At 50.6% G+C, this 280,900-nt stretch overlaps 6 protein-coding genes and 1 long non-coding RNA gene across 26 annotated transcripts in view; 4 read left to right on the plus strand and 3 right to left on the minus strand.

The window, feature by feature from the left end:
* BSPRY (B-box and SPRY domain containing) overlaps positions 1-15,226 on the plus strand; it is a 20,981-nt gene extending 5,755 nt beyond the window's left edge. For 2 of the 3 annotated variants that reach the window (XM_060608949.3, XM_060608947.3), the window contains 4 exons: positions 5,685-5,915; positions 7,023-7,048; positions 12,498-12,622; positions 13,866-15,226. In XM_060608949.3, the coding sequence (XP_060464932.1) occupies positions 5,685-5,915; positions 7,023-7,048; positions 12,498-12,622; positions 13,866-14,392 (909 nt within the window). In that variant the 3' untranslated portion in view covers positions 14,393-15,226. The remainder of the gene's footprint in view (positions 1-5,684; positions 5,916-7,022; positions 7,049-12,497; positions 12,623-13,865) is intronic. The other variant, XM_060608948.3, reaches the window with a different exon arrangement.
* Positions 15,227-17,335: 2,109 nt separating this feature from the next.
* On the minus strand, positions 17,336-20,536 carry HDHD3 (haloacid dehalogenase like hydrolase domain containing 3). 2 transcript variants are annotated; one of them, XM_078436565.2, is made up of 2 exons: positions 20,232-20,536; positions 17,336-18,682 (listed from the first exon to the last, which is right to left on the minus strand). In XM_078436565.2, exon 2 carries the CDS (start codon positions 18,520-18,522, stop codon positions 17,773-17,775), a length of 750 nt encoding a protein of 249 aa, XP_078292691.2. In that variant the 5' UTR covers positions 18,523-18,682; positions 20,232-20,536; the 3' UTR covers positions 17,336-17,772. The 2 variants fall into 2 exon arrangements, with proteins under 2 accessions (XP_078292691.2, XP_060464926.2); XM_060608943.3 differs by lacking the exon at positions 20,232-20,536 and adding an exon at positions 20,024-20,205.
* Positions 20,537-24,892: 4,356 nt separating this feature from the next.
* On the minus strand, positions 24,893-40,509 carry ALAD (aminolevulinate dehydratase). 2 transcript variants are annotated; one of them, XM_060608941.3, is made up of 13 exons: positions 40,380-40,509; positions 35,191-35,283; positions 34,872-35,067; positions 33,859-33,909; positions 33,290-33,386; positions 32,812-32,947; positions 32,624-32,707; positions 32,435-32,523; positions 31,825-31,880; positions 31,650-31,737; positions 31,475-31,561; positions 30,750-30,879; positions 24,893-30,096 (listed from the first exon to the last, which is right to left on the minus strand). In XM_060608941.3, the coding sequence occupies exons 3-13, from the start codon at positions 34,982-34,984 to the stop codon at positions 30,035-30,037; spliced, it is 993 nt and encodes a 330-aa protein (XP_060464924.1). In that variant the 5' UTR covers positions 34,985-35,067; positions 35,191-35,283; positions 40,380-40,509; the 3' UTR covers positions 24,893-30,034. The 2 variants fall into 2 exon arrangements, with proteins under 2 accessions (XP_060464924.1, XP_060464925.1); XM_060608942.3 differs by lacking the exon at positions 35,191-35,283 and having other exon boundaries at positions 40,380-40,501.
* A 4,141-nt stretch (positions 40,510-44,650) lies between these two features.
* Positions 44,651-47,313, minus strand: POLE3 (DNA polymerase epsilon 3, accessory subunit). The gene is made up of 4 exons (XM_060608944.3): positions 47,124-47,313; positions 46,935-47,020; positions 46,452-46,570; positions 44,651-46,186 (listed from the first exon to the last, which is right to left on the minus strand). The coding sequence occupies exons 1-4, from the start codon at positions 47,187-47,189 to the stop codon at positions 46,014-46,016; spliced, it is 444 nt and encodes a 147-aa protein (XP_060464927.1). The 5' UTR covers positions 47,190-47,313; the 3' UTR covers positions 44,651-46,013.
* On the plus strand, positions 47,299-69,750 carry CD4H9orf43 (chromosome D4 C9orf43 homolog). Of its 6 annotated transcripts, none has more exons than XM_060608938.3 (15): positions 47,559-48,015; positions 51,482-51,681; positions 51,782-51,932; positions 56,035-56,092; positions 56,974-57,074; positions 59,043-59,100; positions 59,863-60,032; positions 60,937-61,087; positions 62,115-62,205; positions 62,471-62,544; positions 62,747-62,834; positions 65,210-65,289; positions 66,189-66,246; positions 66,456-66,648; positions 69,668-69,750. In XM_060608938.3, exons 2-14 carry the CDS (start codon positions 51,531-51,533, stop codon positions 66,638-66,640), a joined length of 1,416 nt encoding a protein of 471 aa, XP_060464921.2. In that variant the 5' UTR covers positions 47,559-48,015; positions 51,482-51,530; the 3' UTR covers positions 66,641-66,648; positions 69,668-69,750. The 6 variants fall into 6 exon arrangements, with proteins under 6 accessions (XP_060464920.2, XP_060464921.2, XP_060464918.2 ...); XM_060608935.3 differs by having other exon boundaries at positions 69,665-69,749; XM_060608937.3 differs by lacking the exons at positions 47,559-48,015; positions 69,668-69,750 and adding an exon at positions 47,299-47,529 and having other exon boundaries at positions 66,456-66,992.
* RGS3 (regulator of G protein signaling 3) lies at positions 69,707-209,780 on the plus strand. Of its 11 annotated transcripts, XM_060608921.3 has the most exons (24): positions 69,707-69,805; positions 85,765-85,945; positions 101,985-102,035; positions 104,129-104,187; positions 105,227-105,324; positions 106,312-106,380; positions 114,415-114,475; positions 115,647-115,737; positions 116,373-116,428; positions 123,779-123,860; positions 124,689-124,794; positions 125,533-125,884; positions 126,754-126,793; positions 132,103-132,299; positions 135,070-135,153; positions 140,736-140,847; positions 147,558-147,601; positions 153,983-154,105; positions 194,301-195,239; positions 202,876-202,940; positions 206,699-206,800; positions 207,202-207,263; positions 207,877-208,043; positions 208,839-209,780. In XM_060608921.3, exons 2-24 carry the CDS (start codon positions 85,828-85,830, stop codon positions 209,022-209,024), a joined length of 3,264 nt encoding a protein of 1,087 aa, XP_060464904.2. In that variant the 5' UTR covers positions 69,707-69,805; positions 85,765-85,827; the 3' UTR covers positions 209,025-209,780. The 11 variants fall into 11 exon arrangements, with proteins under 11 accessions (XP_060464904.2, XP_060464907.1, XP_060464905.2 ...); XM_060608922.3 differs by lacking the exons at positions 69,707-69,805; positions 85,765-85,945 and adding an exon at positions 87,483-87,641; XM_060608924.3 differs by lacking the exons at positions 69,707-69,805; positions 85,765-85,945; positions 194,301-195,239; ... (3 more) ...; positions 207,877-208,043; positions 208,839-209,780 and adding exons at positions 87,473-87,641; positions 158,787-166,642.
* A 48,406-nt stretch (positions 209,781-258,186) lies between these two features.
* LOC132663046 (uncharacterized) lies at positions 258,187-260,435 on the plus strand. Its single transcript, XR_009602826.2, has 3 exons — positions 258,187-258,517; positions 258,906-259,009; positions 260,072-260,435. It is a non-coding gene; the product is annotated as an uncharacterized LOC132663046 (long non-coding RNA).
* Positions 260,436-280,900: the final 20,465 nt, after the last annotated feature.

The raw sequence follows: 280,900 nt of genomic DNA on the forward strand, positions 1-280,900 counted from the left end.
CCGAGTCAGATGCTCAACCAACTGAGCCATCCAGGAGCCCCTTAATTTCTTGCCTTAACTGCACTGGCTAGGACCTGAGTACAGTGTAGCAGATGCTGACTTCAAGGGGTATACTTATCACATTTCATCATCTATGTATTTATTTAACAAATCTATTGAGTACCCACCACATGCCAAGGGCTGTTGTTCTGTGTGCTAGAGATTCCACAGTGAACAATAAAAACATGTGACAAATCCTGTTTCTGTGAAACTTACATTGTAGTCACGGGGGAAGGATAATAACAATAAATACATGCTATGTCAAAAGTTGAAAGGGGCTACGGAGAAATATAACACGGGAGGAGGGATGTTCCTTGTTGAGAACGGGGGTTGCAGTTATAGATGCTGTGATCAGGAATGACCCAATTAAGTATTGATATTGTATTGATACAAAGTTTACATAATGGACCATATATCTGGGGGAAGAGTTCTAGAAAGAGGGAATGGCAAGTGCAAAAGCCCTAAGGTGGGAGCGTATCTGGCACATTGGAGGAGCAGCAAGGAGGCCTGAGAGGTTGAAGCAGAGTAAACAGGGGAGAAGGCAATAGGAGGTGAAGTCAGAGAGGCAGGGAGGTGGGGGGGGGGGGAGGTGGATAGCATCCAGAGGGGCTTTGCCTTTTGTTTGGGTAAGGTGGTAAGTCACTAGAAATTTCTGAGCACAGTAGGATGACGTGATTTAAGATTAAAAAGGAGCACTCTGGCTGCTGTGTTGAGAAGGGACCATAGGCAGCAAAGGTAAAAGCAGGGAGACTGAGCAGGAAGCTGGTACAGGAATCCAGGTGAAAGTCAAGAGTCGTGTGGACATGAGTGATGGTGAGGAGTGTCTGGATTCTATGTGTATTCTGAAGGGGGAAACAGTGAGATTTGCTGATGGAGTGGATGCAGGCAAGAAAGGGAGAGGAGGCAGGATAACTCTTAACTTTTTTTTTTTTTTTTCCTTAAATTTTTTTACTTGAGAGCTGGGAGGATGGGGCAGCCATTTACCATGGGGGAGAGTTACCCATAGGTAAGAGCATGGGCATTCATCCATAGAAATAGAAGGCAGAGTGTATGGACACAGGTGCAGGTAGATGGGTAGCCTGACCCAGGGCTCGATCCCACGAACCTTGAGATCGTGACCTGAGCCAAGATCAAGAGTTGGACACTCAGCCGACTGAGTCACCCAGGCACCTCCTTAAAGTTTTCATTTAAATTCTTGTTTGTGTGTATTTAGTTCTATGCAGTTTTATCACATGTATAGATTCATGTGACCTTTCCCACAACCAAGATACAGAATGGTTCCATCATAAGGATCCCCTGTGTTACCCTTTTATCACCAAACCCCCTCCCCTCCATCCCCTGTATCATTGTTGTACAAAATTCTGAGTTTGGATTGCTAATCTTAGTTTGGGTTTTTAAAAAGGATTTTTGTATCTATACTCAGGAATGAGATTAATTTATGAATTTCATTTCTTACAGTCCTTTTCATATTTTGGTGTCAAGGTTATATAAACTCTATCCAATGAGTTGGGAAACAGAACTCTATTTTCACTGGAGGAATTTGTGTTAAGATTGGAATCATTGTGCTTTGAGTATTTGGTGACACCCCCTGTAAAACTATCCGGGCTTGGTGTTATTTTTGTAGGTAGGTTTTTGGTTTTTTTTTTAATGAATTCTTTTTTGTTGTTGTTTTTTTGTTTATTTATTTTTGAGAGAGAGACAGAGTGTGAACAGGAGAGAGGCAGACAGAGAGGGAGACGCAGAATCTAAAGCAGGCTCCAGGCTCTGAGCTGTCAGCACAGAGCCTAAGGTGGGGCTCAAACTCACGAACTGTGAGATCATGACCTGAGCTGAAGTCTGACACTTAACCGACTGAGCCACCCAGGTGCCCCTGTAGATAGATTTTTAACTACTGACTCATTTCCAACCATGACTATAGTATTCTTTCTTTTTCTTTGGTTTTAGTAAATTTTTTCTAGATAAATTATATATTTTGTCTATTTTAAAATTTAATGGCATAAAGTTGTTCTTAAATTGTGATTAAAGTTGCCACAGTTTTGTCTGTTTTGTTAATCTTTTCGAAGAACCGGCTTTTAGTATTTTGATCCTCTCTTGTATCTTTCTTTCTTTTTTTTTTTTTAAGTTTGTTTATTTTTTCTAGTAATCTCTACACCCAGTGTGGGGCTTGAACTCACAACACTGAGATCAAGAGTTGCATGCTCTTCTGACTGAGCCAGCGAGGCACCCCTCTTTTGTATCTTTAAATATAAGTATATTATTATTTCCTCTTATCTTTAAAAAAAAATTTTTTTTTATTACATTTATTTACTTTTGATAGAGACAGAGCACAAGTGGGGGAGGGACAGAGAGAGAGGGCGACACAGAATTGAAGCAGGCTCCAGGCTCCGAGCTGTCAGCACAGAGCCCGACGTGGGGTTTGGACCCACGAACCGTGAGATCATGACCTGAGCCGAAGTCGGACGCTTAACTGACTGAGCCACAGGCGCCCCTTTCCTCTTATCTTTCAAATTTTTTTCCTTCTAATTTTTTAAAAATATATTCCATTGTTTTATAACTCCCTTAGCTGAACACAGTCTATATATTTTAGTCTGACTTCTTTCTCAAGGTCAGCATTTAGGCCAAATATTTCCTTCTAGGTATTGCTAGAGGTACCTCTCACAAATTTGATGCAAATTTTCATTCAGTTATAAGTTGTTGGGTTTTTTTTTTTCTTTTTACAGTTTATTTATTTACTTAGAGAGATAGCATGAGCAGGAGAGGGGTAGACAGAGGGGGAGAGAGAGAACCCAAGTAGGCTCCGCACGGTCAGCACAGAGCTGGATGCCGTGCTCCATCCCATGAACTGTGAGATCAGGACCGGAGCTGAAGTCAGATGCTTAACCCACTGAGCCACCCAGGTGCCCCTTTCCCACTAATTTCTAACTTAACTGCATTATAGTCTGCATATCAGTTGTTTGAAATTTGTTGAGACTTGCTTTATACCCTAAAACATGGTCACTTTAGGTAAATGTTTCTCTGTACTTAACAATATTTTTTTCTGCTAGGTTTACTGACTGCTGACAGGGGCATTTATAGTTTCACATCATGCTGTGGACTTGTCTATTTTTCCTAATAATTCTGTTCATATTTTGGTTTTCTTTCCTTTTATTTCAACTTCTCTATGTACTTACATTTTAGGTGTATCTTATTTTTTTATTTAAAGAAAAAATTTTTTTAATGTTTGTTTACTTTCGAGATAGAGACAGAGTGTGAGTGGGGGAGGGGCAGGGAGAGAGGGAGACCCAGAATCCAAAACGGGCTCCAGACTCAGCTGTCAGCACAGAGCCCGACATGGGATTTTAACTCACTGACCGCGAGATCATGACCTGAGCCAAGTCGGACGCTTAACCAACTGAGCCACCCAGATGCCCCTTAGGTGTGTCTTATAACCGGGTTTTGTTTCCTTTTTTAAAAAATCCAATCTGAAAAAAAAAATTCAATCTGATAATCTCTGCCTTTTACCTAGGGAGTTTAAACAGTCTATCACTATTGTGGTTGCTGATACACTTGGATTTATAGCTATCATTTTATGTTTTCTATATAGTAGAAACATATAGGAGTTTCTATGCTTTTTCTGTGCTTTTTCTTCCTTTCTTGTCTTTTGGGTTAATCAACCCCTCCTCTGTCTTTGTCCCTACATTCTTGGGGTGCCTGGGTGAATCAGTTGGTTGAGCGTCTGCTCAGGTCATGATCTCATGAGCTCACTGTTTGTGAGTTTGGGCCCCACATCGGGATCTGCGTTGACAACCTGGAGCCTGCTTTGGATCCTCTGTCTCCCTTTTCTTTCTCCCCCTCCCCTGTGTGTTCTGTCTGCCTCTCTTTCTCTCTCTCTCCCTCTCTTTCTCTCTCTCCCTCTCTTTCTCTCTCTCTCTCTCTCTCTCTCAAAACTAAACGTATAAAAAAAGTTATACATTCTACTTATGGTCTATTTTTGGTACCATTAAGATTTTAACACAAATATTTAATGTTTCAAATGACTCAACCTGAGTAAAACAAGTACCATAAGAATGCTTTAACCTAGTAACCCCTCTGGTCTTACATGTTGTCCAATATTTTCGTTAAAGTACATCTTTTAATAAATTCTCCCATTCATAAGAAATATTCCATTTCTGATTAAAGATGTCGTTATTGGGACATGTTAAGTTGAAAGGAGTGTAAAATTTTAAAATAAATCACAAGCTGCATTCAGGGCAGTTGAGTCTCTGCTCTCAATTACTCTGCTTTTCAGTTTCCTTTCTACTTTTGGACCCCAGGGGATTTCCTTTACTTAGCTGCCAGAGCCCCTTCACTTTTAAAAGGATGCTTTGGACTATTTTCCCAGCATTTCTGTGTTTGGTTTTAGGACGGTGTTTAGTTTATTCTGGCATATCTTTGGAAAGGGAAGTTTTTTTTCTCTGCTATCCTTTTCTGGGAAAGAGTGAAGAAATGTATCGAAATTGATTACGGTCTTCTAGTCGGAGAATATCTGATGCATCTTGGGTGAGGGTCTGTTCTTGAACCTGATCGCATACATAGAACAAACACTGAGTACAGACACCCACCGCTGTGGACAAGGCAGCAAGGTGGGATAGAGAGAACAACAGCTCATGTTATCACGTATGTGCCAGGCTTTGTTCTGTTAACTTTGTATGTAGTAACTCATTTAATCCTCACAATAACCTTATGAGGTAGGTACTATTATTATACTCGTTTAACAGATTAGAAAGCTGAGGCACAGGGAAGACAAGTAACTAACATGCTCAACTGTTCCACAGGTGGTAAGTGGATGGGCTGAGATTTAAATCTAGGCATGGTGTCTAAAGCCTGATTTCCTAAGTACTTGTGTTATGTGGTCTCAGGGAACACTGAAATTGGAGTCCAAACTCCTGGGTTCACTTAGGCCATTCATTCTCTTCCTCTTCATTGGGCAAACTGTGGGTCTCCGTTTCTTCTGTAAAGCAGGGACCATTATCTCCTGCACTTGGCCTGTGAGTGCTACCAAGATATGTTTGACTTAGTCAGGAAAACTTTCCCCTCAGTCATTCAGTAAATATTTGAGTACTTACTGTGTGCCAGACACTGTGCTAATTACTAGGAGTCACGTCAACATCACTGGAGAATTGATTTCGTGCCTCCTGTGTGACAGATAAGAATTCTACCAAGGAAGCCATTGGAGTGGACAGATTTAGGAAGTAATGAACTTTTTTCACGCAGATAGAGTCAGAATATCAACTGGACTTCTGTTGGTATGGATCCTGTTGATGGGGATGACTTTGTAGGCCTTCTGCTCCGCAGTTCTACAGTTCTCTGACCTTGGTCCCTTGGCCTTGGTATTGTCAGCTGGGAGATAATGGGTTCTAGTTGATCTCTAGACCATGCCCAGCTCTTCGATTCTGTGATCCTGCCTCTGTGAGATATGACCTGGATGTCTGGATCTCACATTTCTTTACCCTAAACCAGATTTGGGAACTCTTAAGGCTGAGATGGCTTAAACACAGTTTCTTCCATGACCGTGCCCGTGGCGGACATTGCAGATCAATCCCAGCATTCCTAAACACTGAGCCCAAGTCCTCTTCATCTTGACCGGGCTTTGCCAGGACCCGATTCCTTGTTTTATCCCTCATCAGAGCACGGCCAGCGCGGCACGGGAACTGGTCATCCAGAGGCTGGGTCTGGTGAGGAGTCTGTGCGAGAGTGAGGAGCAGCGGTTGCTGGAACGGGTACACGGCGAAGAGGAGCGGGCCCACCAGAGTATCCTGACACAGCGAGTACACTGGACTGAGGCACTGCAGAAGCTCGACGCCATCCGGACCAGCCTGGTGGACATGCTCACCCACCTGGATGACCTCCAGTTGATTGTAAGTCAGGCAGGGGTGAGGACACAACCAGTGAATCAAATACCCCCAAAGTTTAAAACATCGAGAATGTTTATGAGGTAGGAGCTGGGTAGATAAGGATACTTTGGAGCAGGGACGAAGCAAGGGAATAAAATTATATGGATTTTTTTTTTTTTTTTTTTTTTTTTACCTGACAGCTATTCTTTCAATAGTGAGCAAGTATTTACTGAGTATCTGCTATGTGCCATTGTGCCACAGGGTGGAGTTATAGGATACAGCTGTTAGTACCCCACAGCTTTAAGAAATACACAAACTGACAACTAGGATAATGGAGGGTTATGTCCCATAGTAGAGGACCTCACAGTCCAGGCTTGGGGGTGGCAGTGGTCAGGGTGGGCTTCCTGGATGCAGTAACTTAGAAGCCGGAGCCTGAGAGATAAGAGTAGCAGCTATGTTAAAGGAAGTGGAGAGGTAGAGAGGGTTCACAAATGTGTAGGGGGAGGGAACTGACAAGACGTCCTTAATCTGACCACCCAGAAACTACTATGGTTAATATTTTGGTACATATCCTTGCAAAATACTTTATATAGATATGCAGATACTTGCTGTTTTAATGGGCTGGTTTGACATCGGAGTAAACATGCCACAAAGAGAAATGAGGATGTGGAACAACTGAGCTGTTCTTCACTGCGGTTCAAGTAGGGCAGTTTGTGGAATGCCCTAGATTGTGCATTCATTTAGCCGCACGGCTTTCAGGGACAGAGTACATTCTGTCCCAGACACTGGGACGGTCACATTAGAGGATTCAGTAAGAGTGCCAGCCATCTAGGAGCTGACAGTCTTGGTGGGGGTGAAATGTTAGTAAATATGTGAGTGTCCTGAAGTGTTACTTAGGGAAACTGGGGATGCCATGGGGCACAGCAGACAGTGATTCATTCTGAGTGCACGATGGGAAGGTGCGCAGAGAAGAACCCAGATAGCTTTGTTTTGGGTCTTCAAGCAGGAATAGCATTCTTGTCCTAGGGTCTGTCCACGTGGCGTCCTCCATATGCCAGTTGAGTACGTTCAAGTCTTGACTACCTGCTGACGTCCTGGTTCCAAGCCTGACTCTGTTTTCTTTTCTCACAGCAGAAGGAACAGGAGATTTTTGAAAGGTGAGTATGGCCCCATAATTTGTTGGGCAGTCACGGAAACCATTGCATTCAGGCCCTGCTGCTCTTGGGAGAAAGGCCAAGGCGTCCAGCTGAGTGGCTTCCCTGGAGTCATGCTCCACGGATAGGGGTCTTCCTGCCCCTAACTTGGAGAACTGCTTTAGATCCATGTGGAAGGGTAGTGAAATAAATACTTATTAATCAGAGGTTGGCCATGGGCTTTCTTAAATGTTATCCTATGAAAAAAAATACCCAGGGGTGCCTGTGTGGCTCAGTCGATTAATCATCCGACTCCTGATCTCAGCTCAGGTCTTGTGCTCAGGGTTGTGAGTTCAAGCCCTATGTTGGGCTCCATGTGGGGTGTGAAGCCTACGTTAAAAAAAAAAAAAATCCAGTTACCCTGTTGGAGTGTTTTACATCCCCCATCTACAGATGAAAATACTGATGTTCCAAGATGGGCAGGGACTTGCCTAAGCCCCAGAGTTGGGGCATGGACCGATACCCGACACCTGTCCCACCACTGTCTTCCCTGCCTCACTCGCCCCTTCTCTGACAAAAGAATCTTTGAGGGGCATCTGGGTGGCTCAGCCAGTTAAGCATCTGACTCCTGATTTCGGCTCAGGTCATGATCTCACGGTTCTTGAGTTTGAGCCCCTCGTTGGGCTCTGCACTGACAGCGTGGAGCCTACTTAGGATTCTCTCTCTTTCCGTCTCTTTCTGCTCCTTCCCTGCACCTTCTTTCTCTCTCTCTCTCCCCCTCCCCCTCTCTCTCCCTCCTTTCCTCTCTCTCTTTCTCTCAATAAATAAACTTTAAAAAAAAAGAATCTTTGAAACTTAAGTCTGTATTACCACTCAAAATTTGCATTTTAATTAAGCAATTATAAAAGCATTTCACCAAGTTCTTCCTAGGTCCTGAAAAGCTGAGAGCCAAGAGCCTGAGGAAGTAGCCAAGAAGATGTAATTTTCCAGGCAAAGAAATTAAATTCTTGGGGCGCCTAGCTGGCTCAGTGGGAGGAGCATGTGATTCAGTCTCGGGGTTGTGAGTTTGAGCCCCACATGGGGTGTAGGGATTACTTAAATAAAACTTAAAAAAAAAAAAAAAGGCTAAGGAATAATTCCAGATTAAAAGAGACCAGATGGATCAAGAAACAAACAAAAACCCACACCAAACACTTTTAAGAACTTCTGTGGCACAAGTGGCAACGTTTAACTATGCACTATATGTCAGATATAATAGTAGTATGTCAACGTTAAATTTCTGAACTTAATAGGGTTTCTGTAGTTGTGTAAGAGACTGTCTTTGTTCTTGAGAAAAAGATGCTGAAGTATTTAGACATGAAAGGTCTCACTTTCTGCAACTTATTCTCAAATAGGTCAGAAAAAAAATAAGTGTCATATATTCACTCATTAAATAGATAGGAAGAGAATGAGCAACAGACCAAGAAAGAGAGCAGATTTTTTAAAAAGAAAAAAAAAATTCTTACGTCTTCGGTGAGAGATTGCAGAGCTGTACTTGAGGAGCACAGACCATTGTATATTTTCAATGTTTATTTTTGAGAGAGAGAGAGAGCATGCAAGCAGGGGAGGGCAGAGAGAGAGGGGGCAGAGGGTTTGAAGCAGACTGTGCTGACAGCAGAGAGCCCGATGCAGGGCTCAAACTCATGAACTGTGAGATCACGACTTGAGCCAAGTTGGATGCTTAACTGACCGAGCCATCTAGGTGCCCCCATTCTTATACATTTTTATATTTACAAAATTTTTTAATGTTTATTTATTATTTAGAGAGAGAGAAAGAAAGAGAGTGTGAGTGGGGAGGGGCAGAGAGAGAGGGACACAAAATCCGAAGCAGGCTCCAGGCTTTGAGCTGTTAGCAGAGAGCTTGAACTCACGAACCACAAGATCATGACCTGAGCCGAAGTTGGACACTTAACCAACTGAGCCACCCAGGTGTCCCTATTTTTATATTTAAATTTCAGCAGTAATACATGTGCATGAGAGAAAGAGAAAACATGCCACCAATATAAAAACATGTAAAATTTCAAATGTCTCAGGGCACCTGGCTGGTTGAGATGGTAGAGTATGTGACCCTTTATCTCAGGGTCATGAGTTTGAGCCTCATGTTGGTCATAGAGATTACTTAAAAAAGTTGAAACATTGTAAGTGTCTCCATCACCCCTTCCCAGTCCTGTTCCCTGGAGGTGATCAGTTTTAACAGTCAGATGTGTGTGTCTTGTGGACTTTCCTATGTAGATAGAATCCTAGGGGTGGTTACCACTCAAAAAAATTTTTTTAAGTTTATTTATTTTGTGAAAGGAAGTGGGGGGAGAGGCAGAGAGGGGGAGAGACAGAATCCCAAGCGGGCTCCGTGCCCTCAGCACAGAGCCCGACATGGGGCTCGAACTCACGAACTGTGAGATCATGACCTGAGCCGAGATCAAGTGTCAGACACTTAACCGACTGAGCTACCCAGGCACCCCTAAAATTTTTTTTTTTTTTTTACCAGTTTGGTTTCTTTTATACTTGCTGTTCTTGAACTTACCAGGTTCTTTTGGAAGCTCTCCATGTCAGTATGTATAGATGTATGTCACTCTTTGGAAAGTCTGTGAAGTGATGCCCCCAATTTTATTGTCTCCTTTAAAGGCTTAGCTTGTTCCTACTTTTTCCCTCTTAGAATCATTCCACACGTCTGCTAGTCTTTCCTTTCTCCTTTACCTTCTTCATCTTCCTCTAAAACTGTCCTGTCTTTAATTTCAAGTTGCTCTGTGTTTTTGAAAAAAAAACCTGGTCTTTGATTTTTTTGTTTTGAAATATTTCAAACGTAGAGAAGAGTTGCAAAAATAGTACAACAGACTCCCCCTAGAAAGCTCTATTGTTAACATTTTGCCACATCTGCCCTCTTTCTTGGTCTGTTGGTCATTCGCTTCCTATCTATTTAACGAGTGAATACTTAACACTTTTTCTTGTGACCTATCTGAGAGTAAGTTGTAGAAAGTGAGACCTTTTTCAGCATCCTATCTCAAGATTGTGTAAGACAATCTCTTACACAACTACAGGAACCTTCAGAAAATTTAATGTCGACATAATACTATTATATCTGACATACAGTCCGTATTTAAATGTTGCCAGTTGGGGCGCCTGGGTGGCGCAGTCGGTTAAGCGTCCGACTTCAGCCAGGTCACGATCTCGCGGTCCGTGAGTTCGAGCCCCGCGTCGGGCTCTGGGCTGATGGCTCGGAGCCTGGAGCCTGTTTCCGATTCTGTGTCTCCCTCTCTCTCTGCCCCTCCCCCGTTCATGCTCTGTCTCTCTCTGTCCCAAAAATAAATAAAAAACGTTGAAAAAAAAAAAAAAAAAAAATTAAATGTTGCCAGTTGTGCCACAAAAGTTCTTAAGTGTTTGGTATGGTTTTTGTTTCCTGAACCATCTGGTCTCTCTCTCTCTTTTTTTTAATGTCTTATTTATTTTTGAGAGAGAGAGAGAGAGTGCAAGTGGGGGAGGGGCAGAGAGAGAGGGAGACACAGAATCCAAAGCAGGCTCCAGGCTCCAGGCTCCGAGCTGTCAGCACAGAGCCCGACCCTGGGCTCGAACTCACGAACCGTGAAATCATGACCTGAGCCGAAGTCAGACACTAAACCGACTGAGCCCCCCAGGTGCCCCCCCACCCCCCAATCTGGTCTCTTTTAATCTGGAATTGTTCCTTAGCCTTTTTTTTTTTTTTTAAGTTATATTTATTTAAGTAATCTCTATACCCAACATGGGGCTCGAACTCACAACCCTGAGATCAAGAGTTGCTTGTTCCTCTGACTAAGCTGGCCAGGCGCCCCTGTTCCTTAGCCTTTTAAAACAACAACAACAACAAAATACTTTTAAAGAGCCTAGAACAGTTTTATAGAATATCCCTCAGTTTTGATTTATCTGCTGGTGCCACATCCACGTCTGGGCTCGGCCCTGGCTGCCACAGCAACAGGTCCGGCTGCACAGACAGGCATTCGGATCCCAGCCCCACCGCACTCCCACTCCTTTGGGGTCACAGTTTCCCCTTCTGAACCATGGGGTGCCGGACTAGCTGGTTGTCTAGACGCTCGTGTCTGCCACTGGCCTCAGCTTTGCCTTGGGTTAGCTCAGCGCTGCCAACACAGGCACTCCTCTTTCCTCCCCGCCTGATGGCTGGGGCTTCTCCAGCCCCAACTTCAGCGCTTTGAGAAGATGGCAACAGACCCTCTCTTGTCCTGACCACAAAGGGCCTTTGTTACCAGAGCCTGCTCTCAGCTTTCCTAGGGCTCTGTCCATCTTGCTCCTCCCAAGCCAGGACAGTCAGTGACAGTCTCGCAAAGAGCTTGCATCCCTAAGGAGACATGCCCCACCCTCTCTCCCTGCTCCTTCACTGTGGGCAGGGCCAGGAGATTTGGGGAAGAGTGCGTACCCTCAGAACTGCTGCCTGATCTCAGGGTTGGGGGCGGTGGCAGAACTCTTTCTCAGCACCCAGTTCAGGTGTCTGCAAAGCTCAGTGATGGACCCTCACTTTGTCCTACACCCCTTAATCACTTTCATTTTAGATCAAGGGGGAAATTATGTTGAGGGGTGCCTGGACTCCAGACTGGGTTTGTTCTATTTCCGCATGGAGTCAGCACTTGAACCCAGCTCCCCTTTTTAAGCGGAGTGCGTTCTCTGAATCTCTGTTCTTTCCTGTCAAATGGGATAACAACTACCTCCCAGGTTATAGCAAAGATTACCTGAGATTCTACAGAGAAAACCTGGATACTTAATAAATGGTAATTCTCCCCTCCTAGGCATCTTCTGTTCCCATATTCCCTCCAGCCAAACCCAGTGCCCTTCTGAGCCAAGGAGAGGTAGCTATTGGGAGCAAAGCACCAGAACCTATTTATGGTTCGGGTGATAACTGATAGTCCCTTCTTGTGGGATCTCTCAAAGGTGTTTGCATTTTAAGAGCAGAGGAGTGGCTGTACCTTCTGACCAAACCAATAGGTTTTGCTGCAGTAGGTTTTGGAAGGAGGTGAGATTTTCTCTGCACAGGATGGGGGAGTGGAAAGACTGGGGTGTAAGAGGCTCAGGTCGCATCCCTGCTCTGCTGCTAACTTAGAGACATAGCAGGTTGCTTCCCCTGCAGAGCAGACAGACTCCAAGTTCTACCACTGGCACCAAATATTTACTTCCCTGGAAATCATCTGCCTGGCTGGAATTAATGTTCCGGGGGGTGGGGGGGGGGCGCATAAGGGGAAAACCCGTTTTTCTGTTTGGCTCAAACCTCCTTTGGGGGCTCCTGTGTGGGGCTGGCTGCCAATCTTGGGGTCACCCTCATGGGAAGAGGATTTTATTTACTTCTGTCCCCTTCTCATCACCCTATATTGATCTAGATCCATTTCTGGAACCTTCCTGAATTTCTGTCTAGTTTTTTGTTTGTTTGTTTGTTTGTTTGTTTGTTTTCCTCCACAAGGACTGAGGAAGCAGAAGGCATTTTGGATCCCCAGGACTCGGACAAGTTAAACTTTAATGAGAAGTGCATTCGGAGCTCACTACTTACCCAACTCTGGGTGACCGCGGTTCTCGGGTCCCTCTCAGGTTAGGAGCTGTTAGGGCCCAGCACCAGCTGAACACCTGGCTGGCTGGCTGGCTGGCTGGCTGACTGGCTGGGGGGTTGCTGCTGGGTCAGGCTGGGGACCAGAGCATCTGGCTCGGTAGCTAAGCACCGAGTGACCCTGGATGCAGCCTTGTTGGTGGAGCCAAGGTTCTGGACTGGCTTGGGGCAGCTGGGCCAGGTCCTTTCCGTTTCCAGACTAAACTGCTCTGTTGGGCCTAAGTGATATCTTGTTCCCAGAAATCACATCTATGTCCTGCCCTAGTGGGACAGCTCAGTATTCTTAATTGGAACCTTAGTTTCTCTTTAAAAAGATATCATTGATGGCCAACTGGAAAGCATCTGGAGAGAGAACGGCGCTGCCTGGATTCACCTCACTTGTTCACTTAAACGCTGCTGACTCAGGCAGACCGTGGCCTGGCCTTGTGCCGTATGCTAAGGCCTCAGATGTGAATGCCACATGATCTTTCCCTGCAGGAATTCCCTCCTAGCGCCGAAGTTCTCAAAGCAGAATCCCCCAAGCTAGATGGAAGCTTCTGTGTTCCTAGTTGTCGTGTTTGCACAATTCACAGAGAGGTTTGGTTAACGGATTGAATTTTTCCTCAGGTTTTAGCCCTCCCCCATGGGTTAGCCTAAAATTTTTAGTACAAGCTATCGCTTGTCTTCTGTAGATGCTGGTAGCAGAGAGTGCCCAATTTGCCAGCAGTCCCATTTAGTTAGTTGTTGGAAAAGTGCGTATCTGATGCTTCCTGGCTCCCAGGGGTCATTCCCCCAGGACAGGCCTGATCTGGAGGCCACAGATAGGCCCAACTGGAATCACTGCAGTCGATGCCGGATGCTAGATGTAGGAACAAAATCTTCATTTTGCCCTGCTCCCAACTAGGTGTGTGACTTTGGGCAACTTGCTTCTCCTCTCTGGGCCTTATTTCTAGTTTACAGATGAGGATCCTGGACTAATAGTAACTACTGTTATCATGGCCACAATTTATTGAGCACCTATTAATACTGGGCACTTTGTAGGTATCATCTCATTTAGTCCTCGTGTCCACCCTGTGGTAAGTCCTATTTATCCCCATTTTACAGATGAGGGAACTGAGGCTCAGAGAGAGTAAATGGCTTGCCTGAGGTAACACTGCCACTGGGTGGTGAGGGAGCCCTTTGCTGCCTGGCAGGACCAGGTTAGGGCTGAGGTTGGCCTTGGGCAACTCTGAGAATTGTTTCTGGCAGGCACAGAGGACGTGCGTATTGATGAGAGGACCGTCAGCCCCTTCCTGCAATTGTCAGACGATCGAAGGACCCTGACCTTCAATGCCAAGAAGTCCAAGGCCTGTGCAGATGGCCCGGAGCGCTTTGACCACTGGCCCAATGCCCTGGCCGCCACCTCCTTCCAGGCTGGGTTGCACACCTGGATGGTGAATGTCCAGAACAGTTGTGCCTATAAGGTGGGTGTGGCCCTAGGCCAGCTGCCCCGAAAGGGCTCTGGCAATGACTCCCGGCTGGGCCACAACGCCTTCTCCTGGGTCTTCTCCCGCTATGACCAGGAGTTTCGTTTCTCGCACGCTGGGCAGCACGAGTCCCTGGCACTGCTGCGTTGCCCCGCCCAGCTGGGCGTGCTATTGGACTTGCAGGCACAGGAACTGCTGTTCTACGAGCCGGCCTCGGGTACGGTGCTCCACACCCACCACGCGCCCTTTTCTGGGCCCCTCTTCCCGGTCTTTGCGGTGGCCGACCAGACCATTTCCATCATCCGCTGACCTTTGGCCATGGGGAGCCCAGGCCTCCTCCCTACTACGCCTCCAGGCCATGTTCCTGCCCAGTGTCCTTTTCCCAAATGTTGCCCTGAAGGGACAGCTTTAGGAGGGGTAGGGATCCATTTCAGATCTGGGTACAGCTGTTAAGTGCGAGGTATCTACAGTAGGCCTGCTATTCCCTGGCCTTAGTCTCCCAAATCCACCATACATCAGCTCCTCTGAGGGTGTCTCGTTCACCACTTTATCTCTGGCATCCGGCATGGTGCCTGGTGCCTAGTGATTGTGCAATAAATATTTGGCGAATGTATGGACGGATGGAAAGGTGCCTGGGTGTATGTGGTAGACTCTTCTGGGAAAGCACAGCCTTCCAGCCCTCTGCCCCCAGCTTGGAGCACGTCCTGTGGCTGAAACTCTTTCATCCCTCAGTTTGGTGCTTCTCAGTCCTTTTCCTGACAAGGCACAGAGAGAACATCTTTTTCTAGCACACGAGGACAACCTGAAAGGGATCCCAAACTCCTGCTAGGCTGCTCTTGGCCACAGGGGGCGCTGTGTCCCACCAGGTCCAGCCTGATGGTTCAGAAGACTGAAGGGATCCTACCTGCAGGTAACTCGACCGCCGCACATCCATTGGCAGCTCTGCCTCAGACTTGGCAGCTGAGCTCAGCTGTGCCCACCTGTGGTCACAGGGACGAACTTTTCCCCTACCTGACACCCCCCTCCCTGCCCAACATAATGTGGAGACCTGGGGTAAGGGCTTCAAGTCCTAGAGAGAGCTGAGGGAGTAAGAGGGCCAGCCTTACCGAACACGTATGTTATTAAAGGTTTTACAAGATTGAAGTTTCCTCCATGTTCTTTGCTGGTAATTGGGCAAATCTCCCAAGTGCCAGCTCACGTCTTAAGAGGTGCACTTGCTAGGAAATCAAGGTCGTCCTCACCCGCGTCCGCATTCCCAGCTCAGCACACACAGCCAAAAGAGCCCTGAGACGGTTTCGTGCCCTGCATGGCTGGCACCGAGGGCAAGTCCCTTCCTGTTCTCTGAGGTCATATTAGACCAGTGGTCCTCACAGTGGTTTTATCTGGGAACACGGTTCAAAGGCAATCTTACCTACAACTTCAGGCCCCTAGGCTCAAAGATGGGGGCCAGAGCCCTCTCCACTCTTAAGTTTGTTCAATAATTTACTTGAAACATTGGGTTGATCAAATCCAGTCCACAGACCTAATGGCAGCTTGTTTGGTTGAGATGACTTCTAAGGCCCTTGCAGTTGAGACTGCAGCCCACGACCCACGTCCTCACTGCCTGACATGTGGGAAGTAATGTCCCCTGGCTGTGACACCAAGCCCAAGGAAGACAGACCCAAAAGAGGTGTGGCCTAGTCTGAGAAGAGTCTCCCTCCCCTCACACGAGTACAATGTCTACCCAGAAACCTGAGGCAAAGCCAACCTTTCTACTTGGCAGCTGCAGGCCCCCAAGCCATGCTCTCCAAACTGCCAATCTAACTCCCCGTGGCAGCCCTCACTCCGTCCATAGTTCACGGGCCTCCTGCCAGGAATGCGTGTTATTCCTCTGCCCACCTAAATGCCACCCCCAATTCAGGGCCACTCTAGAGCCCTCCCTGGCTGTTGGTACCAGAACGTAACACTGTGTAGATATGCCTATGTGCTTTTCACCGGAGGTATCCCCTGTACAAGGAAGATGTGTCTAGTAAATCCCAAAGAGGTGTGAGGGGAGAGGAGCATGAAGAGGGGATAGGAAGTTAGAGACATGGAATTTTTTAAAAAAAATTTTAATGTTTAGTTTTGAGAGAGAGAGATTGTGAGTGGGTAAGGGGCAGAGAGAGAATCCCAAGCAGGGCTCTAACTCACAAACTGCGAGATCATGACCTGAGCCAAAGACACTTAACTGACCTGAGCTACCCACGCGCCCCTAAGACATGGAATCTTCAAAACCTAGCTAGCTTACGTCCTTCAGTCTCCAACGACTCCCCGTTTCCTACACTCCTGTCACCTCAAGCTCCAGTCCCTGTTCCCTGTGCTGTCCTCCCCTCGCCCCCAGTGCGAACACCTACGACTGGAGTGCCCTTCAAAACTGACCTCTAGAAAATCTTCCCTGTTCTACCAGGATCTCCACTGCACCATGTCCCATGGAACACAGCTCTCTGCTTGCAACTTGGTGGTCAAGCCAAGGGCTTTGGAGTCAGGCATGCCTAAATCAGAACCCTGGCTCTCTCACATACTACCTGTGACCTCAGGCAGGCTCCTTCTAAATCGGTTTCTCATTTGTAAAGTGGAGGTCACACTATCTCTGCCCATCAGGTAGCTTTGAGGGTGTTTTATTTACTGAGGGTTCTATATGCATATAAAGGACTAACACGTGGCAAGCGAAAATGAAGTTTCTTCTCATGACTAATTATGGTGCTCCTTGTCTAAAATCCTGCAAACACTAGAGGCATGTCCTAGAGGGCATGTCCCTACAGCAGAGCTTAGCACCCCAATTTCCAAACTAAGCTCCTCTGAACTTCCACTTCTAGGGAGTTGAGGCTTCAAGGGCCCGACTGAGGGGCTCTAGGACCTGCTTCGGCTCTAGCAGTTTCTCACTTTTCCTGTTTTGCATATTGGGGTTCCAGTAAGATCTCCCGTAACAAAAGGGCCCGGCTGCTAATACAAAGTTTGACAGTGCCTGGTTTTTTGTTTTGTTTTTTTTTTTATAATTTTTTAAAAAGTTTATTTTAGGGGCGCCTGGGTGGCTTGTTGGTTAAGCGTCCGACTTCAGCTCAGGTCATGATCTCACGGTCCGTGAGTTCGAGCCCCGCGTCGGGCTCTGTGCTGACAGCTCAGAGCCTGGAGCCTGTTTCAGATTCTGTGTCTCCCTCTCTCTCTGACCCTCCCCTGTTCATGCTCTGTCTCTGTCTCAAAAATAAATAAACGTTAAAAAAAAAATTAAAAAAAAAAAAAGTTTGTTTTACTATTTTGAGAGAGAACGAGCACAGGAGGGGCAGAGAGAATCCGAAGCAGGCTCCGCAGTGACAGTGCAGAGCCCAAGGTGGGGCTCTAACTCACCGACCGTGAGATCATGACTTGAGCCAAAATCAAGTGCTGGTCCTTAACCAAACGAGCCACCCAGGCGCCCCGACAGTGCCCGGTTTTGAAGCTAGTTGGGCTCTCGGTGAATCTTGTAGGTGAGGGGGGTGGGAAACAGACACAGGTGTGAACAACTTCAGCAACCAGAAGCAGGTTGGAGCAGGGCTAAAAGCCCTGTTTTCACTGCTTTATAGTCACAGTGCCTTTGGACGCTGCAGGGAGAGGGGCAAAGGCCAGATCTCAGGAAAGAAGGGGCTCTCTGCAGCGTTTGCTGGGCCCAGCCACTTCCCTCATCAGATTCAAAGTTACGGGGGTGAGACTTCCAGGTGGTCAAGGGCAGGCAGGAGATGGGACAGTGAGGGGAGGAGGCATTCTTGAGATACAGAGTCTTTGATGGCAGCTTCCAAAGGCTCTGGGCCGACCACCAGGAAGCTGTGCATACCTACAGCCCGCGCCCCCTTATAATCACAGGGATAACTGTCCCCAATATGGGCTGCCATTGCCGGTTCCACCTGAGCAAGCCGCAAAGCCTCACGGAAAATTCGGGGGTCGGGCTTGGGCCAACCGGAAGCCTCAGAGGTCAGCACAAAGTCAAAGTATTCCCTCAGGCCAAGACCCATCAGGATGTCCTCTAGACGCCGGTCAAAGTTGGAGACCACTGCCAGCCTCAGACCTCGTTTTCGGCACTCCCTCAGGGTGGCCTCAGCCCCCTCCAACACCTGCCAGGTGAAGGGCTTGCTGAAGTCCTCGTACAGCTGGTCAGCGATGGGGGTCACAGCCTGGGCATCTCGAACACCTGCTAGGTAGAAGGTCTGTAAGACCACATCCACCCACCACCGGCGGGAGGTGAGGCCTTGGCTCAGGCCATAGTTGGGGAAGCTGAGGCTCTGAGCCCTGTACGCCTGCCTGAAGGCTTGTCCCAGGGAGGCGGCCTCCACCTCCAGCCCGTGGGCCCGGGCCTTGGAGGCATATTCCTCTCCCACGGGGTGGCGGAGCCTGAGCAGCGTATCCTTCACGTCCCATGTCAGCAGTCGTAACTGTAGCCGATGCGCCATGTGTCTGCGGGGGGGGGGGGGGGGGGGGGCACGTCCACCCCAGGTCTGCCAGGGGTTAAAGGGAACCTGAGCTGGACAAGACCCCCTCCACAACCTAAAGGTCTTCTCTTTCCAGGCCTTGTGTGTCAAAGTTGCTGGTGCTTCCTCGCAGCAGAAGATCCTGGAATGAGACAGCAGTGATGTGGAAGTTCAGGCCTTGGAGTCAGAGACAGATTGGGTTCAAATTCTGATGCTGCCAACTGACTGTGTGGCCCTAGGAGTGCCACTCTCTGAATCTGTCTCCTAATGGAAGAGGAGCACCATGTCCCAGCCTCACCAGATTGTTGCATTAAATGAGATCATCCGTTCATTCCACGACAAATTTCTGGGCACCTACTGTGCACTAGATACTAGGGAACAGGATAGATTTCCAGCCCTTATGGCATTTAGACAAAAAACTATGCAAACACTTAAGCATAACGAAGTCAGCATGTGCCACAAGGATGTAAACCCAGGGATCCCATCTAGTTTGTTGAGCTTCGTAAGAAAGTCAACTTTCAGTGGAGATCTGAAGAATGACTATGCAGGAAAAAGAGGTAGTTAAGTGTTCCTGGCACTGGAAACCGCAAGTGCAAAGGCCCCGAGGTAGGTCAACAGCAAGTCGGCTGCTTTGGGTAGATGGGGGCTGCTGAGGCAGGGCCTTGTAGGTCAAGGTAAGGAAACAGTTATGATTGCTATTACTATTGTTAACAATGCCAAAGACACAGACGCAGACCATGTGACCAACCCCTTGTTTTGGGAAGAATGAGCCAGAGAGGGGCAGATACTTGCTTAAGGTGAGTCTGTGACACAGCCAACACCAGAACCTAAACTTCCAGACTCTGGCCAGTGCGCCCTTCCACTGCATCATGCTTAGACAAATGTGGATTTTAAAACAATCTGGTTTTGGTGAATCTGCACAAAAGGCAGACAGAGAAGCCCAGTCCTGACTCTATGCCGGAGCCCCAGCTTCATCTTCACTGGAGGTAACAAGGTCGGCCTGCCTGGGTGCAGAGCCAATGAAAGGATCACGGACTCCATGCACAAGAAACGAATTCCTCAGCCTGTGGTCCAGAGGCTGGGTGGAGCTTCTTGCCCCAGACACTGGATTCCAGACGGTCCGAGGTTGTCTAGTAGCAAACTGAGGGGCCAGAGTTCAGAGCACAGCCAAAAGTTGCCGCTGAGGAAGGGAAGTGGCTGGTGAATCTGGGGACAAGCCTTAGGGGAAGTCTGTCAAGGAAATGAATTTAAATGAATCTGGAAATTATGGAGACCCATCCAAAGACCCTCTCTCACTTTACTGGTGGGTAGATGGAGGCCCGGCGAGGGGCGGGAACTCGCCCAAAGCCACGCAGGAAGTCAGTGGCACAGCGAAGACTAGAACAACGAGCTCTGGCTCCCGACCCACAGCATTTTCCATTTCTGAAAGCCGGGGCTGAGGGCTCTGGCCTACAAGCCTGAATTGCTCGTCCTTCCTTCTCACCTCCAGGGCTCGATGGCGACAAAGTCCAGGTAACCCGCTGTTAGAGCGAAATCTCTACAGCTGCCGTTTGCAGCGTGACCTGAGGCGTGACGTGGCTGCGGCCGCGCTCCTGGGGCCCCTTCTCAGCTCCAGCGCGCCCCGAAGTCTCGGCTCCCGCCCCCGGCTCCCGGCCCCCGGCCCCCGGCCCCGGGGCTCAGGACCCACTTACTGCGCAGTGAAATCGGTGCAGGGAAAGCCGCAGCAGCCCCGCAGCTCGGAAGAGGCGCGCAGGCGCCCGACCGCGCGGCGGAGCCAGAGGCCCGCCCCCTCCTCGCCCCGCCCCCGGCCCTGGGCCTTCACCGCTCCTCCTCCGGCCGCGTCCTTACAGCCTCTCCCGGCTCCCGTCCTTTCCGCCTCCCGCCGCACCTTCACCTGCCTCTGTGCGGCGCCCTCGGTCACCCGCCCACACTGCACTTCTCTGCCTTTCTTCTTTCCGTCTCCCTCTCTACCCGTGCGTGAGACCCCACACCTTCTCATTCCCCGTCCGCCCCGCCCCCACCCCGCCTCTCTCGGTCACCTTGCACACTCTCCTTCCTCTTTGCCTGCCCCGCCTTCGTCGTCTGTCCCTTATCCCCCTTTGTGCGATTTCTCCCTTCTCCTCCCCAAACCCCTCCGCCTTTCTCGGATCCGGACGCCCCCGGGAGGTTCCCAGGATGACTTGGGAAGAGGGGGATTTGGGTCCCCTTCTGGATTGCTGAGTGCTGTGTGGACTTGGACAGGGCGCTGTCCCTCTCTGGTTTGAGTCTCCAGTCGGTACTAGGAAGGAATTGCTTTCACGTGGAAACTTGTCTAACCCAAGGCAGTTTGCTGAGGTTAGGGTCCTCTGCAGTAATCTAGCTGCTTTTTTTTTCATTTGATATAAAATAATCATCCTCAAAAATGTTTAAAAGTATGAACTGTGCAAACTAAAAAGCCCAATCTCGCTCACTAACGACTCATTGAGCATTTCTCTGCCCTCTGTCCTTCACTGAGGACGCGGTAGGGGAGAAAAGAGGGGATTCCTGCCTTCATGGAACATGAGAGGGGCAGACACAGATCAAGTAAATGAGATTTCAGATAGTGATGAGTGCTATACAGGCAATAAAAGAGAATGGCGTCAGGAACAGTGTGGGGGCCTCTCTGGGTGAGATGGTTAGGGGAGGGGCAAAGATCTGAATGGCTGCCTGGTGAAGATTAAGGGACAAGTACTGCAGGTGAGAAAACTGGGAGAGCAAAGGTGCTGGGGCCCCAGCCTGTTTACTGAGCTAGGGCAATGGCTCATGGGGGCAGGGAGAAAAGGAGGGTCTCTGCCACCCGACCCTCCACCCCCTTATTCCCCAGGGGTTGCTGCAGTAGCAGATTTGGTTATTATGCTATCATTTTTCTAGGAGCACACAAACCTGCATATATTTTTTCTTCCTTCTTCTCCGCACCCCACCCCCTATTTTTAAAACAAAACTTCCTCCTATATTCTGAGGCTGGTCTGTTCGCTTCATTCAGAACCACCTGACCCTCACTGGGCTCAGGCCTGGGAGGAAATACAAAGTGCAGAGTCACAGACCCTAGTGCTGTCACAGACAGCAAGGGGGAGCTTGACTTCCAAGCTCATTATGTGTTACAAGCGTGATTCCTACGAAATAGAAAGGGTGAGTAGGAGGCCAGAGGCCCATCTGCATTTCACAGAAGGGAGTTCAGGTTCCAGGGTCACCTAGAGCGCATTTCCTTAGGTTCTGGTCCCAACTCTGCCACCTGATTCTTGGTGAGCCCTTCACTGAATTCTTTTCCTCTCTGGGCCCCAGTCTCCAATATGCAAAATTGGGAGATTGGACAAAATAACTTCCAACTGAAGTCCAGGCCAGCCTCTCAGTTAATTTCCAAGGTAATTAACTTTGTCCACAGAACCTCAGTTTTTCCATACGTCAGGATTAAATGAGATCACATGAAAAAAGCTCTTTGAGAAGATGATTCTTTTTTTTTTTTTTCTTTCAATTTTTTAGGGGCCTCGGGCTGACTGAGTAGGTAGGGCATGCGACTCTTGATCTCATGGTTGTGAATTCAAGCCCCACGTTGGGGCTTACTTTAGAGATTCCTTAAAATATAACAATACAACAAAATTAAAAACAAATCTGAGTATAGTTGACACACAATGTTACATAGTTTCAGGTGCACAACGTAGTGATTCAACTTCTTTATATACAGCATAACCTGTGCTCACAAGTGTAACTACCACCTGTCACCATGCAACACTATTACAACATCACTGACTGTATTCCCTATGCTGTACTTTTTATTACCATAACTTATTCATTCCATAACTGGAAGCCTGTCTCTCCCACTCTGCTTCACCTGTTTTGTCCGTCTGTCCACCCCCTAGAAGATGATTCTTTTCAGATAATTGAGTCTCCTGAGAGGTTCAGGATTTTGTTCGGTCATGTAACTATTTCAACCCCGGGCACTTGTTGCACAAGGCAGGTGTGTCCCTTGTGATCCATGTGAACGTGGCCCTCATTTTACTGTTTGTCCTTTACATTCTGCCTTTTTCTTTCTCTGAGTAACATTTCAACAGAGATAAAGGAGACTTGAGTGTCACAGAAAAGCCAAGGACAGGTCCCTGCTGTTCTGAAACAAGAAACAAGCTTTAAAAATTTTTTTGTAATGTTTATTCATTTTTGAGAGAAAGAGAGAGAGAGAGAGCATGAGCGGGGGAGGCGCAAAGAGGGAGGGAGACACAGAACCCAAAGCAAGCTCCAGGCTCTGAGCTGCCAGCACAGATCCTGACATGGTGCTCAAACCTGTGAACCGCGAGATCATGACCTGAGCCAAAGAAACACACTTAACCCTGTGCCACCCAGGCTCCCCAGAAACAAGCTTCTTTCTGGTTTTCCGGTTCAAAAATGGGTACACTTGGGGCACCCGGCTGGCTCAGTCGGTAGAGTGGGCGACTCTTGATCTCAGGGTCACGAGTTCAAGCCCCACATTGGGTGTAGAGCTTAGTAGTTATAGTTTCCTAAGTCAGATGGCAGAAATCCTCCTTGGAGGGTTTCATCCCTTGACCTATCCTGTGTGGGCTGTGGCCTCACGATTGCCCCTGGAGACACCTGGGGTGTGATTAGACCAAACACTGCCATAGATCCACTGCTCGTGGAGGAAGCCAAGTTTTTTATATGAGGCTTTTGCCCTCCAGAATCTCATGTTCTCTCATACATAAATAAACCCAGCCTGGGGCCGCCAGACAGCTCTCCCTTTACCTAAACATTTTCATGTACTTATATAACTTATATTAAAATATATCATAGAGCAAAGTGCAAACAAGTGTCCATGTCCTTGAATTTTTACAAAGTAAACACTCCCATGCAGCCAGTACTCAGACCAAGAAAAAACATTTCCAGAACTCTAGAGACCTAGTCCACTTCCGCTTGCTTACCCCCGCCTGGTTCAACTGGCTTTTGATCTGTAATATAAACGGGATAATACAGCATACACTCTTTTGTCTTGCCTCTTTTGCTCAAGTTTTGTTTGTAAGATTTATCCATGTTGCTGTGTTCTTGCAGGTCATTCATTCTCCTACCTGTAATATTCCATGATACGAATATGCCACATTTTATTGTTTTTTTAAAAATGTTATTATTTTTCAAGATTTTATTTTTAAGTAGTCTCTACACCCAATGTGGGGCTCAGACTCACAATCCCGAGATCAAGAGTTGTGTGTTCTACCAACTGAGCCAGCCAGGCACCTGTTTTTTTTTTTTTTTTTTTTCTTTTTTAATACGAAAATTTATTGTCAAATTGGTTTCCATACAACACCCAGTGCTCGTCCCAACAGGTGCCCTTCTCAATGCCCATCACCCACTTTCCCCTCCCTCCCACCCCCCATCAACCCTCAGTTTAGTCTCAGTTTGTTTTTTTTTTAAGTGAACTTTTTCAAAAGTACTTGGGGCTTGAACTCACGACCCTGAAATCAAAGGGTCACGTGCTGTACCAACTGAGCCAGCCAGGCACCCCACCACAATGTACTGTTGATGGGCACTTGGGTTATCTCCAGTTTTTGGTTATTACAAACATTAGAAAATGTTGATATGAACATTCTTGAATATGTAGGTCTTTGGGTGAACATATGCACACATTTCTGTTAGGTAAATACCTAGATGTGGAATCATGGAGTCAGGAACTATCTATGTGTTCAGCTTTAGTGGATAGGGCCAGTTTTCTGAAGTGGTTGTACCAGTAATGTCTCAGAGTTCCAATAGCTGCACATTCTCAACCATTGGCTTATCTCTTTTTAAAACTAGGCACTTTGATGGAAGTATGGTGGTATCTCATTGTGTTTAAAAAAATTTTTTTTTTTTAATGTTTGTTTATTTTTGACAGAGAGAGAGAGACAGAGACAGAGCATGAGTGCGGGAGGGGCAGAGAGAGAGGGGGAGACACAGAATTGGAAGCAGGCTCCAGGCTCTGAGCTGTCAGCACAGAGCCTGACGTGGGACTCGAACCCACAGACCGTGAGATCATGACCTGAGCCGAAGTCAGACGCTTAACCGACTGAGCCACCCAGGCGCCCCATCATTGTGTTTTTAATTTGAATTTTTTTTTTTTAATTTTTTTTTCAACGTTTTTTATTTATTTTTGGGACAGAGAGAGACAGAGCATGAACGGGGGAGGGGCAGAGAGAGAGGGAGACACAGAATCAGAAACAGGCTCCAGGCTCCGAGCCATCAGCCCAGAGCCCGAGGCGGGGCTCGAACTCACGGACCGCGAGATCGTGACCTGGCTGAAGTCGGACGCTTAACCAACTGCGCCACCCAGGCGCCCCATTTAATTTGAATTTCTATGTTGACTAATGGAGATAACACCTTTTCATATATGCATTGGCCATGTTTTCATTTATTTTTATTTACACAAATAACACACAAATATAACTTTCTTAGATAAAACACATGAATATAAAAATGCATCTGAAGCTAGGATAACACCTAAAAAGCTAAGGTTCCCCTGAAACCAATCCCTTCTCCAGTTTTGAGCACTGGACTTGGTGTTTGGAGACCTGAAGCCCAGCCCTGGTCTGCCAATGGCTTGTGTGGATTTGAACAATTTCCCTTTCTGGGTTTGTCTCCCATCTATACAATTAGAGTGTGTAACTAGATGGTCTCTAAAGACCTCTTTGCTGTCCTGACCACTGTTTGAGTGATTACAAGACACTTCATATGATGAGGATGGCCATTTGCCCCTGTATCCATTCTCTCCTTTTTCCTTAGTAACTTAATCCAAGTTTCAGCTGAGCCACCTGGCTGCCCCACTAGAGTCTGTTTTCCAGCCTACCTTACACAACTAGCTGCGACCGTGACTAAGTTCAGACAAGAGCATACGGACAGAAGTGATATGTGCAACTTTTGGGGTTTGCCCTTATAAAGAAGCATCTTGCCCTCCATTCATCTTTCTCCTCTTTCTGCTGACTGGAGAGGAGCTAATGGTGGGAACTGAACTCGCCATCTTTGACCATGAGATGGAAGCCGAGATGTGTTTAGGAGGACGGAACAAGGAGGGCGCCCGGACCCACCACACCATGTAGCTGACATGGTCTGGACTGCTCAGAGAGAAATGTTTTCTTCTTAGCTATCATTACCTTGGCTTTTGTTATGACCACTGAACTTGAGTCCTGACTAATACAGAGTAACTGGGGAATGACTTTAAATTGGGTGTTAGGGCAGGGTTTCTGAGGAAGTGACGTGTCAGCCAAGATCTTAACAATAAAAAGGAGACAGCCACACAGATTCTGGGGAAAAGCATTCCAGGCATGGGGGACCACTGCTGCAAAGCTCTGAGACTCCACTAGACTTCTGTGTAATGAGGCAGACCTGGTCAGTCATGATGCCACATCTCCCATGCCATTGTTGATGGTGACTGAATGAAGAGGCTGGTTCATATGACCTGAGTGGCACCAGTCAGAGAGCTCCAGAGATTTATCGTGAATGACGGGAGAGGGTCTTTCTTTGGGATTGTAAGTCATAAGGACCATTTAAGGATCCTGTGGCTGTCAAGTGGCAAAAACCTATCTTAGAATAAAGCCAAGCTGAGGCAACCATATAAGAACTATGAAGAGACATAGCCTCTATGACAGCCTTTAACCCTAGACCCAAGCACACCTGACCTTATTGAAATCCAGTTATAAAAACCAATCATTTACTTTTTTGCTACTGAATTGGATTCTGTCACTTGCAACCATAAGTATCTGGAATATGGGACGCTGGAAGTCACAGGCCCTTATATGTGGAATTGGCACAGTCCATGTAGGCTATGGGGTATGGGGCAGGTCAGGAGTCCTCCTTTCCTAGCTGGGGAATTGTTAGTAAAGTGGTTGGTTGAAATACCTGTTGTTTTTGGGGACCCTCAACCATTTGCCCACTGAAGGTGTAGTTTTAGGGATCGTAGTAGAAAACAGAAAAGTGAGATTGGGGAGCGCCTTGGGTGGCTCAGTCGGTTGAGCGTCCGACTTCAGCTCAGGTCATGATCTCACGGTTTGTGAGTTCGAGCCCCGTGTCGGGCTCTGTGCTGACAGCTCAGAGCCTGGAGCCTGCTTTGGATTCTGTGTCTCCTCCACTCTCTGCCCCTCCCATGCTCATGCTGTCTCTCAATAATAAACAAAAAAAAAAGAAGTGAGATTGGTGGAATGTATTGGCTATTTGTTGTGGCCTTTAGGAAGGACCTACAAGAAACAGACAAGCTACCATCTAAGCAGGCACATCAGAGGGAAATAAAGTCAAGTCTCATTAAGAGAGGCCCTGAATGCTCACCAACTGCCTGTGATGCTTAGAAGTCTGAGAATATGCCTTGCCAATTGTGAAAGCTGAGTTCTCTCTGCACAAGGATAAAATTACGACTAGCAAGAGCAGGGCACGTAGCAGGAAGACTGGGACTGTGGAGGAACTAGATCCTTCAGGACCACCTAAACCCCTTCAGCTTGCCTGCCTGGCCATTGCCTCTGGAAACAAAACAGTGGGGCTGGAGCAGATACTAGGTGGCTTCTGACGACAAATCCTGACTTCAGAGGGCACCACTGCACATAGACCATGATGCCTGAAGGCAGCTCAGCCCTTGGTGTACCCCCTTGAATAGCATCATGTTAGATCCCTAATTTATCTGTTCACTAGGAGATGGTGTGCACAGTGGTTAAAGGTAGAGGCCTTGGAGTTGAGCTATGTGGGTTCAAATTCTACTTCTAACCAGAAGTGTTTTCAGTGATGGGGTTCTAGATCCAGTTCTGCTACAACTTGAGTGGCCCTGGGTGAGTCATCAACTCTCTAGGTATAGCTCCCTCACTGCAAACCCAAGCTAAATTTAGGACTCCCCCTCTACCCTCTCTCCCAAGCTTTCCCATCTTAGTAAATGGCCCATCAGCCGCCAGGAGCTCAAACCAAGTTTATCCTTCCCAAGAAATCGACCTCCTAAATCCATTCCCCTCTTCACCCCCTCTGTCACCACTCCAGTCCAGGCTACAAAATCTCTCCTCTGCGCTTTGCCAGTGCTGTCAAATGTTTTCATCAAATGCAAAATCAGAGTGCATCGTTCGCCTGCTTAAAATCCTTCAGATGGCTTTCCTTTTGGAATAGGGTCTGGAAAGGCTTCCATCTTCCTTACACATGGCTTTTGACCCCTGCATGGCTTGGCCCTGGTCTTTTTGCCCTTCACTGTGCTCCAGCCACACCTGCTTTGTGTTCTAGCTCATTCTAGACATGGAGTTCCCTCTGCCCGGAGTGCTCTTAGCTTGGCTGCTTATCCTTCAGGTCAAGGGTTAAATGTCAGCCTCTCAGGGAAGCATTTTCTGACCCTTCAAACCCAGTTAGGTCCTGGTGACCTTCACAGCGCCCATCACATCACCGGTGACACATCGACCTCCTGGTTCTCCTCACGGAGACTCACCATCATTCCGCTTAACGTTTACTTCTGGGGGAGTCTGGGACATATGCAGAGTGGTTTGCCTCCTGTGGAGTTTGTACCTAAAGAGCAAGGTCTGTCTCCTGTCTCTCTGTGCTGACAAGAACCAGGCCTCATATTGGCCTGGCAATGATGAGTCTGGGATGGTGCTGAAGAACATTCCCTTTCATACTAATCAGAAATGAGCTCAGGGGTCAGGGGCCAAGGGGCCAGGAGATAAGAAGCTAAGAGGCTAACACAGCCAAAGGTTCTGGTCTGGTCAGAACCTTGAGGCCCATCAGTGGCTCATCTCTAATTAGAGCTCCAGGCTCTGGCTCCTTGAAAGGTGAAGCTTTAGGACTCTTCAAGCCCTGGTTTTGGCTGGCCACCTCCCCAAAGGACAGGGTGAGATCGGGTCCTTATTTAGGTCAGCCGCAGCTCTGACTCAACCAGGAGTCAGAGGAGACTGGTCTGTCTACAGGAGCTGCCGGGAGTTCGTAATTGTACTAAAAATGGATTGTACTGCTTTAAGGTCTGAATTGAACCTGCTTTGGCCCGAGATTTGGGATTTCTTGTCACTTTGCAGATGGGCAGGGAGACTTGCAAAATGGCCCCTCTATAGCCAGGCCTTAACCTTTCCTAAGAGGAACATTATGCCGTGAGTCTCGGAAGAATGAAAGCATGCATCCAGGCACTCAAGCCAGAAACCCATGAGGGCACCCTTGTTTCCTCTCGTTCCCTAGACTTAAAAAGCTCAGGCAAAATCTGCTAATTCTGCCTGAATTAATGTATCCTGAATACTTCTACTCCTTCCTGCCTCTGCTGCCACCACCCTGGTCCAGGCCAGTGTCAGTGCTCTCTGGGGTCTACGAGAGCCTCCCAACCAGCCTCTTTCTCACGCTTCCTTTTTTTCATGGCAACAGAATGTGGGAAAGTGGAACACACATAACTCCTGGTTAAGATCCTTCAGATGGCTTTCTATCAAATGCAAAATAAGACCAAGCTTCTTACAAGGCACAGGGCCTACCTTTCCAGCCTCCGGTCCGGTCAATCACCCTCCTCTTCCTCACCCTGCTCCCAGGAGCCCTGCCAAGCTCCTCCCACTGCAGGACCTTTGCACACTTTGTGTCATTCTTGCAGCTTCTGGTGCACTTGCCTCTGTTCTCTGGGAGGATCCCTTCTTGTCCCTTGGCCTCAGGGAGGGCTTCTCGACCACACTCTCGAGACACACCCATGGTCTGTTATTTTTGGTGTCAGACCCTTTCTTTCCTTCAAAGCGCTTATTACAACTTGTAACTGCTTTGTTTTCTCATTGTTGTCTGTCTCCCTATTATCCCTGCATAGATTTCATATACAGAGACAGGCTGAGGTCTGTCCTGCTATATCCCCAGTACCCAGCATTGTGTCTGGGCACCGGGCAGATGTTCTCAAAAATTTTCTCGACAGAAAAGCCTTTTTGGTGGTGGCATCTTGAACAGCCAGGGACTCTCTCTTTGCTTCTGAACTTTGATCTTCAGAAGGCAGCGTTTCTGCTCATGAACAAGTAACTCTTCTCTGGGTATATGGCTCAAAGCAGACGATCTCAGGCAGCCTGGCAACATGAACCCAGGTGGGAAGCACCTTCTGGAGGAATCGTGGCAAATCTCAAGTCTAAACCCGAAGATGTCAATCTAGGCCTCTGTCCCAGGGCCCAGCTATGCTGCCAGAGGCCTCGGGCTTTCCAGAGCTTCTCATGATTCAAGATGCAACCGCCCTCCTCTTTCCCTAATGCTCCAAGCCCCTCTCCCGGGCCCTGCCAAGCCTGTGCCCTTGGCTCCTGGTAGCTTTCAAGATGAAGCCACGCCAGAAGAAGGAGCTGGGGTGGTGGAAGAGGGCCTCAGGGATGACTCAGGGGAGGGGCAGGGAAGCCCGGGATGGCCGGTGAGACTCGAGTGGTGGGATCTGGCATGCTGGCAGAAAGCACCTACCAGCATGTGAATAGGAAGAGCGCGCGGGCACAGTTCTAAAGCAGCATTTACTTTGGTTTTCACTTCTCCAAGGCCCCGGGACCTTTTAGAAGTTATGGGGTCTTGTACGCCGTCTCCATCACTCCTCCTTCAGCCACTGCAATAGCTGAGGCGTGTAGTAGGTGATGATGATGTCGGCACCTGTCGGGAGACAGAGGCAGGAAGCGGGGAGAGGCCAGGCATCAGCTCTGGGCACACCTTCCGGGAGATGAGGGCCAAGGGTGGGGGAGGCGACTACCATGAAGAGGCACAGCCTGTGGGCGTCACAACAGGAGACTGAGCCCAGCTCCGGTCAGTTAAGGCTCTGCACACTGTGTAACCCTGGGCAAGTCATTTTCTCTTACTGGGCCTCAGTTTGCCAACGGATAAAATGCACGACGGGAGAAATAAGTAAGTTATAAGTGCCCTTCTGATGCTGTGCACACCAACAAAACCAGTTCCCGTTTACGGAGTGGTGAGCATTTGCTGATTATACATATCATCTCATTTAATCCTCCTGACAGCCATGCATCAGGTACTTTTTATCCCCAGTTTATAGACAAGGACACTGAGGTTCACAGAAGTGGCTTGGCTGAGGTCTCAAAACCAAAATGTAAATAGCCAGCTCTGCTGTCTTCACTGTTCCATGTTCTGTTCTGCAATTCCATATCCCCTCCTCACCCTGTATTTCTTTACATCGCTGGTATTTCCAGGCATAAGGCTCTAGGCTGTCTCGTGACTTTATTTCCCTTTCTAGGCAAAGTGCCCATCAGCCCCGTGGCACAGGTCAAAAACCCCCAGCCCGGCCTGTTTACCTGCGCGGCGAAAGGCAGTCATGGCCTCCAGCACAGCGGCCTTGAGATCAAATGCCCCGGCCCGGGCTCCGTGCCACAGCATGGCGAACTCTCCAGAAACGTGGTACACAGCAAGCGGGAGCTCAGGGTGCTGAAGAAAAGCAGCGGTGGGTACATGAATTGAAGTGGAATGGTGGCGTGCCTCCAGGAATGTCCCTTCCTCCCTGCTCGACCTGTGAGCATCTGGAGCCCCATCCCCTGTGTCACTGCTGCTGGCAGCCTGGCCCATTCTTCTTCTTCTTCTTTTTTTTTTAAATAATGTTTATATTTTTGTTTGAGAGAGAGAGGAAGAGGGAGGGAGGGAGGGGCAGAGAGAGAGGGAGAGAATCCCAAGCAGGCTCCATGCTCAGGGCAGAGCCCGACAAGGGGCTCGATCCCATGACCGCGAGATCATGACCTGAGCCCAAATCAAGAGTCAGACGTTTAACCAACTGAGCCACACAGGTGCCCCTAGCCTGGTCCCTTCTCGAACTGTGAAAGCATAGCTGCTCAAAGGCCCCTGTGAGCCCCGGGGCCGATGCCCGTGGGGGTTCCGAGGCATGGATGTGGTGGAAGGATTCCTATTCAGGGGCCGACTGCTCTGAACTCAGAGTCTGCAGTCTCCCAGTCTGAGGTCCCAGAGTCTGTGGACAAACTCGCTCATTTCCCTGAGCCTCTCTCTGCTGGTCTCTGCTCCGTCTGCTCACCTTGTCCTTCACCTCTCGCACGATGTCCAGGTAGGGCATTCCTGGCTTGACCATGAGCATGTCGGCTCCTTCCCGCACATCCCGCGCCTGAGGGATGAAGTACTGTGTGGGTAGTGCCCGGGAGGCGAGCTGGGAGGGGGACGGGCCAGGTGGGGCTCGAGGTCTGGTCACTCACCACTGCTCGGAGGGCCAGGCCCCGTGCTCCTGGCGGCAGCTGGTAGCAGCGGCGATCTCCAAAAGCTGGGCTTGACTGGGCCGCGTCCCTGGGAAGCAGAGGCATCAGGGTGGGCGCCAACTCTACGCTGATGGGTCAGGGGTTTGAGAGCAGGCCCCTGCCAATCCCCACTTACCGGAAAGGTCCATAGAAACAGGATGCAAATTTGGCGCTATAGCTCATCACTGATACCTACAGGGAGAAAGTGGGGGTCAGGGTTTAGGCAGCTCTTTCCAGATGTGTCAGGGTGAAGTGACAGGGAGAGAAAGGATGTAGTCTGGGAAGCAGAGTGCCTGCGGTCTAGTCCCATTAAAGCTCTGGGCCTTGGTTTCCCCATGTGAGGTGCAGAGGTTGAGATGGATCCCAAAGGCCTCGTCCAGTGCTGTTTTCACTTCTGTGATTCTTTTTTTTTAAGTTTTTAAACTTACTTTATTTTTGAGAGAGAGAGAGAGAGAGAGAGTGTGTGTGTGTGTGTGCGCGAGGGGCAGAGAGAAAGAAAGAGAGAGAGAGAGAGAGAGAGAGAGAGAGAGAATTCCAAGCAGGCTCCATGGTGTCAGCACAAGGCCTGACACGGGGCTTGAACCCGCGAACTGTGAGATCACGACCTGAGCCGAAATCGAGTCGGATGCCTGACTGAGCCACCCAGGTGCCTTTCACTTCTGTGATTCTTAGCACATGTGGGGACAGGGCTGGTCCAGGCTGTCTCCTTGCCCTCCCCACACCCGTTGCCACACTCCCCACCCTACCCTGTTGCCAAGTCCATGTGCCATCAGGGCCTCCTTGATGGCTTCCACACGTCCGTCCATCATGTCCGATGGGGCTACCACCTGACATCCTGAGGGGCAGAGGGTGGCCTTGAGAACTCCGGGACCCCCGTATCCACTCTGCCACCTCCCTGACCCAGAGCTGCTCATCTCTGCCGGAGGCTCACTCACCTGCCTTGGCATAGGCGAGTGCTACTTCTGCCAGCCGCTGGCGGCTCTCCTCGGCCTGGAATGTGCCGTTCTTGCCCAGGAGCCCTGCAGGACAGACGGCCGGGTTTGGGGGAGCGTCTAGGTCCCTGGCCTATCCCACCTGCAGGAGGTCTCGGGCAGCAGGGCTTGGGGAGGCGGGGGAAGCTCACCACAGTGACCGTGAGAGGTGTAGGGACACAAGCAGACATCACAGGCCACCAGGAGGCTGGGGAACGTCTTGCGCAACAAACGGATCGCCTCGACGGCTGGGGAGTCCTCAGAGTCGGCTGCAGAGCCCCGTTCGTCCTAGTGGCCGGGGAATGACAAAGCGGTAAGTCTGTGACCTGAAGCCCTCCGGAGGCAGGACGGCCAGACCTCACGGACCACCCGGCTCCCTGCGTGGGGACGCAGTAAGGACTGTCTCCATTTTGCACAGGGCACTTGACCTACCCGGTCAGGGTGTCACAGCCCTACTAGGCTTCCTGTCCCTCCATGGGTGCAGTCATTAGACAGGGGCAGTGTCCACTCACCCAGGCCCCAGGGCCAGCACGTGGCGGTAATGAGAGTGTGGTCAGCATGGAACCTCAGCTCACCCTCATGCCTCCCTCCCTTCCCCTCCCCTCCAACTCTGCTTCTGGTTCTCTCCACCTTAGGGACTCTGCTGGGGACTCCAAAGACCAGGACGCAGCGCAGGCCCTCTTCCACCAGGGGCTTCAGCATCTCTTCCAGCCGGTTCACACCATATCTGCATGGGGGTGGGGCGGAGGGCCCGAAATGAGGTAGGTCCCAGGCAAGGGGTCCCCTCACCTGTCTGTTAAGAGCCAAGTTGCACACGGCACCAGGATGGCTCAAGCCCCACAATACAGGGAGGGGTAGGAATGCACCCACCAAACAGATGGGAAAACAGAGGCCTGCAGAAGCAGAGCTATGGAATTTAGCTCTGGAAGGCCCCTCCAAGGTTCTCGCTGAACTCCCATTTGCAGTCCAGCTCCCCCTGCAATAGACTCTGCTATGACATCTCTGGTGATGAATGGATCGCTCGTCCCTTTATGAGGCTGCCTCTTGTGTTGTGGAGCAACTCTGTCCCTGAGAAAACCCTTCTCTCTACTGGGCTGGGGAGCTTCTCCAGATCTATCTCTTGGGTCTGCTTCCTGGCACCTCCACCTGGGAAATCTCTCCCTCCATCCTCCCCTGGCCCTCCCCACCACGTCCCCTACCTGGCCACTCCCGGGAGGCTGTCGATGGGCTGTACGTCATCAGGAATGTCCCTGCAAGAGCGGGGAGGGGTGGGCTATGGACTGGTGGCTGTGGGAAGGGCCAGTGGCGAGGGAGTGACCGGGAGGGATGGCTGGGGAGATGGGAAGGAGTAGAGAAGTGGGGACGGTGGGAGGAGGCTGGGGTCCAGTGTCTGGTTCCCTGCCTGGCCAAGCCCAGGGCCTGAAATAGTAACAGGAACGACAAAAGAGTGACAGTGACAACAGAAGCGACTGGACTAAAAGAACAGTAATCACAGGAAGGAGTCAAATAGCTAAGAACTTGGACTCTAAAGTCAGCAGGCCCTCGCCTGCCCTCCCAGCCACTTACTGGCTGGGTGACCTTGGCCAACTTGTACCATGTCTCTTTGAGGCCAGGCCCTTCATCTGTATTTGGGTGGATTCGTTCATTGATTCAACAAATATCGAGCATTTATTATGTGCCAGGTACTGTTTACTCTCTGGAGATACAAACTGAACAAAACAGACACAAATCCCTGCCCTCGTGGAGATGACACTCTAGGGAATAATAGCCATACCTTCCTCACACAAATACTGTCAGGACTGAATGAGAGAATACATGTAGGTGCTTAGCATAGTACCCGGTACACAGTAAGCACTCAATAAATGTCAGCCATTGCTATTATTAATAATCACAGCTGCCACCTCTTACATGTACATAGCTCTTTACAAATCTACAGAATGCCTTCTCAGCTTCTGTCTTGTTGCAAAAGCTCAGGATGGCAGGCTGGGGTTATTATTCTTATTTTCCAAATGGGGAAGACTGAGTTCTTTCAAGGTTTGTTTGGTTCCTAAAACTTGTCCTTAACCCACTCTCAATCTCTCTCTCTTTTTCACACACACACATACACACACACACACACACACACACACTCTCTCTCTCTCTCTCTCAAACACACACACACACACACACACACACACACAGATCAGAGACCTGGACCATTCCTGGGACTCACGTGACAAAGATGGGGTAGATGAGGTTGGAGGCGCTGAGGGTGGCGGTGGCCGTCTGCCAGGCGCGAAGCAGCGGGTGGAAGTAGCCGCTGTGCAGAACCGACTGGGGCTGCATGGTGGGCAGAGCAATAGGCAGCCAGCTGGTTGAAACCGAGGGCTCCCGAGGTGTCTGCTGTGCCCTCAGCTCTGTGTACAGCTCTGGGGGACAAGAGGAGGCACATGAGACATGGTCCCTGTCTCCAGGAGATGGCCAACCCCCCCCTCCCCCCCCCCGCCAAGCTCTTCCAGATTTCTGCTTCCGCTGCTTTCTGGCCAGTGCACCTCCGATGTGGTTCACCAAGGCCTGCCGGTCTACGACGAGGTAAGTAGAGAAAAAGAAGTAGGTCCTTCGGACACTCTCCTGGCTACTGGAACCTAATAACATAGGGTTTGGACTTGTGTTTTATATGGTCTCTCTCTTTTTCTCAAATAACATTTCTCTAGCAATTCAATTTTATTTTATTGTATGTTATTCAAGGAAATCAATCTGTGATGGATTAGAAATTAGGATGAGAAGCACTGATATAGCCAACATTTAAACTTTGTTTATTCCATGAAAAATGTTCATGTGCTTGGCAGAAATTTTAGATAAGCAAAAAGAGAAAAATCTCCTGTAATTCTACCTCTAGAGAAAAGCACCATTAACTCCTCGGTACGGAGACTTCTGGCCAGGGGCAACACACACTAAGAGGATTAAATAGCACCTGACAGACAGACTGGCAGACAGAACTCCTGTAGAGTGGCCATGGAAGCTGTCTTTTCCAGCCTCACAGCCTCCTGCTGCTCCCCAAGCACAAGCCACACTTGGCCTTGGCCACTTTCTGGAAGTTTTCTGTCCCCTTTACCTAGAAGGTTTGTGCTCTCTCCACAACCTCCTCGCCCCCAAACCCTACCAGGTGCCGCTTCTTCCCTCTCCCACTAAGCCTCTCTTGCCCAGATCCTAATCTCTCTTATGTAACAGCTCTTTGTGGATCTAACTTATGTCATTCCAGTAGACAGTGCTTCTGCAGGGCATGGTCCACAGTGAGTTCACTTCTGCCCTCCTCTCCACCCCCCAGCACTCTGCCACACAGTAAATGTTTAACTACATGAAGTATAAGACAATATGCCCTAATGCCAAGTAAGTGGTGTAAGACAGAAGGAAGCTGGGGCATTACCATTCATTTCTTGAGCACCTACGACATGCCAGGCCACGCTGGGCACTTGTACACATGATTTCTCATCAAGGTGGCACTATAGTCCAGGCGGTAGGGTGGATGGAGTACCTCTCAGAGAGGAACCACCACAAGCGTACCAGGAGTTCCAATGTGAGTTTAGAGGTTGGAAGAAGCTCGTTGGAGGAAGACAGGGGCTTAAATTTGGATGTTTCGGGATGAGCGGGTTCAGCTTGGCAGAGGGAAAGGGGCGAATGTTCCCTCAGAAAGGGAAGTGAGGGGCAAAGGTGGGGAAGGAGGAAAGGCTGTTCTGAGGGCTGAGAAGACAATTGAAGATGTGTGTCCTAGGGAGGGGACAAAGGGAGGCCAGAATGAGGACAGGGAAGATGGGGTAGGGGAGGGAGGTGGAGGTGGGGAGGTGGGAGTAGCCTAGTCAGAGCCTGGCTTTAGGAAGATAACTCTTGCAGGCTGAGAAGAGGAGCACAGAGACTGTGGGGGTAGATGGGAGGAAAAGGAAGGGCCACTGTAAGGCAGCCAAGAGTCAGTCTCTTGGGACGGATGCTCTGAGCTTCCGTGACCCAGACAGCAATGGAGACAGGGACAAGGCAGGAAGAGGGTGGTGGGGAGCTGAGTTTTTGGAGGTGCCTGGGACAATACTCAGTAGCAAAGTAGGGGGGAAAAAAAGAGCCACCAGTCTCTCCTTGTATGAATGGACCTCAAGGCCCAGGGAAGGGCAAGGACTTACCCAAGGTTACACTTAGCAAGTTAAGAGGCTAAAACAGTAGGGCTAGAAATCTAGTGTGTCAGTTCCTAGGCGGAGAATGGGGGATGGGGGTCCTTGAGTACGCTGATAATGCCTTTCTCTCAGGTCCTTTTAGCCCCCCTCCCAACCAGCTCAGGGACCCATTTTATCCAATTCTCCTCCTTGGCAGGGCTGGGGTTATCAGGAGCCACATAAGGACCCACCCTACTACCACACCCCTCGGCCAACCACATCATTGGACACAGAGGCGAGTCAGGTCTCCCCAGTGATGTCCTAGCCCCTAAATGAGCAATCAGTCATTCAGCAGATACAAAGTCCTAAGTGCCCATTTTGTGCAAGACTTTGCTGTCAGGTCTGCTAGGGGTTAGCTCAGCTCAGAAAGGTTAAGTCCTCTGCCTAAGACCACGCAGCTGGTTAGTAATGGGCCAGAATTTGAATCTGTTTTAGACAATGAGTATAGGGTTTTATCTACCATACCCATAAACACTTGATAAACACTTGATTCAACAGGCATCTCTCTGTCTGTACTACCTTTGCCTTGTGCGTGGGAGAGATGGATAGGCAAGAGAAAAGATACTGAGCGTACGTTATGTGCTGGGCACTGGACCAGGTACCTTTACATGTATCTCATCTAACCGCAGTGGTCCTTCCAACTTTTAGTGATAAGGAAACGGAGGCTCGGAGAGGTTAAGTGACTTGTTTGGAGCCCAGTCAGATTTTGAACGTGCCTCTGATTCACCTCCTAGAGAACAAATTTGTAGCAGGACCCTGGCTTCTGGAATCCAAAGCTGCATTCCACTGACCTCAACTCCCCATCTACTTTAGAAGGCGGGGCCAGCAAATGCCTTCTGCTTATCAGAAGCAGCACAGCAGGGCAGCCAAGGTGCTTTGCAGCCCAAATTTTACAAGGAGGCTGGGAGGTTGGGGGCGGGGGCAAGGGTGAGAGGGTTGAGGGGGAGGCCTCACTAGGGCACAACCATTTGTGTCTGTTTCTTCTTCCTTTTTTTTTTTTTTTTAAATGTTTATTCATTTTGAGAGAGAGAGCCAGAGAGAGCAAGAGAGAGTGAGAGTGCACACGAGCGTGAGCTGGGGAGGGGCAGAGAGAGAGAATCCTACGCAGGCTCCGTGCTGACAGCACAGAGCCCAACACGGGGCTCGATCTCACGAACTGTGAGATCATGACCTGAGCCAAAATCAGGAGTCGGCCGCTTAACCATCTGAGCCACCAAGGTACCCCTGCATCTGTTTCTTTAATTTTAGGATTAGGGAGAGATTTGATTTGGGAAACGGGTGTCAGTGCTGAGAAAATTAGAAAGTTGAGAATCACCAATCCTGTCCATTTCTTACATTCTGATGTGGAAAACGAGGTGCAGAGAGGTGACAGGACTTGTTTGACATCACACAAGGTACAGAGCCGGGCTTGACCATGAGTCTCCAGCCTTCTAGTCCAATGCCCTGTCACCTACACCACACACTGTCATTCTGTTACAACAGGCACTTAATAACTAAATATTTGTGGAATAGAAAAACAGCCTCTAAGCCAGAGTTGCCTGTTTGCAGAGCCAAATCCATGCCAAGGTTTTGCTTTGCAAAAAGTCTCTCAAGACTGGGAGATTTCCACACATTTGGGAGGGCACTTCTTCCAAATCAAGGGACCTGCAAGCCACAGCTTAAATCCTGTGACACCTCAAAGACAATGGCAAGTCACCGTGGGATTCACCACGGGACCACCTATGCTCACCCACATTAGAGCAGGTTAGCTTAGCTGGAAGGCAGCAGCACAGGGTGGTGTAGAGAGAACCTTGTTTCAGGGTCATAGAGGCCCAGGTCTGATCTGTGCTGCGTGGGTGACTTCAGGGAAGGTTGCTGGACTTTCAGGGCCTTCATTTCATAATCTATAAAATGGGAATGATACTACCAAACCTGCAAAGCTGCGGAAATTAGATTAGAGATAGTTAGGAGGTACGTGCCTGGCACCAGGTAGCAGCACAGTAAACGTGTAGCTACTTTTATCATCATTCGGAGCAGAACTGAACTGGAAGGAGATCTGGAGTGAGCCCAGCAGTGCCTTCCCCACCACACCCAGAAGGGAGAACTTGCACTCAAACCTGTGTGGCTGCAGGGTCTTCTGAGATACCACACAGACGCTACCGTAGAGGGTGGACTAGATGTTAATCTATGGGAGGCGCCTGTGTCTCCAGGAGCCAAGGATGGCTTCGTGTAAGAGGTAGTTCTGCAGACTGATTATGAAGGTACTTCCTTCCTTTAACTAAGTTGGGACCTGAGAGCTGCCAGAATGGGGGTGAGGGGGTGGGTCAGAAGGAGCTGCAAGGCCTGAACTTCCCATGTTATGCTCTGCTGAGGATTTCAGAGGCTGTGCTCTTGGCGCAGAGGGTGGGGAACTGCTGCCAGCTCTGGCAGGCTCTGCCACTAGTTGGGGAGGAGGCAGTCAGGAGGGCCAACTAAGTAGAAGGTGGCCAGGGCTGAGAAATCCAAAGCCCCAGAAGGGCCCAGGACAGCAGCTGTCAGGCAGTTCTGAAAAGGGACCAACTAACCAGCATTTCCTGAATATCTACCCTGAGCCACCCCAGTGCTGGATACAGGGATTAAAGAGAAGCAGGAGACCTAGGCCTTGACCTAGGGCTTTGAAGAGCCCAGCCTCTTCTGGGCTTAGCCATTTGGAGCTACAACGAGAATCAGCCAGTTCCACAGACTCCTAGAATATCTTGTCTAAGAGGCTCCTTAAAGCTTGTTGATTACATCATCGAAATAATGGTGAACTGGGCTCAGACAAAGGCAGACACTGGCTCAAGATCTCGCAAGGGGTCAGTGGCAGATCTGGGCCTAGAATCCAGGTCTCCAGCAGCCCAGTTCTCAGTGCCCCCCATTAGCCCTTGCTACTTTAAGTATAGATCTCAAAGCTGCTTACCAGCAGAGTTGGGCTTGTGGAGAACTCTGAATGAAATAGGGGGGTATGAGGAAGGAGGCAGAACGTTGACTCTGGACTTGGCTACAGCTGACAGCCTGATGGTTAAGCGCGTGGGATTTGGAGACCGTAGACATGGGTTCAAATCCTGGTTCTGTCACTTTTCAGCTGTGCGATCTCAGTTTCATATCTGGCAAATGGGGACTTGAACCGACCTCAACGGGCTTTTGTAGCCTTAACGGGCCAATGGATGTGACTTATGTATAAATCTAGCACAAAGCGACTGTTACTGTCTCCACTTCCCTCCTCCTCCCCCCCCCCCCCCCCATCCTTCAAGGCACCTCAGGCTCTGCACTGATAGAGAACGCACCAAGGGTCTCCAAGGGAGTGGACCCCAGAGAGGAGATGCAGAGCCCGGAGCCGGGCCCCCAATGGCTACATCCCCGCGGAGACCCCAATCCTGGGTGCACCAAGGCAATCTAAACAAGGGCCCCACAAGGACTCTGCCCCCGGCTGCACCGCCAGCGCTTTAGGCGCACGGCACATTTGGGTCTGGGGACAAGGGACTCTTGGTGCCACAGCCTCCACCTCCAAGTCCGCCGTCTCCCCGAGTCCGGCCCCCACTCACCTGGCTCCTCAAGGGCTCAGAGCTGCCGCTCCCGCCACCGCCGTAGCTCGTTTTAGTCTCCCGGGGCCCACGTGGGGGCGGGGCAGCTCACCCGGAAGTATCTCCCCCCCTTGCAGCCCGCCCCAATCAGCGTTAAGGCCACGCCCCCTACGGGCACTGGGCTGGCGGGCTGGTCAGCTCCGGCCTCGGCCCCGCCCACACTCATCGAGGCCTGGCCAATCAGGTGTGCGAAAGGGCAGGAGGGCCCTCGTTTCCCTCCCCCCTCCTCCTTGCTCCTTACTTGGGGCCGGAGCTTGGGTAGCGGAAGGACAGTGGGGTCCTATGTGGGGGCGCAGAGGAGGTGCAGTAGGGGTCCCTGAGAGTCGGGCTCCGATGCGGTTACAGCCCTGAGGTTCTCTTTACAGTTTTCCTTTAACCAGGCTAGTGCATACTTGGCGCTGGTTAATCGTTGAAAGAATAATTGGATGTCAAGGACATTAAAACAACACCTTAATACCGAAAACAATAGCTACGTCCATTTTTGCAGACTGAGTGTTTTAAAGCTGTTGAGTTCAGCACCAGGCGGCCTTCCAGGTTTTCAGAGGAAAATTTATTCCAGTGTAATTACTCAGAGCCTGCTCTGTGCCATGGATTGAGAGAGGTGATGTGAAAAGACATGGGCATTCCGGAAAAGCTCTAAGTCTGATAGGGGCATCGGGCCAGTCTAGGATGGGTACAATGCGACATTTGACCAAAGGTCTGTGCGCGGTTTGGGCAGAATATGTGCAGGGGCAGGAGGGAACCAATGAGGCTTATGGGGCTTGGGTGAACTGGTAGGATTTGGGTGAATGAAGTAGGGGGTGGAGATCAATACTCTAGCAAAGGAATGCCCTTATCAGGGTGCACTAGGGATTATAGAAAAGCTGACTTTGACTTGTAGAGGAGGCCAGTGAGTTGGTTGTATTACACTTACTCTCACTCTCAGATTTTATTTCTCAAAATTGGTACCCGGAACCCGTTTTATACCTCTTTACATTCCAAGTTAAATAGGCAGAGAGGCTTAATGCTAGGGAAATATGAGACCTGTGTAGCTTCCAGCTACTAGAGTTCTGATCTGTGGTCAAATAAGGGAGGTGGGACAATGAGGTCATATTTTTTGTGCATTTAAGAGTCAGGGACACGGGGCGCCTGGCTGGCTCAGTCGGTTGAGCCGCCGGCTTCGGCTCAGGTCATGATTTCACAGTCCGTGAGTTTGAGCCCCGAGTCAGGCTCTGTGCTGACAGCTCAGAGCCTGGAGCCTGTTTCAGATTCTGTGTCTTCCTCTCTCTGACCCTCCCCCATTCATGCTGTCTCTGTCTCAAAAATAAATAAACGCTAAAAAAAAAATTAAAAAAAAAAAGAGGCGCAGTATCATGCATTCACTTACCTAATTTTGATGACAATTATGTTACTATCCTTGTTTTACAGACTGGGAAGACAATCTCTGGGGAGATTAAATAATTTGCCCTGCGTCACACTGGGTTTTCTCTGCAATGCCTACTAGTCATGCTCCTTCAACTCATATGGGTAATTAGTGCCCCCCCCACTCCCGTGTAGATCCCCTGCTCATTTCTTTCATGACACCAGTTCCATCTCAGAGTTTATTGATAACTAGGTATAATTAGGACTATTTACCTCAAAGAGCTCAGTAGGAGTGGAAAATTTAAGAATGCTGCTGTTTGGTGTGATCTATTTCTCACATTTTGTTCTTGGCGAGAAAACCTGTTCCCATTCTCTACCCTACCCCCAAAATTTGAAAATACTTTTAATCTTTCCATCTTATCCATAAAAAGTATTGTGAATGCAACAATGTGATTAGATCTTAAACATAATGTTGAGCAAAAGAAGTCAGGCACAAGAATACATATTGTATGATTTCATTTATATAAAATACAAACCAGGCAAAATTCACTTGTGCTGTTAGAAGTTAGGATAATGATTACAGTTGAGGAGGAGAGTGACTGGAAGGGAGACCAAAGGGGTTTATTAGGGTGCCGGTCATGTTGTTTACTGATCTGAGTGCAAGTTACATGGATGTGTTTGTGCAAATTCATCCAACTTTACATTTACATTTATCTGCACCATTTAGTAGGCATATTATACTTCAATAAAAAATAATAAAAAAACCCCCACAAACCCCTCAAAACCTACTATTGTGAGTATTTCCCAGGGAGGTACAAGGCATGGTGCTAAATGCTGTTAAGTGCTAGCAAGAGATTAGTGGTTGCTGGGGACTGGAGGGAGGGAAGCATGAGCGAATAACTGCTTAATAGGTGCAGGGTTTTATTTTGGGGTGATGAAAACGTTTTGGAGCTAGACAGAAGTGGTGGTTGCACAACACAGTGAGTGTGCTAAATGCCAGTGAATTGGTCATTTAAAAATGATTCATGTTATGTTCCGTGAGTCTCATCTCAACTGAAAGGTAAAATTGGTTCATTGAATGCAATGTAGTATTCTGGAATGGATCCTGGATCAAAAAAGGCCTTTAGTGGAAAAAGTGGTGAAATATGAATAGTTTGGTATTTGGTATTTTTCTGTTTTGACAAAGGTACCATGGTTATGTAAGATGTCAACATGAGGCAAAGTTGGGTGATGATCATATGGGAACTCTGCAACTTTTCTGAAAACTAAAATTGTTCTAAAATAAAAAGTTAATTAAAGAAAAAAAGAGAAATAGAAGGCCATGGACCACTAGAACAGGATCCTGGCTTTCATAAATTAGTGGTAAGATCTTAAGCAAGTCACTTCTCTCTGATGAGCCTCCATTTCCCATCAGCAAAAATAGAATTAGGTTGCAAAAGTAATTTTTAAACGATTTTTAAGTTTATTTTTGAGAGAGAGTGAGAACGAGCTGGGGATGGGGACAGAGAGGAAGAGAGAGGGTCCCAAGCAGTCTCCACACTCAGCAGGTGCTCCACCTGGGGCCAGATAGGAACCTGAGTCAATATCAAGAGTCAGAGGCTTAACTGACCCAGTCACACAGGTACCCTGATTTTATTTTATTTTTTAAGTAATCTCTACACCCAATATGGGGCTTGAACTTACAACCCCAAGATCAAGAGTCACATGTGCCACTGACTGAGCCCACTAGATGTCCCTGCAAATGCGATTTTACCTAGGTAAGGATGAAAACCTTCTCACCCTCCAAATCCAGATCAGAATCTCTAGGCATGAAGGGAGGTGGCTTACAAAAGATGAGATTTTTGCCTTAACCTAGTAAGCAACCTTCAAAATCTGGATACCCCTACAGGAATGATTAGGGTGTGCTTGGAAAAAACTGGTTGATAACCTCAGATTCCTCCCAGTCCTTTTAAGTAATCTCTACACCCAGCACGGGGCTTGAACTCACTACCCTGAGGTCAAGACTCACATATTCTACCAACTGAGTCTGCTAGGCCCCACTTCTGTAGTTTCAAGTCATAGTTCCCGCTCTCAGGAAACATGGCTTAGGTAGTCAAAATGTGCTAACTAAAACCATGTGCAAGGAGAGTTCTTTTGGGGATTCAATGACTGGAGACTTACACAATAAAGTAGAAATGGATTGGAATAGATGGTAAGGCAATCCCTCCTTAAGCAGGTTTTGTGAACCAGGTTTAAGTATGGATTTAACGGGACGCAGTGAGGGGCTGGAATACAGCTATGTTCCAGGAAGATCCACTTGGCAAGCAGTACACAGAAGCTAGCGCAAGCAGAGATGAGGCAAAAAACTGAGCTCAAAGGAAGCCACAGGAGTCCAGATGGGACTTGAGAGTTTAGCTCAGTGGTGCTCATGGGAGTTAAGAAAGGATGTTTCTTTTGTGGAAAAGGAAAAACCACCAGATCTAGTGACTACCGGGGTTGTACCTTTATGAAATATTTATAAATTCATGATTTAAAAAGTTCTGTACATTAGAGAATATAGCATTGTGGCTGAGATCACAAAGGTAACAGTTCTCCTTGATAGAGTTTCAGAGTTTATACTTGAAAGCATTTAGAACGGTGCCAGCCTCATAGTAGGGACTCCATAAATGTTGAGTTATTGAGCAACAAATGTTGAGTCATTGAGCAACTAATACCCATAGGTTGCCCAGCAGAGCCATGAAAACCTCTTGTTGTGGTCGAAGAGCAGCATCTGCTGGCCATCCAAGGTAACGCAGGATCCCGTGTTTACAAAGATCTGGGCGGGTCCACATGTCAAGAACTCTTTGAGGCAGGATCAGTGGGTCCTCCCCAAAAGCATACTATAAACAAGCAGGATGAAAGGGAGTCACCACTTTTAACAAGAATGTTCTTTATTTATACAAAGCATTATAATTTTCCTCAATAGTCTTCACTCAGTTGTCAACAAACTTTTGGCTGTATTCGTTTAACAAATTAACAGTGTCAAACTACATACACCTCACTACCTGTCAACCTCCAAGCGCTCAACTTAGAGACAAACAAAAAAGTGCTTGGGGCACCACATGTCAAGGGAAAAAAAAATAAGATCAACAGAGTTACTTTAGAAGCAGTTAAAGGGGTTGGCTTTTGGGGGTGGGGATTAGGATTCCTGAGCACCATCAAATTTCTGCCCTTTAAGCAGGTTATCAAAGTTTCTGGGTTGGCAGATGTGAGAAAAGGAGGGAGAGAGAAAGTGGAATGGGGAACAGAAGAGAGGCAGAAGAGAGACAGGAAGGGAGAAGCACAGAGGGACCAAATGTGCATAGAAGAAAGTTTGGGACTTGTCAGGAATTGGAAGAATGAAAAAACTAAAGCCACAAGCTTGGGAAATGGACTACAAGAAGAGAAAGCCTGGAATTTTATACCTTCCAGGAGGTGACGATAAAGCAATACAGTGGCAGGCAGTGAGGTGCAACTAAGACTAAACCATCTGTGTTTTTTTCCCATTTTGTTTTTGGGGGGTTTTTCTGTTTGTTTTGGTAAGAGTAAGATATTGGCACACTTGCTTGACTAACTCCACTCTACACTGCTGTTTTAAAAGCTTACGAGGCCAGAGAGCAGCCACCCCGGCAGGCCAAATGCCTACCAGGCAATATAGAGGGGCTGCAAGCCAGTGGGTCTGGGGAAATCAAAATTCAATGTTACCTTGAAGTGAAGAGACAACAGATTTCATTATTCTCCTATAGTCTTTTAGTACTTTCCTAAAGCTAAACCATTCTAACCACTTGTAATAAGCTAGTATTGCCATATCCTGTACAGTCACAACCGGCTGACCATGCTCAAAGCCCCAATTTTTCCTGAGCTTTGACTGCCTCTGTGATCTGGAACACAGCAGGCAGCATGGAAGTTATTATTACTTTTTTGGGGGGGGGGGTCAGAACGGAACTGGGGATCAAAAACTGCCTAACCACGTATGTAAGGAAACGGGAGAGATCAGATCGACTAATTACATTAGCCGCCCAGAATCCCTCTCGCCTAAAAGTCATTACCTTCAGACTGATTTAGCAACACAGGACCCTGCTACTCAGATGCTCTGACGGAAGCGCTGGTTTTGATGATGATTCAATCGTCAGTTTTTATTTTGATCTTCTCAGGCTCTTCTGGCTAAGACTACTCTGCCCAGCAGGGAAGAGCTTCTCACAAACGTACCACACGTCAGGGTGGTACTTTCCAGCGTGCCACAGTCTTCCCATCCCGTTAGTTGTCCACTTCCTCCTCCTCATTCGGCTCTTCTTCTTCCAGCCTGTCCTCGTCTTCATCGTTGTCCTCATCCCTGCTCTTGTCTTGCTCTTCCGAATCTGTTTTTTTGTCTTTGTCCTTCTTCTTTTGCTCTGAAGCTTCCTTCTTGCCTTTCTGCTCTCGCCTGTAGGCTGTAAGGAGGAAGGTGGGGGGTTAGGAGGCAGGGCTGAACCAGCAGACTGCAGCAGCTAACTCCACTGTATAACTGGAAAAGCTGGGGCAGAGAAGGAAAAATACAAATCAGATCTGAGGTGGTGCCAACGGAATGGATTCTGAGTCACGTCCAATACTTGTTTCCTGTTCTTACAGGGACCCAAGAGGAGAAGACTCAGGGCCAGGTGAGCAGGTGACACAGGATGAACATCTACTTGGCTGAACAAAGAAGAGGGTCATTACCTTCCAGAGCTTCTTTCAATGGGGTAACGAACCGCTGGAACTCCATCTCTTCCATGGCTGAGAGCACGTCACTGGCATTCAGTGTCTTGCGTTTCCCTTTCATTGCAAAGTTGTTGGCGCTGAAAAAAAAAAAAAGACAAAAGGGTTTCAGGGGCTGTCAGACCCCCTCTTGCCGCCTATGGGGTGGGTGGAAAAGGGGCACCAGAGGTGGTACGGAAAAGCCTAGATCTCAGATGCAGGCATTTTTTTGTGACGTGGTTAAGTCCCTCCCTTCCCCGTACAAAAGGGTTAAAGCAAAGCAATTTTGTTGCTTTAGTTTGCTTCAGACCTTGCAACAACTGGATGAGGGCTGAACTTCCCCGCACGGGGGTAGGACACGATTACTGGGGTCTGGGCCCCAGGCCGCGAACTCCGGGGGCCAGGTCTCTGCGACCCCCTTACGCCTCAGCCCAGCTAGGTTCTGGCTAGCTCAGCCTGCCTCACCAGGAAGTGGCGTACAGCACGAAGACGCTGGCGGCGCGGGAGATGGCGCTGCGGGCCTCCTTGGAGATGTTGACACCGTCCGGGAGCTGGAAAAAGAACGTGGGTGAATAAAGCTGCCGGCCCAGGACCTGCTTCCTCTGCTGCCCGCTCGTCCGGGCCCTGGCCCATCCGCCCGCCGAAGCTGCTCACCGCCTCCTTGATGATCCTGGTGATGACGGCATTGGGCAGGTTTAGGTCCTCGGGCCTCTCCGCCATTGCCGCCACCGGCGCCCGCACCTCGGTCTCAAGCGTCTTCTTCAGGCCGCTACGGCGTCCGGACTTCCCGCGTCCCCGCAGTCTGACCCAAAGAGGCTTCCGTCCCGCCCCACGTTGCCCACACGGTGTCCCACAGTGCCCCGCGCGCCATAGCCTCCCTCCTCACCCAGCCCCGCCTCCGCCTCCGCCTCGAGTCGTCCAAGGATCCGAACTTTCCACGCCGCTACGGTTTTGGCCCGCCCGGGCTTCCGTCCGACCCCACGGGGACTCCGTGTCCCTTCCCATGCTCGTTTCTCTGCTTCACACCGCCACCACGTCTGGAGCCTTCTTATCGGATCAAGTATGGCTCACTGGAGCTTCCGTCCCTTTCCCACAGTGCTCTGTGCCGCTGCCTGGCAACGGCGCTGCCTGGCGGCAAGAGTGGGAGACCGAGGCTAGGACCGAGCGGACGGGGCGGGGCTCCTCTTCCAACGGAAGGCGGGGCCTGGAGGGCGGGGCCCCGCCTCTTCCGCCCGGTCTCTTGAGGGGACCGGTTTTCGGAGTGCGCTACGGCGTCCCGACAGTTTGGCGTGGCTTTTGGTAGCGCGGCCTTCCGAGGCCAGACTTTCCCACTTCTTTTTTGCGGAACGAAGCGGGTATCTTTTTTCGATTCTACGGGACCTGATGTCCATCTTTAATCTTTTCACCCCTCCCAACTTTGTAATCGCATTAAGGATGTTTGTCGCCTAGAATTGTTGAACGCAGACTTCTTTGCCAGTACAGCCCTAACGCTGGCGACATAGAAATGGGCATGACTAGACCTCGGACCTCAGTTCGGGCTTGTCAGGTAACGAAAGGGCAGTAAGCAGCCGGTGTAAGAATAACGCGACAGTGCCTTCCATTCAAAACCAAGCCCTGTTAAAATTGTATTTATTTTTTAGTTCATTGAATTGAGGATCATACATCTTTCCCGGTCAAACACATTACCATGGTTTTGCAGTGGTTTCTAAGTTGTATCATTTTCATGTACGTAGAAACTGTCCTCGTTCCCACTGAGCACCAATGTTTTTTTTTTTCCCTTGAAACATGTTCTCACGTCACCCTTAATGTTCCTGCTTTAAAAAAAAATATATATATATATATAAATATATATATTAATTAATTAATTAATTTATTTGTTTAGAGTAATCGCTACAGGCAACAACCTAGGGCTCAGGCTTAGGATGGGAGATCGAGAGTCGCATGTTCTACCGACTGAGCCAGCCAGGCATCCCAATTTTCCAGCTTTTGACAGAGACATGAGTGTGGAGATCTACTTCCTTATCATGAGAAAAACAAGAGCAACTGCAATGATAAAGGGCAACGGAAGTAGCATTGGTTAGAGATTATAGGGTTTGGTGGCTGACCTCTCCATCTGGATAGAACAATAGGTCTGGTTTAAAGCTACCAGGAGACGCTTAGCTCCATCCAATTGCTATCTAGTCAGAATTGGGACCACCGTGTTGTCAAGTATTTTGATCTTTAAGAGGAACCAGAAATCTGAACATTGTGGACTATTTCCATTTTAAAAAAATGGCTCAAAGTGCAGACCAGACAAAACAAGTCATGGGACAGGTGTGATCCCATGCCAATAGGTCACTATCTTTGGTCTAATTTATAGGCTCTTCAGAACAGGGACTTATTTTGAAATGCTATTTTTTTTTTTAATGTTTATTTTATTTTATTTTTTTATTAAAAAAAATTTTTTTTTAACATTTATTTATTTTTGAGACAGAGAGAGACAGAGCATGAACGGGGGAGGAGCAGAGAGAGAGAGGGAGACACAGAATCCGAAACAGGCTCCAGGCTCTGAGCTGTCAGCACAGAGCCCGACGCGGGGCTCAGACTCACAGACCATGAGATCGTGACCTGAGCCGAAGTCGGAAGCTTAACCCACTGAGCTACCCAGGCGCCCCAGAACAGAGACTTATTTTGTTCATTACTGTTCTCTATGCCTGTAACAGGTCCCGTCACATATTTGGCAGTCAATAAATGCGTTGAATAAAAAGAAGAAGAAATTGATACTGTCTTTGAAAAGTTATCAGGGATCACGTGGTAGTGATTGCCTAAAATATTTCCGGAGAGAGAAAGATGATACTACTCATCGAGCCCCTATTGTATATGATACATAAAAGTACATTTCCTTTAATGCTCTTCAATTCTACTTTGAGATTTCCCATCCCCTCTTTATATGAGGAAGCAAGCTGAGGGAGGTGAAGTCACTTGCCTAGGACCATACAACCAGTAAATGGAAAGCCAGAGGCCTCTGATGTGACTGCAAGCCTACTGTCTTGATGTTTGAGTAAACCCACTCATTTCTGGTGGGTATTTTCGTTGCCTGTTTGAGAATTGGAGCATCTTGAAAAATGAAGCATGTTTTCCAAAGGTTCAAGCCATCTAAAGGCATGTCAAGCACTTCTGTGACTGCCTTGGTTCTAATTTGATAAGGCTTTTTGGAGATGGTGGTATCTTCTCCTTAATGATTAATGAAGGGGAAAAGGAAAGGATGCTAATATTTAATTTTGAACTCTATGCTTTTTTCAAATTTATTTTTCTTAAATACAAAACAGCTCTAAATAAGGTGAGTTTAGTCAGCCTCGCTTCTTCCTTATAAGACCTTTTATTTTTTTATTTTTTAATATTTTTTTATTTTTGAGAGAAAGAGAGTGAGCAGGGTGGGGGCAGAGAGAGAGAGAGAGAGAGAGAGACAGGATCCGAAGCAGGCTCTTTGCTGACAGCAGAGAGCCCGATGTGGGGCTCGAACTCACAAACCGTGAGATCATGACCTGACCTCAAGCTGGATGCTAAACCTACTGAGCTACCCAGGTGCCCCACCAGATCTTTTCATATCCATTAACTAATTTTTATAATGACTCTGTGAAATAGGCTTATCCTCATTTTACAGATAAAGAACCTGAAGCTCAGATTGCTTAAGTGCCAAGTCACTCAGCTACTAAATGGCCAAGTAGGAAACGTGAAGTCAGTTGGCTCCAAAAACTCTAGCCCCCTCCATTTCATGCTGAGCCGTTTTCATACTTGCTTGTTAGCCAGGCTTCTTTTTATTTTTTTTTTTATTATTTTTTTTATTTTTTATTTATTTTTTTTAACGTTTATTTATTTTTGAGACTGAGAGAGAGACAGAGCATGAACAGGGGAGGGGCAGAGAGAGAGGGAGACACAGAATCGGAAGCAGGCTCCAGGCTCTGAGCCATCAGCCCAGAGCCTGATGCGGGGCTCGAACTCACGGACCGCAAGATCGTGACCTGAGCCGAAGTCGGACGCCTAACCGACCGAGCCACCCAGGTGCCCCGCCAGGCTTCTTTTTAAAAAATGTTAATTCTAAAATACTTAACATGCAGAGTTATATTAGTTTCAGGTGTATAATATGGTGATTCAACAATTGTATACATTTCTCAGTGCTCATCACAATATACTCTTAGTCCCTTTTACCTATCTCACCCTTCCCCCACCCCCCACCTCCCTTCTGATAACCATCAGTTTGTTGTCTACAGTGAAGAGTCTCTTTTTTGGTTTGTGTCTTTTTTTTTCTTTGTCCGTTTGTTTTGTTTCTTAAATTGCATATATAAGTGAAATTAGATGGTATTTATCTTTGACTTTTTCAGCTCTCTTATCATTATAGTCTCTAGATCCATCCATGTTGTTACAAATGGCAAGATTTCATTCATTTTTAAAAAATGTGGGGAGCAAGTGGGGGAAGGGCAGAGAGAGAAGGAGCAAGAGAATCCTAAGCAGGCTTTGTGTTGTCAGTGCAGAGCCTGATGCAGGGCTCGAACTCAGGAACCGTGAGATCATGACTTGAGCTGAAATCAAGAGTCGGATGTGTAACTGACTGAGCCACCCAGGTGCCCCTTATTCTTTTTAATGGCTGAGTTGCTTGTTACCTAATTTTTTAAAAATATTTATTCATTTTTGAGAGAGAGAGAGAGAGAGACAGAGTGCAAGCAGGGGAGGGGCAGAGAGAGAGAGGGAGACACAGAATCTAAAGCAGGCTCCAGGCTTTGAGCTGTCAGCACAGAGCCTGATGTGGGGCTTGAACTCATAAGCTGTGAGATCATGACCTGAGCCCAAGTTGGATGCTTGACCAACTGAGCCACCTAGATGCCCCACTTGTTACCCAATTCTTAATTATCCTATGACCATCACTTATGTATATGGGTTCAATAGAAATATTTTATGCTTTGAGTCCAAATTAAGATCTGGATGTCACGGCTAATGTATAATATGCTCTAATTATGTGGTTGTTGTTACTCTAGAGGGCTGGAAAGCTGTGCGATTGGCTTTTGTCCCAAACCAGTTGTAGCTATGGACTTGCCAGATGAGAGCCAGTGGGATGAAACCACCTGCAAGTTGGCTGTTTGTCAGCATCCACAGTGCTGGGCAACGATCCGCCGGGTTGAGAGGGGCCACCCTCGAATCCTGGGCCCTCCCTGCAAAACAGCTCTGAATAATGAAGGTGAATTTAGTCAGCCCTGCTTCTTCCTTGTAAGATCTTTGAACTATTTTCGCTTGGCTCCCTTTTGACATTTTACATGTTTTCTTGTCTTTTTTCTTAGACGAATCCCCAGTGCTCACCATTGTAAACATCTCAGATTCCTGCTTCCGGGCCAAGAGACTTGCTCATGGTCATTTCTCAGGATTTACCTTCACCAAAGCTCCCTCTTTATTGTGTCAAGGTTCAAAGTTTGACTCCAAATTTCAAGGCAGGTAAATTATCATGGAGTCTTCCCTTATGGGCCTCCTATCTCAAAATTCTGAGTGACTTCCTTGATCCATAGACTCTGAGAAAGCTAAATTAAAAATAAAACACCAGTTCAGGGCATCTGGGTGGCTCCAGGCTCATAGCCTGGAGCTTGCTGCGTATTCTGTGTCTCCCTCTCTCTCTCTCTCTGCCCCTCTCCAGCTCGGGTGGTCTCTCTCTCTCTCTCTCTCTCTCAAAAATAAATAAATTAACTTAAAAATAAAAAGGCCACTAGTTCAGTTAGAGAAATGGTGAATAGGCAGTGGGAAACAAAAGGAAAGCTTTATTTTTATTGTAGGACTTGGTTAAAATAGGGTTATATTAGTTTGCTAGGGTCACTGTAACAAAATACCCTAGGCTATGTGGCTTAAACAACACAAATATATTTTTTCACAGTCGAGAGGCTAGAAGTCCGAGAATAAGGTGTTGGTAGAGTTGTTTTCTTCTGAACCCTTTCTCCTTGGCTTGTAGGTGGCCTATGTCTTTTTTTTTTTTTTATTAAAAAAATTTTTTTTTAATATTTATTTTTGAGAGAGAGACAGAGCATGAGGGGGAGAGGGGAAGAGAGAGAGAGGGAGACAGAGAATCTGAAGCAGGCTTCAGGCTCTGAGCTGTCAGCACAGAGCCCGACGCAGGGCTCAAACTCACAAACTGCGAGACCATGACCTGAGCTGAAGTCAGACACCTAACCGGCTGAGCCACCCAGGTGCCCCTAGGTAGCCTATGTCTTAACATGATCTTTCTTCTGTGTGTCTTTGTCCCAATATCTTTTTCTTCTTTGTTAATTAAGTGCTTAATTTTAACTCCAATATAGTTAATATTATTATTATGTTAGTTTCAGGTGTACAATATACTGATTCAACAATTCTGTGCATTACTCAGTGCTTATCATGATAAGTGTACTCTTAATCCCCTACCTCCTTTTCTTAATAAGAGCACCAGTCATTGGATTAGGGCCTGTAGACAGGCCTAATATGACCTCACTTTGCCTTAATTACTTCCTTAAAGACCCTCTCTCCAAATACTGAGGGACTTAAATTCTGGGGTACTGAGGGTCAGGATTCAACATAAGAATTTGTGGGCACAATTCAGGCCACCACGGGGAGCACCTCGTCAGCCTCTGCAGGTCATCAGAAAACTGTGTCCACACATACTCTCTCTCTTGTCTTTTATTTTTAGGTATGAAACTATTTGTAAGCTCTTGAAGGCAGAAACAATGGTTTCCTTTTGAATCGCCCACAGAATCTAGGCTCCCAGTTAGTGCTTGCTGATAGGGGAAGCGAAGGGACAGACGTCTGTGGAGAGCTTAAGACTTGTTAAATTCGAAACCTTATGGCCTGGAGTCAAGGCACTCCTGGCAGTCTTTGTACCGGTTCATTTTCTCCTGTTTGATGTAAGCAACCTTTGGTGGCTTCTGGTGGGCCAAATGCCGTATGGGAAAGGGTAGGACTACTTTCTGGTTCTCTAGGACTTGAACCTCGGGAAGAAGATGGCTTCTCCCAGCCAGGGCCTATGGAGGCAAAGGCCTCGACGTCACTCATGTCGTCACTCATTGAATTCACAGATGTATCTTAGTGGGGGCCACTTTGCTGGGCTCTGGGGATTCAGTGGTAAACAAGATTCAGTATTTTTTTAAGTCTTTTATTTTTGAAAGGGGGAGGAGGGGCAGAGAGAGAGGGACAGAGGATCTGAAGCAGGCTCTGTGCTGACACCAGTGAGCTGATGCAGGGCTGGAATTCATGAACCGCGAGATCATGACCGGAGCCGAAGCTGGACGCTCAACTGACGGAGCCACCCAAGCCCCACAGCAAGATACAGTCTTTACCCCCAAAGGGCTTTCAGCCCAGCCGGGGAGGCGGAGAACCGTTCCGTGTGCCGAGAGTGCCGAGAGCAGCACCCCTGGGTGCGTGGAAGCACACAGGAAGGGTTCCTCAGGGCACCGTCTTCTGTGCAGGTGGTACCTGTGCCTACCCCTGAAATTTGGACAGTCTGGTGAAATGGGGCGTTGCAGGTGGGAGGTGGACGTGAAGAGTGTTCTGGACTACAGAAATAGCATATCCAAAGGCCAGGAGGCAAGAGGAAGTTCTTTAGGTATGAGGAAAAGGGTCCGTCGTGTATGCAACATAGAGCAGGAATGGGAGGGTGGGCAGAGGTGAGGCTAGGGAGCTGGAGAACAAACAGCGGCCAACATCACATAGATTAGGCTCAGGAGTTGGGTCTTTATCTTATACTTCCTTGGAATATTTATTCGTTCGTACACTTAATGTGTTTTAACAAATAAATATAGTGCAAGTGATATGAAAACGTAAGGGGACAGTATGTTTTTGTGGTAAATATGCATTACATTAAATTTACCATTTTAATTGTTTTTAAGTGTACAGTTCAGCAGCATTAAGTTCATTCACAGTGTTGTGCAACCATCACTACAATCCATTTCTAGAACTTTTTTTTTTTTTTAATTTATATCCAAATTAGCATATAGTGCAACAATGATTTCAGGAGTAGATTCCTTAGTGCCCCTTACCCATTTATCCCAACCCCCTCCACAACCCCTCCAGTAACCCTCAGTTTGTTCTCCATATTTAAGAGTCTCATATTTTGTCCCCCTCCCTGTTTCTATATTATTTTTGTTTCCCTTCCCTTATGTTCATCTGTTTTGTCTTTTTTTTTAATCTTTTAAAAAAAAATTTTTTTTAACGTTTATTTTTGAGACAGAGAGAGACAGAGCATGAATGGGGGAGGGTCAGAGAGAGAGAGAGACACAGAATCCGAAACAGGCTCCAGGCTCTGAGCTGTCAGCACAGAGCCCGATGCGGGGCTCGAACTCATGGACCGCAAGATCATGATCTGAGCTGAAGTCGGACACTCAACCGACTAAGCCACCCAGGCGCCCCTGTGCTGTCTCTTAAAGTCCTCACATGAGTGAAGTCATATGATTTTTGTCTTTCTCTGACTAATTTCACTTAGCATAATACCCTCCAGTTCTGTCCACGTAGTTGCAAATGGCAAGATTTCATTCTTTTTGGTTGCCAGAATACTCTATTATATATGTACATACCACATCTTCTTTATCCATTCATCCATCGATGGACATTTGGGCTCTTTCCCTACTCTGGCTATTGTTGCTAGTGCTGCTATAAACATGGGGGTGCATGTGTCCCTTTGAAACAGCACACCTCTATCCCGTGGATAAATGCCTAGTAGTGCAAATGCTGGGTCGTAGGGTAGTTCTGTTTTTAGTTTTTTGAGGAACCTCCATACTGTTTTCCAGAGTGGCTGCTCCAGTTTGCATTTCCACCAGCAATGCAAAAGAGATTCTCTTTCTCCACATCCTCGCCAACATCTGTTGTTGCCTGAGTTGTTAATGTGAGCCATTCTGACAGGTGTAAGGTGGTATCTCATTGTGGTTTTGATTTGTATTTCCCTGATGCTGTGTAGAATTTTTTTTATCATCTCAAACGTGAACTCCGTACCCATTAAACAGCAACTCCCCACTCCCTCCTCCCTCTAGCTCCTGTTAATGTCTATTCTACTTTCTGTCTGTATGAATTCGCCTACTCTAGCTACCTTATATAAGTGGAATCATACGATATTTGTCCTTTTGCATCTAATTTATTTCACTTAGCATAATGGCTTCAAGATTCATCTGTGTTGGAGCGTGTGTCAGAATTGCATTCCTTATTGAGGCTGAAAAACATTCCATCGTACAGAAATACCACATTTTGCTTATTTAATATGCTTTGAACGTTTACATCAAAGGTACTCAGTCAACTTTTATTGATGGCGACATAGCTCTCTGTGGCTGGAAAGACGGAGGCATAGGCTCTGAATTCAGTTTGATGCAACAAACAGTTGTGAAGTGTTTGCGGTGTGCAGTGTCTGGGAGCTGTTCTAGAACAAAGAAGCAAGCACAACTTAAGGGAATGGGGAGACCATACATTCACTCAGTGAGTACTAAGCCCCGAGATGTTCTGTGGATGAGCACAAGGCTTTTCCTCATAGCACCGACTGTCGTCCCAGTAAGTTGTTCGTGTCTCTGTGTCATGTTTGGAAACTCTTATTTTTTAGGCCTCGGAAGGATCTACCTGACAAAGATTTCACCCACTATACTGACAGGTCTCCTAAGGTAAATCATAGAATTAAAAAGGTACTCCCTCAGCATTTTCTGTTTACTAGTGGGGATAAAATACTTGTCGTTATTTAACATTGAGGATGACTAGAATCTGAATGATGACAGTGATAACTAACTAACATTGGGCCCTTAGTATATGCTAGGCTCTGTGCTAATGCCTTTCTTTACATACTATACTGTTTCCAGAAATCCCAGACACAAGTGGGATTGATCTGTGGCCGTTTGGCATAGGTAAGACTTTCCTGTCTGTGTCCTACACAGAGCATGTTCAGCTACAAAGTAAACCCTGGCATCTCATAGTGCGGGGAAATTAAAATGCTGGAATGTCACACCCAAAATGGCCTTTAGGTCATCTACTCTGATAACTGTCAAACTTTTTTAACTATGACCTCCAGTAAGAAATACGTTTTGCAACAGAATAGCATAAAACGACCCTTACCCTAAGTATGAGTGATGTTCTTTGATAGTTTCTGTCCTATTCTATTTTATTCTCTTTTAAAATTTATTTATTTTGAGAGAGAGGGAGAGCACAAGCACATGCACCTGAGTGTGAGGAGAGGAGAGGCAGAGAGAGAGGGAGAGAGAGAATCCCAAGCAGGTTCTGCGCTGTCAGTGCTCAGGGAATGCTACCCTAATGTCACAGGGAGGCAGGGGACTCTTCGCTTAAACATGCTCACTTGTGTAGAGTACCCATTCCGGTGTCTGGTTTCGTGAGGCAGCATTATAAAGACGATTTAGGGGTGAGAAATGTCTTTTTGTCATCTGCACCACCATCCCCTTTAGGTTAGCCTGATAATTCAGTTCTTAAGCCAGTTCCGAATGCGTCAGGAGCTGCTACCTTCAAGCCATATGTAGGCTTCACGTGTTTCTCTTAGCTTTCAGTGCTGAATCTGAATGAGACACGAGTTCCCAACTCTCAAGATGTTAGAAATATGGTTGTCGTCTGGATCCCAGAACAACCAGAGAAGCGTGCGAGGTGAGTGTTGTGTCTAGAACGTGGGGGCCTTCAACTCTTGTGTTCTGCAAGTCCCCCCCGCCACCCCTCACTGCCCTGTGCGGGCCTCATTTACGTGATCTCCTTTTTAGCCACCTCAGTGCAAGTATCAGGAGGCCACGTAGAGAAGAAGGTCATGGTCTCTTGTATTTGCTTCTTGCTCCACTGGGGTTCTATTTAATGCACTTTGTGTTTCATGTGGGGGGGGGCTTCTCTACATCAAATCATGGCCGTAAATAGCATGCAACATAGAGCCCAGTGTGTTTGTGGGGTCTAAGAAACAGATGCTTCCTGACTATCAGTTTTTTTATTAGTCATCCCCAGCTAGTGGAAACGTTTTCAGTGAAGCATGTGAATGTTTGGTCTCAGCCCCAAGTCCCGGCTCCGTGGCACAAAGTGGATATTGGGTAGAACCTATGTGCAAAGCAGAAGGATCATTTGGTGAAGGCCCAAAGGCTTGGCAATGCCGATAACATTGAAAGGCAGTGTTTGGGTTTTCTTTCATGAGTGCTGAGGCTTTCAGATCCTTGTTAAGTGACTGTTTAGATGTGGTGTGACTTAAGAATCTTATTTCATTTTATTACTTTTCTTTTTTTTTTTTTAACATCAGATGGGTACTATGCTGAGGTTGTAACAAATTTTGAGGGAAGCACCTGAACTACAAAAGGATCTTATTCTCTTTCCTTTTTTTTAAAGTTTATTTATTAATTTTTTTAATGTTTATTTTATTATCTTTGAGAGAGAGAGAGAGAGAGAGACAGAGCGTGAACAGAGAGAGAGAGAGAGAATCCTAAGTAGGCTCTGTACTCACAGTGTAGACGCGGGGCTGGAACTGACAGACTGACGCGAGGCTGGAATTCATGAACTGTGAGATCATGACTGAGCTGAAATCAAGAGTCAGATGCTTAATCAACTGAGCTACCCAAGAGCCCTCATTGTTTTTTGTTTTTTTTTTTTAATGATCCTATCAGAGGGGCGCTTGGGTGGCTCAGTCGGTTAAGCGGCCGACTTTGGCTCAGGTCATGATCTCACAGTCCGTGAGTTCGAGCCCTGCGTCGGGCTCTGTGCTGACAGCTCAGAGCCTGGAGCCTGCTTTGGATTCTGTGTCTCCCCCTCTCCCTGCCCCTCCCCTGCTCATGCTCTGTCTCTCTGTCTCAAAAATAAATAAAAACATTAAAAAAAATTTAGAAAAAAGTTCCTGTCAGTGATTTTGCATATATGCATTTGTGTGTGTGGGTATGTGAGTGTGTGTGTGTGTGTGTGTGTGTGTGTGTGTGTGTGTGTGATGTAAACAAAAAGCCCCTAAGGGTTTATTTCCTTTAATGTAAAAAAAAAAAAAAAAAAAGGCCCAGTTGTGGGTGGGCCAGGGCTGGTATGTCAACTCCATGAGGTAATCAGAAACCAGAGCTCCTTTTGGCTCTCTGGTCATCATCCTTAGCCCATGGGTTTCATTTTCTCAAGGTGTTTCATGGGGGCTTTTAAGGTCTAAGTTGACTGCTAGAGCTCCAGCCATCATATCCATGTTCCAGGCAAGGAGGAGGAAGATGACAGTATAAAAAAATACTTGAGTATCTCCTCTATGGTGAGCAGTGAGAATCCAGTGAAAAACCAAATTGACTTTGGTCCTTGACCTCCTACAGTCTTAGGGTGGTGGTGGGGGATTCAGACCTTACACGCATCACCACACCTAAGTGTATAATTACTCATTTAGATTAATGCTATGAAATCAAATAACGGGACCATATGAGAGAATGGTAGGGAACCTAATTTAGATGTAAGGTTAGGTCTTGATTTTAGCAGCTTCTGGGTAGTTGATCCCTTTGGACTTCTAGCCAGCCATCTTTGAGTACTGAATAGAGGATGGAAATCTTCATGGTCACCATTCACAAATACCCGTGGTGCTTCTGTTTAAGACGGCTGGGAATAAGTTGTGGTTTTTCTTGTTTCAAGACCAGCTGAGAAGAAGTGCATTGTCTCCAGCCAGGATGGCAGAATGAACTGTGTAGCTGTAAGTTTGAGGTTTTGGTCAAACCTTTATGATATTACTCTGTACAGAGTTTTGGTTATTTTATTTCATTTTTCCTTTCATCTACATTCCCCCTTTCTCCGTTCTTTTTAAATGAACAGAATCTGCAAAAGAAAACCCCTCTTAAGGAATAATTACCAAAGCATTTTCTATTCTGAGACTCTCTTCTCTACCTCCTCCCTGTAGGAGGGTGAAGAGTATCTTGAAGAGAAATTAGGAGGAAGTGTTGGGTATTCAGGGGGAATTTTTGGCCGATTAAAGACAAATCCCCAGTGTGACAAAAAGAGAACTTCAGTGGACTAGGGGTTATAATGGACTTGAGTTTCTCATTCTCATGCCACCCCTTATGAGTAATTGTAACCCTGAGTAAGTCACAGAGCGGGAAGATTCCTCTATCTGGGAGAGTATCTCTTGCTCCCTGTTGTTCACTGCTGAATCCCCAGCCCCAGCCCCGTGCCTGGCACATCACTGGCCAACAAATACTTGTTCAGTTTTCTCAGTGAATGAATTAATAACCTTTTGGGAAAACGAAACAACTAGTCCCTGTATGATCTGAATTCAGCAATAGGATGGGGAGCCAGGGAGCGAAAATGTGGTGGCCCTCACAGTGCAGAGGAGGGTGCTGCTGGAGTGGGTCTGGAGACCAGGGGTTTGGCTTGCCAGGGTTGTGTCTGGGAGGCTGGGATGTTCATGGGAAGGAGTGGCTCTGAAAGGAGCGCTTTGTCTTCGCTGTTGCTTTTCTAGAAAGACCATTTTCTCTATAGAAAGCAGAAAACAGAAACGCAGCTGGGACCTCCAGGGATGAATGTGCCTCCCCCCTTGCCAGTACACAGTTTTGAGCAACTAACTTCAGAGTCCATACCTTCCTGGAACCAATTTGACTTGGAACCATTACCTCAGGATCTGTTGAAGAAGTGAGTGTCCTGTGAGCCTGTGGTAGAGCCAGAGCACCTGCTCCTCTCTGAAGCAGAGAAGGGGCTAGTAGCCTGCTTATTCTGAGTAGGGACAAAACTGTCCTCTTACTTGTGCAGTGAGTTCTTAGACTTACCGGTGTGCCACCATTTACCAAGTACTTACACTTGCCAGGCCCTGTGCTAAATAAATAAGCACATTATGTATATTCTCTCACTTGAACCTCCACGAGAACTGTTACTCTCTTCTGACTTAAAAAAACTTTTTTTAATGTTTATTTACTTTTGAGAGAGACAGAGTGTGAGTGGGGGAGGGGCAGAGAAAGAGGGGGAGACAAAAACTGAATCAAGCTCCAGGCCCTGAGCTGTCAGCACAGAGCCCGATGTGGGGCTTGAACTCACAAACCGTGAGATCGTGACCTGAGCCGAAGTCGGACGCTTAACCGATTGAGCCCCCCAGACGCCCCCCCCTTTTTGTGTTTAAAGTAAGCTCTATGCCCAATGTGGGGCTTGAACTCATGACCCGTAGATCAAGAGTTGCCTGCTCTGTGGACTGAGCCAGCCAGTCGCCCCCCACTCTCTTCTTTCTATAGATGAGTTATGGGTAAGTGGGAGGCAGAAGGGAAATGTGGTTTGGAGTGAGACAACCTTTGGATTTTGCCTTGAAACTTCCTGGTTTTGTGCATTGTGGTAATTTAACTCGCATCTTACATTTCATTCCCTTGTTTGCAAAATGGGGGTAAGAATGCCTGTCCTCAGGGAGCTGAAAACACCTGTTGGTACAGGTCTTTTCAGGCCCAAAGTGGAAAATGTATTCAGATTGGTAGCCCTTTTCATCTCTTTTTCCTCAGCCACACTCTCCAGGAAGAACTGTCGCTGACTGTCTGGCTGTCTCTGTCCCCTTCAGCCTTTTGCCTGATGAAGGGAAAACCAGGCCTTCTCTGGAGATGAAGACGCAATTGGCCATGATGAAGAAGAAACTTGCCCTGGAGAAGAGCCAACCTGACAGTGCCATTTCTGCAAAGATGTTTTTATCTGTGCACCGCCTCGCCCTGCAGGTAAGAGCCAGGGGGCCTCAGAGAGGGATGTCTAGATGCAAATCCCAACTCATTACTTTCCAAGGCTGGAGGAGGCGACTTTCTATTCTTTCTCTCTATCCTTTCATGCTGGACCCAAGCCCCATAGAAGGGCTGGGCTGTATGTAGTGAAAGCAAATGTATGGAGAGGGGCTTGAGGACAGCAACATTCTCTGTGTCTTCTGCACTTCCGCACCGTTTCCTCTCTCCATAGCTCCTGGTATGATGTTGCCTGCACTGGGTTCTCCAAAAGTGCTCGTTGGCTAGATGGGTACCTGCATTTGAGGGATACATTTTGGGAAAAGGAAAGAACTTCAGTAGAGCTTCTCTTCTTCTTCCTTTTCCCCTTCCCCTTCCTCTCCTCCCGCCCCTCCTCCTTCCCCTCTTCCTTCTGCTCCTCCTTCCCCCTTCTCCTCCTTCTCCATCTCCTCCTTCCCCTCCTCTTTCCCCTCCTCCTCCTCCCCTTTTCCTTCTCTTTCTCCTCCTCCCTCTTCTCCTTCTCCTCCTCCCCCTTCTCCTCCTCCTCCCCCTTCTTCTCCTCCTCCTCCCCTCCTCCTTCCCCCTTCTCTTTCTTCTCCCCCTTCTCCTCCCCCTTCTCCTCCCCCTTCTCCTCCTCCTTCTCCTCCTTCTTCTCCTTTTCCTCCTTCTCCTTCTTCTCCTTCTCTTCCTCCCCCTTCTTCTCTTTCTCTTCCTTCTCCTCCTTCTCCTCCTCCTCCTTCTCCTCCTCCTTCTCCTCCTTCTCCTCCTTCTCCTCCTCCTTCTCCCCCTTCTCCTCCTCCCTCTCCTCCTCCTCCCTCTCCTCCTTCTCCTCCTCCTTCTCCTTTTCCTCCTTCTCCTTCTCCCCTCTCTCCCTCTCCTCCTCCCCCTTCTCCTTCTCCTTCTCCTATGACTCCTTCTTCTCCTCCTCTTCCTTCTCTTTCTCCTCCTTCTCCTCCTCCTCTACTTCCTCCTCCTCCTCCTCCTCTCTTCCTTTTCTTCTTTTTCGTCTTTTCCTTCTTTTTCTCTCCAGAGACCAGCATTGAGATATCCTGAACATTTGAAGAAATTGTGTTCTAACCTGAACACAGAAGGTAGATTTTCTGGTGCTGTCAGATCCTCAGGTACTGTTCCCCCTCAGCCCACAGTGCTTATACTTGATCTTGGTCCCAATTTTGTTATGTTTGTGGCCAGAGTCATACAGGATCACATGTAGAACTCAGGAAACTGCAGTTTCAGAAAGCAGCCCTCTTCCCCGCACCCCCCCGCCCAATGGCTTGGTTCTGACAAAGGGGTTGTTGCCATTGTGGAGCAGGGCAGAGCAAGCAGCCCAGGGGCTGGTGGGAGCTGTCAGGGAGAAGAGGACTGAGCCGGTGCTCTGGTCACCAGGTCACAAGCAGCAGCAGCAGCAGCAGAAGCAGCAGCAGCAGCAGAGGCTGGTGAAAACACCACCTAAGAGACAGGTAGAGGGGCAGTGAGGGGCGCCCTAGGACTGGCTGGGTCTGGGGCAGGGGCGCAGCCTGGAACAGGAAGGGATGTATGAGGTGTCCACCTCCCTGTTCTCTGTCTGGTTGCAGATATTGACTTCCTTCTTTTAGACTCTTTCTGAAATGTTTTCTTCACTTCCGAAGGTCCTAATTCAGTTCCTCCTCATGTGGGTTTCAGGAGGCTAAAAAGAAACCCAAGAGCGATCCAGGGAGCCCGAACATTTTGCATAAACGTTCAGGTGCCATGGTTTATGGCCCACGCCATGGTAAGGAGAATGTGGGTTTGGGAGGGACAGAATCTCAGGACGTAGCCGAGGGCAGGAAGAACTGAACTTGTCCGTCATCTTGGGACCTGCCTTTGTCGGGCATTCGGAATTCTTCTTGGAACGTTTTGGCCGGGCTACCATACATCATCCTTCCATCAAACGTTTACTAAGGAAGCAAGCTAGGCCAGGTGTCTTTTTCATGTGGGCATTTGAGAGATGACCATGAGCATGAGTCAGAGGCATCTTTCCTCATGTCTTTAGAAAAGACAGAGTGATTTGAGGATGAAGAGCAAGCAAGGAGGCAGGAAAGAGCCAGGGCCCCTGATTAGCCCCCAGAGAGTTCTAAAGAAGCAGAATCCAGGGCCACTTCCCAGCTACACGTTAGTTCCTGGAGGCTTGGGTTGAGATCATACTATCTAGTCCCCTGTAGGAGGCAAGTAGCCGATCTTGATAGGAGATTCTTTCCCTCTGGTGTTCATGCTGGATGCGAAAAGAGATATTTCCCCCCCTTTTGGAGTCCTTATCACGTGTCTGAGCTGAAGGATATACTTACCCGGTCTCTCTGACATTGCTCAGTTTGAGTGCAGAAAAAAGAAAGAAAGAACAGAAGGGAGAAAGAATGCCCTGAAACCTTAGAAGATTCTTGGTGCCCTATTAAGACTGGACATTGCTGATCGTTTCAGCATCAGAATTTGCTCTCCAGCCCTGGGGCAGTGGGAGGGTCAGGAGAGCTGTTTCCTGAGAAGAATGCTTCTCTCTCTCGGTTTATTTCCCATCCCATTGAGCTCTCAGATGCCAACAGTGGCCTGTGACCTGAATTTCTAGGAAGCTTCCTGACCTTCATGTGGGATGTAGACAGAGCTAGGGCTGTTGCCCAGGGTGGGGCTGACTGGTCCAAGGTTAGCTCCTCATCTGGGGTGATCAGCACTGCCCTGAATTCATTTAAGTGCTTTTCGTTCCTCTTCCTGATGCCTCCAATAGGTGATTGGGTGCCCCCCCCCCTTTTTTTTTTAAGTAGGCTTCACACCCAGCATGGAGCCCAGTGTGGGGCTTGAACTCACAACCCTGAAATCAAGACCTGAGCCACCCAGGTGCTCCTGTTTTTAGAGCAGTGGCCTGTCCTCACCGGGTTGAGAAAGGTTTATGGAAGAGTTGATTTTTGCGTTGGATCTTGAATGTGTGAGCGTTTTACTGACATGAAAGAGAATTCCCAGAAGTGGGAATAGCTTTAGCAGAGGCATCTTGGAGGAGTGTGGCTACTCAGGGAACACAGCAGTCCATTGTAGCTGTCGGTTATTTGAGAGAGAGTGATGAAATGTTGGGCTGAAGAGGTAGGTGGGAGCTTGTGTAGCCTGCTGAGGTGTTTGACCTTTGCTCCAGGTCGTGGTGCTCCCCCTTGACTGCTCGCTGAAATCAGCTGAGGGGCTTTTAAATCTCAAATACCCAGGATGCACCACAGACCTATTAAATCAGAAGTTCTGGTGTTGGAACCTGGGCCTCAGTAAATGGAACCCCCAGTACTCCCAGTGTGCAGCTAGGGTGAGAACCAGTGCTGGTAGGGAGCCAACAGAAGTGTTAAGCAAGGGAGTCTCTTGTTTGGCTTTGCCTTTTAGCATAACATCTCTGGTGGCAGCTTGGAAGATGTTCATTTGGAGGAAGGGAATTGAGAAAGGGAAGGGCGGATGCATTCAGGGACTAGATGGGGAAACGACTGACGCAGAAGAATCCTAGAACTAGAGCTTTTGGAAGGGAGGGGTTCCATTTTTGGAAGTGAATATGGAGACATTAGGGTTGATACCACAAGGTAAGAAGAGTATTCGTAAACTGAAAACCTAGGGTTAGGGCTTCTTTCGCTGCTAAGATGTGCAGATACCTGCCCCTTAGGTTTCTTGGAGGAACTCTAATTCATTGAGCATACACTTGAACTTAATCTCTAATTCTTTTTAAAAAATTTTTTCTTTTAACATTCATTTATTTTTGAGAGACAGACAGAGTGTGATTGGGGGATGGGCAAAGAGAGATAGGGAGACACAGAATCTGAAGCAGGCTCCAGGCTCTGTGCCATCAACCCAGAGCCTGGCGCGGGCCTCAAACTCACAGACCAAACCGTGACATCATGACCTGATCTGGAGTCGGATGCTTAACCGATTGAGCCACCCAGGCTCCCCGATCTCTAATTCTGTAGTAGATGTGGTCACAGTCCCAGGTGAACAGATTCACAGGTAGAACTCGGAGGCCTAACTCCCTTCCACCTCCTCTAACCTGTCTTACCCTAGACAGGGTAGGGACTTATAGACTAGGGGTCACCTAGAAGCCCAACAATGGGATATAAAATACCAATAAGCAGAGAACTGAATTGGCTTTGTGATCACTAGGTCACAGAACTCTGCTGGGTTGCAAAAGTGACCAAAAGCAGCCACAGTGGATGAAGTTAGAAGGACTCACCTTGAAGCAGGTAAGAGTATGGGAGCCGTTCTGCTGGGGCCCTGTTTCTGTTATCTATTCTTGTAGAACAGACCACCTCAAAGCCGGAACTGCAGTGGTTGATCATTTCTCGTGATTTTGAGGGTTGACTGGATGATTTTTCTGGTGTTGCTTGATGTCATTCAACACAGTTGCTTTCAGCCAGTGGCTGGGGTGGGGCTGTTGGCCAAATTGCCTTGGTTCTCTTCTATGAGGCCTCTCCGTGGCTTGTTTGGGCTTCTTTTAAAAAATTTTTTCTTAATGTTTATTTTTGAGAGAAAGAGAGAGAGAGAGAGGAAGAGACAGAGTGTGAGCGGGGAAAGGGGCAGAGAAAGCAGGAGACATGGAATCCAAAGCAAACTCTAGGCTCCAAGCTAATAGCACAGAGCCCGATGTGAGTCTCAAACCTACAAACCGTGAGATCATGACCTGAGCTCAGATGCTTAACCGACTGAGCCGCCCAGGCGCCCCTCACGAAAGCATGTTCTTAAGAGATGGGGCTGAAACTGGAGCAGTGTCACTTCTTCCATATTTTATTAGTCACAAAATCACAAGCCCAGCCCAGATTCAAGGGGAGAGAAAACGTACTCCGTCTCTTGGTGGGAGGGGCAGCATGTGCATGGAGGAATTGGAGGAATTGTTGGGAGCCACCTTTGGAGGCAGTGCACCCTAAGCTGACAGGTGGGAATGCAGAAAAGTGGGTTCTGGCTTCATCTGGTCAGTCTAGAGGGCAAAGAGTGTGTGATACACGCTTCTCTCTTTAGTCTCAGGAGGTGGCATTTTGTCCTGTCTTAGATGCTAATTTTTCCAAGAAAAGCATCTTTTAGAAAAACCCTTACTTTCCTGAAGTCTTGATTCAAGTTTCCTTACACTTACTCTAACGAATTTCAGGATTCCACAGAGAGACCACAGATGAAGAATTCTCTGGATTCCTTCCCCAGTAAGGATGGTAAGTTCCTAGGGTGGAGGAAGCTTAGTAAGTCATTTAGGCCCGGGAGAGCTGAACTCCTGTTGACAAGGATGGTTCACCTCCCTGGAAGCCATAGTCCTCATCCCTCAGAAGGGTCCTAATGACACGCAGCCCTTCCTTTTCTGTCCTGCATTTGGCACAGTTGGGAGAGGGCTGCGGGTGCAGCTAATGGCTGGGTCTTCTTTCAGATCCTGAATTATCTAAGACCAAACCCTCTAACAAGGACATCAGCACTCAGGAGGACGCTGTGCTGGAATCCCAAGAGAGGAGCCCAGAGGACCTTTCAGATGGTACATCTAGAACAAGGTGGAACCCTGAGCTCAAACTACTGAGGATTCTTCAGGCCACTGACGACGAGGATGAGGAGAACTAGCTCTTCAGGTCAGAGAGTGGAGAGTATTTCAAGACTCTGCAGGGCAGTCTTACTCCAGAGCAGAATGCTTGGAATCCTGAGGACAGTGACCTTGGACATAAGGGCAGAAAGCAGAGGGGACTTCTGCTCCCTGGAGGCTTTACCGGGGCCTGACCATAGAGATTCTGCTTTTTTCGTTCACTTCTCCTTGCCTCTAAAATAATTGAGAAAAAGCCTCATTCTTTTTAAACTTAGATTGTTTCTCTTTCATTAGGAACAGAATAATTTTAGTGATTAAACACAACTGCTGCTTAAGCAAAAGACTCATTCTGTTTCTGGGAGGAGGGGAGACATGTTTCTGCTCATCTGTTTTCTGGGTCACTTTTATCTCCCCTCTGAAGCTCTGAAAGGTTTCCAGTTAAAGGAAGATGAATTTTGGGACTCCTGGCTAGCTCAGTCGGCAGAGTGTGTGACTCTTGATCTTGGGATCGTGAGTTCGAGCCTCACGTTGGGCATAGAGATTACTTTAAAAAAAGAAAAAAAGGGAAGATGAATTTGGCCTGTGAGACACCCTACTGTGTTCCCAGCTTTTCCTCTCATTCTCTGGAAATGGTTTCTTTTAGAGATGGCACCCAATAATCATTTTCATATTAACCTGAAAGAGTCTATAAAGGTCTAGTTTCTAAATTATTGAGTCTGTAGGAATGTTTCAGTGATACTTGTAAAGACTCAGAATTTCAGAGTCTCAGGGGACCTTGAATTTGGTCTTTGGAAGGATTTTTTTTTTTTCACGTTTTTGTCCTTCAAGTTTTTATTTATTTTATTTTTTTTTTAACGTTTATTTATTTTTGAGACAGAGAGAGAGAGAGAGAGCATGAATGGGGGAGGGTCAGAGTGAGGGAGACACAGAATCTGAAACTGGCTCCAGACTCTGAGCTGTCAGCACAGAGCCCGACGTGGGACTCGAACTCAACGGACTGTGAGATCATGACCTGAGCTGAAGTCGGACGCTTAACCGACTGAGCCACCCAGGTGCCCCTCAAGTTTTTAATATAGGAAAATTTCAAGATTACCTAGAAGCAAAGAGAATGATATAATGGAACTCTCATGTACCCAGTGTGTTAGATATGGGCAGTGAAGGCCTTTACCCTGGGCCATGAGCTGGGGCAAGGGTAGCTGGAATCCATTATTCTCACCAGCTCTGCACCCAGGGTCAAGTCTCCTTCCCATAAGGGGGAGCTAGGTGGAAGAAGAGAACCCCCACTATTGTTGGTACTCGCTAGCACTTAACTTCAGCCACCAGTAGCTGGGGGCAGGATGAGAAACAATGACATTTTGTTCCTCTTGGGGAGAGAGCCCTCTGTCTTGGGGCCGGGGGAGGGAGGCCTGTGTCCATGGGCTGCAGCAGTCTGGAGTGGTTTCTGTCTCACTGAAGTTGGGGTGGGGCATGGCTCTAGGGTCACACAGCATAGACTCTGTTCTTACTGAGATTTTGTGGATTTTCTTGAACAAATGTTTCTTCATGTGCTGTATGCTGCTAAGGCCATTTTCAGAGACATAATCATTTAAAAAAATTTTTTTTTAACGTTTATTTATTTTTGAGACAGAGAGAGACAGAGCATGAATGGGGGAGGGTCAGAGAGAGAGGGAGACACAGAATCCGAAACAGGCTCCAGGCTCTGAGCGGTCAGCACAGAGCCCGACACGGGGCTCGAACTCACGGACCGTGAGATCGTGACCTGAGCTGAAGTCGGACGCTCAACCAACTGAGCCACCCTGGCGCCCCGACATAATCATTTTTTTAAAAAAATTATTTTCACCAGTTTCACTGGACAGCACTCTGCGGAGCATCTCACGCTGTTATGCCAGAAGGGGGAATTCAGGACTGGGTCTGACATCTTTCTGCAAGAGAAACTTACCCCTCATCAATTATTTGGTTCCCCTAAGTACAGTTTGTACAAAGAAAGGCAGATTAAGTGTTCAACTCTTTTTTAACATTTGTCTCAAAACAGACCAAATTAGACAGCTAAAACTGCTGCCTACCCATTCCTCTCTTCTAAGCCAAATCAAAATTCTATGACACAATTTGTGTTACTAGACTGATCTATACTTAGCTGAATCTTCATAGTGAGAGGAATCCAAGAGGCGTTATGTGGGCTGTTTTCTGAAGATAATTATTTCCCAAACATACGTTACATTGCAGAATGACTTCTGTGGGCTAACTTAAAAATGTACACATTTTTTCAATTCCTTAGTCTCCCCTCAGACCTGTCCACACGAGCAAACCTGACTCCCAGTGGCCAGTAGTGTGGCTGAGGATGGGGCAGGGCTTTGCTCTCATTTGCTCATTTTATCTGAAGACTCAGAAGAGAAATTCTAATTACTTTATTACCAGTTCAACTACTTAGTAAAGCCACTCACTGCAGTTGGCACATTCTTTTCAGATTTGTTCATGGGTACAGAGTTCCCTCTCGAATCATGACATTTTGAGTGAGAAAATGTTTGCTATTTGAACACCGGCTTTTGCTTCTATTTTCAAAGGGAAGAAAACCATTTGCAGGCTGAAAACTGTTTCTCCTTTGTTCTACCTATCCCTCAAATCACAAACAGAATTTAGGGCTTTTCAAGGCAGTGTATACCCACCGTTTTTGTTGGTTCTCTGGCCAACTCTATAGATAGATGTGGATTGTGTCCATTTTACAGACTAGAAAACAGGCTCAGAATCCAGGGCTGATGATAACCCATTTGAGGCCTTAGTGAATTAGGAAAAAAAAAAAAATGCACCCTTTATGACACTTTACTACCATCTGTTGAAAAGTTATCTCAACGAGTGTACAAATCTACAATGATTACAGTATGATCGGCACCCCGAGAGTTGGTCCACAACCCTCGTCACAGTACCTGGGGGCCTTGCAGGAGAGGGTAAGTAATTTGCCAGAAATCAAAGGCCACCAGGTGATGGGGGCTGGGCTTAGAACCTGGGTCCTCGCTCCTCTCATCCACTGGACTCTGATGCGTCTCTGATTCCCTCTCTTTAACACACAGCAGAGCCTGGGGCTTTGATCAGAAGCCGTCTTTAATCAGAAAGGAAGAATGAGACCATGTATAAAAGAATTGACTGAGGGGAAGAAGCTCTCATCAACGCTTTGCATCAACCTCTCAATGTTCTGAGGGAAGAGGATCCAGGTAACTGTTGCCAACTGCCATTTCCCCACCATCTGGGCCATAAGAATCAGGAGAATTACGACCTAACAGCCAGGAGGCTCTAGCTAGGATTGCTTTATGCACTTAAACAGACAAGAGGTCTTAAGACTTAGCTAGTTGGAATATTGTCCTAGTAGCCTTAAATTCCTAAGGAAGTAGTCTCTGGCCTCTTTTCTTCTTTTTTATGTTCTTTGTGATCCCTACTAGCTGTAGGCCGCTTTGTTTGGGTCACCATGTTTTCTGAGCACACTTTCCAATGACACCTGGCCCGGTTTGACCTGTGCATAGAAGCAGAGTCAGTGAAACAGTTTTCAGATGGTCTGTGTCCACACTCCCCTCCTTATAGCACCAGCTAGTCTTTTGTTTTGGTGTTGGTCTTGGTATCTGGGGTAACAGACTCTGTTCTTCGTTGTTTTTGGATTACAGTAAGCTCCCTTTGATGGGAGTGGGTCAAGGTTTCATCCATGGTAGCAGTGACCCTTTAAAAAAGTCTGTTTATTCAAATGTGCCTAAAGGAATTGTTTGCTAAATTAAAGACAGAAATACCCCTGGCTGTTAGATAAGCATGATTAGAGGCCCTTTGGAATCCAGAGGAATCTGGGAAAGACTTAAATTGTCTCTTTTCAGTTGCCATAATGTACCAGGGTAGGAAATTATTTTGCCCTTCTGTTTATACATTTATTTAACAATTATTGAATACCTACTGTATGTTAGACAATCGACCACAGATTATCCTTTTTTTTTTCTTTTTAAAAATATGTTTGTTTAGGGGCGCCTGGGTGGCTCAGTTGGTTAAAGCATCCAACTTCGGCTCAGGTCATGATCTCACGGTCCGTGAGTTCGAGCCCCGCGTCAGGCTCTGTGCTGTCAGTTCAGAGCCTGGAGCTTGCTTCAGATTCTGGGTCTCCCTCTCTCTCTGCCCCTCTCCTACTCATGCTCTGTCTCTATCAAAAAATGAATAAACGTTAAAACAATTTTTTTGTTTATTTTTGGGGCACCTGGGTGGCTCAGTCAGTTAAGTGTCTGCTTCGGCTCAGGTCATGATCTCATGGTTTGTGAGTTTGAGCCCCACATCGGGCTCTCTGCTGTGCACACAGAGCCCACTTTAGATCCTCTGTCCCCTTCTCTCTCTACCCCTTCCCTGCTTATGCACATGCTCTCTCTCTCTGTCTCTCTCTCTCTCTCAAAAAAAAAAAATTATTTTTGACAGAGAGAGAAAGAGAGTGAGGGAGCGCATGAGCACGAGCAGGGGAGGGACAGGGAGAGGGAGACAGGATTCAAAGCAGGCTCTGTGCTGACGGGAGAGAGCCCATGGGGCTCGAACTCATGAACGATGAGATCATGACCTGAGCTGAAGTCAGATGCTTAACCTACTGAGCCACCCATGTGCCCTGACCACAGATTATCTTGATAGAGAAACAAAAAATTCTGGGGAGATGAAGTTATTCCCAGGAGTGTAGCTAGAAATTTTCCTGGATTATTTGGTGAAGTTGTTTGGAACCACTAGGTGGTGATATTACATTAAGGAAATGATATTCTTCCAAGACTGGAGGCCTCTGGTTCTTTCTGAAGCCAGGGTCTACACAGTCAAAGACATTTCCTTGTGAGTAAATGGAGAAAAAAACCCACATTTACCAATGAAATATATGATCCAATTTAAATGCCCTCACAAATGAATTTGTCTTTGAATAATTTAGAATGCCATTGTTAGAACTATTTCAAGAGTGTGACAAATTCTGGAACATGCCCAGAGGCCTAGGATTTGGGGGAAATGGGGGAGCTATTGAGGATCCTGACAGTTCTCAGTTGGGCAAAGACTCAGGGAGGCAGCATTTGATAAGTAGAAATACCACAAATTATCTGAGGCTCTTCTAAAATTTTCTTGACCAGATTTTGCCTTCAGAGGTGAAACCAATAAATTCAGTTTTGTTCGTTTGTTTGTTTTTGAGCCTATATTACTTCTAAGGATGGCCCTGTTTTGGAAGGGATCTCCAAAAATAATTAAAATTCTCCCTTGGCCTCGGGATCAAACCCAACCCCTTTTGCTTGTCTTACAAACCTTACAAAGTAGGCTTATGGCCCAGGTGCGCCCTGCTTGTCTCCTCAGGCCCAGTTCCCTCCTACTCCCCCTGAAGCTCTGTGATTTTTTCCTTTTGGTTGTAGTGAGTCTTGTCTTCTCTTGCCTTCAGGCTTTAAAAAATTTTGTTTTTTTCTGTACTTTTCCTTCAACGTCGACAATTCTTTTCTTCCCTTCTCTGCCTAGTTTCTACTCATCCTTTAGATCTCAGCTTGCATGTTATTATTTTGGGAAGCTTTTTCTGACCGCTGTCGGGGTGACGTCCTCCTCTTTCACTTTCCCTCTCCCGGCCTCTGTGGAGTTCGTGGCTTGTCTCTTGCCACTGTCCACAGCCAGACTATGAGTTCTGCGAGTCGTATCTGTCTTCACTGCATAGCATCAGTACCTAGATGAGTGCCTGGCACATCATAACTGCTCAGTAATATATGCTGAATGGGCGAATGAATAAGAAGCAGATATGACATATCTCCTTTTTTTAGGGTACATGTAATGTAGCAGTGTGAGCTGAGTGATACAGAGTGTGAAGAAAGAGGGGCCCTTTGGATGCTCCTATCTGAAGCTATTAGGTTTTGGCAGGTGGAGATGTTTGTGGAGGTGGCCTTTTGGTGGAGGGAAGCAATGCAGGTGAAAGAAGTTTGGGACATAAGCAAGTACTGCCATATTCCCATCTGGAAAGGGTGGAAGGTGGGGTCAGAGACAGCTTGTGTCCCCATTGTTCAGGGCCTTGGATGGCGGGCTGGAGGCAGTGGGTTCTATTTGATAGCCAATGGGGAGCCATCGATGGCTTTTGACTAAGGGAGAGATAGGACTAAGGAAGTGCTTTAGAAATTGTTAATCTGATGGCAGGAAAACATGAATTGGAGGGAGACCAGCAAGCCCAGAAAGATCAGTTAGGAGGCTGTCATAGGAGTCAAGATGGGAGGTGATCAGGGCCTGGATTATGTGGGCGGCAACAGAATGGAGACAGAGGGGCATGGTGCAAAGGAAAAATTAACAAGAACCTGGAAATTGGACAGAAAGAGTAAGGGGAGAGGCAGGAGCCAAAGAGTTTTCAGCCTGATTCAGTGAGATGCTGTCATGATCGGAAACTGGGAGGCCAGAAGGAGAAACCAGTTGAAGGAGAGAGAAGGAGATTCCTCCCTCAAGCCTTTACAGTGGAGTTATGGTTTTGTGTGGCTTCTCACTTATGGAAGTTCAATCAATGTACAGAGCCAAAAAATGAAGCACAAGTGGGCAGGAATGACAGGGGAGTACAATGCAGCTGGCGGGGGCTGTTCCAGCTCTGTCACTCCATGAAAATACAGCTCAGAGGGAGTGCAAGATGGGAGAAGCAAATTTGCTGTTCCCCTTTTAATTTACAATGCCATGGGTATTTTCTGGGTGACTAAGGGCTTATTTGAAGGTAATTTGGCTATTCACAATTTATGCCTTGTATGCTGATTTTAGATCTGAATTTCCTGGCAAGACTTGACTTTTTCAAATGTGTGCCAGATGCTAAGGTGGGAAGTAGGCAGCTACTAAGAAGACACACCTCTGTCACTGCATTAGAGGTGCTCACAGTCTAGTTTGGTAGAAAGATATGGAAGCAGACAGTTAGGGCTGGTCTAGGTGAGCAGCCAGGGAGAGAGCCAGTTCAGAGAGAAAGATTGTTGGTAAGTGTGTCAAAGCAGAGGTGGCCCTGAGCTTGGGGTTGGAGAGAGATCTGGGCCTTCATCAGAACAACACAGAGCAGCAGCCAGAGTGGAGATCTTGGAGGGACAGGGTATTGGGGCAGGAAGGGGACAGAAGGGCATGGCTGGGGAACATACCTTATGAGAAGGCAGGAAGAGCCACAAAATAGAGGAATTATCAGAGAAACAAGAGGAAAACTATGGCAAGGTGGATGAGGGCTGAGAATGGACACCTGATTTTCATAATTAGGAAGTCACTGGTGACCTCTGAGTTAACAGTTTCAGTAGAGCAGTGGGGGCAGTCAAAGGGGCCCAGGAGTGATTGGTGAGGGTCTGGAAGCAACGGGAATACATGCCACCTCTCTCAGTTACAGCTCCAGTCAAACCAACCTAGGTGTATTCCCTAGCTCCCAGTGAAATTTCCCTGGAGGACCTTTGGGAGCTCTGGATGCCATGACCCCTGTCCCTATATTACTTCCCCTGACAGTACGCTGATCCAGAGGTAGGCTTTGTCCTCCATAAGCCTCATAGTCCGGCTTGAGTGCATGTGAGCCAAGCCACATCTTTCAGCTGTGCCTGCTGTACTTTATACTAAACACATCTAAATTATCCTCTTCCATAAGTAGGATCCACACTCCCACAGGACTGCCAGCGCTAACTTGCTAATTGCTTCCCTGGAGTTTGCTTCTTGCAATTACTTTGTCAGAATCTAGACAAGGCAACATAGAACAATTTATTCCAGGATGATGTTTTTAAGTCAGTGGTTCCTTATCCTAGTTATATTGTTCTTTTCTTTTTTATTTTATTAAAAAATTTTTTTAAATGTTTATTATTTTTTGAGAGAGAGAGCGAGCACAAGTGGGGAAGGGGCAGAGAGAGAGGGAGGTACAGAATCTGAAGCAGGCTCCAGGCTCTGAGCTGTCAGCACAGGGCCCAATGCGGGGCTCAAACCTGTGAACCATGAGATCATGACCTGAGCCGAAGTCAGATGCTTAACCGACTGAGCCACCTTGTTGTTCTATTAAAGAGATTAAAATAGTAAGAAATGTATATACCCACGTAGTTTACCGTGTCTAGTGTTCCCTCTATTCCTTTGTGTGGATCAAGACTTCGAGAGTATCATTTTCCTGCTGCCCAGAGATTTGAACATGTCTTGTGGTGCAGGTGGTGTCCACGATGAATTCATTCAGCTTTTGGAAGTCCAAAAAGATCTCTATTTTTACCTTCCTTTTGGGAAGGTATTTTTGCTGGATAAAGAATTTTAGGTTGGCAATTTTTTTTTCTTCAATGAAGATGTTTCACTGTCTTATGGTACATGTCTCTGATGAGAAGGCTAATGTCATCTTTGTTCTTCTGTATGGAATCTGGTTTTTTTCTGGCTGCTTTTAAGATGTTTACTTTATTTCTGGTTTTAGGCAATTTGGTCATGATGCGCGTTGGTACAGGTTTCTTCATATTTCTTTCACTTGGGATTCATTGAGCTTCGTGGATTTGTGGGTTTATAGTTTTCATCAACATTGGGAGAATTTTACCCATGATTTCCTCAAATATATTTCTGGATCCTACCTCCTTCAGGGATCCAACTATACATGTAGTCGTCCTGCTCACTGATGCTCTTTTTGTTTATTTTTTGGAGGGGTCCTTTTTCTCTGTATGTTTTATTTTGAATGGTTTCTATCTTCAGGTTCGTTAATCTTTCTTCTTATAGTGTCTAATCTGCTGTTAACCCCATCCTGTGTATTTTTGCATCTCAGACATTATATTTTTCACCTTTAGATGTTCAATTTGGTCTTTTTTATTTTTTCCACATATCAACATGCTTTTAAAGTGCTCCTTGAACATAAGAATACAGCTGTAATAACCATTATAATGTGCTTGTCTACATCTGTGTCATTCCTGGATTGGTTTCTGTTGCTTGATTTTTCTCCTTATTATGGGTCACATTTTCCTGCTTCTTTGCACTCCTTGTAACTTTTTATTGGATGCCAGACATTGTGAATTTTACCTTGTTGATTGTTGTGTATTTTTTGCATTCCTCTAAATATTCTTGAGCTTGTTAAGTTGCTCAAGCTTTCAATCCTTTGGAGTCTGACTTTTGGATAGGACCAGAGTGTCATTTAGTCCAGGGCTGATCACTCCCCACAACTGAGGCAAACCCTTCTGAGTCCCTACCCCTTACCCCAGTGCCCCCAGGAATTAGGAGGTCTTCCCTACCAGTCTGGCTGATGAGAATAAGAACTATTCCTGGCCCTGTATAAGATTCAAAACTGTTTCCTCTAATCTTTTGAGTGGTTCTTTCCCTTGGGGTACTTTACCCTTTTCCCTTAGCTTTGGGTACTTTCCTCATACCTGTGAGCTTATAGGCGCTTATATGAAGGTTTGGAGAGAGATGCTGTACAGATCCCTAGGGGTCTCTCCTGTGCAGCTCTTCCCTCTCTGACACTCTGTCCGATGAACTCTAGCTGCCCTGGCCTCCTGAATTCTTCAACTCATGGATATGGAATTGGCCTATATGCCCTGTCCCTTTTAGAAAATCTTTCTGGGCAATAAGCTGGGGCAATCGTAGGGCTCATCTTGTTGGTTTTCTGTTTCTCAGAGATCACTGTCCTTGTTGCTTGAGGTCTAATATCTTTTTTATTTTATTTTTTTTATTTCGCACAGAGGGAGAAAGTGTGAGTGGGGAGAGGGACAGAGGGAGAGAGAGAATTTTTTAAAAATGTTTGTTTATTTATTTATTTTGGGCGGGGTAGGGAGAGGCAGAGAGACAGGGAGACAGAATCACAAGCTGGCCCTGCGCTGACAATGTAGAGCTGGATGTGGGGCTCGATCTCACAAATCATGAGATCATGACCTGAACTGAAATGAAGAGTTGGACACTCAACCGACTGAGCCACCCAGGATCCCCACTAATATGTTGAACATCATTGTTACATTTTTTTTTGTCCAGTATTTTATTTGTTTCAGTCCCAAGATGTCCTCCAATCCCTCCACCTTCGCTGGAGGCAGAAGCGTATATTTAAGTGCAGAAGACTTTTTGAGGGCTTCTGGAACCCTTGACTGTGCCACGCCAAGTTGCTCATTGTCAGGCTAGGAAAAGGGCTTCCAACATAACTATAAGGACACTGAGCCATTCTAGGAGAGACTGGGGACTCTGCTTTTCCCCTCTGGCTTTTGTCAAGTCTCTGGCTTTTGGACTTGGTCTGCTATTTCACAATCCTCTGGTGGTGAGGGCTTTGGTCTCTTGTATTTTCAAAGCTTGTTCGGAGGTTCTAGCAGGGGAGCACTCATATACCCTTGACCGAATAACAGTCCTCCTCTATTGGGGAAGGTCATCCACTTTGACCAAGCCTGCAACTTTGGGAGGAATGCACATGGCACATGGAGCAGTTAGGGAGGAGGAGGATACTCACCTAGCCAGACAGATCAACTGAATCAACGCTGGTCATCAGTGGGGCGACAGATGCCACAGCCAGATTGCTTTCATATCCTGGTCTCTTCTACTTTGGAATAATACCTCTTGGCTCACTTGGAATCTTGTGTTTTTTACTTGGTTCCCAGTTAGACCCTGTTTGTATATTTAGATCACCAAAGGCTTCTCCATCCGAGGCAAGTTTAAGTTTCTTGGTGGTACTTCCAGCCACCAGCATCTGCTCCTGTAGAAAACCACTAACCCAAAGATACTGGGTTCTACCCTGAAGAAGAATTACAGACATACTTTAAAAAAGCAAATCCTGTATTTCAAGGGTGAATAAAATACCAGTTTACAAAGAATTCCAGCTGGTTAAATTTATGACAAGAAAAAAACCTGACCCAAGAATATTCTCTGGCTTCGAGCCCAGGGTATTTTTCCTTTTAGAGTGAACTTGGTACGTTTTCATTCATGTGGAGCTGTTGCCTCCCGGCATTTTATTCTGGGATGGAAGGTCAACAATGACTGCCTTGTTGCTAAATCCAATGGACACTTCTCAGTTATTAACCTACTTGACTTCTCAGCAGTATTTGACATTGTTCACAAGTATTTCCTTCTTAATATGCTCCCTGGCTTCTCTTCTCTCTCTCTTGCCTTTCTTCCTCTGCCTGTATTTTCAGTTGCTACTCTCCTTGGTTCTTTCCTGAGCCTTCCTCTCACATTTAACATGCTCCTTGGGATCTCTTATCCATGTCCATGGCTTTACTGGGAATTTCTACATCTGTATTTCTGGCCTAAATATTTTTTCTGAGCTTATTGTCCGGTATCTTCAGCTGTTCACTTGACATCTCCACTTGGATAGCACATGGGTTACTCAGTCTCAGTTCGGCCCTTCCTCTCATGTTCTCCATCTCTGTAAAGGGCACTTATTCTTCTTTTTAAAGTTTATTTATTTATTTATTTATTTTTAGTAATCTCTACACCCAACATGGGGCCCGAACTCATGAGTTCAAGATCAAGAGTCGCATGCTCTGCTGACTGAGCCAGCCAGGCGCCCCTGTAAAGGGCACATCTAAACATCAAATTGCCTATGTCAGGATTCTTTTTTTGCATTTTATCTTCCAATCAATCACCAAGTCCTATTGATTTTACTTGTTTCCATCCCTTCTAGCTACTATCATCTTCTGTCTGGGCTCCTAGAAAAGACTTCACCTAACACTACTTTCTGTTCGCAACCCTTGTGCCAGTCCTCTCCCCCATCCATTTTTTTTTCCAACTCTGGCCAGAGTGATCTTTTTAAAATAAGAACTAAAGTCTTTTTTTTTTTTTTTTAATTTTGCTTAAAATCTTTTGATGACTGGCCTGTGCTCTTAGGACAAAGCCCCAGCTCCATTTTTTTTCTTTTTTTCTTTTTTTCTTTTTTTTTGGTTAACATATACAAAGATTCTTTATTGTGAATCCCATATAGTGAATTGATTCTCGCAGGATGTGTCCATTGATTTTTTCCTAACTCTTATATCCATAGTCAACCTACAGTTTCAATTAAATGGTGTTTTGACAAATAGAGTTACATCCTAATCTGCATAATCAACAAACCAAATAAAGCCCTTATTTGTGGGGCACCTGGGTGGCTCAGTGGGTTAAGCATCCAACTTTGGCTCAGGTCATGATCTCATGGTTTGTGAGTTCGAGCCCTGCATTGGGCTCTGCACTGCCAGTGCTTGGGATTCTCTGTCTATCTTTTTCTGCTCCTCCCCCACTCACTCTCTCTCTTAAAATAAATAAACTTAAAAGAATTTAAAAAAATTTTTTAAAGCCCTTATTGAAATACAAATCAGAACCACACTGAGATACCAACTCACACGAGTCAGAGTGGCTAAAATGAACAAATCAGGAAACTATAGATGCTGGCGAGGATGTGGAGAAATGGGAACCCTCTTGCACTGTTGGTGGGAATGCAAACTGGTGCAGCCACTCTGGAAAACAATGTGGAGGTTCCTCATAAAATTAAAAATAGAATTACCCTACGACCCAGCAATAGCACTGCTAGGAATTTATCCGAAGGATACAGGAGTGTTGATTTATAGGGGCGCATGTACCCCAATGTTTATAGCAGCGCTATCAACAATAGCCTAATTATGGAAAGAGCCTAAATGTCCATCAACTGATGAATGGATAAAGAAGATGTGGTTTGTATATACAAGGAATACTACTCAAAGATGAAAAAGAATGAAAGCTTGCCATTTGTAACAATGTGGATGGAACTGGAGCTGATTATACTGAGTGAAGTAAGTCAGTCAGAGAAAGACAGACATCATATGTTTTCACTCATGTGGAATTTGAGAAACTTAGCAGAAGACCATGGGGAAAGGGAAGGAAAAAAATTAGTTACAAACAGAGAGGGAGGCAATCCATAAGAGACTCTTAAATACTCAGAACAAACTGAGGGTTGATGGTGGGGCGGGGTGGGGAGTGCGGGGGAGAGGGGAAAATGGGTGATGGGCATTGAGGAGGGCACTTGTTGGGATGAGCACTGGGTGCTGTATGCAATTGATGAATCATGGGAATCTATCCCTGAAACCAAGAGTACACTGTATACATTGTATGTTAGCTAACTTGACAATAAATTATGTATTTAAAAATTGGGGCGCCTAGGTGGCTCAGCTGAGTGTCCGACTTCCGCTCAAGTCATGATCTCGCGGTTTGTGAGTTTGAGCCCCGTGTCGGGCTCTGTGCTGACAGCTCAGAGCCTGGAGTCCGCTTCGGATTCTGTGTCTCCCTCTCTCTCTCTGCTCCTACTCTGATCACGCTCTGTGTGTCTCTCTCAAGAATAAATAAACATTTAAAAAAATTTTTTTTAAAAATTAAAAAAACCCCTTATTTGTAACACTTGTTAATCTCTTTAGTGCAAATACTCCCACTGTGTTTGGGTTCAAGGTACCAGTGTGATGTCACTGCACATAGAGTTGGGGAGAGTTGCACAGTAGCATACACATAACAATAAAATATGGTAAAATAACTAGGAATGAGTTTTGAGAATTTTCTTTAATGTTTATTTTTGAGAGAAAGAGAGCACCAGTGGAGGAGGGGTTCCGAAGAGGGCTCTGTGCTGACAGCATTGAACCTGTGTGGGGCCTGAACTCATGAGCTGTGAGATCATGATCTCAGCTGAAATCAAGAGTCGGATGCCTAACCGACTGAGCCACCCAGGTGCCCGTACATAATGCAATTTTAGTAATGGCTCTGTTTAACAATCAGCTTGCAAAATCCTGAAAATTGAATCTTCCCTCACAGGCCTGTATGAATTGGCTCCAGCACGTCATTGGATTCACATTATAAATATGCATTTCCTAATATGGGTTGAAGTTTAAAAGAAAAAGATGAAAACTGTCTAGAGACCTATAATTTTTTCAGGCTGGGTTTAACCCAGTCTTCACAACCTCCAGGGATGAAGCTGCCTACTCTTAGGCGGAACGAACCCATTTCCTTTCTACAGAAATACAAATGCTAAAACTTTGCGGAGGTACATTTTTGATAGTTCCTCTGGGTGGTGTCTATGTAGAGTTTCTGCTCACCCAGCACTTTTTCTGCTTTTCTTGGGGTGGGGGATCAGGCTCTGATTTTCATCTGGAGAACCACCTATGAAGATCCTTTTTAATAACACACGAAGCCCTGTGTGTTTACCTTCTTGCATATTACTCCTATGCCCACACTCTGACGTTCTCCTCCACGCTTCCCATCCTTGTGCTCCTCAAAGAACGATGATTTGCTCTCCTTTTCAGGCCTTTGCTTGTTTTGTTCCTTCTGCCTGTAACCTTACCTTCACTTCCTTTGCTTGGCTAAATCATCCTTCAGATCGCTTTCTTTGAAAAGTCCTCTCTGACTTCCTTTACTGTCTCAGTCCGCCCAGCTCCCCAGACCGAATGAGCCGTTAGTCTGTTTGCCACAGGTTGACAGGACGGTTCCTCTATTGTCACACCCATCCAACCTCCCACTAGATCATATGCTCCACCTCGTTCACTTCTAGAACCCCAGAGCTCAGTGTAAGGCTCAGCATGAAGTAGTGTTTAGCTACTGAATTGAATTTTTTAATTATTTTTTAAGTTTAATTAGTTAATATATTTTTAAACGTCTTTCTTTCTTTCTTTCTTTCTTTCTTTCTTTCTTTCTTTCTTTCTTTCTTTCTTTCTTTCTAATTTCGAGAAAATGTGTAAGTGAGCAAGGGGGAGAGAGAGAGAGAAGTGGGACTTGTGTTCACCCAAAGCGGGGCTCGAGCTCACCCGATGTGGGACTCAAACTCATGAACAGTGAGATCATGACTTGAGCTGAAGTCGGATGCTTAATGCCTGAGCCATCCAGGCACCTGGTTGAACTGAATTTTAATGTGTCAGTAGCCATAGGAGTCTTGGCCCCCTTGTTTGTAACCTAGCCTTTCTGAGCAGGAGGATTGGTATGAAAGATGACATTCTATAGTGATTCTTTGGCTGGATTTGAATTTCTCCACTGTTTATTTACTGCTTTGGCAACCTGATACAGTTAACAACGCTGAACCTTAGTTGCCTCATCAGTAGAAATGCTTGGACTTCCTGGAGGCGGATGAAATTTTTCTGTCTCTGGTTACCAGTATTTTATCCATTAGTCAATTACACTGCCTCTCTGGTGCAATGATTATTCATGTTTCTTGGTACATTTATATATTTTTCTTACTGATTTGTAAGACTTCTTGATTCATATATACATATTTGCCATATATTTTTTTTTTCAACGTTTTTTTATTTATTTTTGGGACAGAGAGAGACAGAGCATGAATGGGGGAGGGGCAGAGAGAGAGGGAGACACAGAATCGGAAACAGGCTCCAGGCTCCGAGCCATCGGCCCAGAGCCTGACGCGGGGCTCGAACTCACGGACCGCGAGATCGTGACCTGGCTGAAGTCGGAGGCTTAACCGACTGCGCCACCCAGGCGCCCCTGCCATATATTTTATAAATATTTTAAATTCATTAAAAAAAAATTTTTTTTAACGTTTATTTATTTTTGAGACAGAGACAGAGCATGAACAGGGGAGGGGCAGAGAGAGAGGGAGACACAGAATCCGAAACAGGCTCCAGGCTCTGAGCTGTCAGCACAGAGCCCGACGCGGGGCTTGAACCCACGGACCGTGAGATCATGACCTGAGCCAAAGTCAGACGCTTAACCGACCAAACCACCCAGGCGCCCCTAAATTCATTTTTTAACTAAAAAATTTTAAATTGTTTATGGCCACAGACAAGCTTCTAATTTTTTCCAACCATTTTAAAGTGTAAAATCCATTCTTAGTCCACTTATAGGCATAGTTTGCCAACCTCTGAACTAACATGCTCATTAAATTTGAACGATCTTTGCATTCCTAGAATAAATACCATTTGATCATAAATATACTGGCAGCTTTGATTTGCTAATATTTTAGTTAGGAATTTTGTGTCTATATTCATAAATCAGATTGGTCTAGTAGAGATTTCAAACTAGTTATAGGACAGAGACATAATGTATTTGGCCTACAAAATATTTTACAATTTTTCTTTTTAAAAAATATTTATTTATTTTGAAAGAGAATGAGAAAGTGCACACGCGCCCATGAGGCAGGGTAAGAAGCAGAGAGAGAGAGAGAGAGGGAGGGAGAGAGAGAATCCCAAGTAGGCTCCTCCCTGTCAGCTCAGAGCCCAATGCGAGACTCAAGCTCACAAACTGTGAGATCATCACCTGAGCTGAAATCAAGAGTAGGTCAATTAACCTACTGAGCCACCCAGGCACCCCATATTTTACAGTTTTTTGAATGAATTGCCCATGTTAAAAAATTGGTAGATACTAAATTAAAAATTTGAGATGTCTCGCTTTTCTTTAAAAAACAGAATGTGGCAAAACTGGGAGAATATGGGCTCAGTTTTGTCACATTTTTAATAGAGCACCTCTATGTATGTTTTGTATTTCACCAATTTCTACTCTTATTTTTTAAAAAATATTTTATTTTTAAGTAATCTCTATACTCAATATGGGGCTCGAAGTCACAACCCTGAGATCAAGAATCGCACGCTCCACCGACTGAATCAGCCAGGTGCCCCTACTCTTATTTTTCTCTTTGACCTTTGGTCTGTAGTTTTCTGTTGCTAAATTTAGCTGGTTTTTGTCTTTGTCTAACTTTGTACCTGGAACTGACAAATCTTCCAGTTTTTTTTCTAGTTCTGAAACAGGTTAAATTACATAGGTACTAACTGTTTTTTCAAAGGTCTTAGAGAATTGACCTCTAAAACTCTCTGGGTCTTCTATAACTTTTTCAGGTAGAGTTTTGATTTCCTTTTGTATTTTATATATGGTTAGTTATCTACTAAAAATTTCAAATTCTTATATCAATTTCAGTAATTAATAATTTCTAGAAAATCACCCATTTTCCTCCTAGATTTTCAAATTATGGAATGAGGTTGCATTGGTTTTCTCTTCTAATTTAAAGAATTACCTTGATCCTTTATCTTGTATCATGGCTGTCTCTCTCTTTCCTACACTTGTTGATTTGTAGTTTTTTCCTGTTTTGCCTGAGTTCTAATTTATTGGTCTTTTCAAAGAATCAGGCTCTGGTTCCCTTGTTGAATTCTATTTTTTTTTTAAATAAATTTCAACTTTAACTTAATTGCTCCTTTAAAAATTTTCCATCTGAGGGGTTCCTAGGTGGCTTAGTTGGTTCAGTAGGTTCAGTGTCTGATTATTGATTTCAGCTCAGGTCACGATCTCACAGTTCGTGGGTTTGAGCCCTGAGTAGGGCTCTGTGTTGAGAGTGCGGAGCCTGCCTGGGATTCTCTCTCTCCCTCTCCCTTCCCCTCCCCCACTCTCACACATACTCTTTCTCTCTCTCTTTCTCAAAATAAATAAACATTAAATTTTTTTTTCACCCAAATTAGTTTCTTCCTCTTTTAACTTTTTGAAATGAATCTTCAGTTAAAAAAAAAGAAATCTTTCTTGTTTGGGGCGCCTGGGTGGCTCATTCAGTTGCGCGTTGACTTAAGCTCAAGTCATGATCTCAGTGTTCGTGAGTTTAAGCCCTGTGTCAGGCTCTGTGCTGACAGCTCAGAGTCTGGAGCCTGCATTGGATTCTGTGTCTTCCTCTCTTTCTACCCCTCCCCCACTCATGCTCCTTCTCTCTCAAAAAGAAACATTAAAACAATTTTTTTTTAATTTAAAAAATCTTTCTTGTTTTCTAAATAAAATCATTGAACTCTTTATTCTTTTCTATTGATCTGCTTGTCTTCTGTCTGGTACTACATTATTATAATTTCGTTTAACATCTGGTAGTTCTAGTCCCCTTTATTATAATTTTCAAAATGTTTTGGATATTGGGCTACATGATATCTCAAATGCACTACAATTCTTTGATAGCTAATGTAAAAATGTACCCAGATAAATCCTTTTGGTCCCTTCCCTCTAACCCAAGTGATCTTTATTCTTCTCGATACAAAATCACTCTTTAAAAATGCCTATAATCAATCTAAGTTTGTGAATATGGTGTATTTAAGTATGGTGTGTGTGTGTGTGTGTGTGTGTGTGCACATACTTTGTGCTTGTGTTTGTGTATGTGCTAAGGATGCATCTGTAGTGTGTAGGGTGCGTTGTATCTATGTGTGAGGTATGCATGTAGTGTGTGTATTTGTGGTGTGTATGTGTACGTGCATTTGTGTATGTAGTGTATTTTTGTATGTGTGTGCATGGGAAGTGTTCTGGTATGTATATGTATATGTGTAGAGTGTGTGCAATGTGTATACAGTGTCTGTAGTATGCTTGTGTATGTGTGGGGTGTGTGAGGTGTAAGAGAGATACTGAGGCCCACAGCCTGGGGTGCTAGAGGGCCCAGGGCATGCCAGAAAGACAAGCTTGGTCTGAAAACTTCCCCTGCCTTCCTGGGGAGAGCAGGGCTACAACCACAACCCTTTATGTATGTCCCACGCTCCTTTTTTATTATTTGTTTATTTTTGAAAGAGTGAGAGAGAGAGAGAGAGAGAGAGAGAGAGAGAGAATATGAGTGGGAGAGGGGCAGGCAGAGAGAGACACAGACTCTGAAGCAGGCTCCAGGCTCTGAGCTGTCAGCACAGAGCCTGACATGGGGCCCAAAACCATGGGCTGTGAGATCATGACCTGAGCCGAAGTCGGACGCTCAGCTGACTGAGCCACCCAGGTGCCCCCTTGATGTCCCCTTTGGACAGTAGTGTGGGTAAATAGGCCCAGTTTCTCCTGTGGTGCCACCGGCCAGGCTCCCACTCACTTCTGTTCTCCCTCTCCTGAGAAAAGAGTGACCTCCCCCTTTAAGAGAAGGACGTGTCCAGTGTTCTACTAAGGGGCCTTACTGTTGATGGTTAAGGTGGTGGAGAAGGTGCCACTCGAGGGGTCAGATCAGGATCAGAATGGCATTAGGTTTTCCCAACTGAACAGGTTAGCTGCTGAGTGCGCCTTTATCCGGAGTGGGGGTGAAGCGCCAGTGTGGGCTTCAGTCTTTACCCCCAGGCCACATTCAGATAGTGCAACTCTGTCCTGCTCTTCTGGGTCCCACCCTCCTGAGGGTGCATCTGCGCTTTGCTCAGTGGTCCCTGGTAGAGCTGCGAAAGGGCCACTGTCACCTTGGGCACATCACTCTCCCCTTCCCTGTGGACCTTCCTTTGCCCTGGCTCTAGAACGCCATGCTTTCTAATTCCTACTGGGAAAGAGCATCCCTCTCAGGCGACATCTCAGGTTATGCCTAACTCATGCTCCCATCTTATTCCTGCAGGTCTATAACACCTGTAGCCTCGGTGTCCTTTCTGCGTCCTGTGGCTTGAGCCCGAGGTTGCCCATGTTCCCTGGCTGGAAGGAATGGCAGGGCCAGCATACCACTCTGCACAGAAAGGATGCCTGGACTCAGACTACCCCAGCCAGGAGAAGAATCAGGCATGCTCAAATCCAGGGTGCAGGTAAGTCCATCTGCCATTGGTTGGGGCCAGGGGAGTAGGCTTGCCCCTGCTACCGGCAGTGCTCGTGGCGTGGGGGTTGGGTCAAGGGCAGAGCAGGGCTTCACAAAATGCCAAGTTTCAAACAATCCATTGGCCTTTATGTGACTCATTTGCACTTGACCACTAGTTTGCTGATTTCAGGGCTCCTTCTCTAGTTTCTGCTCCCTGCTGGTAGCCAGCTGGCCCTGTGGCCTCAAGTTTCCTTACCTGCCTCAAGAAGGCAAGTCTCCAGCCTACACTTGCTGTTGGCCATGGGGCAGGCATGGAGGCCAAAGAACAGATAAGAGGATGGCCTTTTGGGCAGGCAGGCCTGGGTTCAAATTTCAGCTCCGCCAACCTTGGACAAGTCACCTACCCTCTCTGCCTGAGGTTCAGATGTATCCCTGGCAGAGTGGAGCTGCTTCTTTCTAGGATCACTGTGAAGATGAAATGAGATGATTCGTGTAAATTGCCTAGCTCAGCCCCTCGCGCCTGGTACTCAGTACATATAACTCTTCTCCCCACTTTTTCTCCTGCATCCTCCAACCTTGTCTTGAGTAGATCCCCTAGCCACAGATATCCATCTGGCAGCTTCCAACACCTCCCATTTTTAGACCACCAGCAGCTTTCCCTCCTACAGCAGCAACAGTCAGAGATTTGCAGAGCAGATGTCTTGGTGTGAAACTATTCCCAGGAGGTGTTCCATGAATGTTTGCTGACAAAGCAGTGCAGGGACTGACCTTCCTTCCCCCTCTGCCTCCTGGTACCTGGCTCTGGATATTGAAAGCGCCTACCCTCTGTGCATACTGTGTGTTTCTGTCCCCTTAGCTACTGAGGGCCTGTGCTCCAGTTCCAGGGCACCAGGCTGCAGGTGGGGGGTGGGGATGGGGGGGGGGTGGCTGTGAGGCTGGCTGGAGCAAGCTGCTTTGGTCTGGACCTGTGCCAGGCTGCTCTCATCCAAGAGGAGGGTCAAGGGGCAGATAGGGCAGAGTTTGGGAAGGGGCGGCTTGAAGCATGAACACTTTTCCAAACCCCACTGCACTGGGCCGGGAGGATGCTCCTTTTGCCCTTGCTTGGGTCCGGTGATTACAGGTCTGAGCTTCAAAGCAGGTTACAAACCTGGCTAATTGCTGGCCTAGGGGAGCTGGGTGAGCAGGCCAAGCCCGCCTGCGTGGACACGCCAGCGGCCGCGGGCCTCACATGGGGCTGGCACTTCCAGCCTGGAGTGGTCCTGGAGCCAGGAGCCCCGGTGTGGCCGCCCAGTCCTGTTGGCTCCTCGGGGAGGGCTGCGGTGGGGAGCTGGGAGGACGGCCACCGGCTGCCGCTGTGGCCGCTGCCCTCGCTGTTGGGGCGCCAGCGCCTCCTCTCCTGGGGCCGGCGTCTGATCGGTCAGGTGGAAACCTCCCCATTCAAACCTGCGCGGGCCAATCAGGGCCCGGCGCGCCGGCCCATTCAAACGCGCGCTGCAGCCGGCCTCCCGCTCCCGCCTCCGGGACACTGGCGCGGGGCGGGGGCGGGTGAACCTGCTGCCTCGGTAACTGGGGAGCAACACAGACGCCTCGGGTTACGGGCGCTCCTGGCAGGCGGAAGCAGGACGCCATGGAGCGCTCCCTGCACCGCGTCTCCCTCGGGAGCCGGCGTGCCCACCCGGACTTGTCCTTCTACCTCACCACCTTTGGTAAGTGCCTGGGATGGCTGGCCTCCTGGGCTGCTTCTCCCTGCGCTCAGCGCCCGGAAAGGTCCCCACCCCCGGCCCCGTGATAGGTGAGGCTGGCAGCAGCGGGTACCTCCTCTGGCCCCTTCCTCCTTTGGGTGCCCAGGAGGAGCTCAGGGCACACGGACCCAGGCTGAGCGAGCCACGGGGCGCAGCACCTGCTGCCTGGCCAGTGGTGTTAAGTGTGGCTGGCTGCGCCTCACTTGGCTGGAATCATCACGCCTCAGTTCATCTTTCAGAGACCCGGTTTGCTCCACTGGGGTTTCCCTCTAGCCAACAGTTCAGGGTTAAATCAGGGTCTTGTTACTATATCTCAAGGCCTCCTCCATCCTCTTTCCTTTGTCTCAGGGACGGGACAGGTGCCAGGTCAGCCCGGGTGGCCTTGGTTCCTTGTGGGCTCGCGTTGGAAGCTCCAGTGGATGTCGGACTCACAGCACGTAGGAGAGAATTCTCTTCTTCAGGAGTGACCAGGCTCTCAGGAGGGTTCCGGGGCTGCCCTGGGGGCTTGAGGTAGAGAGCAATGGGCAGTGGGCCCCTGCCCCCAAGCCCCTAGATAGCAGGATTGGGTTCCCCCAAATAACAGCGGGGCAGCAGTGCCCCAACAGCCTGGGCAAACCCAGCCTTTCAGGTAGCCATAATAGAGAAAACAGCCCTGTCCCAGGAACACAGCCCTTCACAGCTCTGCGTTTCCTCACTGGGTCTGCAGCTCCCTGTGGAGAGTGGGTGATATTTGGGTGATATTTCCTCTGTGGAGACTTGAGATCCAGAGAGAGGAAGGTCGCCCAGTGAGCCAGACTGGTTGGTACCTGAGTTCAAGCCTTCTGAGACAGCTTGTCCAGCATTTTTTCAGTTTTTTTCATAAAGGTTGGGGCAGTTACTGCAACATACTGGACTTTGCCCAGGTTTCATAGACAGAACACTCCGGGAGTCAGGCCCTTCCTGGGGCTCTCCTATTCTCAGGCTTACCTCTGCCAGCACACTGGGTTCCTTACAAACTGTCCTTTTCTCTAGGAGCAGAGGGAGTGATAAAAAAGCAGTGGCTTCACCCCTAGAAGTGGCCTGTGGTCTGGCATCCTGGAATTTACGGGTCTGGTGGGTGGAAGGAACAATGCGGGTAATGAAATAGCCACCATCTGTCCAGCACTTACTATGTGCCGAGCCTTGTGTCAAGGGCTTTATCTCATTTAATCCCCCCAATTCCCATGAACCCTGCTGGGATGTGGGAGTCTACCAGACAAAGGAGGTGTCTGGGATGACCTGAATTCGTGGAGCTGGGGTCGTCAGGAAAGTGCCACGGAGCCGTGAGGCCCTATTATCTTAGCTGTGTGCTGATTTAAAAGTAAATATATATTTCATTGCTTTTTCCCCCCCCCCCATTATTATTGCTGTAAGATGGCTTCATTGCTGAAAACTTAGTGAAAAGAACAAAGTGAAAAATCCCCTGTACTCTGATTCCTTAGAAAAGACCTTTGTGGCTTACCAATTTGTTTTATATCCTTCCAGACTTGTGTGTGAGTGTATGTAGGGGTGTGTTTAATTTTAAAAGAATTGAGACCATATTGTATGTACAGTCTTAGAATCCTTCCTTACTGGATTAAGGAAGAGAAATTCTCTTCTTTACTGGTACAGCGTGACTATTCCCTACCATCAGTCTATAGTCTTCTATTGAATTAATCATCCTGACAGAGATCTGGGAAGTCGGGGAGTGTCCAGACCAGCAGGGAGTGGATCCCCTCCTCTCCCCGCCCAGCCGTGGCCTCAGGGCTGGGTCGGATGGTTATCTGGGAAGGTTTCTACTGGAACCAGTGACTGTGACCTGAGTGTACCCTTGTGGGGTGGAGAGCCTCCTGCTCTTAATGTACGCAGTCTCCTCTCCCATCTCCCCGAGGACACAGGTTGACACTGGAAAGTTCTTTCCTGTTTCCTGCTTAAATTCTGTTTCCCTGACAAACACTGCCCCTCTTTCAGGCGGCTGATTTTCTTCATGCACGGTGTGATCTGTGCTTGTCTGCTCATGAATGAAGATTCGTATCAGTGATTCCCAGACCTGGTCACTTATCAGAAGCACCTGGCGAGTCTGTTAAAAACACAGATTCCTAAGATCTTCATAGGTCTAGGGTGGAGCCTGAAAATCTGTAATTTTAAGAAGGCACACAAGTATTTTAATGATCAGCCAGGTTTGGAAGCTTTGGATTTAGTCAGTTTTGGTAGCCAGCATGAACTCTCTTAACGTGAAGGTCTTTGCTAAGTTTTCCTTGGTTCACTGGCCTTTTCCCAGCATGGCAGGTAGTCCTGGTCTTCATCAGCAGGCTTTGCCCTGGTAGAACCACATGAAGGTTCTGCCTACCCGATGGCTGGCTGAGCACAAATATTCAAAGGGAGCTAATTTTCCAGGATCTCTGGAATTATATATATATATATTTTTTTAAACGTTTATTTATTTTTGAGACAGAGAGAGACAGAACATGAACGGGGGAGGGTCAGAGAGAGGGAGACACAGAATCTGAAACAGGCTCCAGGCTCTGAGCTGTCAGCACAGAGCCCGACGCAGGGCTCGAACTCACGAACTGTGAGATTGTGACCTGAGCCGAAGTCGGACGCTTAACCGACTGAGCCACCCAGGTGCCCCTGGAATTATAATTTTTAAATGTTTATTGATTTATTTTGAGAGAGAGAGAGAGAGAGAGAGAGAGAGAGAGAGAGAGAGAACAGGCTGGGGAGGGGTGGAGAGAGAGGGAGAGAGAAATCCCAAGCAGGCTCTGCACTGCCATTGCAGAGCCAGATGTGGGGCTCAACCTCACGAACTACGAGACCATGACCTCAACTGAAACCAAGATTCAGATGCTTAACCAACTGAGCCACCCAGGCGCCCCCTGGGTGGTTTCACCAAATTGGTTTCACCAAAATTCCTTCCAGGGAGAGTACTGTATTGTACATGGCGAAGTTTATGTATTGTGTGTGTGTGTGTGTGTGTGTGTGTGTGTGTGTGCCTGCACATGCGCATGGGTACAGCGCCTTGTTCCTCGATAAGAGGCATATTTGAGTAACATTAGTTGACCATACACTGTCTTCTAAGGAGATGTTCTGGCTTCAGGAGAGGGGAGTGTGTATGTAAACTGGGCCTAGAACCCAACTCCTCCAGAGATGACAAATGCATTTTCTGTAGAACAGATGCCAGCTAGCTGCTCAGCATGTTGGGCAGTGTGCGTGAGGCCCTGAACTGGAGGCTGCAACCTGGCCCTGCCAGCTGCCCCTGGCTTCCCATGCTGCTCTGAGCCGGGGACACACAGTTCCTGGACTTGGCTGGGAAGCTCCTCCAACTACTTCTCAGGACCCCATCCTTTGCTGGTCGGGGTCCTCAGCATTTACTGGCTGTTCTGTCATCTGGGGTCCTTTTGCTTGGGAGTGTTCAGAAATTCTCAGTTTCTGGCCCGTCCTCTTTTCCAATTCTGTTCTATTTTTTAAATTAAGAATTTATTTGAGAGAGAAAGAGAGAGAGAGAGAGAGAGAGAGAGAGAGAGAGAGATTGAGAATCCCAAGCAGGCTCCACGCTCAGCACTGAGCCTGACATGGGGCTTGATCCCATGACCCTGGGATCATGACCTGAGCTGAAATCAAGAGTCCAACTGTCAACCAACTGAGCCACCCCGGCACCCATCTGCTGTATTTTGTAATTTAATTTAATTTTTTAATTTTTTAATTTTTTAAAATATGTATTTATTTTTGAGAGAGAGAGAGAGAGAGAGGGAGAGCACGAGGGGGGAGGGGCAGAGAGAGAGGGAGACACAGAATCGGAAGCAGGCTCCAGGTTCCAGGCTGTCAGCACAGATCTTGACGGGGACCTCGGACTTGCAAACCATGAGATCATGACCTGAGCTGAAGTCGGGGGCTTAACCAACTGAGCCACCCAGGCGCCCCTATTTTTTTTTTTTTAATTGTATTATGAAATATAACAGACACACAGAAAAACATTCCTCCAAATAATGTGTAGTTCAGTGAATTATCACAAAGCAAATACCTGTGTAACTTTCATGAGGGTCAAGATTGCCGATATCCAGTTTGACATGTAGTTTTTTTCTTTGTCACTCAGTTCAAAATAGTTTCCAATTTTTATAGTCCTACTTTCTCAAGTCTTTAGATTATTTGGAAGCATATTTTTTAAATTTGCTGGGGATTTTCTGGTAATACTGGGGATTTTCTGGTAATATTTTTATTCTTTCTTTCTTTTGTTCTTTCTTTCTTTCTTTCTTTCTTTCTTTCTTTCTTTGAGAGAGAGATAGTAAGCGGGGGAGAGGAGCAGAAGGACAGAGAGAGAGAGAATCTCAAGCAGGCTCCATGCTCAGTGCAGAGCTGAATGCAGGGCTTGATCCCATGACCCTGGGATCATGAACTGAGCTGAAAGCAAGAGTCAGACGCTTAGCCAACTGAGCCACTCAGGCGCCTCTCTTGTTCTTTATTCTACATTTTGGTCTGAGAATATACTCTGCGTCTTTTTAGTTCTTTGATTGATCAGGATATAGTCAGTTTTTATAAATGTTCTGTGTGTACTTGTGCAGCACCTGAGTGGCTCAGTCAGTTAAGCGTCCGACTTCAGCTCAGGTCATGATCTTGTGATTCGTGAGTTTGAGCCCCACATCACGTTCTGTGCTTGGAACCTGCTTCGGATTCTGTGTGTCCCTCTCTCTCTGCCCCTCCCCTGCTCATGCTCTCTCTCTGTCTCAAAAATAAATAAATATCAAAAAAGAAAAAGAAAAGCTCTGCAGTAGTTAGGCATAGTAGTTTTGTATGTGTCGGGTTTAGGTCAGGTTTGCTAATTATATTCTTCAAATATTCTTCTTTAATTTTTTTCAACATTTATTTATTTTTGAGAGATGGAAAGAGAGCAAAAGTGCGGGAGGGGAAGAGAGAGAGGGAGACACGGAATTTGAAGCAGGCTCCAGGCTCCTAGCTGTCAGCACAGAGCCCAATGTGGGGCTCGAACCCACGAACTGTGAGATCATGACCCAAGCTGAAGTCGGACGCTTAACTGACTCAGCCACCCAGGTGCCCTGTTGTTCAAATGTTCAACATCCTTGCTAATCTTTTCCCCCAATTTGTTCTATCAGTTACCAAGAGAGGTGTGTTAAAATTCCTGCTATGGTTATACATTTGTCTGTCGTTATAGTTGTCAGTTTTTTCTTTATATATTTTGAAACAATATTAAGAGCATACACATTTAGAATTATTATCTTAGTAATGAACTGAAACTTTAATTATTAAGAAGCCTACTCTTTATTTCTAGTGGAGATAAAGTCTACTTTTTCAGACATTAACATCACTACCCAGCTTTCTTCTGCTGAACAGTGAATTGCCTGGTGTATCTTTTTCCACCTTATTTCTGTTGGTCTTTATGTTTCTTTTTTTAAAATGTGTATTTATTTTTGAGAGCACGAGTTGGGGAGGGGCAGAGACAGAGTGAGACAGAGGATCCAAGGCAGGCTCTATGCTGACAGCAGCAAGCCAGATGTAGGGCTTGAACTCACCAACCACGAGAGCCGATGTCAGACGCTCAAATGACTGAGTCACCCAAGGGCGCTGGTCTTTCTGTTTCTTTACATTCTAAGTGTGCTATGTCTCTTGTAAATAGCAGGCACAGAGTTGTTATTTTGCTTTTTAGTGCAGACCTAGGGTGATATCTTCCTGCAAAAAGATCTCTATTTGCTTCTGCCAGGTGCTTGGGGTGACTAGAAATCTGGGATAGTCGTAATGTTAAGGGTTGGGATTATTTGAAGTTGAGCTTCAGTGCCCTGAGGAACTGTCTCATCATGGTTCATTTGTTCCTGGGGAGCCACCCTTTAGGGTTCTGACCCAAAAGGTCAGGGCTCAGAAGGACCCCACTCTCAACAGGCCCTAGTCTCCAACTCCTGTTCCTCTTGCCCTGTGAGGCAGACAGAAACTCTGCTCAGCCTCTTGGCCTTTCCGTCATCTCTCTGGAATTTGAAAACACCCCAAGGAGAGAATTAGTCCAGGCAAATATTAAACTTCATTCCATGGACCTCCATGCTCCCTGAGTCTGCTCTGTAGTTCCTCTCTGTCTTGTTGTGTCTCCAAGAAGCTGCTTTTAAATATTTTCTCCAGCTTTTCTAGATTTTTCCTCAGTGGGTGTGTCATTCCAGAAATAGAAGTCCCCTGCATGTATTTTCTAATTTTTCTGAGTCGTTTTTACTCTTTTCATCTCTTCCCCCTCCCTCCCTCATTTTCTTCCTTCCTCTCTCCCTTTCTTCTCTCCTTCCTTCCTTTTCTTCCTTCCTTCCTTCCTTCCTTCCTTCCTTCCTTCCTTCCTTCTTCCCTCCCTTCTTCCCTTCCTCTGTTCCTTGTTTCCTTCCTTCTTTCATCCCTCCCTCCTTCCTCCCTTCCACCCTCCCTCCCTTCCTCCCTTCCTTTTTTCCTTCCCTCCATCTTTCCTTTTGTCATATCAGTGAGAGTGCTTTCTGTTTGCCAAGTGCTTCTCATACATTAGTTCTCAGTTTTACAATAGCCCTCTCAGAGCTGAGTTATTATTATTCTTTGCATTGTACAGATGAGGAAACAGAAGATATAGTGATTCAGGATCATCAGTGGTGGAACCAGGATCCAAGCCGGGTCTTACTGACTCCAAAACCCGCGCTTTGCTCATGGTTCCTTCTGGGCTTCCTCTCTTGTGTTTTCAAAATGAGGCTTGTTCTGCTGGAAAACTTTGATAGTGAAAAAAAAGAATACAACTGTGGGGCACCTGAGTGGCACAGTCAATTGAGTGTCCGACTCTTGATTTTGGCTCAGGTCATGATCTCATAGTTCATGAGATCAAACTCTACATTGGGCTCTGCTCTGACAGTGTGGAGCCTGCTTAGGATTCTCTCTCTCCCTCTCTCTGCCCCTCCCCCCTCAAAATAAATTAATTAATTAAAGAAATGAACACAACTGTAAAACAGAATGAAAATAAATTACTGACTTCATCGTGTGGCTTAATGCCATCAGCAAGGATGTAACAGATGCTCGTCATTACAAAATAACATATTTAACTATAGAGAAAAAGTCTGTAATATGAAATAGATAAGGGTGGGGAGTAATTCATAAAATGTGGTGACACTGGAAATTTTGGAATTAAAATCATTATAATAAAATCTAAAGGAAAATCGTGAAAGGCAGAATAATGTGAATTTTCTATATATTATGTATGATATTGTACACGAATGTATATAAAAGAAAATCATTTGCTCTGCAGGTGAATCATTTTCATGAATAGGCTGGGCTTGGGTTAACATGGGACAATTCCAGATTTTGCAGTTTAATGGGTCATAAGTATGGCTTGAATCTATCAAAATTCTTTACTGAGAAAACCAAGGACCTCAGAAATGGAAGGACTTTTGTTTCCTCAGTCATAATATGCTGATTTATCTTAGAACTGTCGTTTCTTAACAATTTTAATTTTTTTAATTTTTTTAATGTTTATTTGTTTTTGAGAGAGAGAGAGAGAGTGACAGCTGGCGATGGGCAGAGAGTGAGGAGAAGAGAGGCTCTGAAGTGGGCTCTGTGCTGACAGCAGTGAGCACGACACAGGGCTCGAACTCACAGATCACGTAAGATCATGCCCTGAGCCAAAATCAGATGCGCAACTGACTGGGCCACCCAGATGCCCCTCTTAACAATTTTTAAAATTGAAAAATGGCCTCAGAATTGAGATCAGGTTTGTTACCTAACTGAAGGCAATCTGGGTATATATTAATTACCTATTGCTTCACAACAAAGTACCCCAATATCTATTGCTTAAAAAACCCAAATATTTATTATCTCCCGTTTCTGTGAGTCAAGACTTTGGGAATGGCTTTGCTGGGTGGTTTTTGCTCAGGGGCCGCTCAGAGGCGTTGCTGTGAAGATGTTAGCCGATGTGTGCTGGCCAGAGCCATTTATTCCTGGAAGGAAAAACAGCTGGGGAAACCAGGTTAATGTCGGGTCTCACAGGAAGTGGAGAGTCAGAGGAGAGGGGTTGGATTGGCCCATCATCATCTTGATGCCACCGCCGACCCCTGCCCCCTTTGCCCTGCAGGCCTCCTTCTGCCAGCAGGCACCAGACCATTTCTCTGAATGGAACTCAAGATTCTCCCTCTTCAAAAGAACAGACACTTGAAATGCTCCACAGGGCTGCATGCCCAGACTGGATGGCTCCCATTTCCCCGTCACCCCTGCAGCCTATCATTTCTCCTTTAGGGGGCAGAAAGTGAAATGCGTAAACGTGTGTAACCCTCTCTGAGCCTCCGTCAGGCTGCTGTGTGGGTCCCACAGCCCAGGATCACAGAGAGAGGGTTGACTGCCTCCCGCTCTCCTGTACACACAGCTTGGGGTGCAGCCTTGTCCCCAAAAATGGAGTGTTGGCGGCTGGCTAGGCTCCATGTAGACCCAGCCTTCTTTGTGCATTTTTTTCCCTGATGTCATCCCCTTTACTGTGGCTTTCGACACATGACAGCTCATAAATGGGGAATTGCTTTGGAGGTGAACTGGGGTTTGGATGACCGCTGCTTCACGTTAGCCGACCAAGCCCCTCATCGATGTTCTCTGCAGACCCCAGGGTGCCATGAGCTCCCTCTAGCACATGTTCCTGCTGCTCCCTGAGTTCAGCAGTGGTTTGTCGCCCCATCTTCTTGCTTTGTGTTTTGAGTATGTCTCTCCCTGACTGTGTTCTGAGAGTCAGAGTTCATCTTCCTGTGGTCCTCGACAGAGTGAGGTTTGCCAGATTGAATTTCTGTAGCTGGGTTCCATACCCCTTTTTCCCCAGGGCCTGGTGAGTCCGAACTCCCCGGGTCCTGGGCCAGCAGAACCTGTACCTTCTCTGTGCCTTCCGAAGCTCACTGTTACCTAGTGTTTTTCCTGTCACGTGTGGCCTTGTCTGCTCTTCCTTTGTCTCTGGGCCCTGGCTCCGTGCTTTTCTGCAGCCTCTCAGCACCACCCTTTGCAGAGTTGGTCCCCAACACCAGCCCATGGAAATTGGGGGTGTGCCGTCTCCAGGGCCTCTGAACACCCCAATAAGGATGGTTTCAGGCCCTTTAGCCTGAACATTCCCGGGCACTGTCACAGGCCACTCCCTGATTCGGGGGGGAAAGTGGGGATATTGATAAGATCAGAGATTTGAGGGGCCGGTGAAAGGCTTGGTTACCTAGATAGGCAGATACCCAGGGATTCAGCCTGGCTTCCCCCCCAACCTCGCCCTTTATAAAAATGTTTATTTATTTATTTTGAGAGAGAGAATGAGAAAACGTGAGCAGGGAAGGGGTAGAGAGAGAATCCCAAGAAGGCTCCATGCTGTCAGCGCAGAACTGGACATGGGGCTCAAACCCGTGAACTGTGAGATCATGCCCCGAGCCGAAACTAAGAGTTGGGCCAACTTTAGTTAACTAACTGAGCCACCCAGGAGCCCCTTGAATTCCCCTTTACCCAATGGTTTATTTATTTTTCCCCTCTTTTTATATTTTTTTAACGTTTATTTTTGAGAGAGAGAGAGGGAGAGAGATACAGGGCACAAATGGGGGAGGGGCAGAGAGAGAGGGAGACACAGAATCCAAAGCAGGCTCCAGGCTCTGAGCTGTCAGCACAGAGCCCGAAGTGGGGCTCAAACCCATGAACCATGAGATCTAGTTGGACGCTTAACTGACTGAGCCACCCAGGCACCCCACCCCCCACCTGCCCTCAGTGGTTTATTTCTTTAGACTTGGGGATGTTTCTTTGAGCCTGCCCTCCTTTTTGGCTTCCTCTTGGCTTCTCAAGCAAAGCTGTGGCACCTTGTCCTGTGTCTGATGTCTCTCTCTGCTCCTGAATCCCAGGGTTGCACTGCACAGATGCAGTGGGGCACACTGGTGGCTCCAGAAGACCCACTTGGTATACAGGCAAGAGTACTAGAGTTGGGGCAGGATTCTGGTCTCCGGTTCCGGCCTGCGTTACTCTGGGCCCAGGGCAAAGTCACCCTCCATATGTGGGCATGACTGTTCTGGCTTCCAATTGAGGAGGCTGGGTAAGATGACTTCAGGGCCCTTGAGGCACAATCATTTGATGGAATGGGAGAAGCAGAGGGGACAGGCATGGCCATGTGGCGGGGGGGGGGGGGTGTCGTCTCGTTCTTGATTTTGCCCTTCTCTGTGAGCCCAAGGATAGGTTGGGGGAGGGTGTGCCCTGTGCTGGGGGTCTGAGCCTGGTCTGCTGGGCTTGGTTTCTGTGCTGTAACAGGGTACAGAGCATGCTGATCCTCCCCGAGGAGACCTGCACGGCAAGATCTGGAAGGGCAGCTGCATAGACTCCTCTGATGTCCGAGTTAGACTTTGCTCCAGGCCTGTCCTGTGCTCCAGCTCCACTTTCGGCCTTGCCCCTGCCCCTGCCCTAGCCACTGGGCTGTGAGTTCCCTGAGGGCGGGCACTGGGCCATTCAGATCTTCCTGACTCAGGGCCTCATGCAGGTACCTGGCAAATGTTTGTCAAATGGACTCAGCGAGCCCTTGTGTTGGGAGGCTTCTCCATCCTGATTTCTGCGAGAGGGTTGTTGATAGGTGATGGTGTTGTGCAGCTCAGTGATTCTTACAACTTCGGAAAGCCAAATGTGTGTGGGCCAAAGCCGGCTTTGCACTGGTAATCATTTCAGAAAAAATGTTTGGTGTTAAACAGAGTTGCCTTTGGGTTAACGAAATCCGATCTGTGACCGCTGGCCATTTTTGTCTGTTTCAAAACCTTCCACCCCACACTGGATCCGGCCCAGTTTCTGTAGGAGATTTCTCAGCCCCAGAGAGCCCCAAAGTGATAATTGCTCAGATCTTGAGCTAATAACACCATGGGTTCTCTTGGCGCCTTTCACCTCCTCACCCTTCAGCATTATCTGATCCGCACACAGCTTGGCGAGTGCAGTAACCCCTGTTATTAGCTCCACCTCACAACTGGGGACAATGTGGCTCTCAGAGAGAGGAGGCTAAGTCGGGGCTGGAACTGGAGCAGGCCTCCGGGCTTCTGAGATCCGTGTCCTGGGCAGGAGAGCAGCGGGAATTTCTGATGGGCGAAGAGCTGATCAGGGGTTTCCTGGAGCCTGGATTGCTTGGGCTTGCAGTTTCAGCACCCCAAAGTACGAGGAGCAAGAGGTTTCCAGGTCACAGTGGTCGGGGGACTGCTGCACAATTTCCCTTCTTTCTGTTTTCCAAACCCTGCCTGGCCTTCCTCCAGCCGGCAGCAAAGCACAAGCCCCAGCCACAGTCCCAGTTTCACGGGGCGTGTCCGGAGATGAACGGTTGGGATGTTGAGGGGGCGTCACTATGGATGTCACTGAGGAACGGTGAAAGGACTTTAGGCTTTAGATCTAGAAGAGAGAGCCCAGAGACTGACAGCAGAACCACAGCTGGGCAATGAAAGTTACTGAGAGGTCACTTCTGTCTGGCTCAACATAAGATGGAACGTTGAATCATCAGAGTTATCACAAAAGAAAAAGGGCTCCCATTGCAGAAAGTGAGCTCCCTATCACCAGAGGTGATCAAGCAGAGGCTGATGGCTGTGCGACAGGGTTGTCATGGATGCAAGGGCTTCCTGGTTGATGTGTGGGATTGCTGCAGGCTGGGAGGCCCTGCCGCATCCTCCTTGCCTCCCCAGTGGTGTCCACTGGGTGGATTGAGTTCAGTGGCTTTTTGAGGTTCTAAGAAGAGTCTACTGGACTGGGGAAATTTTTCAGCACGTCATTGAGGAAGAGGAGTATGGTCCTCCTCTCCTCAGTCCATGCTGAAGGACCACTGGACATCTGTGAGGATGACTTAATGTTTTGTTTTGTTTTTATATTGTCTTTAAAAAAATTTAGAAAAGCTGGGGGAAAAACCAGCTCCTGATTCTTCCCCTGCTTTCCAGCCCTGGGCCTTCTGTTATGTTTACATTTCCCCCTCCCTCCCTCTCTTCCTCCCCTCTCCTCTTCCCTCCTTCCCTTCTCTCCGTGTTCCCTCTTCTTATTTTTAATTAAAGAAGTGCGATAGTTCATATAATTTGCATTGTTGAAGCAACAATAGTGATAGATTTAAGTTCCTCTTGACTTCCCTCCCTCTAATTCTGTCCCTTCCCTAGAGGTGATCCCTGTTTTTCATTTCATACACACACACACACACACACACACACACACACACACACACACACACACACACACCTATGCCATCTGTACTGTTCTGCAATTTGCTTATTCCTCTTAAACACTTATCACAACAATGTTCCGATGCTGGGAAATACAGAGCCCCCCATTTTTTATAACAGCCCCCTTATTCTATAGCACAGCTAGACATAGCTTTTTTAACCATTTTCATATTGATGGACATTTCAGGTGTTTCCAGTTATTCCTTATTTTAAACAGTGTTGGAGAGCCAGCCTTGTGCTCATGTGTGCATTTTTGTCTATGACAGTTACCCGGAAGTAGAATTACTAGGCTGAAGGACATTTACAATTAAATTCTAGCAAATGCTGCCAGAAATTATCCTCCATTTACATTTCCAACAGGGTGTGATAGTACCTGTTTTCTTACATTTTTAACCAACGTTTGACATTATCTGTCTTTTATTTTTAATTTAATTTTTAAAAAAGATTGTATTTTTGGGGTGCCTGGATGGCTCAGTTGGTTGAGCATCTGGACTCTTGGTTTCACTCAGGTCATGATCCCAGGACTGTGGGATTGAGCTCTGTGTCAGGCTCTGCGCTGAGTGTGGAGCCTGCTTAAGATTCTCATTCTCTCTCTCTCTCTCTCTCTCTCTCTCTCTCTCTCTCATCTTCTGCCCTGTCCCCCTCTTGTGCATGCTCTCTCAGTCTCTAAAAAAAAAGATTCAAAAATGTTTTTTTTTATTAAAAAAAAAGATTTTATTTTTAAATAATCTCTACACCCAAGATAGGGTTCGAACTCACAACCCCAAGATCAAGAGTTGCATGCTCCACCAGCTGAGCCAGCCGGGCGCCCCAACATTATCTATCTTTTAAATGACCTGCCGAGCAGATTGATGGGAAATGGTATTTTGTTAATTTGCGTGTCCCAGATCTCTGCGAGGTTGAGCATCTTCTTGTATGTTTATTGGCTGTTTTGTCTTTTCTGAATTTCCAGATCATGACCTTTGTCTATTTTTCTATGGTATTTTCTCATAACCTTGTTTATGATATCTTTAGTTGTAATGGACATTGAAAATTTTTATGGAGTTAAGAGTTATCTCTTTCCCTGTTGCCTCTGCATTTTGTCTCTTGCTTAAGAGGGTCTTTTCCAGGCTTATAGACATGTTCAGTGGCTCTTTGGTGAGCTCTAGTCCAGGGCTCCTCAGCCTTTAATGTACCTGTGCCTCCCTGGGGATCTAGTTAAATTGCAGATCCTGATTCAGTATGCCTGGGGTGGGGCCTAAGATTCTGCATTTAAAAAAAATGTTTATTTATTTTTTGGGCAGAAGGGGCAGAGTGAAGGAGAGAGGGAGAGAGAGATTCTCAAGCAGGCTCCACTCTATCAGTACAGAGCTCAACACGGGACTCAATCCCATGAACCCTGAGATCATGACCTGAGCCCAAGTCAAGAGTCAGACACTTAACTGACTGAGCTACCCAGGTGCCCTGAGAGTCTGCATTTCTAACTCTCATCCAGATGCTTCTGATGCTGGTGGTTCTCAGACCACACTTTGAGTAGCGTAGCTCTATGTCAATGCCACAGAAAGCCTCCTTATTTTTAATTTAGGGAGATCAGGGTTCTGTGGAATGACTGAAGGTGATAGCATCAACTTTGAAGGAATTCTCTGCCCACGCTTGATCTCATTTCTTTTGCTTTCCCCCCAAATCATTTGTTCCTTGTCCTTGTGTTGTTTTTGCCCTTCCAGAACACAGCTAACTGTCTGTCACGGTGCAGGGCTTTCCCTGACCTCCCCCTTCACCTTTTCACCCCCCCCCCCCCCATGGACTCTTGACCAAGGCCCAGGCTCCTTAACTCTCCAATCTAGGCTTGTGATGATGTGGATGCAATAACTTTTCCAACTGTCCCAGTGGTGAGAGCTCTCTAGCACTGGCCTGAACTTCCTTGTGAAGTAGTGAGCTCCCCATCACCAGAGGGGTGTAAGCCTGGGCTGGAGAACCACTGCTGGGTGTATTGCAGAAGGGACTTCTGATGTTCTGAGGAGGCTGAACTAAGAGGCTTCTGAGCTCCCTTCCAACCCAGGGACTGAATGGATCTTTGAATTGCTTCACATGAACAAAAGAACATTCCCATCTCTGTACCCCATTTCTCACCCAGCGAGGAGATGAGGTGAAGTTGTTTCTGTTGTTGTTTCCTTAGGTCAGCTGAAGCTGTCGATCGATGCTCAGGACCGGGTTCTGCTGCTCCACAGTGAGTATGGGACTAGGCCATGAAGGTCCTAAATGCCACGCAGAGGACTTTACACTGTACCTGTCCATTTATCCATTTGTTTGTCCTTCCATCCAGCACTCAAGTTCTTACTGAGCTTCTGCCATGGCCTTTGCTGCCTGGACTCTTCTGTTTAGCCCAGCAAGCCCTGCCTGTCTCTCCAGCCTTTGTGGCTCTTGCTGTTAAAATCTCCCTCCACCTCCTGTTGTGTCCCCCTTGAGGGCATCATGCTTGCTCATGCCTCTGTGCCTTTGTACCCACTACTTCTTGTGTCTGAAATAGCCTGCCTTCTTTTTGAATGTCTTTTGAAAAACAGCTCTCCCTCCCTCTGAATTTGCAAGATACATGCCTGCCTTCATCATTATTAAGACTCAGGAAGGAAGGCTCATTTTGCTTCATTTTTTTTCCCTCCGGGAATCACCCCCTGACCTACCTGAGTATGTTGTTTCCCCCTCTGTGTCCTTATCGCAGCTCTGACTGCGCTGTGTCACTCTGGGCTGTCCAAGAAGTGCAGTGGGGCAGCAGCCATGTCTGCCCCACCTGCTCTGGGGGCCAGGGAGACCCAAGAGTTCCTCAGGTGGGGAGCCTGCCCCCCAGGCCCACGCCCTCGAGGGGCAGGGTGCACACAGGAACAGTAGCTGGGACACCAGGCAGAGTAGACCAGCAGGCGCCTGGGGTCCTCCGGTCCTGGCCTTGGGGAGGGCCCAAGGTGAAGTTCCCAACGACCGGCAGAAGGGGGTTCTTTGCCAACCAGAGCCTGACAACAGCTGTGCAAACAGATTTTGCAAAATGCATCTTGGCCTCCGCCACTTCATTTGTCCTGCGCCGTTTGCTTTGGCTTCACCCCAGTCTTAGAGTTCTTCATCCCTTCCAGCCTGTTCCTCTCTCTCCTTTGACTTCATGTGCTTCATGCCTCAGACACTGGGAGCCCCGTTGGAACCAAACCCCAGGGCCCAGCCCAAAAGGAACAGAGAAGAAAACAGCAAAGAGGCTCTGCTTCTGTCGGACCTGCTGCCTGATTTCTGCAGACCTCAGGCAAATGGGCTGTGCTCGCTTTCGAGATCAGGCTTGCTCCTCACCTCCCACCTGCCCCTGGCTTTTATTTAGTACGATTTTTTCCTTTGGCAAACCTTCCTTGAGCAGTTCCTTGCTTGCCAGAGACTCTGCTAAGCACTTTAGATACATTCTCTCATGTAACCAGCACCACTACCACATGAAGCAGATGTTATAATCACTAATCATTATCTTATTATCACTCCACCTTTAAAAAATAGCAAATTCAGGGGCACCTGGGTGGCTCAGTCGGTTAAGCGTCTGACTCTTGGTTTCGGCTCAGGTCAGGATCTCACGATTCGTGAGCGTGAGCCCCACATCGGGCTCTGTGCTGACAGCGCAGAACCCTCTTGGGATTTTCTCTCTCCCCCTTTCCCTCTGCCCCTCCTCTGCTCCCTTGCTCTTTCTCTCTCAAAATAAGTAAGTAAACTTTAAAAAAAAAATTTTTTTTTAATCGCAAATTCAGTTGCAGAGAGACAAAGCAACTTGCTCAAGCTCTCCTGTCTCATAAGTGGTGAGTTGGCATTTGCGTTGGTCTGTGGACCCACAGGCTGTCTCTGGACTTAGGCTTTTGCCTGCTGTGTTACACTGTCCACCAGCCACAGCGCAGCTGACGGGGCAGAGTGAGCTCTCCAGCCTGGCCCCTCCATCCCGGGAGGCAGTCTCATGTGGAGGAAGGAGCACAGGACTGGGAGTCAGGAGATACAGATCTAAACCCAGCTGTGTGATTCCTATCTCTCTGATTACTTTGTGACTTTGGGCAAGTTTCTTACAGTCTCTGGGTCCCCTGGTAGTCTCATCTTTCCCATTGAATGAGGGGTTAAACTCAATAAATTTTATGTTCTCTTTCAACTGTAAGATTCAAGGAATTGAGTGCACCCTGAGGGTGCCGGCTGCGTGTGGGAGATGGTGGGAATGGACTAGACCAGAGAGGGGTTAATAGCCAGTGGTTGTTATACATGGTAGGGGCTAGTAATAATCCTTCCTACCCACTCACCCCAATATTTTCATTCTCTGTTTAGTTATAGAAGGCAAAGGCCTGATGAGCAAAGAGCCTGGCATCTGTGATCCCTACGTGAAGGTATGCTGAGCTGGAGGTGGGGGTGGGGGTTGGTGGCATGGGGGACGGTAAGGGACTATGTCACTAGTCTGAGTCCCAAGGTCTCAGCACATCTGTGGGCCCGGTTCCATTCAAAGTGGCAGCGACCGCCTCACTCTTTGGTCAGTAGGCATTTATTAGGGCCAGTGATGAGGCCCTGAGCTAGGATAGGCCCTTCCCTTCGCCCAGCTTGGTGCCTAAGCCTTCCTGCCAGAGCTGGAATCTATCTTATAGGTGATCTTGGTCATCCACGTGGGTGAGCACCGTGAATGTGTGGGTGATGGAAATCCACAGAAAATCCCAAGCCCTCTCATGACAAGCAATGTTTTCACACTTCTCCCTGGCAAAACCGGAGGCAAGGCAGCAGGTTTGGGTGGTGGAGGGGAGGGAGTGTCTCTGAGGTCTAGAAGATCCATCCGAGTGGGGCCCTTGTAGTGAAGACAGAGGCCCCGAAAGGTGGAGGGCCTACTTCCAGCCAGAACCAAAGGCCAGGCGCCTCCCAGAGTGTGCAGCTGGGATGCCAGGTGCCGGCCCTGATGCACCCTTCCATGTTCTCCCCAAAGCCTGGTCAGGGCCTCTGTGGGCAAGGACTTGGTCAGGAGCAGGGCAGGAGCAGAGGCAGGGCAAGGGCAGCCAGAGGGCGAGAGTGTGGATTTGGGGCCTTAGTGGAGGCCGACCTGGAGCCTCTGGTGAGGGAGCACCTAGCAGCTGCTGGGAACTTATAAGAGAGGCCCACACTTAGAGAGAGAGTAGAGCCAGTTGAGGTATACCCCATCTATGGCTGGGCCTGTGGCTGCCGGTTGCGGGGACCTGTCCCCGCATCTGACTCCAGTGCCTCGGCTGGGGTTTCTCTTTGTTCCCCAGCATCTGACTGAGGACTCCCCTCTGTCCTCTGCAGAGGCTGGTTTGAAGGACACCTGGGAAGCCTTTCACTTGGGAGATGTGCAGAGTCCGCTGCAGGACTTTTGTGATTCTGTGTCCCACAAGTAATCATCTCACGCTTACTTTTCCCCAATTCAAGATTTCTTTGATCCCTGAAGATAATCATCGACTCCGTCGCCAGAAGACGCAGACCATTCTAGACTGCAGAGAGCCGGTCTTCCACGAGCACTTCTTCTTGTAAGAGTCTGGGGCAAGCCAGGCCCTCGAGAGGAGAGGGAAGGAGTGTTTATCTGGAAACAGCTCTCTTTGCCAAATCTAGAAGTCTATCTAAGCAGAAAAACAGGGACTTCTAAAGGATGCCTTTGTTTTCTTGTTCACGTATGTCCTTGCATCCCTGGCACCCGGCCCAGCAGCGAGGTCCACGGTGATAAGGTGTCACTTGGCTGGTTCTCACAGCCACAGTGCCCAGCCTGAGGCTGGCAGCCCCTGGAGAGGATGCATTTTCCCAGTATGCCTCGGGCCAAGCCTTCTCTTTCAGTAGAAGAAATTTTCCAAGATCCCTCCCCCTTTTGAAATTTGCTAACTTCCTTGAGCCTCAGCTTCCGTGTTTGTAAAATGGGCTTATGACACTACCTTCCTCAGAGAGCTCAGGTGTAAATGCGACAGTGTAACACAGTGTCCACTCTTGCTGTTTAATATTATTACTACTACTACTGTTATTATTATTTCTTCCCCCATCCATGAACTCTGGGGCCCTGGGAAGGAAATGGACGTTTCGTATTTTGTTGGTGAAAGTTAAGATTATTCTGTTTTTTTTCAAATTACACGAGGTAATTTTGCTTATGGTAGAAGAATAGGCCAGCATAAACAAAGAAACGAGAAGACGCCCCAAGCCCTACGACTCATGACACGCCTCGGCTTCTTTCTTTTCAGATCTTTGAGTCTGTGTGGGTGTGTATGTCTGGGCATGTGTAGGTGTTTACGAAAAAATGGAATTGTTCTGTAGTATTCCACGGTGACCTCCCTTTTGTCCCAAACCATATAATGTAAACTCTTCTGTGCATGTGAATACCGACCTCCCACGCTACTGGCATTTGAGCTTCCTTAACCAGCTCCTTATGGTTGTGTTTAGGTTATTGGTAAATTTTGCAACTTGACAGACTCCAGGGGTCTAGCCTGGAGCTCGGCCCTACTAACACGCTGGCCGTCTGGTTTGCTTTGCAGTCTTGTCCAAGAGGAAGATGAACAGAAGCGCCTTCTGGTCACTGTGTGGAACAGGGCAGGTGACTCCAGGTGAGGGGAGGTGCTGAGCCTGAAGGGAGAGCCCGCTGTGAGCCCGCGGGTGGCTGCCGGTGGCCGGGCGGCCAGCAGACGGCGGGGACTCGGTTAATACCTGTTGGATGAATGAGTAGTAGTGGCAACGCTAAATCTGAGAGGCTGCCGGCCCCTGGGTCCCTGTCTCTCCAGGCGACGCTAAGGATCGCGTTGTCCGAAAGCATTTGCTGTGCCCTTGGCATCGACAAGACACTGGGTTGGCCACCAGCCTCCATGTGGATTCTGCTCTCCAGGTGCCCACTTTCAGGAAGGGACGCCAGGTGCTTCACAGATACAAATTACAGTAACAATAGACACAGGCTCAGCTCCACAGGAGCAAAGCTCCTAGGAAAACAGGCCCATTTCTTTCTTAGTCATCGCTGTACCCAGTGCCTAGCACGCAGATGTTATGTAAATATTGTTTGAACGAATAAAAGAATGAATAAGTAATAAGGACAGTAAGTATGGGAAGAGGAAGAGGGAAGTTCATCGTGGGCTGAGGTGATCAAGGAAAGCTTCATGGAAAACATGGGATTTGGAACTTGGGGCAGAGATCAATAAGACGAGGAGAGAAGGTTTTGCATGAGCAAAGGTGAGGAGGCAGGGATATGCATGCTGGGCTCAGGCTGCCACGAGGAGGCAGCGTAGGAGGTGCAGAGGTTTTATGTAGGAGAGTCCAAGCAGGCTGGTCTTGCTGCCCGGGGCACAGGAGGCCGGATGTTTTCACCAGCATGGGGTTTCCTACAGCACAGCAGAGGAGAGCTGGGTGACGGGGAGAGTCAGCTTCCAGACAAAGGCGGTGAGAGCAGGTGGACTGAGTGCCATGGCCCATTGTGAGCAGTAGGGGTTCATCCACCTGGTGCAGCCCAAGGAATCTGGGAGACCCTATGACCAGAGCATTTGTTGAGTAATCATAGAACCAACTGGTGACCGAAAAAGTAGCTTGGTGAATAAAAATCAGCTCCACTCACCAGCTTAGACTAGAAAATTATTTTGGGCTTGCATGCTTTAAAAACATTTTTTTTTAATGTTTATTGATTTTTGAGAGAGAGAGAGAGAGAGAGAGAGACAGAGTGAGTGGGGGGAGGGGCCCCAGGCTCCAAGCTGACAGCACAGAACCCGAGGCAGGGCTTGAACTCATGAACTATAAGATCATGACCTGAGCTGAAGTCAAATGCTTACCCAACTGAGCCACCCAGGTGCCCTGAATGCCCTTTTTTTTTTTTTTAAGCTTCTCCATTCTGAGAGAGAGAGGGAGAGAGAGAATCCCAGTCCCAAGCAGGCTCCATGCTGTCAGCACAGAGCCTGATGTGGGGCTCGATCCCACAAACTGTGAGATCAGGACCCAGGCTGAGATCAAGAGTTGGACGCTCAACCAACTGAGCCGCCCAAGCACCCCTGGGGTTGAATGCTTTTTAGTATCTTCTATTTTATAGCTGGTATGCTTTTCAAAATTGAGCCTTATTCAACCTTCATAATGAAGGATATTTCTTTTAATAGAGCATTTACTTTTTCTCATGGAATGGGGCTTATGGTGCTGTAGGACTCATTCCTTCAGCTGCCATTTCCTGGGTACCAATGTGGCAGCGTTGTTCTAGATGCCGGGGACACAGAGGGTCAGGCAGAGACTGTCCTGCTCTTGAGAGGATCACTGGTAGAGACTTGGAGATGTGGGTAAGGAGGAAGGCATCACGTTGATTCACCAGAGCAACCAGTTACTGGGTGTCGACCACAAGCCAGGAGATGACAGTGCGTCATCTCATTTAATTCTTAACTCTTAAGAAGAGTATGTTTTTGCCTTACATCTTCAGAAGAGGAAACTGAAGGGAAGAAAGGGAGTCTCTTGCCCAAGGTCAGACAGCCAGTGAGGAGTAGAGCCAGGATGGGGACCCAGACAGTTAGACCCCAGAGTCCTCACTCTTAACACTATACTGCCTCCTGGGGTACGAACAAAAGGACAGAAGAAAACCAGCAGAGTAGAGAGGGCAGGGCAGGGCAAGAGTGGGGAGGGATCGCCAAACTCACTGGTGTTGTAGGAGGGTCAAGTACAAAGCAGGGACCAGCTAGAGATAAGACGAAGCGTTGATGTCAGCCAAATCACATGATTCTGTAGGTGTTCTTTGGTTCATGGGCTTCCTCCTAAGGGCCGGTGGTTCTTAATCCCAGGTATGCGTCAGCATCTCCTGGGATGCTTGCAAGGAACCCAGGTTCCCAAGTGCCACATCAGATGGACTCAGTCCAAATCTTCATGGGCAGGATGAGGGATGTGCATTTACACAAGTTCTTGAAGGAACCTCATGCCGCCAGCTTGGTGTTTGGGAAGCTGGTGGTGGAGAGATACTGAGGGGTGTTGAGCAGGGGGAATGACAGTTGTGTGTTCTAGATCTGTCATCCTGGTAGGGCTTTGGAAGGCTGGGGAGGAGCTAGCTGATCCTTGCAGTAATCTGTGAGAGAGATGCTTTAGGGATGGAGAGGAAGGAGACAGACCCAGGACAGATTTAGGAGATTAGGTGAACGGTACTTAGTGGCGGTTTGGCTGTGACATCAGCAGGGGAAGTCAGGGATCATTTTTGGGTATTGGGTGGTGTCCCCAACCAAACCAGTGTGCTCTGGAGGGGGAGGGAACCAGCTTCGGATACACAGAGATGTAGGGGCTGGAGAGCAGCCAGTTAGGAGCGGTAGGGGGGCAGCCTTGCTGACACAGAGCTCAGGGGATAGAGAGGTCTGTGCCAGGTACAGGTGTGGGAGCCATGGCCACCGAGGTGAAGGGCTGAGTAGGTGGGACCGCCTAGGATGACCGTGAGTGCCAAGGCTCAAGGGTCAGAAGCCCATGTTGACAGGAAAGCCTGAAGAAGACAGAGGAGGAGTGTCGGCGGGACGGAGCATGCCTGGGGAGCCCACCAGATGGAGGCAAGGAGGGGAGCAGGTGCGGGAGACAGGCACCACGCTGGGATCTGCCACTGAGGTCTGCCCTCCTGGGAGACCAGAGCGAGCCAGGCAGAGTGCAGCTCACGGTTTTTGGAAAAGAAAGCGAGGCCGGGGAAAGTGAGTCAGCGCCCAGCGGGGCAGTGTGACAGAGGCAGTGTCTCCACTTGTTGCCTATTTTGGGAAAGTGAGATTCCTTATTAAACCAAACACAGTTGAACTCGTGGTCACCATCCCAACCCAAAGCTCAAGAGGGGCAGGGCAGGCTCCGACAGGCCTGCCACGGAACAGATCGCCAGCCCCACGGAGGCCCGCTCAGCCGCAGGGAGGCGCAGTGTTGACCCGTCTCTGAGCGAGAAAGACCTCTGAGCTGGGGGAGGCAGGCAGAGCAATGGCAGGAAGCTTCTGCCCTGCGGAACGCTCTCAGATCACATTGTGCTTCCCCAAAGGACGGACACGCAACTTACCAATGCGAAAGACCATTACAGAAGAAAGGAAACAAACATCTATTGAACTCTTCTCTGTGGCCAAGCACTTTACATGCATTATCTCATTTAATCCTTGTAACAACCCCGAGAGGTAGGAATTATTATTGTCCCTCTCTTCATAGAAGAGGAAACTGAGGCTTACAAAGGTTAAGGAACTTCCCTGAGGTTATGTAACAGCTCACATCAATTAAGCACTTAATGTGCACTGTGTGTGGGCATTACATACCATATTCTAGGCATTGTCCAACTTAGTCTTCACAACACGGTATAAATAGGTATTCCTGTTGTCTCTCTCTTACATGTGAGGACACAGAGGCACAGAGAGGTTAAGTAACTTGCTCAAGCTAATGCAGCTAGGATGTGGTGGAAACAGGATTCAAGTCCAGGCAGCCTGGTGCCAAACCTGTGTGGTCGTAACCACATTATAGCACACTTGACTGTGTCGCATAGGCGATAAATGACTCCGAAGCTGTACCCTGTCGGCGTCAGGACAATTGTTCCTCGGAGGCTGGGCTGCTTCCCGTGGCATTTATAACGCGGTTGTACGTAAGTCATCCAGCTGGACATGTGGCAGTTACGTTTCGAAACGGGAGATAGAAGGGAAGCATCTGTTTCACGAATTCTCACGATCCTTTCAGTGATGGCCATAAACTTGTGTATGGGGAGCAAAATGGTCTACAGAGACGTTCTGGGGAAGGGCTGGTTGATGTCATGGGGACACAGTGGGAACCAGGGGAGGGGAACCAGGCCTTAGAGCGGAGATTTTGGCTCCAACTCACTATGAGACCTCGGGTAAGTTCCTTCCCCGCTCCCGGCCTCAGTTTCCTCAACTGTGAAATGCAGTGAAAAATGCTAAGATATTCAGCTTTCAGGCTTTGTGAGTTTTCAAGAAATTATAGACATTTTCAAACATAAGCAAAAATAGAAAATATCATATAATGAACCCTCATATGTTCATAGTCCAGCGTTAGCAATTATCAATGTATGGCCAATCTTACGCATTCTCCCCTCCTCCAGTGGATTATTTTAAAGCATATCCTAGACATCATCTCATCTCTATATATCTCTCTAAAAGATGGCTCAAAAAGACAACCACAATGCCACTATCATGCTTGACAATTAACAGTAACTCCTTAATATCACTGACTATGGAACTTGGCTATTTAAAAGTTTTGTTTGGGGGCACCTGGGTAGCTGAGTCGGTTAAGCGTCCAACTCTTGGTTTCGGCTCAGTTCACGATCTCACGGTTCATGGGTTTGAGCCCTGCATGGGGCTTGTCACTGGCAGCGCAGAACCTGCTTGGGATTCTCTGTCTCCCTCTGTCTCTTCCCCTGTTCTGCTTGTGCATACACGCGTGCATACACACTCTCGCTCAAAATAAAAAAAAATATTTTAAAAAGTGTCCTTTAAAAAAAACTAAAAGTTTTGTCTGGTAATATGGCAAAGAACAGACTGAAGCTTCTAGTATCAATCATAGTGCTTTCAGAATCTGTGGCCAGAGAACAGTGTTAGGGTTGTAATGTCACGCACCAAGTTAAAAAAGAACAAAACACACACACGTGTTTGAAACACATCATCTTTTATGCGAAGAGTATGCACATTTATGGGGAGTCTGCCTGCTGTGTGTCATGCCCTGTCCTGGGTATTCTAAGTGTTCTCTGTCCTTTAATCTACTTTCCAGACAGGACTCTAGTGCCAAGTACAGTGCCATAATGTTAGAGAGCTTGTGACCAGACATGGGGAAAGAAAAGGAAAGAAAAAAATGGATGGAAAAGTATGTGTTCAATTTAAGCCATCCAATTAAAAATAAAATTGCTATTAAATGCTGTAACCCTGTAACAGAAATAGTTTAAGGCCCCTGAGAAAGAGAATTAAAACGCATTCCCTCAAAATAATGCATTTTCATTTTGTTGTTTTTTTTAAGTTTATTTTTTGAGAGGTGGGGGGAGGGGCAGAGAGAGAGCACGAGACAGAGACGATCCCAAGCGGGTTCCGCACCGTCAGCACAGAGCCCGATGTGGGGCTTGAACTCATGAACTGTGAGATCATGATCTGAGCCAAAATCAAGAGTCAGATGCTTAACCGACTGAGCCACCCAGGTGCCCCTGCATTTTCATCTTGGTAGTGGGTCTCTAATCCTCTGCTCAAAAGGCGACTGAGCCAAATACCATTCCCCATGAGTGTTCCATGAAGCTTTATCTCTGAGCCTTTGTGCTGGCTGTTCCCTCTGCCTGAGGTGCTTTTCTTCTTACTCTCTTTGGCTTAACTTTTCAGGCCTTCTTCCTGCATTTCAGCCCTAAACCAGCTCTTGCCTCCCCAAGCTTTCAGCATTTGTTGCCTGCGCTGTTCATCTGTCCATCTCACCCTGTCTAGTTATAGCCTTTGTATTGCTGTCTTGGGTTGCTATTTAAATTCCTGCATGTTTGTCTTCTTTCCTTAATGTTGCGGCTCCTTGCCCAGTGCCTGCCAACCAACCGTGGGCATGATGGATTCATCCATTTGTCAGGCCTTCACTGAGTGCACCCAGGCCTGAGCTCAGGGTTTAGCATTCAGAAGTAACCAAGGCTTGGCCCCTGAGACTTTGTGCTGGTGAAATTTTCAGGCAGTCTCCAGGGTGAGACCTAGTTCCCAAGTTTATAAGCTGACTGGTATATTGCTGTGTACTCAGATTACATGTAAAAGAAGTCTTTCTTCCTCCAAAGATTTCAGGCTTAAAGGAGTAGCTAATTGAAGAACACTTAGAGAGAGTTTCCTGCTTATGGACATTAATTGTGACAATTTACTTGGCCTGAATTAGCATGAAATCATTGGAGGCCCCTTAGCAGGAAGCAAAGCTCATGGGAGGCTATTAACCATTTAGCATTCTCTAAGCACCAGGGAATAAAAATTCCACTTATTGAAGAGCAAGAGGAGAGGCAGCCTGTATTACAGCTAAAGCATTGTGCCTGGAGATTCAGAGAGTTACAGCCATAGCCAGTGTGAAAGGAAAGTGTGTAGCAAGGCAGTGTGAGCACCTCGATACCAGCTGGGTTGCTCTTGAATGTGTTGACAAACAAAATTAAATTGGTGGTGAGGACGTTGGTAAAGTCTGGACAAGGCTTTTCTGGAATGGCAGCTCTGATCAGTGTCTGCCACGGTCACCGCCACTTAATGCTGACTTGGCCGCTTCCCAGGAGGGAGGCACGTTTGTTTACGATGGTGGGGGCTGGTGAGATGGGTGTGGAAGGGTTGCTTGACCCAGGGTGAGCACACTGGCCTCTTTGGGTAGATTATTAATATGGCCTTGTCTGATGGGAGGGGGCAAGGAAGAGGGGAAGCAGGTGGAGCCCAGGCCACAGGAAATGGGGCCAGGGGGAGAGAGCAGGGGGAGTAGCAGAGTGACAGGAGCTGGTGAGGCACGGCCAGGTGTGGAGTATGCATCTGCAGGGCAGGTGTGACAGTTATGAGGATCAGTCCCTAGCAGTCTGCAGCCCCAGCCCCTCACTTGACTTGGCTGTCTGCAAGAAGCCAGTTTTGTTTTGCTTAGGACTGTCGGATGGTAAGCTGCCACCCTTTCCGGAGAATGCAAACAATATGTATTTATAGAGACCTAGTCTACTGGTCCTTGACTGGGGCAGGCACAGGCGGGTGCCCTGCAGGATTCCCAGGACGGCTTTTTTTTTTTTTTTTAATTTTTCTTTAATGTTTATTTATTTTTGAGAGAAAGAGACAGTGTGAGTGGGGGAGGGGCAGAGAGAGAGAGAGAGAGAGAGAGAGAGAGAGAGGAAGACACAGAATCTAAAACAGGCTCCAGGCTCTGAGCTGTCAGCACAGAGCCTGACGCAGAGCTTGAACTTGGGAACGGTGAGATCATGACCTAGGCCGAAGTTGGACACTCAACCAACTGAGCCACCCAGGCGCCCCAGCTTTTTTTCTTTTTCTTTGTTTTTAATGTTTATTCATTTTTGAGAGATGGGGAAACAGAGCATTAGTCGGGGGGGGGGGGGCACAGAGAGAGAGAGGGAGGCACAAAATCCGAAGCAGGCTCCAGGCTCTGAGCTGTCAGCACAGAGCTCAAACTCATGAACTGTAAGATCATGACCTGAGCCAAAGTCGGATGCTTAACTGACTGAGCCACTCAGGTGCCCCAAGAGTACCCTATATTGATGAGCAGTGAGAAATGTATAGAGTTGTTGAATCATTATACTGTATACCTGAAACTAATATATGTATGTTAATTATATTTTAAAAAAAGGAGAAAAAAAAAAAACCAAAAAACAGACCCAAAGCTTATGGGTAGCTCTGAGCTTCTGTGGTTGGTGGAGGGAGTGCTGTTCTCTGATCCAGGATGCCTGGCTTTCCCACGGGACTTTACTACTAACTAGTTCTGTGACCTTGGGAAGAGGACTGGTTCTGAGCCTCAGCCTTTTCCTCAGTGAAGTGGAGAGAATAAACCCTTTCCAGTTTCACTCACAAAGTTGGAAAGCACAAATTGGGTGATGCTGGTAAAAGTGCTTTGTAAACCACAGTGTATCAGGCAAACCTATGTTGCACTTGATAATTGGCCTCCCGACAGAGCCCTCGAGAAGGTGCTGACTCCAGCCTCTGTTGTTCTCCCAGACAGAGTGGATTCATCGGCTGCATGAGCTTTGGGGTGAAGTCGCTCCTGACTCCAGACAAGGTGGGTCCCAGAGAAGCCTCTGGCAAGGTTGTCCCATGGAGGCCAGGACTAGTACGGGCAGAGGCCTTGGTCTGGAAGCCCTCGGGTGGGGCTTCTGTCTTGTGTGCTTCACGACCTGAATAACAACACTTTATCATCTGAGTGACCAAGGGTTCGGGTCCCCTTCTTGGTTCCTTCTTGTCAGAAATCAGTTGTCCAGGCAGCTCCAAGGCTTTCCAGGGGGCTCTGAGTCTGTTGTCTGCCATGAAGGATGCTGGCAGGTCCCTCCCTCGGAGTTCAGCACTGCTGGGCTTGCCCTGGAGGAGGAGGGCCGGGTGGTTCTCCCCCTCTGACGTGATCTACCAGGTCTCATGTTTTTGAGTCTAGCAAGTGCTCAGGGATGGAGTGAGCAGTGACATCCCCTGTGGAGCTTTCCTTTAGGCTGAGTGAAGACTCTCTGGAATCCTGAGACCCTCCCTCTGGGTAGTGGGTCCCTTATCCGCCTCTACACTGTACCGCCTCCCCCTACCGCCAAACTGGAGGCTTTTGAGGAGGCGAGAGACATGCTCCTTTTGCACATGCCCAGAGATGTCCTGGTGGCCTCTGCATGGAGTTGCCAGGTGGCCCTGCCACTTGGTGTCCTGGAAGTGAAGTCTGGGGGTAGGTGGCTGAGGAACCTTTATCCTGCACGTGGGCACCAAGTATCTTCTCTTGATGCAGCTGTGGCTTCCTTCCCTCCTGGGGGAAGATGTTCCCTCCATGGGACCGCTCAGGGGCCTCAGGACACCTACTCTCTGGCCTCTCCGTCCCTCCCCCACTCCCTCCCTTCTGTTCCGTCAACATCCATTGGGCTCCTACTGTATACCAGGCACAGTGCAAGGCACATCAAAAAGCCTGTGCACAGCCTAGTGGGAAGACAGACATCCAAATAGACCACTTTCTCCAGGGCTGACAGGCTGTGGGAATTCAGCAGAGGGGAGACCAACTCTGCCTGGAGCATCAGGGAAGGCTTCCTGGAGGTGCAGGCATGGCAGCTCCCTTTGGGGCAGGGCCGCCGGACTGTCTGTCTCTACAGAGACGCTGCTCCTGAGGGAGGCTCTCCAGCTGCTGCTTTTTGAGGGGGGTTGGTGGCTGCCTGACCTGTGCCTTCTGCCTCCTTTGTCTGAGCATGTCATGCCTTCTCTCACGACAGGAGATCAACGGCTGGTACTACCTTCTGGGGGAACACTTGGGCCGGACCAAGCACCTGAAGGTGGCCAGGCGGCGACTGCGGCCCCTGAGAGGTGCATGGACACCACTTTGGCTTCTGCCCAGACACGCTGCTCCACTCACCCCCCTTGGCTTCTCCCTTCCCTCCCTTCCTGCATAGTAGCATCGCCCCGGTGTTTTGTGGCATCTGTCACCCCTGGCTGCAGTCAAGTCAGGGGTCCGGGTCTCACAAACACCTGCTATGATGCAGGCTGCAGGCAGCCTCTTGCCTCCAACACCTTTATTTATATGGTTGGACCTTCCTGGAAGAGGATTATAGGCCTGACGCCATGTGGTTCAGCAACCTCCATTCTAGCTTATGGAGGGCTGGGTTTCAGGAACTTTCTGCATGACTCCTCAGGATTCTCCCATGGGCTGCCTTGCTGGCCTCAGTGTGTCTACCTTGATAGGCAGGGCAAGTGGGCCCTGCCACGAGTCCTGAGGCTCAGGACCGGGATTTCATGTTCCCTTCTCTTCTTTCCTTCTCACATGTAGTCCTGGCTCTTGATTCCCTGTTTAGCCTGAGCTCGGGCACCCCCACATCCTGGAGGCCAGCAGTGACTTGGATAGCCCTGTGGGCCTGACACTCTGGCTTGTCCTCTGGGTGGTCTCTGGAATGGGCCCTTATGTGCCAGGAGGAACTTTCCAACTCTTCTCTGTCATCTTCCAGGCCCGCTGCAGAGAATTCCAGGATATGGGGACACTGAGAGCGGGGAGAAACTCAAGGTAGGTGGGGACACGCCTGGGTAGGACTGACAGGGCCTGGGCATCACCCTGGGCTCTAACTTGCTCCTGGTCTGTCCCTTGGCCCAGGAGACCCCTATTAGGACCGCCTTTGGTGCCTGACACTCAGGTTCACTTGGAGCTTGGAAATTCACACGACATGCATTTTTATTTATTTATTTTTATTATTTTATTTTATTTTATTTTATTTTATTTTATTTTATTTTATTTTATTTTATTTTATTTTATTTATGAGACAGAGAGAGACAGAGCATGAATGGGGGAGGGTCAGAGAGAGGGAGACACAGAATCTGAAACAGGCTCCAGGCTCTGAGCTGTCAGCACAGAGCCCGACGGGGGGGCTCGAACTCACGGACCACGAGATCATGACCTGAGCCGAAGTCGGCCGCTTAACCGACTGAGCCACCCAGGCACCCCAAGGCATGCATTTTTAAGTGATTATTTCTTGTACTTTTCTCAGGTTACTCTTGCTTGGGGCAGTGGTGGGGGGAGAGCCAGGCCCGGGCCCCTGGAGATGGCAGAGTCTGGATCTTACCAGCTTTCAGTCTCTTAAATCCGAGCGTCCCCTTTCCCCCCAGAACCCTCAGACAGCTCGGTTCCCCTGGCACCGTGGCCAAATCACCCTCTGCTTAGGCCTGCTTGATGTCAGCGAGCAGCCATGAGTCTGACCTGAGACCAGTGGGTCCTTACTCCATAAGGCTGTGAATCTAGAGAGAAACCTTCACATAGGGATTTTGGTGAATTCCTCCAAATTCATTCCATCTCTTGCAGAACATGGCAGGGGACCATGGTTTTCTCTAACAGCCGAGAGAGGGAGAAACAAACTCCCAGTGACTGAGAAGCCGCTCTGTGCCAGATGCTGTTGTTATCTAATTTAATCCTCACTGCCACCTCTGTGATGGTCGTTGCCTCCCCATCTCACAGATGGAAGGCTCAGAGATGTTAGGTCCCTCTCCACGGCCACACAGCCAGCTAGTGATGGAGGCAGGACCTGAAGCAAGGCCTGGCTGCCTCTAAATACACTGTGCCACATTGCTGCTTCATGTGGCCTACCGGGAAGATATGATGGTGCTGTTTTCCCCGATGACATGTTACATGTAGGTGCATGATATTCTACAAAACATCTTCCCTTTCATTTGCTCAATTCATTCCCCCATTCGTTCATTCATGCATTGTCTATTGAACATTCTCACGGGCTAGACCCTGTGCCGGGTGCTGGGGTACAGCTGTGAGCAAGTCAAAGGTGCCTGCCCTCATGGAGCATATAATCTAGAACGGCACGGTCCAACATGGTAGCCACTAGCCTCTTGAAGAGTGGCTAAGGTGACCGAGGACCTGAATTTTTCATTTTATTTAACTTTAATTCAGATTTACCTGGCACATGTGTGCTGTCGCTACCACATCGGACAGCACGGTATTAAAACCATTTGCTGGTTACTATATTCTGTGGCTTCGCTAGGAGTTTAAACCTTCTAGCTTCAGTGTAGGAGCTGCAAAGACCTCTCTCCCTTTCTCTGTACCTGCCCAGCACAGAGAAGGCAGTGACCAGAGAGCCTTCCTGGTGGTTTGTAGGAATGACACGGACACGGGCATCAACACTGCACGTTTCTAGGTGGCTTCATTCTGGATCTGCACCCAGGCCCTGACCTGTGGGGACGTTGTTCTGAGGCCCATTTGATTTTCCCGGGCTTGTACACTGGGAGATGTCCACAGGACTCAGCACAGTGGGGGCGGTTGTCAGAAGCTTGGTTGGGCTGAGGGAGAGCCCCCCAGAGGTCATCTGCTCAACTCTCCCTTTGTACACATGGGGAGGAGATAGAGGTCCAGAAACCTGGGTGATCTGCCCACTGTCACGACAGCCAAAGCTGGGCTGTACCAATGGACACTCTCTGGCGTCAAGGACATGAGTGGCGGGGTGGGTTTCCCCAGAGACGGTGAGGTGGTGTAAGGGGCGCGGGGCTCACCAGGTACTGCTCTACAAGGCAGGGAACAAGACTGGGGGCCAGCTCCACCGCACCCTGCTGCGTGACCTTAACCACCGCAGTCCTCAGCTTCTCGATGGGCAAAACGAGGAAGCCAGATCATCTAGTGATTGGAACTCCCTTCCTGATTTGCCTTTATGGTCTAAATGTCGTCAGATCCTTAAAGCCGAGGAAACTGACTTTTAAGCAGCTTCTGAATGGCAGGCTGTTCCTCAGACTCCACATGTTTCGTGTTCTCTGTTTTGAGATGGGCTGTCTGTGAGTGCAACCCCCTAAGGGGTCCTTGGATTCTTTAGATTGTGTTAATCCTCTGGATTTGCTACCCGGGACCCTGGGATTTGCAGGGGGAGGTGGCGTTGTTATAGAGTGGGCCGTGTTTTCTGCCTGGGTTCTCGTCCAGCCAGGGGTGTTTGTGAGAACATTGGAATCACAAAGTGGCCCATGGCGGAGAATGCAGCCAGAACAAAGGCGCCCTCTCCCCGCCGGGGGCCGGGGGGAATACTAACTAGTTGACAGGAATTTTAATATAAAACTCTCCCTCTTCCTTGTCATTCTGAGGTTTCAGGAAGCCTTCGGGCTTATCGTGCAGAGGCACACAGCACAGACAGGGCTTGGGGAGGTGAGAGGTGATTTCCTGCCATTCTTCTGCGGGGCGGGCTTCCCAGGGCGGTCATGCCAGGCTGACTGGGCGCAGTGTGGACTCCCACTGCTGGGGGGAGAGCTGGGATTTCATGGGGCGGCAGCTGAGACAGGACCCGCAGCCATGAACCGGTTCAATGGGCTCTGCAAGGTGTGCTCGGAGCGTCGCTACCGCCAGGTGGGTTCTTAGCCCCTTGGGGGCGCATAGGGAGTCATTGGGGGTCGAGGATGGGGGCTCACCTGAGCAGGACTTCTCTCCCTGCAAGTCCTTCCTTGTTTCTTTCTGCTCATTGCAGGTTAATTTCAGTCTAGGGGGAGGATAGAGGTAGGAGCTGGCCCCAAGATCCACCCTTTACCCCCTCTCTAGGGGCAGACCAGGGCCAGCTCTGTATCGTCCTAATCACAGATGTGTGGTGTCCTTGGTGAGATTATCTAGTTGATTTTCTGTTATTTTTATCTGGGGGCAGTGTGGGTTAACAAAAAAAAAAAAAAAAAAAAAAAAAAAAGGCCTCCCAAGCTTGAGATTGGAAATGGCTGAGCAGTTGGGTTTTGTGTTTTTGCTAACTTTACACTTTCACCAACTTTCCCTACTTCTGATGGGACAAGAGTGCCGGTCCTGCATTGTCTGTGTGTGACTATGTGTTTTCACATGTGTTGGTGTGCACTTTTATGTGAGATGGGACGTTTCCGTGTATATGTGTGCACACATGATTTCCTCCCTGGTAGGTGTGATGCCTTGGGGTGGTTCCGGAGTCCTCAGACTCCAGCCCATCCTCACTGAGAAGGCTTGGCCTCTCAGCCTCCTGTCTTGGATGCGGGGCAGAGTGGGAGTGACGATCCCTTAGCTTCAAGGCTCTTCTGGAGCGGCGTGGGGCCCTTTTTCTTATAAACAAGGAATGGGGACAGGGAGGGTGAAGGCAAAGGATGTCCAGATTTTGGGAATGTCCAAACTGAGGGGAGTTCAGGAATGGTTCTGATTTTAAAGGTATAGAAAAATCCCTCTGTGTATTGTAATGACCAGACTGCAATGTGGGTCCTGAGTCCTGCAGACAGGCAGCCTCAGGTCCTAGGGAGATGCCCAGAGGGGCCTCCTGCACCTCGGCTTGGACCCTGGGACCCACCTGTTCTTCCTGCTGTGCTCTCCAGGCCTCAGGGCCTGGCCTGCCCTCCCAGAGTCCGGCAGAACAGCCCCTATGACACCAGCAGCTGGGTGCAGGGTGGTAGGGCAGAGGGCGCTGGATGGAAGGTTGAGAAGTTTTTGGTCACCTTGGGATATGGTGCAGAAGACTGAAGCCCGCTGGCTGTCAGAGTAGGGCCAGGCATGGATATGGGTGGGGCCTGGGGCTCTGGGACTGAAGTTCAAGACAGATCCTATACTAGGAGCCAGGACAGTATTTGGGCACCAGCTTTTTGCTAGACCTGGCTCAAACTCAGCCCTGTCCTCTTTTTTTTCTTTTTTTTTAAGTTTTTAAAAAGTTTATTTATTTTGAGAGAGAGAGAGAGAGAGAGAGAGAGCGAGCGCACAGAGAGAGAGGGGGAGAGAATCCCAAGCAGGCTCTGCACCAATAGCACAGAGCCTGATGCAGGACTCAAACTCACAAACTGTGAGCTCATGACCTGAGCTGAAATGGAGAGTCAGATGCCTAATGGACTGAACCACCCAGGCGCCCCAGCTCTCTACAGTGCCCTTAGCTGTAGCTCTTGAGCCTCAGTTTCCTTATCAGTGGAGTTGGGATGGTAATATCCAGTGACGGTGCTATGAGGCGAATGGAAGGCTGTGTACAGAGTGCCTGTGCAGCACCTGGGATGGACATCTAGGAAGTGTTCAGTCAACAGTGGCAGTCAGGGACTCGGGTGAAAGTCTGGGCGTGACAGGGGATCAGAAAGCAGGCAGGAGGGCAGAGGTGAGGTGCTAGCCTGGGTGAGAGCCGGGAGCAGTGACGGTCCCTGCCTTGGACAGGAAAGAGCAAGAACCACCTCCAGGAAGGATGGCCTCTGCCAGGAACTGCTCCCCTCACCTCCTGATCCTTAGGCCCCAGGTCACAGAGGAGGACTGAGAGCAGGGCTACTTGCAGCTTCAGCTTCCTTCTCTGTGCCATGGGCATGCTAAAACCAGCCCCGAGTACTCCTCGGGGCTGCAGTGATGATCAGGTTCCCTGGGCACTGTCCCCAGGGCTCATGATGGACAGAGCATAATTCTGCCTCCTTTGTGCGGTCCCCCTTGTCACACTGAGCCCGGAGGGGAGCTTGCTTCCTGGCACCCTTTCCCTTTCCCTTTCCCTTTCCTTCCCAGCCCCCAGCTGGCTTAGACTTTCCTGGGCTGGTTCTTCTTAGGCTGGTGTCTAGGAAGGCCCAGGGGGCTCAGCCCATAGTCCTGCCTGGAGGGGCCCAGGGTGTGGGAGGGGGAGGCTGTTTTGTGGGAGCACACGCCTTCTCTCCAGATTCAGCTCTGGGGCCAGTTCCCAAACTGTTCGCATTGAGCCCATGGGTGTTAGGACCTGTTTGCAGAGCTGTCATCCCAGGCAAGAGGACTGTGGTCCTTGCTGGGGTAGGACTGGGAAAGGTCTAGAAAGACTTTGTAATCCCAGCTTCTGCTTGGGCTGAGGATGGATTGAGAGGCCCCCTGAAGTCCTTGTGAGTCACATGGAGTGGATCAGGCTCCTGACATCTTCCCTCAGCCCAGCCTGGGCTTTTCACACTCACTCTACGGTTTGTTTTTCTTTCTTTCTTTCCATTTTTTTTCTCTTCCTGTCTTAGCTGCGTGTTTTCCCAGAATTCTTATGGGAACAGGGTATTTTCCTGCCCCCTCCCCCTTCCCCTTGTCTGTCAGATTTCCTGTTTTACAAACTCACTTTGAATCCAGGCCCAGGGCTGGTGGGAAGCAGAGCCTCAGGGGCCTCCCCGACAGCCTCCAAGGGCCTTGGTCACCCTGGGTCCCCCGGCCCTCCCCTTCCTCATGCCTGGCCTTCGGGACAGCTGGCAGGTGAATGCCAGGTGCCCAGCCTTGAAGAGACAACCCCTAAAGGAAGGAGACACGAATGTCCTGACAAGGCCACTGGCCCTCGACCTTTTCCAGCTTGCTGAGCTGGCTTCTTTCTCGACCTGCCCCCCTTGTGCCTCACCAGGGCCCCCTCCATGTCCACTTCTCCCAGGGAGTCCCTTGGGGCCCCGCTCAACCCCTTTCTGACTTTGACCCTCTTAGGTCTGTAGCTTTCATAAACCTGCTCAGAGCAGCCTGGAGTTGCTCTTTGGGGAGGCAAGGTCTGGGCTGTCCGTACCCCACCCAAAGTCTAACTGGCAGTATGCAGAAGGGGAGCAAGGCTGAATTGAACCAGCTAGCAGACAGCACTGCACCCCGACAGTTTCCTGCTGCTGGTGGGACAGTGCTGGGCTGTCCTCACTAAGCACTTGCTGAGTTCCTACCGTGCACCGAGCCTGCCTTGCACCGAGCCTGCCGTCCAAAGTCAAGCACAAAGAACTGTTCCCAGCTCTGTCCTCATACTCGGCTCTGGTGCATATTGTGTCTTTCGTTTTGGAGAGATCTGCATATTCTTGTCACCCTCTAGGACCCAAAGACCGGCCCCCCCATGCCTTGATACCTCAGCAGAACCCGGCATGCATCAGGAGCTTGATAATTTTGTGTTGCTTTGGAAAGAGATCCGAGGGCTGCCTGGTTGGCAGCAGAGCGTCTGACCCTTGATCTCAGGGTCGTGAGTTCAAGCCCCATATTGGGTGTGGAGCCTACTTTTTAAAAAGGGGGTTGGGGAGCCTGGGTCGCTCCATTGGTTAAATGTCCGACTCTTGGTTTCGGCTCAGGTCGTGATCTCATGCTCTGTGAGTTTGAGTCCTGCATCAGGCTCTGTGCTGACAGTGTGGAGGCTGCTTGGGCTTCTCTGTCCCTGTCTCTCTGCCCCTCTCCCCAACTAGTGTTCTCTGTCTCTCTCTAAATAAATAAACTTGAAAAAAATAAAAGATCCAGGTGGTAGGGCCCCTTCCTGGGACTTCTGAAAGTAGGGTTGTGGATCTGCCATGCAGCAGGCACAGTGAGGTCAGTGGCTAGTTCAGGTTCACTCAGGAGGCCCGTCTGTGCCCTTGCCTGCCCCCTCACCTGGGAGCCCTCACTGGATGCCTTGAGGCCCCGGCAATGGACTTCCCTGAGAACCCTTGCACTTGTCCCCTGACCCTTGGCCGGAGGTTGTGAGTACACGTGTCCCTCTCTTCCCTCCCCTGTGCCGTGGGAGAGTAGCAACCAGGTGGGCTTTGTTTCTGGGCCTTCCTCACAGGGCCAGCCCTGGACAGATGCTCTGTGAATCCCCGGGGGGAGGGGGGGCGGGTGGTGGGGAGGAAGAAGGAAGGGACCGAGGTGGAGATGTGCAGGTCCAGTGGGCTCTTTGGTAAAGGACTGGACCGTGTGTCTGTGGGGTCTGAGGAAGGTGAGGTTTGCACTTCCAAGGCTCTGTCCATCCTAGGCCCTGCTGGGTCAGCCTGGCTTTACCTCCTGAGTTCCCAGCCTTCCTGCTTGGCCCACAAACCAGTGCTCAAGCCGCCTGGGCCAAGATAGGAACGGCAAGAGCTGGCCAGCCTCCTTCTTGGCTCCAGCTCCCTTGGAGAGGAGGGTGGCTCTGGGGTAGGGCCTGTGGGCTTCTCGACCCTGGAGCAGAGGCAGCAGCCTTGTGGCTTCTGGGAGTAACTGGGCGGGGCTGTGTCCTAGATCACCATCCCGAGGGGGAAGGACGGCTTTGGCTTCACCATCTGCTGTGACTCTCCGGTTCGAGTCCAGGCTGTGGATTCTGGTAAGTGAGCGTCTGGGTGATGCCGGTCCCGCTCCCCTCACCATGCACCTGGCTTTGCAAACAAGATGCGGGAGCTCAAAGGGGAGCCCCAACCTGGAGCAGTGTCCTCGTTTTTCAAAACCAAAGAATACTATTTTTAAATGCCCACACATGAAACTGAGGTCTATGAAAATAGATTCACAATTTTTTTTTGTTTTTATCAAAATGAAAATAGGTTTTTTATATTTTGTTTCCCAGTCATGTTAAACAGGAACTAAACCTACATTTTCAGTAAGGGCTGCATGGGAAAATGAGAGTCATTTATGGACTTTATTTGGAATCGGTACTTTATCCTATTCCAAGCCTGATTAGCACTAAAAATAGGCATGCTCTCCCTATTTTTCACAGAGGGGAAGCCAGGGCTTGGGGATCGGGGTGTGTCCCCCCCGTGCCTGCATGGGGACCGGCACAAGGCGGGCACTCAGGGAATGGTGTTAAAGAATGAATGAAGTGTCTGAGCCTGGCAACAAGGAAGGGTTCTCGGGGGAGGAGGGGGGGGGAACCCTTGGGGAGTGAGAGCGAGAGTGAGAGCGAGGTGGGGGCCTGGCTGGAAGGGTGGACGGGCCGAGGAGTGAACAGGCAGAGAAGACGTGAGGGCGAACGGGTGCCTCCCTCCGAGGCCCCCGCGAGCCACTGAGGTTGGCCCTGCATTTCGCAGATGAGGAAACAGAGAGGGCCAGACTTGTTGAGGCTGCCGCGGGGGCCATGACTCTAGGTCATGTCATGGGTCGTGTCATTGGCGTGTCAGGGCTTCGGGAGCCCTCAGGCGGCTTTTCTTTGTCCGTGCAGGGGGTCCGGCAGAGCGGGCAGGGCTGCAGCAGCTGGACACCGTGCTACAGCTGAACGAGAGGCCTGTGGAGCACTGGAAATGCGTGGAGCTGGCGCATGAGATCCGGTGACAGGGGCGGTGGGCAGCTCTGGGCCTCGGGCTGATGGCACACCTCCCCAAACCCCCTGCCCTGGGCACAAGGCGGCTCCCGCCCCCTCCTCCTCGCAGCTGTGAGCAATTCACTTTGCTCCTCAGGGGATGGGTTTCTTGGCCCGAAAATGGAAGGTTCAGGCTCGGAGCAGTTTTGGATCCCGGAGCAAATAGTGGGGAAGAAGCTCTCAAACTGACCCTGTGGCTCACGGCGCGGCTCCAGGGCATCACTTTCTACTTCAGCTCGTTATTTTCCCGTTGTTTCTAAAGGACGTGTAGATGTTGGGAATGTTTCACTTGCGCACTTGAGAAATTATTCTTTGGAGTGTTTGGGTCCCCTACATTTGGACCCACTGGGGTAAAACTCTCATGACCCATTTTACGTTTGTTTCTAGAATGACTGGAGACGGGGTGGCACGTAGGTGGCTTGCTGGCTCCTCCCTTGCTTATACTTTGCCCATGACCCACATCACTGGTTGAGTTTGGTACTCTCGTTTCACCTGGCCGTGGCCTCAGGGTCCTTCTCAGCCACTGCCAGTCAACTAGAGTTGACCTAAGGGACCCCTTCGCTGTCTCGGCTTGAGGTGGCCTCTTACCTCCCTTCCTGCCTGACCACTGGGGCTTCTCTCCCCCTCCCCCACCCATCTTCTCTGCCCTTTAGACCCTACCCTTAACTCAACTTCTCTGTGTGACCCCTCCCCCTGCCAACTCTAGGAGCTGCCCCAGTGAGATCATCCTGCTCGTGTGGCGCATGGTCCCCCAGGTCAAGCCGGGGCCAGACGGCGGGGTCCTGCGGCGGGCCTCCTGCAAGTCGACGCACGACCTCCAGTCGCCCCCCAATAAGCGGGAGAAGAACTGCACCCACGGGGCCCAGGCACGGCCTGAGCAGCGCCACAGCTGTCACCTGGTGTGCGACAGTTCAGACGGGCTACTACTCGGTGGCTGGGAACGCTACACAGAGGTGGCCAAGCGCGGGGGCCAACACACCCTGCCTGCGCTGTCCCGTGCCACCGCCTCCACTGACCCCAACTACATCATCCTGGCCCCACTGAACCCTGGGAGCCAGGTATGGACAGCGGGTTCGGAGAAGGTGATGAGCATGCGCTGGCCTCGCACAAGAGCATGCAGGGAGGAGCCTGCAAGGGGCTGGGAGTGCCAGTGAGGAGGCAGGGTGTGTGTTAACTCTGGCTGCCCCAGGGCTGTTCCGGGGGAAAGAGAGCAATGGGTCTTTGTGGCCTCCGGGCACGGATCCAGGGCCAGGGGGTGTCATAGGGTGGAAGATTTCACCTCAAAAGAAGGAAGAGCTTTCTGCCAGTCTGGGCTTTTTCTACAGGGGGATAGGCCGCTGTGATAGGGGTGAGCCCCCTGTCAGGGGAGGTGTGAAAGCAGACACTGCCCGATGGCATGATGGGGTGCCAGAGTTCATGCCCCAAAACGTTAATCCCGTGAGATACTCTGGGAAAGAAGTGTCTGAGGTCAAATAAGTTTGAGGACTAACCCAAACTCTCCTCCTCTTCTGGACAAGATTCCCCATGTGGATGGAGTAGGTTACTCGAGGCTCTGAGGGTATCCTGCAGTAGAGGACGGTTTAAGCCAGCATTTTCAGAATTCCCCTGCTGGTACAGCCGTACGGCAGGCCTCTTAGGGTCCCGCAGTGCCGGTATTCTCTAGAAGACACTTCGGAACCAGCCGCCATCCAGAAAGTTGGGGACTCAGCCTAGGGGTTATACTGGATGAAAGCTAAAACCTTGTTCAACCCTAACATTCTAGAAGATTCTGGAATCTCTGATCCCTCCAAGCACCTCCCTGTGCTCCTTAGCCTGGCCGCTGTTTTTCCTCCTTTCCTATCCCCGGGCGGTGGGTGAGCAGCCCGCCTGGTTGGCCCTCCCCGTTCCTGGAGCCGAGCTGATGCGATTCTTCTGTCTTCCCTTGCAGCTGCTGCGGCCTCTGTACCAGGAGGATGCCATCCCCGAAGGTGGGTCTGTCCTCTGCTGCTGTGCCCTCCCAGCCCCAGGGAGATGTGAGGCCAGTTGTAAGATCCCCAGCATACTGACACAGACCGTCTTTCCTCCCCACACCCGCCCTCCCTCACTGAACCAGTGTCTTTCGTCCTTGGAGCCTCAGCTGAGAACGAAGAAGGGATCTTCCCACAGCAGCCCAGGAGATAGTGCATCCAACTGGGATTCACTTACTTTTACTGAGCAACCAATATATGTTAGGTGCCACAGGCACCGTGGTCGGGCCTGCACGGAAGTGGGGCAGGGAGGGCTCAAATCAGAGCTGTGTGGCCGTGAGCAATTCATATTCCCTCAGTGAGCCTCGGATTCTTCATCTATAAAATGGGGCTGATGATTTCCACCTCAGAGGGTTGTCGGGAGGGGCAGTTGTCTGCCCACTGAGAGAGGCTATGCAGAAGATGGCTGTCTTGGAACTCGATAGGTTCTTCTCTTTTGGCCTTTGAATCTGACCCTATCTTTAAAAAAATTTTTTTTCAATGTTTTTATTTACTTTTGAGAGACAGAGAGAGACAGAGTGTGAGCAGGGGAGGGGCAGAGAGAGAGAGAAAGACACAGAATCTGAAGAGGCTCCAGGCTCTGAGCTGTCAGCACAGAGCCCGACGCGGGGCTTGAACTCATAAGCCGTGAGATCATGGCCTGAGCCGAACTCCGACGCTTAACCCACTGAGCCACCCAGGCGCCCCTGACCCTATCTTTTTTTAAAGTTTATTTATTTTGAGAGAGGGAGAGAAAGCATGAGTTGGGGGAGAGGCGGAGAGAGAGGGAGAGAATCCCAAGCAGGCTCCGCACTGTCAGCACAAAGCTTGACGTGGGACTCGAACCCACAAACCACGAGATCATGACCTGAGTCGAAGTCGGATGCTCAACTGACTGAGCCACCCAGGCGCCGTCCCACCCCCGTCCCTATTTTTTAAGATCCAGGGAAAGAAGCTGAGCTCAAAACCAGGGTCTTCTCAGGGTGCCTGGTTGGCTCTGTTGGATACGTGACCGACTCTTGATTTTGGCTCAGGTCACCATCTCACAGTTTGTGAGTTCGAGCCCTGCATTGGGCTCTGCGCTGACTGCGAGGAGCCTGCTTGGGATTCTGTCTCCCCCTGTCACAGCCCCTCCCCCACCTCTCAAAATAAATAAATAAACTTAAAAAAACACAAAAAACCCAGGTCCTTCTCCCAGGAAGGGAGATACCAGTCTTGGTGCCGCAGCTGACTGGGCGCTCCTATAGGGAATGTGCCTACGTGCCTGCCAGGGTCCAGCTGACTGGAGTCCAGCTGGTGTCTGGAAAGCTGTGACCAGCCTTGCCTGGTGGTCCTATGCTTGAGCCCTTTAGCACCTACGGAATACCTGTTGACTTCCTTCCTTGAGAGGGGCCTTTTCCCAGCCGCTTGCAAACTCGCTTCCTTGCCTCCCTCCCCAACAGCGGCGTGAAGTCGATGCTGGCTGGTAGCAGGTTCTTGGAAAAGTACCCGCGCCTTTCGGGAGGGTAAAGGGCTCCCATCAGGCCCAGAGCTGCTGATGGAAGGCATCTTCATTCTCTCTAGGGTAGGCCATTCGGGTGGGTAGGCCTGGTCTGTTGGAAATGAATCTGCGTTCCTTCTGGAGAGGAGTCTGATAGTTATTCAACACTGAGTTCTTAAAAAGCTTTTAGTCAGCGCATTAGGTTAGAGTGGAGATGTCACTGCTAAATGGTGACTTCATTAAGGGCAGGGCCTGGGCCGCCCCATCTCTGCGTCTCCAGTGCCGGACCCAGGGTGTGGCAGACAGCAGGTACTCGGTACAATTTCTGCTGAGTGACTGAGTAAAGGAGAATGACGCTGGCTGGTTGCTTCTAGGGCTGGAAGGCTGGTCACAGAGGAAGGGGGCTGGAGGGGTGTGTTGCCAGCAGTGGGCTGGTGGTGTGGGATTGATTCCTTCTTGGCCTCAGAGATGCCTCTTGGTGTCCTCCCAACCTGTATCCACAGATTTAGTGAACCAAGAAGGGCCCGGTCATCAAAGCTGTGGAGAGAGAGAGGGACAAGTAAGGACATGATGACGGTGTTAATAACAACGGTGGCTTTTTGAACGCGTTGTATTAAGAATTGACCTTCCTTCGTTTATTCTCCATGACGATAGTTTTTTTGGGTATACAAGAACATCTTTTCTCTTTGTCAACCATCAAGTCTTCATGGCCCCAAGTCCTGGATTTCAGAGGAAGGGGTGAAACTGAACCTTTCCTTAAACACACTTGGGGTTCTCCAGAGGCTGGGGCTGTCACCGCGGTGCCGACTTGTGCTTCCTCCTCTGGTTGGGCTGCACAGGCTCCTTTCATGGGGCAGGATGGAGCCGTCCAGAGTTGAACGGGATCTGGTACCATTCCGAGGCCCAGGGCACTTGCTGCTTGTAGCTGGCATGTTCCCCAGGGCCGCTGGGGCCCTCAGCATTGTCCCCTGCCCTTCGAAGGGGCCCAGCCTCAGATTCTCCACTGCCAGAGTGGGATGGCTGCCAGGGCTCGCCTCGGAAGCCAGAGCAAAGCCGAGTACTTACTGTGTTTGGTCAGTGAAGCAGGTGTCCTAGCAAAAAGGGGCGATGTCGGGGCTTGGACCAGAGGATGTTAAGAGGTAGCAGGTGGGAAGTCAAGGGGGTTGACTTTGCAGAGCTCAGCAGCTCCGTTGCAAACTGGATTGTTTTTTTAAAAAAGATAGTTTAGAGAATCCTTTTTGGAGAGCCATGCCCATTTATCACAGGTGATCCAGGGTGTGTGGAGATGGGGCTCCCAGGCATGACTGTTGCATAGGTTGGATTGATCTTGCTTTGTACCATAAACTGGCCAGATGTCCCTGGAAAGTCACCCAACCACTCCAGGGCTCAGTTGCCTGGTCTATAAAATGGGGCTAAGCAGACTTTTCCTACCTGAAGGCAGAGGCATGTCACACGGCTTATTTTTGGCTCTGTAGGCCCAAGGCGAAGGTGCTGTGACGACCCTGTGTGTGCAGCTGGGCTAGGGAAGGGAAGACATAGATTCTTGTACAAGCCTGAGACTGGACCTTCAGGGCCCAGATTTTGGCATCAGCAAATGGTACCCTTTAATTTTGGTCTGTTTTGCCCCAGTCCCTCACTTGTCAGCCTTGTGTGGTTTTGCCATCTCTGGTCTAGGCTTGGTCATGTTCAGATAGACTGTCTAGTTTCAGATTGACCCTGTGACCTCATTCACAGTATGGTTTGAGGCCCAGCAGCCCTGTCCTAACACCAGCCCCGATGCGTCTATTATCTGTTGGCTTGGGTTTGTGATAATCCCCTGTGCACCCCACTCTGGTACCGTTCATGAAGCCCTTTCCCTTCAGGCCTGTCGTGAGAGCCCCCCACCAGCCCCACTTAACAGAGGAGAAAACTCTAGCTCAGAGGAGGAAGGAAACTGTTCAGGGTTGCACAGCCAGAGTCTGGGGGAGCCAGGGCTCAAGTTCAAGTTTCTTGACCAGCTCAAATCCAGTGCAGTTCTTGAGACCCAGGATGGGCTCTTTCAGCAAAGGGCACAGACCCCCCTGGGGCTGAGGTCCATGGCCAGATCAGAGTAGGAGCTAGCTAACTAGTTCCATGCATCTGTCCCCTTCCCCCACCCTTTCTACTCTTCTCTAAGCCACTCCTCAAAGAGGCAGGAAGTGGTTTAAGTTATTATGGTTTGAGTCCTGCCCCCAAGTTATGGCTGTGATGGGTGGTCACTTGTGATGGGGGAGCTGACTTGTTTTTCTCACCCTGCTCGGGGAGAAGGGGCATGCGGTGGGCGGAGGAAATAAGTGTGAAATCTTCCAAACTGAGTTTTTTCCTTTGAGGCCATGGACCTCGCGTTGGTGGGGAACTTCCCCCAGAGGTAGCTGGGGTCAGACCACCTGTTCGCCCCCTGGCTGCCGGGACAGGGGAGTGGTGGAAAGGGACCTGGGTCCTGGGACATGGGCCAGGCATCCAGGTCAGTTGCCCACCAGGCAGCAGGAGCCCCTCGGAGGGGGCCCAGGTGTATGCAGAGCAGGCGGATCTGAAGTTGGCTTCCTACCTGCTCACACCTAAGAATCCCTGACTTTTTAGCTACTCTGTGCTTTGCGCCTCCGCCCGGTGGACAGGGCATGAGAAAGACCTGCTTGCTACTGCTTGCTCTGTTGGGGGTGTATGTCCAGCAGTGTCCCCTGCTGGGCAGCCTTCTGCTCTCTTCCCTGAAGGTGCTTCCTTCTCTCTCTCCTTTTCCTGATTAGAATAATGGTGAGTTGGTGGCCAGCCATAGTATCTTCTGGCTGCAGTGAAGCCTAGGATTTTTAGCCTGTGGGGCACCTGATTGACTTGCTTTTCCAAGTGGAGGAACCACAACAGCAAGAGCCACAATAAGTTAGCAGCTAACTTTTCTGGTGCACTTACCGGGTTCCAGGCAGCATTGTGGGGCTTTACTTGGAGCATCTCATTGAATGCTCACAGCAACCCATTGAACTTGGTAATATTATTGCAGCAGAGGAAAGCAAGTCTCTAAGGGTGGGGGAAGTGAGTGGCTAAAGGTCACCAAGCTAGTAAGCAGAGAGGAAAGGGGTCTGGGCACAGCCATGTGGCTTCAGAGCTGGCGCTCTTTCCCGAGACCTGGGGCAGCAGGTGCACCACTCATTATAGACTGACTTACATGAGCCAGGCTGTCCCCGCCCCCGTGGCTAATAGAGAGAAGGCTCCCATACAGCCTGGAGAAGCCCAGGTTACCACTGGACCTCCAGTCCCTTTGTCCGAGGGACCTGGGGGGCGATGTAACAGGTGAGCTGTGCTGGGCATGTCTAGGGAGCTGTGGGAATGGTGGTGGCAGGGAGAGCACGCATCTGACACACAGGGCAGTCCAACTGACGGATGCTTCTACGTGGGACCGTGGGCCTGGTGAGGTCAGCTCGTCTGATTTTTCAAATAGGAGAGGTTTCCCAATTTTGAAAAGTATGAGGCCAAACTGGTAAGTCTGATTCGGATTCTGGACACTGGACGGTGCCCCTAGCCTAGCTGGTGGTTGCCAGCTCATCTCTGAGTCCTGGAGTCGCTTGTTTATGTGTAACTCCCATTAGAGTGTGAGGGAACTCCTTGAGGCCTGAGGCCCTTCTGAGGCCCCGCTCTGTTCCCAGTACCTTGCATAGGGCCCTGCATGTAGCATATGCTCAGTAAATGGTGATGGACTGGCTGAGTCTGTGTTCCCCGTTTCTGCGGAAAGGATGTCTTTGCAGGTGATGCAGGGATGGCTTTGCGTGGAAATGGCTCATGGTCCCCCATTTCTGTTCCACAGAATCAGGTGGTCCCAGTAAAGGGAAGTCCTACACAGGCCTGGGGAAGAAGTCCCGGCTGATGAAGACAGTGCAGACCATGAAGGGCCATGGGAACTACCAGAACTGCCCGGTCATGAGGCCGCACACCCCACACTCAAGCTATGGCACCTATGTCACCCTGGCCCCCAAGGTCCTGGTGTTCCCGGTCTTTGTTCAGGTGAGCTAGTAGCTGGCCCCATGGGCTCCCTCAGGAGATGAGAAAGAGGAGGGTCCTTCGCCCCAGGGTTCGGGGATGGTGCCTCGTTCCAGGAGGGTCCCCTTTGGGGAAAGAAGAGTGCAGGTGCTCAGGATTCTAGGGGTTATACTGAGGGGGCAGAGGTCTCCAGGAGGGTGGGGGCAGGGAAGTTGAGCACCAGGAGGATTTTCTCCCTGCTCCCTTTCCTGACTTTCCCTTTCTCTGGGGCCAGGGCAGGCACACTCCAGCTATTTGTTGCATTGCCACGGGACCTGTTTGCTGAGGCTTCTGCTTTCTGGCTCATCCAGTGGTTCATTGTTTGGAACTGGCCAAGGGAGAGCCTTGAGGTCTGGCATCTTGTCTGGCCTCCTCGGTCTTCACAAACGTGCCTGGCCAGGATTCCAGGATTCGCTGGTGGCCCAAGATTCATTTACATCTCCCCTCTCCTGCTTCTTCCTCTGCTTATTCCTTCTCTTCCTCCCCATTTCCAAACCTTCGTGTCTTCCACCACCCAGACACCAGCAGTGTGAACATTTAGGTGTCTTTTGTGTGTGCATATACACGTTTCAGAAAGAAAGCTAAACCGATCTCATTGCACATTTTTCTATCCTTCTGCCTTTTTATTTATTTATTTTTATTTTATTTTATTTTATTTTTTCAACGTTTTTTATTTATTTTGGGGACAGAGAGAGCCAGAGCATGAATGGGGGAGGGGCAGAGAGAGAGGGAGACACAGAATCGGAAACAGGCTCCAGGCTCCGAGCCATCAGCCCAGAGCCTGACGCGGGGCTCGAACTCACGGACCGCGAGATCGTGACCTGGCTGAAGTCGGACGCTTAACCGACTGCGCCACCCAGGCGCCCCTCCTTCTGCCTTTTTAAAATGAAAATTGTAGCACAGACATTTCCCCCATCACTAAATTCTCTCTGAGCCTTTCTTTTGAGGTGATTGCACACTATTCTATTCTCTGGCCATACCATCTGTCTTTAACTGGTTCTCTACTTGGATATTCTTCCGTTTACTTCCTTTGCTATTGTAAACAACTCTGTGATGAAAGTCCTTGCCTGTGACCTGCCCCTCGGATTATTTTCCGTGGAAGAGATCTTTAGAGGTGAAATGACAGGGTCATGGGTCATAAACATTTTAAAGACTCTTTATATATATTGACAAATTGCTTTCTAGAAAGATTGTGTTAGTTGGTCCTCTTCATCAGCAACATAGAGATGACATAGACCCAAGGGCTTCTTTTTCATTTTTGTTTTTGTTTTTTTGGAGAGGGAGAGAGAGAGAGAGAGAGTGAGAGCAGGGGAGTGGTAGAGGGAGATACAATCTCAAGCAGGCTCCAGGCTCAGCACGGACCCCAATGCGGGCTCGATCCCATGACCGTGGGATCATGACCTGAGCTGAAATCAAGAATCGGATGCCCAACTGACTGAACCACCCAGGCGCCCCAACCCTCCCACCCCAAGGGCCTCATTTCTGACCATGCCTTCCTTCTCTGGTCTCCCTGGCATCCCATTCCGGAACTGTCACTGTCCAGTGGACGTTAGAACTCACACTTTGTCAGGATGCACCACATCACTGGCAGGTGACCTACCTCTCCCCAGATGACTCCTGCCTTTTCTTTTCGTTTTTTCTCTTTCTCAGGATGGAACCACCAAGGTCTTGGCATCCACAGGGATTCTTTTTCACTTTCATTTTAAGATCTTTGTTAAAAAATTTAAAATTCGTTTTCAAAACATTATAACAACTTTTAAATTGTAAAGTATACAAGCCAACGCGTGAACCAGTATAGTAACGAATAATTGCAAAGCAGGTGTCCACGAAGGGACAGCTACAGGCCGTTGCTGCCACTGCAGAGGCTGCACATGTCTCTTCCTCATCGTAGTGCCTGACTCCACACTAGTCATTTCCTGGCTTTCCCTTCCTTTTACCATCTACGTGTACTTTCCCAGGTCACATGTTTTGTTTGGCCTCTTCTGGGGCCTTGCTTCTTCTGCCTCACGTTCCTTGTGAGATCCATCCAGGTTGTTGTGTATAGATGACATTTGTCCCATTATCTTTCTTCCATCACCTTGCTTGGTTCAGGTAACCCGGAAGCCACGTTATAAATATACATTCACAGAGAATAAGTCCTGCTGGGTAATCCAGATCTTAGGGAGCTTTCTCTGGGCTGGGCAAAGGGCTCCTCAGTGGGTATGAGGCAGGATGCTGGGGTGGGTAGGAATTCTGGGTGGGAATTGGTCCCTGGGGACTGACGGCTGCAAAGGAGTCCGTTAACTCAAGCAGGGACTGGCCTGGCTCTGAAGGGACTTAAGTGACCAAATCTGGCATGAGGCTCTCAGGAAGGTGTCCTGAGAGCCTGGGCCTGGCAGCAGGGACTTTCCCATGAGGCCTGAACAGGACAGATGGAGGAGAGTGGGGCCTGGCAGGGCCCTGGAGCCCAGTGTAGTCAGGGAGCTGGGGGAAGGATTGCGAGGGCTTAAACATGTGGTCGGACTTCCTGCCACAGTGTGGCTCTTACAGTGAGGCTTGGTGGGGAGGGTGGCAGCACCAGTTCCGCTCAGGACAAGAGCATCTGTCTTTCTGTTTCCACCTGTGTGTGAGGGGGCGTCTGGGCTCCCAGGGTGGGGGGAGGCTGGAGGTTTCTCGTTGTCAGTTGAGAGGGTTCTCTGTGGCTGGCTCTGGCAAGCTGCCTCTCCCCACACCCCATCTCCGTTGGACTTCTCTGAACTGCCCACATTGTTTTCAGCCTTTAGATCTCTGTAACCCTGCCCGGACACTCCTGTTGTCTGAGGAGCTGCTGCTGTACGAGGGGAGGAACAAGGCTGTCGAGGTAAGCCTCACACACGTGTTTCCCTGGTGGGGTTTCACCGGCATCCTCCAGGCCCCTAACTTTTCTCTTCCTGGTGGTCTTAGAATTGTACAGTCTCAGGATAGAAAAATCCTGAAGTCTTCCACCCTCCTCCCCTTCCATCCCCCTCCTTACCGAATGGCTGCCCAGCTTTTGCTTGTACATCTCCAGCGATGGGGAACTCACTACCTCTCAAAGCTGTCTGGTTCATCTTTGATGGTTAGAAAGTTTTCCAGCCCCTCAAGACATCCCATTGTTTATGCCAACTTCCCCCAAGGAGCAGGAGAGATGGCAGTTCACCCCAGCTGTGATGAATGACTTTGTAGGTAAGAAGATTAGAGCTGTTAGCCAAAGAGGATTTTTGAAGGAACATCACTTACTCAGGTTTTCTGGGTCCGTACTGACCCAAATCCCAAATCCTCTGGGCTCCAGCTCTGCCAGCCGAGGCCTGGGTGTGGAGATCATGCCATTCTTCCTGGGAGCCGGCCTCTGCTTGTCTCTAACTGGGGGAATCTCCCTCCCCGACACAATCCCCAGAGCCGGCTCAGTCCTGTGAAGTCTGTGTGGCACAGAAGTTGGAGCCCTGGAATCTGACTGGACTACCTGGGGCTTGCTGTTCATCAGGCCGGCAGTGGGGCTTGGCTGAGCTGAGTGACAGCTTGGGGTGGTAGAATGATCAGGAAACTTGGAGGAGGCAGGAAGCATATAGCCAGCTCCTGTTCTGCTGCTGGCTGGCTCGTGACTTCTCCATCCTCCCTCCGTGCCCTCATCTGAACAGTGAGGGTGTGTGTATTAGAGGCAGCTGTGGTTGGCTGGTCTCTAAGGGCCCGTTCAACCTCAGCATTCTGGCATTCTGGGACATTATGTGTAATTGTGGCTAAGCAGGAGGCTGCCTGTGTGTGTGTGTGTGTGTGTGTGTGTGTGTGTGTGTGTGTGTATGTGTTCAACAAGAGGACCAGAACTCATATGTTCCAAATGAGCGTTTTCTTTTTCACGGGAACTCCCTGGGGAGACTGCATGCTTATTTCTCCCACACGGGCTTTGAGCTTCCTCATGGGGACCTTTCTTAGGAACCTTTGCATATCTTCTGAATTGTGTGTGAGAGAGTAAAACTTCGTCTTGGTGAGGGGGGATTTGAGTTTTAGGAACAAGAAGTCACTTGGAACTGTGCTTGGTGAGTAAGTGTGGTGGAGCTAAGTCAGGTGGCCAACGGTCCGAAAGTGAGGTGTGGCTGTAAATCCACAAGACCCAGAGGAAGGCAGAAATGACAGTCATCCTGAAATACACACGTATGTCTGGATTTGCTCTCTTGTTTGTCCTCTTGCCATTAGGTGCTCAAACACCGAGCACTTACTGTGTATTCTCACTGTGCACGCATTTTACATAGTAGATCTTTTTTTTTTTTTTTTTTTTCAACATTTTTTATTTATTTTTGGGACAGAGAGAGACAGAGCATGAACGGGGGAGGGGCAGAGAGAGAGGGAGACACAGAATCGGAAACAGGCTCCAGGCTCCGAGCCATCAGCCCAGAGCCTGACGCGGGGCTCGAACTCACGGACCGCGAGATCGTGACCTGGCTGAAGTCGGCCGCTCAACCGACTGCGCCACCCAGGCGCCCCCTACATAGTAGATCTTAAATTAGCTCTTGCAGTATCCTCTTGAGAGGCGCAGTTGTCCCCATTCTACAGATGAGGAAGCTGAGGCTCTAGGGAGATTAACTGGAACTCAAGGGTCTCTGCTCTCTGGCTCAGCAGCACTTTCATGATCCCATGCTGCCTCCAGCACGTTTGTTTAAAAACAGACTGGCAAGCACATGGTTGGAGCCACAGTCTGATTATAGTCACAGTTTGTCCAGAAAATCTTTGTCTACTGAATCTTCGGTACCTTAGAGCTCAGAGATCCCTTTTGAAGATTGAAAGAAGCGATACAAAGACAAGTAAAATAAATATATGTCTTTTTCATGAAATATGCTAGGAAGCAAATACATGGATCTTGGTATCTTGAGGTCAAAAGTCTAAACCAATTCAAGAGGGGCTTGGATAAGTTTGTAGAATTGCAGCGTTGATTGGGCCCTCAGGAGTTGTCCGTTCTGATGGCTTCCCTGTAACTTTCCAGCTGATGGCTTTCCAGCCAGTTTTGGATCTGTAGAGGCAGCCTCTCCAGGCATGGGTTATGTTCCTGGAAAGTGCTAGATTGTAGAGAGTTCTCCCTTGCCCTCACGTTTATTCCTGGCATGTTCCTCCTTGTTCTTCCCATCTCTTCTCCAAGCGTCCTCCTGTGTGCTAACGTCTGTGAGCTGATGCAGTATCGCACTGAGCTGCCCCCCATCATACCTCCTCCCAGAAGTCACACACTTGATTAATGGGCCCTGAGATCAAATCAGCCTTCTGGAGTAGCCTCGCTTACACATTCAAACAAGAGCTGTTGAGCATCTACTGTGTAGTCAGGCCCCGTGCTAGAGGTCACAGGGGCACAGGATTGACACACCCTCACTTTATGCACTGACTCACTGAGTTTACCATTAACTAAGGCACTGAGGTCTTTTCGGCAAACCCTGCCTTTAGGCAAGATCTCCAGAGAAAACTTGATTAGGGCTGCTTGGGAGAAGTGACCCTCCAAGTCGCAAGGATTTCCTAACCAAGCAATCTCTCAACCCTTGACCCTTTGGGAAAACAGATGTGCCCTTGGAACCTGTGTGGGGAAGACGCCTGGCAGCCCCCCTGGCCTTTTGTGGAAGGCAGTGGGGTAATTGGGCCGTGGAGATGGGCATCACTCCACCGTGGGTTCTGTTGGAGGAAGGCCAGCACGGTGCTGGTGACCTGGGAGAGAGGCCCACCTGCCCTCCCCTGGCACGCTTGCCCCTCTGCCCTGCCTCCTGCTGTGTGCCAGCTCTGTCCTTTCCCTGACCCGACCTTTGGGGAAATTCTTCATTCATGCCTTAATCACTTCCTGTCTAGACCACATTCTCAGCTCTGGGAATCAGGGCCAGAGTAGTGGCCTGGAGCTTTCTCACCTTCCCTGTGGTTCTTCTCCCATTGCCGTCCACCCAGCTCTCTCAGAGCCTGGGACATTTTTTGACTTATTAGGTTTCTGACAGCCCACCTCCTCCGACCCTTCCCCGACCAGCTTCCCCATGGGTCTGGAGGTGACTGCCAGGTTTCTTTGTAGTGGGAAAGCCTCTAGGTTTGCTCAGAGAATCAGCCCCTCAGATCCTTCTCAGCTCTTAGATCATCTTCTTCCCCTCCCTTGACTTCAGTTTTGGTCTCCTTTGCTTTTCTGTTTTGGTCTCTGTTTGGATTCTTTCACATTCAGGGGCAGGACAGCTGTAGGCATATTGCTACCTCTCCGTATAGTGAAAGCTTTGGGGTCAGCTAGACCTCGGCAATGGCCCTAGCTGTGTGGCCTTGGACAGGTCACTTAACCTCTCTGAGCTGCAGGGTCCTCATCTATAAATAAAGGCAGTCATGTTATTTACAAGTGAAAACGCACTGAGCAGAAAGAAAGAACTGAACAGATGGGAGCTTCTTTTGGGCTGTGGTGGGTCAGGACTATGGTCTGGAAGGGGGCTGGAAAGAGTCACTTCCAGGATCCCTCCCAGCCCAGGGTTCCTGAGCTCTTGTATTTGGTCCCCATTGGAGAAGCTGGAGCCACTGGGAGCCTCCTGTTCAAGGACACCCCTATTGTCTCTGTGACCCAGATGCCTTCAAATGTCTGTTTGCACTGTGCTCAAGGAGCCAAGAGGTCCTTTGAAAAATATTTATATATTTTTAATGTTTATTTATTTTTGAGACAGAGGGAGACAGAGCACGAGTGGGGGAGGGGCATAGAGAGAGGGAGACACAGAATCTGAAACAGCTCCGGGCTCTGAGCTGTCAGCACAGAGCCCGACACAGGGCTCGAACTCACAGACTGTGAGATCATGACCTGAGCCAAAGTCGGATGCCCAACCGACTGAGCCACCCAGGCGCCCCTATATATTTTTAAATCTCGAAAGTAATAGACTCTCTTGCAATACAGTGCAAATTAAACAGAAATGTATGGAATTCTACTCCCCAGAGTGAAGAGTGTGGTGGTGAGTATTATAGACAAAAGTACAAATTGACAGTCCAAGATTGGACTAAACTGGAGGCATTCTTGCACGTTGCACTATTTGACTTACATAGTGCAGGGTGGGCACTCTGCCCATGCAATTTCTGCCCGGACAGCTTTCCTTTATTCTTTTCACAGTTGCATACAATTCTACCATGGGAAGGGGGGAATAATTTATTTCATCCACCCTCTCTTGATGGGCATCTGTGTTCTTTACTTTCTTATTACAAAGATGCTGCTGAGAACATCCTTCTGGTTTCACATTAATATATCCTCGTAAGTATTTCTGTAGGAGAGGGCATCAGAAGTGGAGCTGTTAGGTCTGTTAACAGTCTGATAGCTAAATGTCAACATGTTGACTGTTTAAACTCCAGCAACCGTCCAGTACACGCTGGCTGTGGCCTTCGGGGATGCATGCGAAGCCCTCTGGCCGACTCTGCTTACCCCACGAGAAGTGACGTGTCAGGTTTTGACACCTCCAAGGGAAGTTCACATAACTAATAATATTTTGGCCTCTTCGGAGAATGTAAAATTGGATCTTTATTGCTTTTAACTAAAGGCCACTGCAGGATTTACGAAACAGAGAGCAGTGTAATCTTCAGTGGCATTTGGGGATCAAGTGGGTTTTTTTTAGCATGAAACTATGCTGAGCATGCCTGTTGGTTTACCTATAATGTCTAAAAATAGCTTCCTCCTTTATTTTTGGAGCAGCTAGTGCATAAAAAAGAGATAAAAGTTCCATACATGTCTGTACTGGCGCGTAAGTAACTGGCTTTTTCTTGAACCGATTATGCATTAATGCAGTTAAAATTATCCGCGAGGAATGTGACAGCAAGGACTCACATTGCATGATGCTTCGATTCACAGTCTACACAGGGCTCGTGAAAGAAGCCTGTGAGGGACCTGGGCAGGGGCTGTCCCGTGTCTATATGGATGACAAAACCGAAGCTGAGGGTTCAGGGACCCTAACCAAGTTTCCACGGCTCCTGAGTCGGGAAGGAGCCTCAGGACTTCTGATTCCAAGTGCAGTGTGCTCTTTCAGCCAGACGTTTAGAGGAGAATCCGAGCAAATGTGCAAACATCCCTCAGCTCACGGGTGGCTCCAAGCCAGCAGTGAGCCAGTGGCACTGGGCTGGAGATTCCAGGGGCGGCTAGGCAGAAAGATGGCCTGGGGGGTGGGGGGGTGTTGGGCTGTGGAGACACCTGCAGGGGCCATCTGCCACCAAAGGTGAGGGTCTTGTGTTACGCTGTTTTCCCCACTATAAGGAGTGGGGGTGTAGAACACCGTAGAGAGAAGGGGAAGTCTGATTGCGGATCAGGTGTCTGCCTTTGGCCGACGCCACACTGAGAGTCTGATCTAGTCTACTTCTGCCCGAGATGACAAGGACCCCTTGCCCAGACATCCTGGGGAGGCTGTGGCTCCTGGCCTCTGGGACAGCAGAACAGCCGCTTGTGTTTGCTCCTTCACGATGCAGGTGACGCTATTTGCCTACTCGGATCTGCTGCTCTTCACCAAGGAAGATGAGCCGGGCCGCTGCAACGTCCTGAGGAACCCCCTCTACCTCCAGAGTGTGAAGCTGCAGGAAGGTAGGTGTGGACCCGAGATGCCCCGGACTCCCTCCCACTTGCCCCGAGCCCCACTACTCTGGGTGGCACGGATGCCCAGCTCGGATCCGTGCCTCCGACAGTGGGGCTGCCAGCCAGCCATGGGGCATCTGAGCATGTGTAGTCGAGTCAGGCCCTGCCCCCGGGCCGCCAGGCTCTCTGACACCTGCCTTCCATTCTAGGCTGTACCATACCCCCGGAGCTTTGCTGGGAGGTTTCTGTCCCGGGCACGTTTCAGGGAGGCCGTGGAGTGGAGTGGGAAGAGCTTTGGACTCAGACAGACCTGTGTTTAAACCTGGGCCCTGCCCCTCACCACCTGTGACCTTGGGCAAGTTTTACTCAACTTCTTTGAGCCTGTTGCCTCACATGCAAGTGGGGCCACCATTAGGTTGCTGTGAAGATTAAGTTAGGTCAGGGGCGTCTGGGTGGCTCAGTGGATTAAGCATCCGACTTCGGCTCAGGTCACGATCTCATGGTTTGTGGGTTTGAGCCCCACGTCGGGCTCTGTGCTGACAGCTCAGAGCCTGGAGCCTGCTTCAGATTCCGTGTCTCCCTCTCGCTGCCCCTCCCCTGCTCATGCACATGCGCTCTCTCTTTCTCTCTCTCTCAAAAATAAATAAAACTTAAAAAAAAAGATTACATTAGGTCATATGCAGAATGCCCGGCCCACGCCAGGTGCCCAGGCCGTGCTAGCTGCCGCCCCCACTCCCCACACAGAACCCCGATGGGCGTGCCCCACTCCGTCTCCACCCAGCTGCGTCGCCCAGGCCAGAGCCCCAGGAGCAGAGAGCGCGTGGGAGCATGACGCGAACGTCTCCCGCAAACTTTCCACTCGGAGGAAGAGGGGAAGGGGAAGCCAGCTGGGAGTATCTGTTGAGCGATTTGGTTTGGCGCCTGAAGTCTCTGCCGAAAGGGGCTCGATTTCCTCTCGCAGATTATGAAAACAACAACAGACCTGTTTGAGTATGGGCAACAGGGGCAGGGAGGAAAATATTACCCAGCGAAAGAATTCTGTTTTGACGGGTTTTGCTCCAGGAAAACTTCCTGCCCGTTTGCAGACCTGTCCTGTGTTCCTGTGTGTTCGGCGCCCCCACTGTTCTTCCTCCTTAGAAACCCAGGGGGTGTGAGAACCTCCACTCGGGCTGCCCCGCTCAGGAAGTTGCTCACAACTTCTCCTTCTCTGTCTCGAGCTTTCTGCTGCCCACTGCCCAGGGCAGTCCCTGAGGGGGGACAATAAGCAAGTCGCCTCTCCCGGGGCAGCCCTTCCCTTGGGGCGGCTGGGCCTGACCAAGGAGGTGAGGAGCGACCCTCTGAGCAAGTTCTGCTGGGACCCTGGCTCCCCGGTGCCCACGGGAGGGGGCAGGTGAGAGCTACAGTGGACTCCGCCCTTGGCTTCCCTGCCCCTCCCCATTTCCCTCATACCCAGCTTCCCCCCCCTGAACACCGTTCTCCCTGCCACCCCGCTGCGCTCAGACTCACACAGGCACTCGCTGGGCAGTCCCTTTCTCTGTGGGCTCAGACCATCAGGGCCCAGTCAGGGGTGGGCTGCTCGGTAATATGGGCTGACTGGTTGTAAGAACTGAGCCTTCACTCAGTTGTGCTCATCCTGCTCCTCGCTCGGGTCTGGGCCCCTGCGTCTGTCTGCTCAGCTTCCTGAAGGAGGGAGGGGAAAGAAGAGGGGCTCAAACTGGCTGTGCTTTGGGTCAGGGGTGGGTGGGAGAGAGAAGGGGGCAGTGGAAGAGCCGAGGGTAGTAGCTGGGTGTTTGGAGTCTGGGCTCGGCTTTGCTGCTAACGTGCTTCAGTTGGCCCTTTGCCTCTTCTGGGCTCCGGCGTCTCTGTGAAAGAAGGGTTGGGCCAGCCCTTTATGTTCTTCCCCAGCCCTGACATCCCCACACGGACCCTGAGGTTGCCGTGAGATGCTGGACGGTGCCCATATGTCCTACCTCCACCCTTGGGTGGGTCGCCTCGGCTGGGAATTGGTGGGATCTTCCCCTCCTGGAGCCCTCAGACCAGGGTGAGCCCCATCTTCCACAGGGTGGCAGCTGGTCAGAGTGGGTGGGGTGGGGCCTGAGGTGCCGCAGAGAAACCTTCCAGATGCTGAGCTCATGTGAACAGCAGCCTTGTGCAGGCATGGCTTCCTGGAGCTGGAGACCACATCCTCTCCCTGAAAACGGTGGGCTGAAGGTGGCCAAGGCCAGGACTCCTCAGGAGAGATGACTGCGGTCATCAGAGCCTATCGGGTTGGCCTGGGTGTGGGGCATGTGCACGTGTGTGCCTGTCCTGGGCTTGTGGGGCAGATGGTTTGGTGCAGACACGTTGTCTCACCCTTCTGCAGCAGGTGCCAGCCAGCTAACAGCAAATGCGGCTCTCTGGGGACATGGCTCAGTGACACTGAGCACCCGGGTGCACATTCCATCGTTTACATTTCTCTCCAGGCATTGGTGGACTCCCCTGCCTCCTCCCCTGCCCCCTCCCCTGCCCCCATGCCCCGGAGACAGGCTGTGGGTCCTGGGGTTTGCAGAAGTTCAGTGTCCCCTTCTCCTGCAGTCGGAGTTGGAGCTGTGGGACCCGGGGTCCTGGCGCCTGACTCCCTGCCCATCTCCCTGGCGCCCAAAGAGACCTGCTGCTGTAGCAAGTGCCTGAGTGAGGCCCTTAAGAGATCCATTTAGGACCTCAGCTGGAGATTCTGGTGGCAGAATGGTTTCTGATTCATGTTGCTTGTGCCTCGCAGGTGTGTCCCTTTCAAGTCAACATGTGTGGCAAGTTCACTTGGGGGCAAAGATGGTAACAAGGAGCACACTGGCCTTTCCTGCAGGCTGGGGCTGGCGAGGGCTTTTCCTGGGGGCGGGGGAGAATCTATCCCACCCAGGGACCAATGACTCCCGTGTGTGACTTGCCTGAATGGAGCTTAGCTCTGCTGGCCAAGCATCCTCCCAGGGTCTAGCACAAGGCACAGACATTGTGGGTGCCCAGTGAATGGTTATTAGGTGAACAAATGCATGAATGACTAGAAGGAGACTAGAAGTGCTGCCCAGCTTGGGGGCTGGGGACACACTTCTCCTCCAGGGCTCCCAGCTGGTGGTGGCCACTTAAACCTGCCCTCCTCCTGCCCAGCATCCCCCAAGCTTCAGCAGGTCCGAACGGCAGTGTAATGGGAACAGGCGGAGAGCTGGCGCTAACAATTGGGACATCTCCGGTCATCCGGGGCCCATTGTGGCCTCTTCCTGTCTCTGCCGCCCACTGGCTTTGCTGGTCTTTGTGTTTCTGCCTTCCAGGCAGCCAGCATCCCACCCACTGGGTGTCTTCCTGGCCTGCTCTGGTCTTTCAGGATGGCCTGGAAATGTCCAGCTGATTCTTGGGCTCTCCATCTACCCCGGGGGGCCAGGAGCCCAGTCTTGGGAACTCAGCTGCGTAGGTCCCAGCTGCTGGACTGCCTTGGGGTTAAATTTAGTCAGTTGACAATTGCCGAGCACATCCTCAGAGCTCACCTCAGTGCTGGCTGCCAGGGCGACGACAGGGGAAGAGATGCACCCCCATCTCTGGGGTGGCACCAGTGTGGGGAGCAGAAGTGTGATGCGGTGGTCAGAACATAGGCTTCGGAGGCAGCAGTCCTGGGTTCAAATCTCAGCTCTGCCCCTTACTTGCTGCATGCCTGGACATGTTGTTTTCTCTCCCTGGGTCTCAGTTTCTGCAACTGGAAAATGGAAACAACATGCCTCCAGGCTTGTCACACAGGGTGGAGAGGGCTTGGAGAATGGCTGAGTCTGGGATCTCAGACCAGGCTTGAGAGGGCTCTGGAAACATGACAGAGGGGTCAGACCTGGGTGGGGAAGCCATCTGTGCGCTTCTGGGACCCTTTCTGCATGGCCCACGATCCTCGGGGGCGGGGTGGGGGAAGCAGGGTTCACCCAGGAGCCGATGACTTCTTGTGGAATTTCCAAATGGTAAAGGCAGTTGGAACGTTGGGTGGAAAACCCACCTGTGTGCCTCTGTGTCCCTTGTCCTTTACACTCACCCCGTTTCCACACTCTGGAGAGCCCAGAGCCCAGTCTGATGTTGCAGAAGGGTTTCTGATGGCCGAGTTTGCTCTCCTGGGTCCTCCAGCTCGCGGCCTGCTTTTCTGCAGCGGAGGCTCCTTCCTGGCACCCTGGGCTCCCGAGTCTTGTTGTCCCTTTATGAGGCTGTGAAACATGCTGAGCACTGACCCCATTCCGTCCTTCTCTCAGAGCGCTGCTAGCACAAGGCCGTGATGTGCAGTGGATTTCAGTGAAGGTTTGGGGTAATGTAGGAGGGTGGTGGTAGGGCGTGTCACAGCACAGGAAAAGTTGTCAAGCAATCATCAACCACCCCCTAGCCATTAGGGGTATGTAGTAGGCTGAGTTTCCCCCAACCTCGGCCTACTGTCTCCCTGAGTCTCCCATTTCCTTGGCTTTCCCCTCCCTTCTAGAGCCTTCTTTCCTCTCACTGCCAGCATCCAAAACCCAAATTTCTGTTATTTTCTTACATAGAGCTTTTTGTTTCCCCCTTGGCACTCAGATCTGCTTCCGGAAAGTCAAGGAGACATCCAAGTATGTTTTCTTAAACAAAAGAAACCACCTTCCCTTGTCTCCATCCTCAACAAGGCAAGGAGTTGGCAGAAGCTTTCAAATGGGAGGTTTCTTTTAAGTTTATTTATTTTGAGAGAGACAGAGACAGCATGAGTGGAGGAGGGGCAGAGAGAGAGAAAGAATCGCAAGCAGGCTCCACACTGTCAGCCCAGAGCCTGATGCGGGGCTCCAACTCATGAAACCATGAGATCTTGACCTGAGCCAAAACCAAGAGTCTGACACTTAGCCCAACTGAACCACCCAGGTGCCCCTCCTGGGTTCTGAAACATGATGGGGCCCTTTAGGTGGGGCCCTCTCTCTCCCAACCCTCTTTTATTTATTTTTTATTAAATGCTTATTTATTTTGAGAGAAAGAGAATGAATCCCAAGCAGAGCTTGGGGCTTTGATGTAGGGCTCAAACACATGAACCTACAAACTGTGAGATCGTGACCTGAGCTGAAACCAAGAGTTTCAGTAGAGGCTTAACCCACTGAGCTGCCCGGTACCCCTCTAAACCCTCCTTTAAATGTGGAGAAGTAGAAGGATTTCTTCTAAGTCCAGAGTGAACCCCCTACTTACTTACGGACTTTTTTTTTTTTTTTTTTTAAGTAGGCTCCACGCCCAACGTGGGGCTTGAACTCATGACTCTTGAGACTAAGAGTTGCACGCTCTACTGATTGAGCGAGCCAGGCGCCTCACTTATGAACTATTTTTATCTGGCTCTTGCTGGCACCCCTGGCCCTAGGGATAGTTTTGCCCAGGGAACCACCCATGTACGTGCTTCCGGAGGGGACCGGCCTTCACCCACACAAGGGCCTTTTCTTAGGAATTGGCTTGACTGACTGTCTCTGTTACCTTGTCACCTTAACTTTGCAGCACGTTTTGGTTCACTGGGCAATTTCTTTGATTCAAATATGTGTTGAGCCTCAGTTTCCTCACATGAATCATGGGTGACAATCACCCCTGCCCCGGAGGGGTGTTTACAAGGGTTGGGCTTATACACGGACAGCGTTTGGCACCGTGGGTGGTGCATGGCACCGTACGTGTGTGTTGTTACACGTGTTGTACTGTTCCTTCTCTCAAAATGACAACCTGCCCAGTGAGGCCAATTGCTTGACATTCAGGAAATCAACCATGCCGGGCCTGTGCCCAGAAGAATGCCCTGATGGGGAGTAATGCCAGGGTCCGGGGAGCAGCCCACAACGGTCAGGGAGGGGCAGGCCTTCTTCACACTTGCTATACCTCGAACCACACCGTGTGCTTCTGTACCTACATGCCTTTGTTCATGCTGTTCCCACCTCCCAGAGTGTCCTTTCTTCCCATCTTGCATTCGAGTTCAAGAGGATCCTCCTCCAAGAAGCCGTCCCCAACAGGCTAGGGGCCTCTCTTGATCTTTGCATTTCAGAAGCACCCTGACTAAATACATCTGTAGGTGCTCTTCCTCCACTCTTCTGCTGCAGGAGCAGAGAGCCTGATGGTCCTTCCCAGCCGCCTCCCAGGTGGAGAGGTGGAGGATGGTTGAATCTGGGATTTGAGATTAGGACTCCAGGAAAACACCAGGGGGCTGGGCCTGGGCTGGGAAACCATCTATGGGTGACAGCCAGCCCATGATTGGGGAGCTCACTGCACAGCCCACACATTCCTAGGTCCATCCAGCAAATGTGTGGCTCCTTGTTGAATTTCAAAATGGTGAAGGCAGTTGGGAGCATTTGAAGGAAAACCCAAATGTGTGCTGCCTCCGTGTCTCTCATCACAGGGAGCGGGGAAAGACGGAGGCCTCCTAAGGAGGACGACGGGTCCCCGCATGTGGCTGTTTGATGCCCAGAGGGTGCTCCTGGCTGCCTCTCATGAGGGTGGGACCTCAGCATTCCTTGAGTGAGGCCCACTTGTGGACAGAGGCCTCACTGCTGTGCCTCAGTCTGCTTGGCCATTAAGTGGGCTTTCCTCCAGAGATTCCCCTGTCCCCTGTGCTTGCCTCTTTCCTCCTCTTTTTCCAGGAAGTACTGCATACAGGCTTCTGGGCAAGGCAGCTGGCATTACTGGAGCAAGCTGCTTAGACCCTGCAGCCAACTCTAATGCAAGTCTTACTTTTTGTTTCCCCCAAGGTTCTTCAGAAGACCTGAAATTCTGTGTGCTGTATCTAGCAGAGGTGAGTCCTTGCCCCTGGATCAGAGGAGAGAGCTCCGTGGGCCTGGTGCTAGTGAGACGACATTGGTCTGGGTCTAGTCCAGGGTTCTGGTGCCAGGCTCCACATCATCTTGTACAGTGGTCCTGGTCAGGTTTCTCCCCCTGTAGAATGGGGACAGCAGTCCCTACCTCAGTGCCTCTCACCTCTGCGTGGAAGAGCAGTGGGCACAGAAGTGCCTAGAGGGGACAGAAGGACATTGTGATCCCCTGCTCAGGAACCTCTGGTCACCAGTACCTGCGGGGTTCCCAGAGAAGGTGTGGCCTGACAGCTGTGCATCACCTTATTTACCTAGTTGGTAGCCCTCCTTCTGGAGATTTCCCCAATTCTTGTGCCTACCTCTTTCTTCCTCTCTTTCCCGGAAGTACCACCCATGACCCCTCCTACAGAATCTTGTCAGTGTTTTAAAAGGCCTGAAGGTAATTGCATCTTTACCTGGGCCAGATAATGCAGTCTAAAGAAAATATTAAGTGTCCGTGTTTGGGGCTGGAATAATGTGGTTGGTATTCTTGGTTATTTCAGTCTGCTCAGAAGCTCATACGAGCAGTGCTATCCCTTTGCTGAACAAAATCAGGCAAACGACTTACTGCTTTGGAAGACAAAAATATCTTCAGACCAGGGGTTTAATCACAGAAGTCCATGGCTGTGAAAAAGTTGAGAGCCACTGAGCCATACGATGACTTAAATTTTCTGCAAATTTTCTGTTCCCGACCTTGGGTGTCTGCTAATATGAGCAGGGGCAGTATCTGTTCCAAGCAAGGATTCATTAGACCCATTTCTGTCCTCTGCTTCTGCTTGAGTCGGTCCCACCTCACGGTCTGGGGAACGGGCCAGTCTTATGGGACAAGATGCTGGGGTAGGGCATGGTCTACGCTGGCCAAGAGGAGTACACCCTTTTGGGAAGGAATGTGTATGTGGCTTGTGATTGAAAAATCATTCCTTTGTTTCCTGGCTATGAAAAGAGGTGCAGGCCTTCAAGAGTGTCCCCTTGGGTGAACAGATGACTGGGGGAGATGACAGAGTTGATCAGTTAGCTTCAGGGGAGAGCAGAGAGTTCCAAAGGGCAGTGGACATTGTTGGAGCTGAGCTGGGGACCTCGGTTGCCTACAGTGGCAACCTGAGGGCCAGAAAGGCATTAGATGTCCTCCCCTGGGTTGGCACATCTCCACCAGGCACGGGAAGTATCTGGCAAAGGCAGAAAACAGCCTAGGAGCTGTGGACCAGGCTGGGAAATGCCAGAGCCCTGGCCCCTCAGCCTCACCCCTCTGGATTCCAGTTCTCTCTGGTAGGGGCTGAAATCAAGCTCTGGGTTCTTTAATGCCAAGAGAGCTTCCTGCCAGTCTGGTTTGTTTTCGTAGAGAAAAGCACTTCTGCTTATTGGCTTCCAGGGAGTTGTGACCTCCTAGCTCTCCAAAGCTGATGAAAGGATATTGATCCAGGGGCCTTTTATTTCAGTAAAGCGCCAGGAGTTCTGACCCAGAGGGGCTGGGAGATTGGAGCTCACAGGCATCCAGAAGCCTCTCTTTTCTCATAACAGGGCTGCTGCTTGTGAGGCATGTCTATAACAGGAAGACAAGATGCCTGCTTGCTCTGTAGCCCCAAACAGGCTCCACATGGTGGTCTTGGGTCCCCATGGGGAACCCCAAACTCACATCTTAATTGGAACTTCTGACAAGCGATTTATCTTCATTGTCTAACATGCATGGGGCACCCAAAAAGAAACCAGGGCAAGGGAGTCAGGATTTGGAGAGATTTTCCCACTTCATTAGAAAATCCCACTTGCCTGGGTGGCAGCATGCTGGGTTTTCCCAGCAGTAGGTCCCCGGTGGGATTGTCCTACGTAGTCCTTGGTCCTGGAGTCGCTATTCTCCCGGACAGGTATCCTTCAATCCCTGCAAATCCATGGGACAGATGTGGCCTCCCTACTGGCTTCAGAACACCGGGGGCATTGGGTCAAAGGGCATGTTGGTCAAGGACCAGTCTCTTCAAATCTGATCCTGCCTCTATTAATCGAAGAGCCTATGCTTTGGGGTTAGGAAGACCTAGACTTGAATCTTGGCTCTGCCATTTCCTAACTGAATGATCCGGGCAAGTCACATAGTCCTCTCTGAAGAAAGGCTGATGGGGCCTACCTGGCAGGGTTGTTGTAATGATTAAATGAGATTCAATAAGATACCCTGTCCAAGGCACTTAGCACAGAGCCTGGCACACAGTGAGTACTCCATAAATGGTAGTTATTATTATTGTCATCTTCATAACAGGGGGAGAGCTTTTCATATTCATTTATTCTCCATTGGAGACATCACCAATGATTTATTGACCTTTTAAAAAGTAAGCTAAGAGGGATATCTCATGTTGCTTGTAATGTGCATTTAGAGTTATACAAATGTGGTAAGGTTGCAGGCTCTGGAGGAGGCAGAAGACAGAATTTGAATCTCCTTTCCGGAGGTCTCCTGCAGCATCTGACTTAACCTCTCCGAGCCTTAGTGTTCCCATCTGGAAAATGGTAACAGCTGTGCCTTTCCTTCCTACCTGTGTCATAAGGTTATTAGAATTAAATGGGAGGACTTTTGTCAAAGCAAATGAACAAATAGTAGCAGAAGAGGTTTTAGTTCATACAAAGATTATATTAATTCAGGAACAAGGAGGTAAGGCAAGATGTTGATTTTTTTTGATGATTTTTTTTAATGTTGGGGTGCCTGGGTGGTTCAGCCGGTTGAGCGTCTGACTTCAGCTCAGGTCATGATTTCGCAGCTCACAAGTTTGAGCCCCGTAATGTTTATTTATTTTTGAGAGAGAGAGAGAGAGCAAGGGAGGGGCAGGGAGAGAGGGACACAGAATCCAAAGCAGACTGCAGGCTCTGAGCTGTCAGCACAGAGCCCAACGTGGGGCTCGAACTCGTGAGCTGTGAGATCATGATCTGAGCCAAAGTCGGAGGCTTAACTGACAGAGCCACCCAGGTGCCCCAAGATGAGGGTTTTAAAGAGTCCAGGAGGACCTGGGTTTCTGGTTGGATTTGAGGATCCTCATGTTTGAATGCAGTTGTCCGGGCCCAGTGCTGTGCCATCAGGAGGTCCTGCCTCTGAGTGAGTCATGTGAGGATGCCTTCAGGGCTGTTTACAGCCTTGACCATGGGTCCTGGTATTAGAGGGCACAGTGTGCAAGAGCATCGAAAGCAATGAGGTAGATCACATGGGGGATTAAGAGAGACTGTTCATATGCAGGCCGCCAGGCAGGCAATGAGGTCCCTGATATGGACGGATTTCCACAGCTGGGAATTTAGCTTCCCTGGAGGGAGCTGGTTCTGTGCTCTCTCTCTCATCCAGACCTTGAAAGGAACCTTGGGAGGAAAGGCCTTCCCAAAATGTTTGCCCATCTAAGACAGCCAACCCCTGGCCCCAGGCTAGGCCTGGCTTTAGGTCTTCCGTGCCTCAGAAGGCTTCTGGATTCTCTAGCATTATGGGGCTTTCAGCTTCAGGCTCTCAGAGCCAGACACCCAGCTTCCCTGAGCTCTACTGTTGGGACAGGTCATATGGTCACCATCCCAGGTAGAGAAACAGGACTTTCTAAAAGGAGATTATCCACAGGGGAGGGGAGAGGAAGTGGTTCTTGTGGATGTCAGGAAAATGGAGAGAGTCACAGCTTCTACCTTGCAAGTTGTTGGAAGAAGGACCAAGCCCCCACTGGTGAAGTGCTTCGCACTGTGCGAAGCATGGCGTGTGACGGGGATGTCTCAAGCTTAGGATGCTGGTAGCTCTGTCACTGTGAGGGGAGGCTTTCCTGCACTTTTGTGGGAAGGGACCGCCATCCTGGAGCTTAGGGCAGAGCAGGGTTATACAAAAAGCTACCAGTGAGCTCTGCAGCTGCTGTGAGACTCGTTGGCCGATAGAGCTCTTCTGAAAGCTTTGCAGGCTGGCTGCCTCTGGGCTCAGTCTGCAAGGGGGAGCATTTCTGCCAGCCTCCTAGCTGGGGATGGAGCTCTCAACAGGTGGTTCTCCAAGGCTTTGGGTCTTTGTTCTGCTGCTCACTGGCCGTAAGACCTCCCGAAGGCCTTAGCCACCCCGAGCCTTTGTTTTTCCCTTCCTTGAATTGGGAGTAACCGTCCAAGCCCTCTCTACCTCTTCATGGAATTGTCAAGATCAAAATGAGAGCATGGATGGGGAAAGTGCTCTTTAAAATTGATGATGAGGTAAAACGAATTGTTATTTAGGCAGAATTCCAGGTTCAGAACAGAAACCGAGGAGGAAGTTTGGCTCGGGGAGATGAAGGGATTTGCTGAAGCCCAAACAGCTAGGTAGAGGCAGGGCCAGCTTTGTGGAGATGCAGCGTTTCCAAGCTGGAAAGGACCATGGTCCCTGCCTCGCCGCTCACCCAACAGGGGAGCCTCACGAGACAGGTCGGCTCCCGCCCCCAGCTGGCTTCCGTGCGGGGAATCTTGGGGTCTTTCTTTGCTGGGCGTGTCCTTCCCCTGCAGTGGGTTGGGGGTTCTGAGAAGTGGAAGGAATCTGTTGTTAAGTGGTAGGATTGCCTCACCGCATCCTCCCGGTTCCCCGAAGCCGAGGGGCGGCACTTTGTTCCCTTTCTCCTCTGATGCCTTTAGGAAGATCAGCTTCTGAGCACTTTGGGGCAGGAGAGGCAGGGCTGGCTCCCCCAGGAACACTTAGCACAGGAGCCGGCCCCGCCCTGAAGGGTGACATCCCTGAGGGTTGGGTGGGGTAGCAGAACAGAGAAGAACCCCCAGCGCTATTAGATGATGCTGGTAGCCACCCCAGCTCAGAGCCCTTGCATGTGCTGTTCCTTCTCTCTGGAACGATTTCTCCCGAGCACTTGCCTTGCTGGCCCTTCGGAGAGGCCTTCTCTGACCACCAGGCTCAAATAGGATCTCTCCCTTTTGGCCTTTTCACAACTGATAATGTTATTTAATTGTTTATTGGCTTATTATCTCTGCCACAACCTGAGGGCCAAAGCTCGTTCTCTCTTATTTGTTTCTTCACCCCCAGGACCTAGTATAGTCCCTGAAAATTAGCAGGTGCTCAACAAATATTTATTAGATAAATGAAGTACGGGTAATAACAATAGTAGCTGCTGTTTGTTGAGGTCTCCGACCGCTCTCATTACTTACCCGCTCACTATCTCTGAGAGGGAGGGATGTTACCACTCCCATTCTATAGACTTTCCTGGGGCAGACAGCCAGGAAGTGGCAAAGCTGGGATTCAACCAGGTCTGTCCAACTGCAAAACGGGGGAGGACCGCCTAGAAACACTGTTGTTTTCCTCTGTTCCAAGCCATCCAGCTCCTGCTCTTAGCTCCCTGTCTGAGCTCATATAATCGCAGCGCTGTGGGGTTATAATCAAATTCCAGTGGAGTCAGAAAGAGCCTGCCGTCCTCGGACCAGCATGTCCTAGAGTGGATGATGGCCCTGGGCTTGCTGGACCGCCCCACGTGCTGACTCCCCAGGGGCCGACTCCCTGGGTCTTAGCAGCGCCCTGGCGCTGGTGCCAAGGCTGGCCCGGGTTTGACCTCATCCCGGAAGTGCCTCCAGGAGCCAGAGCTCACCGAGGCCGTTACTTGCCAAGTTCTGCGCCGGGCCAAGGTGGAAAAGGCCCTCCCGGAAGGACTTTCTGGTCTAGTTGGGGAGACGAGCCTGCACTTAACAAGGTCAGATAGCAAAGCGAGATGTAAACGACAGCAGTGCCGGTGCCCAAGTCTGTTGGCGTGCTGCAGAGCTGAGTCGTCATCGATCACACCCAGCTCATGTGTCAGGCGCTGGTGGGGCTGTAGGAGGCCACATGACCGTGCCTGCAAAGACTTTCTAAAGGGACCCGAGTTTCTGTTTGCATTCTGTTGGTGTGTCTGTCCAACTGCCCATCTGATCTCGGCCTTGTGATCAGAGAGTGTGCTGAGGTGGGAGGAGGGGAGGTTCTGCGAGCTGGAGGAGGGGTCCTGGCTCCACAGAGCATCAGAGGGCTGGAGACCTTGGCCCTCTGGGTTCCCCACGTGCTCCCCCAGCTGCTGCCTTGTGCTGCCTGTCCCCGGGGGTGACCTCACCATTGCTGCCCTGTGGCTCTCCACAGGCCTCCACTGTGTTGGGAACCAGCGCCTCCCACCCTTCCCCCAACCCGCGGGCACACCGCTCGCTCGCCAGCTGGCCCCCAAACCGGCTTCCTTGCTCCTCTGGCTGCCTCGATGTCACTGGGGATTGGTGTGCATTTGTGGCTTTTAGCGGGCATTCCCCTCCCTGCTTCAGCCTCGCCCTCTGGGGCCCGGGGATGGGCTTGGGCCTGGGAGCCCCCTGAACCAGGGAGCAGCCCTGACCATCCTTTTCTCTATTTTCCCTGACGTCAGAAGGCAGAGTGCTTATTCACTTTGGAAGCGCACTCACAGGAGCAGAAGAAGCGAGTGTGCTGGTGCCTGTCGGAGAACATCGCTAAGCAGCAACAGCTGGCGGCCTCGCCCCCGGAGAGCAAGGTAAGGGCCTTGCCAGTGGCCACAGCCCTGGCTGCCCGGCTTCCCCTCCGCCAGCCTGGACCCTCAAGCCTCCGAATTGAGCTTGGGACCAGCTCCAGCTTAGGACTTGGATCTGAGCAACAAGCTGTTGGCAAGGAGGCCCGTGCTTGAAGGTCTCTCCCCTTTGGCGTTTCACTGGGTCTGTTGAGTGGATTTCGATTTCACTGGGTCTGTTGAGTGGGTTTCACACTGCTCAGGTAGAGTGACAGAGCCTAATGGAGCATGGCCATCACCTCTCAGCTCTGTCCGATTGTTTGCCTGTGGCAAGGTCTAATTTGGATTGGCCTGCGACTGCTGCCTGGCATGTGGCCCCCCTTTGCTATTGGATAGGTCGTGCCCAGGGGCAGCAAGCTGGTGCTTAACACTGGCCAAGGGGAGGCATTGCTGGGAGGAGATGTCTGCGACAGAAACTGTTCTAATTCGATGCAGGCCACAGCCAAGTGGAACCGAGTGGAGTTTGCTGGGGACTGGGGGCCGGCCAGCTGGAGCATCACGGAAGGTCAGAGCCTCCCAGCTGAGGCTGACCTGGGATAGGCACCCGTCAGCTGGTCCCGTGCCCCTATTAGAGGGGATGGGACGGGACCCGGACCATAGCTGTCCCCTTTGTCAGCCGGATGCCAGCCACAAGGCACGGTTGTATTTCCCATTTGAGGCCCACGGGTGGCTTCTCTTAGGTGGAAGTGTTGGAAATTTGGGGATTTGGTTTAGCTGGCTGTGAAAGGATCTGAGTTGTTGGTCTGTTGGCTCAGGGGGAGAGGGTGAATGACAGTGAGCGCCAGCTGGGAAACTCGCTGATCTCCTTTCTTCTCCCCGCTGCTTCCAGCAAGCATACGGCGGGGGCTGCGGGGACAGGCCTGCTGAGGGCAGAAGGTTCCTGGGCAGCCTCGTCTGGAACGGCAGTGGTGCACGGCCGCTCCCCAGCTCTTCCCTAAGGAAGGGAGTAAGAGTCTGAGAATTCTGTAATCCCAGACTTGAAAGTTATCTTGTTTTACGCTAGCCAGGGGCAGGAGTAACTCTGATGAGGGAGGATAGTGGGAAGAGCGGGGGCTTCGAGTCACACTCTACTGCTGGCTGGTGCTGTGACCTTGGGCAAGTCGCTCTACTACCCAGTGCTTTGGCGTCCCCGTCTGGGGACAACAGTTCCTCCTCCGAAGGGTTGCTGGGAGGATGAAATGAGATGGTGCATATGCAGTCCGTGGCACAGTGCCCGGTATGCAGTAGGTGCTCAATCAATCATAGTTGATGGGTTGCGCACTGCCCCCACCTCTGTCCCAGCTGCTTCCTGCTACCGTCCCGCTGTCAGGTTCTTCTACTAAACAGAGACCTGTCTCTGAGGCTGTAGGCTGCCGGCTTGGTCATGGTCAGAAACCAGGCCACTCTCTTCACCGGGGTGGTCCCTGGGATGTCCATGGCTGAACTCACGCCCCCAGCTTTCTTATATTTGGCGCTTAGCTCTTTATGGTCCGGGGGAAAGAGTGCTTTCCGCTTTAACTTCAGAGTTTGCAGGCTCTGGAGTATGTTGGCAATAATCTTCTCAGGGCCTTGGGAGGTCTCTCTGTCTTCGGTTGGGAGGAAAGTTTGAGCGACTGAAGATAGTCTGAGTTTCTTTTCTTTCTTTCCTTCCTTTTTTTTTTTTTTTTGAAGTTTATTTATTTATTTTGAGAGAGAGAGAGAGAGTACCCAAGCGGGGGAAGAGGCAGAGAGAGAGAGGGAGAGAGAGAATCGCAATCACCGTCAGCGCAGGGCCCGATGAGAGGCCTGAACCCGCGAACCGTGAGAGCACGACCTGAGCTGAAGTCAGACGCTTAACCGACTGAGCCACCGAGGCACCCTAGTCTGAGTTTCTGAGACGGGCTCTGGTCCCTGTAGGCTGCGGATTTGGCTAGCTGACGCTGGAAGGGCCTCAGGGTTTGGGGCCTGGCTTCAGGGCCATGCCAGGACATACAGGAACCCTGGGCTGGCAACAGTTAGACACTTCTTCAAATCAAAACTCTTGAAGTGTGTGTTTAATGGAGAAGCTGTGTGTTGGGTGGAGAAGCATAAAGGAGGGCTTGACCACCGAGACAACCTCAGAGTTGCCTCCTTGCTGAAAATGGGGCCCTGCCCCAGCCCTTGCACACCCCACTGGCTCACTCCTTAGAAGGGAGTTATGTAAACATCTTTTGTTAGGTGAGCCCCTTGGGGTCTCAAGCGCAAGCTCCCTCACCCCCCACCCCCGGCATATACACTTAAAGAGCCTTAGCAACTTATTTCTTCTCGTCTCTTACAAAAAGCTCCCTGAGAGAAGTTCCGGTAAATATGATTTTTTCATCCCGTAGAGTGGCCTGGTGGCCATCCAGCTGGCCCAGCAGCTATCCACCAGTGCTCAGCTCTACCAGGTCCTGGCAGCCTCAGAGGTGACCACGGATGTCTTTGCCAAGGGCTGGTCCACAGCCTTTCTGCTAAGGTTGCTGACCTCCAGGGAGACCACAAAGGGAAGGCCAAGCAAGCAGTGCTCAGGCCCCAGCTTCTTGCTTTTCAGGCAGAAAGAGTCCCACTTGATCAATTTGTCCTGACTGAGTAGCATGCCTTTTTTTTTAAAAAAACACCTTTTCTTTGTTCTTTCTGGGAATGCTCCACCTTCTGCTGTACAAGGGAAACTGCTGGCCAGGCTGCTCCCTGCCCTAACTCAGATGCCTCTCCGGGGGAAGAGGGGTTTGCAAGACAGCTCCCCAAAGTCTCATGTTGTCCCTTCTCAACCCTGTTCAACAGTGTTTGCTGGCACTTTGGATTGAGGGACTCTTCAAACATCTCAAGGAACACAAAGTTCTTCCCAGATTTGTGAAACATAAATGGGATGCCCTGAATGTGAAATGCTTGTTGGGAAAGGTAGAGGGACCGGGAAGAAGGTGGATGCAAAGGACAACATAGATGCAGGTACCGCCACCTGCTCTGTGACCTTTGGCAGCTTCTTCCTCAGTGGTCCCTCATGTATTGGTCAGATGGGTCTTTCTAGCTCTTGGAGCTTTGTGATTATCATGAAAGCTTACCATGGAAGATGATCCTGGAGGGCCTGGGGTCATCCAGTCTCCATTAGGGAACCAGACCCTGCGGATTTCCACATGACTTGACTGCCTGTCAACTCTGCTGCCTTTAGGGCCCAGAGCTTTTCTTTCCCCTCTTGGGGGTGCGGCGGTCACAGGCTTTCTGTGCTGTGTCTGAGGTGCCTGTGGGTTGCAGCTGGTGGGGAAGGGAGGATCCGGCTGTGGCAGCGTGGACACAATGAGGCAGTCAGTGTCCAGCCTCCACCCCTTCTCTGGGGGCCCCCTTGCCTTTCTCCGGCTCACTTTGAGCTGACCGTGGTGGGGAGGAGGCTCCGGGTCGGGTCGGCCTGTATGAGCTCTCCCTCTCTCTGTAGAAATGAATGACCCAGCTTCCTTCTGCTCACCACACCCTTCTTTCTTATCAGAACCTGCCACTTGCTTCTTTATCTGTTTCTGGAGGGAACCTACCTTTCTTCTGCCTGGGATACCTTTTACTAGACTCCCTGCCACAGGGAGTGCTATGATGCTTCTAATCTAGAATAACTCACAGGTGGTCCTGCCTGTGGCCACTGAGGTTCTGAGACAGTAGGGAGAGACCACTGCATATTATTTTGGTTATTCAATCAAATATACATGATAAATGCCAGCTCTGTGCCAGATGCTAGGTCAGGTCCTTTGGGGTCACAGAGATGGATGAGACCTGTCCTATGGAACTCTCCTTTAATGGGGCAGAGGTGACTGGGAGTGGCAGTCCACTTATTAAAGGTGGTGCCTGATGGGACCTAAGAGCGGTCCGGTGGGGTCACGGCTGCACATCGATTGTTTGCTCGGTGAACCTCCACTGAGCCCCCACCACATGCACAGCACTGGCCCGGGCGACGGGAAGCCTCCGAGGAGAGTGGGCTCCCAACAGCCATCAGGTATGAGAGGAGTGCGATGCAGTACCCGCTCTGTTCTCAGGGTGCTCCCTGACTCGATGGTGCGAATGCGCGGACGGATCTGCCATACTCTTTCCCTGTGAGATCGCAGTCCGGTGGTGGAGACAGATATGCCAACGGATTGCTCAATAATAATATGGCAGGCGATATGGGAAACGTAAACTCTTACCACTCTGTGACCTCAGGGGAGGCACCGAGCCTTGCTGAGACTCAGTTTTTTCATCAGGAAAGTGGACGGATTAACAGGGTTCTCGTGAGGATTAACTCATGCAATGTGCACACAAGAAGAACTCTGTGAACTAGCTGCTATTATCATTATTTTAAAGCTCTGTCTGTATAGGAAGATTCATCTAGTGGCCTTGCTTATTGAAGCTGAATGCTGCTGCTCTGCGCTCATGCGATGATCGCTCCGTGCCACTTCCTGGTAACCACCTGCTGTATTCCAGGGCCCAGGCAGGGAAACTGAGGCCTCCTGGGTCTGCTCTGGCTGTGAGACTTCTCCCAGATGTGACGCCGAAGTGCATGCCACCTTGTCGTTTCCACTGGTCAGCTAGAGGCGGGGCCCCGGAGATGCCAGGGTCTGTCTGGGCACCTTAGAAAGGAACAGGGGCAGGTCCTGGAGTCAGGCAGCCCTGGCCAGAGTAGACAGCGAGCTAATTCCAGTTCTGTCTGGTTCCACAGAAACTCCACCCTTATGGCTCTCTCCAGCAGGAGATGGGGCCTGCCAACTCAACCAATGCTACCCAGGATAGAAGCTTTACCTCATCAGGACAGACTCTGATTGGCTGAGCAAACCCAAGGGCAGGACTCTGCTTCTGGCAACTTAACCCTTTCTTGGGCATCCCCTACCACACAGTAACCTCACCTCAACTGGACCCAAAACGGAGGACCAAGATGGTGGGCCTCGGGTTATCTGAAGGGAGTGGCCCCACAGGTGTGTGTGGACTGGCATCAGAAGGACCACAGTGGTATGAGAGGCCCTGTGGGTACATGTACACTGGCATCAGAAGGTCCCAAAAGGAGAAGACTCAAACCTTTTCCCTACAAGGAAGAAGGAGAAGAAATAGCATCTGGGCTTCCTGCGGTTCCAGTGCCTGCCGTGGGGGCAACAGGAGAGAGGTTGGCAGAGGTCAGCCCTGATGGAGAACAATCTCATCGTCCTCCACTGCCAGAAGATATCTCCACTCATTCACTTATTTTGCATCTGTACTCATTCATTCATTTCTTAATTCAGCGGATATTTTGGGGACATCTACTTTATGCCAAGCTCTGGGCTAGGAGCTGAGGGTTCTGTGGAGAATGAGGTGGACATAGTCTCTGCTTCTGTCAAGATTTCAGTCCTGGTAGGGGAGCGAGCATTAAATAGATCAACACCAACACATACACACATGCACACACGTGATTACAAACTGATCATCTATGAAGAAAAAGATTCCTTTAAGAGAAAATATTATTTAGGTTGCTGTGTGTGTGGGGTTGTTGGTGGGGGGCAGTGAATATATCATAACTTTTAGGTTGAGACCTACAGGCCAGAAAGGGGTTAGCCAGTCAGACTTTGGAAAGAGTGTTCCAGCAAATGGAAAAGCCTGTGGAGAGGAGAGATGGGAAGGAGGTTGGTGTGCTGGGGCCAACAGAGGCCAGGCCAGTGTGGCTAGAGCTGAGTGAAGAGGCGGACCAGATGAGTGAGGGCCAGATCGTGTAGGGCCATGGTGGTTAATGTTTTACGGATTTCATTCTAGATACAGTGGGAAGCTGCTGAAGGCTTTGAGAAAGGGAGTCAGTCTCAGGGACATTTCTAGAAGATCAGAGGGCCCAAGGAGGCATCCAAGTGGGTAGGAAGAGATGAGTTAGGGGGTCCCTTCAGTCTTCCAGGGGCTTGGTGGCCTATCCTAGGTAGGACCTAGGACCCTTCTGAGGGGCAATGGTTGCCTGTCCTAGGTAGTGGTTGGGGAGGTAGGTATGTGAATTTCCAGACCCTTGGATATGGTGGAGGCTCTGGGATAAGAAGAGAGAATTCCCTGCCCCCCACCTCCCCTTGTTCTCCTCTACTGTGTCTTGCTCTCTCAGTGACCTACTAGGACCTACTAAGGGACAGTGATTAGAGCCCTGCCGGCTCACTGCCTGGAGCCCAGGGTTGGACAGCTCTCATACCATTCTCTAACTGTCAAGACCTAGAGGGAGGGAAGCCCAAGGTCACGGGTCTGAGTGACATAGCTCGTACACAAAAGGTGTGTGTAGGACCATAGTCACTTGCATAGAAAAAGGGGGTCAAAGAGGCTAGAGAGATGGCTCAGACCAGAGAAGCCCCTGGACCTTGGGTGGTCTCTGCATTGTGTCCTAGAAGACCATCTCAGTGTCTTTAGAGAGGGCTCTTATGCCTGGTGAGGTTGCTCAGCTGCTGTGGCCACTTGAACTCCAAGAAGCATGGCCCAGAAGAGACTATGTCCATCACCTTCCATTTAGGCAAGATCAGACATCCCCTGAACAGGGGATGGGATGTATCTGCCAGCGACCAGGCTGATGCCCCCACCCCGCAGGGGAATAGGCTGGGGCTGCACTGGGGCAACTGATATACAGCATCTGTCAGCCAGGACTCAGCCCGCAGGGTTAATTCTGAGAGGCGGAGCGGCTGCGTCTGCACAGACAGCAAGCTGCACTTTGATTTCATTTGATTCCCTTATAAAATGACATTAAGGGGAATGTGAGGCCCAGGAGAATCGCCTGTCTGGGAAGGCAGCGACCTTGACTCTCCCAGACCTGGTGACCTACCTCTATCCACCAGACAGGTGCAGAGGACAGGAACTCTGGCCATTCTCTGAAATGGAGAACGAGAACATAACACCGAGCCCTTGGGGACAGGGCTTTCCTCCCATCCGGTCCTGACAAGCTGCTGACTTGGGGTCCTAGGCCTAGCCACTTCCAGGGGGAGCAGACGTCAGCTCCGGGAGGGCCTGGGCCAGTCTTCCCGGTGACTGTGGTGAGCCCCAGCGCCACTGCTGCTCTGCCTCTCAAATCGATAAGACAATTCATTTGGCTTCATGGGCTGGAGAAGATGAAACATGACCGGGTGGCCACTGCTCTTCGGCATCCGGGTCCGTCCCAGCCATCCAGGATGATGAACATGCTATCGAAAGTGCATCTGAGAGTCATAATCACGGGAAGCATGGCTGGGCCCCGCCCTCCACATAAATCATGCTGAGAAGCCTACACAATGGCCTCTTTCCTGATGGTCCAATTGTCTTCGTTTGGTGTCTGGGGCTTGGGAGCCGGGAGGATGGGAGCACAACCATTTATTGTTGAAAAGGCCATCTGTGAGATTTGAATACAAAGTGATCCCTTAAGTTTCCTTCACACCCTCTGGTCCCGTTTTTGTGTTTGCTTATGTCTCAGGCACTGGGTCTTTTGAAACTCTGTCTCTCCTGTAAACAGCCATGCCCAGTCTCTGCTGGCCTGGCCTTTTGACCCTTTGGGAGCTGGAACCTATTGGAAATCATGATGACATTTATTTATGGACGTCTTGTAAAAAAAATTCTTTCTTTAAAATATTTTTCATAAATTTTGCCACCAAAGCCCTCATTTCTTACACACGGCACCTAGTGAAGGCAGAGGGAATTTGTGGGAGGGTTCCGTACAGAGACAGCAGGGGCTTCTGAGATAGCGACTGGGGTCCCCAGGCATTATCTCCCCAGGCCACCAGCAGCCTCGCTGTATAGATGAAAGGGACCAAGACTCGGAGAAGTTAAATGATATATCCAAGATCACACAGCTAGTAAGAGGCTGAGCTAGTCTTCAAACCAAAGCCTTTCAGCCCTAACCCATTGCTGTTCCCAGATGCAAAGTTCTACTTTTTAGGGATGGAAGTAGAGAAATCAATCATCTCCTTCTGGAAGAGGCAGGAAGGTGATAGCCTTCATGTAGAAGCCATGGCCCTTTAAGCTCTGGAGGAGATGCTTTAGGACGAATGAATGAGACGTCTCCTTCATATCGCAGAGAACAAGCTTCCAAAGTTTGTGTGTCTGAGGGGTGGCCCAGAAAAGATCAGGAGCTTCATGCCAGATTTGATATGAAAAGCGGGGTGGAGCTCCTTAAGACGGGATCACAGGGGCACCGGCAAGGTCGGCTGATGCCCCTTCCCCTTTTGAATCTGGTGTTTAAGAGGATCAGCAGACACAGTATTGGGTACCCAGCAGTGAAGGAACTGTGGCCAAAGGCAGAAAGGGACAGCTTCAGGTTCAGGACCTGGTATGGTTGAACATGAGTCTTGGAAGCAGGCCTTTGACTCAAGCCTCGCTGAGGGTGGGAAGAGTCCGTTCTGGGTTGTGGGCCCAGATTTTGCTAATTGACTGGTTCCAAGTCTCAACCAAAAGTACCTGGGAATCAATTGGACTGGATTTCAGATATCCCCTCAGAAAGCACAGTCTTTTCCCTGAAAAGCTCAACCGTTTTCCCATCTCTCCAGCTTTCCTCTCTCTGCTGCTTGAGGCCCATTTGGCTACGGACAGACCACCTGCTTCACTGTCTTGCTTTTTGCCTTGGCTATGGCGCTATTCTTGTTTTCGCTTTTAATGAAGACAGCATGACCTTACCTTCCATCCTCTCTTGACCTTATCTTCCCTTAAGCCTTTCTCTGAGCAGAGCCACCATCCTGCAATTGTTTCCTTATCCTTGGTTTAAGGGTAGAATAATAACACTAGGTGATTCGGGGAGCAGTTATACGGCGATCTATGTTGTCCCTCTAATCCTCACTACGGCCTCATGAGGTTCATCGTCCCCGTTACACATCTACTCTCGTTACACCCAACTGGTAGATAAAGACGCCGAGTCTTAGAGAAGTTAAGAAACTTACCCAAGGACACACAGCTAGGGTGGCCAGATCGGTACATGGCAGCTCAGCTCCAGAGCACCTGCTTTTGATTGTTCTGTGCTACTGCTTCCCGGCAATCACAGACCATCCAAGCTGCGTCCAGACCATTTGGGAAGCTATCGTCAGAGTAAAGCCTAGGTCTCGGTGTGGACCTCAAGTCTCTTCCTGGGTGCACTGTACTCCTGCTTTGTGGTTGCAGCCCAGCCACGCTGCCTTATTTCCCCTTCTAACTCCTGGTGTACATTCACATTTAGGCTGTTTCTTCCACCCAAGGTTGCCTGCCCTGCTCTGCTCTCCCTGTCGGACACAATCCTCAGCCTTTAAGGTTTGGCCACTCTCCTGAGACACCTTTCTCAGGTGTGCATCAGAAGTCATGGCTTCCTTCTCTGTGCTCCCATGGTATCTTGTTCCTCCTTAGCACAGTGTGTTAAGCAGATATGTCTCATCTGCAAGACTGAGCTCCTTGGGAGCCAGTGGAGGTCATAATCTTATTTATTTCTTCTTCTGTGACTGCCCCATCCTTAGTACATGCTCAGTAGATGTTGTAGAGTTGAATTGGGTCATATGATTCAAGCCTCTCATATTCTAGAATTTAAATGAGGAAACTGAGGCTCAAAAAAAAGGAAGTGACCTGGCCACGGTCATGGGACAAGTTAGTGGCCAAGTCAGGGTTAGAAGTCAGGTCTCCTGACTCTCTTGTCTCAAAGCTTTCTCTGTTGTACCTCCAATTTGTGAGACCATAGCCTGGATCCCCACTTAGCTTATTAAGCAATCTGGCCAGGTTCATTTCAGGGTCATAGATACTACCGTATTCCATGCTGACTCCTGGCATGCTTGGAGGCGAAGGAGAACTGACCAGAACTGCTTTCACAGTTCTCTTCCCCCGGTGTGTGGGGCTCTCTTCTCCCTGAGCCCCTTTCCCTCAGAGAAAACTGGAGCAGGATTCTGAAGGTCTTGGTTCGAATCCTGATTTTGCTGGTAACTCACTGTGTGGCTTTGTGCAAATTGCTTTATCTCTCTGATCATCTGTTTTCTTTACTAAGAAAAATGAGGGAGTTGAATGTAGGTGATCTTCAGGAGTCATCTTCAAAGCCTCAGGACTTTAATAGCACATTAAAGGAAGAAAGAAAAGACATTTTGGTCTTCACATTGAAACAAGGGTGTATGCGCATGGATATGTACAAATGCTGTACATGGCTGATATTCATCACGTACTCGTGACACATAGGTATACTTGTGGATTTTATGTGGGAAGGGTCCTCATCACCAGTACCCACATTATAAACACACCCCTGCCTCCTCCCCACCCAGAGATGCCTCCTTCAAGGCTGGCCCCTGGGAAGCCAGTTACAAGGAGCTCTCCAACCCAGAGTCTTCCCCTCTTCCTTCTTCCTTTCTATGCACTGCACTCTTTTGTTTGGACTTCACATATATATGTATGCACGTCTGTTGTTTAACTTTCCCAACTACTGAGTTTATGGCCTAAGCTAACTTTCAAGTGAAATTTGCAGTAATCAATATGCAGTGCCTTTCATTTCTCATGTGGTCAGATTCTCCTTTGGACTCTTCCCCAGAAGTCACCATTGACTTGTTTCGTTGACTTTACTGTGCATCTTCTTTTACTCAAACCCTGCTGCAGGTAAACTTTCTACGACAGTATCTTTGAAATGTCCGTGGTTTTCTGTTATGGTGTTCTGTTGGTCCTTGTGGAAGAACATTAAGGGTTCAGTGGGCTAGCCTAGGAAGCTGACCACCATTTGTAACACTGATATCGGGGGAAAATGCATTCTGAGACCCTAATCAACTCTCAGATGGACTTTGGGAACACGACTCGGCACATATCCCAAAGCAGATGAATGTAGCGTTTATTTTATGAACCACTAGAATTTTGATAGAACCATAGACCCTGGGAACATGGAACTGAAAATCATCCCTCCTCTTACACCAAGATCAACTGATTAATAAGCTGATTTATAGAAACCAAGACCAAGTTGGGGCGCCTGGGTGGCTCAGTCTGTTGAGCGTCTGACTTCAGTTCAGGTCATGATCTCACTGTTTGTGGGCTCGAGCCCTGCATTGGGCTCTGTGCTGACCATTCAGAGCCTAGAGCCTGCTTCAGATTCTGTGCTTCCCTCTCTCTGCCCATCCCCCACTCATGCTCTGTTTCTCTCTCTCAAAAATAAACATTAAAAAAAAAAAGAAGAAGAAAAAGAAATCAAGACCAAGAGAGGGGTAAGAACTTGGCCAAGGGCCCAGCAGTTGGTCTAGAGTTCTAAGTAGGATGCAAACCCCTAGCTTCTAGCCCAGTGCTCCTCTTTAATGACTTTTGAAGACTCGGCCAGGTTGATGGCAGGGAGGGGCACAGATTGTCCTAGAGATGCTCCCCTTGTCTCACTCAGCTGTGTTGTCATTAGGAAAAGTAAGTCACCACTTCGGGCTGTAATGGAAATAGTGAGAAAGAAATGGTCCAGCTCATGGTCCAGGGGAAGAGGCTGTCTAGTCAGCTGGCGGGTCTATAATTCCGGGTGTGTTCTTGCTGCAGTGGAATGAATGGGGCCGCTGTTTTACCTGGAGCTCTGGGCATGGCAGGGCTGGTGGAGATGCTCCCTGTGGTCTGTTCTAAAAATAGTGGTGGGAATGTAGCTGAGGGGAAGAGGAGGGGGCTCCTTTGGGAGCTGGGTGGGGTGCCTCACCCCCTTCCTCTTCCTGCCGGGCCCTATGTGTAGAAGGGCCAGAGATTCAGAGGACTTAGATCTGGGAGGGTCCTGGAGCCGTCAGCCTTCACACCCCGTCCTGTAGGCCTAGAGAGGGGACAGGACTGGCCAGAATCGTCGAGCCCAGGGAGAAGGTCCCAGCCGGCAGACTCTTTTCCTCCTGCTGCTTTAGCAGGGCAGCTGCAGGCCTTGTGAGGTTTTCTCTTACTGCCTCTGGGCGTGCACAGGGCCTGGGAACTCCTGGGGCCGGATGTGGTTGGGCTTCCTGAAAGTCGCCCAGCAGGCGAGGAGTACCGGCTAGTCTGCCCCAAGCCCTGACCTCTGCCAGCTGGCCTTCCCTTTGCTGGTGTCCCCACCCTTGCTAACTTGTTCTTCTGTCGCCCCCTGGACTGTCTGCAGGGATGGTGGACAAGGGCCTATAGGACAGAGGGCCTACCAGCTCAGGACCTTTCTCTGCCATTCCTCAGGAGCAAGCAGACCTAGCCGAGGTAGAGGCAGGGACCTGCATTCCAACCCCAGCACTGCTTCTCATTCGCTGTGCAATTACTGGGGATCAACTCGCATCTGCCAGATGAGATGCTGATGGGATTCTTGTGAGGATTAGAGGGATGGTCCCTGCAAAGTGCCTGGCATGTAGTAGGTACTCAGTAATGGTAGCTGCCATTGCCAGATCAAGTGTGAACACACGCTTGACTTTCTGCAACCTCCTTTCTTGGGGCTTCTTCCGATGGAGGCATGGCAGATGGTTTTTTTTTTTTTTTTTTTTTTTTGTTGTTATTTTTGTTGTTGTTTTTAAATGCAGTTGACTTTTTTTGTGTTGTTACAAAACTGATTCATGTTTATTATGAAGAAAACATTTAATACAGTCGAACCAGGAGAAGGAAATGAAGTTCACTCTTAATTCCAACACCCAGAGATAATCACTGTTAACATTTTGGGGTGTATCCTGTCAGGCATTTGTTTCTACACACATATATCTACTTTGCAAACTGGGATTACTGATGCACACAACTTTCTAACTTGTTTTTTTTTTTTTTTCCATTTGGCAACGTAGTGTATCCATGTTTCCATGTCAATAAATATTCTTCTACAACATCATCTTTAGTGCCTGGGGAGTACGTTATTGAGTAGGTGAAATATTTTTGTTTAAATAATCTCCAGTCATTCAACATTTAGGTTGTTTCCAATTTTTCATTGGTACAAAAACCTGAGATAAAAATCCTTATAGGTATTTCTTGGTATCCCCAGCATCATCTAGTATGTGCATGTTTGGCCTTCCACGAATGTTTGTTGAATGAATGAATATTTTGTTCGAATAAATTCCAGGTAGCAGAATTTCTAAGCCAAAGGGTATGTATTTATAAAAAAAAGATTCTTGATACTTATTGCCAAAAGACTCCCTGGAATGGTTGTACTGATTTATGATCAGTATCTTATTTTTATTTTTTAAACTTTATTTATTTACTAGGAAGGAAGGGGCAGAGACAGAATCCCACGCAGGCTCCACACTCTGTGCAAAGCCCGATGCAGGGCTCGATCTCAAGACCATGAGACCATGAGTTGAAATCTAGAGTCAGATGCTTAACTGACTGAGCCACCCGGGTGCCCCTATGATCAGTACTTTTTTTTTTTTTTTTTTTTAGTGATCAGTACAATTTATTTTATTTTGAGAGAGAGGGAGAGAGAGAGAGAGAGAGAGAGAGAAAGAGAGAGAGGGAGAGGAAGGGAGGGGCAGAGAGAGGGAGAGAGAGAATCCCAGGCAGGCTCTTTCTGTCAGCAAAGAACTGATGGGGGTGGGCAGTGGTAGGGGCTTGATCCCAGGAACCGTGAGATCCTGACCTGAGCTGAAATCAAGAGTTGGTCACTTAACCGACTGAGCCACCCATGCTCCCTTTTGGTCAGAACTTTACATTGACTGGTGTATCCTGCTTTGCCCAAGACTTTCCCTTTTTAGCACAGAAAGTCCTGCTTGCTGAGAAACCCTTTAGTCCCAAGTAAACTGGGAGTCTGGGTGAGAGAATGCCCATTTCCCCACAGCCTCACCAACAATGCATTGTTACATTTTTAAGGAGGATAATTTCTTTGATTACTGGAGATGTTGAATATTTATTTATATGCCTTTTAGTCATTTATGTTGTCTCTTTTGTGAGTCGCTTGTTCAAGTATTTTTGCACATTTTTTTTAACTGGGCTGTTTATAGTTTATTAGTTGACAACAGCTCTTTATATAATAAGGATTTTTTGTGTTTTATTTTTTTATTCTTTAAAATAATATTTTAGATGGTTTTGGATTGATAGGTAGTCAGTCATGTCTATAAATTGTTTTCATAGCAGATTTTTGAGATCTTATCCCTATATCTTAGAATTCATTCATTTAAAGTGTATAATTCAATGTTTTTTTTTTTTCTGGTGTATTCACAGACATGTACAACGATCGCCACAATCAATATGAGAATATTTTCATTATCTCCAAAAGAAATCATACCCTTTAGCTGTCATCCCTCATCTACCCCAGCCCAAGGCAGCTACTAAGACACTTTCTGTGGGCTTGCCTATTGTGGACAGTTCATATAAATGGAATCCTATAATATTTGGTCTTTTGTGACCAGCTTCTTTCATTTAGCATCATGTTGTCAGGGTTCATCCATATTGGAGCAGGTGCTACTGCTTCATTTCTATGACTGAAGCCTATTTCATGGATGGATGGAGCCATGGATATACCACATTTTATTTGTCTGGTCATCCATTGATGAACACTGGAGCTGTTTCTACCTTTTTTGCTATTATGAATAATGCTGCCATAAACGCTTGTGTGCAAGTTTTTGTGTGGACACATGTATTCATTTCTCTTGAATATATATATACCTAGCAGTGGGATCCCTGGATCACATGGCAACTTTAACTTTTTGAGGACTTGTTAGACTGTTTTCCAAAGGGGCTGAATGATTTTGTATCCCCACTGCTAGTGTGCGAGCGAGCATTCCAATTTCTCTATAGCCTCTCTAGCAACACTTGCTATTTTCCCATTTTAAAAACTATAGCCATCCTGGTGGGTTTGAAGTAGTATCTCACTGTGGTTTTGAATTGCATTTTTCTGATGACTAATATATCTATAAATTTTTTAAAATATTTTTTTTGGTGGTGGGGGGGGCACCTGGGTGGCTCAGTTGGTTAAGCATCTGACTTTGGCTCAGGTCATGATTTCGTGGTTCGTGAGTTCGAGCCCTGCATCGGGCTCTGTGCTGATGCCTCAGAGCCTGGAGCCTGCTTCAGATTCTGTGTCTCCCTCTCTCTCTGGCCCTTCCCCTCTCAAGCTCTGTCTCTTTCTCTCTCTCTCTCTCTCTCTCAAAAATAAACATTAAAAAATTAAAAAAAATATATATATACATTTGCCTTTGATGTTGTGGTCTTCACCACAGGATTATATAATCTTCACTCTTTCCCCCCTTGAACGGTATGGTTTTATTTTTCAAGTTTTACCTCCCTCCTCATTTCCTCATTAATGTGTCTATTCCTACAGCAGGTTGAGACTTAATTACTATAGCTTCATGATAAGTGTCACTTGTGTTACAAGACTGCCCTCCCATTATTCTGCAGAATTTCCTCTGAAATTCTACACCCTGACTCTAGTCTGCCAGGGGTTTTACCCTTACCTTTTCCATAAATGTATTTCAATATCAGCCATGACACCAGATCTGGAATAGTTTGTCCTCACCTCCGACTGCCCATAGTGAATGTGTTAGATAGCACATACTTCTCTTTGCTTTCCTCTGTGCCTCCTAGGGATTGTTGAAATCGTCTGGAACTTTACTTTCTGTTACTCTTTTTTTTTTTTTTTTTTCTGATTTTTACCATTTTGAAACATCAGTCCTGTTATTAAGAGTCATTTATTTAGGGGCACCTGGGTGGCTCAGTCAGTTAAGCGTCTGACCTTGGCTCAGGTCATCATCTCAAGGCTTGTGAGTTCGAGCCCCACATCGGGCTCTGTGCTGACAGCTCGGAGCCTGGAGCCTGCTTTGGAGTCTATGTCTCCCTCTCTCTCTGCCCCTTCCCCACTCGCATTTTGTCTCTCTCTCTCAAAAATAAATAAACATAAAAAAAGAGTCATTTATTTAAATTGCACTTAACTCCTCAATTATGTTATCAGCAGTTAAGTGTATACATGTTTCTGGTTTCGCTCCTCCCCCATTTCTCAGGTACCCACCATCTCGTTGACTCCTTGATTCTGATTCTTTTTTTTTTTTTTTTTTTTTCTAGAGGGCTCTCCCAAGTAATTTTTCCAGAAGGGGTCTGTGGGTGGCATTCTTTCTTAGTCTTTGTAAGTCTGAAAATATTTGCCTTCACATTTGAGTCATCCCTTTCCTAAGTAGAGAGAATCCGACTAGAGTCCTTCTTCTCCAGAAACCTGAGAGTGATGCTCTGTCATCCTAGCCTTTAGTGTTGTAAGAAGCGCAAGCACTCAGCTGATTCTCTAAGATTTCTTCATGGAAACTAGCAGGATTTCTCTTTCCAATCTTGGGAATTTAGAAATGTCACCAGATTTTTTCTAGCTGTTTGCTGTCTATTGGTAGTTTTTCCTAGAAGGCTTTCAGCTGGTATTAGTTCAGGCAAACAGGTGAATGGTGGTGGCATTCTCCATACCAGGAGCGGTCGAGAGGGAACAGTTTGGGTGACAGGATCGTGCATCCCGACTGCAGGTGTGGGTACTGTGATGGAGGCCTAGTTCGTGGGTTCTCGTGGAAACAAGAACATTTAGAGCAAGGCTTCTTCAACCACCTGTGGGGACGAGCCTCATACTTTTATAAAACTCACACCACATGTGATTCTTCATGCCGGTTTGATAACACCTGGACCAGCCTTGTAGCCTATTCAGTAGGCCCAGTCCACTGGTCTTGCGTTTGGGTATCATGGCCGTGTGAAATTGCTACAGAAGTTTCCAAACGCTTGATTTTGCTGCTTACCGAATTGCAAACCAGTAGCAAGAAGTTGCACATCAGTCCCATTCTGTGGACCACACTCTGAGTAGCACTGACCTAGTCAAACCCCAGTGCTCATTTTGGGAACAGGGAAGCTGAGGCCCAGAGAGGGGATTGGCCTTGCCCTGGAGCTCAGAGAAGACAGCAGCAAAGTCAGCATTTCAGTCTGGTATTTCCTCTGCCGACCCTCTTTTGCAGTGGCCTGGGCCTAAGCCCAGCAGTCCAAGCAGCGAGCAGACTCAGGAGGCACTGTGTCTAGCAGCCAAGGTCATGGGGCTGGCCTCCACATATCTGAGTTGGTGGCTCTGTGCTGAAGGCTTCCCAGGAATTTGGTAGTCCAGACCCGGCCTGACCCTGGAGCTCACACAGCGCAGTGGGTTAGGGATCGCTCCCCAAAGCCTGAAGTCTCCCACCAGCATGAGGCTGGTTGGACTGCAGTCAGGAAGGGAGATGGCCTAGGCCCTCAGCCACCTGTGTCCCTGCAGCTGCCTAAGGTCAGGCTGACACTGCTGAGGTGACAGAGATGTGTGCCCAGGTTGGAGGCAGAAGCCAGCCAGGGACAGTCTCGGGGACGGCTCTGCGGGTGGACATTTGGTCTCCTGGCTTTTACTGCGTGCGGGTTTCTCCTTGTGGTTGGGGCATCTAGCTCCTGTGAGCAGATTGGGAATTGGCCTTGCTGTCTGAAGTTGCTGAGGAAGAGGAGGATGGCAGGAGGAGGAAAGAGCCTGGGGAACGTGACTTGGGAGCAGAGCGCACAGGTTCAGAGCCCAGGCCGTGGGGCCATATGGCCTGTTTTGCCACTGTTTTTGCCATGTCACCTTTCTGTGCCTTAGTTTCCTCATGTGTAAGATGAACCTGTTGCTCAGTAGATGGTAATGACTATCACCTATTAGTCCATGCCAGGCACCATGTCAGGGCTTACTTGTCCATTAGACCCTCTGCAGATATTTTCACATTTAATTTACTCTTAAAAAATTTTTTTTTAATGTTCATTTATTTTTGAGACAGAGAGAGAGAGACAGAGTGTGCACAGGGGATGGGTAGGGAGAGTGGGAGACAGAATCCGAAGCAGGCTCCAGGCTTTGCGCTGTCAGCACAGAGCCCAACGTGGGGCTCGAACCCACGAACTATGAGATGGTGACCTGAGCTGAAGTTGGATGCTTAACCGACTGAGCCACCCAGGCGCCCCCATTTAACTTTACTCTTTACATCGGCCCTCTCAAGGTGAACTCGGTCATTTTCAGAGCGTAGCCACAACAACGACAACACAACAACGACGTTGTTACTTCCTTGTTGTTACACACTTACTGTGTGCGGGCCACAATGCGTGCACCAGCTCGTTTGGTCCTCCACAGGGCCCAGTGAGGCAGACTGTAATAGCCCCATTTTACAGACGAGGAAACAGAGACTCAGAGACATTAAAATGACTTGCCCAAGATAAGTCACACTCAGATATTTTTTCTGGACTCCAAAGCCTGTGCTCTTTCTAAAACCCACTGACCGAACTCATTCCTTTAGTGAGAGAGCCTGGAGGCACCTGGGATTGGCCACTGAAAGTGGGGGAGCAGAGCTGAGCCCACTGGATACCCCTCTCTAGCCTCATTTTAGAGATGGAAGGCTGAGGCCAGTAAGGGGGAGGGATCTCACCTAGGTTCTGCAGACTATAGGCCAGAAACCCCATGCATTTGAACTTGAGGATGCCTGCTGTGTCCTGTCCCACCTCACCGCTGGCAGTACGGACCCCAAGAACAAGGCTAGTGCCACCAGGAAAAGCCAGGTACATGCATGTAGCAAGTGGTAGGAGAGCGTGCCCCCTGGCATTAGGGTCACAGAGACCAGGACAAGGCAGGACAGTCCCTGCCTGCAGCGTCAGCACCAGCATCAGCGATGTTCATCCTCCAGGTCAGATCTCGGGAGCAGGCTGCTTCCCTGTCTGCCTGCGTCCACCATTCTGAGAACAGGCTCCAGCACATGTAGGGATTCAGTGGTTACTGAAATAACAAATAAATGGGTCTTAGCTGACTCTTCTGTGGGGAGGGCCACTCCAAATGGAATCTGTAGACCTCTAAACTAGGGATGGGCCCTCTCTCTCTGACCCTCCCCCATTCATGCTCTGTCTCTCTCTGTCTGAAAAATAAACGTTAAAAAAAAAATTTTAAAAAAAATAAAAATAAAAAAAAGGGCGCCTGGGTGGCTCAGTCGGTTAGGCCTCCTACTTCAGCTCAGGTCATGATCTCGCAGTCCGTGAGTTCAAGCCCTGCGTTGGGCTCTGTGCTGACCGCTCAGAGCCTGGAGCCTGTTTTGGATTCTGTGTCTCCCTCTCTCTCTGACCCTCCCCCATTCATGCTCTGCCTCTCTCTGTCTCAAAAATAAATAAACGTTAAAATAAATAAGTAAGTAAGTAAGTAAGTAAATAAATAAATAAACTAGAGATGGGAGACCCAATGAGTAAAAGCCCAGAAATTCCTGAGTTAGCAGATTTAAAGCTTGGGCTGGGGTGGGTGTGTACAGATAATTCTACAGTTTCCTAAGGCAGCTCAGGCTCATCATGCTCTTTTATAGTAAACTGGGGCAGAGGCAGGGCTCTGTAGAAGGTGGGGCCAGCATACCCCAGCCCAGGCTTTCACTGCCCCGACACCCGAGCACAGGTCTGGCTCCTTCCTGTTCTGGGAAGAATGAACGCCCGAGCAGCTGCTGGTGGAGGCTGGGGTGGTCTTAGTCCGTCATATGCTCTGGAATTCCTGGGACCACACCTCTCCCCGGCTTGTGCCTGGTTTCTGCCATAGCCGCATCACCCTTCTTCCCAACCCGGAACAAAAATCTCAGTGGACTTTGGATCAGAAGCCAGGACAGGGAAGCTTATTAAATAGCCTTTGGCAAGTACCCTCCTTTCCTTGAGGAGGGCATTGCCAACACTTGGCCTCCTTAAGTAGAGTCTGCAGGAGAAACGAAGGGGGTGGGTTTCCATTTGTGCAGGGCTCATGATGAGGTCTTGGGGACACAACCCCACGCACGTTGCAGTGGAGGCAATAAGGGAAACCGGTGGATACCTGGCCGCGGTGCGGCCCCGGGGAATGGCCTGTCCAGGTTGCCTGGGCTGCTGAATCTCCCTGGGGGCCTCTCTGGAGCCTTGGGCTTTGGCTGGGGCTGCTGCTCCCCGCCCCCGAAATGGGAGGTGCATACACAGAGGTTTCCTGCTGACCCTCCCTGGTCCTAGCCCTGGAAGCTCCTGCCAACTTGTCCGAACAGTGAGAAGTTTGCCTGCATGATTGGGCCGTATGGCCGGCCAGCTTCTCAGGATAGTTGGAGGGCTTGTCTGTTGCAAGGGCTGCCCTGCGCAGTGGACTGTGCTTGACCCCTGGCTCTGCACTTACTAGTATGTGACCTTGAGAATGTTTCATAATCTCTCTGCCTCTGTTTACTCAATTGTAAAATGGGGCCATTAGACATCATCTCTGATAGGGCTGTGAAGGTTTAATGAGTCAATAATTGGCAAGTGCTTTGAACAGTGCTGACACATAGTAAGTGTCAAATCAATGTTTGTTAAATAAAATATGTAGATCCATAAATGGGGCCCAGGCCCTGAGTGCCCAGATGCCGATCCTGGTGGAACTTTGGGCCACCTAGATCTTGCCGTTCCTTAGACCCCAGTTCCTCCTGTGCTGAACAGCACCATCATTTATGTAGATCTGAGAGGCATTGGGGTGCAGTGGAAGGAGCAGTGGACTGAGAGTTAATTCCTGGTCCCAGCCCTGCCACTCACTTTCTCTGTTTCCTTGGAAAAGTCACTTTCCCTCTCTGGGCCTTAGTTTCACTGTCTGTAAATGGGGAATAACAGTGAGAAATCTGCAAGGGCCTTTCTGGCTTAGATAGCCTGAGTGTCCATGACTCCTTCTCCTGCCCCAGACTCTACACCGGGAGGCCCACCTGCTTCTCTGATTTGTGTCTGGAGCTCTGGAGAGGCAGAGAGCAGTGGCTGTGTGGGCTCCCCTAGGCAAGAAGTGCTCTCCTCCCCTGCTCTGGCAGGCTCCTGGGTCTCAGGGCGCTGAACTGCTGGGTCTTTTCCTCATTATCCTTGTGGTCCAGAGCATCGATGAACGCATTCTGGATCTGTTCTGGACCCCGTTTCCTCGGCTGGCAGAGCTGTTCTGCCCATGATGGCACAGTGTCTAATTACAAACTCACTAGTCTGGCTGTGTGGCTGACGTCTGTCTCCCTCAGGAACTTTGTGAGTACAGGGCCCCGGTCTGTCCGTTCTCTACTGCATCCCGAGGGCCCAGCACAGAGCCCGGCAGGTAGTTGGTGCTCCAGAACAGTTTGTTGATTGAGAGGTGAAGACCCAGGTGAGACCTGGGGACTCCTCTCATGTTAGAGAACCCTGTATTCAGGCTCTCCACCCTAAGCAATCTTATCTCAGCACCAGAAATTCCACCCTGGGCACTAGTCAGCCCCACTGGAACTGCACTCTTTTGGACTCACCTTCTTAGTTTCCTAGAATGAGGTGGGCCCTACTCCCCAGGAGCCTACAGGATGATAGTCTTCCAATCTGGAAGGTTCTTGGGCCCTGCAAGGGCTGCCTTGGCTCTGCCCCCGGGGACAAGACAAAGTATTGGTTGGAGTCTGTAAGTGACTTGTTCAGATGAGGGCTGTTCCAAGTGGGTCCTGATATAGGATGTTTTCTTACACCCACATGCATGCGTATGTTCGTATGTGTGAGATAAGGCAGGAATGGAGTCAGAGACAGAGGCAGGGAGATGGGCATAGATAGACTTTCAGAGCCATTGAGACTAACACAGGAAGAGTAAGAGGGAGAGGATAGCACTTCAGCCCAGGGCCACCAAGGCGGGGTGAAGTGAGAAAGGAACACAGGGGCTCCTTCTGCCTGTCAGTTTTTCCGTGTGACGTCCCAGGGTGCCTGCCTGTCCGGCAGTAAAGCATTTTCAGGTTGGGGCTGCTGTGGGATGGGCACCCCCAGCCTTGGCCCCACGCGTAACCCAGAGCACGATTGCTGACATCAGACAACCAACTGCAGTGGCCATTGCCACGACATCAGACAGCTCAGTGCTGGCAAAGCAGCCTCCTGCAGTGGTGAACTCTGCAAGGGCCATAGGAGCGGGTAGCCTGGACTTGGCCCGACTGGTGTTCAATCCTGGCTGGACAGCCAGCTAGCTGCTCTGACTCTATTCGGGTGCTGTCTGCTGTCATTCTGGACCTTAGATTCTTTGTCCATTGAGTAGGGCAGTAATAGCCCCTGCCTCACAAGGTGCTGTGAGAATTAAATGAGTTCACGTTTTGGGAATAATGCCTGGCATGGGATCATTGAATGCTCTCTGAATCCCACAGGTGGGCAGGTCAAGGGTTGTCAGCCCCATTTTACAGATGCGGAAAGCAAGGCTCAGAGGTGGACAGGGACTTGACCAGTGATACCCAGCCTCCTAGTCCAAGGCTCTTTCTTCTGCCTCCCACCCCCTCCTGCCACAGTCCCTCTGTTAAGGGATGTCTCTCCTTCACTTGTGGCCCTAACTCCCGAACTGTTGTAATGTGCCCCTCCCAGCCATGGTACCGTGGGGGAGGAACCCCCACGCTCTCGGTCCATCTGATTCCCCAGAATTTGACATACAAGAGTGCTCAGCTCCAGCTACACTGGAGGGTGCTGCTGTGCGCTGAGTGAAGCAGTTGCTCCCCTATCCCAAGGCAGCGACATTCTCGGAATCAGCGGAGTGTTGGCTGCAGGACCCCCAAGTTAAATTGCAGCGGTGCGCCGATCTCCGAGCAGTGTGGGGGTGGGGGTGGGGGTGTGACGGGAAGCCCCGGCGATTGATTCCATCCTGCCAGAGCAGCAGCTGCTGGCTTTGCACTGCCCCAGCCGGGGGAGCCGTCAGCATGCGTGTGGGGTGCACCCGGCTCCGGATCCCAGTGCCCGGGGCTGCCGCCGCTGTCGTGAGTGATGGATGCCTCTCCCTCCAGGGAGGCACTTGGGGGCCCAGCCCAGGCCCTGGGGACGGGCGCAGGGGAGCCAGGGCCCGTGAGTGTGTGAGCACGTAACCCGGGAGCCGGGGCCCCTTGCAGGCTCAAGGACTGGCTGGCCGAGGATTAGAACGCTTCCTGAGACATCCCGCTCTCCTCCTCGGATGAAAGTGGCTTGGGAAATCAGAGTTTTCTACTTGATGGAAGAAAGAAACCCAGAGCGGCAGCCGCCGGCTGGACAGGGTGTGTGTCTGGAAAGGAGAAAGAGGAGGAGGAGGAAGAGGAGGAGGGCAAGCAGGAGGAGGAGGAAGAGGAGGAGGGGCGAGTGATGCAAGGGTTTTGAAAACGCTACCTAGATGTGGGAGGTGGAACCTGGTCATTTGGTTCAGCTTTTCCCAGCAGGTATCGCTCCCCTGGGGAACTTGGGTAAGTCCATAAATAGCTCTGCTGACACAAAGGAGCTCTGTCTGGGGAAGGCAGCTGCTTGACACGGGCCGCCGGGCGGCCAGGAGCTGCCACAGCCACGGCCGCCCGCCTGCCCGCCCGCCTGCGGGAGGAGCCCGGTGGAGACCGGGCTGGCGGGCTGGCCGGCAGGAGCGGCAGCTAAGAGCCTCCTGGGTCCCTGCCGGAGTGAATTGGGTAGGTGCCTTGGTGACAGGGTGTGTGTGTGGTGTGCGGGGGGCTCTTGTCCAGGCCACCCCATGCCCCTGTTTCTATTGTTTCCTCCCCAGGGCAGCCATTGATGGCATGTTGCAACTAAAACGTGTGTATTATGCTCTGAGATAGCTCTGTGTGTGTGTGTGTGTGTGTGTGTGTGTGTGTGTGTGTGTGTGTGTGTGCGCACACGCGCACGTTTGTGTGTGTGTGTCTTTCTCAGGGTCGAGGACCTTCAGGGTTAGGGCTATGCTACCACTGTGTGCTGCTCCCCACTTCCAGGCTGGCCAGCCCGCTTTTCTTTCTGGGAGAAAGGAATGTTTGGTGACCACAAGTTGGGACACTGCCTGGAGAGGGCGCATTCAGCCAGCCATGCTGGTGATCCTGTCAGGGATGCTGACCGTACTCCAGGCACCAGGGATGGCTGCTTTTGCCTACTTCTGTGTCTGGGAAGGAGGTGGTCTGGGGGAGGGCGATCTCAATGGGGGGCTTGGCTGCGATTCGACAGACTTCTGCTGAAATGTACACAGGAAACATAAGCGGGGATGCTCACTCCTGCACCTGCTCCCTTGGCTCCAGTTGAGATCTGTAGGGAGGGGGTAATTGTTAGAGACCTGCTCACCCCGCAGAGCTAGCCACTATGAGGGCACAGAGGCCAATTCTTTTAACAACTTGGAAGCCCCACATCTCTACTCTTGTCCTGAGGTGTCCAGGAAGAACCTTTGTGCCCCGGGGCCTTAGAGCTGTGGAAGAGCCTATGGTCCAGATTGGGAAGGGGCCATGTCCACGCTGCAGGTCTTTGGCCGGGACCAGGATAGAGGACTTCTGTCTCCTGGAACAGTGAGGACAGGATACATGGGTGCCATTACCCTACCTGAGCTGCGTACCTCCCTTCTGAATGTCGCGTTCCTGGCTTGAGATGCCTAATTAAGTACAGGGCCACCGGCCCCTTCACGGAAAAATTTCCACATCCTGCTGCCCTCAGGCCTATGGCGGGGGACTATCTGGCTCCTCTCTTGAGATGGCTGGAGTGGGTATATCTCTTGGAAGGAAGGAAGGAGCTTCAGTGCCTGCCCACCAGTGCCTGTGGATCCCAGCTGGGGCACTGCGGCCATAGTCAAACTTTCCACCAGGGCCCCTGGAGTCCTCTGCACCCAGCCAAGGGGCACCTCCCTTCTTCCCCAGCCCTAGCACGTGGCATGGCTTAGCCCGGGGCGGGCCCTTCAGGGAGCCAAGTTCCACAGCAGGGCTTGCTTCAGGCCCAGCCTGGCATCTGAAATAGCCAGGGGGACAGTGAAGACGGAGGCAGCTGAGGCGAGTGACCCCCTGTTGGGAAGCCTTCGGGGCCTCGAACCAGAAATCCTTTTGGGGGCTTCCGATGATAGTACTTGGTATCAGTGAAACCATCCTACCCTCCAGCTTTCTTGCCTTTGTGCATATCCCCGCCGCCTGGAAAGCCCATCTCTTCTGTCTAGGTCTTGATCCTGGAGAACTCAAATTTCTACAACTAGAGCAGATACTGCTGTTGGAACCTGTCTCTCCATTGGCGGTGGCACCCAGGGTGATTGCTTTCGTGTCCTATTAGGTCTTCTTCATCTCTGAGTCCCTGGGCCTGGGGCCCAGGACATGGTAGGAAAGGGCTAGGATGGGCTTTCCTTGAGGACAAGCACTGACGTCCGAGTCAGTTCCCTCTGCCCACCTTCTCGCTCTTTGTGGCAGATAGTGGGCCCTATCAACTTGAGGACCTGGTGCAGAGTCCCTTGGGAGGAGACCTAGCTTCTGTGTGAGGCCAAGGGGCTATTTTGATGCCACAGGGCCAAGGGGTTGGAAGGTGGGATTTGACAAGAGGTGGGACAGGGAGAATCTTGTTTTCAGCCTATCTGAGGCTGAGGTCGCTGTCTCGAGAGCCCACCCAGGAGTCATACTGGGCTGGGTGGTGTTTACATGGTCTGGGTCTGGGCCATGGAGGATGGAAGGGGAAGCCCCGGCTGCTTTTTTTTTTTTTTTTTTAATTTTTTTTAATCTTTATTTATTTTTGAGAGAGAGACAGAAGTGTGAGCAGGGGAGGGAGACACAGAATCAGAAGCAGGCTCCAGGCCCTGAGCTATCAGCACAGAGCCGGACGTGGGGCCCGAACTCACGAACCGTGAGATCATAACCTGAGCCGAAGTCGGACGCCTAACCGACTGAGCCACCCGCGCGCCCCCCGGCGGCTTTGAATGCAATGTCCGTGGTCCTTTGCACAGACTACAGCGGTTTGGATCCGAGCTTGGGCCCCCTTGGGATGGGGCCCCACCATGGACGTGGGTCTGGGGTTTTGTGTGAGGGTGGTTCTCAGCCAGTGGTCCGCCTGGCTTCCCCAGAAGAGGCAGAGTTGAGGAGGGAGTGCCCATGCCCAGTTGGGTTCCTGGAGGTTCTTAGAGCTTCTTCCCATTTAGTTTCCCAAGGCCCTGGAGATGACTGAGTCCATTTGCTTTCTGGACAGATAGGGGACTGAGGCAGGGGAGGAAGGACTTGCCTGAGGTTACGTTAAACTCCGCAGCCAAGTGGGCACAAGAACCCAGGTCTCTGGTTCCCCAGCTCAAATCTCTGTGTCACACCAACTGGATGACTCAGAGTACCTGGCTTTCATCTTGATGTCCCCCCTTTTTCAGACTCCCCAGTGACACATTCCTTTCTAGAACCCCTCTGGCTTACCAGCTAGAACCTGGCTTTCCTCTGAAAAACTATGTGCAGTAGAGAAAGCTCTTGCTTGGCCAACAGGCCAGAGACTGAGGCACATTCTAGCTCCTACTCACTGGATGATCTCAGGCAAAATTCCGCAACCCCCCCAACCCCGGCTCAGTTTCCCCTTTGGAGCAACCAGGAGCTGGACCTTGCAGCCACCCAGTTCTTTGAGTCTCTGTAGACCCTCTTCTCTTCTGAGCGTTACTGGTCAAGGCCAGGGTCTGGCTTAGCAGGAAAGCAGCCCCTAACCTGCTATTCAGGCAGTTTTGGTCAGAGGCCTTCTCATGCAGGCTGGAGCCCAGGCCAGGGCTGGGAGGTTTGTTGTTGTTTGTGGAGCCAGGCCGTTTCCAAGATGTCATTGCTCAGGGAAAACCGTCATTCCTCCCAGGGATAAACAAGGCTGCTTATGGCTCAGCCCGCTAAGCCCAGAGAGGCTGGAGCCACTCACAGCAGGCCAGCCAGGCTCAGCCCCAGGGAGCTGCCACCTTCTCCTGCACAGCCAGCTGCACCCAGGCGTCTGGGATTGGGGTGGGAGTGGGGCAGGACTGGGGAGAGGGGTGCTGGGGCCAGGAGGTGCTTGGCAGATCGGAGCCTCCAGGCACAGAGGAGGGGGGCGGGCTCCCAAGAGACCCTCTTACCCTCTTTCTCTGGCGGTGGGCCTTGACCATCACTCCAGATGTATGGATAGCTGCCAGGTGTGCTCTCTGTTCCAGATGGCCCGGGGCTTGTCCCCTTCCCTTGCCTGTGATGGGCCAGCCTGCTTGCACCTGGCACCATAGATCAGGCTGCTGCTGGAGAACTGTCAGCGGCTCCCAACTTAGAAAGGCAGGGGGTGTAGTAAGTTATTTGGAACCGGGCATGCCTTTCTCTGCGTGGCCAGGGCTCTCTGGTGTCCTCAGTTACCTCCTGGTGGGGTTAGCCTCAGGCCAATAGTGGAATCAGGCTCTCAGGGCACGGTGGCAGAAGGTGGGGGAACATGGGGGGAGGGGAGAAAGAGCAGGGCAGAGCCTCTGGGAGCCAGCTGGCTGGCCACAACCTTGGAGATAAGGTGGGGGCAGCCGGGGGTGGGAGGAGGGCCGTGGAACGGAAGGTCGTGTGGCCGTGCTTCTCCTTAAGTCAGGGGCTGCAACCAATGCCCATCCAGGACACTGAAACCATCACTGCTCGGACCTTGATTAATGGAGTTCCCAGCTGATCTCACTCAGTAACAGCTCTGAACTTGTCTGCTCTGCCTCCCTCCCTCCCTTCCACACTTGTTAAATACTTGCTAGGTACCATGCATCGGCCAGGTACTAGAGGTATAGACATAAAGGGCCCAATCTTCAATCCAGTGCCAACGATGGGCATGTGATGGATGGTAGCAACACAGCTCTGATGCGGAGACTTGGGGAGGGAGGAACCCTGAGGAAGCTTCCAACCCAGCCTGGGAGCCACAGCAAAACTTCCTGCAGGAGGTGAGGCTGAGTCTGGATGCATGGGTGCTTGTCCATCGAAGGAGCAGGTCTCTGTCCCGGTCTCTCCACTCTTCTGCAGTGTAGACGCGGTTCCCACCTAGCCACAGAAATCACCTGTGTGTGTCCAGGCACTGTTCCTTCTAATCCCAGGGGGAGGCTGTGTAGTGTGCTTCGTACAGGTGCGTGGGCTCTGGACTGGAGAGAGAACAGGCTCTCCCACGCGTGGTACAGCTGTGTGCCCTTGGGCAAGACACTGAACCTCTCTCTCCTTGCCTGAGTCTCTTCAGGCAATGGCCCGGCCTCACTGGTTGAATGAGATGATGTGTGTGCATGAAGCGCTCCGTGTGCACTAACGCTGAGTCGTGGCAGTGGCTGAGTGCCACTCGCATGTCACCTCACAGTGGCTGTTCTTGAACATGATGATGTGGGCGAAGTGAGGCGCTTGGCGTGGGGTCTGACACGGAGTTGGTGTTCTGGAAACAGGAGGTGGTGCAGCGGCTTTTGGGGGAGTCCGAATGTGCTATCAGAGATGTGCACCAAGGAGAGGGGCTCATGGAGGAAGGAGGGAACAGGGGGACACCAGGATGAGGGCTTTTGTTTGTCTTTAAATAAATTTCTCTGTTGAAATGCAACATAGTTTCAAAATGGTTGGAACTATACAGCTGATGAATTTTCACAAAGTGAACAAACTCTCCAGGTCAAGAAATAGAATATTCTAGTACCCAAGAAATACCCCTGCACCCTCCCCTTTCAGTCACTACCACCTCAAACATAACCTCTGTCCTGCCCTTCTCTCATTGATTAGTGTTGCCTGATTTTGAACTTTGTATACCTGGAATCACCAAGCATGCACTCTTTTTAAAACTTTTTAAAAAATGTTTATTTATTTTTTTAGAGAGAGAGAGACAGACAGAGTGTGAGTGGGGGAGGGGCAGAGAGAGGGACGGAGACACAGAATCTGAAGCAGGCTCCAGGCTCTGAGTTGTCAGCACAGAGCCCGACTTGGGGCTCGAACTCACGAACTACAAGATCATGACCTGAGCGGAAGTTGTACACACTCAACCAACTGAGCCACCCATGCGCCCCAAGCATGCACTCTTTTATGCTGACTTCTTTGGGTCTGCATTTTGATGATGAGACTTGTCAACGTAACTGTATGCAGTTTTATTTTGTTCCTTCTCACTGTTGTAGGATATTTCATTGTGTGACGATGTTGCAATTTGTTCATTTCTCCTGGTGATGAACATTTGGCTTGTTTCCAGCTTGAGTTTAAAATGAAGAGTACTGCTCTGAAGAATCTCATAGATGTCTTTTGATAGGCTGTATCTACTTTTCTGCTGGGTAAATACCTAAGGTTTACAACTGCTGAGTCATAAAGTGGTATATAATTAGCTTTAGTAGATACTATCATATAATTTCCCAGGCTTGACACCATTGCCCTCTTTGAGCTGTGTAGGAGAGAGCTTCTGTTACTCCACATCCTTACCACCACCACACCAACCAGTATTAGATATTGTGATAACTACATATGGTTTTTTAATTTGCATTTCCTTGGTGACTAATGAGGTTTGGGACCTTTCCATATGTTCATTGGCCACCTGTTAGTGAAGCACCTGTTCACGTGTAACCCTCCTCTCCCCCCCGCCCCCGCCACATTTTCTATTGGGTTGTCTGTCTTTTTCTTATTGGCTTGTGGAAGCTTAAAAAATATTCTGGGTATATTTTCATTGTGGGATATAGACATTGCAAACATCGCCTTTTGCTCTGCGTCTTACCTTTTCATTCTTTTGACGAGGGTATCCTCTGAAGTACAGAAGTTCTTAATGCAGTCCAACTTGTCAGTCTTTTTCTTTACCGAGAGGGCCGATCGAATCCCGTTTCTTTGCCTGTTACCAAGTTGTGGGTGTGTTCTATGTTATCTTCCAGATATTCTGTCGTTTTATGTTTCATATTTAGATCCAAAATCTACTTGAAATAGATTCTTATGTATGGTGGATGGTGAGGTCAAGACTCATTTTCTCAGGGTGGTTATCCAATTAATGAAAACACCATCCTCTCTCACTCTAGGGCATCATCATCTTTGTCGGCAATCAAGGGGACAATACACGTGTGGGTGAGCTCAATTTTGAAGGATCAGTAGGAGTTTGCCCGGTGGACAAGGGAGGGCAGGGTGTTCTAGGTAGGAAGTACAGTGAGGAGAGGTTTCGAGGTGCCTGAGAGTGGAGTGTGTTTGGGGAACTACAACTAGTTTAGACTGGCTGGGGGAAGAGAAATGGCGTGGCCGGAGGTCAGGTGGCAGGGGCCGAACACACAGGGTAAGGAGCTGGGACTATCCTAGAGGGATAGAAGGGTTTGCAGCAGGAGAGGAATATAATCAGGTCCGTGTGAGGGAGATGAGAGAGAGAGTCCCAGGCCAGGAGGAGGCCAGAAGGATGGTTTTGGAACTGCAACCCCAGATAAACCCAGCGTCAACGTCATCCCTTAACAGAAAGCGTGTCTGCTTCAGAGAGGCAGGGGTGTAGGTTACAGCGTGCTGGGGAGGGCCTTGGAGGTAACCACCAATGGGTTGTGGCCAGATACCCATTCTGGCATCCTGGAATGGAAGAGCCTCCTCCCTCAACTCCCCCCACCCAGTGCCCCTGGCACTGAAGGCCCTGAAAGAAGAATATTTTAGGAACTGGGGCGGACAGACAAGCGTTGGGGTCTCTGAAGAGGGGGTGCTTTCTTCTCCTCCTGCCCTCCATGTGCCCACAAGGAGACCTGACCATACCTTGAGCCCTGATTCCTCCAGGCTGGCTGAGATTCAGTGCTGGACAGACACCCTCCAGAAGATGTGGCCTGGAGAGGAGAGGGATTTGGCTTGGGCCACACAGAGAGCCAGACTGACCCAGCCTAGGGGAAACCGAGCACAGGCTCAGCTACCTCTCCAGCCTCCAGGGCCTTTGTTACGGGCCTCAGTTTCCTCCCCTGGAATGCACAGATAACAGTGCCCCCATCTTAGGGGGAAGAATGTGCCAAGTGTCCTCTCCCAGAGTGGGATGCAAGGAAGGAGACTGGTGATCTCTGTGATGACAGTAATAAGTCTGATTACAGGAATTGGAAATGTTCATTGAACACTTACTATGTGGATTACCTCCCAACAATGCCGTGATGTAGGTAGTCGTGACTTACAGCACCACTTACAGATAAGAAAACTGAACCTTGAATCGGTTAAGCAGCCTGTCCAGAGGTTAAAGGCACCTAGCTAGGAAGTGGCAGAGGCAGGACATGAACCTGGGTTTGTCTGCCTCCAGACCTCAGTTCTTCACCAGCATTAGGCTTCCCCCACCCACGACCCCCAGCTCTGAAGGCACCTCTGTTCTCAGAGCTGTTGCTTGGAGTGAAGCCTGAGATTTCGGGTTGGTCCCTGTACCTGCTAGGAGGGAGAGCCAAGCAGTGGAGAGGGAGGGCCCCCCAGTGGGCTGAGCACTGCTGTGCCCCCTGACTCAGCCACAGGGTTAGGAAGTGAGATTGGACCCCAGGCCTGCCTGATTCCCAATCCTGGTCTCATGACCACAGTGCTATTTGTGCCCTTCCCTGGGGTCCTCCCAGCTTGGCAGAGTTTTTTTGTTTGATCAGCCCAGCATAGAATATCACAGAGAAGCCACACGCTTCTGGCTCACCCTGCGCATGAAGTGGTCTCTGGAGGGAGACGGTTTGGGAAGGTCACCAGATGTGTGGAATTCTACCCCACTCTGCCCCCCGCCAGGCGAGTCAGACATCTGTCCCTCGGTCTCCAGCAGTTTGCGGTATGAGCAGGGCCCCTGAGTCTGGTATCGCTCACTGTGCCTAGCACAGTGCCTGGCCCAGATGGGTGCTTGGGAGGGAGGGGGTGAGGAAGGGCGGTGAAGGGGCAAGAAAGGAGGAAAGGAGGCCATGGGGTAGTAGAAAGAGAAAGGGCTTTGGAGCCAGGCTGACCATGGTTTCAGTTCGACTCCTCTGCTCACTTGCTTTGTGATCTTGCACATTACCTTAACCTCTCTGAGTCTCATTTTCCTCATTTGCCAAATCGGGCCAATGATCCCTACCACACAGGGTTGCTGGGGTGCAAGAGTGTATGGAAAGCAACCGTCACGGTGTCGGCATTTGGTAGACACTCAATTTATGGTTTCTTTCTTCCTCTCTCCCCCATATCTTTTTCTTTGTTTTCTGTTTCCATCATCTCCGGCTCCACCTCCCCTATCTCTACAGCAGCACGGTAAACACTGCTCTCAGGGTCCAAGTCCAAGTCCAAATTCTTTACCATATCCATGCTTCTGTTCCATGGAACCACCTGCACTTCCTCGAATGTTCCATGCTATCTCTGTTTCTGGCCCGGACATCCTCTCCCATCCCTGTCCCCATTACCTCCTCCAAGAGCCATCCCCATCTTTCCTGCTGCCTCTGTGCTTCCACAGCCCCCTGGGGGAGCAATGGGCATGTGGGGGGTTGACGCGGGTCCTTCACCTGGCTCTCTGCCCCATAGATCAGCACCTTCCGGGAAGGGAAGGTGTCTTGTCACTTTGCCCCGCACAGGCCCTGGCACATGGCTGGAGATCTGTAGGTATTCGCTGAGTAACTCTGGGGGTGGGGGTGGGAGGGAGTGAGCCGGGGACATAATCTTGATGAGCCAAAACAGGGCATGCCCAGGACCCCGAGAGCAGGGCAGGCCGGGCACTGGCAGGAATACAGAGAGCCCCCTAGCCAGGGCATCCCAAGGAGCATTTCACTGGGCTCCAGAGGATGGGAAGGAGATGCACTTGAGGAGGGGGACGCAATAGGAAAGTGAGTCCGTGCGGACACACATGTGGACCGGGCAGAGAAAGGGGTGCCAGGTGGGAAGGGGAATGGTGGCAGGGCCCTCAGGGGGCTGGTTCTGAGCAGAGAGCCCCGGGGGCAAGAGAGGCCCCCGGGGCTTGGCACTCTCCTTCTGACAGAGGCACGGGTCCCTGTGGGGATAGGAAGCAGCTGGGACAGCCCTGCTCTCCACTCTTACAGCTTTCAGGAGAGAAGAGGGCTGAGGTGTGTGGCAGGGGTCTTTGGGCTGTGGGGGGCCACCAATCCAGGCCACCCCCACACACTGAAGCAGTGGCATCTGGGACCCAAGGGAAGGAGCTTGGCAAGGTGCGGACAGGGGAGCTTTGTCCTGGAAACTCATACCTCGGGAACTGCTTTCCCTGCCCAGTGAGAAGCTGGGCATGCAGGATGGTGCCGGGCATCCCATCGAAGCGCCAAAGGCCAGGCCTGAAGACATGTCCTTCAGGCTTACCCAGGTAGCAGTACCAAGAGTAGGGAAGCTTCTAAGAGGGTTCGCCTCAGTTCTCATTCCTCAGTGTTCTTCTTCCCTGTGTGTTGGCTTCGTCCCGAGTTTCTGGACTGGAAGAGCTGCTTCTCCTCTGTGCCTCACTATTGCTTTGAGTCAACAGGTATGCTCCCTGTTGTGATGTGTTGCCGTCCTGAGTCCCCAACAGACCCATGAGTGTAGTCGTGGGATCCTTTAGGGATGGAGAATTTTCCATCTGTATTCAAATTCCTCCTTCCTTTCTCTCCTGGATTTGGGCCTCTGTTAATAGGAAACATGAATGGGTAGCTTGCGAGGGAGCTTGCCAGCTCCTTATCTGGGGACGAGGGGCTGCTGAGGTCATGCCTCTTCTGCGTGGGCCTCCGTTATGGCGGGAGCGGTGTTTGTTGGGACTGGTCCTGCACTAAGTTCTGGTCTGCACATTCTCGTCCTGATTCTGTTGTATGGCCTCGGGCACATCGCCTCCCTTCTCTCGGTCCCACTCACCTTATCTGTTAACTGGGGCTGCTCCCCAGAATTATCTGTGGAGTTAGAAAGAAGTCAAGATACCAGCTCTACTCTCAGGGAATCTTATCCAGTAAGTCTGGAATTGAGCCCAGATACAGATATTTTTAAAATGCTCCACCGGTGATTCTAAAGTGTACCTCTCTTTTGAGAACCAATAGTCTGGATCAGTGCTATTTTTAACGTGCAGATTAATCTCTCGGAATCTTGGTAAAAGGCAGATTCTGAACCAGGAGCTGTCGGTTGAGGCCTTAAGATTCTCTATTTCAGGTGAGGTTCCAGCTGCTGTTGCTACTGCTGGTTCAGGGGCCACACTTAAGGTCCTAAGAGTCTAGATGGTCCTGTGACATTCACTGGATTGCCCATTCCTTCCTTCCTTCATCCATTCATCCATCCATTCATTCTCATCAAACACTTAAGATGGGTAGTGGTAGGAGGTGAAGTCAGAGGAAGACAGACCCCAGGATCTCTCAGGGCTACAGGATTGGGACTTACCTGGGGGGCGTTGGGGAGCCTTGACAGGGCTTTAAGCAGGGGAGTGACAGGGTCAGATTTGCATAAAAGGCTCCCTGGCATGGCCGCTAAAGGGGTCTGGGCTGCCGCCAGGAGGTCCTCCTCCATTCCGGTGGGAGATGACAGTGTCCTGGGGGGAGGTGGTGGTGGTGAAGGTGGAGGGAGTGGAGAGATTATTTTTTTTCTAAGCTAATACACCTTGTTTTTAGAGCAGTTTTAGGGATTGAGAAGAAAGTAGAGAGAGTTCCCGTATACTCCCTGACCCCATACATGCATAACCTACCCCGGGGGAGTGATTCTGAAGATATTCCCGGGGACAATCAGGAGGTGTTGGTGGCTGGCCAGAGTAGTGGGGGTGGTAGTGAAGGGAAAGGGAGAAAGGGTGGAACCCAGGTCCCTGGTTTTGGCAGCTGGCGGTGTCATCATCGATCGAGTGGACTTGCATTCAGCGTGAGGCATGTTGAGCTGGGGGCACCAGCGGGATGTGCAGAGGGAGGTCTCTATCTCTGTGCCTGGGCCCTAGCCACACAGGCCTCCTCTGTTCCCCCACTGCGCAGGCGTCCCTGGTGAACCCTCTCCTGCCCATCGAGCAGATCTGGGGCTCAGTGTCATTGCGGAGTGGCCTTTCCCATGTGGCGCTGCATTCTCTCCTGTGGCACTCTATGGTTTTCCTGCCCATCAGCGATCACACTTTGCATCTATTACATGTTTCTGTGGGCGACCGACCGACGATGTGGCTCATGTCAGTCCTTCCTCTCTGGCCTGGAAGCTCCCCCAGGACAGGGATTGTGTCTCTCTCATTTCCCATTGTGCCCACAACGCCTAGGACAGTGTTCTGGAGCAGTGCTGTTTCATGAGTACCTGGTGAACACTCACCTCTGGAATCTAGACTCAGGAGACAGGTCGGAGCCGGCAGTGTGGGCTCGGGGGTGGCAAGATGGCACGGATGGTGACTGAACCCCAGGGGAGCGGATGGGTGCACAAGGGAGTAGGCAGGACTGAGAGGGGCAGGAGCCTGGGACAGGTTCCCACGGACAGGCCAAGAGGCTCATGACCTCATGGGGTTGTCAGATGGGTGGGAGCAAATCCAAGGAGAGAGATGTCGATGATGGGTGGTCCTGCGGTGGTCGTGGCTGCCATTCCAGTGCTTCGTGTGGCCACGCGGTGCCACGCTGTGGGTGCACACCAGCTCAGCACGCCTCCTGCAGCACCGGGGAGCTGTTATGAATCCCATGTTACAGCTGAGGAAACTGAGGCTCAGAGAGGCTATACCTGAGGTCACCCAGCCAGTGAGTGCGGTAGGGCTCAGTCTCCAGAGCTCTCTCCACTGTACGGTGTCATCTGTCTCCACCTTGTTCGGTGCCAAAACTGCCAGGTTGGGGACAGGGGAGGAGGACAGCTGCCGGGAGGCCCTGAGCTGGCAGGCAGAGGCAGGGCCGGGGGTGGCTCCAGCCTCTCCGTGTCAAGAAATCAGGCTGAGGAGCTGCACCGAGGCTGGGCTGGGGGAGCTAAGTGTTGGCCAGGCAGGTGAGGTTCCTGGAAGCCAGCACCATGCCAGGGACCCAGAAGCCAGGGAGCTGCTCAGGAGCCCAGAACATGCCAAACTTGAAGGAGCAACCCCGTCTCAAAAGTCAAGTCTGGAGGTCTGAGGCGCTGGGCAGGAATTTGAATAACCTCTCCCTTTCTCTGGCGACTTTCCAGTTGACAGAGCACTTTCCTGTCCTTTCTGAGACTTGGTCCCCTCAGCCCTCTGGGAGGAGGATGGGGCGTGTGGCAGGAAGTGTCCTCACTTCATGGCCCATTTCATGGCTGAGAAAACCAGACGCCATAGCCTGGTCGCACAGCTAGCAAAGGATGGAGGGAGGATTCCAGCCCAGGTCTTCTGGCTTTATGTCCAGCGCTCTATCTGTAAAATCCTAGCTGTGTAAGCGTGACCCGGAGACAAAGGCAAACCCCAATTCTCAACCCCCACCTCCCGCGCCAGTGCAGGAAGTGGTTTTTGAGGGCAGATACAGAGCCCGGCATCTGTGGTGGATGTGATGAGTCATCTCAGAGTGAGAGCTGCAGGTTGACTCTGGGGTCAGCAGACCTGGCTCCACATTTAGTGGCTGTGTGACATTGGGCAAGTCACTTCCAGGAGCTCGCTGCCACCCTCCTACCCCAGTAGCAGGTATAGGGGTGGGAGGGCTCTGGGGCCCAGGAGATGCTCTGGGAGTCCTACCTGCCACCCTTCCCAGCCTGTTCTGAGTCCTGGATTGGACTGGGGGCAGGGTTTGATTAGATCCTAAACAGCAGCTTCATTTGGAGGGCCTGGCTCATTTCCTGTGTGCTTCTAGCAGGCAAGACAAGGACAGAATTCACACTGGTCCAGCCAAGCCAAAGAAGTGATGGATGGGAGAGATACAGACTCCCCACAGCAAGGGGACAGCTAGCTGCACAGGGCACTGTGGACCCAAAGCCCTGGGCCAGCAGGCCGATCTCTCTGGAGCACCGTGGCCGGATTCTTATCACCCCAACCTGTTGCAAAGCTGCCTAACTGGGTTTTGCCAGCTGCTGCTGCCTCCCCCGTCAGAGCACTCACCAGACGCGCCAGGACCAGTTGTCCAGTCTCTGTTTTTTCTGCTCAACTGAGGGCAGGGATTGTGTCTGACTTGTCCCCGTCTGTCCTCTCAGGGCCTTACTCGGTGCCTGGAGAATGAACGAACACTTGTGTGTTTGTATGCATGCGTGTCCCCGTGGCCCTTCCCCCACCCCCATACCCTGCTCACACTGCTGCTCGGAGCATTTCTGACGTAGCAGGGCTCTGCAGGTGTCACTCTGTTCCTCATAGGACAGTCCCGCATCTGGCATCCGTTGTGACGTGCTCTCACCTTTATCTCTTTTTCTGTCCTAATTCCTTCACTTGCCACCCCTCCCCCCTGCCGAAATTTCTGAGATTTCCTATATTTGCTCCAGAACCTGCCTTCCCCAAGGCACTCCCAACCCCAGCTCTCCCAGGAACACTGGCCTGACCAAACCTATCTGGGCATTCACACGAGCCTGGTCCTGGAGCACAGCAAGGAACCAGAGAGCTCAGGCCCTTCTTTGCGAGTATCTGCCCTGTGTGTGTGTGTGGGGGGGGGGGGGGGGGGGCCCAGGTTAGGGGCCTCAGGTAGTGTTCACTTGTGTAGACTCCTGGGTCCACCATACTTGTGTATAAGGGCCCAACGAAGCCAGGAGACATGAGTGCTAATACTAAATCAGCCTCCAATTTCTTAGGTCATTCCCTTAGCTTCTGAGACCTCGGTTTCCCCATCTGTAAAATAAGATTGGACTGACGATAGCCACCATGTTATCAAATGCCTCTTCTGGGCCAGTGTGACTCTTCTGAGTCCAGTGTGATGTCGTGGCCCTGCTCCAGGTGAGGAGACGGGGCCAAGAGGGCAAGAGGCTTGCCAGAGGTGCCCAGCCAGAGGGTGACACCACTGACACGGGAACGTGGCTCCCTGGGCACCCTGGGAGCCCTGAGAGCTCGTGGGGTGGTTTCTCTGCTGCCTGGGGCGAGGGTGGGGAGATGGGGACAGGGGCACTTCCCCTTCTGGCTTTGTTTGGTTTGGCCTCCGTTTGGGGCAGGATTGGCAGAGGCTGGCTGACTTGCATTTCTGGTTTTGGGTCTGTGGTTGCTCGCTTGCGCTTTCGGAGGGGTAGGAGGGGTAGGCGGGGTAGGCGGGCTCAGGCTCTGTCACCGCTGGGACCGGCCGGCCCTACCCCCACCCCTAGGAAAGGGGAAATGCCCCCTGCTCCCCTCCACCCCCCACCCCATCAGGGCCACTCCGTGCCAGGCCCTGAGGAGCACGGGTTGCTGCTTCCTTCTGTGGGTCCTTCCAGGTGGGGGGGGGGGGGGGGCGGGGTCTGGCCCAGGGGGAGGGGGACTGAATGTGGGTGAATGGGGGGGCTGGCTGTTTGTTTTTCTGGAGGAGAATGCTTCCCTGCGGGTGGGGTGAGGGGCGGAGGACTGGGCTGCTCTGGAATGAGCTGGAAAGAAGGAGCCAGAGGCCTTGCTCCAACCCCAGCCTAGCAGGAGCAGCCGATTGGTGCGGGTGTTTGGGGACTTGTCTCTAGGTCACTGTTCCGGGCTGGGCTGTCAGTCAGCAGGGGGGCCTTCTCTCTCCCTGGGAACAGTCTGATGAGGCTAAAGCACAGACCTTAGTTTCCAGATGAGATTTCTGGACTGAGAGGCCTGTCATCACAATCACCAAGTTTGATTCTGGGTATTTGGCCAAGTTTGCTTCCAGGGGTCCATGGGCAAGATGTGCCACTATTTGAGGTTCGTGACTTGAGCGTTTCCCTTTAGATCCGCTGTTTAGTCACCACTGATACCACCACCAGTATCCCGTTGAAGAGTTTTATACTTTTGGGGAGCCTGGCTGGCTCAGTGGGTAGAACATTCAGCTCTTGATCTTGGGGTTTTGAGTTCAAGCCCCACATTGGGCGTGGAGCCTACTTTTAAAAAAAAAAAAAAGAACTTTATACTCTCTATGGTATGTTCTCCTGGTTTGTCACTTGGGCATGTTGGTTATCTCAGTTAATGGGTGGAGACCTTGAGACCCAGAGGGTTTAGTGACTGGCTTTCCCTAGTCCCACTGTGTGATTCGCCCTCTCTGGGCCTCAGCCTCCCCCTCTGTGTGCTGCAGACTTGGGATCACTGCCGTTTTGGGGTCTGAGGGGTCCCTGGGTGGAGGGTACAATCCTCTCCCAAGAGGGTCTTTGGGTGTGTCTGAGAACCAAACCCTGACCAGATCATCCCAGAGTCCTCTGAGGTCCTCCCTGCTACCTTGCTCAGTTCCCTCTCCACTGGGGTGGGGTGGTGGGGGGACACCTTTCACTTTCCTGCTCCCAGGCAGTGGCTCTTACCCACACTGCTCTCACATCCCTGGTGCTCCCAGATGTCAGTGGGACCCCTGACACATGTGGGGAGCACCCTACCACTGGGGTCACGGACTCCCAGATACGAGCCTGGCTGAGGCTTCACTGTCACACACTCCCCAGAGCTTAAAAGATTTCTCTGCTTTGGGCATAACCTTTTGGTCCCGGGCAGCTTGTGCAATAGTGGGAAAGTCACTGCTGTTTGCGCTCAGCATTGTCATCCGTCAAATGGACATTAACGGTCTCTACAATGAGAGCTCCTAACCTATGTTCTGGGAGTACTTACCTCTCAGATTCTCAGCCAGTGTCCACGCGCGCGTGCACGTGTGGGCACACACATGTGCACGTGTGGCCAGGAACGCGTGGCCACTTTCTCCTTCATGAGACAGCTGTGGCCTCTTGATGGGTGAAACCTGGATTCCAGATAGTTCTCATTCCAACATTCCAAATCCTCGAGTGTGATGAGGGGCCCAGCCCGGCCTCGAGACCTGCTTCCCCTGTGTGGCCTTAGCGCGCCTGGCCTTCTCCGAGCCCCAGTGTTCCTGTGAGCAAGCTGCTTTTCAGACTTCATCAGGGGCCCTATTTTTCCCTTTGCAAATGAAGTCTGTAGGAGTCCAGCAAAAACTTCAAGGGTTCTGAGGGTTGTATGTCAGACAGGAAATGCTTTCTTTGCTGTGCAGAACTCCTGAGGTTCCTCCAAACACAGTTTGAAAATCACTGGGTGGAGGATCCCTCAGCGAGGTCCCATGTGCCTGGGACATCTGTTTAGTCCAAATAGGGCAATATTTTCAAGTTCTGATTTCATTCCAGTTTACTGGTTTCAAAGAGATACTTAAAGGGGCGCCTGGGTGGCTCAGTCGGTTAAGCGTCCGACTTCGACTAAGGTCACGATCTCGTGGCTTGTAGGTTCGAGCCCCGCGTCGGGCTCTGTGCTGCCACCTCAGAGCCCGGACCCTGCCTCAGATTCCGTGTCCCCCTCTCTCTCTGCCCCTTCCCCCACTCACACTCTGTCTCTCTCTCCCGCAAGAATAAACATTAAAAAAAGAAGAGAGAGATACCTCAATATTCAGAGCGAGTCTGGTTTGAATAGGATTTTTTAGAACTTTAGCTCAGGTAGAAGATACCCTTTGGCCAGGTCTAAGCTTCTATCACTTTGTGATTGCTCTGACTTGGGACTTGAGTTGGTGGAGACGAAGGCAGAGACTGCCTGGCTCCTCCTTTACTAACAGGGACACCATGACACTTCCTTTAAGGGGCTGCTGGGAAGACAGTACAAGAGGAGTGTTTAATCTGGCGTGACCCTGGCACACCATAGGAGCCAGAAAATCATGGTTACCTCTCCTCCTTCTCCCGCTAAATGACCAACCACGTTTTTGATAGAGCAGACAGAAGATTCAAGCAAGGAGAGAAGGGTGGGAACCCGTGTACAGCTAACCCAAAGGGGGGGGCACTTTAGCTTTTAGACTGTGGAGTGTCAGGTGTGGGGTTCAGGCCTTTGCCTGATTTATTTCGGCCTCTGTGATGCTGGCTCGTGCACGGTGCCTGGCATCTCATAGCCTCTCATTCTGAGCTTTTCTTGTTTGCTTCTTGTTTCCCAGATGTTTGAGCCAGAGGCGGATGAGAAGAGAGAGATGCCCTTGGAGGAAGGGAAGGAGCTGGGTGCCGAGGACCCGCCACCCAACAAGGACCCCTCTTCTGGCCAGGAGCCTCCTTCAGGACAAGACTTTCCACCCAATAAGGAGTCCTCTTCTGTCCAGGAACCTTCTCCTGGCCAAGAACCACTGTCCAGCAAAGACTCACCTTCCTGCAAGGAACCTCCTCCAGGCCAGGAGCCCTGGCCAAGCAAGGACTCCCCACCATGCCAGGAACCCCCTGCCGTCCCTCCCTGCCAGGACCTTCCTACTAGCCAAGAACCCCCTCCAAGCCAAGACCCTCAAGTCAGCCAAGACCTCCCTGTCATCCGGGACCCCCCTGCTCAGGAGCTTGAGCCCTGTCAAGATCAGGTCCCCCTGCCAGCTAAGGAGACCACAAGCTCTGGGGACCCGCCAACAGCCCCTGGAGATCTGCCTGTGGCCTCCAGGCCAGCCTTTGTGATCCCCGAGGTCCGGCTGGATAGCGCCTACAGCCAGAAGGCCGGGGCGGAAGGGGGCGGCCTGGGCTTTGAGGAGGATGCAGAAGAGGCTGAGGAGGGGGACGAGGGGGACGAGGAGGAAGAAGAGGAGGACACAAGTGATGACAACTACGGAGAGCACCATGAGGCCAAGCGCAGCAGCATGATCGAGGCGGGCCAGGCTGCCGAGGGGGGCCTCTCCCTGAGGGTGCAGAACTCCCTGCGTCGCCGGACACACAGCGAGGGCAGCCTGCTGCAGGAAGCCCGCGGGCCCTGCTTCGCCTCCGACACTACCTTGCACTGCTCGGACGGGGAGGGCACCGCGTCCACCTGGGCCATGCCCTCGCCCCGCACCCTCAAGAAGGAACTGGGCCGCAACGGTGGCTCCATGCACCACCTTTCCCTCTTTTTCACAGGACACAGGAAGGTGAGAAGGCCGTGGGTGGGTGGGAGTGGGTAATAAATGAGGCGGTAGGGAGGAGGGAGGTGGATCCCAGAGCTGCAGGGTATGAGCATTCGCTGTCCCACCCCTGCGCCCCTCTAAGCCTTCCAGGGAGCCTTCTACCCATTTGACGGAAAATAAAGCTGAGGCATGGAGAGACCAAGAAGGCAGCACCTAGACTTAAGCCCGTGACTCTGTGACTCCAGATGCTGTGTTTTTACAGCTCCTCTGGATTGGGGGTCCTTGCCGAAAGTAGAGCAGGTGTGGCCTCGCCCAGGACATTGTGCATTTGGATCAAAAAGGTCTGAGACGTTAGCTGGAGAGCTGTCTCCTGTAGTAGAATAATTTAGACTAGGTCCAGGCCTCGTCCTACTGGAAATCCATCAGCCAACGACAGCACAGATTCCCCCTGCACTGGCATTGTTCTAAGCGATTTTATGCGACCTCACTAATGCTCACAACAGCCTAGGAAGTAGATACCATTGGTGTTCCCCACAGATGGGGAAACCGAGGCACCGAGAGGTTATCTCCCTTGGCACCAGGCCACACGGTTTATAACTGTCTGAACCAGAATTAGAGTCTGGCTCCGGGGCTGGAGCTCTTAAGCACCATGCTATTCACCTCTTGCAAATATTTATAAATAGATGAATAAGTGTTTATTGATTTCCTGCTGTGTGCCAGGCCCTGTGCTCTGTGCCACTGCAGGGCCCCAGTTATCTGCGAGGCTGATCTCAACTTGTGAGGAATGAGTTATCTGTGTGGGTCGGGAAGGTGGCCCAGCAGTGAAAAGATTGCACCATGGCCTCGAAACCCACCAGCCAGCTTGCGCCTGGGCTCTGTCTCTTATTTACTGTGCGGCCTTGGGTGAGTCATTGGGCTCATCTGAGCCTTAGTGTCATTCTGTGAAAAGCAGAGACTAATTGCACTCATGTCCCAGGATGGTTGAGGATGGAACGGAAGAACCTGGTGCCTGATGGTGACATTAGCACAGGAGCTCGTAGATGATGGTGAGGTGCTAGCAGCCAGCACAGTGCAAGGTGTTGTTATGACAGTGTTGTGAGCTGGGTGGGTGGGGGTGGCCAGGGCCCACGGAGGGCAGCTGACCCCCAGCGACGTGGGAGTTCAGGGAGGAAAGACCTCAGGGTCTAGGGGCATCATGGAAAGCTTCCAGAGAAAGATGTCCCTCGGCTCGGCCTTGATGGTTGAGCAGCTGTAGAATAAAGAGAAGATGAGACAGGCATTCTCTGTAAGTGGACGTGGCCTGGACAAACTGTCTGTAGAAGCCAGTTTGGCTAGAGCAGAGGATTCCTAAAGTGCAGGGTGGACAGATACATGGCACTTGGACTGCCATTCCTGCCTCCACACCCGTGGCAGGCATGACTAATGGATTCCAGCACATTTCCCCACCGAGCTGGGACATGGCCCCAGAGGTCTTCTTAGCCTCAGCCACTAGCAATAAGGCCAACTTGGCACTTAGGAGGACACCTTCTGCAAGGCAGCTGGACTGGAAAGGCAGGCTGGAACCCCCAGAAAAGGGCCTTAAACTTTGGGCCCAGGAATTAGAACTAAATCCCAAAGGGACTGGGGCTGGATCTGTTTCCTCATCAGCAAACATATGTGATTCTCACTTTGATGTGCCCTGTAATCACCAGGAAGTGGTTAATAATACATAGATTTTGAAGTCTCCAACCCTAGACTTCTGGGATCAGAATTTCCAGCAGGTGGTGCCCAGGCCCTGCATTTGAAACAAGCTCCCCCAGAGACTGTGATGTTCCCCATAGTTTGAGTATCACCATCTTAGGCCATTTCTTGATGCAGCTACTATAAGAGAGGGTTCAGAACTGTGCCCTACCCAGGTGAGGCCTCAGGCTCACTCAGACCAGGCCTGGCCATTCCCATCTTGAGGACACCGAGGTCCCAGGCCTCACTGCCTGCTGGGCCCCCTGATCCTGACTCCGCACCCTCTCTCCAAGACCCTTCCAAGTTCTGTTCTGTATGTAAATACAAATATTTATATACAGACAAATTCACACACATTCATGCACACACTTCTAGTTCCCCAAACCAGCTGAACTCAGGTCCTATTTGGGGGCAGAAGACTTGTGTGTGGGGTGTCCAGCATCCCAGACCAGCTTTGTCCTGTTTCAGCATCCTCCTTTGGGAGCCCAAGGTTTTCACTAGCATCCTTTCTTCCCCACCCGCTTTTGGCCTCTTGTTTCCTTTCTTGGGCTTGAGTGACTGAGCTGGCGGGGGCCTCAGAGACTGCCCTATGGTGGCTGCCGTTTTGTGGCTTCCACTTACCCAGCTTTGAGTCCGTCTTCGTGTACATCCTGCTTACTCCAGCCAGTCGGCCTCAGGAAGAACGCTGCCCTTGAGGTCTAAGCTGGGCAAGCCCCTGGTCTCGCTCTATCCCTCACTGGCAGTTGGCCTTGGGCAAATCCCTGCCCTTCTCTGAACCTCAGTTTCTTCATCAGCGAAATGGGTATGGCAATAATACCTCCTTTGTAGGGTTGTTGGCAAGATTAAATAGCCTGACTTGGGTAAAGTGTTTAGGGCAGTGCCTGCTACTTAGAGCTTGCTGGATGTCTCATAAATGGGAATCATTGCTGATGATGAGGATGAGAGAGCAGGAGCGAGAGTGGTGACAGTTATGGCAACATTCACAAAGTGCCTCCAGCTCCCTTTTCTGGCCTTCATAACATTGCTGTAAGGTGGGACCCCCCGTACTTGTCCTCCAGCGGGGAGGCTGAGGCTGAGGGAGAGGTGTTCTGTCCCAGGCCACGGAGCACATAGTGCTGGAGCTGGACAGTGGCCTCACCCTGTCCAGTCCTCCCTGGCTGTACCCCGGACCCTGCACACCTTAGACTGGTGAGGGACAGGGTGTGGGGACTGGCGGCGGGGAGAAGGCAGTGGGTTCCGCCATGACTTCCGTCCTCCTGGCTGGGGCCTGGCTTTTTTGGGAGGGTCAGCTGATGCCTACAGGCCACTGTTTCCAGGCTGCTCCAGGCAGGAGCTGAAGAAGGAGGGAAGTCTTCAGGCTGTGGAGTCAAACAGCCCCAGGTTCAAATCTCAGCTCTGTCTCCTCTTCCTGGTCCTGAGACCTCGGCCAAGTGATATCTTTCTTTGAGCTTTCATTTTCTCTTGGAAAATGGGAGTGCTAAGCGTTCATGGAGTTGTCCCAGAGATTTAAGGAGTTGCTCTATGTAGAAAGCTGTGTCCATGGCGGTGATCCTGTCATGAAGTGAAACCCAGGAGGGCCAGACAGCTGGTGTGGCCCTCAGCTGGTCATTGTGCTGCCGTGTGGCTAAGCTGAGGCTGCCTGGAACACATGTGGCCTGTCACAGGAGAGACAGTCCCTGTGTTACTCCTCCCCCTACCTGTCACCCTTGTGCACTGATTTCTGCTGTGAGTAGGAATATCTGAACCACACAGATCTGAGAGATGGTCCATTCGCCGGGGCCATTTTACAAATGGGCTGCCTAAGGTTCCGAGAGGAGACCTCCCCACCAATGTCATCCCTTGGGCCTTCCGCACCCCCCCCCCCCCCAACGCCTGGCTCCCTGTGCTGAGTTGAGTTGCCTCACAGTGCCCTCTGCTGCCCACTTCTGCCTTGCTGGCTGCTCCCTGGTGACCCTGCAGGCAGACCCACAGGTCCATGCCTGGCCTTTTCCTGGGAGGCAGAGAAGCCCTGGGTGTATCTGTGTCGGTGCCCAGAGTGCTTACAGTGAATTCTGCCTCAGCCTGGCCTGGCTTGGCCCAGGATCATAGGTCATTCTTTGACAGTTGGGAGACAGAGGCTGCAGGCCCTCCCTGGCCATGCTTCCTTCCCCCGCTCCTCCTACAGGGACTGGCTTGGGCAGAGGCTGTCAGCGGAGGGTGCTAACCTTGTCACGCCAAGCTTCTCGCCTAGGCCAGAGGTCAGACAAGAGGGCCCCTAACATGCCTTCCAGATCCAAGATGTGATTACACATTCTAGTCTCCTATTTTAAAAAAGCTTAAAGAAGTTATTTCCTATGTCTAAACAAATACGTGTAGCGTTTAGATCCAGTGTTTCCACAAGGTTCTACGGGGTCTGCCAGGCAGAGCCAGGTCAGAGAGAGAGCAGCCAGGCCTGGCCAGGTGGCCCCAGAAGTTGGGTCAGGACCAGTAAGAGAAACCAGACGACGCCCTTCTCATGAGAGCCCTCAATCATGGGTGGGGTCTGGAGCCAGACCTGAAATTCTGCTACTTGCCAGCTTGTGGACCCCGGGCAAGCTGCTGAGCAGTCCTGGGCCTCAGGTTCCTCAGCTGTCAACTGGGGCAAAGGACAACAAATAGCTCTTAGAATTGTTGTAAAGAAGAGTGAGATAAAGTATGTTAAAGCACTTCAGCTCAGTGCCTGGCGCATAGTGAGTGCTCAATAAATAATAGCAATAACCACAATAGCTGATCGTCACCGAGCACCAGGCACTGTGCTCAGCACTTCATATGTATTAACTTAATTAATTCCCACAATACCCCTAGGAGGTAGGTCCAGCTATTATCCCCCATTTTACAGATAAAGAAACCGAGGCACACAGAGGGGTTGTAACTTGGCTAAGGTCAATTAGCTAATAAGTCACTGAGGTAGGATTCAAATCCAGACAGTTTAAAACAATTGACACTCTTAACCACAACTGTTATTATAGTCATAATTACACTAAGAATTATAGTTCTTATTCCAAGAGGCGGGGAGCCGCCAGTCCCTGGAGAGGCCCAGTGGGGGCTGGGCAGGCCCCAGAGATTGCTGCCTGGAGTGAAGGGAGGGCTGGTGGTTCTGGACTCTCCTCCACTTCTTCAGCAGGGAGGGCCCTGTGGAGGGGCAAGGCAGTGGGGAGATGGGAGGGAGAGGCCTCTTGTGTGCTGGGTACTGGGCAGGCCTTACTGCAGCTCCTGAAGGGGGAGCCTTGGGGCCCACTGTGGGGCTAGAAATCCGAACCCTGACTTTCTGGCTCAGTTTCTTCTCTGTCTGGCCTGCAGGTCCCCCTCAGCGCCTGGGTTTCCCTAGCTGCTCTGGGGGCCGACTCCCAGGGCCTGAGCTACCAGGCCGATCGGTGTAGGCTGGTCCCTGCCGAAGATGACCCCCTCCCAGCAGTGGAAGGAAGAGCCCATTTCCCAGCAGTGCAGAGGCTGGGGGTGCAGCGGGGCGGGAGTGGTCCCCAGGCCCATTGTGTGGGCTCGATAAAGTACGGAAGCTGAGGTTAGAATGGCAGGAAGTCCAGCGCCCGTGGCCCTTTCCCACGGGTGGGGGCTTCGGGCACTGCTAGCCGCACGGGCGTGACTACAGCCTGTGTGCGCAACGGGGCGACAGAAGTAAGACTCACTGAGCAGTGAACGCTGGCAGCCCTGGTTACAGAGGCCACCAAGATTGGGCCACAAGGGCCTAGACTTTATCCTGGCGAATCTTCCAGCAGCCAGGGCTGTGGCTGTCACCACACCTAGGCTATGGCTAAAGAAGTCAGAGCTGAGAGGCTAAGAAACTCCTCCACAGTCAGTGGAAATAGGATCAATACTTACTTCCTGTAAACCCAAGCTCTGGGATCACACACCAGAGGTGGGTGTGTGCCTGCGTGTGCACGTACACACACGTGTTTACAACCCTGGCTGGGCAGCCACCTCAGGAAGGATGTGGCATTTCCCCTGAGTCTTTTACTGAGAGTATTCAAAATGTGCCCTGTCCTTACATTTGAGTAGCAGCATCCTCTGGTGGAGAAACACAGGTTTTATATGCATACAGGCCCAGATTCCAGCTGTCATTTACACTCTGAGTGTCTTTGGGCAAGTGACTGAACTTCTCTGAGCCTCCGTTTGTGGACTTACTTTGAGTATTAACGAGATGGTATCTGGATAATGCGCATTCTGGGGTTTGGTCTGCAGTATGAGTTCCATAAACGAAGCTCTAATCCCATCCATCCATCCATCCATCCATCCATCCATGGGTGGGTACTCTGCTGAGGCTAGTAGCCCCCCCTGCTGGCCATGTCTGGAATAAGGCCACTTTTCTTACTTGAATTAAGAGCACTTTAAGAATTAGCCCGTCTGTATTTTACAAATGAGGGAACTGACGCCCAGGGTGGGGCTCCTGAGGAGTCAGAGCTGAAGTCCACACCTGGTAGCATGCTGTCTTGTCTTGGGACATAGTGTCCATGCCCAGCCCGCTCTGAGTTCTAGCGCCTCTCCCATCCCAGAACATTTCCTGGGCTCCTGCCCTAGGGTGGCACTGTTGGAGCCCTGGGTTTCCCCTGGAGGAAGATGGACAAGCACCAGCAGGGCAAAGGGAACAGAGGACAGCCCTGGTAGCGATGGTGGAAATCTGGAGGGGTCGGGAGAAGAGGAATGACAGACCGGAAGGAGATGAGAATTGGCGGGGCAGGAGGGAGAGGAGAGAGGGCATTCCAGGACGGGGGGGACACAGCACAGGCAAAGGGGAGGGAAAGGGTGGGGGGTGCGAAGTGTGGGCCCCAATGGAGCAGTGGGGGATAAAGTTGCAAGCCGTGATTTAGGCAGTGAGGGCCTCAAGACTCATTGTTCTCAGTCTGCTTTCCTTCTCTTGATTCATTCATTCACCTGACAAATACTTGTTGTGCTTCAAATGTGTGCCAGGCCCGTGAAGGTGATCCAGATGGACAGAGGGCTTGCTTTTGAGAACTCACAGTCAAGCAGAGGGGACAGATTTAGAAAAAGCCATTTCAAATATGATGGGGACCCCAAAAGGTGTGCAGGGGGCACACCCTTGGTCTAAGGGTGCTCCCCGGGTGAGGAGGCATTTAAGGGGCCTACCCAAGGTCTAAGTCTTTCCTGAGGCTGGGTCTTGGGAGTAAAGGGAGATGGGAGGGTCACAAAAACGTCTCCCATGGAAGGTATAGCACATGCAACGCCTGAGGTGACAGGGCAGGTCAGGTGAAGACATTCCATTTGCCTGGAGGGCAGGGTCAAGGAGGTTGCCGGAGCAGGGGTCAGGCTGGAGAGATAACTGAAGGAATTGTAACTGATGTTAAAATGCAACTTTCTACCCAGACCCTGTGCATCATGTTACGGAGTCTGAATGTTACCCTGGGGGCACCGGGGAGTCATGGAAAACTTTAAGGCAAAAGTGGTTCTCTCAGGCTTGTGCAACAATTCACTTTACACACTGCCAACCAATCTCAGGTCTCTGTCAGACCTCAGAATCCTGAGTTAGTCATTATGATCTCAATTTTGAAATTAAGAAGCAGAGGCTCACAGAGGGACAGCGAGTGGCTGAGTCACACTGCAGAACGCCTGCTGTAGCCCTGCTCTCCAGTCTGCCCTACTGCCTGCCGTGATTAAGCGCCACGTCTCTGGCTCTGCCATTCGGGCTGTGTCTTTGGCTTCTCCCCTGCAGCCTGGGTTCTTAGTTGCACCAGGGGGAGACGCCTTTGGCTGGGGGATCTGCCAAGCCAACCGTACTTCATGGACAGGCCGTTCCCAGTAATGGGTCTCCCTGTCCCTCACCTGAGGGGTGGGGGCTTTGCAGGAGAGGGGTGGCATGGCTGGCAGGAGCTCTTGGATCCCTGAGCCTGTCTTTGCTCAGGCAGCAGCCTTCGGATGCCCGGACTGTAACGTGTCTATCTTTCTTCCACAGATGAGTGGGGCTGACGCAGTTGGGGATGACGATGAAGCCTCTCGGAAGAGAAAGAGCAAAAACCTGTACGTTGCAAAGATCATGATCCTCAACCTTGCAATCAGGGAGGCTCCCCAACCCCCTTTTCCTCCTCTATCCTCAAACTTGCCTCTCCTCCACGGGTCCAGGTGGGGAGAAGGGGCTGTGTCCAGTCCTTCCCTAGACAGACACCAGTGAACAAGAGGATCTTAGGACTTAGCAGTGGCCCCAGGGTAGGGTCATGAGGGTCCTGAGCATCCGGCACTGCCCTCAGCATTCATGCGAGTGATGCAGTGTGCTGATTCAGTACCTGGAAGCCCCAGGGAGCCAAGCAGAGGCAACCAGCCAGGTTGTCCTGGCCCCGGCCCAGCCTCTGAGTCAAGCGGTGGCTGAGTGCCCTTGACAAGTTCTTTGCTGCCTCTGAGAAAGGACTGAACCGACAGTTTACTGGGATTCCCCCCTTTTCCTCCTAAGCCCTTGAATGCTAGCTGTCTTGGGAATTACCAGGAGGTGGCGCTGCTGGTCTAGGTAGCAAAGCCCACACTCCCCAGCCTTTCTGGTCACACTCGCCTTACACTTCCGTTTTGGAGGTTTGTTAGAGGTGCCAAATAAATGAACAGGGTGTATGTGCGTTCTCCTTGGGCCTCCTTGTACACCTGGGTCCAAAGCCCTGGAGACTAGGGGGAGGGATGGAGAGAAGGCAGTGGGTCACATGGAGGCCCCCAGAAGGAGCCCCCCCTCCCCTCTAGGTCTGGTAGTACCCACCATTATTTAACAGTGGGGTCTGGGGGAGGAGACAGGAGTCTTCCCAGATGCCTCTGGCAGCCTTTTCCCTGGCCTCCACTTTGGCTCGTGTCCACTACCTGAGAAACTCTTTCTTTTCAGCTCCTTTGCCCTCTCCAGGTTCCTGTGCAACTGTAGGCTTCTCTCACTCTGCAGCCAGGAACAGTCACGCCTTCTCGGGAAGGCAAAATGCACAAAAAATAGCCCTTTGCACCCACCATTGGGTCCAGGTATCACCAAAGCCACTGTGGGTGTTGCTCCTGGGGGGGATGCAGTAGGGGGCAGTAGGGGTGGCCACCTGGGGGTGCTGGAGCCATCTTGGTCCACCAACACTAGCCTTGCTTTGGGGTGGGCGCTCTCTGCCTTTGAATGCCTGAAGCTCACATAATCGAGGACTCTTAGAATCTGAGATAGCAACAAAAATAACTAATATTTATTGTGCCAGGCACTGTTCTGTGTGTATTCCATATATTATCTAATTTAATCTTTACCAGTATTTTAAAAAAATTTCTTAATGTTTTATTTTATTTTTGAGAGAGAGAGAGAGAGAGAGAGAGAGTGCAAGCAGAGGAGGGGTAGAGAGAGAGGGAAACACAGCATGTGAAGCAGGCTCCAGGCTCTGACCCTGTTAGCACAGAGCCCGGACACGGAGCTCGAACTCGTGAACCGCAAGATAATGACCTGAGCCGAAGTCTGACTGAGCCACCCAGGCGCCCCTCTTTACCATTGTTTTTATTTTACGTTTCCTTTTTTTCTTACCCTATCTTACAAATGAGTAAATTGAAGCAGAAAGAAGCTAAGTTATTTGTCCTAGGTCACGCAGCAAGTAAGTGGTAGAGCGGGGATCTGAAACCTGGCGTGCTGGGGCTAACAATAGAAATAGAAATACATAGGTATTTTTTCTTCAGAACCTCCTCTATTGAAGCTCCGAAGGAGGTTCACAGCAGCCCTGCAAGGTAGTCTTTGAGCCCCTAGAGATGAGAGCCCAGGCCCCAGAGCCCACCCCTTCCATGTCTTCATGGCTCCGATTGGAGGAAAGCGTTCTTTTAGATTCCTCTTATGGGTCCCTATTCTGCCTTCTGGACCCACGTGGGGACACGTGGCGCCTCTCTGAGCCCTGCCATCCTGTCAGACAGAGCACTATGCCCCAGGAAGTCACGTGCTGGCACCCAGTCTCCCGGGTTTGCTGAGGGCCCCAGTCCTCGCCCAGACGCTGCCAATCCCTGGACTCCTTGGCCTTAGCTCACGGCTGAGACCTGCCAGAGCAGCGTCCCCAGCCCTGGGCAGCTGCCCAGGACCCTCAGGACACTGTGGGCCTCAGCTCTAGTCTGAGCATTTTTGCCCTAGGCAATGTGCTTAAAACTCTATGTGCAGTTACAACCCTAAGCAGCTGGTAGGTACTACAATCATTGCTTTTTGATGGATGAGAAAATTCGACATTCTGAGAGGTCAGGTAACTTGACAAAGAGCACACGGTTGGTAACCTCAGTTGGTAACCTCTGGAGCCGGGATTTGAACCTGAGGCTGTGTGGCTCCAGAATCTCACACTTAACCTCCACAGGGTACCACCTCCCTTAACGCCTTACACAGAGTGTCCCGTAGGCCTTAATGCTACTTTAAGCTGGAATAACTGCAGAAATGTAATTACTACAAACTTACAAACACCAGTCTGAAAGTTGAATTATTTTTTTTTTTTTTACTGTTTACTTATTTTTGAGAGAGAAAGAGAGGAAGGGTCAGAGAGGGAGACACACACACACACACACACACAGCATGTGAAGCAGGCTCCAGGCTCTGAGCTGTCAGCACAGAGCCCGACGCGGGGCTTGAACCGCAGACTGTGAGATCATGACCTGAGCCCAAGTCGGACGCTTAACCGACTGAGCCACAAAAGTTGAATGATTTAAATTCCTTTTACGCTTAGGTAGCATTGTGATTTTGCCAATGCATTCTTCATTTTAACTTTTGGTTTCAAGTCAGGATTTTTTATATTTAGAAGGACAGAGACCAAAAATGAAAAATGTTAAAGTTTATCATTCAAAATTCACAAAACTGAATGTGTGTTAAACAAGTTACATTAATTAAAATCCCAAATGACATTTTTGAAAGTTTATAGGATTTGTACGTCTGAAGTTATTTGAGCTTAAGTTTGTACTAAGACTTTTGGGGCATCGTGCATATTGGTGGCGGCTTGTATCCAAAGCCCACGACTGAGGCTGAGGCCAGCTGCCAGGAGCTCTTCTCCTGGAGGTGCCCGATGGCACCGATGGTGCCTGGGGGTCTAGGAACAAGGGGGGCACACTGGAGCATGGGACATTTAACCCCTTTCTTGCCAGCAGCTTTGCCCAGCTGCCTCCTGGGGGAGTGGCCAGACTAAAAATGATTCCTGGCTAAAAATAGCCAGTCCAGCCACCCCGGTGGGCAGAGCCTCCCGTCCCTCCCTCCCGGCAATTTGCTGACTTGTTTTCTCCTCCTTCCCCTGGCGCTGCCATGGCAACGGGGAGGCCGGTCACAAATAACTGGGTCTGGCTCTCCGCCGGGCGGGCCCCAGAGGCCGCCCCTTGCAGACACATGCCCCTTTCACGGGCTCCCTCTCAGGGTTGGCCGGGAGGGATATTTTTTTTTCCGCTCCCCGTCCTGGGCCCTCCCATTTCCTGGCTCCTCCCGTCTGAGTCCCAGCCCGGCCTGCGCCCGGGAGCCCAGTCCTCCGGCCGAGATCGCGGCGAACGAGCGCTCGCTCGGCAGGCGGCAGCCCGCGGCACCGTCGCTGCCCGGCGCCCGGGACGCAGGCCTGGGGGCAGGAGCCTGGGGGGCGCTCCCCGCGGACCACCCCGGGCCCCAAGGTGGGGGGCCCCGCGGAGATGCTCCGAGGCATGTACCTCACGCGCAACGGGAACCTCCAGAGGCGGCACACGATGAAGGAGTAGGTGCCTCTCACCCCAGCGCATGCCCTTCCCGCCCTGCATTTGCCGGGGCTGAGTGTGCCAGGCTGACCGACCCCCTTCTCTGCTTCTGCCCCCAGAGCCAAGGACATGAAGAACAAGCTGGGCATCTTCCGGAGGAGGAACGAGTCCCCTGGGGCCCAACCTGCGGGCAAGGCGGACAAAATGGTGAAGTCATTCAAGTAGGTCCCCCCCGCCCCCGACCCCCGTGACCCCTCAGGCACTCGCTGGTCCCTGCTGGTCCCCGGGGAAGCAGGGCTGGTGGCCGGCTTAAATGCACAGGGCTTTTTGGCTGGACCCAGCTCTGGGGTGGATGGAGGCTCTCTCAGAGAGCCTGGCACCTGGCAAGCAGCAGCCCTCACCCGGAACAGCTGCTCTGGGAAGAACAGCCAGGCAGGGACAGAGGTGGGAGCTGGAAGTGGTGCCGGCCCACAGAAGCGGGGTGGGCCCCCCTTCTGGGCTCCTCAGCTGGGCTGGCCACTGCCCGGCCCGAGGGCAGCCGACAGAGTGCCCCCAGCCCCAGCCACCCCACTTCCCCAAAACCTCCCGGTGCCTCACTGTGTCCCTTCCCTCCCCCCCTCAGGCCCACCTCAGAGGAAGCCCTCAAGTGGGGTGAGTCCTTGGAGAAGCTGCTGCTTCACAAATGTAAGTGGGGGCCGGCCGGCCTGCTCCCCTCCCCGTGTTACCTCCCTCCCTCTTCTCTTTGCTCCTCTCCCAGACCCAGAGACTGAGGCTGGTCCCAGAGAGGTCGCCTTTCCCTCTCTGCTGGGTCCCCCTAGGGGCCTCTGCTGTCGGGAGAGGCCCTTGGGCTGGCCTCGGCGCCGGCTTCTGCCAGCGCTGCCCTGGCCACGGGAGCTGGCATTGCCTGCCAGAGGCCACTGGGACCTGTGTGTTCAGACCCGGAGTCCCAGAGTAACAATAAACATTTCCACGTACCCAGGGCTTACGCTGGGCCAAATGTGCCCCGCGTCTCGTGGGCAGGATCCCCTCTGATCCTCGCAGGGCTCCAGGAAATAGACTCGTGACCCCCACTCTACAGATGAGGGAGCTGAGGCACTAGACAGGGGAGACATCTGGCCAAAGCTCCCAGAGAGGCAGAGTGGCAGGGGTGGGTCCATGGCCCTGGGCCCCTGGCTCTTGGAAGCGGTTATCTTACTAAGCTCTGCACCCTAAAGGTCCCTGGAGGGGAAGCTGGGTGGCCAGAGGGCAGAAGTAGCTCGTTCTGCTTCTCACAAAGGGCCTGGGCTTCTCCTCACAGATGGGTTAGCAGTGTTCCAGGCCTTCCTTCGCACCGAGTTTAGTGAGGAGAACCTGGAATTCTGGCTGGCATGTGAGGACTTCAAGAAGGTCAAGTCACAGTCCAAGATGACAGCCAAGGCCAAGAAGATCTTTGCTGAGTACATTGCGATCCAGGCGTGCAAGGAGGTAAGGCCTCAGGCCGGGCCCTCAGGATCCCCATCCCCATCCCCATCCCCAGTGGCCTCTCAGTGATCGTAGGTACCTGGCAGCCTCAAGGAGCTCAGGAAGAAGAGGCCAGAGTGACCTTCGGGGACCATGTGTCCAGGGTGCAGAGGAAGCAGACAGGGGCCCTGGGAAGAACAGAAATGGTCACTGCCCAGGCACCGGTGTGGCAGGCACCTGCTAAGCCCTTTATGTGTGTGCTCTTTTATTTAACCTGACGACAACCTGTAATGGGTTTAATATTCTCTTCATTTTAAAAATGAGGAGACAGTCTCAGAGAACCTAGTCAGAGTAACCCACACCTACGGAGTGCTGACTGAGTGCTAGACGCTGCGTGCAGAGTCACAGTGGACGATCTATCGATTTAATCCGTATCTATTCAGCATGGATGACCTTGCTTAGTCTTCAATGCTCTTTGAGGGACAGACTGTTCTTCCTAACCTGCAGACGAGTCAACGGGACTCAGAGCACTTAGATGACTCGCTCAGGGTCACACACCTAGGTGTGGCGCTGCCGGGATTCGAACCAGGCAGTCGGACCTTAGAGGGGGTGTCCGCAGGCCCTATACACTACCAGCCCTACAATGAGTGACCGAGCCACGACTTGAATCGCTGACCTGAGGGCCTCCACTCTGGGCCTTAAGACGTGGAGCAGAGGGGCTCGGAGGTGAGAGGCTGGGTAGGTCACGTTCCTGGCCCTCCGCCCCCAGGATCGCCCCCCTGCAGGTAGACCCGAGCGCACTGCCCTTCGCCTCCGCAGGTAAACCTGGACTCCTACACACGGGAGCACACCAAGGACAACCTCCAGAGCGTGACCCGGGGCTGCTTCGATCTGGCGCAGAAGCGGATCTTCGGGCTCATGGAAAAGGACTCGTATCCGCGCTTCCTCCGCTCCGACCTCTACCTGGACCTCATTAACCAGAAGAAGATGAGTCCCCCACTTTAGGGGCTGCCAGAGTAGAGCTCGGTGTTCACATCAGGCGGGCTGGGCCCCCTTCCCACCTGCCTCTCTCCCCCTGCGACGGAGGGGGCAAGCAAGCCCCCGGAGGCTGTGTCTCCGGACGGACAGACGGACATTCAGACGAGAGGCCTGGACCGAGAGAGGCCCAGGCCACTGGAGGAGAAGAAGGACCGGCCCCGTTGGGTCCTCACTGCCCCGGTACGAGGGGGCCCAAGGGCCCTGGCAGGTCAGGGGCCCTGGCTGAGCCAGATCCGGAGCTGCTGCTCTGTGCTGCAAAGACTCAGCATTGACCAAGTTCCTTAAAGAACTGGCTGATGGGGCAGGGGGCCTGGCTGTGGGCTCCAGCGCTCTCCTTAGGGGCCACTGGGGCTGCAGCTCAGACCCTCACCTTGAGTTTTATTTATTTAAACAGTAGTCGGATGCTTGGCACGTTGTCCTGTAATAGGAAATTTTTGCCTCATCAGTGTTCCTAATTTACAAGTGCAATATTTTAACCAATGCCTTGTGAAAAGCCACCTTGCAGAGAGGGTGGACCCCACTTTCCAGTTTCGGGCACCAGTGGTGGCAGCTGGGTCTTCCGGACTGATGAGGCCTGGAGGGGTGGGTGCCGCCGTGTGACCTCGCACAGAAATCCAGCACCTGCTGCGTGAGGTGTCCCTCAGGGGCTCTGGGAAGGCGTGGCACCCTCAGACCACACAGCAGCCAAGTTCTGGAGCAAATAAAAGGCCTGTGTTATTTCTCGTTCTTGACCCTTTCTGGGTGTTCCCGGGTTTGAGCTTTCCCAGGGTCACTGGGGCTGGGAGGGTCAGAACGGCTTCTGTCTCGCCATCACCCGCCTCCCATCCCAGAGCCACACGATACACCGGTGATTGCCCCTCCCTGACAGGGTGCCTCCCTGGGCCGGACACTCCGCCATGCTTGTCCTGTTTACCATCTCATCTTCTCCACAAGCCTGGGAGGTGAGGGTTATGCCCATTTCACAGATGAGGAGACTGAAGCACAGGCAGGTGGGGTGACTTGTCCAAGGTCACACAGCTGGCAAGTGGCAGACGTTTCTGCGTGGGCCCAGCTGGCTATAAAACCTGTACTCTGGATTGCTGTCCTCTACTCGCCACAGAGTGGAGTCCCAGCCTGGCCACCAACTGGCGAAAGTTCTTCATTTTTCTGCCCCCCGCCCCTTACCCTGAGGTTCTAGTGGGACTTTCGGGTGGCACAGGGCTTGTTGGTGGAGGTGGATGAGGCCGGGCGTGGGCAGGCCCATGCATGCCTTTAGGATAGAAGGCAGAGCTGGGCAGGTGACGAGGAACAGGGATTACAGAGAGTCCCTCTGTGTCCCTGGGGAAGGCTTCCCACTCTGTGCCTAATGGGAGATGCAAATTTAGGAAAGGCCCTGTCCAAAGCTGCACTTCACCGGAGGCCCTGGACCGCTTGCCTGGGGGAGGTAGAAGGGAGCCTGGAACCCAGGCCAAGCTGATGCCAAAGCCGCCCCCACATGCCACCTGCCAGGGTCTGGGGCGCAGGGGCCTGGACATGGCCTGGAGTGGGGACTGGCCCAGCTGGGCTGGCTTTGATGAAGCCGGACGGAATTGGTGCAGGAGGGGCTGGGCCCCATCTCCCTGGATCTGTTCCCTGCCCGGGGTCCTGGGTTCACATCTGCCCGCCGTAAGTTGGAGACACAGAGGACACAGGGCTGTGTGGTCAGTCTCCTCCCTGCCTCCCCTCGCTGTTTTTCCCTGGAGGCCTAACCTGGGGCCAGGCATACAGTAGGTGCTCAGCACACGTTGTACAGCCTTCTTTTCTAGTACTGGAGTGTGAGCTCTTCCAGGAGTGGAGCTGGGTCTTCTTCAGGCACCAGGGCCTGGCATTGGACCTGGCCTGAGCCCTGTTTGGCCTCGTAATCAGTGAAGAGCTTTCCCACCACGGAGCCACCTCAAGGTTTCTAAAAGGACGGTGAGGGGCAGAGATGTGCCTCTAACTCAGAGCAAGGGCACCTCGCAGATGGCATCCGGGTCTGAGATTGGGGGTCTGACAGCTGGGAAAACAGGCCCAGAGAGGACCACAATACCGCTCCTGTTCCTCCCACGATGGCCAGCAGGCAGAGCTGGCAGCCGACGGAGCCCTGGACTTGAGTCTCAGCCTGGCCCGACTTCTCTGGTGCCCTCCACTTGGAGGAGACCCTGTGCCCCTGAAGAGCCTCACCTTCCCCTTTCTTCGGGTTCCAGGGGTTTAGCCTTGGGCCAAGCCCTCCACCTTCCCACCCCCGAGTTGCCATGGAAACTGAAGTCCCGGAGAGCAAAGTCAGGCAGATGGAATTCTCATTTCGGAAGGCCCCATTGCCTGGTTCCATTACTCACACTGGGTCCCTTGGCCCAGAGAGGCTTTGACTCCGCTGAGCAGCTGGATGGCCCACTGGAAAGGTGCCTGGATCCCCCTGCCCTGGGCCCTGACTGGGCTCCCTGGGGACCTTGGGCACAGCCCTCTCCACTGAGGCCTCAGTCCCCTCACCATATAGTGGGCTGTCCCCCACTTTTTTTTTTTTTTTTTAACATGCAAGGAAGGATCAGGCCCCTTGCTTTCTGTCTGGCAGTCCCAGGCTGCTCAATGTGGGACATGAAGGCTGTGAGGTCATTAGGTCCAGGTCTCTTCCCATTCTACAGACGGGAAGACTGAGGCAGAGGGAGGCGCAGTGCTGCATAGAGGCGAAAGGCCCAGGCCCTGGCTCCATTGCTTACTACTAGATGTAAATCTTGGAAAAAATCACGCAGCCTCTCTTCGCCTCAGTTTTCTCATCTCTAAACTGTGCGTATTGGCACCTTTCCCAGAGCTTCGGTGACTAAGGGAGGTCATGCCTGCAGCAAGTTTAGCCCACAAGCACGGGGATGTGTTCCTTCAACGCAAGCTGCTGTTAGTGACATCATTATTCAGGGTTCCAGGGGGGTGGCAACGCTCATGCTAAAGTTGTCCAGGCCGGGACTCTACCCTGATCGGTGCGGACAGGGAGCCTTTAGCCTCAGGCCCCAGATCTCTGTCCTTCCAGGAACATTTAGCTAGAGGACAAAGCCAGCCAGTTCCAGGGAGTGTCAGAAACAGCCTGTCCTCACACCACTGCCCAGCCGGCCTGGCTGGGAGCACTTGGGGTCAGCCTGCAGATGGGGTTTGAAGGGTGGAAAGGGGAGAGGGCACGGTAGGGCAGTGGCTCTCCACTGGATGCCGGTGGGACGACACTCAGCATTGGCCTGCCTATGGCCCGGTCCCTCCAGCTCTTGGCCTCTTGGCCTCTTGGCCTCGCTTGGGGCAGATGTGGCCTCCCCGGCTCTCCAGCTGGGAAGAGACCATCTGGTCTAAACGGCTGACTCATGCTTGAGTCCCTTCTTGGGTCTCTGCTTGCATCTCCCCTGTGACAGGGAGCTCATTATCTTCCAGAGCAGCTCAGGAGGGCCTGGGAGCCCCTGGCGGTTCTAAAGTTGTTTCTCTGTGAAGCCAGGATCCTGGGGCTTGGTGGGGTAATGGGGGCAGGTCAGTCAGTAGTAGCCCCCGTGGGTCGTCCGCCCTGGGAGCCCCCTACTCGCTCCCCGATTCTCCGGCTTCATTTTTCTCTGCTCCCCACACCCTCACTAAACTCCTCTGCACTCCCCACCCCCATGTCTCTGCCTTGGTCCTCTAGTTCCTCCTGTCCCCTCCCTAGGTCCCCTTCACTGATATCCTACTCTAGAAAGTCTCCCCTCTGCTCCCCTCCTCTCCCTCCGTGCTCTCGTGCCCTCAGGCAACAGACCCTGGGCCTCAGACAAGTGCTCTCTGAGCTGTTCTTTGGCTTATAATCGGCACCATCTGTGAAACATCTGACTCTGCCTATCCTCTCCCTGGCAGGGCCCGACAGGAGGAAAGGGGGTGCCCTGGGCCCCCTGCCGCCAGGGTGCCCGTTTCTTGGGTTGGAGGAAACGGTGGGGGGGGGGGGGAGGGGGTGGTGAGGAAGAGCTTCAGGGCTAGTCCAGGCCTGCTCGGCACGGATGAGAGTGAGGGTAGCTAGGGTTGGGGGAGAGGGCAATGCCAGTTGCAGATAAAAAGTAGTAGCTACTGGGGCGCCTGGGTGGCTCAGCTGGTTACACCTCTGACTTTGGGTCAGGTCATGATCTCACTGTTCGTGAATTCGAACCCGGAGTCGGGCTCTGTGCCGACAGCTCGGAGCCTGGAGGCTGGTTCGGATTCTGTGTCTCCCTCTCTCTCTGCCCCTCCCCCGCTCACGTTCTGTCTCTCTCTCTCAAAAATAAATAAACACGAAAAAAATTAAAAAAAAAAAAAGTAGCTGCTGGCCACCCAGGGGCACACACCAAGGGCATTCTATGCCTTATCTCCATCAGTCCTCACAGCAGGCCTGGAGGAGTTCAGAGTGTTGTTTTCCTTTCACAGATGAGAAAGTTAATGTTCAGGGAAAGTGGAAAGGTATGTTGTGGCTGAGCAGAGACTGGAACCCCAGTCCCTCATGGCGGGCAGCCTCGCCTCCGGCCGGTCAGAGGGAATTCATGGACAGCACAGGTTCTCCTGGTCTTGAGGGTGAAGCTTTCCTAAGGAAGGACAGGAGCTTAAATGTGTGGGGATGTCTGGTCCTGAGCCGAATCCCAGTCTTCAGTAGAGCTTTTGATAAATTGCCTTACCTCTCCGAGCCTCCGTCATCTCATCTATAAAATGGGAATAGTAAATCCCACCTAATGGGTCTCAGGGGGACTCAGTGAGATAAGGAGTAAGTGTAAACCCTTAGCACGGGGCCAGCCGCAGAGGGGGTGCCTCACGTAGGCAGATGGAGGGGGGCCCTGGGCTGCCACTGAACATCAAGAGGTGAGGTCAGGCTAAGGAAGCAGCTGTGCGGGAGGAAGCCGCCCCCCCATTGGCTTGACAGGCAGTTTTTAAGACAAGGCCACCAGTGACTCAAAGACAAGGGCAGGGCCACAAAAGGGTGGGATTGGGCCCCAGGGTCAGTGGGCTCAGCAGAGTCCTGCTTGCCGTTTGAGGAGCAACCTGAGTAGCACCCATATAGGCGGGCAGCTGGCCTGTCCCAAACCCGTGTGTGACCTTGTATGAGGCCCCTCCTCTCTCCTGGTGGTTTCTTCCGGGAAACAAGGAGAACCAACTTTCCTCCTGCCTGAGGACCTTCTGAAGGGGCAGATGGCGCTTTGTGCGATGTGAGGGGCTAGAATCCAGGCCAGGTGTGTCTGCGTATGGTGGGGGGTGTGGGGAGGGTTGTCAGGACTACAAACAGAGTCTAGCCACTTCCGCCCTAGAGGGGGAACTAGAAGGACTGACTGGGATGGAGCGGTCTATTTGCCACCTGCCCTGGAGTCCCTACGGGTTCATGCCGCTCGTGACGCGGCCGCCCATGACCTCTAGCCGGGCTGAGTGGAGGAAGCCTGTGCAGGCTATTCGCACGTTCGTTCCCTTGAGGTAAAGTCCACACCTACCCCACCTCTGTCTCACACACGCACCCCAAGCCCAGGCCAGAGCAGCCCCGTCCAGGGGCCGAGCTCAGTTTGCAAAGGCAAAGCTCACAGTCCCCGGAATTGCGGGAAGGAAACCAGCAACCCAGGGTCTACTTCTGCGGCCAGTTTATGGTAAGTCCCTTCCTTCACTGGGCCGCGACCTTCCCCATCTGAAAAATGGGCGGGGGATGTTCCAAGTTCCCTCAAGGAGCCATCTGCCTCTGACACCTTAGGTCGTGTTTGCCTCTCCCTCTGAGGTGCTCTTGCAGCAAAGAACTGGCCCGATCCCCGGAATCTGTCCCATCGCAAGGCAGCAGAGGATGGTGATGAGGAACATGGGCTTCAGAGGCCAACAGACCTGGGCTCAAAGAATGCTTTCAGTTAGACGAACCAAAAATTGCGTAATTACATCATTTGGGTAACGGATATATAAGGAAGTTATTGTAAAACAGGTCATATCACGAAAAGTGGTTTGTTTACAATATTAAATATTTTGTGAAATTACCTATCATGTCAAAAAGAATTTCTGACAGTTTTAATTTCAATCTTATTTATTTATAAATCACATTAACAATCATCATGGTTTTATTTAGTTTGAACATTAAAATGTAAAAACTATTTGGAAAACAAACAGAACCGGAGAATTCTGTGCTTTGCGTAAGGCACAAGATTTCAGCTTCTTCATCAGTCAGATGGGACTACTATGCACTTGATTGGGATTGTGTGAAGGTTAATGAAATCAGTATATGTAAAGCACACGGTGGGCATACAGATACAGTTCTCTCTTCTCTCCGAGTCCAGGCTCAGATGCTCACTTACTGTGTCACTGTGGGCAAGTCACTTAACCTTTCTGAGCCACTGTGTCCTCATCTATAAAGAGGGGATACTAATAGTTCCCACTAATGGGGTTCTTGTGAAGAATGAAAGCAGGCTATGAGCTGTATGCATGCAGCCGTTCCAGCCTGTGTTCAGGTCCTCGAAGGCACCACCCTCCCTTGCTGGGCTCAGATCTGCTCTGTGCACAGAAGGCTCAGCCTCTACCCAGGGGCTCACTGAAATGAAAGTGGTTTGGGTTTTCTTTTCTTTTTTTTATTTTTTTTTTAATGTGTATTTATTTTTGAGAGAGACAGAGACAGAGACAGAGACAGAATCCAAAGCAGGCTCCAGGTTCTGAGCTGTCAGCACAGAGCCAGACGCGGGGCTTGAACCCACGAACGTGAGATCATGACCTGAGCCGAAGTCGGACGCTCAACCTACTGAGCCACCCAGGCGCCTTGGGTTTTCTTTTCAATGTTTAACTTTGAAATAATTATATATCCCCAGGAAACTGCCGAGAAATGTCCCATGTACCCTTCACCCAGTTTCCCCCAGTAGCTACCTCTTACATAGTTATGGTACAATCTGGAAACCAGAATCTGACATCGGTACAACGTGTGTGTGTGTGTATAGTTCTATGTTATTTTGTCACATGTGTAGATTATGGAACCGCTGTGGAAGTGGCAACACAGAACTATGTCCCCACAAAGATATCCCTGGATACTCTTATAGTCACACCCATCCCCCACCTTCCATCCCTAACCCTTAGCAACGACTAATCTGCTCTCCATCTCTATAATTTTGTCGTTTTGAGAATGTCATATAAATGGAATCGTGCACTATGTGACCTTTCGAGATGGTCTTTCTTCACTCATCATAATGGCCTTGAGATCCATCCAAGTGGCTGCGTGTGCCAAGAGTTCGATCCTGTTTATTGCTGAGTGGTGTTCTGTGGTGTGGATGTACCACAGCTGGTTTACCCATTCACTTATTGGCGGACATTTTGGTTCTTTCCAGTTTCCATATAAAGCTGCTACCAGCAGTCATGTCGAGGGTTTTGGACACAAGTTTTCATTTCTCTGGGGTAAATGTCCAGAAGTGCAATTGCTGGGTCATGCAGTAAGTATAGGTTGGTAAGAAATTGCCACACAGTCTTCCCGAGTAGCTGTACCGTGAGAGTTCCAGTGTCTCAGCCTCTTTGCCAGCATTTCAATGTTGCCTCAGTGTTTTTTTATTGTAGCTGTTCCAATAGGTATACGGTGCCATCTCATCAGATTTTCATGTATGTTTCCCTGATGACTAGTGAACGTGAAGGTATCGGGCATCTTCTCCTGTATTTATTCTCCGTATTTCCTTGTTGGTGCACTGTCTCTTCACGCCTTTTGCTCATTTCCTAGTTAGTGTTTGCTTTTTTACTGTTTTGAGTTAGAGAGTACTTTACATATTCTGTGGATGAATCCTTCGTCGTGTGTGTGATTTGCAAATAATTTCTCTCAGTCTGCAGCTTGCCTTTTCATGCTGCTAATGCACCTTTTGCTAAGCAATAGCTTTTTAATGTCGATCAAGTTATCACTTTTTTTTTTCTTTTAGATCCTGCTTTGGGTGTTATGTCTCAGAACTTTTCACCGATTGATCCCTGGGTCTGAAGATTTTCTCCTACATTTTCTTCTACATGTTTTATAGTTTTATACTTTATAGTCCCCGTTAATTCTTGCAGAAGATGTGAGGTTAGATTGAGGTTCTTGGTGTTTTGTTTTGTGGTGTTTTAGCATAAGGATGTCCATTTGCTTTAGCACCATTTGTTGAAAAGACTATCCTTCTATTGAATTGTTTTTAAAAATTAAAAAAAAAGCTTTTTAAAAGCTTTATTGAGATATAACCACAAATCCTATAATCTACCTATTTAAAGTGTATAACTCAATGGTTTTTGGTATTTTCACAGAGTTGTACAACCATCACCACAATCAATTTTAGAACATTTTCGTCACCCCCTAAAAAATCTCTATGCCTATTAGCCGTCACTCCCATCTCCATAGCCCCACCTTCCTGGCTTTGAGCAACCACTAATCTACGTTCTGCCTCTACAATTTGCCTCTTCTGGACATTGCATGTAAATGAAATCATACGATATGTGGTCTTTTCTGTCTGGCTTCTTTCACTTTGCATAACGTTTTCGAGGTTCATCACGTTGTAGCATGGATCAGCTCCTCCTTTCTTTCTACTGCTTGGTCATATTCCGTTGTGTTGATCCCACGTACCGTGTAACAGATCACATTTTATTTATTTATCCATTCGTCAGTTGATGGGCCCATGAATTGTTTCTGCTCTTTGGCCGTTATGAATAGTGTTGCTGTGAACGTTCGTGTGCAAGTTTTTGTGCGGACATATGTTCTCCGTCCTCTTGGGTGTAGACCTGGGCAGAGTCGTAAACTAACTGCTGAGTCACCAACTCTACGCTTCACCTTTTGAGGACCCGTGTTTCAAGCCGCACCGTTTTACCTTCCCACCAGCAGTTCGTGAGCGCTCCGACCTCTTCACAATTTTTCGGAATGCTTGTTACAGTGACTTTTTAAAAATTTTTTTTATTTTAGGCATCCGAGTGGGTGTAACACGTTATCATGGAATTGCTTTTGCACTTTTGTCAGAAATCAGTTGGCTAGCCTTTGTCCGGGTCTATTTTTCAATTCTCTGTTCAGTTCCGCTGATCTATGTTTCTGTCCCTCCACCAATGGCATACAGTCCTGATTACTGTAGCTATATAATAAGTCTCGAAATATGTAGAGTGATCTCCCCGTTTGTTCTTTTCTTTTTTTCTTTCCAAAACTACTTTGCCTATTCTAGTTCCTTTGTGTTTCTATACACATTTTATGATAACCTTGCCTCTATCTACCAGAAGTCTTCCTGGGATCTTGATAGTAATTGTGTTAAACCTGCATTTCAGTTTGTGGAGAACTGGCATCCTTACTATGTTGAATATTGCAATCCCTGAGCCTCCTATGTCTCTCCATTTATTTAGATCTGCTTTGATTTCATTCATCAGCACAGAGTAGTTTTCAGCACACGAGTCCCATCTGGTGAGATTTAAACCTAAGTATTTTATTCTTTTTTTTAGTGGATTGTAAATGATCTTGTAAGTTGCAGTTTCCAGGTGCCTGGGTGGCTCAGTCAACTGAGCGTCTGACTCTTGATTTCTACTCAGGTAACGATCTCACGGGTCGTGTGTTTGAGCCCCACATTTGGGCTTTTTGCTGACAGCATGAGGAGCCCGCTTGGGATTCTTTCTCTCCTCTCTCTCTGCTCTTCCCCTGCTCACGCTCATGCGTGCATTTTCTCTCTCTCTCTCCTCAAAATAAGCTTAAAAAATTTTTTTTAAAGTAGCAGCACATTGGAATACAGTGGATTTTTGTATGTTGACCTTGTAGCTTGTGACCTTGCTGAATTCAATAGTTCTGGGAGGTCTTTGGTAGATGCCTTGGGCTTTTCTGCATAAACAATCATGTCATCTGCAAATAGGGACAGTTTTATTTTTTCCTTTCTGATCTCTATGTCATTTATTTACCTTTCTTGTCTTATTGGGTTTTGGTCTTTTATCAGTAAGTATGATATGAGCAGTCAGTATTTTGTAAATGCTATTTGCTAAGCTATTTTATTCATGTAGCATGTTTATAAATATTTATATTTACATATATTCACAGAAGAAATTTACTTATTTATATATGAATTGCTCTTTATCCCTAATCTGCTGAAAATTTTTTTCATGAGTGGGTATTGAGTTTTGTTAAAAATTTTTTTGCATCGGGGTGCTTGGATGGCTCAGTTGGTTAAGTGTCTGACTCTCGATTTCTCCTCAGGTCATGATCTCATGGTTCATGTGTTTGAGCCCACATCAAGCCTGATGATAGCTTGGAGCCTGCTTGGGATTCTCTTTCCCTCTCTCTCTCCTCCTCCCCTGCTCACACTTTGTCTCTCTTTCAAAACAAATAAACATTTAAAACAAAACAATTTTTTTGCATCTAACAAACACAAAAACTTTTTGTTTTAATTTTTTAATGTTTATTTATTTTCGAGACAGAGACAGAGAGAGACAGAGCACGAGCAGGGGAGGGTCAGAGAGAGAGGGAGACATAGAATCCGAAGCAGGCTCCAGGCTCTGAGCTGTCAGCATAGAGCCCGATGCGGGCTCAAACCCACGAGCTGTGAGAACATGACCTGAGCTGAAGTCAGATGCTTAACCGACTGAGCCACCCAGGCGCCCCACAAACACTTTTTTTGATTCAATTGGTATGATCATCTGACATTTCTTGTCTACCTGTGAATATGGGAGATTACACTGGCTGATTTCCAAGTACAGAGCCAGTTTTGCATCCCTAAGATAAACTTCATTTGGTAGTGGTGTATAATGTTTTAATATGTAGCTGAATTGTTTGCTAATATTTTGTTAAGGATTTGTGCTTTGCATCCATGAGAACTACTGGTCTGTTTTCCTTTTCTGTGCTGTCTCTGGTTTGGGGGTCAAGGTAATACTGGCTTCCCAAAATGAATTGGGGAGTGCTCCCTTCTCTGTTTTCTAGGACAGATTGTATAGAACTGGTGTTTTTCTTTCAGATTCAAGTGTATTTTAAGCCGCTGTTTGCAACTTGTCTGCTATTGTCCCATTGGCCAAAACAAGTCCCGTGGCTGTGGCCCATGGAGACAACAGGAGGGATGGTCTACCTCCAGTGGGCGGAGATGCAAACTCACAGGGCAGAGGGAGTGGGTACTGGGAAGGGAGAAGACCTGGGACCAGAGGGGCAATCACAGAGTCCTTGGGAGCTCACTTTCGGGTATATTTCACCCCACTAAGCTCTTTACTCCAGGCTGTAAGCACCCACCGGCCAGTGCATGCTGGGCCTTCCTGGAACCCGCGTCTGCCTGACTGGACCCTCCCAGCAGGGGCTTTTGGATGCTGTCTGTGCATATAGGTACACTGGATTTGAGCACAGTGTATAAATCAAATCCCCAGTGTGGAAATGACAAAAGACCTTCCTTACAGAATAATGTTTTATTTATTTTTGAGAGAGAGAGAGAGACATAGTGCAAGCTAGGGAGGGGCAGAGAGAGAGGGAGACACAGAATCCGAAGCAGGCTCCAGGCTCTGAGCTGTCAGCACAGAGCCCTGTGTGGGGCTCGAACTCACAAACCGTGAGATCATGACCTGAGCTGAAGTCAGACAATTAACTGACTGAGCCACCCAGGCACCCCAAGACCTTCCTTACAGAATAATCAGTGATCAAATGACAAGACTCTGTAAATGAGTTCCCCGAACAGGATTTAATCTACTCAGTGTGGTTTATTCCCATTTTTCCGATTGTTTCATTCGCCAGCCTTTCTGTCGGTGACTACTGTGTTTGCGCCCATGGGGAGTTCAGAGAAGGATGAAATCTGGTCCCCAAAGATCTTTGAAGCCTCGTTTCCCCCACACCCATCTCTGCCTTATGCCTGCACCCCCCTCCCCCCGACACACACACTTGCACCCCGGGACCTTTGCACATGTTGTTCTCACATCTTTCCTGCCACCTCCTTACCTGGCATCTCCTTCTCAACTGTCAAGACTCAGCTCAGAGTGTCCGGGGACACTTTGCTGATGTCCCGACTCAGGAGGAGGATGCTTCTCTGAGCTGTCCCAGCAGCATGCTCAGGTGACTCAGTCCTGGGGGTGCCACTTGTCTTTTTCTCTTCTGGACTGTGACACCCTCAAAGGCTGGAACCGAGCGGCTGTCTGGGTCCCCGGCACCCAGCCCAGGGTCCAGTGCAGCACAGGAGTTTGACAGCTGACAGTCGAAGGCCTGAGTGTCTGTAGGCTGACCGTGGTGATCACAGCCCACAGACAGAGACTCTGGGGTCCACCTGATGTGTCTGTGGGGAGCAGCCCTTCTCAGGCCTGGAGGGGTGCGCTAAAGGCGGCTTTCCATCCTCAGCCCTCAGCTCCTCCCTTAGGGCTGCCGACTACACCTTAGGGAGGAGAGGTCGGAGGCAGCCTGGAAGTGAGGGTGACCTCAGACCCTACCTCAGCGAGGCGTGGCCTCGAAGGTCAGGAAAGCCTGGCATTCTGGACCCTGCTCAAGGGAGCCCGAGCTTCCCTCAGAGACTCGTTCCCAACAGACCGGATTTCCCACAGCCTCTCCTCTTCCCGTTCGGCCTTCTTCCTCATCTCTCTGCTTCTGTTGTTCCCACCACCCGGAACACCTTTCCCTGTTTCTCTTCGCTTTGCCCATCACGGCCTGTTCTTCCAGGCCTTTCCTCCCAAGCAGCCACAGGCTGAGTCTGAAAGTTTGCGCCAAGGGTCGGCCCTCAGGGAATTCTAACCAGCTTCGGATTTTCCACTAAATATTTTCCGGGTGTGAGTTTGGACTCTCCCCTGAGGGTGACCTGGGAGCTGGCCAAGCTGGACTTGGCCCAGAGTAGTGGCCAGGAAGAGTGGGCAGCTCCTGCCCCCTGGAGTGAGATAAGCAGCTGGACCCCAGCACTCCAGTGGGACTATTTTCAGCTGCTCGTTCCGGCAGGCCGGGCCTGCTTTGGGCCTGGAGGGAGAACAATGGGCCATTGAACCTTATCCAGCCCTGTGCCCTGCGAGGCCCATGGAGGGCAAGTGACAGTGTATGTGCTGGGGACTGGGGGCTGTGCTTGGAGGCCGGGGGAGGGCAGGGAACAGAAGCACAGAAGTGCCCCCCCCCCCCCCCGCCACCCTCACCCCCATGCTGACCAACCGACAGGCAGGAAGAGTTTCTATTGAGAACTCTTTGTCAGACTTCCTGTGAGGCCAGGTGCTGGGCCAGCTGAGCCCCTCCAGAAGGCCGTTCTCAGCAGCCGCCTCACGAACACTTCTTAAGCCAGACACCGTGTTAAGCGCCACACGGGCTGTCTCCCCTCTATCAGCCTCATTGTACAGATGTGGAAACTGAGGCCCAGCTCAGACACGTCAGTTACTTGCTCACGCAGCAAGCAAGAGGAGCAGTCGGGACTCAGACCCAGGTCCTCTCTCTCTCCTTCCAGTGGGCGGGACACTGCGGAGTTTTCCTACCCCGGCCTGTCCCTCTCAGGCCCTCGCTGGGACTTGTGGACTTTGGTCTCTCCTTCCTAATGGCTCTGACTTCATGAACCACCTGGGGCACATCGCTTGCTTTCTCTGGGCCTCAGTTTACTCATCTGTACAACGCAGGGGCGAGGAGTTGTTGAGGGTGGAACCAGAGGCCGATCGGGGGGGAGGGGTGGTGCGTGGTCAGGCCTCCTTCCTTTCCAGCATTTGAGGATTTAAAGAGCCTGAACCGAAGTTCTGTTCATCCTGGAAGCCGTTCACAGGAAATGCTCTCCGAACCTCTCCGGGGTGTGGTGGGTTTGCGGCTCCGAAGGACGGGAAGTCAGCTCTGTCCAGCGCCTTCGGGAAACTCAGTCCGAAAGGGGAGGCAGGCCCATAAATCGGTGATGGCGGGGCCACGAGAGAGATGCGTGGAAACGGCCGTGCTAGCTTCCACAGACCCGCTGGCCCAGACAACAGAAATGACTTCCTCACCGCTCCAGAAGCTGCAAGCCCTAGCTTAGGTGTTAGAGGGTTCTCTTGAGCCCTCTTGCCTTGCCTTGCAGATGGCCACCTTCTCCTTGTGTCTCCGCATCATCCTCCATGGATGTCTGTCTACATCTACCCTTCATATAAGGACACCAATCCCACTGGATTAGGACCCACCCTAATGACTTCATTTGAACGTACCTCTGCAAAGGCCCTATCTCAAACGCAGTCACATTCTGGGAACCTGGGGGTTAAGACTTCAGTATATGAATTTGGGAGTGGGGACACGATTCAGCCCAGAACAATGGCTCTTGAAAATAACGGACAGGGGCGCCTGGGTGGTTCAGTCAGTCGAGCGTCCAACTCTTGATTTTGGCTCCAGTCACGATCTCACGGTTCGTGGGATCAAACCCCGAGTTGAGCTCTGCACCGATGGCTCGGAGCCTTCTTGGGATTCTTTCTCTCTTTTCTCTCTCTCTCTCTCTCTCTCTCTCCACCCCCCCACCCCCCGCCTACACACTTGTGCTCTCTCTCAAAATAAATAAATTTTAAAAATAAATAAAATGGCTGACAGCAGCTGCTTTGCATAATGGCACAGAGTGAATGTGTCTCAGGTGGGGCTCCTCTGGGGGTCTCCCAGGAGCTAGCCAGACAAAGCTCTCCCTCATAACGGGAGAAGGGGGAGGGGCTCGGAGAGGGAGGAGTTTCCAGAACACTCTCAGTGTTCTCACTCCTCCCCCATCCCCGCTGGCAGGAGAGCCTCCAGGGTCAGGGATGATTGACAAGTCCCCAGGAGTTGTGCCGCCTCTGATGGCGGCTTGTTGGTGCCCTGGGGTAGCTCCCTGCCTGCCCCGCACCGCGAGCAAGCTCTGCTCTCCGGATTAACTCTGCACTGAGAGGCCTTTGGGATAAGGTGGGCGGTGGGGTGTTTCCAGACTGGAGCCCAGTGGGCCGCTAGGGCAGAGGGCAGCCGTAAGGGCAGAAAGCAAGGAGGACTGATGAGGACATCAACCCTGCTGAAATCCACATGAACTTGGGGTGGACATGCCAGGCTGGAGCTAAATCTCATCACATAGCATAGCACTAGCAGGAGGATATGGGGACACTACCCATTTCTACCTGGGAAGAAGGCACCTACGCTGGTCTGGAGAGGTGGACATCAAGGAAGCCTTCCTGTGGGAGGTGAAGACTAAGGAGCGTTTTATTTATTTTTTTTAAATGTTTATTTTTGAGAGAGAGAGAGCATGAGCAGGAGAAGGGCAGAGAGAGGGGGGACAGAGGATCCAAAGCAGGCCCTGTGCCGACAACAGAGAGCTTGATGCGGGGCTTGAACCCATGAACCGCGAGATCATGACCTGAGCGGAAGTCGGATGCTTAACCTACTGGGCCACCCAGGTGCCCCAGAGGTGGGTCTTTGAGTGTGCATGAGAGATTGCCAGAGGAGGGCAAAGGCGTTCCAGGCAAAGGACCCTGTGAGGACCTAAGCCTGGTGTCTGCGACTCTAAATCACATCTTGCCGGGCAGTTTCACCCATGCAGGGCCCCAAACTAAGCTCTTCCCATAGGTAGTAAAAGCAGGTGGCCACGAGCGACTGGCTGGTGGGAAGGGTTCAAGGTGAAAAGGCACAGGAGAGAACAGAGGGGATGCTGGCCAGACCAAAGGGGGCCTGGAATGTTCAGAAGTGACTAAGTAAGGACTTTACTCATGCGGGGAGGCAGGAGAGGCTTTGAGCAGGTGGGGGTCAAGTGACATGACCTCAGGGAGGGAAATGCCTGATGGCCTTTGACTCACCCCCAGTGACTGGTGTGGGGGTAGACGTGGAGCGGTGAACAGGACCCGGGAGCTCAGCGTGAGGCAGCCGAGAGGTCACGGAGGGCCGCCCCGGGCTCGGCAGTTGGTGTGGCTGCTGGCTGGCATCTTGATGAATGGCCTGCCTATTCCGAGGAGGGCTTGATGGTGGCTTTCCAAGAACGGCTGTTTCTTTCTCCCCTGCAGCTTCTGCTGGGGCCAGGAGGGGAGGGGCCTTTGAGCCAGTCAAATCCCGCCTGGAACTCATGCTGACCAGGGCAGCTGAGGACGAACGGACGGGAACGGGACAGGCGTCAATCAAGCGCCTCCCCCTGTGCCTGGCCTGCACCGAGTACCTCGTACACCTGCACGTGGTCCCCCGACCATCCCAGGAGGCAGCTCTTGTTATTCCCATTTTACACACAGGGAAACCAGGGCTCAGGGAGGCAGGAGGATTTGTCCAAGGCCCCCGGGCTAGAAAAGGCCATAAATCCAGGACTTGCTGTCCAAAACTCCCATCTCCCGGGAAGCTCCCCTTGACCCCAGCTGGGCTGCCTCAGGTTCAAGAAATAGGGATGAGCCTCTAGCAACCTGGCCTGGCTGAGTCTCCTGGTCAGACAGGATGAATGGAGAGGTGGGTGGGGAGGAGGCCCACACCCCTGCTGTGTCCAGCTTTAGCCACTGCCCCCTCTCCCGGCTCCCATTTGGGCAGGGCCTGTGTCTCCGAAGACAGGAAAGGGGGAGCCAGTGCTCCTCGTGGAGCTAAACCCTACACGGCTCCAGAGACTTCTCCTCTTCTTGTGGCTGCCGGGGGCCTGCCGTCACCTCTGTCTCCCCTATGAGCCTGTTTTCTCCTCTGATAAAATGGGGCAATGATGCTCCCTTGCTGGGTGGGTATGAGAGACAAGTGAGGCCATGTTTGTAGAGAGCCCAGGCGCCTGGGCACCGGCTCGGGGCACCGTTGCTGGGATTGCTGTGTCTTTGCTTGCTGACTCTTTGGCGCTGAAGGCGTGTGTTGTTGTTGGAAGGGGCAGGGGGGCTGGGCTTTGGCTCCTGCTCCCCGGGGGACACTGGGCCACATGCTTCTCTGAACTTCGGATTTGTTGCCTGTGGCCCTTTGGGCTGGGGAGCTTAGGACGGGGTGTCACCAGAGGCAACGTCTGGTTTTGACACTAAGGGCGGGGTCTCATGGTGTACAAATACATCAAATGGCCTCTTTCCCTTCAACTGCCTTCTCTACCTTCGGTGACTTCCCCCCAACAAACTGCCCTGGAAATGTCTTGAAAAGGTGCCACTTGGGATCGTGTGCCAGGGGAGGAGCAGGGAACCTTTCCCCAACACAGTCCCTCTTCCAGATATGCTTCTGGCCTGATTACAACATCCACAGACCGCATACATCAAACACACACGATACACACAAAATGTATCAGGCACACATAACACACACATTATGCACGCTGCACCTTATTCAGAGCACGCATCAGACACGTCACACGTCCACAACACAAACCGTGCCACAAAAACACGCAACACACATGAACATACAAACACACACAAACACACCGTATATGCACATACTCCACCGTGCACGTCACACAACCCAGGCCGTATTCAGACGCATCACACGCAGGTTTATATACACACGCCTGCCCGCAGAACTCTGGTACATTTAGCAACTTTCGATCGAAAAAATACATTTCAACAAAAGCTCTGTGGGTTCGGTGATGCCCAAAAATGATTTGGTATTTCATTCAACCTGACAGTGTCTTCAGGCCGCTGAAAACCGGCCGTTTGAAGAGACATCAAACACATTCTTTATTCTGGTCCCGGACAGAGCCTAGGTCGTATGGATGGATCCAGGCCCCCCCAGTGGGAATGCTGCACGTCCCAGAGCTCAGGGGTGCAAAAGTGGAGACCCCTGGTTCGAATACCACTCAGTCTCCCCCTTCCAGGGGGACTTTGGGCTCCAAGTCTCTTGCTCCTCGTCCCATGCATGGCTCCCCTCTCTCCAATCACAGGCCCGACGTTGTGTGCACGCGTGGGGGTGTACTTGTGATTGTGGGTGTGTGTCGGGGGAGGGAGGCGGGCATCGCGCCGGGCAGCCCTCGCCCTGCCATATCTATGAGCTCATGAACCGCTGTCCTGAGGATCCTCCTGCAGAGAAACTTCCCGGTCAGCTCCACCCAGAAGGGAGAGCGGATGGAAAATTGGAGCAAGCCCTCCTCTTGGGTCAGGGAAGAAAATATTCTTTTTCCCCCTTGTCTCTAAAAATATGCTCAAGCCTTTTTTGAGCCTTGATGCAATAAAAACCAGCTGTGGCTTACAATGGCCCCCGCAGCTTTTGCCCAGGGAGAAGGCAAACAAAAACAGCCATTGGAGGAGGGGTCAGTGCCTGTGTCTGGGCGCTGGGCCCAGCCTCCAGCTACCTCCGCCCTGGAATTGTATCCCAAATGGGTACGGAATAGTCCCCTGTGTGGGCTCAGGGCACCAGGGGTCACTTGGCCCTTCTTTTAATTCTTGGTGCGAGGATGACAAGATGACAGGAGGTGGATGACAGGACTCGGATTCCGCCCTCAAGCTACCCCTCATCTCCTGGGGGACACAGATGGGCACTCAAGTTACCCAGAACCAAGCTAAAGGAGTCCCTTGGTGACCTGGAGGAGGGAGAGGCCACGTCTGACATGGGGAACAGGAAGGCTTCCTGGAAAAGGTGACGTTTGGATGGCTTCGAAGGAAGGGGACAGGGAAGGGGGTTCTAGGAGGAGGGACCAGCTTCAGCAGTGGCCTGGGGATGGGGACAGTGGTTACCGTGTGATGACCAGAATGTAAGGCAAAGGTGGGGGAACACAGGGAGATGAGCTTGGGGAGGTAGATTGGGATCCTGGATGCTGGGTGAGATGTTCTGTGTGATAGGGAACCATGGAAGGTGCTTGAGCAGAGGAGGGACTTGTCTAGAAGTGGGCTGCTTGGAGGGTATTGGAGAGGAAATCTACTTGTCTAGTTGGAGCCAAGGTTTTATAGGAGAGGCCCTTAAAGAGGAAGTGCATCTTCTACCGGGACCTCCTGGCATCCTGACCCATCCATCCCCATGGCACAAGCCCGTCTGGAGCACGGAGAGGAGCTAGGAATTTGGAGTCCAAAGATCTGGCTTCTAGTTCTGATCCTGCTGTGGACCCTGTGTCCTTGAATAGATCACTGTCCTTCCTAGGCCTCTACTTTCCCACTTGCAAAATGGGATCATGAGGTCTTGCCCTTTCTCTGGAAGATCAGTCCTGGGCCATGATGCCCTGATGACATGTGGGGAAGAAGAAAGACCCCAGAGAGGGGAAGGGACATTCTGCCACCAAGCACACCAGGGTGGGCACCCAGGTTCTGGAGGAGGGCTTCCTGGTATGGATTTGTGGGTTGGAGAGTCCCCTGGGGCTGGCCTCTGGCCATGACTTTATCTCAGCCTCTCTGCAGGTGAGAAGCAGGTCAGAGCAGGTGAGGCCTGTTCCTCTGTCCTGGCGAAGGAACTTCAAGCGAGGCCTAACAGGGATACTCATGTCATCCTGTCTCATTCCACCATGGAACCCTGTGAGGGTGGGCTTGTCATCCTTCCACAGAAGACAAAACGGAGGCCCGAGAGGTGAATTGACTCTCCCCAAGACTTTCGGTGGATACAGACAAGAGCTGGGATCTGAGCCTTGTCTGTCTGCCTGGGGCCGCTGTGCCCTGGGAGCCTCTCCTTCCAGCCACCTCTTGCTCCCTCCCACCACCGTTGGATCTCAGGCCCTCCTGGCCACACAGCGAGGGTCCAGGAAATATTTGTAGGATGGCTGGATGGCCTGGGGAGAAAACCCAGCCTGGGCCAGAGTCTCCTCAGCCAAAGTCCTTCCCTGGCCAGGGGAGATGCCCCCTCTTCAGACCACCCCAGTGCGATGGCCCTTCGACATCCGCCAGTGTCCACACAGCCACCGAGGGAGGCCTGGCTGCCTGAAGGCCTGCTCCCCCGTCCTCCACCATGTCCAGCCCAGCAAGGTGAGTGGACACCAGGGCACGTTTAGGTAAATGCAGGTGACGGTCAATAGCTACCTGGAGTCTGCTGGCGTTGCCAAGAGCGGTCGAGGACTCCTAAAAAATTAGAAGGGGTCCCACAGTGGCAGATGAGCTAAAAGTCCTTATGGTGTGTGTGTGTGTGTGTGTGTGCGCGCGCAGCAGGTCATGCCGTCTTCCTGAACCCACTCTCGAATTGGCCCTGGGTGCCTGTCGGTGTTTTCTGGAGCTTCGGAGTGGTGCCAGCTGCCTGGCAGCAACAGCCCTTCGAGGCAGGTGCCTCCTGGCGTCGTGGCAAGTCCGGTCTTCCGGACCCTGGGGTCCTCAGTCTTGCCCCCAAACCTCCGGGCGGCCCTGGATTCCCCGCTTCTCTGTGCCTCAGCCTGGACCTCTCCTACCTGCCAAGACTGCTTTCCTGTCTTTAGATCTTGTCCTGACCCCCCTCTCACCTCCTCTGGAGCTTCTCAGAGATCCACAGCAATCAGAGGAACGACGATGATGGGGCTCCGGGTGGCTCAGCTGGTGGAGCTTCTGATTCTTGATTTCGGCTCAGGTCATGATGGTTCGGGTCCGTGGGTTCCATCCCCGTGTCAGGCCCCATGCTGTCGGCACGGAATCTGCTCGGAATTCTCTCTGCCCCTCTCTGCGCCTCCCCTGCTTGCGTGCGCTCTCAAAATAAACTTAAAAAAAAAAACAACAACCCAACAAGGAAATAATGATAATGATACGCTAATAATAAAGCCAGTGATGTTTTTGGTGCATTTTATCAGGCAGTTGTACCAGGTAGCTGTGCTAAATGCATTGCATTCATTCTTGCTTCCAATCCTTGCAATAAACCTAACAAGTAGGGGCGCCTGGGTGGCGCGGTCGGTTAAGCATCCGACTTCAGCCAGGTCGCGATTTCGCGGTCTGTGAGTTCGAGCCCCGCGTCGGGCTCTGGGCTGATGGCTCGGAGCCTGGAGCCTGTTTCTGATTCTGTGTCTCCCTCTCTCTCTGCCCCTCCCCCGTTCATGCTCTGTCTCTCTCTGTCCCAAAAATAAATAAAAAACGTTGAAAAAAAATTAAAAAAAAAAAAACCTAACAAGTAGTTAATTGTGTGGAGTCCTGACAAGAAACACATGGCCCCATCAAAGGACTGATTCACAGGGTGTCACACTTGAGAGCACTTTAGAATCACTGGGAGCATCACAATGCTGGTGCTTGTGTCCTGCCCCCCGGGGGTGGTGATTTAATTGATCTGGGGTGTTGGCCTGGGCTTTGGAATTTTTTTTAAGTTTATTTATTTATGAGAGAGAGAGAGAGGGAATGAGAGAGCAGGGGAGGGGCAGAGACCGAAGGGGAGAGAAGATCCCAAGCAGGCTCCCGGCTGTCCCAGCAGGGCTCGAACCCACCAACGGTGAGATCGTGACCTGAGCTGAAATCTGGAGTCAGACTCTTAACCGACTGAGCCACCCACGTGCCCCTGGGCTTTGGAATTCTTAAAAGGCCCCAGAAGATTCTAGGGTGCCGACGAGTTGGGGAACTACAGGTTTTTGTGAAAAGTTTAATGAAGGGATTTTTAAAAAGAGCTCTCTGGGGGTATTGTTAACGTCCGGTAAACGGCACTGACTTAAGCTCTGTAATTTGATGAGGCTTTTTCTCCCACACGATTTGTCTTCTTGGGGCTGGTTTATTTCACTCGGCAGAGGGTCCTCAAGGCGCAGCCACGTTGTAGCGCGGGTCGGAATTTCCTTCCTTCGAAGACTGAAGAGCGTCCCGTTGTACGTGTCTGCCACTCGGTGCTTATTCGTTCACCCGTTGGGGGCTGCGTGGGCTGCTTCCGTTTCTCGCTATTGTGAATAACGTTGTCGTGAACATGGGCGTACCAGCGTCGCTTTGATGCCCTGCCCGCAGGCTTTTGGACGTGGACCCGGAAGTGGGATTGCTGGATCATACGGCCATTCTGTTCTTCTTTTTTTTCCCAAGGAACTTCCACACTGTTTTCCATAGCGGCTGCACCATTTTGTATTCCCCCCACCAGGGCACAAGCCTTCCAGTTTCTCCACGTCCTTCCCAGCCCTTGTTATGTCTGGGGGTGGGGGGTGTTGGGTGATGGCCATCCCTAGTGGGTGTGAGGTGCCTTCTGACTGGTTTTGGCTTGCATTTCTCAAATGAGGAGTGATGTGGAACGTCCTTCTGCGCGCTTGCTGGGCGTTTCTGGATCATCTTAGGAGATTCATGAAAGGATTTTTTACTGAAGTGTGGAGAGGGGTTAAGTAGGGGATTATGATGACCCAGAGATAGTGACCGCAGGGGGCCTGAAGGGGCAAGAGGTCAGGAGGCATGGAATAGGGGCCGCCTGACAGGAGTGGTGACCCCAGGACAGGGGCAGTGCCACCGACAGAACTGTGCCCCAGCAGAGGGCGTGTGGAAGCTCCCTGACCTCTCTCTCCGCCTGGTACCCTCTGACCTCCAGCCTGGGTGAGGTCAGTCTCCTGGGGAGCAGGGCAGGGCGAGGTGGATCGAGAGGCAGGGCAAACAGAATTATCCCTGAAAGCGGTATCTGTCACTAACTCCATTTTATTTTATTTTAAATTAATTAATTTTATTATTATTATTTTCTAATGTTTATTTTTGAGAGAGAGAGAGAGAGACAGAGTTCAAGCAGGGGAGGAGCAGAGAGAGTGGGAGACACAGAATCCGAAGCAGGCTGTTGGCAAAGAGCCCGACACGGGGCTCGAACTCAACAACCACGAGATTGTGACTTAAGTCAGACACAACCAACTGAGTCACCCAGGCACCCCTATTTTACTTTTTAAATGTTTATTTATTTATTTTGAGAGAGGGAGAGAGAGAGAAGCAGAAAGAGAGGGAGGCCCAGAATCCCAAGCAGGCTCTTTGTCGTCAGTGTAGATAGAACACAACGTGGGGCTTGAACTCGTGAACCAGGAGATCATGACCTGGGCCGAAATCAAGAGTTGGAGGATTAACTGAACGAGCCACCCAGACACCCCACTAACCCCATTTATAGTTGAGGAAACTGAGTCAAGTTTGGCATGACCTTGGAGGTCATCAGACCAAGATTTGAACACTGGTCTAGGAGATGCCAGCCTGAATATTCTAGCTGTGGGCTCTACTGTCTCCTGGCCATGGGCAGTGCTCTTGGATCACGGGAAGGGGCTCCTTCAGGCACTGTGCCAGCCCCTCCCTTGAACTTGGCCAGGCTGATCTGCCTCCTTCTCCCTCCTTCCTCTTGCACCATTCAGCCAGGTTGAGTGGTGATTCTGTTCTTGATGGTGCCGGGGGCTGGGGAAGGAACTGTCACCCACTGAAGGCATCCAACCCTGTTGACCTTTGCCCGCATGCAGGGCTCCAACCTTGGCTTATTCTTATCTGCTCCTGGAGCCACCACATCCGAGAGCCTAGAGAGACTCACAGACTCTCTGGACCAAGCTTCTGCTTGTTCAGAAGGAGAAATGGAGGCCCGTCTCTCAGCGGGGACTAGCCCCCTGGCCTCCTGACCGTCACCCTAGGGCTCCTCCGGTGTAGTCAGACCTGCTCACCAGAGGCGGTCATACTGTGCCCTCACCTCCCCGGGGCCCACAGGCCCAAAGATGCTGGGTTGTGGGTCACTCTCAAGCGTCCATTAAAGCAGGCCCCCTGGGCTGCCATTTGCCAGCACTGTACTGGTTCAGGATGCTCTTCCACACTCCAGGCTAAGAAAACAACCGGGTTGGTCCGTGAGACGCGGGAACAGCCCTTTGGGAGGAGAGTCTGTTTTCGAGTACTTTGACGGCATCAGTGGCCTCTGTGTGGCTCAGTTGGGCAGGAGGGCCACTTTCCTCTCCCTCCAGCCCCCAGCCCTGCACCCCCTGTGCCTGGAGGGCCTCCCTTTGTGCACCTGCAGCCCAGAGGCCGTCTAAGACTCGGCCTGGAAGAGTCACAGGGTCTTGGGCTCTCCCCCCGGGGAAAGCTAGCAATCCCCAGGTCTAGTGCCTCACGGCTGTAGCACAGGGAAGTTGAGTGACTTCTCCTGGGCTGTCCCGAGATGCACACAGGTGCCGGTGCCGGCTCTGTTCGGCATCGGTGCGCTCCGAGCCCTTTCTTCCCGCCCCTTCCCTGGAATCCTGCACAGCAACCACCCGCTTGCATTTTTGCAAAGTGATGTCATCAGATAATGGTTTTTCCGTTCCTGGCGGAGCAGGAGTTCCAAATATTGCGCCGCGGAGGAGGGGCTCACGAGTGCTGATTGTCCACCCCTGAGGCGCGGAGAGCTGGGTAGACACTCCCCCCCTCTCCCCCCCCTCCCCCCCCCAAACACTCTGACAGACACACGCACACGTAAGGTGCAGAAGGCAGGGCTTCCGGAGCCATGAATGACCAAACCACAAGCGCCCCGAGAGAGAGAAGCCTCTCCATCTCTTCCTTGGGCAGATGGGAGTCTGAGGCCCAGAGAGGGCAGGGCCTTGCCTCAGCTCACACAGTATTTAGAGGCAAGACTTGGACTCACACCCCGGCTCCTGACATGCTGGACCCATAGCCCATCGTTCAGAGTCTCCCAGCCTCAGCACTACTGACACTTTGAGTCAGGGGGGCTTTGTGGTGGGGACTGTCCTATGCAACGCGGAACATGTAGGAGCATCTCTGGCCTCTACCCTTTAGATGACAGTAGCACCTCCCCCAAGTTATGACAGCCAGATACCATATCCAGCTCTTGTCAAATGTCCCCTCGCACCCCCAGGAGAGAGGCAGATCTTCCTCCCAGAGAACCAGTCCCGTAGCTGGGGAGCCTGGCAGCAATGGCGTATCCTATCACCCTCCATTTTTAGGGTTTCCTTGGGGTGGGGGCAGTAGGAGAGGCTGGAAAAAAATTCCTTTTGTCCCCAGGAAGAAAGCATCCCTCCACCTCCCGAGCCCTTTAGCCACTGCGGTAGGCGGGAGTGGGTGGGTTCTCGGATCCGAAGCCCCAAGGTGCTTTGTCTGAGGACCCGACTCCATGTCAAACACCTTCAGGATGTCGAGGCGGCCCCGGAGGGGACTGCGAGGGGCCGGCAAGAGTCCAGGGCCTCCTCCTGGCTAGGAACACTGCTTCCTCTGACCACTTTTCTTGGAGCAAAACTGCCGATTTATTTTCTTGGGGAAATAAAAGTAAATGCTGGGTTTTGTAATCCCATCCCCAGTCCCATCTGGAAAAACCAGGCTCACGGAGCTTGGCTGCCCGAGCTCTGAGGGCTGTGTCTGGCGGAACCCAGAGTCACGATGGGCGCCTGAACATCGGAACAGGCACGGCTGACATTTCCTTTCCTGTTACAAGGTTCCTTGGAATGTTAGCAGCCCCGGGAGGCAGCCCGTGGGCAGGAGGAATTTGGCGGAAAGAAGCCCTGGACAGGCCAGAGGCCAGCTCAGCCTCTGACTTGCTGTGTGACTTCGAGCCATTGCTCTAATCCTTTCTGGGCCTCAGTGTCCCCATCTGCAAAGTGGGAGGAGTAGTGTTTCTCAACATGTGGTCCACGGACCACATGCATCAGAATCACTTAAGGAGTGTGGTTAAAATGCATATTCCTGATTCCTCCCCCAGATGTCCTGACGTTTTGAATGAGCTTTCAAGTGATTTTAATGTGCTAAACTTTTGGAACCTGCTGCCTTAAGAACCCTACGTTTTCCCTCCAGGTCTCGAGTCTGAACACACTAGAATTCCGCAGGGTCTCTTTTCCCGCCTCTCGTAACCAAGTGTGAGGGTCTCAGCTGAGGGGAGGGGTAAAATTATGTGGTGGGTCGGGACTGGGCATGGCTCCTGAAAATTATCTGCTTTTAAGCTCTTGGCAGGGTCCCCGAAGTCCTCAATCCAACTGAAGTCACTATTAAGGCACTTTATTCCTGCAACGATGGAACTCTAGCTGCTCGTTATAGAGTTCAGTTTCAAAATTGTACCATTTAGTATTTTTGTTGGACTGGCTTGTAAACCCTTTTATAGTCATACATCATTTATAACTACATTATTCCACAAGAATGCATTTTCCAGAGGAGGCCTATTCCTTGTGTAAAAAACTTAAAAAAAAACCCAACAACTTTCTTTTTATTTTAAATGGAAGCCTTTCACTGTGTGTTACCTATTTATCCATCTTGAATGGGGATCAGGGAGCATAATTTTACTCATTCTGGATGCGTAAGGGCTATCATTGTGAGCTTCAACTATCGTATGCACGACGCTTTTAGGGACTCCTAAGCTGTGTGGTCACTGTGCCTGGGCACTAAATGTCCCCCAAGATGCTGAATCCTTGTGTTTGCTTTTAAAAGTTTTGTATTGCTTGTATTATTATACTTTGAAATATTTCTGCCTCACAGCCCGTCCGGTTACTTCTTATCATTATCGTGATGACGCCCCCTAGTGGAAAACCAGTGTGTTAGAATTACTTGCATCCTAAGAGTTCGTACACAACAAATGAGAAGATTCTCTGATGAGTTAAGGGCATAGACTTTTTACTTTTATTTTGGCAGCTGGGAGTAGAGGGCAGCATTTTTTTCTTTTTAATTTTATGCCCAGTTCCAAGGTCTTCTGATAGTTTTCTGTATACATGAGAAATTAGTACAGATAAAATTTTCCACGTAACTAATTTACATACCAGGTGGATTCGTTTTGCTTCTGAGTTAGAGATGCTTTCATTTCTTCCGCATCCACACCCTGTTCTTGGAGAAAATGCTCCACCCCTAGCCCATGACACAGGACCCAACTCATTGGCCTCCTGATCTCACTTGGGCCAGTTTCTGATTGGAAATTTGCACCTGGGACTCAGAACTGGAAAAAGTCACCCATGGGGAGCGGAACTTGCAGGCCGTGTGACTCAAGGGCCGAGACCGCCACGGGGGAGCTGCCCTCATGGGTCATGGGCAAGCCTGGAGGGAGCCCGGAAGCTAGGCCCTGGAGCCCGTTGAGCAGAGATGCTGGGCACGGGGTGTGGTGGTGATGGTGGGGCTGGGGGAAGACACAAGTGTCCCAAGCCCCTGCAGGAGGGGGTGCCCTAGTCAATTCACGGAAAATCGGGCAGTGAAAGCCCTGAAAGAGAGCCCTGGCCTCTCTCTACGTTTGGGAGACTGAGACCCTGGGAGGGGCAGAGACTGACCCAAGGTCACCCGGAGGGGATGTGGCTGAGCTGAACCCGAACTCTGCCGTGCTTGTTCTGCTTCCCATATGGGTAATTGGCTGAGGCTGGCAGGCCATGATTCCTCTCTCTTCTGCCGCATTCGCATCAGCTGGGAATCTGAGGACTCGGCAGATGCCAGCACGGCATGATTCGCTCCAAATGTCCCCCCGAGAGCTGGTCCTGGTGTCTACAATCCCACCATCTTCTATTTCTAGAAGTAGCCCTGGGAAGGTGAACACAATGTGTCTTGTTCATAGGAAAGATTAGTTAATGGTTTGAAAAGCCCAAGATAAGGAAGTCCACCTTTATAGACTCCCCAGGCAATTTATACTCACCACACAGTCGTATGCAGATATCCCAATCATTCCTCTTTTATGGGACGAAACTGAGGCTCAGAGAGGTGAGGTGACTTGCCCCAAAGTCACAGAGCAAGTCAGGAGCAGGGCTCAAATCTGCTTCCAGAGCCCAGACTCTTTGCTCTAAAGAGCATAAGTCCTGTGTTCTGGAGCCCGGGATAGGTTGAGGAGTTTGGCGGTCACAGGATGAACGTGTCCCGCGGCATCGTTCAGAAGGGAGTCCTGGCCTGAGAGTTGTAGCCAACTGGCTCCATAACCTTGAACTTTTTTCTGGGCCTCCATGTCTGCACTTCCAAAAGAAGTTCACTGCGATCCCAGAAAACTCTGGGGGCTGAGAGGGGGGCCAGGCTCCGGAGCCTGAAGCAGGAGGGACCATCCACCCATGGTCCAGATTCCAAGTGACCACACAGTAAGAGCACAGACTCTGGAGTTGATTGCCTGGCTTCAGGTCCCCCTGCCCCACCTGCTACTAGCCTGTGGGCTCAAGCATGGTACGTTAATGGCTCCAGCCTTGATTTCCTCCTCTATAAAATGGGGATAATAATAATAATAATATCATCTGTCCCCTTGTAAAGGTTAAATCAGTTAATACATGTGAAGCCAGAACAGCGCCTGACACTGGTAAATAAATACTCAGCGTTGTCAGTTACTGCTACAATCCTCCACGCCCTGTGGTACCCTTTGGGGGTGAGGAGTTTTCAGCTTCCAGTCCTGCTGACCATCTACCTCTTCCCAGATGCGGCGGCGGCCTTGGGATCCAGGAGCCGGTCCCGTGGGCTGGTTTCCTGGGCAGAGTGAGTCCATGATCACTCAGACATGACACATGGCCCGGCCACCCCCACTGGGACTGCAGGCGGCCAGTTCTGGGCTAAAAATACCACTTTCATGAATGGAGCCAGGGAGGGCCATTCAGGGACCCACAATTAGTGTTTGTGTTAAAACCGAGCCTCTGGCTCTCCACCCCTGCGCCTCAGCACCGCCCCTCCTGTGCTGCTGCCTCAGGGGAGACTCACTCAGCGTTGGGGGGATTGTGCGCCATGAAGGGGGGAGGGGTGGAGTGCACTGATGGGTCCTTTAACAAGCAAGGAGCCCAATTCCCCTAGAACTTTGCCGGGGAGATTGGAAATCTCCCTTTATGTGGAGGAAATGGAAGTTTCCAGAGTTCACAGACAGGGGGTATATCAATCGAATTTGGGCTCTGGATCTGGTCTGCTTCCCGAGTCTCTTCCCTTCACCTGCTGTTGCCGTGCGACAGCGTCTTGGGGAGGGGGCCTGACTGGGGCGAGGGGCTGGCCTGAACAGCTTTTCCTCTCTTCCTGAGACCTGAGGTGTGGTCATGTCATGAGGATCACGGACAGAAACGAGGGTCCAGCTCAGGGAGCAGTAGAGCCGGTGCTGAAGTTGAGGCGGAGGATGGGCTTGGGGTGGACGGATGGAGAAACAGCCAGAAGCCCAAATGGGCAAACGATCTTGGGGTGCCCGCCAGCGTGCTGCTGACCAGAGCCTCCAAGATTCTTCCTCCCGAGGCAGGAGCCAAGGACTGACATCCTTGAGATGTGACCTGGCCGCAGCTGGCAGGGTGAGAGGTAGTCAGCAGGACGCTGGGACCTTAGACCCCCAAAAGGGAGTCAGACCGGGCCCTGTCACTGCCCTGCTAAAATCCCTCCCTAGGTTCCTTACTGCTTGAGCATCTGAGGGCAGAACACTTTGGAATAAATGAAGAAGTGGAACTTTGGGACCCCGGGGCCCCAGTCAAAACTGTCCTTTCCTAGAGAAGGATGAAGGGCCTTGAGGGGCATGACGAACAGTGAGAGCTCACAAGGACGTGGAGAAGGACCAAGGTCCAACTTACTCTGCTCAGGAGTCATGGAGACCACTCTGAACTCAGGAAACACTGCCCCCTCACCCCATCCTAAGGGATAGGCATGCCCGGAGGCCGCAGCCCCAGGTCGGAGAAAGGGCAGGAGATAAAGATGGCTGGCCTACTCCTTTCAGAGTCCTCAAGCTAGATCCCAAGTGGGCCCAAAGTAGGTGTTGGGAGGCTTTTAGGATTTGGGGAGTTGAGGCCTTTGGAACTTTGAGAATCTTGGAAATGTTAGAGCTTTGGGGATCTTTAGAAGTCTTGAAAGCTTGGAAATTTTCTAACCTTTGGAATGTTAACATCTGGAACACTTTTGGAATCTTGGACCCTTCTGACATTCTGAGATGTTGAAGGATTTAAACTGAGGGCTCTTTCGATCTCAGAGTGGAAGACGTCCTTTTGATATAAAAATGGACACTCACCAGCAGACATGGCCCCTCTCCTCCCACCAGCACTTGAAGCCAGTATTTCAAATATCCTGACCTTAGGCAGTTTTTCATTTCAGATTTTGAAAATAAAATTAAAACTAAAATTGTGCCTGGGTGGCTCAGTCGGTGAGGCGTCTGACTCTTGATTTCGGCTTTGGTCATGATCTCACGGTTGTGAGGTCCACACTCTGCACAAAGCCTGCTTAGGATTCTGTCTCTCTCCCTCTGCCCCTCTCCCCTGTTTGCATTCTCTCTCTCTCTCAAAAAATAAAAATAAAAATAAACTTGCAGAGATCATCTTAAATTTTTTGATGCTGTGTTTCTTAAACAATTGATGACAGTATTTGTTGGCTTATTGGATTTTTAAGATTCCACATTTTTATTTTTTTAAGATGATTTTTGCCTCTCATGTCTCGGATTCACCAAATATTCCCAACTGGGATGGGACTTAGAAATCAGTTACTCTCAGAAACGGGGAAACCGTACAGAGAGGGCGCGGGATTTGTTCAAGGTCCTACAGTGATTTGGAGTCAGATCTGGGCTTTCTGGTTCCTGGATCTGAGCAGCACCCACGCCTCCCCCCTCCCCCCCACCTCCGCCGCAGCACCCCTGTTCTCAGCGGTAGCTGCTCCATCCCTCAGGCTGAGGCTTTTCCTGCCTTTCCACAGAACATTCCCCCCGCTTCCAAGTTCCCCTTCTGCAAAAATGGGGTTGAGGATTCTTGCGCCAGGCCCAGGCCCATGTGCCTGGAACGTGAGACACATGTAAGGAGCAGAGATACTGACAGGTGACTTCCAGCAAGCAGGATGCACAGGGAGATGAGGAAAACACTCACTGCAGCTGGGCCAGGGCCCTCCGGGTCTGGCAAGCTCATTGGAGAACTAGAGAGCCATTCGGATCCCGGTACTTTGTCTTCTCCAGTATTCTTCTCTAGTGCCCGTCCTTTAAGCCTTCTCGGTCCTTCTCTGCCGTGTCCTCCACCTGCCCCTGTGGGCTCTCCTTCCCCCTGGGTGCTCCTGCCCATGGCGCCTGTGAGCTCATGCCTTCCACAGTCCTGTGACTTCGCTTTGCCTGCCTTCCTGTATCTCTCAGCTTCGGCTCTCACTCCCAACTTACATGCAGAGAGGACTTAGTTGGCTTGGAAGTCCCCAACCAGGACAGGCCATGGATTAAAGGAACTCCTATACACGGTCTCTGATCCTTTGACACCAGTGGGGAATCCAACATTTCGGTTGTGATGCTAACTCCCGGAGTCATTGCAGACCCTACGGGTTTAGGGCTCTGTCTCACAAGACTCTCCTCACTTCAGATGCCAGTCACAAGCCCCAGGGACCTCCCGTACTTCCTGACCAAATGGCTAGGAATTCAGGGGTCCCCACAACCCCTCTTCAGGTTCCATAATTTGCTGGGACAACTCACAAAACTCAGGAACACGCTTTACCTCTTATCACTGGTTCATTAGAGAGGATCCAAGTCAGAAGCAGCCAGGGCAAAGAGACGCATAGGATGAAATATGGTGGTTGGTGGGTGGGACGGCACAGAGTTTCTTGCCCTTTCCAGGCAAGCCACTCTCCCAGCAACTCCATATTCACCAGCCCAGAAGCTCTCCAAACTCTGTTTAGGGGTTGTTCTAGAAATTTCATTATGTAGTCATGATACATTTAATCCTTGGCCATTGGTGATTGAATTCCATCTCCAGGCTCTCTCCCCTCCTAGGGGGTTGGAGGCCGTGGGAACAGCCAGCCCCCATCCCGAACCTATCCAGGGCCCCACTGCAAGCCATCTCATTAGCATACAAAGGACAATAAACTCCAAGGGATTAGGACCTCAGTGCCAGGAACCAGGAACAAAGACCAAATGTTTATTTTCTTATTAAGTCTACTGGGCCACTTCTCAGGCCACCAGCCAACTTCAAGATTGGCTGGCTGCTCTAAGGTCAAACACCCACTTAAGTCCAGGCAGCTCTGGTCAGGCTGGGAGGGTCATGCAACGTCGTGTTCGGTGGCCATGTGTAAACTGCTCGGATTGGGCACGGACACGGCAGGTGACGGAAGTGTCTGGGCAGCTGGTAGTTACTCAGCCTGGCTCGTACAGGACACAGAGGGCAAGAATCTCTGCGTTTCAGTGTGCCATCTTCAGAAGGCTTCTCTCCCCGCCTCCCTTCTTGTCACCTCTCCCTTGCTATTTTATCTTATTTTAAAAGATATTTTATTTTGGGGGTGCCTGGCTGGCTCAGTTGGTTAAGTCTCCAACTCTTGATTTCAGCTCAGGTCATGACCTCACGACCCTGAGATCGAGCCCCCAGATCCTGCTTGGGATTCTCTCTCTCCCTCTCTCTCTGCCCCTCTCCTGCTCGTGCGCTCATGCTCGCCCTCACTCTCACTCTCGCTGTTTTTCTCTCTCTCTCTCTCAAAATAAATAAACTTTAAAAAGAAGCTTTTATCTTTAAATAACCTCTACACCCAGCATGGGACTTGAATTTATAACCCCAAGATCAAGAGTTACATGCTGTATCAACTGCGCCAGCCAGAGGCCCCTCTCCTTTGTTATTTTAAATGACACATTGGAAAGAAAACAATTGTCTACAGACTTAGCCATCCTGCAGATCAGTGCCCATTCTCCCTCCACTTCCAAGCTCCGCCTCACCCCCAGTCCCCTCTTTCCTCATGTCCACCCAGTCATTCGGGTCTTTTGTTCATTCCTGAAATAAGCCAAGCCTTTTCTGTCTAGAATGTTCTTCTCTGCCTCCACCCTACCGCTGGCGAACTCCCCCTCCTCAGGCCCTGTGTGGCCTCTGAGTGACACATTCCTCGTGTATGCAACCTTGTGCTTCTCCTTAATAATACTTCTCAGGCTGGGGCACCTGGGTGGTTCAGTCGGTTGAGCGTCCGACTTCAGCTCAGGTCATGATCTCATGGTTCCTGAGTTCGAGCCCCGCGTCGGGCTCTGTGCCGACAACTCAGAGCCTGGAGCCTGCTTCGGATTCTGTGTCTCCCTCTCTCTCTGCCCCTCCCCGTCTCGTGCTCTGTCTCTGTCTCACTCAAAAATAAATAAACATTTAAAAAAATAATATTCCTCAGGCTCTCAAATGGTATAGCACCATGCTCTAACACCTAGAATAGGCCTGGCTTAGTAACAGCTATTGAATGAATGAGTGAATGAATGAATGAATGAATGAGGTTGAATCAGAGATAATTACAATATACAAAGGCTTATATGTGTGAGTGAATTAGGAAAATGAAACAACTGGAATATTCAATAATAGCCTATTAAAAATACATTTGGTAGTCTACCATGGAATTTACATGGTCACTAAAATCACTATTTAAAAGCATACTCATACCCAACATCATTAGTCATTAGGGGAAGTACAAATCAAAACCATAATGAGATACTTCTTCACGCTCACTAGAATGGCTATAATTAAAACAAAAAAGGGGGGTGAGGCAAAATACGCAGTGTTGGTGAGGATGTGGAGAAATTGGAATTCTCAAACATCGCTGATGGGAACGTAAAATGGTGTGGCCACTGTGGAAAGCAGTCTGGCAGCTTCTCAAAAGGCTAAACATAGAATTACCAGATGACCCAGCCCTTCAACTCCTAGGTATATATCCAAGAGAAATGAAAACATTTGCCCACACAAAAACTTGTATGTGAATGTTCATAGCAGCATCCTTCATAATATCCCAAAGGGGGAAGCATCCCAAATGGCGACCAGCTAATGAAGGGATAAACACAGGACAATCATACTGAGCCACAGAAGAGACGTGCTGTTGCATGCTACAACATGGATGAGCCTTGAAAACGAAAACATGCTAAGAGAAAGAAACCAGACACAACTCCATGTATGTGACCTATCCAGAGTGGCGTATCCATAGATAGAAAGCAGATTAGTGGTTGTCAGGATGTAGGGAGAGGGAAGAATGGGGACTGGTTGCTAACAGGTACCAGTTTCTTTTGGGCATGATAGAAAGGTTCTGGAATTAGATAGTGGTGATAGCTGTACCACCTGATGAGTATGCCAAAAGCCACTGACTTGTACATTTTGTTATTTGAAAAAAAAAATTTTTTTTAAGGGGGGCCTGGGTGGTTCAGTCGGTTAAGCGTCCGACTTTGGCTCAGGTCATGATCTCACTATTCGTGGGTTCAAGCCCCACACCGGGCTCTGTGCTGACAGCTCGGAGCCTGGAGCCTGCTTCGGATTCTGTGTCTCCCTCTCTTCTGCCCCTCCCCTGCTTGTGCTCTCTCTCTCTCTCTCTCTCTCTCTCTCAAAAATAAACATTAAAAAAATTGAAAAAGAAATTTTTAAAGTAATCTCTACCCCCAGCGTGGTGCTCAAACCCACAACCCCTAGATTAAGAGTCATAAGCTCTACCGACTGAGCCTGTCAGGTGTCCCTCGATTTGCATATTTTAAATGGTGAATTTTACGTTATGTAAATTATATCTAAGGAAATTAATTAAAAGCGTCTTCAATGATAGAAGAGAGCACTTGTGAATTATTAAAGGGATAACACTGGATACATAATCTAGCTACAGTATGTACTGTAATCTATACAGACCACAATTTCTAAAAATTATTAGAGACAGAGACAGACAGAGGCAGAGACAGAGAGTAGGAGGTACAGATATGCAACCACAAACTCAGAGATGTTAAGAAATGTCATGTCCGTCTCAATTTTAAAAATTACTTTAGATCTGACTCAGACCCTGGTCCACTGGACCAGTGGGAAATTCTCATTCATCCTGGGGCTCGTTCGTCTCTCCATCCGCACCTCCACACTGACAGGAGTGGCGGGCCTTTCAATCTGGCCTTTTGATGCTTCCTTGCAGGGGTTGGGGGAGTCGAGTGTGTTTGGGGTTCAGACTCCCTGGACCTCCTCACCGCCACCCACTGTGTCTGACCCCACCCCTGATAAGGAAGCCCCCCCTTGCCCTCCTCACCCCTCCCTCTCTTCCTTTCTCTCTGGTCTTAAAGCCCCAGCCCTCCACCCTCCTCCCTCCAGGGTGCTTAGCACAGCACTTGACATTTTTCTAGCATTGGTCTCTGCAGGTGGACTTATAGGTGGTTTTCATTATTTGTTTTTAAGCTTGTTCGAATTTTCTGCAATGAATGGATATTCCTTTATTGGTTTAAAATAGGATTTAAAAATCCTACCACCTTCTACCTAAGAAAAAGAAATACTCTCCTGCCCGCAGTGCCAGGCTGTCTTCAGCCCCGCCCCTTCCCTGGCCAGTGCCACTCAGAGTGGGAGGGGATGGCACTCCAATGGCATTCCTCATGTGCCTCTTTCCGCTCAGGTGGGCTGGGCTAGGCCACTCAATATAGAATTTGCAAGAAAATGGCAAGAGAGTGCCCTGGCCCTTGAATACAAAACACGGAGAAAAGGGAAATGGAGAGGAGATTCGTGAGAAATTTCTTTGAAGAAAGGCTTTGTTGCAGGGACTGAGGCATGAGGGGGGGAGGGGTGCGAGGGGGCAGGGGTAGGAGGGGACTGCCACCTTCTGCACCTTAATGAACCACCTAAAGAGAGCGTGACATGCATTTCCTGAAGTTGAGGGTCACTGGGGACTGTAGAAAGTTCAAGTAGCCTCTGTCAGGGAGGATGGGGGGCAAGGACAAGCATGAGTGACCCTCCTCCCAGAAGGTGTTTCCTGAAGCCTATGTGGGGCCAGGAGAGCTGACCTGCAGCCCTTCCAAAACCTTCTGGAGAGAATCTTCCAGAAAGGGGAGGGGTCTTCACGGGGCAGTGTTCATGGGGCGGAGCCTTCATGGGATGGGGGTCTCTGTGTGGGAAGGAAGAGGGAGAACCCTGGCTCAAGCGGGAGCCTCAGAAACCCGCATGAAAGTGCCCGGAAGAAAAGCAGCTGTGGGCTCGGAGAGCCTCACACGGAAGCAGCCAGCCGGGTACAAAGTTCCCCGTTCCTTTCTCTTGCTCTCTTCCTTTGCTGCTGAAACCCTGGCTGGGTTGAAACTGCAGCCTGGGCTATGGGATGTGGCAATGAGGAGAGAAGACGCTGACCACGGCCTCTATTTCTGGACCAGAAAATTCCACGTGGGTCTGGGCACTCTCGATGTCGTGATGGTCTCAGAAGGACGGTCCTTACTTGGGGCCAAGCAGAAAAGTTGCCCTTCCCCAGAGTCGCCTCACCGACGGCGTTTTAAAGATAGTGAGACGCAAAAACTCAAGGTGGGGTTTTGAGGACATGATCGGTGCTGCCTGCTCCAAGAGCTGGTTCTAAGAGCTTTATTTTCGGCAGCCACTGTGAGCTGGCCCTTGGCCTAGTGCCACAAACGTATGCCTTGGTTAGCCTTACGACGCCGCTCCCAGAGGCAGGTGACCCTCCTGATGATCCAGGAGGAGAAACAAAGGCCTGGAGCCATCAGTGCCTATCCTTGGTCACACAGCTAGTAAGTGGCAGATCTGAGGGCTTCCGCGATGGCCAGGTCTGCCCCCGGGTCTCTGTCTCCCCCTCTGGGGAATGGGGATGTGGTGGGTTACCTTGCGGGGTCACCAGAATGAATCATTCAGAGCGTGACTAGAGGTGCCCAGTTAGGAGGGCGCAATCTTCTTGGCCCGCCCTCTCCCCACCGCCCAGGCACTGTCTCTGGCAGGGCCCGGAGCTGTATGTTTGGCCTGGTGGGTCCTCATGTCTGGAAAGCATGGCTTGCTGGCACGTTTGGCTTTTGGATTCTGGAAATCCCCCCTCGTGTCCCCCACCCTCCATCTCTGGGCAGCTGACAGCGGGAAACCCGGTGCCAGGCCGGAGGGGGCCAGGCTCTGGAAAAAGGATTGCCGTCCTCCGGAGGCACGCCAGGGTGAGGTCTGGCCGGCTCAGCCTTTCTCAGGCACAGCTCCACGCTAACCTCACTTGACGTCGATGTTTCTGGTTTACTGGGAACCAGGCAGAATCTGTGAGTCCTCAAAATATGAGAAGCTGAGGTTTTTTTCTGCTGGTGTCTGCCTGGCACCCTCCAGGCCCTTCCAGGGAGGGCCAAGGAGTTAGGTTTGCAGAGACCTGGAGCAGGATGAAATGAGGGATAGTGAGGGGGCACTTCTGCTGGGCCGGGCCCTTCACTGTGGCCAGGAGTCCGGCGTCCCTGCCTCACTTGCCCTGTGATCTCAGGCAGAGCCAGCTGCCTATCATGGCCTCCTGAGCCCACGTGGATGTAGGAAGGACAAACAATTTTCCATCTACCCTTCTGAGCTCTTGTGATAAAAGACAGATGAGCAAGAGAAAACCAAACAGCAGTTTATTAACACATATGGATACGTGAGAGATTTCCAGGAAGAGTAACCCCATCTTAGAATTCCGGTTTGGGTGCCTGGGTGGCTCAGTTGGTTAAGCGTCCAACTTCAGCTCATGTCATAATCTCATGGTTTGTGAGTTCGAGCCCCACGTCAGGCTCTGTGCTGACAGCCCAGAGCCTGGAACCTACTTCAGATTCTGTGTCTCATTCTCTCTCTGCCCCTTCCCTGCTTATGCTCTGTCTCTCTCTGTCTCTCAAAAATAAATAAATGTAAAAAAAAAAATTTAAAAAAAATCAGGTTTAAATAGTATCTTTGTGTGTGTGTGTGTGCGTGTTTATTTATTTATTTTGAAAGAGAGAGAGGGCGGGGCAGAGAGAGAAGAAGAGAGAGAATCCCAAGCAGGCTCCACTCTGTCAGCACAGAGCTTGACGCGGGGCTCGACCTCACGAACTGTGAGATCATGACCTACAAGACTGAGCCACCCAAGCACCCCTTAAATAGTATCTTGCTAGGGAAAGGGGGGGAAGGGGGCTGGAGGCCTCTAAGGGAGAGGGAAGTGCTTTTGGGGAAAGATGAATGGGGAAAGAATAGATGGGCGGTGTGACAGTTTGTGACATGATGTGTCAGGGTGGGGGATCCACTTTCTAGGGTCCTCTCCTGAGTCTAGAGTCAACCCCCTCAGGGAGAGGCTGTGGCGGTTGAGTTTCTTGAGGCAAATAGGGGGGTTCAGAGAAAGCCTCCTTCTTCATTTGCTGCTTTTCAAAGTGCCTACAGCTCAAAATAATTGATTGACCCGAGTGGCATACGGTGGGGTGGCCTTTCTGCTACTCGTCATGTGAAATGGCAGCAACAGTTCTCCACTGCCTGTGTGTGCGTGTGTGTGTGCGTGTGTGTGCGTGTGTGTGCAGATGTGAAGGGGAGATGGGGGCTTGGGAAATGGGGGCTGAGCACTTTGGTTGTCACAGGGGTGGAGGTGGGGTGCTGTTGGCAGACCATGGGGCAAAGCCAGGGATTCTAAATGTCCTGCAATGCACAGGACGGTCCCACACAGTGAGGGCTGGTCACGCCTCATTGCAAAATTCTGGATAAGGTCGTTTTCAAGGTTCGAGCCTTTTGATTTTTAGGATCAGTAATGGGAAGAATAAAAGTGTGCTGCTGAAGCTGAGGAAGAATTTTCTTGGGCCATTATCGTTATCATCACTGAGCTCACCAAACATCAGGCACGGTGCCAGGGAATGAAGAAGCCCCTCAAAGGCCCCCACCGCCCTGTAAGAGGGGATGTCTAGTTAACCGGAAGGCCACTTGGTGGGTGTCACTGCGGGAAATTTGGGGATTAAGGGCTGGAGGCGGCAGAAGTTGGAGTTGGGGGCAGGTGAGGAGGGGTGGGCTGAGGGTGAGGAGGGTGGAGACCCTGCGATGGGGGGGTGGGGTGGAAAGCTGGGTCCTTGGGAGGCAGGGGCAGGGAAAAACTCTTGGAGGCGTGGTGTTGGGGAGAAAAGGATGCTTTGACGCAGGGATGTCAAATGTTCAGTATAAAGTTGTGTCGGGCTGCATAAACATGTTTCCACATTCCTTCTTCAGCTAAATCTGGAGCACACCCGCCGATGCCCTGGGGGATGGGTTCTTCCCGCTAATGGAGGAAGGGGCTGAGTGTTGCTTCTGAGCAGACGCACCAAGGAACTGAGGCGGTGCTCCCGGGGCTACTGAATCACCCACGCTGAGTTAACTCTGAGAGGCTCGGAGATGAGAAGCAGAGAAACCACGAGAAACAACCCCCTCGTGTCGAAATCTCGGGAAGGGCTTCAGACTGGGAGGGAGGGGCTCGTGGCGATCCGGTCATGCTGATCTCAGGGACGACTGCATTTATTGAACGCTCACCCCCCGCAGACTTGAGGAGCCGCACGTAACAGGGGTTAACCGGCCGGGCTCTCAGTTCCGGTTGGCCAGTCTGAATCCCAGCCCTGCCCTTTCTACCTGTGTGGCCTTGGCAAGTTGCACCCTCTGAGCGTCGGCTTCTCATCTGTAAAATGGGGGCAATGTCAGTGCTCCCCCTAGAGGCTGCTGTGAAGATGGGCTCGCATAAGCCACCTAAGGCCTTGAGCACAGCGCACGACCTACATTTCTCAGTAGGTATCAGTGGTTATCACGATGACAGTCACTAGGCCCAGTATCTTCAGGGACAGGGAGACTGCAGCTGCCAAGTGGGTTTCCATATGTTCTCTCATTTCATCCTCACACAGGTTCCAGAAGGCATGTACTTAGCTCCCTGCTGTACAGATGAGCAGCGCAGGCTCAGAGACGTAAAGCAACTCCACCTGAGGCCACACAGGCAGCAAGCTCTGGAGTCCGCGTTTTGACTCAGGTCTCTCTGACCCCATGGCCCAGCTCTAGCCGCTCCTGCAGGCAGCCTCCAGGGGAGTCTGACAGTGGGGCGAGGTGCCTTGTCAGGTAGTGAGTTCCCCGTCCCTAATCCTCAGGCAAACTGGTGGGGGACCGATGCCCCGGGCAGGAACACAGGTGGTTCCTGGCTCTAGGATCCAATTCTGTGGCTCGTTTCAGGCCTTGGGAAGGGTTGTGGGAATTTACCGGGGAGCTTCCAGGCCCGGGTCATGAGGTTTCAGGGCCAGGGTGTGCTAAGAAAGCCTGTAGACCCAAGCAGCCACCGTGACCCTTAACACACACAGAAGGGGAGCGTGTGTGCACGTGTGTGTGTGTGTGCATCTGTGCACGCTGAATCAGCACTGCTTTAGTTTCCTCCCCAAGACCCCCAGCCTTACTGGTGAGGTCACCCCACAAGGAATAGTCTGCACTCAAGGTCACAGGTGCTGACACAGGATATGGGCACAAAATTCTAAGGAAGTTGTCCGGGGAGGGCTGGAGGCTTGGCGACCCCGACATTCTTTATGCGGCAAGCCTGAGTTCTGTCGTCTGGGGCTGGCCAGAGGGTACCAGGCCTCAGGAGACAGGGGCAGTGAGAGCCCCACAGGTGGGTCCAGTGGCCTGGGAGCAGGAGACAGTGAGTCAGGAACCTGCTGGCCCACCAACTCATTCTCCTGTCCCTTCTTTCCTTTCCATCGGACGGGACCCAGGCTAGGCTCCCATGAGGTGGACAGGGTCCTGGATGCCTGACTGGAATTCCTTGGAATTCCCCAAGCTGGGAAAACACAGGAGTATTCCCCTAAAAGGCCTGGCGGGTGAATGACTAGCCCCAAAAGACATTATTGCATCAAAGAAGAGGAAAGCAATTCGGTGCAGAAATTTCCGGTAGGAAAGGTACCCGGGACATTCTTGGGCTGGGGGTGGGAGTCGGGGGCGCTTTCTTCCTGCTTAGGGCAGTGACCTCTCCGAGGAAGAAGGACAGCTGCTCCTATCACCTCGGGGCGGAATGTGAGAAAACAGACTGGGATTACAGCAAGAGGGATTCAGGTTAGATACTCAGATCCACCGGTAAAGCAGGAACTAAAATCTCTTACTCCATATGGGATTCAGCCTGAAGCTGTAAACAGGCTCTCAGCATGGCTGACAGACATCCACAGAAACGGAGCAAAAATGGAGGGGAACAGGGAAGACAATCTTTCCAACTGACGACGGAGTTCTTAGTGTCCACCATATTCCTGGTACTGTGCTGGGTGTCTTGGCAATAGGTCCGTGGTCTGTTTCTCAGAAACTTGTAGCACATTACTGGAAGAAAGAGCCTGAACACCAGTCAAAAGTAAAAAAAATAAAATAAAATAAATTAAAAAATCAAAGTTCAAATCCAGGATGTAATATTTACAGAGACCAGGGAACACAGGAAGAAAATAGTACTGAATGTGCCCATTTTGTGGAGGGGGGTGGGCTCAGAGAGGATGCGTCCCACGTTCAGGGCCACGCAGCTGTCGGGGGCAGACCTGGCTTTCCCCAGTGTGCCACGTATGCCCGTGCTGGATGCCCGAAACTCGGTGTTGCAAACTCAGCACCTGCCGACCCATTCCAGGGGCATTCGAGGCAGCAGGAAGCCTAGTTAGGGATGCAGGTGCTTGAGAAAGGTGGGATCAGAGAGGGCACCGAGGGGCGGGAAGGTGGTCAGGCTAGGTGAGGACAGATGTCCCCGGCTCCAGGATCAGTCACAGACAGGAAGCTCGCAATAGATGGAGATCTTCTCGGAGCCCCCGGCTGGAGTGCCTGGGTTTTCAGCGTGGCACTTGTGTAGTGAATGCCTCTTGGACGCAAAAGGGCGGGGTGCGTAGGGAGCGCTGGCTTCGAAATTGGGCATATCTGGGCTCCAACCCAGCTCCAACTCTGTGTGGCCCTGGGCAGGTTACTTGCCCTCTCTGAGACTCCATTTCCCCCAACGATTAAACCAGAATACTTTCCTCGCAGGGATGTAACACGTAGAGCATTTAGCCCAGTGCTTGGTGCATCGTGAGGACCCCACAAACGGGGGCTGCTTTCACTCAGTCTGTGATCGGGCCAGTCCCGTCTCTGCTTGCTTTCCGGTCTCACTTTCTCCAGATAACAGGACATCTTCTTCCGAGCTGCTCTGAGAGGCCAGGGCTCCGCCAGCGACTCTGGGCAGGGGCTGACCAGGCACAGTCCCCATGGAGATCAAATTTCCAGCCCCTCAATGAAGCCAAGTAAACACAGGGGAGACAGCATGGCTCCCTCAGCTGCCCGCTAACGACCAGATTCCCAAGGCCACCGCAGCCGCGGCTGCTCGCTCTGAGTGCGTCTGGCTCCAGTGTCCCAGGGCCCTGCTGTTGTCACTCTCATGAGACCCTGGGGTTTGGGGTGGGGGTGTGGAAGAGGCTGTGCAAGCGGTTTGGAGGCTGCTGCAGCTGGGCCATCAGCTGCTTCCAGGAGCAGATGGCTTTTCTCTTGGAGTTTCCCTTTCCAGCTCCCTCCTCCCGCTGTTGATGACTTCACCGGCCCCATAAAGCTGCTGACAGAGAAGATAGAGCCGGAGGTGCTAAGGAAACCCCCGCCTCCAGCCCTGAGCCCGCCGCACCCCATTTCTCTGTGGCTCCAGTTTTATGACCTCTAAATTCTTCCTCTCCTCTCCGACTTTTGACTTTCCGAGAGAGATCGTGTATTTAACACAAGAGCAACTATGGACTAGGCATAGGTGAGCAAGACATAAAATCCCAGTCTGCAAGGATTTTACAATTTCTGCCTGATGAACTCCTATCCGACCTGCAAAGCCCAGGTCAAATATCCTCTCCGGGCTACTCCCCTCCTGCGGCTTCCTCACTGGTTCTCTGCATATGGCTGCATGACCAGTTTGCATGGTCAGTTTGCCTCTTGAGAACCTTTACTCGTGCTGCTCGCCTCCAAATTCTCTCACCCGTCATCCCTGAGCAACCCATACTCACCCTTCAGATCTCAGCTCAGATGGCACCTCACACAGACTAAGAGCCCCTGGGCTTCTCCCTCAAGGTCATTACCTTGGTGTGTAATTTTTTTTAATGTTTATTTATTTTTGAGAGAGAGAGAGACAGAGCGTGAGCAAGAGAGGGGCAGAGAGAGAGAGAGGGAGACACAGAAGCTGAAGCAGTTTCCAGGCTCCGGCTGTCAGCACAGAGCCTGATGCGGGGCTCGAACTCACAAACTGCGAGATCGTGACCTGAGCCGAAGTCAGACGGTTAACTGAGCCACTCAGGTGCCCGACCTTGGCGTGTAATTTAAGCATTTGTTTGTTTGATTCCTATTTGCCTCCCTCCCTGGAATGTAAATTCTACAAGGGCAGAGAGCCTGTGTGTTTGATTACTTTTGAAATCTCAGGGTCTCAGTCTGCATCTGCTGAGTGGACACCCTCTTCCATGAAGTCTCCCTGATTTTCTCAGGTTTCTCTCTCATCTGCACATCTCATTGCTTTCTTTCTTGCTCTGACTTTGTGAATGTTTATTCTGGAATATTTTACACATATAGAAAAGCTCATAAAGTCTGTGTATAGTTCAACAAAGAATTTTCGAGCAAACTAACTTAACTACCACTTAACTGTGGCCCAGGTCAAGATAAAGAGCGTAATCAGTGACCAGAACCCCAGTGTCTTTCCCTCCCCACGACAGTTAGCTATGACCTTGCTTTTTGATCGTTTTCTTGCTTTATTTTATAGTTTTGCTATCTACATAGGCATTCCCAAACCACAGAGTTTAACGTTGCCCATTTTTGGAGATTTATGCGCACAGAATGATACTGCACATATTTTTAAATATGTTTTTGGCTTCTTTGGCTCAATATTAGGTTTATGAGGCTCATGCATGTGGGGTGTGTAATTGTAGTTCATCCACTTTCTTTGCTGTAGATAGAGTGTTCTGTGTGACATCATTTATGTAGCGTTCATTCTGCCGCTGGTAGAGTTTAACTGTGCTGCTATAAACTTTCTCTTTTGTTTCTTGAAGGACATGTGCCCTCAGATTTCAGGGTCTATCCTTAGGAGTAGAAATGTTGGGTCTTAGGATACACACTGCATCAGTTTCATTAAATAATGCCAAACTATGCTCTAAAGTGTTTGTAGGGCTCCTGGGTGGCTCAGTCGGTTGAGCATCTGACTTCAGCTCAGGTCATGATCTTGTGGTTGGTGAGTTTGAGCCCCGCGTCGGGCTCTGTGCTGATGGCTCAGAGCCTGGAGTTTGCTTCGGATTCTGTATCTCCTCCTCTCTTTGCCCCTCCCCTGCTCATGCTCTGTCTGTCTCTGTCTCTCAGTAATAAATAAACTTTAAAGCAAAACAAAAAAAAGTATTTGTAGCAATTCACACTCCCTTAGCTGTGAATCCATTTCTCCACATCCTTGCCAACACTTGGTATTGCCAGATTTAAAAATGTTTGCCCATCTGGTGGGCACATTATTGCATCTCACGATCTTAACTTGCACTTCCCTCATGACCAGTAAGTTTGAGCATCATTTCATATTGTTACTAGCCATTTGGAGTTCCCTTTTTTGGGAAGCGTCCTTCCAAGATTTTGTCGTTTCTTTTTCTTATCGATTATGGGCATTTATTCTGGACATGGGTTCTTTGTCAGATGTGTTGTGAACGTCCTCTCCCATCCTGAGTTTTGTCTTTTCACTCCCTTAATTGCATGCCTTGGTGGCCAGGCATTTAAATTTTTAATGTAATAAAATGTATCAGACTTTTATGTTTATGCTTTAAAAAAGTATTTTACAAGGGCGCCTGGGTGGCTCAGTCGGTTGAGCGCCAGACTTCGGCTCAGGTCATGATCTCACGGTTCGTGGGTTCGAGTTCCACATCAGGCTCTGTGCTGACAGCTCAGAGCCTGGAGCCTGCTTCAGATTCTGTGTCTCCCTCTCTCTGTGCCCCTTCTCGGCTCTCACACACACACACACACACTCTCTCTCTCTCAAAAATAAATAAATGTCAAAAAAAATTTTTTTAATGTTTTACTTATTTAAGTAATCTCTACACCCAACATGGGGCTCAAACTCACGACCCCTGAGATCAAGAGTTGCATGCTCTTCTGACTGAGCCAGCCAGGTTCAGGTCAAAGTTCATTTTTTTCTTCCACATGAATATCCTTTGTCCTTTCCTGGTCCTTAGGAAAGGACCTTTCCTAAGGCCTTAGGTCCTTTTCTAACCAATGTCCTTTCCTGACTACCTCACCTTTGTCATAAATCAGGTATTCACCTGTGCCTGGGTCTGTTTCTAGATTCTGCTCCATTGGACCAAGTGTCCATTCTTGTATCAATATCACACCTTCCTGCAGCTGTACTTTACTGTGCTGTAGCTTTATACTAAGACTTGACAGCTGGTAGAGCAAGGCTTCCATTTTGTTACTCTTCTGCAAGAGTGTTTTGTTCCTTTGAATTTCCATATGCATTTTAGAATCAACCTTTCAAGTTCTGCTAACACACACACACACACACACACACACACACCCCTGAACTTCTGCATCTATCCTTTATAGCACTGGATTATAGATGTTTATGTGTCTGCCCCCACTCCACCCCCACCCTCAGGTCTCCCTGAAGGTATGAGTTCCCATAAAGCCACTGCTTGAGCATCTTTCCAGGCTGGGGGTGAGTCTAAGTGCTTAAAAACGTGTGTGCAGCGGGGCATCTGGGTGGCTCAGTCGGCTAAGCATCTGACTCTTGATTTCGGCTCAGGTCATGATCTCACGGTTCATGAGTTCGAGCCCTGCGTCAGACTCTGTGCTGATAATGCAGAGCCTGCTTGGGATTCTGTCTCCCTCTCTCTCTCTGTCCCTTTCCTGTTTGCTCTTTGTCTCTGTCAAAATAAATAAAAATACACTTAAAAAAATAAAAATGTGTGTGCAACAAAACCCCAGCAAACCCGTTATCACATCTTGCACTCAATCAATGAAACTGCAGTCAAATCCATGCTGGAGGGAAGCTGGCTATGTTGGATGTACTGAGAAATATTCTAGAATGCTGTTCTCCAACATGGCACCTCTGTAAAACATTTTCAGGCATGATTTTAACAATGCCCAGTGTTTTTACACGTTGACTGGAGAACCAACCTCTGTATATGACACGATTCAACATAACCTCTATGACACCAACCTCCCTCGTCACAATAATTTGGCAAGCTCCTCGAAAGCATGGTCTGTCTGCCTTATCCCCGACGTGCTTCCCACAGGACCTTGGCACGTTGTAGGTCCTCGGTAAACGCTGTAGTTGTGATTACCGAAGGCTGCTGCTTCTTGCATTCTACTTACCTTTCGCAAATGTTTTGTTTAAGGAATGCTTTTAAAAAGCAAACTATTGAGATATAGCTTGCATGGCAATAGAATGCATCCATTTAGATGTATGTTTTGACAAACGTGTATGTAAATGGCCCCTCTACTTCCATGAATGCTCCTTCCAATTCATTTCCCCAGGACGGCCAAGGGGAGTTTTTATAGAAAATGCATCAGTATTTACCATACTGCCTTGCACTTGCTCCCAAATGTTCTTAAAACTTTCCACTGGCTCCCACTCTGCTTAGAAACACACACAAGCACCTACCACAGCCTTCAAAGCCCTACCTGACGCTGCCCACCCCCCGGATCTCATTTTCTCTCTCCCTCCTGGCTTCTCACTGCATTCCAGCCATGCTGACCTTTTCTGTATCTCTCAACCCCCAAAGCTCTCTCTTGCCTCTCTGAGCCTTTGGAAATGCTCTCCCCACCGCCAGGAATGCTCTCCTCTGTATCAGTTAACTATCGCTGGGTAACAAACCACGCCCAAACCCAGTGTCTTAAAACAACAACCATTCATGATTTCTTAGGAGTCAGCGGGTCTGCCAAGTGGTTCTGCTGGCCTGGGCAGGGCTTGGGCGGTCTTGGTGGGACCCACTCATGCATCTTGGGTGAGCAGGGGCTCTGGTGAGCTGTGGGTCTGCAGGTGGCTCTGGCTGGCTTTGGCTGGGATGGCGGAGACATCTTGGCTGCCTCCGTGTGTCTCTCCCACCTCTCCAGCAGGCTTGCTGGGGGTGAAGGCAGAAACCTAAGGGAAGGTAGATTACTGCACACAAGTTTGCAAGCCTCTGTTCTGGTCAAGACTCCTAATGGCAAGTTCCATGGCCAAGCCCAGATTCAGGGGTGAGGAAATTGACTCTGTCTCTGCAGTGAGAAGAGCTTCAAGGCCTCAGGGAAAAGTGTGGGCACAGGGAAAGGAGAAAATGGGGGCACGTTCATCCCTGCCCCTTCTTTTTGCCTGGTACCTTTGTATCTTCCTTGGATACCCTCCCCTGACCATCCTGGGGGCAACGGTCCTGCCTCCATTCTTTTCGAGGACAGCCCTGGTCCGCTTCCTTCACAGCTCCCCAGCACAACCTGTAATCCTCTTGTGTGTGTGTGTGTGTGTGTGTGTGTGTGTGTGTGTGTGTGTGTGTTCCTATGGCCTGGCAGGAGGAAGGGACTACCAGGCTTTGTGTCCAGGCTCAGCCCAGGGCTTGGCACATAGTAACTGCTCAAGAAATATTTGTGCACCAACTAATGACCCATCAGGGCTGCGTTCTTGGAAAAAAGAGAACGAGGCTGTGCCTCTGGGAGTCAGTACCCTTCCCTGAACTGCCACATCCCACAAAGGGGGGGAGTCTCACAGAAAGCAGCTCCCACACTCAGCCGGATCCCCAAGGCTGCCCTTGTCATTAGGAATGAGGTTCACACGACAGGCTAAAAGCTTGCGGTCCTGGTGGCCACACCCCCACTGGAAGTCACACTGCCCTGCACAGAGGGTCAGGCCATTCTGCCCCAGGGGACGTGCAAGCCTCATTCCACTGTCCTTCACTCTTAAAATAGATTTAAGGCCACCCTGCAGGGGAGGACCACTGCAGTTTCAGAACTGGAAGGTCAGAGCCTGAGGGTCCTGAATCCCTGTGGGGTTGAAGGGGGCTGAGGCCGCTTGGTGGGGCATCAGCGGAACAGGCAGGCCTCTGGCTCCCAGGTCTGATTCTATCCACCGTCTCCCCATGGGACCTCCTGTGTTGTGAGAATGGGAGCCCGCCCAGCTCACCATTTGAGGCCATGTATTCGGAGCGAGGTGTTAAACTGGGACTTCCTGGGGGCGCCTGGGTGGCTCAGTTGGTTGAGCATCCCACTTGGGCTCGGGTCATGATCTCCCGGTTCCAGAGTTCAAGCCCCGCGTGGGGCTCTGCACTGACCGTGTGGAGCCTGCTTCGAATTCTCTCTCTGCCCCTCCCCCCACACTCACTCTCTCTCAAAATAATTAAACAAACATTTAAAAACACCAAACTGGGACTCTCTTCTTTCTCTCCAGCATCAACGTCAATAATAGTACAAGCAGTAACAACAGCCACTATGATTGACCTGCACCGTGTGTAAGACACTCAGTGTAACTTGACTTATTCTCACAATGGCCGTATGACTTGGTAACAGTATCATCTCAGTTCACAGATCAAGAGCCAGAGCGGGTGAGGGGTGTGCCTGCGGTCTGAGTAGAGATCTGAACTCAGGTCCGTGGAACACTAAAGCCAATGCCCTCACCCACCACCAGGCTCGGGCCGCCCTTCCGTCCTCCCACTGGCACCAGGGCCTGGACCAGACCTCTGGGTCCCGTCCTCCTTCCCTGCCCCTTGGCCCCGCAGGGTCAGTGCCTGAGCAAACCACTCAAGGCTTCTCTTAACATCCCCTGGTCCCGACGAGCCGCCCCGTCACTCAGCGACTGCCCGGGCTGGCTGCCTGGGTCTGAGCCGAGGTGCAGGGAGGGGAGAGCCGCGTGAGCGTTACAAGCGCTGCCCTGTCAGGGGCCTTTGTCTCTCCCATAATTGGGACCCAGCCGTCTCTCCAGGCCCCTGAGACCCGGCGAGGCTGTGGGCCAAGTCCCTGGCAGAGCAGCCGGCTGAGGACGCTGAGTGGAAGCAGATGTGCCCGGGGCCACGTCTGGCCTGGTGCCCGGGGAGCCCTCAGAGCTCCGGAGCTGGGAGGATGATCAGTTTTTAGAGCCGAGGGGGGCTGAACACAGGACAAAGCAGCCTCAGAGCCAAATATTTTCATCTGTCTGGTTAAAGAAAGAAATCAAATCTTCATTTTTGTTGTCTATACCAGAGCCGGTGCTGAGCCAAAGGCCAATTAGAGATTGACCTTACGGAGGGGGAGCCTGGGCCCATGGCAGGGACTTGCCCAAGGTCACCCCACACCTTGTGGACTATGACACATGATACAAATTAGGGTGACGATCGGGGTCCCCGACCTTCCTCTGGCAAGGTACTCATGAACATCTTTCTTGTCTGGCCTGAATGTGGGCCTCAGAGCCACGAGGTTTTCCAGAAGAGACACCTGCCATTCTAGGAAGGGGGAAGATAGCCAGTGTCCCCCTGTTTAGTCAGGTTAACTCCTGCTCCAAGGCCACAGGGGCTCCTTAACCAGCTCTGCACTGTGACTGGGAACCCTGGGTTCAAGTCCTGAGTCTGTCTCTGACATGCTGTGTGACCTTGGCAAGCTGCTTCTTTTCTCTGGGCCTTAGTTTTTTCATCTGAAAAATCGGGTAATGGTATACTAAGGTCTTCTAGACAGCAGAGGGTATATTTTGAAAATCTGGTCCCTTGTCCATTTCTTGAGAGCTTCCAAAGCCAACCCTCTGAGATAGCAGGAGCAGTATTAACCACTCTCTGGAAGGGAACTGACAGCTCAGAGAGGTGAAGTGACTTGCTCAATGACACACAGCATCCACAAAGCTGGATGGAGGTTTCTTGATTTCTAGCTCTGTGGTCATCTGCTCTCCAGGAGACCACTGCTCTCCCTGCCAGATCACACAGGGACAGTAGGGATGGCCTTCAGCTCTGAGGTCCTCCACCGGCCCTCATGGGGGAGCTGAAAATGACGGGAAGGGTCAAAGCACTGAGGATTGCTCCACCTTCCTAATAAAAGCGGTTTCAGAGGTTCAACACGGTGCTTGGCCTTCTACCCTCGTCAGCACCCCTGTTGGAGAGTGAGGTCAGCTGGCCTCTGCTTGGACCGCTTCCGGACAGGGAGCTCACTGCTTCCTGGGGCAGGTTAGCTAGGGTTGTGAGAAAGCACCCTCCACCTGACTCCTTGTCAAGGCCTCTCCCGGAAAGAGGCCCGTCTGCCGCTGCCTTGCTCCGAGAGCTGAGGAGTCTCCAGCAGCCCCCTCACCGGGCTCCCACTGCTGGAGAGCCCCCTCCCCCGAGGCTGGGGCCGCCCTGCCGCAGGCAGGAGGGAGCCGGCCTCTCTCTGCCCCTGGCAGCACGAGAGGAACCTGGGAGCCCTTTGGCAGGACCTCGAGGGGGAAGGGAGGAGACTGGTAGGACGGGCCAGCAGAAGACTCGTTGGTCTGGAAATGAGAACACCTGAGTCTGTGCAACGCTGAATCTGCCAGTAACTTGCTAGGTAATCTGGGATGAGTTGTTTTGCTTCTCCTGGCCTTCGTTTTCTCATCTGTAGAATGGGGGACGTTCATAACCCCTGACCAGCAGGGCCCATGGGGCTGGTATAAAACCTGATGGGAGGGGTGGTTGGAGGTGAGACCTTTGCACACGCAAGCACTCGGCACAGGTGAGGATTGTGCAGAGAGAAATCATCTCCAGGTGTGACTCTGGACAAATCTGAGCCCCTTCGGAGGCTGTGGGCGGGTCCTCAGGCAGGTGTACCCGTGACCTTAGGACGCCTGCTTCACAAACTTCACAGACCACTGGGTCCTGGGGCTGCGCCATGGGACAAGGGACATGGGGCCGATAGGGCAGGAAGCTTATTCCCTTCTGTTGGCAATTCAAAACAGTTTTTAACATATCGAAGCAACCATGGATACGTTATGAAGCAGAAGGAGGATGTGGTGGACAGACGGAAGCTAAAACCTGAGGTTGAAGACCCTTCAAGACAATGGTAGGCTTTGCCCCGCCTGGCTCTGCCCTGCTCCCTCCCCGCCCCCACTGCCATCCCCCCCCCCGCCCCCCCCCCGCTGGTGCCTGTCCCATTTTCTTTCTTTAGGAGTGGGACCTTCAGGGAGAAAGTTTGTGTGGCCCCGGGACCGCACAGTCAACCCAACAAAATCAAATTTCTGATTAACACACACCCCTCCAGGGCCCTCCTTTGTCAACGCCACTCTTCTTGTTCATTACCGACGTGCCATTGAGAGGTCTTGGCTAAATGTCCGAGCTCATTTCCCTTCCTTAGAAATGATAGTTGCTGTCATCATCATCATCGCCTTCTGGCGCAGGCAGGTATCAGAATCTGCTTTTTCGAAAAAGCCAGACCTAAGCAATGAGTCTGTCTGACCCTGGTCTCACCTGGGAAGGCTGGGGTTCAGAGAAGCTCGGGGTGTTCCCCAGGTCATTCCTCAGACAGTCCCAGGGACACAGATCCCCTGGGACCTTGCTGGACGCAGGTTCCGACCGCAAACCAACATGCATTTCCAGTACTTTCCCCGGGGCGAGTCAGTGCTGCTGGTTCAAGGCCACCCTTGGGCCCCGCAGCCATTCAGTGACTGAGCTGGGGCTGGTGCCTGCCCACCCTCCTTGCACCTGCCTGCGGTGTGACCTGAAAAGCACTGAGCCTGAGGGCAGGCTTAGGCGGTGCTGCATCCCAAAGAAGCCAGGTCTTCTCTGTCTGTCTGAACAATTAGAAGATTTGTTACAAGACTGTAACAAGAGGCTAACATACTGTAGCCTCCAGTGTGATCAGTGACGCAGGCAAGAATCATCAATGCGTGCTAGGACCACAGGGTAAGAGGCATCGGGTGGCAGGATACCCTCCGTCTTGAAGTGTCCCCCCCCCCCCCAAAGATTACTTGTTAACTACAGAGGGGAGTGTGCTTTGGTGCTGGGAGACCTGGCAGTCCCCACCCTCATGGGCCATCAGGCTGGACCTTGGCCATGGTGAGATACCACCCTTGCCAGAGATGTTTGGCCTGAGGCTAACATGGGAATCTCGTGGCACCTTCCGCAGGACATCTGGCCTGGGTTCTCCAAAGGATCTAGGACCATGAGGAACAAAGTAGGGGAGACATCACAGCCCGATGCCATACGCCATGTTTGATTGGATCCTGGACTGGGAAAAAATAGAAGCCACACAAAGAACGTTTGGGAGGCCACCAGGGAAACGTGATGTTAGGTGTTAGGTGTTCGTGTTGTTCGTGTTAGGTGATGTTGCCCAGTTAATGCTGGTTATCTCCGATGTGGAGCTGGTGTGGGATTGTGGAGGGGAATGTCCTGCTCTGGGGACACACACCCTGCGGTGTTCGGGGATGGGCTATCATGAATGCCCACCTTCCTTTTGGATGGTTGGCAAAAGTGAAGTGTGTGCGTGTGTGTGTGTGGAGAGGGAGAGGGAGGGGGACATCCAGAGCCAGCTGGCCACACACACACACACAGAGGTGGAGAGGCCGTGGCGAGATGTTCACAGTCGGTCATCTCAGCCATTCCATGCGTTTAGACACGTCTCCAGATAAGAACGCGGGAATCGATGGAAAAGAACAAAACAGGCACCGAAAAGCCATAAATCCTGACTGAAATCTCTCGGAGAGAACTACAGACAAGACTTAAGACTTCTCTCCTGTGACAGATAAGTGTCTTAAATATCCTCTCCACCCATCTTCTCTGCAGTCTCACTTATTATGGAAACGGTTTCCTATAAAATACCCCCTGCCTCTCTTTTCGAATCCTTCTTTTTGAAGGTTAGATGCCCGCGTGTGATGTTTCACTCTGGTATCTACATACTTGGCCAAGTTGCTTAAAAAAAAAAAAAAAGAAAAATCCTTCTGTGCCTCCGTTTCCTCATTTGTAACACGGGAGAGAATATTAGTACCTACCTACAGTGTTGTCGTGGGGATTAAACATAACGCTCCTGGAGCACTGGGCTGACAGTCAGTGCTTGATAAATGACATGACTGCCCACGGCAGGTTGTCTGGCCCCAGCCCCAGCCTTCGGGAATGCTCACTGGAGCGAGGGCTGGCCCCGACTGTGGCTTCCCCGGCGTCTCTGTCTGTCCATCTCACTGCCGGCAGCCGGACATCGGCACTGTTCTTCCTTGGTCTCCTCTTCTGGCACGTGGGACAGTCGCCCGGAACGCCCGCTTCAGGGCTGGGCATTGCCACGTGCCTTGCTGTGGCCACCAGGTGGAGGCATTTAACGACAGATGTTCTGCTTCCCTAGCTCTCTTCCCAGGCTGACACGCAGGGGCCCCGCTGAGCCAAGAGGAGGTCCTGTTTGCCCCCGGGGCAGGTGGGGGGGACTTTGTATGAGTGAGATGTACATGTTTGTGGCTTTAAGCCTCTTGGATTTAGAGACTGTTTTGTTTCCAGTACAACCTTATCTCTACCGCAGGGCTGCCCTGTCCTGGGCCGAGGTTCCCTGGAATGCTCGTCTAGAGGAAGGCCAGTCTTAACGGTCACTTCCCAAACGTCTCTGACTCCCAGCTGATGCCCTCACCCTGCCAGGAGCCTCTGAGCTCAGCTCTGCCAGCCTCCAGTAGTCCCCTTGCCCTGGCCGAGGGCCCTTGACACGGGATCCCAGAGAGGGCCTCCCCTTGCCCCAAATAGAGGCTCTTATCAGCCAGTCCGCTGTAGGATGTTTGGTCGTTGTCTTAGTCTAGACATCAGAATTAAAAATCTCTTATCAGCTCAGATACTTGGGAAGTTGGGTCAAACAGCATCGGGGCCAAAATTCCTTTGCTTCCAGCACAGCTGCTACTGCTGCTACATCAGAGACGACGCTTGCTGGAAATGAAACCAGGAGTCTTGGACTGGAGGTCAGAGAACCTGGGCTCCAGCCCTGGCTCTGCTTCTCACTGTGCGACTTCAGGGACTCTCTTCCTTTCTCGGGGCCAAAGCTTAAAGAGTTCTGCTTTTTCCTGCCTCAGGGCCTTTGCACAGGTTATCCCTGCCTAAAAGCAGCGCTCACCATCTTCCCTCTTCACCTACTTACCTCTTGATTCACCGTCACATCTCGGCCTGAAGCACAGCGTCATTGTGTTCAAAGCATCCTGCAGGCCGCCTTCAGAGAACACATCTATTTGCTTTAATTACTTGAAGTCATTGCATTAATTACTGCTTGTTCAGAGACTGTCTCTTCTCTAGGCTGTGAGCAACGTGAAAGCAACAAGCTGTCCACCTTTCTGTGAAGGAATGAGTGATGCGTGTGAACAGACCTGGGGAGGGCCCCCTGACAGCCTGGGCGTGGAGGGTGGAGTTGAAAGGCACCCAGCCCCACCCCCCACCTTCTCCCAGAAGTCCCTCTTCCCGCTCCCCTCGGCAAGACACAGGTGTGGCCTGCGTGACTTGGTCCTATGCTGCCCCCTGGTGTCCACTTCGAAGCTAACAGTCCCGGGCTCTCCTGCTCCAAACAGGAAACCGTGCAGGTGCTTTCCGTGTTGTCTTGTTCGTTGCCGACAGCAGCCCTGTGAGACAGCGGTTATTATTGCCGCTTTTTCAGTGAAGAAAGCCCACCTCTGTTCATCTATTTGGAAAATATTTACCGAGCCTCTATTATTTGCCAAGCACTTTGCTCGGAGCTGGTGCTTCACTAGCGAACTTTCTGCCCCAGTGGAGGGGTCGTTCGGGTCTGCCGGGAGGAGGAAGACAGTGAATGCATGGACACACAGAACGTGTATGTGTGTGTGGCCAGGACGTTGATGGCCCGGATGGTAAATGACTTGTCCAAGGTCACACAGATGCCGCTAGATTTGAGTCCAGTTGTCAAGATCACAGCTAAGAGCTGTATGAGCCCCAGCTCCGTGCCAGGTGCTCAACTCAGTGTTCCTTTCATGTGTGTCCACTTGTTTTATCCTGACCGCAACCTACTGTTATCCCACTTTGCAGATGGGGAAACAGAACATCAAGAGGCTAGCTAACTTGCCCAAGGTCACTTAGCTGCAAAAGGGTGGAGCCAGGACTTGACCCCAGGTGGTTTGGCTCCAGAACCTGTCTTCCTCTCACTGTGCCACAGAACCTTAGGGGTTTTGACATCCAAGGTTTCAGTGATGGTGGCCACAAATCCAGGGCCACCTCCTCTCCCTCCCCAGCCAAGAAGGATCAGAAGAGCCCACCCATCCTGTTCAGTCCCAAACCATCCCAACCCAGTCTGTCTCCAAACCATCCAAGATGGCGGAGTAGCATCCGTCCCACAGCTTGGCGAGACTGAGGAGGGGAGGGCACTTCCGATGGCTCCTGCCCTCAGGGAACCTGACGGGTCCATCCATGGGAGGGAACCAGCCCTGCTAAGCTGGGAGGTGAGGGGCTGGGGGGTGCAGACAGGGAAGGCTTCTAAGAGGAGGTGAGGGGTGGGCTGGGCCTAGATAAATGAGTGGGATTCAGATGCACAATTCTATGGGAGGGGCAGAAGCAGAGGGAAAGGGCTGGGCTGCTACTGGAGAGCAGAAAAGTAAAGGTTTCCGAGGTTCAGGGCTGGCCATCCAGGCTGAGGAGCTGGGCTGCCTGGGGGCCTTTCAGGGGAAGGACATGGTCAGGTCACGGCTTTGGAAGAGCCTCTGGCTGCAGAGTGGAGCGGTGGGGGGTGGGGTGGGGGGGCTGTGAGACCTGAAAGAGGGAGCTGAGTTGCATGCTGTTGCAGGAATCCAGGTGAGAGAGGCAGGGACAGCCAGGGGACAGAGAGGGAGACTCGGGAGGGCCGAAGCTAAAGGTGAGTTTTGGAATCACATAGTCTGCCCCCCTCCACCTGCCACTTCCCTTCCTCCAGGATCCCCTCACTCATTCCACTCTGCACTCTGCTCTTGCTTTGTTAAAGAACAGTTTTTCGGACACTTGCTAAAATAGTAAAGGGTTTATTTAAGACTATTGTTAATAGGGGAGAGAGACTGAGTTGAACTCTGAATACAGCAAAGACAGCAGGGGATTTACAGCAAGGAGCAGGGGGAGGGGTTCAGAGGATGAAATGACTAGGAGGAGAAAGGGTAGGGAAGTGCCTGCTAAACTGGCCTCACAGGATCCTTGCTAAAGGCAGGCCAAGAGCTTAGTAGATATCAAGGGTAGGGGGATTCTTGCTAAACTGAGCAGAGTTCTTTGCTAAAACATAGGCACACGTGCGTGATCCTGTGTGGGTACGCGTGTATGTGCACACATAGACACACACACGCCTACATATACGCACGAACTCATATAGACACCCCCACACGCACCCATGCACATATGTACGTGCATGTGCATAGATGCATACACGTGTGCATACAATACATATACCCACGTCCACACATGTGCACACATACACGATGTACATACAGACGTCCATACATATATGCGTGTGTGCGTGCACACACGCCCTTCTCACACCCTGACTCAGACCGCCTCTTCCTGCTGGAGCCGGGACTGCATTGCCCCAGGGCCGGGCACAGGTGCAACAGGGCTTGATCACCAGGGCTCTTGCCTCTGCTGACCGCGGGCCTGAACGCAGGACCCCCACTGGTCCTCTGCTGCCACCTTGTGGCCACTTCCCAGATGGCACATAGGACCCTGAGATCTTTCCCTGGTTCCAGTTCCGGGAAACTCTTGGGCCCCCTGGAGCCTTGCCCACCCCCGGAGTGCTTCGTGTGGCCAAATACTGTGGGTGATTATCGGGGCCTGGAACCAGGTGAGAGTCCCACTCTCTCGACTACCCCCTAATCCTTTCCCTCCCCTCTCACCTCCAGACCTTCACAGTGCTCTTTCCTTTGCTGGGAGCAATCCCCCCCACCCCCCACCCCCACCCCGCCAACACGGGGGAGTGTTCTCTGTGAGTCCTTTGCAGCCGACTTTATCGTGCTCAGCGCAGCATCTAGGGACTTCATGTGGCCTCTGGCACAGACAGGTGTTCAATTTGTGGAGGAGTGAGGGGGAAGGAAGGGAGGACGAAACAGAGGACGGAGAGCCTGGGGACGAGAAGGAGGGGGAGGGAGAAGGAGGGGAGGAGGGGAGACGGGGGACGGGAGAGGAGAGGAGGGGAAGGGAGAAAAGGGGAGGGGGGAAAGGAGGGGAGGGGAAGAGGAGGGGAGAGGAAAGGAGGGAAAGGGAGGGGAAAGGAGGGGAGGGGAGGGAGGCAGCAGGCGGAAAAGATGGCTTGATAAGCTGTCGCCAGGGGGGACTCGGGGCCCTGCCCATTCCAAGAGATCAAAGTTTTAACATGAGAGAGAACAAAAGCATGAGATTTTTCCACAATCTTTTAATCTAGCTCTATTAGCTTGCTTGTTAATATTTTTATTAGGAGACAGAGGGAGTCCTCCTTTCCAAATGCCCCCAAAAGGCAAGAAGGTTGAGTGGGTGTGTTGTCACCGCCATGTAAGAAGAGGCAGGTTCCCTTATTCCCCAGGAAGTGGGGGGCTGGGCCAGGGTTGAGCCCCCCTTTCCCTATGTGGGGAGGGGCCTGCTCCGCAGCTGAAACTTTTAAAAGCAGAAGAGAAACCTCAGTAGTGGGGGACTGAAAACCTGGGAAGACAGATGATTTGATACTGTTTTGAGTGGACTATAGAAGGCACTTTGTGAAAAAACCCTTTCAACTGGTGTCTACCTCTTGGAGTTCTGGATTTTTCTCTCAGTGCTTTATAAAGAGAAGCATTTAGGCTTTTAAAAAACCTGGCAAGGAGCCGAGCATCTTCTCTGATATCTAAGCAGGAATTAATTTTTATTTTTTATTAAAAATTTTTAATGTTTATTTTATTTTTGAGAGGGAGAGAGAGACAGAGACAGAGACAGAGACAGAGCACTGGGGGAGGGGCAGAGAGAGAGGGAGACAGAATCCGAAGCAGGCTCCAGGCTCTGAGCTGTCAGCACAAAGCTGGAGGCGGGGCTCGAACTCACCAACCGTGAGATGGTGACCTGAGTGGAAGTCGGACACTTAACTGACTGAGCCACCCAGGCGCCCCGGGAATTAATTTTTAAGATGTTATTTGAACATGTGTGCCAGTTACGGTACCAAGGCGCTGAGATAGAGCCGCGATTGGTAACAGACGGAAATGCTGCCTTTGTGGGGCCCCCGTTGTAGACCGGGAGGCGGAGAGTAAGCAGCTTCACAGGACTGTGTGGAATCATGCCGGTGGTGATGAGGGTGTGAAGAAAAACGAAGCAGGGTGAGGGGACAGAGAGGGATAAGGACACGGCATTAGGTGGCATGGCCAAGAAGGCCCCCTCGGAGGAGGGGACGCTTGTGAATCTCCCTACAACAAGTGGACAAGAAGGCAGGACCCTATAATCTGTACCCTGAACAAGATCTTTTAATTGGTTTAATTCTTTTTTTTTTTTTTTTTAAGATTCTATTCTAAGTCATCTCTACACTCAACATGGGGCTCGAGTTTATAATCCCAAGATCAGAAGTTGCATGTTCTACCCACTGAGCCAGCCAGGCACTCCTAATTAGTTTAATTCTTTTAAATTCTTTTTTTTTTAATTTTTTAATGTTTATTTTTGAGAGAAAGAGAGAGACAGAGTGTGAGCAGGGGTGGGGCAGAGAAAGAGGGAGACACAGAATCCGAAGCAGGCTCCAGGCTCCGAGCCATCAGCACAGAGCCTGACACGGGGCTTGAACTCACGAGCCGTGAGATCATGACCTGAGCTGAAGTCAGATGCTTAACCAACTGAGCCACCCAGGCGCTCCCGTTTAATTCTTAAAAGTTACAAAAGTGATGTAGATTTAGTATAGACTATTTCAAAAGTACAAGCAAACAAAAAATTTTGCTGTCGGTATACACATGGCCGGGGTGGAGTATGGGCTCCTCATGGTGTCTGTCTACGCTTGATGTAATTGAAGACTGAATCACCTTGACTTTGGGAAACGTACTTTGGAACTACTGCATAATTATCTGCTTTGAGCCAAAGGCCCGCCATACCGTGGGTGTTCCTGTCTCCCACGGTCATGTTACCTGGCCCCTTGAGATCCGAGTGTGTCCCTGGTGTTGAGTGCTGGCCTTTCCACAAGAGGGGGTCATGAAGGAAACAGCAGGCGCCCCGGCCAGCTGTAAACGGCGCTTCGTCTCTTTACCTGAAGAGATGACCAGGCAACTCCCCCATAGAGAAACTGGATCGCTTGCAAATAAGTGTAATGAGAAGTGTTCAGGCTCAAGTGACATTCAAGAAGTACACATTAAGGGGCACCTGGGGAGCTCAGTGGGTTAAGCCTCCGACCTCGGCTCAGGTCATGATCTCACGGTTCGTGAGTTCGAGCTCCCCATCGGGCTCTGGGCTGACGGCTCAGAGCCTGGAGCCTGCTGCGGATTCTGTGTCTCCCTCTCTCTCTGCCCCTCCCCTGCTCGCGCTCTGTCTCTCCCTCTGTCTCTCTCTCAAAAATAAATAAACATGTAAAAAATTTAAGAAAAAAGAGAAGTGCACATTAAAACACCACTACCTAGCAGATGAGCAAAGTCGCAAGTTGGATGGTATTAAGCGTAGGAGTGAATGTGGGAAACAGCCATTGTGAGCTGCACCACCAGGGTTTTGGTGGGGGAGCTAGCTGTCGATACGAACACAAATAGTATGGCTCTTCTGGAGAACAATCTGGAACCAGCAAACCCAACTCCTCGTCTTACAACCTGGGGAAACTCGGGTCCAGAGCAGCACCCTTTGGGATAAATGCGAAATAGGAAGCACCCCGGGTATCTGCCAGCAGATAGGTAGAGCCCAGAGGACGGTAAGTGAATCGGTAGCCCCGAGGACGTCCGTCATGGATGCCATTTGGCAAATGGCTGCTACTGCATAGATGTACTGCCAGCACCCCGGAACAGATCTCAAAAGCAGGGTTAAGTCTGCAGTGCAGCATCATCTGCATAAACATCCTATCTTTCTGGCATTTACAGTTGCATAGACAAATCTGTTCGTTCCCTATCTCCCTACCCCCGGTCCCCCGTATGTAGCTGCCTTTTCCACCTGGATACTTCTTTTTATTTTATTTCGTTCTATTTTTTATGTTTACTTATGTTTGAGAGAGAGAGAGACAGAGTGCGAGTGGGGAAGGGGCAGAGAGAGACACACACGCGCACCGAATCCGAAGCAAGATCCAGGCTCCGAGCTGTCAGCACAGAGCCCGACGCCGGGCTCGATCTCACAACCTGAGAGATCATGACCTGAGCCAAAATCAAGAGTCAGATGCTCAACCGACCGAGCCCCCCCGGGCGCCCCCGCCCTGGGTACTTTTGATCTGCCCACACAGTTGTTTTGTGTGCTTTGTGCTGCCTCTTAACTACAGAGTGTGTTTCATCAGTGGGTTCTCGTTCACGAGCATCGTTTTATCATTCATGGCTGTCTCTTCTTCCCCGTTCTTCTGAAGCGATCATATTATCAATCGTGACTTTTATTTGTTTGTCTCTTTCTTCTGCGTTCTTCCTCCAGACCTCCAATTTGATTATCTGTGGCGTCGGTGCTGCTGTTTACTGCCACCAAGGTGGCCTGGGTCCTGCCATCCTTGCTTTTGGCCTCCGTGCCCCGCCCAGCACACCTCACGCACCCTCCTTCAGCATCTCATCGTGTCGCTTTGCGGGGCTCTCTGCCTTCTTGGGCTCCATGAGGATGCCTGAAGTGACCTTCGGCGGGTCATTTCTGAAGGTTTGCTCACCTCCTGGACACGGACCCATTTCTCATATAGTATAGTTCCGTGTTGTTTTTTCCCTCCTTCCGCATCCTCTAGTGAGGCTGGACGACAGATTTGCTCTCTCTCTGCTGGGCTGGAGATCTGCACCTGCGGTCCTTCCGCAGGAGGGCAAGCTGATGGCAGTCCAGTTTCCCGTTTCTAGCAAATTTTCATGTAGTTTCTTTGTGGCTTGCCTGTCACCTCCATCGTCTGCTTGTCCGTGGCTGTGACTCTGAGTGATGTTGGATGGCAGAACCGTCCCCCCAAGGGCACTGCCATGGGCACTCTCTCCCACACAGGACTCGATGTCTCAGGAGAGCCTCCCTGCTGACATTCTCCTCTTCTTCAACTTTTATTTCCCTGGGGCAGGGGACAGAGTGGGGGGGAAATGTGAAGCATCGTCCCGTTTTTTCTCATCTAGATGGCTCTTCACACTGGGAACGTATGAAGTGTTCTTTTAAAACCCCACGCTGGAGGGGCGCCTGGGTGGCTCAGTCGGTTGAGCACCGACTTCGGCTCAGGTCACGATCTCGCGGTCCGTGAGTTCGAGCCCCGCATCGGGCCCCTGTGCTGACAGCTCAGAGCCCGGAGCCTGTTTCAGATTCTGTGTCTCCCTCTCTCTCTGACCCTCCCCCGTTCATGCTCTGTCTCTCTCTGTCTCTCTCTGTCTCAAAAATAAATAAACGTTAAAAAAAAAAAATTTAAAACCCCACGCTGGATCATGTGACTCCCTTCTCAAAACAATTTATCCACTCCCCACTTAACCCTCAAGTTAGGGTTAATATGCTTGGCAAAGTTCTCTCCGATCCTGTCACTGCCTCCCCTCCAGCCTTAGTTCCCCAGGACTTGATGCCCTTGGTGGAGCCTCAGTGCCCTTGGACTTGATGTGTCTTCCAGAATGTGCCTCGCTCTCCACAGACCTCCGTACCTTCACACAAACTGCTCCCTTGGGCTCAATGGCCTTGCCCTTCCCACCCCATCCCTGCCTGGAGGAGACTAAGGTGCCTCTGTTCCAGGAACCCATGTCTGATGTCCCTGCTGGATGAGGTCCCTGCTCCAACCCCATGTTGTATTCTTGCATCCGTTCGTTCCCTACATGCCTCCTGAATCCGATTTAGTTGCAGACGCTCTGGTGCCCCTTTTTATACTGAACTGTGAGGAGTAGGTCTTATTCGCCGTCTCCAGAGTCCAGTAGGAGGGACTCAATCGGTGCTGGCGAGACTGAACCAAGGGGTCCGCACCCCCTCCCAACACCCGAGCCAACTTCCACTGGAAGGCGGCACTATACAAATGTCCCTTGGAGGCCCAATCCCGACCGCTGCGGTGGGGGGAGGGGGCTGGACTTCTGGGAAGGGCGGTCAGAAGGGCCCTCTGCCCCAGGACTACACATCCCATGTCGTTCAATTATATTAAGAACATTTCAAAATCCAGGAAAGCATTTGAGGGCAAAGGAAAAAGAGGTGACTTCTCCTGGTCGAGCTCAATGCGAACAATGGTAACAGGTAGAAGGTTTAGCCCAAAGCCTCCAAGTCTGTGTTTAGAGAATGCAAGGGCAGAATAAACATCATATAACTGGACATTTACTAAACTATCTTTTTTTGTTTAGCATTAAAAAAAAAAAAAAACACGTTGCCTAAATTGCTTTAGAATTCTGAAAAGATTTATGTATAATCCGTCTTTCCAAAGACAGAAACTCAATCCTCCTTTGCTCGTGGGAACAGAATGTAAAAATAATCACCAGCTCTAAGGTCTGAATGCTACCTCAACGGGAAGGAGGTGGGGTGCAGGGGGCAGTGCCGGCCTCGCAAGTGAAGGTGGGCAGAAATTAGCATCCCCAACTGCCCGCTGCAGAATTGTCATTTAACCAGGTTAAAAAAAGCTATTCCCAAACAGGCTCCCTCCGACGGCCTCGGAGCTGATGTGGAAGCCGCCAAATGTGTGTATTTGTGGAGTTGTAAGTAGGTCAGATATTTCTGTCGCTAATTATTACTTGTGAAAAAATATGTCGTGAGCTTGCCGCAGGGAGAGAGTATCGGAAGCAGCATTGATCTTTGGAAACTCCAGCCAGGTTTATCCCTCCGGGCCTGGAATCCTGAGGACAGTCAGACGAGGAAAAAATGTCCCAAATGCAGGTGCACGTGGGGCAGTTGTGGGAACTCCAGCAAACCTGGGTTCCAGCCCCTGAATTTCACTTCCCTGTTCTGGACTTCAGTTTTCTCACCGGGTTAGATTTGACTTTTAGTACAAAGGTTCTGATGCCATGACCTTGTCAAGTGGAAGATCATTTTCCGGGGATCTGGGATTTCCCTTCTGTTCTAGGGATATGTTTTTGTACTCTGGGAGGGATAAAGGAATCAGTTCAGAAGTGAGACCGACATTTTTTTTTTGTTTGTTTTTGGTTTATTTATTTTGAGAGAGAGAGAGAGAGAAAGCATGCATGCACAAGTGATTGGGGAGGGAGAGAGAGAAGGAGAGAGAGAATCCCAAGCAGGCTCCATTACACTGACAGCACAGAGCCCAACTTGGGGCTCGAGCTTACGAACCGTGAGACCATGACCTGAGCCGAAACCAAGAGTCAGACGCTTAACTGACTGAGCCACCCAGGCCCCCCCCCCCCACGATCAACATTTTTTTTGGCAGTGAATATTAATGGAAATTTTTGTGGCATCGGATCAGACCCACATGGTTGAATATCTGCTAAGTGTTGAGTATGTGTTGGACATTGTGGCAGGCATGTTGGACACACGCATACGACTGCCCACTCCTTCGTATGTTTAGGACTGGTTACCAAATTTCGGAGGGTGAGATGATTTGCCCAAGGTTGCCCAGACAGTAAAAGGAGCAGAGTTAGGATTTGAACCAGCTTCTCATTCCGGGAGCCTACACCAGCCACCGCAGCTATGCTTGAGTGAGCTTTTAGGAGGACAAAGATGCCCCCTCTTCTTCCCCTAGATGTGAAGTCTGGATACCAGGGCAAGATGCTGCTCTAATTAGTTTTATTTTACAGGCTGGGACACTTGTCAGTGTTTTATGCAAAGTTATGCAGAATATGCAAATCAGGGGTGGCTCCGGTTGTGTTGTGACCAGTATAGCACCTGTGTTTCTCTGATCTAAAAAGTTCTACCAGAGCTTCCTGGCGGCTTGGGCAGTGGGAAGGGGACTGGGCTGCTTTTCCACAAGGTCACACCTGCTTGCAAGTCCCCTTTAAGTGTGTCCAGGAACTGGAAGGTAAGTGACCCTTGCCATATGGACAGTTTTAGCACCAGATATCTGGGCATGGATGAATTTAGTTGATCTGAAAAGTTCTTGTTTTTGTTTGTAAACAGGTGGGCTTCAGGGGCAGCTGGCTGGCTCAGTCAGAAGAGCACATGACTCATGGGGCACCTGGGTGCCTGGGTCGGTTGAGTATCCGACTTTGGTTCAGGTCATGATCTCATGGTTCATGGGTTCGAGCCCTGCATCTGGCTCTGCACTGACAGCGTGGGGCTTGCTTACGATTCTCTCTCTCCCTCTCTCTCCCTCTCTCTCTGCCCCTCCCCCCTTCCCTCTCTCTCTTTCAATAAATAGACTTAAAAAAAAAAAGGACCCAGGACATTCTGGGTGATGTCATGACATTTTCAAAGCAGAAATAAAAGGAAAAGTTCTAAGAAGTATTTAGGTGGAGGGGTGCCTGGATGGCTTAGTCAGTTAAGTGTCTGACTTTGGCTCAGGTCATGATCTCATAGTTTGTGAGTTCGAGCCTCGTGTTGGGCTCTGTGCTGACAGCTCAGAGCCTGGAGCCTGCTTTGGATTCTGTCTCTCTCTCTCTTTCTCTCTCTCTGTCCCAGCTCACTCTCTCTCTCTCTCTCTCTCTCTCTCTCTCTCTCTCTCAAAAATAAACATTAAAAAAAAAGAGCATGTGACTCTTGATCCCAAGGTTGTGAGTTCATGCTCCACACTGGGTGTAGAGATTACTAAAAAGTAACTAAACATTATAAATAGGTGGGCTTCAGTTTCCTCACCTTCAAAATTGGTGAATGAGGGGCGCCTGGTGGACTCAGTCAGTGGAGCATGTAACTCTTGATCCGGGGGTTGTGAGTTGGAGTTCCGCATTGGGCATAGAGCTTAGTTAAAAAAAAAACAATAATAAAATAAATGAAAAAAGAAGGGTGAATGAGCTTAAGGTCCTGTGATGACCTGAGTCTTCAGAATCCTGTCTTAAGTCTTCTGGAAAGTACCATCCATCCTGTTTTTTGCCTGTACTCTGCTTATGATGACCCAGCCCTTACGCCTCCCCAGCACTCATTCCCACTACCCCTTGTTTCACCCCCCCCCCCCCCCCCGGCCCAGGCCAGGGAACTATTTGGCATGCTTTTCTTGCTTCCCATACTTGGCACATGCTGTCTTTGCACCAAGGCATTCCTTTCTCTCTCTTTTCTATCGGTCTAACTCATTCTCTCCCTTCCTAGGCTAGCTTAGACATTACCTACTCCTGCCCCCAACCCCAGGCAAGCCCAGGCACCCTCAATCCCCGGCTCTCTTGATAACACTTATTGGCTGGTTTCTTGTCATGATTACTGGGGACAAAGTTCCCCAGGCATGCAGCCCAGGACTGCCAAAGTGGTCGTGAATCAACATTTAAGGAATTAAGTCAAAGAACAAATGCATCTACCCGTTGTAGGGTAGAATTGTCCAAAGGAAGCGGTTGCTATAAACTCCACTCAGCTTGTGACTTTAGACTAAAAATAGGTATAGGGACACCAGGCTTTTCTAATTCCCTAATATAAATTTTAATTTTTAATAACTTGAGAAATCAGTGAACTATACCTATGGGAAAATGATGAGGAATCAGCCACATAAATTAATGGAAAGTATGTGTTCACATTATCTAACTATATTAAGTGTGAATAATAATTAATTATAGATTCTGCATGCGGTCTTGTCTTAGAGAATTCAGTGTGAAGGAATTTAAAAAGTCATTCATCACCCCCCTGTGCTCCACCCCGGGCCATAACATAAAAAGCAATGGCCAGAGAATTTTCCATAATTTATGAAAATCATCATCTTAGAGGAAAAATAACTCTCATTAGGAGCATAATAACTAGGAAAAAGAAGCCGTGCCCAAGTGTGTTTGCTAATGCTGCTGTAATCATTTGGCCCACCCTTCTCTCTCTCCCCTGCATTCATTCATTCTTCCATTCATTCACCATACTCTTGGTGGCCTAACCAGGGGATGAGAACACGGTGAACTCTAGAACCAGGTTGTTTGAGTTCAAAACCAAACTCCTCTATCTACGTTGCAGCTGTGTGGTCTAAGGCAAGTCGCTTAACCTCTCTGTGCCCCAGTTTCTATAAAATAGAGATTATAGGTACTATTGCATTGATGGGGAGGGGGTGAATAAGCAAATACAGGTGGAATGCTTAGCATAGAGCCTAAGTACTCAATAAATGAAAGCCCTAGTTGTGGGTCTGGTATACTGGGCACCGCTTAAGAAGGACCAAACTTCGGGGCACCTGGGTGGCTCAGTCAGTTAAGGGTCCGGCTTTGGCTCAGGTCATGATCTCATGGTTCATGGGCTCGAGCCCCCAGTTGGGTTCTGGGCTGACAGCTCAGAGCCTGGAGCCTATTTTCAATTCTGTGTCTCCCTTTCTGCCCCTCCCCGACTCATTCTCTGTCTCTGTCTCTGTCTCTCTCTCTCAAAAATAAATAAACATTAAAAAGAAGAAGAAGGAGGAGGAGGAGGATGAAGAGGAGGAGGAGGAGGAAGAGGAGGAGGAGGAGGAGGAGGAGGACCAGGCTTCTATGCTTGAAGAGTTTGATGACTGGTGAGGGAAACAGACTCTAAGTAAGCAAGCTCCCTTCGAATTACAAGTTGACGTGTTCCATATGGAAGTGAGTAAGGTACTGGGATAGGCAATGATAGTGCCTCTTGCCTAAGGGGTGCAGGGCCCCTTCTCTGAGGAGGTGATGTTTCCCTCAGGAGGTAAAGGGTAAGAAGGAGCTAATGAAATGAAGAGGGGGGGGGGCAGAATGTTCCAGGTGTTGTGTGTATAGCTTGTGTGCTCCACTCCACAGGGGCTGCCCCTTCCCCGTTTCTATTTTCTAAAGCTGCAGAGACAAACTGTGGAGCCACGGTGATAAAACCAGGGCAGTAAGGGATATAGAGAAGTCGCTAGACATTGACACAGACTTGGTGGCAGTCGACGGCAGGAGGTGCACAAGACGGTGGTGGGGACCGATCTTTAGTGTTTGGAAAGCCGGCTGGCTAGAGGGAGAAACGAAAGCCATGCCCCCCGCCAACCGCCAACCGGCCAAAGACGTGACGTTAAAACCCTACAGAAAGAAAATCGGGGCTACTGGGTTTCTGATTGGGGCAGTCGTGTTGGAAAAGCCTTCCTAAACCAGACCAGAAAGGGCACAAGCCGTGGATGGATTCGGCACCATCAGAATGAGGGGTGTGTGTCCAGCGCAGGAGAGCAGAGACAAAGGAGGAGGCGGATGCCAAAGGATGAGACCAGGCAGTTCCCAGAGGGAGCCGGTCAAACGGCCAGCAGCTCACGAAGAGATGCGCACATGCATTCCTGGTGCAAAGTCCAAGCTGTGCAAGTGAAAACTTCACACGGAAGCCTCCTCCTCCTCCTCCTCCTCCTCCTCCTCCTCCTCCTCCTCTGCCTCAGAAGGGTGGCGCGTAGAAAGGCAGGCTGCATCAAGGTGCAGGGGGAAGAGGGGGAGGCCTGCTGGCACTCTGCCGCTGGGAGCTGCTCCCGGGAACCCTGGGGACGCGGCACCATGGCTGTGAGTGGAGGGCCCAAGGGCATCCCGAGAGCCAGGCTGTCCCCCACGCCAAGTCCCTGGCCTAGGGCTGGTTGTGCCGGGAGGAAGGGGAGCTTCTCCCTCCTTCACACAAATCGCCACCACCTTCCTCCTACCCAGAGGTTGGTGGGGGAGCACCCCCCCCCCCCAGAGAGGGCGCCTTTTGCTAGTTCACGCAGAGGCGCCATTTGGGTTATAGGGCCCTGGCCTTTGGAAAGCCATTTGCCCACAGTCAAGGACTGTGACCCAACAAGGCCACTCTATCTATCTCAGAGACATCTGAGGCTATCTATCTCAGAGACATCTATCTCAGAGACAACTGGCCTGGCCATCTATCTCAGAGACAACTCAGGACAAAAGGAACCCCCCCCCACAAAAAAAAAAAAAAAGCTTGGAGGGTCAGGGACTTGGAGGCCACCCACGTGTCCAGCCCTGGGGAAATGGATGAGAATATTGTGCACTGTTAAAAGCAACTATTACACATCACTGAACACACCTTGGTGCTGAGTGGTGGGGGGAGGGAAGGGGGGGAAAAAAAAAGAACCAGACTGAGAGCTGTAGCACAGAATTAGTCATGTTAATTAAAAGCATATACAAACACAGAACAGCACGACATGTTTTATAAGGACTCATGCATATTTAAGAACATATATCAGCTACGTTAGCGAGGATGCTCATGGGGGCAGGGAACTGGGAAGCAGGGATGAAGGAAGAAAAACATGTTTAAAACACAAACAAGCCCGTGGAAAGAGTCCTCCACAGTGAGAACGCCCCGGGAGGTGAGGAGGTGGGTTCCTGTGCCTGCCCTGCCCCTGGGGCTGATAAGAGTGAAAAGGCACAGAACTGAAGCCACCGTAAAACCCTGCCTGTCCGCCGAGGCTGAGGACACGCTGCTCTCCTTCAGGGAAGCTGGGGCCTTCCTTTCTCCGAGTGCCCCTGGCCCCACATTGATAAGGATGTCAGTTGCAGCGAATGGCCAAGTGGTGTGAACTTAGTAGCGAGAGTTGGGGATTCCCATCTCCTTTCTATCACCAACCGGATGGGTGACCGTATGCAAATGAGGTTCCCTCTCTGGGCCTCAGTTTCCCAGGGGTGGTTCCTCAGTGGCAGACGTAGGCTGGATTTGCTGGCAACGATTTCCCCTTCCCCCTGGCTCACAGTTTGCTTGCCTTTCCTTCAAGTTAGGTGCCGCCAAACTCTTGGGTTCTGGCCAATAGAACGCGGATGGAAGTGATATATTCCTGATCATGAACACCTCCCCACGTGATTTTCTATGTTCTTTTTCTTTTTCTTTCTTTCTTTTTTTAATGGTGAGGGAGTCCAAGTTTAGCTTCAGCACCACTGACTCCCCCTGCCCCGACCTTAAAAAAATTTTTTTTTACATTTATTTATTGTTGAGAGACAGAGAGAGACAAAGCATGAGCAGGGGAGGGGCAGGGAGAGAGGGCAACACAGAACCCGAAGCAGGCTCCAGGCTCCGAGCTGTCAGCACACAGCCCGATGCGGGGCTTGAACTCAGAACCATGCGATCATGAACTGAGCAGAAGTGGGTCACTTAACCGCCTGAGACACCCGGGCGCCCCAGTCTATGTTCTTACACTGTCTGCTGGTAGGTTACAGGGATCCCCCAGAGCCATAATTTAAAAGGAGATTGGGTCCATGAGTCACCCCTTGGAGGAGAGACAGCCAGGAAAGTGCCTCGCTGATGGCACTCATGAACAGATGTTGAGCACAGGCATCAATCCATCAATGGACAAATACTGAGGGAACCAACGAGCGTGCATCATTGGAGAGGAGGTCACGTCCTGGGTCATTCTGGGGGAGACACGAGTCGTTTTTGGAAGGAAGGAATAATGTATCTCAAAGGAATGAAAAAGTCATCTTTTGATGCATTGGGTCCCCATGGGCAATGGCATTAGGTCTATGGTTTTCCACAGCCAATCTGCAAAGCCACGGCTCAGCGTCCACACAGAGAGAGATCGGATCATGGGTACCAGGGTCGGGCACCTAATTCTGGATTTTTTTTTTTTTTAAGTAATTTCTACACCCAATGTGGGGCTTGCACTCACGACTCTGAGATCAAGAGTCGCTTGCTTTTCAGGCTGAGCCAGCCAGGTGCCCCTAATTCTGGATCTTGATCCGAATGCCAAGACCTTATTAAGATAAAAAATAAAGCCTGAGGTGCCAGGCTGGAAGGTGTGGTTAGTGTTTACGAGGCAGATGGGCGGGGAGGGGAGATCTTTCACCACAAGGCTCGCCTTGTCATATACACAAACTCATCTCCATGGCAATTGTTCTCTCTGCAATTTCCCTTGAAGCAGCCATTTGCGTTTCTTGATTTCCACACGACAATGACCTTGTTAGGTCCTGTTAGATAGAAACAAGACGGATGCTCCAACAACACAGGCTTCTGTGCCCAGTTTCCCTCTGGCTAATTACACCGTGTAGAAGCTGCCCAGGTGGACCAAACAGAGGCCTGATGGTTAATTTAAATAACAAATAGTGTCAGCTGGGCCATTAACTGTTGGTCCCCAACTGCTCAGCTGTTCCCCATCAGCAAAAGGATCTGTTCTCTCAGCCTAGCAAGGTTATAAAAGGCCAACCAAGAGCCCCCCCCCCCCCAGAAGTCCCCCAAATGCCAGTGTGTGCAGTGAGGAGGGCCTTTATGCAAACATCACAGTGCCTCAGCACCTAGGACCAAAGCCAGACCCTCTGGCACGACCTGAACTCTGCCAGTTTACTGGTCTCATCCCTTTCCCCCACTGTTTTTTTTTTTTTTTGAGTTTATTTATCTATTTTTGAGAGACAGAGAGAGAGAGAGAACCCCAAGCAGGCTCCACACTGTCAGCACAGAGCCCGATGCAGGGCTCAAACCCCTAAGATCGTGTCCTGAGCCACAGTCAGATACCTAACTGACTGAGCCACCCAGGTGCCCCTCCCTTTCCCCAATTATTAAAGAAAACCTGTGTGCTCTGACCTATCTATCTTAGCTGTTCCGTTCATGATTGGCATAAATATTACTTTCCAATGACACTGAATTTTGAGTTTTTTTCCCCAAAGCATTTGCTAGGTTATTTTCCTCTTGTCCTTACAAATCGTCCCCATCCATTTGTCTGCGATTTCAGCTGGGTCACCATCTGGCTGTGGGAGGGAGACGCGAGCGTGTCCTTCTTCCAGGCACTGGGAGCAGATCCCACCCGGGTGGGGCTGGGTCCGGCCAGTCAGAGCAGATGTCATAGGTGGTTGGTGCTGGGAGAGCCTTCGTGGTGGCAGGGAAACGGAGGCCAGGAGAGGGGCAGCATGGCAATGCATTGGGGTAGAGCTAGGTTTGGGCCTGTGGTTACTACCTATTCTTCCAGAGCTCCATGCTGCACCCCGGCCATCCCCCAGGGCCTGGAGAGAAGGCCAGGTGCCCTCCCTGCAGGATGGAATGTGTAGGCTGGCTCTCTCTCCACCATGAGCGGCCAGTCGTGTTGGGCTCCCTGGCTCTATTCCCACTGCTGTCTCCCCAGCCGGCCTCGTGGTGGGGGGCATCTGGTCGACCCAACCTTCATTTCCTGGTCCCTGCCGTCCTTGTCTACGGACAAGCTGTCCTTTCCTCACTTGATGTGTCCTGAAACATCCCTAGAGGTTAGGGTTTAGTAGGTCTGGGGAATGGCTTGAGCACTGAGATTTTTAAAGAATACTCCAGGTGGTTCTAGAAGGTATTCAAATTTGAAAACCACTGCCTCCTCCCCTGACCCAGGAAGGGACAGATGGGCCAAAGTGGGCTAATCAGCGTCCTTCCCTGGGATTGCACCGTAGATATAAGAAGGTCTCTCCTGAAAGGCTGTTAGCAGTGGGGCGCCTGGGTGGCTCAGTCAGTTAAGCATCCGACTCGTGGTTTCGGCTCAGGTCACGATCTCATGGGTCTGTGAGTTCGAGCCCTGTGTCAGGCTCTGTGCAGGCAGCGTGGAACCTGCTTGGGATACTCTCTCGCTCTCTGCTCCTCCCCCCACCTCTCAAACTAAGTAAATAAACTTAAAGAAAAATCAAAGCTGTTAGGAATGTCAGCCTGTCTGCTCACAGCTCCTAGCCGCCCTCCGCGGCTGCCCCTCTCCTCACACTGGCTCTCCAGCCCCTCTGGACCCCAGGTAACCCCCAGAATCACTGAGCTGCTCCCTGGACATGCGTCTTTGCACATGGTATCTCTGTTTCTTGGAAGGGCCTCTTTCTCATGAAGTCCTACTTAACTCACAAGAACCAAGTACTCATGATTTATGCTGGGAAACCATCCCGTCTCCCCCGTGGACTGGCTCCGGGGCCAAGCTCTTGGACTGCCAGTCCTGTGTGCTCCGCTGAGGACCTCACTGCTGGGCTGTCATCGTCTGTCCACACCTGTGTTCCTGCCAGATGGGGGGGCCTCTCTGAGGAAGGGGCTGCGATGCGTCCTGCTCCAGTCCACATCCCCCCTCCCCTCGACTTAGGCTTCCCTTGCATCTGGGCACAGGGTGAGGTCTGATGAATCTTTATTTGATAAGTGAGTCATATTTAGCTCTGGGGTTATCACCTAGCTACACAGGGTTGGGGCTTATCCTGTTTCTCAGTGTGTCTGAGAGGGAGGGGGAAGATGAGAAGGGTAGAGAGAGCAGGTGTCACAAAACAGTGGGGAGAGAGAGGGAGGGGGAGGAAGAGAGAGTTGGAGGGAGAGGGGAGAGGGAGGGGGAGAGAGAGGGAGGAGGGGGCTGAATTGAGTGGAGGGAGCGGGAGGGTTAAGGGAGGGGAGGGACAGGGAAAGTGGGAGAGGGGGAGGGCACAGTCGTTCCTTCCTTCCTTCCTTCCTTCCTTCCTTCCTTCCTTCGCCTGACAGACGCTTTCTCAGCTCCTACTCTGGGGCGTACAGAGAAAATTTCCCAGGATGAACTAAAGAGCGGATGATTAAAATAAAACCATCAGTCACACGGCCCGATTCGCAGAGCCCAGACCGTGTGGGGAGCGTTTTGCTTCTCCACTGGGCAGGGCAAGACACCGCCTCTCAGAACAGAGGCCCCACCTTAGACGGGAGAAATAGGGCACCAGGGCTGTCTCCTGACACTCCGATGGTCTCTGTGATGATCTGTGTCGCTTTTCCTCCCTGAGACTATTCCACTGCAGCCATCACACCACACACATCACAGTACTGTCTCCTCAGTTTTCTCTCCGTGGCCCCAAGTCAATGGGGTCCCTTTGTCTATGGCCCGAAGGGAAACCAGAGCGGCCGTGAAAAAATTGCATTTTCTAAACCTGCCATTTTATAACTTTTTTTTTACATTTATTTATTTTTGAGAGACAGAGTGAGACAGAGCACAAGTGGGGGAGGGGCAGAGAAAAAAGGAGACAGAATCCGAAGGAGGCTCCAGGCTCCCAGCAAGCGTTCAGCACAGAGCCCGATGCGGGGCTCGAACCCGCGAACTGTGAGATCA

Source organism: Panthera onca, chromosome D4, assembly GCF_046562875.1.
Source record: "Panthera onca isolate mPanOnc1 chromosome D4, mPanOnc1 haplotype 2, whole genome shotgun sequence".
NCBI classification, from domain to species: Eukaryota; Metazoa; Chordata; class Mammalia; order Carnivora; family Felidae; genus Panthera; species Panthera onca.

Excerpts from the sequence above, each read along its gene's own strand:
- HDHD3 (XM_078436565.2), bottom strand. The coding sequence starts at position 18,522 with ATGGCGCATCGGCTACAGTTACGACTGCTGACATGGGACGTGAAGGAT.
- ALAD (XM_060608941.3), bottom strand. The coding sequence starts at position 34,984 with ATGCAGCCCCAGTCGGTTCTGCACAGCGGCTACTTCCACCCGCTGCTT. Across the intron at positions 32,948-33,289 it reads TCCCCAGCAGAGTCCCTAAG|GACGAACGGGGCTCTGCAGC; the intron begins GTGGAGAGAACC and ends CCCGGCCACTAG. Across the intron at positions 30,880-31,474 it reads TGCGAGAGGTGAAGGACAAG|CACCCTGAGCTCCCGCTTGC; the intron begins GTGAGCAGACGG and ends GCTTTTCTTCAG.
- POLE3 (XM_060608944.3), bottom strand. The coding sequence starts at position 47,189 with ATGGCGGAGAGGCCCGAGGACCTAAACCTGCCCAATGCCGTCATCACC. Across the intron at positions 47,021-47,123 it reads CCAGGATCATCAAGGAGGCG|CTCCCGGACGGTGTCAACAT; the intron begins GTGAGCAGCTTC and ends TTCTTTTTCCAG. Across the intron at positions 46,571-46,934 it reads GTGCTGTACGCCACTTCCTG|CGCCAACAACTTTGCAATGA; the intron begins GTGAGGCAGGCT and ends TTTTTTTTTCAG.
- CD4H9orf43 (XM_060608937.3), top strand. The coding sequence starts at position 51,531 with ATGGACTTGCCAGATGAGAGCCAGTGGGATGAAACCACCTGCAAGTTG. Across the intron at positions 56,093-56,973 it reads ATACTGACAGGTCTCCTAAG|CTTTCAGTGCTGAATCTGAA; the intron begins GTAAATCATAGA and ends TGTTTCTCTTAG. Across the intron at positions 65,290-66,188 it reads AAGGACTCACCTTGAAGCAG|GATTCCACAGAGAGACCACA; the intron begins GTAAGAGTATGG and ends AACGAATTTCAG.
- RGS3 (XM_060608921.3), top strand. The coding sequence starts at position 85,828 with ATGTTCCCTGGCTGGAAGGAATGGCAGGGCCAGCATACCACTCTGCAC. Across the intron at positions 85,946-101,984 it reads TGCTCAAATCCAGGGTGCAG|GTCAGCTGAAGCTGTCGATC; the intron begins GTAAGTCCATCT and ends TTGTTTCCTTAG. Across the intron at positions 126,794-132,102 it reads GGAGGATGCCATCCCCGAAG|AATCAGGTGGTCCCAGTAAA; the intron begins GTGGGTCTGTCC and ends TCTGTTCCACAG.